The sequence below is a fragment of the Pempheris klunzingeri genome, chromosome 20 (genome assembly GCF_042242105.1).
Source record: "Pempheris klunzingeri isolate RE-2024b chromosome 20, fPemKlu1.hap1, whole genome shotgun sequence".
In the NCBI taxonomy this organism is placed as follows: domain Eukaryota; kingdom Metazoa; phylum Chordata; class Actinopteri; order Acropomatiformes; family Pempheridae; genus Pempheris; species Pempheris klunzingeri.
The window spans coordinates 13,898,804-14,184,156 of record NC_092031.1 but is presented as its reverse complement, the minus strand read 5'-3'; the positions used below and the strand labels follow the sequence as shown (position 1 = coordinate 14,184,156).

The 285,353-nt window shown below is 43.3% G+C and overlaps 15 protein-coding genes across 16 annotated transcripts; 7 read left to right on the top strand and 8 right to left on the bottom strand.

The window, feature by feature from the left end:
* Positions 1 to 9,921: 9,921 nt before the first annotated feature.
* Positions 9,922 to 63,779, bottom strand: bahcc1b (BAH domain and coiled-coil containing 1b). The gene is given in 30 exon segments (XM_070851828.1): positions 9,922 to 11,237; positions 11,778 to 12,014; positions 13,153 to 14,588; positions 15,278 to 15,415; positions 15,504 to 15,620; positions 15,713 to 15,821; positions 15,937 to 16,012; positions 16,495 to 16,612; positions 16,837 to 17,002; positions 18,959 to 19,188; positions 19,614 to 19,757; positions 20,993 to 21,160; positions 21,256 to 21,439; positions 21,584 to 21,662; positions 24,407 to 24,511; positions 24,804 to 24,940; positions 25,881 to 26,047; positions 28,913 to 29,872; positions 30,796 to 31,183; positions 31,662 to 31,855; positions 33,043 to 33,183; positions 33,880 to 34,073; positions 34,616 to 34,727; positions 35,366 to 37,396; positions 37,694 to 37,804; positions 41,801 to 41,959; positions 59,935 to 60,113; positions 60,115 to 60,178; positions 60,181 to 60,266; positions 63,702 to 63,779. Coding segments are annotated over 29 exon segments (8,391 nt in total). The 5' UTR covers positions 60,218 to 60,266; positions 63,702 to 63,779; the 3' UTR covers positions 9,922 to 11,027.
* Positions 63,780 to 97,846: 34,067 nt separating this feature from the next.
* On the top strand, positions 97,847 to 116,245 carry slc38a10 (solute carrier family 38 member 10). Its single transcript, XM_070851421.1, has 18 exons — positions 97,847 to 98,024; positions 98,213 to 98,474; positions 99,977 to 100,094; positions 100,373 to 100,418; positions 100,597 to 100,690; positions 100,931 to 101,074; positions 102,591 to 102,715; positions 107,095 to 107,197; positions 107,567 to 107,749; positions 108,519 to 108,630; positions 109,685 to 109,791; positions 109,889 to 110,042; positions 111,560 to 111,730; positions 111,816 to 112,244; positions 112,345 to 112,431; positions 113,249 to 113,269; positions 113,645 to 113,785; positions 113,891 to 116,245. Exons 2-18 carry the CDS (start codon positions 98,385 to 98,387, stop codon positions 115,171 to 115,173), a joined length of 3,408 nt encoding a protein of 1,135 aa, XP_070707522.1. The 5' UTR covers positions 97,847 to 98,024; positions 98,213 to 98,384; the 3' UTR covers positions 115,174 to 116,245.
* Positions 116,246 to 116,267: 22 nt separating this feature from the next.
* Positions 116,268 to 117,472, bottom strand: ndufaf8 (NADH:ubiquinone oxidoreductase complex assembly factor 8). The gene is made up of 3 exons (XM_070851420.1): positions 117,197 to 117,472; positions 116,671 to 116,781; positions 116,268 to 116,593 (listed from the first exon to the last, which is right to left on the bottom strand). The coding sequence occupies exons 1-3, from the start codon at positions 117,275 to 117,277 to the stop codon at positions 116,573 to 116,575; spliced, it is 213 nt and encodes a 70-aa protein (XP_070707521.1). The 5' UTR covers positions 117,278 to 117,472; the 3' UTR covers positions 116,268 to 116,572.
* A 191-nt stretch (positions 117,473 to 117,663) lies between these two features.
* On the top strand, positions 117,664 to 122,711 carry tepsin (TEPSIN adaptor related protein complex 4 accessory protein). The gene is made up of 13 exons (XM_070851679.1): positions 117,664 to 117,746; positions 118,197 to 118,269; positions 118,709 to 118,800; positions 118,942 to 119,035; positions 119,140 to 119,207; positions 119,291 to 119,372; positions 119,546 to 119,617; positions 119,717 to 119,908; positions 120,077 to 120,263; positions 120,357 to 120,470; positions 120,604 to 120,682; positions 120,778 to 120,912; positions 121,017 to 122,711. The coding sequence occupies exons 1-13, from the start codon at positions 117,708 to 117,710 to the stop codon at positions 121,665 to 121,667; spliced, it is 1,878 nt and encodes a 625-aa protein (XP_070707780.1). The 5' UTR covers positions 117,664 to 117,707; the 3' UTR covers positions 121,668 to 122,711.
* Positions 122,712 to 122,836: 125 nt separating this feature from the next.
* Positions 122,837 to 125,739, bottom strand: LOC139219737 (protein VCF1). The gene is made up of 3 exons (XM_070851680.1): positions 125,004 to 125,739; positions 124,453 to 124,558; positions 122,837 to 124,125 (listed from the first exon to the last, which is right to left on the bottom strand). Exons 1-3 carry the CDS (start codon positions 125,018 to 125,020, stop codon positions 123,868 to 123,870), a joined length of 381 nt encoding a protein of 126 aa, XP_070707781.1. The 5' UTR covers positions 125,021 to 125,739; the 3' UTR covers positions 122,837 to 123,867.
* Positions 125,740 to 125,769: 30 nt separating this feature from the next.
* LOC139219735 (archaemetzincin-2) lies at positions 125,770 to 130,186 on the top strand. 2 transcript variants are annotated; one of them, XR_011585737.1, is made up of 8 exons: positions 125,770 to 125,818; positions 126,345 to 126,633; positions 126,923 to 127,096; positions 127,231 to 127,359; positions 128,896 to 129,059; positions 129,236 to 129,412; positions 129,615 to 129,925; positions 129,993 to 130,103. XR_011585737.1 is itself a non-coding variant. In XM_070851678.1 (7 exons), exons 2-7 carry the CDS (start codon positions 126,345 to 126,347, stop codon positions 129,768 to 129,770), a joined length of 1,089 nt encoding a protein of 362 aa, XP_070707779.1. In that variant the 5' UTR covers positions 125,770 to 125,818; the 3' UTR covers positions 129,771 to 130,186. The 2 variants fall into 2 exon arrangements, 1 of the variants encoding a protein (XP_070707779.1); XM_070851678.1 differs by having other exon boundaries at positions 129,615 to 130,186.
* Positions 130,099 to 136,259, bottom strand: LOC139219732 (monocarboxylate transporter 7-like). Its single transcript, XM_070851674.1, has 6 exons — positions 136,039 to 136,259; positions 134,259 to 134,499; positions 133,994 to 134,137; positions 133,770 to 133,898; positions 132,124 to 133,128; positions 130,099 to 131,454 (listed from the first exon to the last, which is right to left on the bottom strand). The coding sequence occupies exons 2-6, from the start codon at positions 134,494 to 134,496 to the stop codon at positions 131,147 to 131,149; spliced, it is 1,824 nt and encodes a 607-aa protein (XP_070707775.1). The 5' UTR covers positions 134,497 to 134,499; positions 136,039 to 136,259; the 3' UTR covers positions 130,099 to 131,146.
* Positions 135,823 to 144,239, top strand: arsg (arylsulfatase G). The gene is made up of 11 exons (XM_070851676.1): positions 135,823 to 135,911; positions 137,941 to 138,180; positions 138,548 to 138,783; positions 139,862 to 139,976; positions 140,073 to 140,219; positions 141,918 to 142,105; positions 142,201 to 142,281; positions 142,426 to 142,534; positions 142,861 to 142,981; positions 143,083 to 143,173; positions 143,710 to 144,239. Exons 2-11 carry the CDS (start codon positions 137,954 to 137,956, stop codon positions 143,988 to 143,990), a joined length of 1,596 nt encoding a protein of 531 aa, XP_070707777.1. The 5' UTR covers positions 135,823 to 135,911; positions 137,941 to 137,953; the 3' UTR covers positions 143,991 to 144,239.
* Positions 144,240 to 144,471: 232 nt separating this feature from the next.
* On the bottom strand, positions 144,472 to 152,787 carry LOC139219734 (WD repeat domain phosphoinositide-interacting protein 1-like). The gene is made up of 12 exons (XM_070851677.1): positions 152,387 to 152,787; positions 150,796 to 150,878; positions 150,055 to 150,224; positions 149,858 to 149,954; positions 149,209 to 149,306; positions 148,979 to 149,071; positions 148,833 to 148,903; positions 148,254 to 148,361; positions 147,453 to 147,617; positions 147,243 to 147,350; positions 146,514 to 146,650; positions 144,472 to 145,856 (listed from the first exon to the last, which is right to left on the bottom strand). Exons 1-12 carry the CDS (start codon positions 152,464 to 152,466, stop codon positions 145,744 to 145,746), a joined length of 1,323 nt encoding a protein of 440 aa, XP_070707778.1. The 5' UTR covers positions 152,467 to 152,787; the 3' UTR covers positions 144,472 to 145,743.
* Positions 152,788 to 154,247: 1,460 nt separating this feature from the next.
* Positions 154,248 to 162,933, top strand: LOC139219703 (cAMP-dependent protein kinase type I-alpha regulatory subunit). The gene is made up of 11 exons (XM_070851638.1): positions 154,248 to 154,369; positions 155,982 to 156,197; positions 157,397 to 157,567; positions 157,688 to 157,779; positions 157,876 to 157,937; positions 158,039 to 158,085; positions 158,211 to 158,369; positions 158,466 to 158,526; positions 158,753 to 158,874; positions 159,999 to 160,080; positions 160,356 to 162,933. The coding sequence occupies exons 2-11, from the start codon at positions 156,024 to 156,026 to the stop codon at positions 160,526 to 160,528; spliced, it is 1,143 nt and encodes a 380-aa protein (XP_070707739.1). The 5' UTR covers positions 154,248 to 154,369; positions 155,982 to 156,023; the 3' UTR covers positions 160,529 to 162,933.
* A 936-nt stretch (positions 162,934 to 163,869) lies between these two features.
* Positions 163,870 to 174,196, bottom strand: fam20a (FAM20A golgi associated secretory pathway pseudokinase). The gene is made up of 11 exons (XM_070851611.1): positions 173,493 to 174,196; positions 171,544 to 171,737; positions 171,203 to 171,253; positions 169,788 to 169,866; positions 169,445 to 169,537; positions 167,099 to 167,214; positions 166,042 to 166,222; positions 165,309 to 165,418; positions 165,145 to 165,226; positions 165,005 to 165,064; positions 163,870 to 164,925 (listed from the first exon to the last, which is right to left on the bottom strand). Exons 1-11 carry the CDS (start codon positions 173,861 to 173,863, stop codon positions 164,655 to 164,657), a joined length of 1,608 nt encoding a protein of 535 aa, XP_070707712.1. The 5' UTR covers positions 173,864 to 174,196; the 3' UTR covers positions 163,870 to 164,654.
* A 3,016-nt stretch (positions 174,197 to 177,212) lies between these two features.
* Positions 177,213 to 194,542, bottom strand: LOC139220204 (cilia- and flagella-associated protein 337-like). Its single transcript, XM_070852274.1, has 20 exons — positions 194,423 to 194,542; positions 193,362 to 193,408; positions 191,104 to 191,341; positions 190,867 to 191,013; positions 188,807 to 188,929; positions 188,549 to 188,720; positions 188,398 to 188,444; positions 188,158 to 188,295; positions 187,871 to 188,059; positions 186,854 to 187,045; positions 186,214 to 186,687; positions 185,970 to 186,119; positions 184,107 to 184,291; positions 183,363 to 183,502; positions 182,550 to 182,698; positions 182,255 to 182,469; positions 180,235 to 180,371; positions 179,544 to 179,596; positions 179,256 to 179,382; positions 177,213 to 177,433 (listed from the first exon to the last, which is right to left on the bottom strand). Exons 1-19 carry the CDS (start codon positions 194,540 to 194,542, stop codon positions 179,293 to 179,295), a joined length of 3,006 nt encoding a protein of 1,001 aa, XP_070708375.1. The 3' UTR covers positions 177,213 to 177,433; positions 179,256 to 179,292.
* LOC139220336 (myoferlin-like) lies at positions 194,497 to 222,490 on the top strand. The gene is made up of 53 exons (XM_070852415.1): positions 194,497 to 194,628; positions 195,550 to 195,605; positions 195,951 to 196,042; positions 200,526 to 200,634; positions 200,736 to 200,829; positions 200,914 to 201,074; positions 201,467 to 201,595; positions 201,768 to 201,830; positions 201,920 to 201,970; positions 202,076 to 202,106; positions 202,587 to 202,702; positions 202,842 to 202,968; positions 203,145 to 203,248; positions 203,352 to 203,420; positions 203,519 to 203,562; positions 204,091 to 204,173; positions 204,415 to 204,453; positions 204,789 to 204,913; positions 205,046 to 205,159; positions 205,280 to 205,457; positions 205,573 to 205,697; positions 205,853 to 205,962; positions 206,212 to 206,404; positions 206,586 to 206,741; positions 206,877 to 207,008; positions 207,115 to 207,278; positions 213,384 to 213,498; positions 213,784 to 213,886; positions 214,172 to 214,314; positions 214,427 to 214,597; positions 214,884 to 214,977; positions 215,065 to 215,142; positions 215,281 to 215,462; positions 215,661 to 215,819; positions 216,156 to 216,257; positions 216,355 to 216,516; positions 216,754 to 216,919; positions 216,997 to 217,073; positions 218,232 to 218,330; positions 218,479 to 218,607; positions 218,710 to 218,865; positions 218,969 to 219,060; positions 219,142 to 219,312; positions 219,430 to 219,578; positions 219,796 to 219,935; positions 220,025 to 220,113; positions 220,199 to 220,294; positions 220,382 to 220,523; positions 220,623 to 220,722; positions 220,837 to 221,030; positions 221,357 to 221,466; positions 221,604 to 221,751; positions 221,916 to 222,490. Exons 1-53 carry the CDS (start codon positions 194,541 to 194,543, stop codon positions 221,952 to 221,954), a joined length of 6,159 nt encoding a protein of 2,052 aa, XP_070708516.1. The 5' UTR covers positions 194,497 to 194,540; the 3' UTR covers positions 221,955 to 222,490.
* Positions 222,426 to 228,315, bottom strand: LOC139220337 (alanyl-tRNA editing protein Aarsd1-like). Its single transcript, XM_070852416.1, has 17 exons — positions 228,192 to 228,315; positions 227,956 to 228,069; positions 227,718 to 227,784; positions 227,495 to 227,593; positions 227,254 to 227,343; positions 227,031 to 227,093; positions 225,185 to 225,313; positions 224,837 to 224,996; positions 224,654 to 224,711; positions 224,411 to 224,567; positions 224,168 to 224,284; positions 223,868 to 223,998; positions 223,710 to 223,776; positions 223,517 to 223,608; positions 223,307 to 223,361; positions 223,132 to 223,226; positions 222,426 to 223,044 (listed from the first exon to the last, which is right to left on the bottom strand). Exons 1-17 carry the CDS (start codon positions 228,224 to 228,226, stop codon positions 222,906 to 222,908), a joined length of 1,668 nt encoding a protein of 555 aa, XP_070708517.1. The 5' UTR covers positions 228,227 to 228,315; the 3' UTR covers positions 222,426 to 222,905.
* Positions 228,316 to 229,298: 983 nt separating this feature from the next.
* kat7b (K(lysine) acetyltransferase 7b) lies at positions 229,299 to 235,243 on the top strand. The gene is made up of 14 exons (XM_070852358.1): positions 229,299 to 229,465; positions 230,516 to 230,666; positions 230,765 to 231,013; positions 231,177 to 231,259; positions 231,663 to 231,746; positions 231,939 to 232,037; positions 232,190 to 232,300; positions 232,614 to 232,805; positions 233,114 to 233,203; positions 233,364 to 233,504; positions 233,618 to 233,711; positions 233,895 to 234,041; positions 234,159 to 234,265; positions 235,039 to 235,243. Exons 1-14 carry the CDS (start codon positions 229,448 to 229,450, stop codon positions 235,138 to 235,140), a joined length of 1,668 nt encoding a protein of 555 aa, XP_070708459.1. The 5' UTR covers positions 229,299 to 229,447; the 3' UTR covers positions 235,141 to 235,243.
* The last annotated feature ends 50,110 nt before the right edge of the window (positions 235,244 to 285,353 follow it).

Genomic DNA, 285,353 nt, shown 5'->3' with positions numbered 1-285,353 from the left:
CAGGAGTCACGCCATATTAGATGATGACAAAGTGGGAGGCAGCATGTCTGTGGAAAGCAAGAGTGTAGAGATCGGGGTGGTGGTTTGGCTGGAGAACATTTGACTTACATGGAGGAGAATGAAGGGCACTGACCTGCAATTTATGGACAGCTTTTTATGACCTGCAACCGTAATCTTTCCCTAACTTTATCCACGACATTTTATCAAACTACACCATAATGATGATGGTCCACACCTCGTGTGGCCTCGTTTAACCACATACTCTTAATAAATGTAAAAATTGGAAAATACAAAGAACCATTTGTCTCTTCTCTTTCAAAAGACTGCTGGTTGAAGTCATTTGACTACCAGTCAAATGACCTGGCCACATGACATGAGGCCCCAAAATGGCGTCCGGTGGAGGGTTCACACCGTGCTGCCCCACATCGTCTTGTACAACTGTCTATGCCCATGAACTGATTATCACAGAGACTACATCCATTTTTTTTTTTTTACCAAACCCTACCAAAAGGGGACACTGATTGTGGTTGCTGTCCAGGTCGGTGTTGTCGTGGGGGCGGCTCTTCGCCCAGCTAAGCCCCAGCATGCCGAGCGGTGGTGACTCACAGGAAATGAGGGGATCGTCTTCAGCATTAATCACAACCAGAGTGTGACGAGGCCTCTTTTCACAATCTCTGACAGAGCAACCAATCTGTTCACTCTCTTCCTCCTTCCATCCATACCACACTTACTCTGTCATAACGAGGAGCTGCCACTCAAACCGCTTCAAGCTGCACTTATTGCAACACCAGCAAGGTTACAGGACGAGCCAGCTCAACTGGGATTAAAGTCTCAGTTGCATTTGTTGAAACAGAGTTTAGAGCAATGCAGTGGGCAAATCTGGAGGAAAGAGTTTGGGAACAAAGACTGCCTGTGCTGCAACACACTGGATGGGCCAGATGAAATTTAGCTTATGAATTGAAACACATGCATTATGCATAATGAGCAGAGGCCGAAGGCAAAGAGAGACAGAGAGGAGACATCTTGTCATCACTAAAGGAGAGCGATGGAAAGATGGACAAAGGAGATGTCCCAAGGGACTATGCACTCATTCTGCATGGCTGCCTATCCGTCACCATGGAAACTGTGTGTGTATGTGTGTGTGTGCGTGCGCTGGCGACCAACAGTGAGCTGGAGGGTGTGTGCGTGTGTGTTATGAGGAGGGGGAATAATGTGTAGGTGCTACGCGGGAGGCCTCCCACTGTGTTAGCAAGAATACCTTCGAAACTCACTATGATCACATTCCACGTCATATGTGTGTGTGTGTGTGTGTGTGTGTGTGTGTTACAGACGGAGAGAGTCTGCGAACCGAGAGATCTTATCATTTAAAAGCAGGACCCTTGGTTGATGAGTGATCTGCTGGATGGTGTGATTGATGAAGGACGGAGTGATGAACGCTTGATGAGATGAAAGAGTGAAGAGCCATCAGCACGCAAACGCAGACTCACACACATCAACATACACTCACACACACTCACAAATGACTAAGGCCTCTGATGTGGGTGTGTAGGCAATACATTCACACAGACACTTATAGAACCAAAAGACACAGTATGCAAAAACACACTCTAACACACCTCAGCGTAAGATGAAGGGACGATTATAGATGAAAAGTTTTCTTTGAGGCAACAGATACGTGACATGAATAGCACTGAGGAGGCTGTACTAGCATATACATGCTCACAAACACACACTCACACACACAGATAGATAGATAGATAGATAGATAGATAGATAGATAGATAGATAGATAGATAGATAGATAGATAGATAGATAGATAGATAGATAGATTAATTGACTGATTGCTGGTGACAAAGTTAGTAACTTATTGCTTCCTTTAGTTCACGCTTGTAATATATTGTTATTTTTCTGCAACTCCCTCCAGAGTAGAGAGTAATTTGCCTGTGGTCAGGCTCACTCATTAACTCAAAAACAGACATGAAAACAGTCTTTCTCTGTTTCTTTCTCTCTCTCTCTCTCTCTCTCTCTCTCTCTCTCTCTCACACACACACACACACACACACACAGACCCCTGGCACCTGAGGAGAGTGCCCTTGCTGTGGCAGGCTGTGCCAACATGTGGGTGCAGTTACAGTAAAGAAACACTGCCAAGACCACTCTGGGCAAGGCAAACAGCTGCCAGGGGCGCACACACACACATACACACACACACACACACACACACACACACACGATCCCTGATCCTAAACCTGCAGCCTCACCAACACACCTATCTTGCACTTTCATTACCACAAGAACATAGCCACAAACTCTCCCTACAGCTTCCTCACACTCTCACACACACACACACACACACATACACACACACATATGCACACACATATGCACACACATACACACACCACATAATCCATACATAATCCTCCACCTCTTCCTCTGTCTCCCTTTCTCATGCAAACACACACACACACACACACTTTGCTGAGTCAATGCGGATCACAAAAGACCGAAATATAACCAGGATTTCTCTGCCTGTCTTGATTTCTGTTGCGTGATATATAGGAAGCTTAACTGTTCCATTGATTTTGTACTGTACATTCCCGGTGTGTTGGTTCAGCTCTGCTCACTCAGCGTGGTGTCTTAATCTCTCAGGATCGCTGTCAGTTGATGAATCGTCAGTCATACAGACCGAGCAGAGCAGCTTTCAGCTTTAGGGACTATAGGCGGAGAAGTTTAGACAGAAAAAGAAAAGAAGACGTTGTATAAAGGCAGTTGTCTTTGTGGTATATCGCCACTTACTCTCTGTGTTCCTCACATGGTCTTATTTTATCAGTCTGAGCCTTCAAGATGACAAACAGGTCTACAGAGGCTACTTTCAGCACAGAGATGGCGATGTTTAGCCATTATTCTCTAAATTGTTAATTAATTTCCTGCCATTTATTACCATGGTAACTATGTCTTGACATCAGCCCTGCTCGATTGGGACAAGTATTACCTGGGCTCCTCTTGTGATTTGTAATAATTGCAGAGGTTGTCTCTGTTCTTAATTGCTGTGAATCTCTAGTAAGTAAATTTCATTGTAAATTACCATCAATGTTTCACCAGGTCATCAGGTAATATTAGTGGTAATTAGAGTTTTTTTCTTTGAAAAAATTGAGGATTTTTCAACACGTTTTTTCCTTCTTTTTTGAGCTAAAAATTGTGCGGACTGCAGTGGTTAATTGTGATTGAGAGCTTTGATTGAATTTTGGGTGAAAATGCAGGAATCTCATCCAGTTACTCAGCATGGAGAGCCATTTGGAAAGAGGAAGCTTATTGTAAACCGGTAATGTTATGAATGTGCCTGTGCAGGAAACACAGACACAGGGGGTAAACTCCCAGATTCCCCACATGAGGTTTTCAGGTGAATCTAGACCGGTGAGATTGGGGCTACAGTTGTTTTTCAGTTATGCTTGGGAAGAGGAACATATCATAACAGTCAAAAACAAATACATTATGGCTGAATATAAGAAGCTACAGTCAGGAGATGGTTACAATCAAGAGTGGAAACAGGGAAAAGGAAACTCTTAACTGACTGCTATAACCTGCAGGGTGGGGGTGACAGATAGAGACAGCCGAGGGTGTCAGTAGGCCAATGTTCAGCTTGTCTATATGTGCTGCCAAAAAAGGCAAAGATTGAAGAAACGTAAAATACAACTGTCCCTGGAAAATTAATAAAACTAAACCTGCTGCTTTCTTTATTCTTCCACTTCCAGTTAGCTTTGATAAATTGTGAGTTGATAAAATGTGAAAATGATGACACAACCTGAAGACTTGTAACAAGCCTAACACTAACTTCCAAAACATGACATTAGAGCTATTGTGAATATTCATGCAAACATTTAGTTTATGATATTTGGAAAACCCTGTTAAAGGATTCCTTATAAATTAGACCTGCTTTGTGATTTCTGTGTACGTTATATCATCACAGCATTTCAGCTCTGTTCAGAGTGTCTGTGTAGGGAAATATTCGATAATTAAGGACTCAGTGTCACTGTAAAAGCCTGAATAGAAAAGTGAAGTCAAGTCTTTTTCAGCATGTAATTTCCTACTGAAATGTATTCATTGTAACAAACAAATAAAAATGCAATAGTGTCAGCCAGAGTGCTGCATTAAAATACATTAACGCTCGCACAACAAATGGTGGTCAGCTGGAAGTAAACATGCGGGTAGATATGATACGTTAGCAGCAGTGTTACCTCGGCTACCCCCATCAGTCATGTGACACTCGCCTGGCAGGTTGTAGTGGTCTGTCGAGAATCTGTCCCGGTCTACCAGAACCTCTAAACCTCACTTATTAACAAGTTACATGTCGTTTGTTTAATCCATCCAGGAAGTCTCCGCTTCTGGCCAGGAAATAGTCTGGCACATGACCGCCCCAGTAAAACCACAACTTCATGCACACCACATGTTGATTAGTGAGCTTCACAGTTACTGGTAGGCAGATTTTATTACCTTTGGACGGAGCCAGACAAGCTGTTTCCCTCTGCTGGCTCCTAATGCTAAGCTAAGCTAAGGCTCTCCTGACTGTAGCTTAATATTTATGTGAGTGGTATCGATCTTCTCATCTAACCTCTGTAAAAAAGTAAATAGCTTTAAAGCATTAAAGCAGATTTTTTTCATTAGAATACAGAAAAAAATCTTTTAAGAAGTACATGTTTACGTCTATATCTACCCTACATCTGTCTGTGCTTTTGCTGCTATCAAGTGTTACAGTGAGGTTGTGCTGCCGTCTTCATTAAATGTCGAATAAGTTTGAGAAAATCTCATGAAATGTAAGGAAATGCAACGTGACTGTCTGCCCATCAACATCGCGGATGTTGCGTCAATTCATACTTGCTACCCTCAAACCCTGTCGCACTGTTCAGGTTTCACGTTAATTTACTGTAGGCATTAGATCCAGACAGGTGTACAGTTACAGATATTTTGATGACCCCCACAGTGGAGCTGACAACACATCAAGAGGAAAGAACATGCAGGGCTGCTCGAAGTGTGTGTGTGTGTGTGTGGGTGGTTTGCACCAGTTGTTTTATATATATATACTGTACATATCTTTTCTCCTGCTGTCGCTGGGCTAGAGTTGGCAAGCTTGGCAATCAAGTCCCTCACACACACACACACACAGATACACATATAAATTCCACCCTGCATCCAGATCATATCATAAATATCGCACACACATTCCCACACAGCAGCTATCAGGTGTCTGTGGCTGCGGTTGCTGTGTCCACTAAGACTTTACAGGATGTTTGACCTACTCTGACTGTTGGAGCAGACAGCTACGCAGCGGCCAAGACTCCTCTACTATTCCAAATATCAAATACCAGCATCAGCGACAACCCCCCGAGTCATGTACAACCTGTGTGTGTGTGTATGTGTGTGTGTGTGTGTGTGTGTGTCTTGCCTGCATTAAGGAGAGGAAGTCATCATTGTGGTTTTTCTCCACTTTCGTGTTAAAATCTTGTGGATCAGGAGGTTATGGAGGTAGTTTGACCCTAGATGACCCAGAGCCAGCGTACCAGCTAGAAAACATGCAACTCTACTCTTGATCCTGTTCTACTCTTCTTCTTTCTACTCTTTTTGCTCTATTTCCTTTCTTTATAACTTCAGGTAAAGCACAATATGGGTAAATGGAACAGGTTTCCAAATATATTTACGATTTGTATGGAAGTACGAAAGCTTTTATTTTGACATAAATTTAAGTAACATACTCAAACGGGCTAATATTCAATTAAATTTTGTATTTGCAGTTTAGAAAAACTCCCCTTTTCTCTGTGGATTAGGTCATTACATTCATTCATGTGAAATGAATTATTTTGTAACTTCCAAAGGGGGAAAAAAATGTTAAAAAGGAGTTTCCTTTCAAGTAATTATCCACCAAGTATCTATATTCTGATGACTACTCTTTTTCATGTAAATATTTTTATACTATTATATTTGGATACAGCTTGTATAAAACATAGTTACAGTTTCAGTCTCACAGTGTGACTACTGTAGCTTTGATTTACTGACAGTGCCTCAGATTAAATTATATAATTAATGTGTCAATAAACATTTAACCAATATTAAATCCGACACCAATAGTATAAAGTTTTACTCTACAATAGATCAGTGTCCAACTGAAAATATTGCGTTAAATCTTTATATAGTCAGTTATCTGTGGGAAATGTCACCATTTATTCTGTGAAATTGGCCAAAAAGTGAAACAAGTCATAAAATTGGGGGAAATAGAACATGGAGGTTTGTTGGTGTTGTAATGTAGGAGAACATGGACAAGACTTCCACACTGCCAAGAAGCCATGATTTATGTAAGCCTACCATCTGTTGCCACGGAATACGTTGCACAACTACCAGTGAGTCAGCGTGGATATACGGACATCTACAATGTCTCTCTCTCTCTCTCTCTCTCTCTCTCTCTCTCACACACACACACACACACACACACACACACACACACACACACACACACACACACAGATAGAAGATGGATACAGGTGGCGAGCTCACAGAGGCTCAGATGAACGATGGATGAGGTGAGAGAGAAGACCGCTGATCTCCTTACTCCCACTTCGAGTGACCTGAATATACCCTGGTGCACACACACACACACACACACACACACACACACACTAACTATCTACATACACACATGCTGCTTCCCGCCGCAGCTGACAGCCATTCATTCACTTCGGTGTCGGCTCAGGCTATATCTAAATGGAGGGCTTTCTCTGGATTGGAACCCCCCCACCACCACCACCACCACCACCCAAACACACACACACACACACACACACACACGCACACAAACATACAAGCTCTCAGACACACACTTGGGTATACACCCTGTCCTTTTTCAATCCACCAAATTTGACTGTTTCACTGCACACCAGTTCGCACAATTACAAGCACTTAATAACTCACACACACGCACATACACACTGTTGGAGCAGCACACAATGTGCAGCCTCTAGATTCCTCTATACCAGTGACATGCTTCAGATGTGGTGTCTTTGCTTCTGTCCGCCAGCCCCCCCATCCCACAAACTAGGAAAACACAATAAAAAAACTGCCACACCTTGCGCCGACACCTTGACCCTTCACACACACACACACACACACACACACACACACACACACACACAAATCAGCTTGTGGCATGTTTGCTCTTACGACGTGAAAGCCCTCTCTCATTAACCCAGAGGGCACCCCCAGCCTCCCATTGTGCCCCTATCTCCCACAGCATTCTGGGTAGAGTAGTTTAACAATGTCAACCTGATAAGCCCAATGCAAACCTACTGATAAGCAGTCAAAGACTGCACTTAATGTCTGTGTGTTTTGAAGGTGTTGGTTGATTGAGGAGCCAATGAGGAGGACGTAAAAGACCAACAGTGACCAGAAAGAGTGCATGTGTGTGTATGTGGTGTGTGGGTCACACCGGCAGCCATAAGCCTACCGTTTCATATCTTTGTAATAGTGTATTAAACTGCCGAGACAGCTAAAGCGCAGAATACAAAGGAAAGCAAACACACACACTAATACTGCTGGACAAAGGGCCTGAATGTGTGTATGTGTCTGATTTGAAACTATGGCCAAGGACCATTAGGAAAGTTATTCAGAAAAAAGGTGAGTCAACGTTTCCTGTATTGACAAGGAAAGCAGGGAGAGATACGCTGCCAAGAAGAAAAAGGAAAACCAGCCAAGGTGGGGCTGACATTAAAAACACAGCCCAGACTAAGATAAAGTTTACAGCCACATTCAAGACTTCTTCACAGGCCGCCACGAGGCAACCAGACTGTAATTTGAGGTCAAAGGTAAATCCTCCATCCAGACTTCAATGTTGCAATAAGCCGCGTCACAAAGGCTCCGGTTACACTGTGATAAAAAGGTGTGAATATTTCACAGGAAGTCTCAAATAAAATGCAATAAATTTACGCACTTTGTCCCAGAAACTCCACACCCTGCAGGGGATAATCTCAACTGTTCTTCCCAGCTCTCACATTACATTTCACACACAAGAGAGCAGAGAAGCCGTGGAAGTAGCCTACAGGAGTGCATGTGGACTGTGTGGGTTTATATTGGTGAATACAGGGGACGAGCACGCTCTGTCTGATGAGCTGCATTTTTATACACACACACACACACACACGCACGCACGCGCGCACGATGTAAGGATTTGAAATCTTTGCAGGCTGAAAGCTGATACCCTCTCTTTGTTCTCTTAATGGTCCTGTTCCGGTTTTATTATTGTGCATACCTGACCCACCTGTACAGCCAGAGGAGACTTTATCCTGCCCGTCGTCTCTCATGAAACACTGCTAGATACAGTTTCCCTTTCTCTCCCCATTCTTGCCTTTCTCTCGGCTACAGCTACAGTTTCAGATTGCTTCCTCCTCTCGTGTTTTGCTTTTTTTTCCCTCCCCCTTCTCATTATTCCACGCTTTCTTCTGTGGTCTATTTTCCTACAGCAGACAAATGATCGGCATTGATGAACACAAGGCTGTATTCAGAGGACTCACACCCAGCAGGAAAGGGGAAAAAACTATCAAAATGCTGTTTTTGTAAGAATCTTTTTTTTTTAATGAAACACAAAAAGGCAATAAAATTAAGATAAATAATTTTTTTCCTTTTGTACATGAGGAAATATTTATGTCATATTTCCAAAGAATGACTGAAATTACATAATATATTTTAGTAGGCTATCTCAACCATACAAAGCAGGCTCCAGTGGGTCTAAAAAAACACAATGATGTCACTTCTGTCAAAACGTGATGGTTAGAACTGAATCCAGTGTTTCTTACAGAAAATACAGCTTAAAAAAAATCAATTAAAGACCCATAAAAGTAATATTTTAAAATTGAGTTTCACATTAGATTCCTTTTAAAGCTTTTGCTTTGCAGTGTAACAGCAACATTGTTGTTAAAAGTCAGTCGATGTCCTAAAAAAGAAAAAGGCATTCATGTTCTTCCCCCCTGTACATCCTATACACTGACAACAAGGCTTGCATAAACAGTAAGACGATGGTAAACGAGGAAAACAAGCAAACATAAAACACACACAGAGACATTTTTGGCAAAGCAGGAATAAAAGTGACAAGAAGCATAATTTGTGATTTGATCCTTATCTTGTTTTTTTTGTCTCTCAACATTGTCCCATTGATTGGCTCTGATTGTCCTTCACAGTCACGTGATGCCATTCTGGTTGCCATAGAGACCTCAAGTGCATCAGCTGGGCAGTGTGCAGACAATGTTGCTGCAACGTTTCTCAGAGGCTGTCATAGCAACGCTGGATGAACATGAGCAGACAACGAGAGGAAGTCTACTTAAAATACCTCGGTGATTGCAGGGGTCCCGGATTCAGATTTGATTGAATGTTTTTTTGTCTTTTTCATAAAATTGTTTTCTTCTAATGCAGTGAAGCGTAAACTCACAGGTGCTTTGGTATGTTTCTTTTTGATGCCAGATAAATATATACATTTTATATAGGTATACAGGCTAAAATAGATAAAGAAGAACTAGATTCTTTTAGGATCGGAGAACAGCAGAAACTCAGTTTCTTTTCCAGTATTTGTTAAAAAAAAAAAAAAAAAGAAGCTCCCAATAGGAAATGCACATTCTAAACCCAACGCTGTAAAATAAAGAGAAAAAACAAATTTGGACACATGTTTAAAAAGACCCTTTTTCTGATTTCCTTATAAAAACCTTTCTACATATTCACCCATTGCCTAAAGCAGGGCTTATAACCACAAAGTCTTCACATCAGTTGTACAGTTTGACCCCAAATCCAAACCTCCAATCCTGTTCAGTGCATTGAGGGAGAAGGAAACTAACACAACCTCCTCCCCCTGTCAGACCCTCCCAAACCCACCCACACACACCCTAAAAAAATCTAAATAAAATAATCTTCTCTCTGCGAAAGAAAACAACAGAAAACAAGAACAAATATATATGTATACTATTTACAACATGTTATATTATACATAATGCTGTACAAAGCCCACACACATGCCCAAGCACACATACGCACGCACGCCAACATGCACGCACCGCTCAAATAAACAATCCAACTACCTGTACATGTGTCTCTGCACCTGAATACGAGGATACGAGAGAGAGGTATTGATGTGTATGGCTTGACAGGAGAAGAAATCGTTTCATGTTTCTGCACGTTAAGTACTGGACAGATTAATATTCAGAGTGTTAGAGACATACCGACGGTGAGTCACGACGTCATCTTTGCTCGATGAGCACAGGTGTTCACGTGCATGACCACACATACAGTACAAACACACACGCACGCTAAAGCACTATTTACTTAGAGCTCATTAAATGCCGAACAGGGTCGTTGCAGCCACTCTGCAAACACACACACACACACACACGCATTTACGCACAAGTCCGAACTACAGTGTTTTTTGGTCCTGTTGGGGTTCTCCCAATCACGTTGTCCTCATCAAACTACCAGTATAAGACCATTAAAACCCTCCAAACCAGTGTGGTTTACAGTAAGTCTCTCCTTACTGTACAGTCCCTCCTGCTCTCTGAGTCAGTCTTTGTTTCAGAAAGCCAAGTCTGCCACCCTGCATCCATAGCATACCCAAGCTACTGTACTCCAAAGTGCTCATGTCCTTGGTTCCTGTTCTTTTGTTGTAGTAATCTCGTCGCAGTGACAAGATACTCTCTTATTTCAGCCACAGGGAAGGCTGTAGACTCTCACTGCGACGAGCCTCAGTCCACATCTGATAAAGAGGCTAAATCTGCCCTAAGTCAGACTTTTCCCCAGAACACACCAGAATCTTCTAAGTGCCAGTACTGTCGGGCTTTATCCAGTGGGCTAGCTCGTTCTCTTACAAGGGACGGATCAATACGCAGAGTCAAAACTCTTTGTCTTGGTTTCCCCTCTGTCCCCTGCTCTGTTCTGAAGGTCCATCCTGGAAGCAGTCAACTCCAGACTTCAGGTCAATATTTGGATTTCTCTCCTGCTGGTGGTTCTAGGACACAATGGCCATGCCATCCGCGCTGATCAGCTGGCCAGTGGTTGGTTCGTAGGTCCCTGCCAGGTAGAACAGGTCATTTGTCGTGTTGCCAGGCTTACGCTCACGCATCAGGTGGTCGTACTCAGCCTTGCTGACCACCTGGCAGCGATGGGAGATTGTCTGCACGTCGTTCTCATCCTCGTGGCTCGACTGATACAAAGCATTCTAGGAGACGGGAAGATAGATTGGCAAGATCATAAATTTGACTATCAAAATGTTGCATTTACAATTGCTTTCATGAGAAAAATGGTAAGTGGCAACATTGTTATATTTTCTTTGGTAATATCCTTGGTGCTGTTTTCACTCTGCACTTCCCACACACATCTCCTTTGTCATGTCTTTTACTGTGGGTTTTCTCATGATGAAGTTGGAGTTTTTACAAGTGGCTTTTATGTTTGCTCAGCCATGGTGAATGCTGCTGCTCACACTAACTACCAAGCTCATTTTCTGTTTATTCCAAACAAACCACTATTGCTGTGGACAGAAATGCAAAATGCAGAGCTTCCTGCGCAGCAGAGATTTTTTTTCTGGGAAAGACCCACCTTACACTGAGTTTTCAGGACTGCAAATGGTAACTGTTTCATGAACTACATTGGGGTTCAACCATTCAGATCAGATGGAAATAGAGAATAAAAAAGGCAAAATTGTAATATGAAAATGTCACAGACTGTTACTTTGACCATTCGTGTTTGCCCTGGTCTTTACCTTGCCATCGCGGTGTCGCTTCCCCAGGCGAGTCTCCTCCGGGTGGTAGAACCACTTGACCCTGACCACCATGCTGGAGCTCCATGACTCCCAGAGGCTCTCCACTCTGCCCACATAGGGCAACTGGGGCCGGCCAGGTGACAGAAACACAGCACAGTCCCCGACACGCACCGTCTCCTTGCCCCGCACAATGGCCTTGTAGAAAAGCTTGCGGGCTTTACCCTTCAGACCTCTCCTCTGTCGGGGAAAGAGAAAAAAAAAAAAGCACTCTCAGTAAAATTATTCAGCATTGTTGCATTCAGCATTTCACCACCAGCCATTAATGTGATAAAGGTGATATCATTGAAACTCATGTAGAAATTATGTTCACAGTAACTATAACCTGGATAACACACCTATGTTTCTGCCTCGTCTTTTGATTCGTCGGGGCATGTACACACCAAAGGGTCAGCTTCTCTTTAAGCTGCCCGTCGCAGTCGACAGATGCAGTCATGTTTACAAAGCAAACAACATGGCAGAATTGAAGCTGCGAGTGGCAGCGGTTGCCAGACTGTTTTGTTCTGTTATCTCAGAATCGTGACTTAATAATCAGGATAACAAATTCAGAGCTTAGCCACACCAAGTGAGCCTGATAGTGTTACCAATGTGTACAAAGTCTGAGGCAGAATAAGCAATGCCAAAAGAAATCATATTTGATCATTGCATTTACTGTATGTAATCAAGGTATGACACACCAGAAACTGCAACAAAAATCAGTTGTGAATAATAAGTAGGTTAGTGATACCCAAGAACACAATGGAAACTATATAACCAAGATTAAAAAAAAGTGTGATTATGAGAAAACAGTGATTGATTAAGTTGGGATTTTAATGTAATGGAATTTATTTATAAGAAAACATGGCTGGTTAAATTCTGCAGTACCATGGTGAAAAGCAGAGGCTGCAAAACTAGAGATCTTGGAAAAACAACAAACCAAACAAGCTCAGAGATTATTGTGCCTTCAAATAGGGTGGTAAGAGTCCATATGAACGCCCCCCTCTTGTGTGATTTGAAGTGGAAATTTTGTGAAAACTTAAAGTTCACAAGAGGCCATGAAGGTTAATTATTTGGTGGATGATAAGTTAATATATCGTAATTTTAGTCATATTGAATTTTCTTTTATGTCGAGATTGACATTGATATATCGATATTTCCAAAATCCTCATATTTCCTGCATTAATGTTACACTACGTGACCACTGCCTAGCTAAATTGTTAGCCTCTGTGGCTTCTAGATGCTTTTTAGGCTTTTTTTGCTTTTTTTTGAAGGCAACATTGTTCACAAACAGCCACCTCTTCAGCGACATATCAGATACGGCAAAATAAGTCTGTCCTACCTGTGTTGGGTTGCCGGACCATTTCCAGAGCTGCCGTCCAGGAAGGTGGGGGGCCATGTTAGGCAGAGGTTCAGGTGAAGACATCCTCTGCTTCTTAGCTGTCGTCGGGTCTTTGGAGGCAGGTTTCGGCTGCTGGCTCACAGGACTGCTTTGGCTCTGATGGTGGCTGTTAGGAATTCCTTCTTTCCTCTTAGGCTGGGTCTTGGCTGTGCCGCTGTTAGCCACCATACTTCCTTTTGACATGAACTCCTTCCTGTCGTCTGCTCTGTCAGCCCTCGTCTTTGAACCCATGCTGGCTTTGGCCACATAGCCATGAGCTGGGGCTGAGGAAGAGGGAGAGGAGTTGGAGGTGGTAGGGTCAGGGCTCAGGAGGTCGGAGGTCATATTCTGCCTGTGCTTGTGTTTATCCTGCTGGAGCAGTGCGCGGCGCAGCAGCACAGAGGACTCTTCATCAGAGGAGTAGGAAGAATCGTTGTCTGAGGAGCAGAGGGACGAGGAGGAGATGGAACCGGACGAGGAAGACGAGGAGGAGGATGAGGAGAAGCAGGCGGAGAGACGAGAGAGAAAACGACCACCACGGTGAGACGTGACCGTTGCACTTCTTCCACGTGATTCAGCATCTTGACCATCATCTTCATCATCCTCATCCAGCTCAGAGTAAGAGCTGGGGCAGTCACTCGGGTAGTCCAGAGTGTAATCTCCACCCTGGACTCCATGACCTGCTGATAGGAGATCCTTTCTCAGAGGTGGAGCACCCTTTGGAGTAGCCTCAGAACGAGCCCCGGTGCTCTCTCTTTCCCCTCCTCCCTTCTTGCCATCCTTCACCAGCAGGGCAGGGTGGATGTATCGCAGAGGGGCTCCTACTGGGGCAAGGCTCTTGCCTCCTTTTCCTCCACTTCCCCCAAGTCGAAGCAGGGCCTTGCTATTCTTTGTTTTAGGAGAGGTCACCCCCTCGTGGTCAAGCTTTACCAGAAACTGTCTCCTGTCGCGTTCGCTCACTGGCTTCCTGCTTCCAGCCGCCATTGCCATGGTGACAGATGAAGAGGAAGCAGAGGACGAGGAATGCCGTATCCCCATAGGAGCTACCATGGTAACCGGTCGCCCCGCTCCAGAGCATCCACCGCTTCCGAAGGTAGAGTAGCCATTGGCAATGCTGCTGAATGAGTCGCCTTCAAAAGGGGAGCCGAAGATGCCTTTGATAGGCATTGGGGGTGCGTAAGAGTGGGAGGTGGGCCGATGAAAGAATCCCAAGTTTCGCTCTCGTATCCTCCTCTGGGTCTTACGAGACGTCCCATTGAAGAGGAAGAAGTCAACTGGCGGTCTCTTCCTGGGCGCGGACCAGTTCAACAAGGAAGCATTGCCTTTGGTTACAGTGTCTGTTACTGATGTCGGTGTGCTGGTCTTAGGCACTGAATGGATTTTCTTCGGTCTGCCAACTGAAAAGGGAGCAACATAGATAATCACATGAACTGACAGATCTTAAAAGCATACTGAGATTAATTGTGGAGCTCTGGAGAAACTTAATATCTTTATCTCTTTGATCTTCACCTAGCCAGGTAAGTTTCGACATATCCATTACTCAAACTACAGCAAACCTGGTAAACCTGCCTCTCCCTCCAGCTTCATTGTCACCCTGAGTTTGTGATGAGTTACATGTATGTTGCTTAACCACACAAAGCACATTGATGACACTTCAAAAAGTCATGATTGATGCATATATGGAGGATAAATGATTGGCAAACAAGGAATTTTCATTTACTGGTCTTTTGCTTTATACACTTCGATTCAGAGCTCTCTGACTCGGAGGCATCTGATAATTGGTTAACAGTTGGAACTGTAAATGAGGTAAATTGTTTGATTTTAGTATGGCCTTAAGGGTCATGTGTCTGTGTGTGTGAAAATATTAACTAGTTAGACCACTACTTGTCTACATGTCTAACTGTCTTAGACACACACAGTCTTCCTCACCCATCATAAACTAAAGACTGCGATCGTTGATAATAAAATAACCTTTTGAACGGGCAAATCTTCTTAAAACCTTATGTGTTTGTTGCAGTGACTTGACACACAGACAGAGGATGTCTGGTCCTGAACAGACTGCTGCATGTGTTCCCTTCTCCCTTACCTGGTCTTTTCTCTTGGGGCCTCCCTCCTGGCTCCTCATTGGCTGGTTTCTCGGTGGGTGCATCTTTCTTCTCCTGGGTGGAGCTTCGGCGACCGCGGCGACCAGGTGAGACCAAAAGTGCTGGAGATGGTTCCGCACCTGACAGAGAAGAGTCGTTAACTTGTGCTTTCTTTCTTTCTTTCTTTCTCTCTTTCTTTCTTTCTTTCTTTCTTTCTTTCTTACTCACAGTGGATTTGGTATCCTGGGGGCAGAAGTCTGATGCTTGCAAGAGCAATCCTTCCTCTGTCTCCATCATCAAACTCCACCATCACGCTGCCCTCCTTCTCCTCTTCACCCGGACCTCCTAAAGCACAGCACACAGGATGGATGATGTGAATTGCTGGGAATGTACCAGTGTGTGTGTGCAGAGAGAGGCTGTCAGTGTGTCCTGCTCACCTCGATGGACGTATCCAGGGTAAAGACAGCGAGAGCGCTCGCTCCAGTAGGCGCACACTCGTGTCCCTGCAGTCAGGATGGCCTCGTTCTGGGGCCGCACGTCCAATACCTAGGGAAAAAAATCACAAAGTTCTCTGTGTATCATGTGTGGAGTTTCAGTTAAAGCAACTACCCAAAACTGTGAAATGTAACCGATAATCAGGAGCCTTGTGACTGAAACTCACAGCTTCCTGTAGCAGTTGCTCCAGCGAGTAGATCCGGGGGCGATTCCCTCGTTCCCCTTCAATGACTACACTGAATCTAAGAGAAAAAAAAGCAAAGAGAAATGAATTCAAAATGAAATTCCTCAAAAACCAAACTTTCATTTTAAGTTATAATTAAGTTTTTGTTAGGAGTTCTTGGTGTTTTTCTTGGTGTTTTTCACTGGCAGCTGTGTTGGCTACCACTGCTGTGTGTCTTGGCTTTGCAGTCGTCTAGACTTCTTGTTTGTTAGGATTCCCACAGCTGCCAGACATTTAACTAGCACTAAGCTAGTTTTCAACTCTTTTGTAAATCAGACAAGGCTTTTGTTGCAATATGTCTTTTTGGTACTCAAGTTCAGGGTTTCCCCTCGAAAGTTGTTTAGTCGAAGTGGTTATCCGGGTGATTTCATCTTGGGATCAATAGATGACAATGACAGTTGCTATGTGAAATAGTTACTCTGCTATAAAACACTGTGTGAAACCCTGAACGCTGCTACACATTTGTATCTGTGGTGGGAAAACATGGAAGTAAGGCCTTACATGTCTGGCAGGTCCAGAGTTTGGACGCAGGCAGCGTACAGCAGCTCATCTTCCTTGGAGATCAGGATCTTCAGCCCATCCACCAACATCTCTTTACTCAGCACACAGTTTGGCAGGGCTGCGGTGGGAGGGCGTGGTAGAAAGATGGATGGATTGAGAATATAAAGGGTGAGTTATACATAATTTGTGAGTGTGTTGAATAATTGCTATGTAAAGTGAAAAAGAGGGGCAAAAAGGCAGCGATAGAGGTGTGTGTGTGCATGTGTGAAAAGGATCCAACACGCTTTTAAAACCTGCATGTGTGCGTGTCATTATAAATGATGAGTCACTGTTTATGCCTACCAGGTATTCTGCAAGGCATGTTGGGAGGAAGGTGGATCAACATTTTCTCCTTCGCCTCCTCCTCTTCCTCCTCCTCGCCCTCAGAGAAGCTGCTTTCCTCATCCAACCGAAAGCCGTCGTCGGCTGCAAAGCTCTGCAGGAGCCGGCTCACCGCATGGCCCTTGGCCTGGACGGGGAACAGGATGTGACATCAGCTTCAATGTATGCCCAAATTAATAAACAGTAAACAGGATCTGCAGGTGACTGGATCAAGACGTTTCCAGTCTGATGTGACTGATGTGGTGAATCCATTAGTGAAATGTAACTGCAGACACCAACGCCTCTTGTAATATGATACTTCAAATAAGCCTGCAGGATTTGTTTTTCCTTTTGTTGGCACCATTTACTCAAAGGTCAGAGGTCACAGTCAGTAATAACTGCAGCTCTTGAACAGGTACGACTTAAGCGTATTGGCCAAGAACTCTCAGTACGATGGAAGGCTGCTATAATGTCGACGCTTGAGCTCTAATTTACATTCTCACCTTTAGACACACACACAAATACACTAACACACACCAGATACTATCCATCTCCAGACCGGTTTAGGCTCGTCTATCCAAAGATGATTGATGACTGATGATGGAAAGTCAGCTCGCTTAACAGGTTTCTGCTTGTATATAGGCTTTGCAAAGAAAAGACCATAATATTGAATGCATGAGAGACCGTGTGTGTGTGTGTGTGTGTGTGTGTATGTGTTGTGTCTTGGAGTTTTCCACATCAGGAGACCATATATTTTAGTGACAGAAGTTTCGTCACCAGAGGGCATGGGTGATTATTTCTCTTTAGTGCTGGTGGGGTGTGTGTGTGTGTGTGTGTCTGTTCAGACATGCTTGGGTGTGTGTAGGGTTATGGCCAATGATTATCTTTATACTTTTTCTGTTTGGTTTGGAGTTATGCGTTTTTGGACATTCCCTCACAATGACTCAAAGACTAAGGCAACCTCGGGGCACTTCTCATTAAAATGAATGTGGGTGTCTCGCCAAGGGCTGCCCACATGAATACAACGGGCCAGTGGTGTGTTAGCACAGCAGGCAGGCATGCAAACACACACCTATAACAAGAGCAAATGGTATACTTAACAAAGTGACTGATTTACAGTTGATGCTCATCATTTTCCTGTAAGCGACGTCAAAGTTATTGGAAGATAAAGGGTGTGGCTCACTTCACTGAGGAAGGAGGGAACTTGAGGCGAGGGCTACTCCTCCTTGCTTCTGTGTTTCTCAGCCTTTATATGCATTCACCAGAAGGCCAAAAGGATCTTCTCTGAGTCACCCTTCTTCATTTACTCACTTTCCCTGTCAGCCGCTGTCTGAACCAAGCCATGTCCTGACCACTGTTTGGCAAAAACCAGCATGTGCCTTTTGCTCATTAACTCATTTCAAGAGTAATGTAATTACACTCCTTACAGCCCTGTGACAGAGGTAATTTATTGTGACTCTCATTATATAACGTCACCACCACACCTCTAAAATTGGCAATTGCATCTCACCTTTCCCTTCTCAATTCCCTTTCCCATGCAGTTCCGTGTAAATGATCAGAGGAAACAAAATAGCTGCGAAGCACACAGATTCTGCCCCCCCTAAAATGGATGTTAAACTTTAAGAAGGACATTTAGTTTTACAGCTTCTTGCCCTGGATATTAACTCCAAATATTGTCGGGTTTTCAGCTCAAATTGGCAGTTTTAATAACCTAATTAAAACTTAACAACCTGAACATGTGATTTTCTCAGAGCAGTGGAGCAACTGATAAACATGATCAACAGGCATCATGCCCAGGAAGTTGTACAAGAAAGTTCAGGAAGTCTTCAGAAGGGACAGTAACACTGTATTTCATTGCTGTCTAGTTCCTCAGATCATTTCCACAGACGTGCACAGGTGAAGCAGCTGAGGAGGGAAATGCAAGATGCAGATGCCAGTTTTGAGGCTGTAACATAACGGCGGTAGTGCCATAAATCTGCACTGTCAGGGAGTAATTCACTTGGCTGAATAGTTGTCATTTGCAAAAGTAAAATATTGCTATGTCACTGTAAGGTTACAAGTCACCACCCAACACAGGTCTTCACCTAAAACTGTAATGTCTCACCTTTCCCAGAATGCTCTTCCTCGCAAATTCCTTGCTGGCCCTGTTTGCTTCTGTCGGAGCTCCATGGTTCCCGTGGCCGTCCCCAAAGCTGCAGCCCACTGACGGCACACCCCAGCTGGGAATATATACTTTTTTAGTCCCATGGTAGTCTGGACGTCCCCTTTCTGTGTTAGACAGGCTCGGCCTTCTGGGCACTCTCCTCTGATCTGTACTGGACACGCTCCCCGTGGCTGAAGGTGAAGGGACATCATGGAAATTAGAGCTATTTGCAGATAAACTGCAGAAGTGATATTAAATCTTATATGGCAGGGATTTTGTTAAATGTGAGGTAAATAATATAGATTTTTGTCTGTTCCAGGTCTTGGAAGCCACATAACTGTTGTTTGACACAGTTCTCTGGGCATATTGGATTGTTCTAGATTAATGGCATTAAAAAAAAAGACTACCTTTCATTGCTTGGCCTGCTGCTGTTGTTGGTTGAGTGAAACCTAGCACCTTGGTCTTAGCTGAATCACTATTCATTTCCAAGTGTATCCTGTCAGATTTGGAACTATTCTCTAAACCCCAAGCAAATCTTCAAGTCAAAAACCTTCTATGACAGCAGCATATACAAAGACATGTATAAAGATCTGACTGGAAGGCCCTGGTCTCTTACTCTTGGCTTTCTGGTGTGCTTGATGCTTGGAGGACTGCAATGAAAAAGGCACAATCCCGGCAGGGTTTGCAGGAGCGTCTTTAGAGGATGAGCTAATCTTGATGTCACTGACTCCGTCTTCACTGTCGTAGCTGCCGTCCTCCTCTGTGGAATCACAACATCAATATGATCAGTCCGAAAGGCTTCGAGTGAGCTTAATGTAAACACTGTTAGCTAAAGCCAGGGACTCACTTGATAAGATGTATTGACAGCAAGCTTTCAATATTCCTCTAGCATCTACAGTTCAGTTCACAAGCCTGTGGCTAAACTTACATCACCATAATTATAAAAGTTTGATGAGCGAACAGAGAAATGTCGCCATGGATTGACTGATGCATGTTTGATCAAACTTGACTTAATAGCTCCGCAATAATGCGCATCTTGTTCCTTAACTGCAGCGATGGGAAGCAAGCAGTGATGTTGACACACATGCACATATGCATGCATGCACACACACACACACACACTCAAATTGTTATTGGCAGCTGTGTGTCGTTGACTGCGGGGGTCGTGTGGGTGTCAACACATCTCTGACACACTTGTCACTTACATGGTGTTCTCGTCAACACTTTGCCTCAGTCACACACAAACACTGACACACACACACACATTTAGCCACTACTTCTCTGTGCCATCACGGCCACAAGGTCATTCAGATCCTAGCGGTTTCCTGAAGTTTAGTTAGTCTCATATCAGGAGGTCCTGAGAGGCATCTGTTAAAAAGTCAGGAGGGGTGTCATTGTTTCTCCTCAACTGGAGCCTCTGAGGAGGCCATTTTCACAGGGTTGGGGAAGTAAAGAGGAGAGGGGAGGACCTGGGTGTGACATTCTGATCTGTGCCAGAGTGGGCTCACGTTACCGTATGGCGTTGAGGGCAGGGGTGGCTGTGTTGCATGCCTGTGGCAAGTCGTTAACGGTTTTAACGGTTTGACAGACGAGCTGGGAAGTGAAAGGAGGCCCCCTGATGATGGCAGACATCTCACTCTCAGACGCTTCGTGTGCACACACACAAACACGCACACACAGTCGTACTCTCATAGCAAAATCTCACAATGTCTGGTTGATGTTCTCTGAGCCATCAGCCAAATCAGCACTGCCTGACTCAGGTGTAATAGCCTATGAAATCACATAGGGACTTTGTAGTTGCATTGCAAATCTCTTACTGACGATGATTGCTGCCCATTGAAACAATTCTCTCACACAAAAATGGCCAAGTAAAAGTCCATAGAACTGTTTTGGTGGCATTTTATATTTGAATTTTTATGGCCAAGTCGTCACCTGCAGGAACCTGGAGACTACAATCTGAGAAAATCCTTGAATGTGAATCGTAATGTAACTCACCGTGTGCTGAGCTCTCGCTGTCACTCTTGTCCTCCCTAACTTCCTGCTTCTCAAAGGCCCAGCTGTCCTTGTGGTGCGCTCTGTCTGAGGTGACACCCATCTGCACTTTGGGCTTTCGACCCCTCTTCCTCTTTGCAGTCTGACTGGCCGTCCACTTCTGCTGGAGGTCTGATGGATCAACAGCAGTGGAGTAGAGTTTAGTTTTAGGGTGCTGCTTATAGGATGACAAGAGCAAGTATATTTATATATTTATATATACGCACCTTTTCCTCCTTGTCTGCAGTGACTCTTGGAATTGTCCTCACCAGGGGTCTCTCTGCAGTGCAGCATGCCTGCCGACGCTGCACCGTGCTGGGCTGCAGCCTTCTGCTTCAGCTGGGTCACCCGCCTGGCCAACCTGGAGCTCAGGGCGCTGGGCCGACCTCTGTGTTTACAGCGAGCTTTCATCTGTAGACAGGGAGCGGAACTGCTAATTATTGACTAATTTCTATCTGCTAATTGAAATATCCAGGAAAGACAAAAAACCATTAGCAGCAGGAAGTGGTTGTCAGTGTGTGCGGATGAACCATGAGAGACCACAGAGAGACCGACCTGTGCAGCGCTGAGGCTGTTGAAGCCGTGATTGGATATTTTCTTCCTGGCTTTTCCCTCCAACAAATTCAGCCCGGGTCTGGAAAAAATAAAATGCAGCAGAGACACACTTAAATGAGAATTTATCATATATAAAACAGATCACAGAATCAATCTGATCACACGCTTCTTTCCTTTCAAGGATGATTTTCTCTGTACCTCTGCCTCTCTGCTCTCCTCTTTCTAGTTTTACCTCCCTCTCTGCCGGGTTCATTCATTGTCTCACTCTCTTCCCACTCTTCTTCTCTGTCTCGTAACTTTGATGAGGTAAGAGACAGGCTCTGCTGACTGTCTGCACAGTTTGACGGCAAACACAGAAATATTCAGCGGCCGTGCGAATATGAAACTCACCACATGAAACGATAAGAATTATCTGGTGTGAAGGAGAGTGGAGAAGAGAAAGAGAGAGAGACAGAGGGGGGAGGAGAGTAGTTGAGGGGGAAGGGAAAGAGACAGAGGGAGAGATGAAGCAGTCTCAGGGGAGTCTGTCCGTTGACCGGAGCTTCAGGGCTCAATCGATAAACACTAACCTCTATTGAACACTACTCCTCCCTTCCTCTCTCTCTCTCTCTCTCTCTCTCTCTCTCTCTCTCTCTCTCTCTCTCTCTATCTCTCTCTCTCTCACTCTCTCGCTCTCTCTCTCTCGGTCATTCCTTCATTGTATGCATGCTCTCTCACACCACAGGCAGTAAGCACACACACAAACACACACACACTCTGTTAGCAGCTGGTGTCTGAAGCAGGTGAATCCTATATTCCCACAGAGGGAAGGTTTGGCTCTCAGCATCTCTCCTCCCGGGAGAGGAGAGGAGAGGAGAGGAGAGGAGAGGAGAGGAGAGGAGAGGAGAGGGAAAAAAAGAGGGAAAATGAAAAAGGAAAAGATCTATCTGAAAAAATATCCATCCATCCATCCAGTCCTCATCTGTCTGTTGCCTGACTCGTCACCTTTGACCCCTCTGAGATTCTAAGCTTCAAAGTTTATCTCATGTCACGTCCTCATCAACGGTACAGTGAGTGCACATGTACATTCTGACTATATGGCCAAAAAGTATGTATGTGTTCAAATATTTGCATGCTTTTAGTCTGGGCCGTTTTTCATGATTTGGGCTAAGGCCAGTTCAGTTCAGTACCTCATTGCACTTCCAATTTACTCCTGCTTCAATATCACAACGCGCCCGTGCACAAAGCCACATACATGAAGGGATAACTTTTCGAATTTTGTTGTTGAAGAACTTGACTGGTTTACGCAGAACCCTGACCTCATCTCCGTCCAGCACCTTTGGGATGAACTGGAATGCCGACTGTCAGTCAGGCCTCAAGGCGTCAGTATGCTTTAAACGAAGTGCTTTTCGGATCGTTGAACAGCGGCTGAAATCAGCTCCCCCCACACCTTTCAAATGCCGGAATAGTGAGGGCTTCGTCCGACAATTATTCTAACTTTCTGACAATCACTATCTGGCCAGGTGAGCAGAGGTGAGAAAGCAAACAGGGTTTTTCTTTTCATTTTTCACACAACTACTTTTGTTGGTACAACCGAGTGCAACACCATGAATGCGTTCAAAGAGAGACTGTCCGAAAGTCTGCAGTGTTATCCTTATTTGAACAATTCACCTCGCCTTCGAGTGTGGGCTCTAGTTTGTTTCTAGCATATCCAGACCTTCATCGACTAACAGAGGTGGCCAACTCCTCTAACGCTCCAGGTTACTGAGGAGAGCCTGCCCACAAATGCCCTCGATTTGGGAAAGACGTGTTCAACAGTCAAATAAAGATGCTCAGGTGACCACAAGCGTTTGTCCACATAATGTATATGTGTGTATGAGGAGGAATCATCTGTAGAGTTTGGAAACGTTACTATTCCTCTCCTGCTCTCTCGCTCTCTCGCTGTTCCATTTCAACCCTCAACTCTCACGAGAAGATGAAAGCATAAACAAATGATACATCGCTCGTTAATAACAACAGCAATGCTGCTCAGGCACGTAGCAACCATTGCTACTAATTAAACAAGTTCTGTGTGTATGTGTGTGTGTGTGTGAGGGGGGGGGTGCACCATCTTGTATGACTAAAGCCTTTCATTGTCATTTTCATTAGCGCTTTCTAATCATGGTAACCGTGACAAACCTTGAGTTTCTCTAATCATTTTATCAAGGCGAGGGGTGCACATGCTAACAGAGGTGGGGCGGCATGAGAAAACACATTTATCATTATGAGTGTTGAATACAGGCTGTGTGTGAGTGTGTGTGCGTCTCCTGCTAGTGTGTACGCGCAGGAATGTGTGTCGGCATGACAGTGTGCATGTCTAAGGTGTTAAATAATGCGTGGTTGTGTGTTGCAGCGGGTAGGGCTGGTGTTGAGTCGTTTATCACTGTAATAACTGTACATCAGGACTTTGTCCAGTTGTACTAATATATGCTTGAGTTTCATAAGGAATCGGGACATAATCAATGCAGGTGATAAATATGATTAAAAGTGATTAATGATGATTAATGAAGGCCTTATCTCCATTACCTCCTCTCATTTAAAATCACACCCAGCTTACAGCTCCCATCACATAACCTATTGTGTGTGTGTGTGTGTGTGTGTGTGTGCGCGCGTGTGAGCGAGCCGCTCCTTCCGGTGCCCAATCAAGCAAATCATCAGCTATAGAGCATTTGAATCAATTCTGCTGAAGAAGAACTTCTTGAAAATCAACCGTGCCTTTCACTAAAAACACAAACAGAAATCAGGATGAATGAGCTGGGCTTGCCAATCACACTGATTATACTGACGCAGTATCAGAGGACTGACCTGAGTCTTTTGGAGCTCTCTGCAGCAGCTGGGCCGGGGGTGGACTTGCGCTTGCGGGGGCGGCCAGGCCCCCGGCGGGCAGGGCTGCGAGACGTCTCCTCTTTCCTGTGGAGAGGAAGACAGGAAGGAGGAGGAGGAAGGCGAGAGAGAGTGAGAGTGAGAGTGAGAGAGATCAAAGATGCAGTCCAGACAGCGGGAGAAATCAGGAGGAATCTTGTATCGGCTACAGGTCAAACTGCATTAGGTTGGAGCAGGCAGCAAGTCCTGATAAATCAGGAGGATGCAGCATGACAGCAGAATTGTGAATGTTGGAATGTGACTCAATCTAGACAAAAAGTGTGTGTGTGTGTGTGTGTGTGTGTGTGTGTGTGTGTGTGTGTGTGTTGTCTCTGCTCACTGGTGGTCGTGTTTCCTCTGTAGCTTGGCCAGTTCTCTCTGTTTCTCTTTGTAGCGGCGCTGTAGCTCAGCCAGCTGGACACGCATGGCCAGCTCCTCCCCTCCCATCGTCTCCATGGAGCCCTTCACTGGGCACACCTGACACACACACACACACACACACACGCGCACACACACACGTGCACACACACACAAAGCAAAAAGGGGGATTTCAATGCTGAACACAAAGTGAGTTCAACAGTCACTGGATATGTGAAGTAGCCAGCTTGTGTTTGGGCCGCTTGATGATTAGATGAATTTTCCTGTAACTAGACAAGTTTGGTCACTACAGCAGTTTAAGCATGTTGACACTGCAGCCTTTATGCTTAGAGGCAAGGATTTCTGGGAGATCGGCCTGGTGCTGCATGTAAAAATACTTGTGATAACCAGCATTAACAAAAGTAACAAGACTTTGTCTTTTAGTTAATTAAAGGTTATTAGGAATTTAACAGATTGTAGATTCATTTACAATGTATGAATAAAATCTTGAATTTATAGAGCAAAGTAAAATATTGATCCACCTCACAGCAGGTGCTCAGTCTCACATCTCTTGCACTTATTATGGAGTCAGTGAAAATATGTCTTGCTTGTTAAAAAGCACATTTTGTGAGAATATTCACCTTTGAATTTCTGCACAAAACTGCAAGATTCAACCACATGAGAAATACGATTACTTCTCAGTTCATGTTCATTGTATTAGTGCTGATGTAAAAATATTTGTCTGACTCTATTGTTGCTCAGCACAAAGTAGCAAACCCTTCAGTGTTTGTGTGAATTTCTCTGGGTAGAAATGGATGAATCTGATGTTTGTATTTGTATCACTAAGGGTGAGTTGCTTAGAATTTTCCATTTTAAAACCTTTAAAATGTAAAAAAATGACAACCCTCAATGACGGCCTCTTGTTAGGGTTTGAACAGGTTTTTTTAGTACAAAAAAAACAAATGAGGTGTATCCATTGTTCAACTCTCCCTGCATTTTCAGCATGAATGATTTATGTTTGCATGCATAAATACATAATATACATTCAGTGAAGCCTCACCGGCTCATGGCGAGGCGTCCAGCTGCACTTCCTGCGCAGGTTGAGCCTCTTCCTGATTGGACACTGCTGGTCCGCCACCACGTCCACAACCCCTCCCCCCATCTCCAGGGCACGGGCGGCGGCCAGCGTCGCCAGACTGTGGAGGTCAAAGGTCAGCATGTCTTCACCTGCGCGGAGACGGATTGTGTCGGTTCAGATTGGTACATCACATAGCGGCTGACACAGTGTTATAAAACATGTTGTGCGCTGAATGGATTTATTTCTGGAACGGTGAAACCGTGTCTTGAAAAGTGGTGATATTTATGATATTAGCTGTGTAGTTTATTTGATGTATACTGGTGTTCCTGCTTAATCATACACGCAAACGACACACACACACACACACAGGGGGGAGCGTTAGAGAACGATCTCTACATCTGTCACTGTCATTAACTCTGTCATTGTCACAGCAGAAGCAGATGAAACAGAATATTCATGAGACGGTCCGCACACACGCATGTAAACACACACACAAGCCTATGCACATAAAACACACATGCACCTACAGCATTTTTCGCTGAGCTGCGCAGACATGGGTGAACTGCATGAGTGTGTGAGGGAGAACTGGAGGGAAGGAGAACAACAGACAGGAGGGAGGAGGAGGAAGAGGAGGAGTAGGAGTGCAACGCGGTGAGACGAAGGGAGGGAAGGGATGGGGAGTAAAAGGGGAGGAGAAGCAATAAGAGGCAAAGTGTTTATTGAGCTATCTATTTATTCTCCTACATCTCCTCATTATGGACATGGACAGAATCCAATTTCCCCTTCCAGGAGAGGAGAGGCGAGGAAGAGAGGAGAGGAGGAGAGGAGAGGAGAGGAGGAGAGGAGACGAGAGGGTTTACTGGATCACTCACAGTCTGTGCACTGGAGCTGCAAGGCCTATTCACTGACATCTGACATTATTAAAACCTGTGTGTGTGAGTGAGTGGGAGCTGGAGACAGAAATGTGGTAAACAGCAGAAAGAAGAGGGCAGGAAGGATGGAGTTTTCATCTGTGAAGCGTGGTAAAAAAAAAATAAAAAAGAGAGCAAAATGGAAAGAGCAAACGGTAGTGAGGAGGACAGGTAAGTGAGGTAAGAGAGAGGCTGGTGGGGAGCTGAGAGATGCGGCTTTGTCCTGTCCCGGCTCGCAGAGGTCAATGCCATCTCATCTGTCAGACCTCTGAGCCAATGGCACGCTCCGATTACCCTGACAGGATGACATCACCGCTGACATCACCACGCCTAGTTTAGTATCCTGGAGGATGGCCACAATCAATAGATACCTTCCGCCCACAGTATACCAAACACTCACACACACGTATCTCTGCGCAGTAATAACACCATACTGTGTCCCTAAAGGGGGGTGATGGCTGTAATAAGAGGCTGCACGGGGGGATTTCAAGGGGAAAAACAAAAACAGTGGAGGAAAATTAAAAACCATTACAGCTGATATGGGCCTAGTCATCATTAGCGGCCATTAAGGAAGTTTATTGAGCTAGAATTTCAATATAGACGAAATGTGAAGGAATAAAAGAAACTATGACACAAACAGCTCCTCTGTCTATGTGTAAATAGAAGTAATGGTGCTAATTTATACTGGAGGGGAAGGTATCTCTTGATTCCTTAATCTGTAATTGCCATCTCCAGGGAGCGGCTGAGATATCCTTCCGCGTCAAGGAGCGGCATAAATGCATCTGTCTGGGATCGGTTTCATCTCCCAAACACATTCAGGATGACAAAAACGCCATCAGCGGTATTAATAACATTCCATGCAGCGAGGCCGGAGCCGGTTTTAAATAAATGTGTTGCAATTTGGAGAGCGTTTTCCACGCCACGACAGGACTTATTGATTTCACACCTATTACACATGCTAACCACGTGCACGCACATGTAAACAAATGCACACTCACACACTCTGTATCTCGCTCACACACACATGCACAGACAGCTGCGGAGCGACTTATGATTTTTACACTTATTAATTCCGTCAACAAGGCTTGCAGAGGCAGGATTTACACACAAGATTACATTGGTTTAATAAAAAAAAAAAAAAAAAAAGAAAAAGAAAAGAAAAAGAAGAAGCAGGTGAGAGGAAAAAAATAACAAAGAGGGAGGAGGAGAGGCAGGAGGAGGCGCAGGCAGGGAGCAGGCAGCCTGGTGGAGAGACACATAGACTCTGATGGAGGAGAGCAGGGATTCATCTGGGATTACTTAACAGCTTACACACACACACACACACACACACACACACACACACACACACACACACACACACACTGGCCGCTGTGCACGCACACACACACAAACACGGGCAGACATACACACACAGATGCTGGCATAAATAAAAACACTTTCTCTCAGAGGGACGAGAGGAAAATAGGAGCGCTTACAGGAGAAGTGTTTTAAAAGGAAAGGGTCTAATTAGCAAAGCAAGACGCCAGAGCCTGAGGGACTAACTGGGCAGAGTGTGTGTGTGTGTGTGTGTGAGAGAGAGAGAGAGAAAGAGAGAGAGAGAGAGAGAGAGAGAGCTCAGCTTGTTTGTCCATCTCTGTGTCCCCCACAAAGACACACACACAGATCTCTTCCCAGAGGGACAAATATGGTCTATGGACAAGAACAGAGAGTCCAAGCTGAGGAAGGAAGCAGGACGGATAGTAAGAAATTTGTGTGTGCGCATCTATGTGTGTGTGTCAGTTACTAGTCGCCACATCTGGCTTGCACACGTCTTCCAGACCTTTTTTTTGGTTCACTGTAAGTGTGTGTGTTTGGTGTTTAAGTGGGCAAAAAAGAGTAGGGTAACTTTGGTCCTTTTTGCTTTAACAAGACAATGTAAACTGTGTATTAAAGTGTATTAAAAAATGATACACATAGTTATTGGAGGCTTCTCTACATTTTTGGTTTCATTTTATAAACTTTAAGAGGTTTTGAAAGTGGCCAAAGACGCCTGGTTAATACGTGATGTTGGAAAGCGACAGGAGAGGGGAAAAAAAAAACAGTATTTTCAACTGAACTCACCTTCAGTGTCTTTCTCTTTGCTCTCTCTGCTCCTCTGCTGGATCTCCAGCTCGGCAAGTTCTCCTAGTATCTCCATACCGTGGTGGGGTGGAGGGCTTGGGGCCTGGACAGCAGGTGTTGGTGGGTACAAGGCATCTCTGGTGGCGCACAGAGCCGCCGCGATCAGCAGCTCCAGGCTCCACATGTAGGCCCCTTGGAGCTGCGCCGCTGTGCTCGCCGTGGGAGGGAAGGCCGGGTCAGAGGATGGCGAAGGAGCGGGAGAGTTACATATTAGTTCCACTGAGTCCTCGCCTGGAATGATCCCAATCCTCTGCTGCTGCTCCTCCTCCTCCTCATCCTCAACCACCTCTACATTCTCTCCATTGTTGTCCCCATACTCCTCCACCTTCCCCTTCTCCTCCTCTTCAGGCTCTACAGGCACAGAGACAGTACATTCTGTTGGTTCAGGCCCCATTTTCTCTCCCTCATCCTCCTCCATGCCCTCTTTTCCATGTTCCCCATCATCCTCCCGCTCTTTGGATAGTTGGGGCTCCTCCAGGCTGGCCTTCTGGCCCAGGCAACCCAGAGAGAGCTCTACTTTTAGGGCTTTGCCTGTGGCTGTGGCCGTGCAGGCTAGATCTGGTAGCGGAGCTGGGGAAGGGCATGGCGGCAACCCAGAAATCTTGCTCTCCGGCTCAGAGACAGAGCATCCTTTCGCTTCCACCCTCCTTTCTTCCTTCTTTTCTCCTGCAGCTCCACTCTGGGATTCCACAACTTCACAGTCTGTCCCATCCTCTTCTTCTCTCCTCTCCTCCGCTTTGGTGAGAGGCTGGAAGTGGCACGGATGTGGGAGGGACTTGGAGTCAGGCTCCGCCGGTTCCGCCTCCATTGTGGCTTGTTCAGCCAATCGAGCTTCAGGCGGCGAGGGCCCGGCCTTGTAACCCATGGTGATCGGAGGGTAGGTGTAAACAGGGGGCAGGTCTGGAGGAGAGAGCAGAAAAGCAAAGGTTTAATAGGCCTTCTGACATAAAACCATTTTTACAATCTGACAAACGATACATAACATTTATTTACAAGCATCTACAGAAAATACAAAATCTCAAGTGACTTTCAGGCCTTCTGCCTTTTTAATTAATTGCCATTTTGTTTAGACAGACATGTGATTACAGTTGACATAATACACTGACAGCAGGGTGAAGGAAATACAGTGCGCACATGTGTGTATCTGGACAATAGAGTATATTATGTCTAGTGTGTGTCTGCGTGTCTGTGTGTGCGTGTGTGTGTAGGGATGTGAGTGAGTGTATAGATCTATGTGGGATATTGATGACACCCTGCCGCTTTCCTGTGATTGCAGCGCCGGCCCTGTCACCCCTGTGCTCTTATTATTGATGGTATCCCTCCGCCCCCTGACAACACAGCCAGATGAATGCGTATCCTTCCGCCTGTACTTCTCAAGGACCCCAGAAGGATAAGGAGGATCTGTCTGAAGATTTCACTGACCTTCCTCTTGTGACACACATGCTAGCTCAGACACACACGTGCATGCTGGCAGGTCACACATACACACACTGAGTGCCCATATGCTTTCTCTGACCTTAATGGCTGACCTGCCCGCTGTCCCTCTTTAGCTTGCACAGAAAAAATTGCACACATAACACTCAAGGACACATAAGGGATCAGCCATGCTTCAAACAGTTTCTGCCAAATCAAAAGAATACCATGCTTCAAAGACCCGTGCTACATTTCTGCAGTAGCTTTTTTTCTCTCACTCTCTATCTCTTTCTCTATCTCCATGTCTTTGCGTTGTCTTTTATTCTCTGTCCTGTTTTTTATCTATACTTTTGTCACTTTTAAAGTTCTTTAAATTCAGACATTGCAATCATTATCTTCTACACACTCACCTGGCTCTAGGGATTGTGGGTAGTCCTGAGGTGGCTGTCCCTCTCCTCTGTCACTGCCCCTCTCCAGCCCCTTCGAGAGGTGTGAAGGAGCAGGGCTGAGTGCCGGGGAGCGGGGTGCCGCAGCAGCCGGGCTCGGCGCAGGGGTCAGGGGGTTTGGCGGGTGCGGTCGCCTGGACGGGGAGTGGTAGCACGGTGACTGACGGCTGCTGGGACACATCCCCGGGGATGGCGTGGGCGTCTTGGGTGGAGGGGGGGTGTGAGAGAAGGGTTTGGCCACATGAGAGGAGGTGGTGGACGAAGAAGAGGAGAAGGAAGAGGAGGGAGTTCTGGATGCGGAAGATTCGTGTGGAGAGTCCTCGACAGTGATGGCATGCTCCTCGTGTTTTCTCTATGAAAGAGGAAACAGAGAGGAAGAAAATAGTAGCTTATAGACTAAACCTCACAGTTTTGGTAAAAATACACCATATTTCATATAAATCAATACAAATTCAACTTTGTTAAATTGTGCAGATGTGATACTTTACAGTTCCTGATGAAATAAGATAAAATCAATTGAGTAAGGGGTAGTTAAAAATGACACACACACAAATAAGTACTGAAATAAGAATAAAGTCAGTGTCTGCCACACTTTTTGATTGCCAAATGATCTGGCAATGTGAGAGTGCCAATGCACCACACCAACGCCTCTGTATCAAAAAAACCAACCAAAAAAAGAAAGTCACTGGCTCAAACAATCATTGCTGAGTGTGATTTTGCATATGCTTTTCCGGACAAAATAAAGATATCTGTGCCAACAGATGACACGCACACAAAAAAACCCTGCAAGTTCACACACTCTGCAAGTGTGAGTTATATTATAGTTCTACCTGTCCTAAGGAGTGGCGCTGCATGTGCTCCATGGCGCGCTGCTGCTGCTGCTGCTGGTGCTGATGCTGCAGAGCGTACAGGTCTTGTTGCCGCAGGAACGAGGAGCGGGAGTAGACGGGGTGATGCTGCAGGTGAGAAGGAGGGCCTCTGCCTCCGTACACGGGGGGCCACAGACCTGACTGCTCCAGAACATCTAGAGTAGGAAATGGAGAGACAAAGACAGATGGGAAATTAGAGATGTATTTTCTTCTACATGAATTATAGAAAATTGTTTCAAAAAAGAAGAAAGTACGACATTACTATTGAATGAACAAGCTGCAAAAAAGTAATTACAGAAATATTTTCATGGCTGCAGTGTCCAAAAAAAACATCATAAAGAGAAACTGTGTCAATAGACTCTTGAGCTGCCTTTTTGAATATGTGGGATTGCAAAGGAGCTTGGCCACCTTAACTGAAGATGTAACAACTGTGACCTGTATAAGAGCTGTGTTGGCACATTAAACTAATCCTTAATGAATTCTTCACACCCCCCGTTCACCGTCCTTAACTTTTTCTGTTTCTAATGATAGTGCTTCCCTATGTAGTGTAACACACATTTTCTTCAGTGCTCCACCCTAGCCACATATGAATTCAGACACACACATTTGTACACACACACACACACACACACACACACACATCCCTCCTTGGCTGCCTTGTCGCTGGGAACCTTTGTTCTGTGAGATTAGCCTGAGTGGGCTAATGTTTCCCAGGGGAAGGGTTCAGTGGATGCACTTCCCCTCTCTGCAGGAACTCCCACGGAGCGAGGCAAGGGAGGCGGGAGATAATTAAATTTCACAGCCTGTTTGCAAAGCAGCGTTGACACACACACACACACACACACACACACACACACACACACAAAAAGGCACACACACTCTTTTCTCTCTCTAGCAATGACTTCGATGTACAACACAACCTTAACACAGAAATGCCTCATGTTGTTCCAGACATGAACACAACTAACTTTATATGTCCACATACGTACACACCTACACATCAAGTCTAGTTCAAACACCACTGTGCTCCACCACAAAAGAGATGAATGCCAGTTAAAATGGTTTGCATAACGCTGGGCACATGCGGAGGGGGGCAATGGAATAGCTGCTCCCATTAACAAAGCTATAAAACACAGTCCCACTGACAGAGGGACTTAGTTGAGCATTATATTATGATTATCCAATGATACTAAAACTCTGGGAGAGAAATGGCAATGGTTCTTATGGTACAAATGGAGAGAGGGAGGGTGGGAGGAGGCCGTAAGCACGGGCAGGCAGCAATGCATATGGGCTCTGCTAGCTGCGTGTGTGTGCTGTTGCTGTGAAGGGGTGCTTAGCGTACCGAGGTGATGGTGAGGTCCGGGGTCTGTAGGAAGAACCACCAGCGGGGAGTTAGGGTCTTGGGTGAGCGAACCCAACACAGGCTGCAGAGGGCTGGGCAGACCTGGTGGGAAGCCGGGGCTCATTCCCACGTGGCTCAGACCTGGATTAAAGATATACGCATAAAACAGTCAAATGAGAGAAAGATTTCAATATTCAAAAAAGATACTAGTGTGCTCAATGGCTAAATCTTGGGACGCTCTTAACAAACAAATCAATCACAAATGCTCTTCAAACATGAACAAAAAAGCAAACCTCTGGTGCTTGCATTGAGGAGCGAGAGTAATGTGCACTAAAAATGACACTACTGTATCAATGGATTGTTTATAGAACAATTGAAAAACCAACTGGTTTCAACCTTTGCAAATCTTTATCAGGGTTTGAAGCTCGGCTCCAAATGACTCCTGCTGCTCTGTGAAAGAGGTGTGCATGAAGCTTTTCTTCATGTTTGATTTATTTTGCTAGTCTCTGTAGTTCATTGATATGACGCAATTGTCATTCAACCTATAGCCCATCAATAAAAGTTTTGCTAAGGAAAACATTTGCAGGAAATAAATAAAAGACCTCTGTAGTCACCATGTTAACAATGGCACCATGGATGAATAAAAGAAGACCAAAACAATGAATGATCACTATGAATCAATATGAAATCCTAGAAGCTTCCCACATAACACTGACACTGAAACAATGAAAAACTTGTCTTGAAATGGAAAGCATTAAAGGTACAGACCGTGTTCTATGAGTAAAGCAAAACCGTGCTCAATGGTACTGCCACATGTTGCCCCTCCACTTTACTCACTGTATGAATGTCCCATCCAGAGGGAGGGACTTCCTGTCCTTTGCATCCAGTGGTGGTGAGCCGGGTGAGCATGTGCAGCAGGGTCTGCCCCCAACTGACTGGCCCCTCTGGGAACCAAAAGGTGAGAGGTCAGGTCACCGTGGCAACTACTAGTAGGGTGGATCCTCGCGAACTCCACACGATCCTTGTTTTCTCTGTTGTGACGGTAGGAGGGGTGAACTTTGTCATTATCTTGATTATCCCTCTTATTGTCATCATCATCATCACCATCATTATGATCATTATCTTCATCCTTGTCATCTTCATTACCACTACTACCCATTATAATCATCAAGAAAAGGAAATATGATGGCAACAGGAACAGCCATCATCTTGTGCCTGGTCTATGAGTTCTCATTATATGTTTTCTTCCCTTAATATGACTACATAATAAGGGCCTGATACTTCAGAGACATCTGTATTAGTCCCTGTAACATTAATGCACCACATCTCATCTTAGAGAGAAAGGGAGAGGGGGGAGAGAGAGTGAGGGGGTTCAGAAATACCACATCAAAGGGTGAGAAGAGTAAATGGAGTGAGGGGATGAGAGAAAAGAGAAGCAGGGCCTCAGACTGGGAGAGAGAAGCCGAGAGAATAAAAGAAGTGCAGCTTATCAGATGAGAGGAAAAATGAAAAGATGCTACCGTGTGCGCGTGTATGTCTATGAGTGTGTTGGTGTTTGTGAATTTAAGTGTACCTGATTATCATTTCTCTGTCTCTGTCCAGGTGATGAAGGCTCATCTGTTCCTCTGTCATCCTCTTCCTCTCCTCTGCCTCCCGGCCAAGAGGGTACACAGGGCGCGACACCCCTGAATTGTAAATACAACCGAAGGAGCATGCTTACAGCAACTGTCATGCACCAATCAATAAAATCATTAGATAACAATGACTCAAACAGCCGTACACCTGAAAACACAAAGCACTGAGGACATTGTGGTCACATCTTTAAATGTTTTGCTGCTCCTTAAAAGCAAAGACGATCTGCAGACTCAAACATCACATGATGACACATAATGTCATGTGATGTTCATGCATTGCCAGAAATTGTTCATTCTTCCTTCTTGCATACCTACTCAATGCCTCAATATGCCTCATATAGTTCTATGACAACAAGTGATGTTTTACAATCTCTCTGCATCTTTACAATGAATGTCTCCATGTGGTGAGTCTAGGCGGAAGCTGTTTGCAATTATAGTCAGAGGTTGACGTGCTTTAAGCCTCTCTACAAGTTCTCTTCGTCTGGCCAGTTAATCACAGCAATAAGTTCCCAGTAAACATCAAAACGAAAACAGACCAAGAAATTTAAGATACTGTCCAGCACCAATTGCAATTGGTGGCAGTTGGCAGTTCTCAAGTGTTTCACTGTGGGATTTTCCCATAATGCAGTCAAGAGCACAGGAATAGCAATAATTGACTTTGAGCGCAAGGAATATAAATGATGTCTGACCTTTCATGCTGGGCAGCACCCTGCCCTGTCTGCTGTGTCCAGGGGCGTTGTCTGGGGAACGATGGGGGGGCCGGGCTACCGCAACCGCAATGCCCACTGGAGGCTGTCGCACCTCCATCTCACCTGCCTCCCCCGCCTCCTTTCCACCTCTGTCACCCCTCTCTCCCTCGTTAGCGGAGCCTCTGCGAGGAGGGAGCGATTGTTTGGGAGGGTCGTGCAGGGAAGTGTTGCTTTTAGCTCCTCCTCTGTCCCCCTTCTCTGATCTCTCTGCACCCTGCTTGAGGCAGCCCAGACCCCCAAAGGGGCCCCGCTGTGGCAGCAGTAAAGGCTGCTGGGAGCTGTAGTTCATTAGGTTCTTCATGGCACTGTCTTCACCCTCACTGGTGTGTGATGAGGAGCGGGATAGAGGTGGGGGCGGCTGAGAATGGGGCTGGTTGTGGTCACCATTTGGAGCTCTGTTGCTGGGCCCTCTTACTTCACTATTATCAACTGATGCTTGATGTGAGCCTTTTCTCTGGTCTTCTTGGTAGCCCCCTCGTGCCCCCCAGGCAGGTGCAGTTTGACCTCCGTCTCTTCCCCTCTCTTCTGTACTTGCTCCGTGGCTGCTGTGCTGCTGGTGCCGTATCCGTGCAATCTTTTGTCCCTCCCTGTGAGCCGCTGCCCCCGACCCTATCCTCCCATCAGAATGAGGACCTGAGTGGGAACAGTCCCTGAAGGGAGGAGTTCTGGTGTCTGGGCCATTCTTGGATGTGCCCTGTCCAGCACCAGGGTGTGTCGCCTGGGCATCTGGTGGGATTGATGGCCGGTAAACATCCTCAACAACCTCTACATCTCTGAAGGAAGTGTCCAGGCTGCAGGACCGGAGCTCAGACTGAGAGCTCATGTTGGAGCTGGGCTTGTGAAAGTGTTGCGTCTGGTGGCTCCAGTCGGGAGGTTTGTCAGCCTTACCATATCCCAGCTGTTGCTGGTGTGGCTGAGATTTGTCCTTCTTCTGGCAGCTACTAAGTCGGCTGAGGTGATGTGAGGGACTTTCATAAGATCCTTCTCCACTCTTGTCATCTCCCTTTCTCCCACCTCCTCCTGCTCCACGACAGTCAGTGGCTGCCAGGTCTCCCAGTGGACCAACTGAGGGCACATAAGTTGGGCCAGTGACCTTTGCCTCCCTGCCAGACCCTCCAGGGGTGGATGCTGGATCCTTGGAGGGCGTCAGTGTAAGAGGGGCTGGGGGACAGTAAAAGTCAGGATGCGGATGGTGATGTGTATGGTGTAGCCACCCTCCTGCCACTGTGGAGCCCATGTGCAAGGCATGAGGAGGAGGTGGCGGAGGGGGAGGAGGAGGCATGGAGTAGGAGGCCACAGAGTGGGGGGTTGGAGGTGCCAAGATGGCTGTCACTGCAGCTGCACCTCTTCTCATACATTCATTAGAAGACGCTGAGGATTCGCTGATCCTCATCTCCCCATTTACCGGCCCATCCTTGGAGCACCTCCTGCCGCCTCCAGATGGAGGTCTACCAACCCCACCACCACTGCAGCTGCTCAGTGCTCCCCCCTTTCCTCCGGAGCCAGTCTCTGCCACTGAACCACTGGACACTTTACAGGCACTCATATGTTTTGTCTCCTGACTGCCTAAGTCACTGTCTCTGTACTCCTTGAGCCTCTCCTCCTCCCTGCCCTGTGGTGCGAGGTGAGGAAGAAGGGCATGGTGAGGGTGGGGGTAAGCTTGGTGGTGGTGGCTGGATGGAGTGGTGGCAGGGTTCGTCTGATGAGTGTGGAGATGATGAAGCTGGTGTTGTTTGTCTTTGCTCTCCTGGTGCCGCTCCTTGCTACTTGATCGCTCCTTCATTTTTGACGCAGATGAAACCCCTTTGTCGCCCACATCCTTGGTGCTCTTCCCGCCTCCTCCCACATTGTCAGTCTCTCGACTACAAGAGCCAAGTGGGTGGCCTGGGGCAGTCCTGGACAGTGGAGGAAGGCTGTGACTGGTGGAGAGCAGAGGGGGCTGGGGTGGAAGGCCTCTCAGGTAGAAGTGATCTAGGAGGAAAAGGAGAACTTAGAATAGATCGGTAAAGTTGAAGATGTTTAGAAACCCAGGGAGATGTAAATATTAAAACCATTACTTTTCACACAGTTTTATTTAAATTACTAGATTAAAATGTGTTTTTGTGACACATAGAGAAAAAGGAGTGAGAAGTTGCCGACTTGAAAAGCTAGACCCCGAAGTTACCAGCTGTTCTTACTCCTGTGGTGAGTGCTGATTAAGCAGTTTGGGCAAGTATATATAAAACTATTTTTTCTCTGTTAGATTCACACGCACACACCAACACCTACCTTTTTGAGTTTCATAGAAGCGGTGCTGTCCATAGAGACCGTTGCTATGGTGATCCAGGGGACTCATGGGGAGAAAAGGAGAAGCAAGACTTCCTGAATAGCTGGGGTACCCTGTCAGAGGGAGGGAGAGCGAGAAAGAATTGATGTTTCTCCGCAGCGTTGACATTCAGCAGCCCTCTAAACAAACAGTTTATCTCTATAATCTATCATGAAATGGGGCCATTTTGGAAAACACAGAAAAAATATGGCCAGTTAGTGCTACTTTCACCATAAATGCGTTTTTGCACAAACACGCCACATGAGTTGACATTATTTACAGTGGACAAAGTGGTGACAAAAACCACAGCCGACAGCTACTGCCAAGTGTTTGCAGCATTTAACTAGATGGAATTTGCTCTTCTACAAGACACATTTTTCCCAAACCCAAGACAAATAGTATGAAGCATCGCAACCCCCCCCCCACCCCGTGAAAACACACACACACTCTTCCCAGGAGGTCACTGGGAGGTGAATGGTCGTTCCACTCTGTTCCTCATCTTCAAGGACGTTGAACTGCGTTGTAGAATAGAGGAGGTCTTGGTGGTTGTGCTGATGGGGGTGGTTGGGTGAGAGTCTGTGTGTGTGGGGTTGTTGTGGTTGGGGGGGGTTATTGAGGGGGGGGACAGCAAAATCACCACAGGCCCATGCACTTACACAGAAGCTCATACACAAGTACACAAATACACACACAGACACGCACACAGGAGGCATACAACTCCACATTATAGGGCCAAAAGGCTTGTGTGTGTGTGTTTGTGTGTGTGTTCTCCAGCAGCTGGTTTCATGCCCCACAGAGTGTCCTTGCCGGCCCGTTAATTGGCAGCCGTTAAAAGTTTAACGGTGGTGGCCAAAGTAAACAGCACTCCATAAAAACTCATCCTACGCATTCCACAGTCGCACTGCAAAACCACCAACACCCCCTCGCTGCTCCCAGCATGTGTGTGTGGGACTCACTGTGTCTGCGTGTTCATGCTGCAATGTAAATGCATGAGTGTGTACTCTCTACCGTGTGTGTGTGTGTGTGTGTGTGTGTGATTACTTTGACTGGTTAACAACCAGTGAATCTAAATGGCGACAATTAGCCAAAAGGCTCTATCAGCCATCTAAAGCCAATCCCCTGGGTAATGATGAGTGATAAAACTCAGAAGGGAGGGAGGGAAAGAGAGAGAGAGGGGACATGAGAAAGAAGAAGAAGGGAACAAAGACAGCAGAGGGACACGGTGGGAAAAAAGGAGGGGAGGAAGAAAGGAAAGGAGGGAAGGAAGGGATAGAGGAGGTTGGTGACTGAACGAACAATGTAAGGAGAGCAAAAATAAAGGAGACACCAGAAGAACAGGGCTGTCAATATGAAAAGCTCCCAATCTGGTGCTGCTGTGAGGCGTATGGAGAGGGGAGTGTGTGTGTGTTGCAGAGGTTGTGTCTGTTGTTGTGAGTGTGTCGAGGGGGGGGGGGGGGGGGGTTGGAAGATGAAGGAGGAAGTGAAATGGAAGTGGAGAGCTTTGAGATGGATGAGATGAGAGGAAAGAGGAAAGGGAGGTAAGGAGAGGAGCGAGAGCACATGAGAGAGGGGACAAAAAACAAGGACAGGTGTGGAAGAGGGAGAGCGAGTGGGTGAGTGAAAGGATAGGTGTGTGTGAGAGAGAGAGAGAGAGAGAGAGGGACGGACGGAAAGAAGGAGTGAATATGTGCTGCTTTTCAAACAACTGTGCATTTTTTCGTGAATATGTCTCATCTGTGACAATATGTGTGTGTCTGCGTGTGTGTGTGTGTGTGTGTGTGTGAGTGAGTGTGTGTGTCGGCCAGGTTTCTTCTCTCTGTGCTGGCTACGCTCCACTCTCTGGACCGTGGCCAGCTGGCAGACCGCCTACTGGAGCTCCCTGGCTTGAATTCTTAAAAACAATCATTTGTAGTGTGTGTGCGCGTGTTCGTGCGTGTGTGTGTGTGTGTGTTCAGACATCAAAGCCGAGCCACACCGACACAAAATCTGTCTGATAGGCGCACACACACATTCTCCCTCTTGCTCTCTTTTCACCAACACTGCGTTCACATTGAAGTCCTGCCTCCGACTCTTTCTATGAATCTGATTTAAGACAGTCACTCCGGGCGACATTAGTGCTCATTTTCGGGGCTTAACTGTTGCTATTTATCGCTGGATGAGCTGCAAATGAGGCAGTTGTACAAACAAAACTCTTGTATCCTTTCAAGCTTTAAAGCTGCATCAGGAGAGATTCCGATGTAAAAACACAGCTCTTATGAGTTCGTCTTATGGGCTTAAATCACAAATTTGGGCCGCGGTGGAGAAGCGTTCTGTCTCGAGTGAGAGGCAGTTTGTCGACTTATTTGCCCAAATTAAATTCTGGTGTGTACACTTCTTCAGCAACAGGATGTGACAAATTAAAACTTATTGGAGGGAAATAAAAACTGTCTCATAAACTGCTGCTTCCTCCAGAGAAGGTTTGACTCACCATCTTTGGCTTCTCTTGCTCTTCTGGTACAAAGTAATTAAAGGCTGATTACAGCCCAGAACTGTGGCACCAGGGGGAAACGTGCTAAATCTGTGGATTTGCTAGTCTTTGGTCAAATGGTTTTTGGGATCACTCTTGTAAAACTATCTGGAAGAGCCCTTTTTCACAGCCGACATTTTGACATGTCATAGCAGGAAAACACAGTTAACTAATAACATTAATGATGGCTGCACTTAGGTGTCCCCACAAGTCATTCCTGTGAGTCAGTGTCAATAGCAGGATGCTGGAGCTGGCTCACCTGAATGGAATGCACTTGTTATTAATGTTATTGATTACACTTGCACTTTTCCTGCTAAGACATGCCAAAATGCTGTGAAAGCGGCCTGGTGGTCAGAGAACTGGTCAAACAGCTTTACTTTGTGTGATATCAAAGAAAACAAAGCAGGTCTGCACTGGAAGCTGACTGGTTTCATTCCTCACTTTTGAAGACGTCAAACACTTTCCCAAGGCGACTTCACTGGTTGGTATCGTTGACTCACTCACATTTTATGAAAAACTGGTGAAACGTGAAATCCTGATTCTGACCGTTTTCAGTTAGTTGAGAAATACAGCCTGTGGCTGAAGCTGTTTTTCTGTCAAAGTCTTTTTTGGAGGTTATCTCTTTCAACCCATCTTGCTGTCAAAAGAGAAATCCTCTTACACACACACACACATAGACACACACACACACAGAAACTCGTGCACACACATACCTGAAAGGGACAGATAACTAAGCTGAGCTCATTCTTTGACCACAAACGGTTAACAGTCGAAAGAGGACATGATGCATGTGGATGCGCACATTTTTGAGTGCGTGTGTGTGTCTCTGATCAGGAAGGGGGCCGTTGGAGGTCGGTTAGCCCAGAAGGGGCCCTGAGGGTGGGGCTGCGGTCAGAGGGGGAAGGGGTTGTGAAGAGGGAGAGGACGGTGGAAATGGGGGTAAGTTTCAGTGTGTGTGTGTGTGTGTGAGGGGAGGGGGGTGCAGGAGCTCATGAAACTTAAAACTCACCCCTAAAAGAGAGTAGGGGGCTGAGAGATGATTGAGTGAAAGGAGGGGAGTCACAGAGCCCAAACTTGAATTACTGCAGATTTTGATGTTATTTTTTTCTTTTATGTGTGTGTTTGTGTGTTTGTTTGTGTGTTTATAGGTTGAGGCAAGAGGAAGAGGAAGGTTTTGGTTGTGCACCAGTTTTGAAAAAAACATCACGACGCTCGAGCTCTGTACTAAAAAACAGCCACAAACACAAAGCCAAATGCTTGCTGACATACAGAGCCAGAAGACTGTTGCATGTGTTTGTGTGTGTGAGAGTGCATGTATGTGTTTGTGTTCCTATAAGCAGCATCATCTGAGGCATTGCTGCTGCTGCTGCTGCTGCTGCTGTTGCTGCTGCTGCTGCTGCTGCTGTTGCTGCTGCTGCAGCGCGTGTTTGGCCTCAGCTCAGTGTTGGTTAAACCACTTAATGGCTCCATCTCGATCTAATCCCAAACCAAGACCCTGGATTAACCAGAGACCCAAGCACTCTGGGCTGCCTCCTACATGTGTGTTTGTGTGTGTGTGTCTTACCTTCATGTGAATGGGGGAACCAGATAGGGGAAGCCCTCGAATGGGGTCCAGCCCTGTAGGAGGGGGAGGAGGGGGAGGCAGCAGGTCCCGAGGGGTGAGGAGGGTGGGAGGGCGGCGACCCCAGACTGCTGGCCAGGAAGGAACCCATGAAGGAAGCACCTGAGAGACACAGAGGCTGGGGGTTAGAGAGGTGCCTGCTGATAAAATTTGACTGAGGTATAGCAGAAGGGGGGGGAGGCGCTAGGGGGGAAGCTAGGAGGGAGGGTGTCTGCTGAGGAGCCAATGAGCAAGCAACACCATAGACGAAGTTCTGAGGAGCTCTAAAAATTGGCTGTTAAACTAAGAAAGTACTGCACGTGTCACTCGTTGCTTGCAAACATGCCATTCTGATAAATAAAACGTGGCACCGGACAAGATCTTCAAAATATAATACAGAGCAGTGGTGAAACACATCTTTTCATGACATTATGGCAAAAGTCAAAATATTGTTTTAATATCTCTTATATATAATTAAATATAACATTTTCAGAACCAAGAACCCTGCAGGAGTTTGATGCTGGATTTTTCTCCTGTTAGAAGGTAAAAAGTCAAACATGGCAGATCTGGATGGTATTAATATTACTGAGTAGTGCTGTAAAAAATGAGATTTCATGACCTGCCCTAGAGAAATTAATCCCTTCAAGCTACACTCACCCTGCCGCTGGAAGTGTCCCAATTCTGATCATTTTTTCTCCTCTCATGTGACACACATATCTGATTTTTTCTCTTAAAATTATGATCAGGAAAAAGCTTCAGGGAGGTAGTTTTTTTTCTTACTGATGATCTGAATGGGTATGAACTGGGGCCTGATGCACGTGACTGACATGCAACTTCTACAAATAAGGATCCTGTTCAGATTTTTCACACAGAGACTGTTGTCACTGTTTTGACTCAGGTCTTAGGCAACATTGGCATCAACTGATAACCATAAGTTGGACGCCGAAGGCCACGTGGAGGTTATCAAGTGGAAAAGGTGAACCAGACTCAACTTTTGTTGAACAGCAATTTGGAGTCATCTGTTAAGGCGCTGCAGTGGACAGTCTAATACGTTTAAATGCACATTTCTGGTAGATTACTTAGTGAGGTGAATGCCATGTTTTAGTCTTCACCTCAGAGTCAAGACAGATGTAAATCAATCAATCAGTCAGTCAAACAACTTTTAGTTATATAGCAGCAATTTATATCTCAAGGCGCTTTCCATAAAGAGCAGGTCTAGACAAAACTCTTTAATTAAGAGAGAGAGCCAGTGATTCAAGAATTCAAAATCAAGGATTCAAGAATCCCCACATGACCAAGCATCAGGTATTAGGCAACAGTGGCAGGAAAAATGCACAACAATCAAACAGTTCTGTGAATCTATGCATTGGGGGCTCTTGTGGGTGACCTGCGCATCAAGCAAGCTGGTCAGTTCAACTCTGAACAGTAATGACAGCACCAGGCTTACTGTAGACTATGACCAGTGCAAATGGCAAACAGACATAACGAGGAAATTGTTCATTCTCAGCACACGTCTCTTCGCTCATACTTAAATCTGCTCCTGGTAACACCCTGGTAAAGACTTGACCAATCATATTTAGATATGCGGCTTTTAACTAGAAGAAAAAAAACCTGGTTCTACTGTTTAAACAGGACTAAGAGTGAGCGCAGACAGTCAGTCTCACCTCGCTACAGCGTCAGCGAACAGACTAAGTTCAGTTTGGCTCTGTTTGAATGTATCTCCACTTATCAGCATGCTCTCATTTAGTGGAACAACCCGAACAGTTGTAGGGGAAGGAGGAAACAAATCCACAGGGAATCAGGTAATTAGTCACTGGGTGGGGAGAGAGAGAGAGAGAGAGAGAGAGGGAGGGAGAGAGAGAGAGAGAGAGAGAGAGGGAGAGAGGGAGAGAGGGAGAGAGGTGGTGGGTTGGGTCGTTACCCATAAATGCTGCCTCGCATCAGAGACAATTACCACAACCACAACAGTCCGGATTTGAGTCACACTCACACACACATGTACAGTACCCTCACCTCAACCACGACCCGACGCCCTAACAACCACAACCACAAGTGCCTTCAACTGTCTGCCAATATGTCTCTCTCTCTCTCTCACTCACTCACACACACACACACACACACACTAGAAAGAGGGCATGGGGTAAATCAAGAGGGAGATGGAGCAGTGGTGTGTATAGAGACAAATCAGACAGAAGGTGTGTGTGTGTGACTATATATACAACTGGATCTGAAGTATTGAAACACACACACACACACACACACACACACACACACACACACACACACACACACACACACACACACACACAGAGCACCCAGCCAATTCAAAAGAAGAAATCCCTCCATCTTTTGCTGTTGATATTTTCACTCTCTGCAGTCATAATAAATTTGGTTGAAGGAGAAAAAAAGGAGTCGTCCAAAACTTTTCCTTCCAGACATTTATTTTCTCTCTTTCGTTCTCTCCGTCACCCTCTCTCAGACAGGATATTTTCACAGTGGTTTTTTTTCCTCCAAATCCTCTTTTGTACAACGGTAGATCAGTGGCCTTTCAGCCAGTCATAATAAAACACAGCTCATATAAGACTCAGGCTGGTTTCACAAGGCCCCCTGGCAGTGCAGACTCTCACACACACACACACACACACACACACACACATATATATACAGACACGCACGTCAAAATGGAGACTAACACACACACACACACACACACACACACACACACACACACACACACACACACAGAGCTCACTGTACCTCATCTACTACTGCAGACAATAGAAAAGAAAGCCAGTTTTCAGCTGAGCAGCCATGCATTTTTGAAATGACATGAGAGATCTTGAAGGGTCTCCAAGGGTTATAAAAATCCACTTGTATTAAAGAAGACATTCAAAAAAATGAGTTACACTAATTTCAAACAGTAGTGATACTGATTAGCAAATTTAGTGGTGTAAATACTCTGCATTCCTTGTTGACTTTCTCCCCACAGCCGTTCTTTAATCTCTCACCATCCCCCCCATCTTTTTCCATTGACTCATTCCATTCCTTTTTTCCTTCTTTTTTCCCCCATCCTCTCTTTCCTGTCACCTCCCTCCCCTCCCCCCTCTGTCTGTTTTCTGTTGGCGAGTTGGGGAGAAAATCATATTTGCCCGCTCCCTCTGGCCTGCTGATATGGAAAATCATCTCGGAGGCCAGCCCCTAACTTAAACCTTATTTCTGTCCTTGTTTTTTCTTCTCCTCCTCCCCCTTTTTTTTCTCTTCCTGCCCTCTGTTTCCGCCTTTGTTTTATCCTGATCTGCACATTCCCTTTCCATCTGTCACCGCTGCATCCTCTCGCAGTTTCCCTTTGCCCTGAGCAGGAACACCAAACGCTGAATGTAAACACACCAAATTACCCACAGCTGATGAGATATATCAGAGGAAGAGTGAGATAAAAGACAAGCAGAACAAACATTGCACTATCTCTATTCATCGGAGGGTTTGAGTTTCTGATCAACTGCTGATGTCCATCTGTGTCAAAAATTCAACTCTGACCCTATTGACATCATGTGTACCTTATTATTATTGTGTGTGCATACGTTATTTATCGAAAATAGAAGCTGCTGACTGAAAAACAGCTCTATTCAGTCTCCGCAGTGGTAATTAAAGTAGAAAATGTATTCGTATGCCTCCCATTTTTCCCAGTTGGCATCATGACTTGGAAAAGTGTGTCAACATGCAGGCAGCGAATCCTCCAATGTTGACAATCCAAGGTAATAAAAACCCGAATTATGAGTCTCTATTCATACTAATACAGTCAGCTGTACTTACAGTGAGCAAAATCTGCTTTAGTTTATTTATGATTGACTGTAATGTGATTTACTGAGGGGAAAATCCACTCAAAAACACTTAAACACTGTTTTATAAAAAACAAGGACTGGAAATGTGCCTTGCTTTTCCGGGCAGGTTTTGCTGCTTGGCATATTTTTGGTATTCTCATGGATAACAGGGCCAAACATAAATTTTGAGATGTTGTTTTATTTCCAGTGCAGCCACAATGGAGTTTGATTGCAGCAAATCTGGAGATTTAACAGTATAAACGTCAAGATTTGGTGTCAGTGCTTCAAAATTTAACTGCCAGAGCTTCAGAGGCACCATTTTACAGTGATGTTTAACAGTCATGCAGGGAGAAATGTATCTATAAAAGGCAAAAAAAAAAATTATCCACAAAAAGTAACGTTGTAACTGGGGAACCTGTCACATTATTGCTGCTACTGATGGAAATAACGCCTATGATAATGTAAGTAGATATTTCACGATGGAATTTGTATTTGACCTCAATGGATAAAAGTTTCTGAAAAAAAAAAAAGTTGGCTCACATTGTGCAAGAAATGCTGCATTTTATTCTGAGTGCACTCACGCTTTCACACCTTTAAGGCACGCTGTGACAGTTTTAATTAAGGACGGATCAATGAGGTCCGCCCAAAATGCTTGGCAGTCCAAAGAAAGCGTCTATTGATAAAAATTCACCCAAAAATGTCAAGGTTATTTCTCATTTTTGGGAGACAACAGATCTGGTTTTGGATTTATTAAACCAACTGATATATATATATAGCGTATGCAGTATGTTGCACAAAGTAGGAAAAAAAAATCAGTGTGAAAAAAAATAACCCTGCACCCTCTTTTGTGTGTTTGTCTCAGCAGCTGCTCAAGAGTGCTTGATGAAATCTACAGTGAAACAAAACAGCGAGACAACAGATAACAGGCCAGACCGTCCCAAGGTTTCTCACTATTCTGAAAAGAGAAAGGGAGGAGGAGGAGGAAGAGGAACAGGGGGAGGAAGAAACAAACAGAAGAGGGGGGAAAAGGAAGACACAGAAGACGTAAACACAGGTGAAGCAATGGAGTGATATTCTTTGCTGTATAGCTCTCTGAATGGACTGCTGATCAATATATACACACACACACACACACACACACACACACCTGGAAGGATGATGAGTTAAATCGATCTGCATCCGATTGAAGATCAATATCCTCTCGTGTTCCATTGTCACATTTGCCAATTAACAAAAGCCTCTGTCTACACACTGATATACTGAACTCTCTCTCTCACACACACACACACACACACACATTTTCTCTCTTACTGACTCTGCCACTGGTGGTGACTACTGAGAGAGCTTGAGAGCCTGACAGTACAGTCTCAGTGTGTGTGTGTGTGTGTGTGTGTGTGTGTGTGTGTGTGTGTGTGTGTGTGTGTCAGAGGTTCTGACTCTCGTTAGCTTGGCTGTTACGCTTATTGCCGTACACTTGGCAACCTCTCGTCAGTCCGACCCTTTCATAAGCCTCCAACCACCAAGGGCCCTGGCACTGAGCCTTCAATCTGTGTGTGTGTGTGTGTGTGTGTGTGTGTGTGTGTGTCTGAGAGCGTGTGTGTCTGTGTGTGTGCACTCCTGTGTATGTGTGTGTATGTAGGGGCAGGAGTCAAGCCAGACCTTTCTGATCTGTTTTGACATCACGGAATTGCACAAGTGACAGGGCTACTCAAACAAGGCGGTTGTGGAAGGCGCTGAGACACACAGACACACAGACACACATCCACACACACACACACACACACACACACACCCGCACACACACACACAAACAAAGGTCCGTAAAAGCATTATGGCACTGGGGACACAAACACATTCAATGTGTGAGTAAGCGCCCGAGCGGTGCTTACAAAGAAAACGTTCAGGGGAGAAAAGGAGTTCTTTTGCTCGACTAGATCCAGATAGCATTTTCCTTCTGCTCTATCTTATTATTCATCAATTGACTCATTCATGTTAGAGAGAGCAGGGTGTGCAAGCAAAGCATGGCATGTCGCCTGGGATGAGCGGCTGTACTGAATCACATTACGGCGGGAAGAAGAGAGAGGACAGAGAAAGAGAAAGGGAGAGAGAGAGAGAAAGAGTGGAGGGGAAAAATGAGATGAAAGAGCTACAAATGAGAGATTTCCCTGTGAGGCGCATAAATCAGCAGACTATGAACAGCACAGCTCAAAGCCTGACTCCCAGGCTGCGGACCAGAGCTTCACCATCCACACACACACACACACAGACACACACACTTTCTCTCTCTACTACCATCTCTCTGCATGCACGAGACTACTGTAGGTACATCCCAATCTGACTGCACCTACATGTGTGCGTCTACACTATCAAAAGCCAGAAAGGATCCTAAAAGCCACATCATCTGCCAGCTCTAGGACTCTGTGAGAATGACAGGAAATACAAGCGAAGCAGGAGGAATTAAAAGAACAGGGAAGAAAACGTGCAACATTGCACCTTGTGTCAACCCAGCTTGAAAAGCCACAAAAAAAAGAACTCCCTTGTTGTTTTCCATCTGCGAACATGGCCCACAAAACTCACCAGTAAACTGTGAGTGAGAAGGAAAATGTTCCTGCTTTTGACCACAGACAGACTTTTTGGACGCCACACACCCACCCACCCTCGGCAGAAGGAAGGTCCATATATGGTCGGGGAGAGCAGGAACTCACAACATGAGAGATTCTTAGGAAGCAGGAAGGAGGGGGGGGGGGCTGTCAGAGTAAGTTTTTCCATGTTTTACCAAAGAAATGGGGGGAATTTGGGGAACAGGGGGTCATACGAGACTGGTTCTCCTGCCTGGGTCAAAATGACACACACACACGCACACACACACACTAATTAAAAGCATAAGGTTGCTGATATTTCAGGAAAGCCTGCGGTGAGAGCCAATAATGTAATTCCCTCTAACGTGTGTGTGTGTGTGTGTCTGTAGGGATGTGAGTGTGTGTGTTGGCAACCCCCCCCCCCCCATCATCCCTACAGTCGCTTTGCAGTTCTGGTAAACAGTGAGGAAGCCTGTTCTGGGAGTTCTGGTCGTCCTCCAGTCCGACATGCCTGTGCCACGCCCCTGTGGTCCATTCAGTCTGCAGCCACAGCAAACACACACACACACACACACACTCACAGACTATAATGATTTGTAGCTGCATATGCCTGCTGCTGGATGAAATACACCACGGGGTTAAGGCACCAGGAAGAGCACAAAGTGAGTCTAACAGAAAACACGTCACCGTGAGCTGACAGCAAAGTGGAGACAGACATGAAAAGGTACGCGTGTGCTTCTTCATGAATCATATGATCTGCTGAAGTTCAAACACAGCACAAGTTCACCACTTATCAACATTTACTACTTTCTGGTTACATATTACAATCCATGGTACATTAGCACACAATCCCTATTAAACACATGTTCTTTAGTGCTGCATTATGTGACTCTGTTACTAATTAACATGTATTCCTGATTATAATTATGGTTCAAAACCATCACAGTAGACGTTTACAGTATGTGAGGGCTATGTGATGCAATGGTTCAACATTTGGCCCAATTAACGGATGCGAAATAGTATAAGATTGTTTGAGAGGCCCGTTTGCACAATTTAAAACAACATACGAGCTGAAATAACTGTTTCCGTTTTGAATTAAGACACATCCAGTGACTGCAACATCACAAATGTAGAGTGACACTTTTTTATCTGTAATTTAATTTTTCAATAATTAGTGAGCAAGTTCAATAGCATTACTTCACTCTGTATGCAGGCTATAGCAATAACATGTTTGTTGGTTGGTAAATTTAAATTCACCCAAGGATTCTCAAAAGTGGATATGATCAATATTCTATATTAACAATTTAACAATTACATTCCAACTACTTGCACTTTTGCGCTTGCTTAAGCTCCTCTCAGTGTTTTAGCATCTGTTGTAGCCTGCAACTTTACTGTTTGGTTTCAGTCAGGCGTCAGTACAGTTGCTCTAAAAACACACTGTGTATTACATACTCAGCACCACAAAACAGACAAACAGTTAACCGCTAGCTGGTGAATGTAGCGGAGCTTTTAGCAGCTGAATATATTAGATATTCCACTCAGGAACTGGTGGAGACTAAAAACAGAGCTAAAAGACAGTGAAAATTTGACTGATATTTATCAAGGGGACACAAACACAACTCCTAATGAAATTAACGTTGCTCCTTTTAATGTGCTCATAAGCAAAGCTTTGCCAACAAACTCACAAAATCAACTTTTAAAATATGTTTGTACTGCAGAAAAAAAGCAGCCAAAAGATCAGCTATTGTAGGTTTAAATAGGAAAAGCGGTAAGTAAAAGACACCCAAAGCTAACTAGATGCAAAATAAAGATATCGACACATTGTAAAAACGCACAAAGTACTACAGTTGTAAAATATAAAGCTACTTTGATGGTCTGTACTTAATTAATTTAAGTAAAAAGGGTTCGTATTATTTGATTAAGATTTACTTTCAAAAGTCCTATTTATTTGTAAGTTCTGTAGAAGGAAATGTAAGATAAGCTATTCTGATTCTATTCTTTCCACGAGGGTTTGTGATTTTCAGCAGCAGATGCAGCTTCAGCTAACGTTAGCTCAAACTCCAGTGGAAACAAACACACCTACACAGCAGAAGCGAGGCAGCAGGGCGGTTGCAGCGAAGAGGACTACATCCTTCAACCAGCAGACCCAGATTCAGCCTATCCATGTCAGCCACCATCCATCCTGCTGAAGTGTCCTTGAGCAAGACACTGAATCCCTACCAGCTCTGCCACAGCTGTAACTGACCCTGCAGTCTGATCTGCCTGCAGCCAAGAAAAGGTGAATTTCCCTACAGGGATCAAATATCACATTATTATTACAGTATTCTACTTACAAGCCATCTACAGTGCTTCCTTCAATCCCCCACCCGTCAGAGCCACATCCCCGTATCACTGGAGCAGGATGTGTGTGCGTGTTTATGTATAACTGTGTGTGTGTGTGTTCAACCACGCCGCACTGTATCACCCTCCATCATCGTAAGTTGAGGGGTTGTGGTTCCTAGAGAAGCACTTTACTTAAATTAGACCCTCAACGGCTCAACATGCAGGTGTCAGCATGTGTGCATGTGTGTGTGTGTGTGTCTGCATGATTATAGTGTATGTTTGTGTGTGTGTGTGGGCGTCAGGCAGTCAGTGTGTGTGTGTGTGTGTGTGTGTGTGTGTGTGTGAGGGGGAAGAGACAGAACAAGAGAGAAGAGTGGGATCAGCAGACAGCGAACACGAGAGAGAGGCAACAAGGGAGCGGATGAGGAGGAGAGAGGGAAGGAGCGAGCGACGGAGGATGGAAGCCTGTGACGAAGTGAAGGGGGGGGGGGGGGGGTGAGACAGAGCGAGAGAGAGAAAGCAGGTGAGAATAACCTAGTCTGACCTTATTTCATCATGGCTTTTCCATTCTTTATATTCCCTCATTGCTGTCATATTTACACAGGAATAAAAGATTATTGGAGAGATCCACAGAGAGGAAATAAAGAGGGAGGAAAATAAACAAAACAAAGGATTGGCTGATGGAGTGGGGAAATTATTCCATTGTCGATCATTCTGCCAATTATTTTCTCGATTAATCATTTAGTCTGTGAAATGTCAAAATTTTTCAGAGCCATTAAAACGCCTTGCTTTCTCGAACTAACCCCAAGGATCTCACTCACATATTAAGAAAGCAGGAAATCCTCATGCTGGAACTGCTTTAAAAAAATGACTGAAATGATCAATTGATTATATAATTGGTTGCATTTAATTCTCTGTCGTTTTAGCGTTGTGGTTTCAGCTCTACCTCCCATGAAGGGGGGAGAAATAAAGGGCAACAAGCCAGCCACACTGACTAAACGCTAAAAGAAAAGCGCTGACCTATTGGAAAGAAATTAGCCATAAAAGAAAGCCGAGAAAAACCTTACAGTGTGGAACATTGGAACAGGTTGCAGGCAATGAATGTAATTTCCTATCATGATGCATGTTGTGATCAGAAAATATCCATATTGGTATGATGATTATGAGCCATGGCAGCCAAGACAGGACAATCTGTTGAGACAGAGTTTTACTTCCTGAATAAATACACCGCTTATGTTAACTAACATCACACTGACTGTCTGGAAATCCTCTGTCAGAGGAATGAAGGTGAACGTGATCAGCTCTCTTGGCTGCACAATATGTATCTGCACGCCACAGTGTGCATCAGCAGGATGTACTTTTAAATGTATTTGTCTTCTCGTGGTTCTTTATTTATTCATTCTTATGATAATGTTTTGTATTCAGTAATATGTAATTAAGCTGCGGCAGTAACATTAACAACCATGCCACTAAAGCTTATTTGATTCATAAGAAAAAGACAAAGCTGAAACAAATGGAAGGGCCGATAAAACACAGACAAGACCAACACTAAGAGGTTCTGGTGAAGCAAGGCGTACAAACACACACACACACACACACACGCAGCGATAAGTGCACACTCACACACAAAAGACGTCCTCATATTATGCATGCGCACATGCTTCCAAACATTACAAAAACACACATCAAAACGACCGGAAAAGACAGTAGGCGGTTATTAAAGAGACAAAAGAGAAAAATAGAGAGACGGAGAAGAGACACTTTACCAGCAATCAAAGAAGTAGAGGAGGAGAGACAGAGGGAGAAAGAGGGAGAAGTGGAGGTAGAGAGAGACATGCAAAAAGGGAGAGTTTGCTTCTAATCAGCCAGGATACAAAATTTAGACAGGCACACACAGAGGCACAAGTAGTCCCAGTAGGATTAGGACCTCAGCACTGTGCGTGTGTGTGTGTGTTTGTGTGTGAGCACGTCCCACGAGACTGATTAGCCATGAATGACTGATGACGGATCTTTGTTGTTTTTTTTTTTTGTTTTTTTTCCCCCCTCACTCTCTCGTGCTCTCTTTTCCTTGTTTTCTTTCTCACTACTCTCAGCTCGGGCAAGAGCATGCGAGGGGATTTACACACACACACACACACACGCACGCACATCCAAAGCTGCACACAGCTCCATGTATATTCAACGAAGAGTCCTGAATATAGTTAATGCTTTCATGTGTGTCACTGTGTAACGATCCATGCTGTTCCACACAGCTGCCTCTCTCTTTTTCTTACTCTCATCCCCAGTCACACACACACACACACACACACACACACACACACACACACACACACACACACACACACACACACACACACACACACAATCCTATTTCCTATTTAAGAACACATTAGCTGTCTTTCACACCAAATACTCAATCTGTTCAACCTGCACTACAGCAGCAGTGTGAGGGTCTAGGATTCAGGAGGCAGGCCCACCACTCTGCCTTCTTTAACCTCACCTCCAGATGAACCTACAGCCCCCTCCATCCATCTGAGCCCCTGACAGCAAAACAAACTGGACATAGACCCGCCTGAATGAGGGCCATTACAATATGAATGAGCCAAACAGAGCTGAAATGAATCGAATAGAGAACCAAAACACAACAGCCCAGAAAAAAGGGCCCCGGCTGAGTCAAACAAGTCAGCTCGAGTGACGATGAGTCAGGCATAAATGTGACCCTGAGACGGATAAAAGCCGCTCCGTCTCTCAGGTGTCGTTTGCTGCCGCGATAAGGGTTGCTGTGGCTGCACCGACTCGCTTTGAGGTATGCATTTTCAGGGTGGGGGGGTGCAGACCTGTGGATCTGGCGAGACTGTGACATCATGTCTGCCCCCCTCCCCCACCCCAACCCAACCCAACCCCTCGCTAAGTGATGTCACCTCTGTCACGTCGCGTAAACTGGGGATTGCCTTGACCCCTCGGAAGAAGTGGAAAGCCATAAAATAGCAGGGAATTATAGTGTCTGCGCGCACGCACACACACACACACACACACACACACACACGCACACACACACACACACATTTGTGCACCACGTTCTTTTCACATGTCATTTTACTTTTTTAGGCACAGTAGCCACGTATTCATAGAAAACACCTTCTATTGTATTTTACGCACGCAGACGCGCGCACACACACATGCAGCCCCCCCCCTCTCTCTCTCTTCCCGCACAGAGTAAGAAGCTGTTTCAGCCTTGTGTTTTGCGGGCTGTTTAAAATGTCATTTTTCTCTCGTTTCTCTGACTTCAAAGCCGCCTCGCTGAGCTCTCACTCCCTCTTGCCAAATCCTCCAATCGTTTCTGATTTAGTGAGTTGGCCACGGGCCGAGCAGCACCGGGACGGGCCCGTTAACAACCGGCCGAGTGGTGGGGAGAGAGGGGGAGGCAAGAGGAGAGAGGAGGGTATGAGGGGGTGAGAGAAACAAATGAGGCAATGTGGAAAAGGAGAGAGGCAGGCTGAAATTGAGACAGAAATAGGAGGAGTGCTGAGAGACGCTGGTCTGCTAACAACGCGAGGAGTTGGACAGAGATGGGAGCTGGATATATAAGAGGTGGGGGGGGGGGATCGATTCAAGGGAGAGGAGAGTGGGGAGGTACGTGGATGTGAGGAGGAGGAGGAGGAGGAGGAGGAGGAAGAAGAAGAAGGAGGGCTGGAGGACCACTCGAAAAGCCGAGAGGAGCGAACGCAGAGTGGAGGGGAAGTGAAAGAGGAAAGCAGAAGGAGAGGAGGAAGAGGGAGGGCGAGCATGTGGTTAAAGAGGAGCGAGGAAGACGGGTGGAGCCGAGGTCTGGCCAAGTGAGGGACAGAAGAAGAAGAAGAAGAAGAGGAAAAGGAGGAAGAGTAGAGGGGGTGGGGGGGAGAAAAGAGCACATGGACACAGGAAGTCTGGCGCTCTTCATTCACATGCCAAGTCATCAGATGGCGGTGTGTGTTCACACCCCGGAGATGTCGCAACCAAACGCACCCCGCTCCCTTCAAATCACTGCTACCGACAATAAGCAGCTGTTCACATGTTGGATGAGAGTTGGAGATGAGACAAAAGTCTTCTGTCACTGCAGCAAATGCGCTTCGGAACAAATGCACGCTTCGCTCAAAACTCATGAAAAAGAGCTCCAGTTAATGTATCCAATTTTTTTTTTAACCCATCCACTGATGTGACCTTTCAGACGGTCACAGTTACTCCGAGGTCAATTTGATTAGACGCACTGAAACATCCAGGAATATATTTAAATGGTGTGCCATAGTTTGCTTGAAATATCAAAGCATGCACAGGAGTCTAATTTGTAATGGAAATGACTTTAATGACTTTACTTAATGACTTAATGTCTTTAAATGCGTCAACAAATTTCACACAGTCAGACTCATTTAACTGATTTCTTTGGCCTTGCTGCATATTTTAGTTTGAAGTTTAGATAAGTGCAGAACTGATGTTGGGCGTAAAATCAGTTTTCCAATATTTTAGGTTGAAAAGAAAACCGCGTGGAAGACTTTTTAGAAATGAATTTGTACAGAGTGTGTGTGCTTCACAGACATCTGTTGGTAAAAATGAACCCTAATACACATCAAAAACCACCAACAGTTTTGACTGTTATATATAGAGAGATTTTTTTAATATTACAGTTGGGTTATTTGTCCAAATCCAAATATTGGTATTCTGATCCTGTGTTAGAAACAGCAAGCTCAGGTTTAACCTTAAAACCATCAGACATGAGCACATGACATTCAAAACTGCAAAGGATGCACATATTATTAACATCAGTGATATACAAGTTTTTTTTTTTTTAAAAAAGGTACAGTTCCTAACCACACCATATTCTAGTTTGGAGAAATAACCCACTAGTAATATAGAAGAAAATAACCCTTGTTTAGGAGGTAAACTGAGAGCAACATTGACCCAAAACTGAGTCAGTTTGGATTTTTAGTGTATATATATATTGTTTTTCTTGAATTGCATTGATAGCTTACACTCTGCCCCTTCCTTGTTGCAGCCAATCACAGCTCGGCTGCACCAGCTGTCTCCCCCACACAGGGAGTCGTCTTGCACGCTGCACCCAGGATGTGCCCCCTGTACCCTGGGCAGCGCTGGTGATGTGAGATGGAGGGAGAGACTGGGTCTGTCTGAGGCTCATCCACTGCTGACTCATCTCTCTCTCTCTCTCTCTCTCTCTCTCTCACACACACACACAGGCAAGTGTCTCCTCTCTCTCTCTCGCTTTCACTCTCTCGCACTCTTGAGAGGCAGCGGAGGCAGCAGGCTGAGGAGTCGGGGATGGCGGCCAGTGGGTGCCGTCAGGCGGTGGTAATCTGACTGGATTACCAACCAGGTGGAAACATTCAGCCTCTCTACTCCTCCTTCTCCTCCTCCCTCTCTTCCTCTGCTCCATCCATCTATCATTTACACGCTCATATTCGCTTTTCACACAGTTCTTTCTTTTTCTTCCTGTCTTCCTTTCTCATGTATGGCCTTCCTTCATCATTGCCTTTTAATCAGTACCCTACACACACATATGTACTAACTACAAACCTCTGTGTGTCTTATAGTACAAGCATGCGCAGACAAACTTCCAAACTCATGCACACACACACACATTATCTTTTTCTCTCTGCGTCATGCCAGTTGCTTGTGTGTGAAGGTGTGTGCAGGTAGGAGGGTGAAGGGGTGTGTCTCGTCTGTGCTGCCGTGACGATCAAAGCCAAAGCAGAGAAACTTCCAAGACAGGAGAGACATTACTGACAGCATCATAATGAATGGACAGGGTGGCTGCATGCACACACACACACACACAGCTACAAACATTTATAGCAAAGAAACACAGAATTTAGCTGCAGGATGTTGTGCTTCATTAACAACACTGACGTGGAGGAAAGTAGAGGAAATGATGGGGAGAGAGTGGGAAAAAAAAGAGGAAAAAGGTCAGGAGAGTGGGCCAAAGAGGAAAATCTGAGAGAAAAGAAAAAGAGAAGAGGCGGAGAGGTTATCTAGTCTAACCAAAACACCCTGATTATGGTTTATTACTTTTTGAAAGCACAAAACACAAGCCGCTTAAGAGAGAAACCCTTTGAGGACAGTGTGTGTTTGTTTGTGTGTGTGCAGCTGTGCATGTGTGCACGCATGTAACATGAATGTAGGCTCTTTCAGTCTGTATTACTGGGTCACACACACACACACACACACGCACACACTCCCTCACACATACACAGCATGTAAACAAAAACCGTCTGCTGTCTGGGAAGTAACACACCTGTTCAATGACAAGCTCTGCCACGCCCTCCATAATACTGCACACCTGTGCTACTGCAGGCTAAACCTAACCTTAATCACACACACACACACACACACACACACACACACACACACACACACACTTGCACAACTACTGCCCAGGGGCTAACATCACAGCAAAGGGAAGAAAGAGAGGGAGCGAGAGACTGTAATAAAAGCAAAGCAGTGAAACAGGGAGGGGAACGAGAGCAAGACAGAGAGAGACAAAGGCTTTCCCACTGCTCCTATCAGTAATCTAAACGCCTGTGTAATATCATTGTGGGGTTTTATCAAATGGGGGCTGAGTCTTATGGCGTTGGTATGCGGCTGTCATTCCATCACCTTGTCAAGCGCGACCATATTCAAGCAGACACCATGCTGATCTAAATAAGAGGCTTCAGCAAATTGATGGATTGCAGGTTTTCCGGGATGTGAAAAAAACACTGGGAATGAGGAGGTTTTTTTTTTTTACTTTGAATTTCTGTAAGTGATACACCCAGTTTGGTCTTGTAAGAAAGTAAAAAATATGTGTGTATATATATGTGTGAGTCTCTTTCCAAAGATCTGAAACAACCCCCTCCATCATAACCCCCCCGCCCCCCCCTTCCATCCGCCCTGGTATGGCCAACCCCACATCATATCTACCCCCTGTGCCGAGGCCCTGGGCCAGGCATACAGCTTTCTGAATCTCTAAGGGGGGCAAGCACAAAGGTAACCCCCATCCTAACCTCCCTGCAAACACACACACACACTCATACCCCAACCCCCATCCCAAAACAACAATCCTCTATGCCCATCATGTCAGTCAAAACCCCATCAGGGACATGCATGGAGAGTCTGGATATCTGGAATCTCAATACAGTGTCATGCACCTTGAGACCCAGTGAGAGGCCCTCTTGAATATATTTCAATAGCATTATCACCCCGCATTACTACGCTTTTTCCCCCTTTCAACATTACAGAATCATTTTTAAATTGGACCATAATACATGTCATCGAGCAGCAGTATCAGCCAAAGTGGAGGATAATCTTTTTAAATCGTTATGCAAGTCAGACTTGTGTTTGTTAAAGCAAACCTCACCAGCAGTTATAGGTGTAAATGCCAAATGGCCATGTTTTTGGTAAAAAAAAATCATTTAAGTCAAATTTAAAGGAGACGTGCTGCTCAATTGTCTCATGAAATATGTAAAATGTTTTATCAATATAGAATAAATTGTACTGTATGAATTATTGTGTAATATATTTAAATATTGAATAATGTAGAAGTGGAATTATGTAAATTATCTAATGTGTGTCACATGTAATACATACATGTTTTGCAGGATAATACATTTTGTGCACATTACATTTACAATTACACATTTATCAGACATATAGACTATTAAATAAATCATACCTTAGAATATATTTGAAAAATTCCTAAATCATAAAAAAATGCTAAATACAAAATTTGCACTGTTACATAACCTACATGTATTGAAAATTGATTATACAAAATAAAAGCATATATATATATATATTGTACACACACACTACAGTTAAAGGCGAGTACACATTACAGAAAACTACTCATTTGCTTTTACGTTTAGAGTAATTAAGAATATTTTTGAAGGCAAAACAAGCTGATAAAATTATTATAGTTGTTAATCAGGCTTTCTCCATGAGAAGCAGCCAAGCCCAGAGCCAGGACTCCACACACACTAAATGTCAAACTGGTTCATCTCGTGTTTCTGCAAACAGAGCGTCGAGTTTAATGCGTTCGCCGGAAAAATTATGTATTTTGCTCAAAATTTAACGAGTTAAAATTCCGGACTGGACGTCTGCGTCGGTTTGGCTGTTGTGTAAAACTAATGAATATGCAAATAAGTGGAGACAGAGGATCTGTGGATCCTAAACACAACAGACGACATCATTCATAGGCCCGAGTCTCAACGTCTATTTAAAGAAGCCGCTCGCTGCATTTGCAAATGATAATTAATGAGATTTCTCATCGGGCACGTTTACGTTCATCCAGTTAGTCCAACACTGTATGATTTCGAGCAGAGGCTTTCTTTCTTTCTCTCTCTCTCTCTCTCTCTCTCCCTCTCTCTCACCCCCCCCCCCCCCCCCCCCTCCTCTACACACAGACTACACCTTCCCACCCCCACCCGCCCCCCTCCCTATTGAGACAGGATACCAAAGCTACTTGTTAAATCTAATGCATGCACTGTCAACCCATTCGCACCCCGTCACGTCCCCGCTCAATATAGAAACCGGATTTTCTGGTATTACCCGCACCTCTATTAGCCAGAGCTCCCCTCCACCCCCACCACCACTGCGACCCCCAGTTTGTGACCAGTACAAACCAGCATGTGCCCCGAACCCAGCAGCACCAAACCACCAGGCTCCTGGAGCCGCAGCAACAGTGGAAATAAGGGACGCGCTCTGCTAATGGCTTTAATTTATTGTTTAATGGGAAATATAAGCAGTGGAATTACCCAATTCTAATTAATTACTTCAAATGGCAATGATTAGCACTTTACTAATTGACGAAACCATATAAATCTTTGACAAGATTATGCTTCTGGAAACGCCTAATAATCCCTGAGTGATAAAAGGGAATAATCCCAGAATATGTCTAAAATCATGAGAGGTTCTACGTGTACATGAAAACAGGGAGATACATCGTACATTTAAAGTTAATCTAATTTGTCAAAGAAGCCAAGTTTCTTTAAGAGGGAAATTTCCAACCATGATCCACTTTTGCTTTTACACGAGACTGAAACACTAAACTGAGAAATTCTATTTGTTTTCATGTGTGTCACACACACACACACACACACACAGATCAGCTATGTTTCATTAAATCAAGCAACACATAAAAAGGTCTTTAAGATGCATGTGCATTTTTGCTCATTTCTAAATGCCCACAAGGTCTGAAAAAATTTCCCTTCACAGTTAATTCCAGTTCGTCCCAAAGAGCTTCCCAAGTTTGTAATATGGAGAACATATGCTTCACACAAAAGAGAGTAGCTGATTTTTATAAAAACCACACTTGCCTTTCATATGCATAAAAAGAGCTGCGTTCACAACTGACCTGAGTGCGGACCCATGGAGAGGTGGGATGAGTAGTATTTCCCGGGCTGGAAGTGAGCGGGGTGCTGCACGGAGCCGTGGCCGCCTGGCGCCATCCGAGACGCGGCGCTGTGAACCAACGCGCTCCGCTCCGTCAGGAGGTGGTGCGGAGGAGCGAAATCTCGGCTTTCCATCCCGGTGAGAACCGATAAATCCCAAATCCAAAGTAAAATCCGGAGGCACCGAAGGTCTCAGGCACCCAGATGCAAATAATCCCTTTTATGAACTTCGGGCTCGCCTCGCATTGAGCGGAGTTTTGGCTTTGCAGGGTAGAAACTGAGTCCCCGTCATGTCCTACAAAAGAGAGAGCAGGAGACACGTCAAAGCGCTGACAATAATGAGCCAACCAGGGATGTAGAGCTGAAGAAAAGGCTGAACAGAGAGACAGTCGCTGTTCGTGTTTAGACAAACAGCCACTATTTGTAAAAGCAATTCAAAATTCACTATAAAAACGTTTTTAGAAAACTACATTTACATATTATTCTCCTATCTGTTCTCTCCAGGTTTCATTTGACGATGATTTATGCCGGCCCAGGAAGGTGCGTAAAGTCTGTCCCGCAGATAAAAAATGTGGTTAAACTGAGTTTATGTGGATTTATCCTGCTCTACATCGTTGGCCCCAACAGAGGAGTCTTCGCCTCCCCCCTTCCTCCTCCTCCTCCTCCTCATCCTGTGACCAAACACGATGCAAATAACGCACACGGGAGCTTTCTTTATCAGCGAAAAGAATGGAAAGGAAAGGGGGAGATTTGGCTCAGGTACAAACAAGTGGTGCATATACAGTACAAGAGTTCACAGCGGTAAAAAGCCTTTCTCGATGAAGGACGAGTTGTTAAGTCTTTAGACTTAACAAGGACGGGCCATAAACAAGCTGGACCTCGGGGGCTCTTGCACTAAAATATGAAGAAAACCATTTGCACAGCACTTCTGAGCAGGGACGCACAAAAGCGACTAAAATCCCCAACCTTAGCGTCCCCATAGTGCCCCAAACAGCAACAAAACAGGCGTTTCTGTTTTAATTATCGTTGTTTATGTAAATTAAGTTTGATTTCTGCCCTCATTCAGTTGTCATAAAATCTGACCCACTGCGCACACTTTTAACATGTGGTTGTGTCACTTCAGAGGACAGGATATTCTTAATTTCAAATTCAAAAGGGGGCAATGGAACATGGGATTGATATAAAATCCAGTAGCCACACACACACACACATACACACACACATCCCTGCCTTGGATCAATAGTGTTTGATGTACAGCTTTTATAAATTAAAAGTGACTTTACTGATCGTTGCTTTTTTTATGTATTTCCCAAACTTGCTTCACTTTTAATGTTTGCCTTTTTACAGTTAGCACCATTTTAACCACGAGTCTTATTTGTAGTGTTGCTCATTAATGAAAACGGCGATGAAACAGCTATTTCTATCAAGTCCTACCGAGTCAGCAGCAGTGGCCCTCGCCTCCTGGCAATGGCAAACACCATGCACCTCTGCTACATATACAGTATGTGTAGGCTACACTGTAATCACAAACACAAATCAAATCACCTTTATGCTCCAGTGCGGAAGAGCGGGGCAATAAACAGTGAAATAGACTAGGAATCATGGACTTTATATGTATGCCTTATAGCCTGGGTCATTTACTTAAATAGGGCTCCATGTGACGCTCAGAAAAGGAGAGCTGGGTGCCTGCGTTCGCCAAACACACCTCAACAGTCCATCTATTAGGCCTTTCAATGCATGGCACGTCCATCTAGCGCTCTGTAGATGCTGATAGCACCTCCCAGGAATCAACGATAAAGGAACAAAGAAAATATCAAATGCTCTGGTGGACAAGGGGCTTTATGAAGTGCATAAGAATATAGGCTGCCTGAGCTCAGATATTCAAGTCTCCTTTGCGCACACACACACACACACACACAAACTCTCCCTCACACAAGCTGCTCAAGGACTCCAACTTTCAGGAATTGTGTTTAGGGAGAGAAAAAAAAATCTGCAAAGTTCTGCAGCTCTGACAGAGCCTGCAAATGCGTGAGAGTGTGTGCTGTACGTAGAAACACCCCCATTGCATAAAATATCCAATGCATGCAGATATCCAAATGCTTCCCAAAAAGAATATTTGGCTTAAAGTGCAAGCACATTTAAATATTTAAATTTCTCCTTTGTTTGTGAGAACCGCGTTATCATTTTTTGACCACATCTAGTCGACAGCAAAAGGAAAAATGAGGGTAGAAAAGGACAGAACGCAGGCTGCTGCAAGCGCACTGGGAAGGCAAAATGGACTCTCTCCTGTCCCCCAGGCTGTGAGAAACAATGGCCCTTCTCTACGGGACATCAATCATAAACCACTCTCGTCTGACATTTGTCTATACATTTTTAAATTTTCAGGCCGTAAACATACGTCCTTGGTGTTTACATTCCACGTCAACAGAGAGCCACTCAGGCTACATTTAACAACCTGAATCTAAATCCAATGTTATCGCACGCCACGCAAACAAAACGACGTGAACAGATCGCGCGTAACAGTTTGGGGGAAATGATCATTTGGATCTACTGTAGTGTGTGTGTGTGTGTGTGTGTGTGTGTGTATCTACGTGGAAGGGTTCAGACTTCCTTCCACTTCATGCAGACTCCCCGAAACAGCATACACACCTCTCGAAGACGCACACACACACACACACACCTCCCAAACACGCACACACCTCCACCATCGCTGCACTGTAAAGGGTCAAACTATCATGAGACAAATCACCGTCTACAAAAGTAACCAACACTGGTCAAAACAACACTGGGTGAACTTGGCACAAAGGCCAGCAGATCCGCACACAATTGTGGATTTCAGATCCTCCGTGCAGTTTTTCTTTACAACTAAAAATGTGCGTTTTTGCTGTTTGAACAGAAATCTGTTAAATCATAAATGTGTGCTCCTTTGAACAAAAGATAAAAAAGGGCATTCAGCTCATTTTCAGAGGCCAGCTCGTTGCCTTCAACAATTTTGCAATAAAGTAAAGTCACGAAGCATTACCTGGACACTAAATCCGGAAATGCAGAGGCCGGCTAAACAGGAGAGACAAGCCCGGCCGAGCCGAAGACAGCCCGGCGTCTGCACAGCCCTCATACCGAGGGGGGGATGCAGGGAGCACTGCAGTTTGCTATTAACTGCCCTCCCTCTCTCTCCCAACACACACACACACACACACACACACTCACAATAGGAAACTAACAAAGAATAATCCACAATTTATAATCTATAAAACTACAGGCGTGAGGAGGCGCGCTGAAAAGCGAGTGGTTTTGAATAGTGCTCTGAATGAATTGGAAACACACAGAGTAATGTGGCTGTGAGGAGAGGTCAAATCAAAAAGTGACACACATATCGCCCACAGCTCAGCCCTCCACACTGGACAGGAGAGAAAACATCCGAAATAAATCCCTCTAAATGCTGTAAACTCGTGAGATGTGTTGCTTTAATGCCAGTATTATAATTAGTGAATGAGGGATGAGGGATTATTATTCTGTAAGGCAGCAGAGTCACATGAGCTTTACTATTTGCCCCTCTAAAGGTATGACAGCGAATAATAGCGGAATAATTGGAATAATAGAAGAATCTCCATTTAAATAAAATGCTGAATTTAAATCATCCTCTCGTGCATGCAGCGCTTCAACTAAAATCGGCATTCAGTACAAGCGGTAAAGATGATAAAACACGGCTCTAAAATAATTTTCTACTTACTGGTAAGTTATATCCACTGCGTCGCGAGGAGGGTATAATGAAAGAAAAAGTACAAAAATATTCAAAGTGAAAATCCCCGAGTCGCAGAGGTGAAACATGTGGGATTGATTACATCCTATGCTGCTGCAGACTGTGCTGTGCAGTCAGTTGAGGTATGGGAGAGACGCATCGTAGAAGTTCAGGCTTGTAGTGAATCGAGGCTCGTTCATGCAGCCGGAGACTCAGACACGCCGAGAGGAGGAGGAGGAGGAGGAGGAGGAGGAGGATGGAGGGCTGTGTGTGCGCGGGGAGGGGTGAGCGCGCAGGCCTATTGGTTTGAGAACGACAATGTGAAAGCGTGCCCGTGAGGCGCCCCCCCCCCCCCCCCCCCCCTCCCCTCCTCACCCCACCCTACCCCTCTTCTACACCTCACCCTCTCACCCCCACACCCACCCCCTTCGACGGTAAACACACGCTGTTATTGGCTGCCGCTCCCAGCCAATGAGGGAGCCGCCGGAGCCGCGGAGCGAAACGGCGGGCGTTTGATTTGCAGCCCTCGGCGCACTGCGTGCACAAGCAAATGCGAGGAGACAGGCGGCACAGTTCGGTGCTGTTCAGAGTGCAGAGAGGAGAGGAACTGGAGCCGTGCAGCGCTGCCTGCACTTTGTGATCAGTGGTGGAGAGCAAACAGCATCTAGCCTATTCTGTGTGATCCCACTGCAGTTCAGTTCAAATGCTGCATGTGCTCTGAGTGTATCGTTATTTTGCTCTGTGACAGCGATGATGTGATAGTTTTATTGATGCTCCTTTAGGGAAATCCGCTTTTTCTCTCGCCCCGCTGCATGTGTTTTGCTAAATAAATCCTTATTTGCAGAATCTGTGTCTGATTTATTGAACATGTAGGCTCCGTTTGCAGAGCAAAACATTTGGCACACATATGCACAACCGCATTAAGATAAGAGAGGTTTAGGGCCTATAGTAGATAGGCGCAAAGTTAAATGTAGGTTTGATGTAGAAAATGTGTCCACTGGGATGAATCAGCCACTGTTGTGTATCAGCTCACTAAAGATTACTTTATATACATAAAGTAATCTGTCATTTAAAAAAAACATTAGAAAGGGCACTTGAATAGAGGCGGGCTGTTATGGAGAAAGGGTTAATAAAGTTGTTTTATCTTTATGTGCATTTGGGGGGAAGGTTTAGAAGAGTTGCACATAAATTCAACCAACATGGGCTATATTCAGTATTTTCTATTTTATGGCTGTATGCCTGTTTACCTGTCTCCGTCACACACACACACACGCACACACACTCACATACACACTCACATACACGCTCACACACAAGGCAAATTGAATCACTGCGTAATTTGAAAGCATTACTGTCCCCGGGGTTAGCCTTGCGCACGGTTCACTAATTTAGCCAATTAAAAGTGGAAGGATATGGGCTTGTGTGTTTCCATGTCGAAATATATGAGCTGCTATAGGCTAATATTCTAGTCCAGGTTTGTTTATACGTGCAGACAAAGGGTTAAAACTCGGGGCTTGAGCCCTGCGAGGCTCCTGATTGGCTGGCTCGTTGCCAGAGTGCTGTCAATCACCGAGTGTAAACAAGGCTCTGATTGGCTGCTGGCCAGTCCGCACTGGGCTGCCTGAAAAAAGCAATTACTGCCCCTGTGGTTTCAAGGCGGCCCCGCGCTGAACGATGAAAGGAGATAAGGAGGGGCGGTTTCAAGGCGCCCCCCACGGCGAACCCCGTTGGCCCCAGAGCAAAAGGAGAGTCAAGAGTGACTAAATCAAAGGGAATACGGTAAAAGGGGGGAAATTACACGTTGTATTAAATGTAGAGACGAGATTCGCGGAATGGTGCAATAACAACTTAGTGTTTAGAAAATGGAGGAAAGAACAGCAACAAGAACCGGAAAACAGCTATTGCGCTGCTTCGAGGGAGCTCGTTTTTTTTACTAAACACGAAGAGAGAAAAGTTTTTGCCGACGAAGGACACGGTGGGGAAAGAGCCACGGGTCTGTTGAAAAACAAAATTATAAGACTTTCTCTCCTAAATGTTAAAAGAGCAAAAGGTATTTGGGTCGGCGGGTCTCGGCTTTTGTTGAACTGCTGAGCCTAAAATGTTGACGAAAACTTTTTCTTTTATTGCCAGCTGTTCAATAATTAAGCGGACATTTCCGCTTTTTACGCTTCACTCTACGGTAGGTCAGTTATAATAATAGATTAGATTATTAATGGTTTCCTGACATAGCAAGTAACCAATATATTATGTACATTTAAAAATAAAGATTATAAATAGAATATAATAGATTTTTTTATATATATATATGACCTACCATATATAATGGCACAAAGAAGCAAATAAGCAACAATAGAGAAACAATAAACTAACTATCAATATACAATAATATCAATACTTATTGGTTATGCTATAATACCAATAATATATACAATACACACACTAACACACACACACACATATATATATATATATATATATATATATATATATATATATATATATATATATATATATATATATATATATATATATATATATATATGCCCCTTGTCTATTTTCTGGGGAGGGGGTTTATTTGGGAGTCTTTCTTCAAATCAGAAACGCAGCAGCAACAATTAAATCATGTGGCTGCATGAATGTGTCTTTTAGCTGAACTTGTCCAGAGCTGACAACAGTGAACGTGCACCTCATAAAGTACATGAAGACTGTTCCCACTGATGTCTCCTTACATTAAAACAGAGACTCGGTCCCCTGCTCTGGTCCAGCCCCCAACAAAACACGCCGGACAAAGGAGACCAAGCCGGTGTGCAGCCGTTAGATAGCTCATAAAGTGTGTGCCAGGCAGAAAACGAGACTTTCATCTATACGGTGAAATTAATTGAAACATATATAATTCAAATCAAATATCGCCAAAGCGAGCAGATTTATCGCGTCTGTAATTAGATAATCGTTACCCTCTTTTCCCATTTACATAGCAGCCTGCATTCCAAAGCCCTGCGCTCTCCAATGGGCTTCAGCCACCACGTGTCCACACACACACACACACATACACACACGCACACACACGCACACACACAGCTCAACGCGCAGGGGCTCCAGTATACAGAAAGCTCAAACCCAGTAATATTCTACAGACTTTCACAGTCGATATGTTAATGCCAGCAGGGCACCCGTGAGTTATCATTATGCATTAGAGACTAAGATGACAACAAAAAAAAAACCTTTGTGGAGTTGTGAAACTCTAAACTGGTGCTGGACGTCCATCATAATGTGTGTGCTATGAACTTATTTGTGGAGCCTCCATAAGGAAAAACATGTGCATCAATCATTGCAGTAAGTTAGTGCTTCACTTTTGCTGAATCCAGCTGCTTGTTGTTCTGTCAGAAGAGGGCAGAGTATGCGGATACGGCCCGTACAGTAATCTGACTACATACATATTTATTTTGACATGACTTAGTTTCCCTGTTCTGTCCCCCAACAGTGTTGCCCTCAGCACTAATGACAGAGGGACAATAAAGAATCCTGTTCCGCAGCTCACAAAAGGGGTCCGGCACTTAAAACAGAAATCTGCATTTAATTTATTTAGTGACAAGGAAAAGCCTTTTAAAGCTTGATTTTTATTGGTTCTTTTTCACTTAAAAAGGTGGGGGTTGGGTGTGTGTGTGTAGAGAGAGAAAGAGAGAGAGAGAGAGAGAGAGAGAGAGAGAGAGAGAGAGAGAGAGAGAGAGAGAGAGAGAGAGAAAGCATAACACACACACACACACACACACACACACAGCCTCTTCTGGTCCGTGTGCCAGCGCGAGCTACCCTATACTGTGGGGGGGTGGGGGGTGGGGTGCGCGGATAATTAAGGCGGATTGACTGATTGCTCTTGAAACAGACCGGTCCTGCGCGCGGATTGTCCTCGAGCAATGAAGCGTTCCTGACTGACACTTTCCACCTTCCCTTCTTCGCTTCCTTCTTCTTTTTTTTTTTTTTTTACTCCCCCATTTCTTCCCTCACACTAGACCGGTCTGCGAGACTCTTCCTCCCCCGGCGAGGAGCCACACATCTCGGCCGCTTTTCTAGTCGTCCAGCCGAGGGTTTCTCTCAGCTCTGTCTGTGCATGACGTGTGTCACCACTGCACGAATAGAAAATTAATTAAATAATTAAACAAATAAATGAATCACGCAAATATCATTTAGTTCAGGAGGGTTCATCTCAGGTTTTGATGCTTTTGCTTCCACCTGCATGCTTCACAAACCATATTATTGTGCCACCTGAGAAAAGTGTTGCTTCTGTGAACATTAACTCTGCTGCAACTTCACCTCTTGAGGAGTTATGTCTCCGTTTTTTGGTTTTGTTTTTTATTTTTTAAAAAAAGGGTGAATTAGCTATTTTACGCACACCAAAAAGTGCGTAAAGTGCATTTAAAGTGGGTGCTACACCCTCCACTGCATCCAAACATTAATTGAATTCACTTTTGAACGTCTAAATAAGACCACGTGGGGAAAAAAAAAAACATAATTCAGAGTCAACGGGAGGCACGTTGGCGAGGCTGGTTTTAAATGAGGTCCAAATGGAGAGTTGCCTCCACCGGAAGACGCTCCATACAGGGTAACCGTCCTATTCTCTCCAGATAACTCTTAAATGATGCGAATTTCCAAACAGGGCCGCTCACCAGGGAGACAGGCTATCTAAAGGTGCTGCACCCCCATGAGACAATAGAGCCATGGGCCTATTAGGGGCCAAAGCATGCGAAATGTAGCTCTGCCAAGCTTTTGGGCTATGTTATGAAAAACAGGGCTATTCTGTGCGCTCTGTACGATGTGGGTACAACCCCCTTTTCCCCCCTTTATGATGGCCAAACACACAGTAAATATCAACCTCAACAAACAACAATGGCATCCATAACCGCTCAGAAGAAGAAGAGAAAGAAGGAGAAGAAGGAGACATGATGGAGTCAGAAGTTGACTGGACACAAAAAAAAAACAACGTGACCTTTTCCTCTCAGTGTGCGCAGGACAGATGCTGCTCACACTGACAGACAGACAGACCAGGGGAGGAGCTCGGGCCTCGCAACGGGTCATGAAAAGTGAAATTGTTTGCATGGTGCGTAAAATGTTCTGCCTTCGCGATCAAAACCCTTTAAAAGACCTAAATCAGGGGAAGCTGGTAAAGCCTCGAGTCTTCAGACATCTTTAGATCAAGGCGATAGGAGGAGAAGAAGAAGAAGATGATGATGGTGATGATGGTGACGGAGGGAATAGCTCGGCCACCAAATTAGTGTCTGTCACACAGTCATATATCCGCCTGTAAGCGCCACCAGGCCTGTATGGATGAGATGACAGCGCCAGCATCTATTTATAGGCCATCAAAACACGCAGGTGGAGGCTTTAATTATCATTACCATTTGAACATAAACAGCCATATAGCGTGCCGTCCTGCTCGTGTCTGCGCTGCGAGCTTCACGTGTAGTTTATGTTCAGACAGGGGAGGAGGATCTTGTCTTAACAGTCAGAGAAATGTTGATATCATACAGGCACATAATGGGATTAAATACATCGCGTGCCGGACGTGTGACGCACCCGGTGGAGCCTCATTTTGTGTATTTGTCTCCTCTAAAATTTCACTTCCTGCTCTGCCGGAATGTGTATAGTCATACGCATAAACTTCCATGAAAATGAAAGACATCTTTGTTTTTCTTTGTTTTCCTCAGTTGCTCCAAGCACCGAGATCATAAAACATATAGACCGCTGTTCGAAGAGAAAACACTTTAAATGGAAAAAGTCAGAAATTGTTAATGATGGCGTGAAACTGCGCATGTCCAGTCCGAGCTGTGGGGTCAAAAGGTCAGCTGACCTTCTGCAATTCATCACTCAAAATTTCAGGTAATGCAATTGATCCTTTCAACAAGGACAAAGACGTATTTTGCGTCAAAGATCTTTGCCTCACTCATTATTTAGCACATGACGTGCTCTATGATGCACCAGCTTCCTGAGGAGAAAAACAAGGATTTCACAAAACTTTCTAAGAAAAAAAAACATTTTTAATATTTCGTCATCTTGTCCTCCTGTTGTTACTCAACCATGTTGACCATACTCTGACCATGTTGTTGGTAAAAGATTGCGCAAAACACCTAATCAGATCACAAGTCTGCATCTGGATCACATCTCAAAACAAAACACAACAGCAACAATATAATGCTGAGTTTATTGATCACAGGAGCCAGAAACACTTAGGAGCCACAATCGGCAGTATTAGACTGAGTTAAACTTTCAAAATAAAATGTTAAAAAAAGTAACTACAATTATGAACTATAAACCAATCATGTTTCCAGTAACCACCGCATGATCCAGAATAAGACTTATTTCATCACATGTATGGTCTACACACAGTAAAAATATTCTAACACAGCTGCAAATTATACATACAATTATTATATCCAATTATATAGCTAGTATACCATCTGTCCACACTACACCCATGAAATCTACTGTACCTTTTAACCTGATTCTTAAATAAAATAAGATAAAATAAAATAAGCACAAACTCTCAATAAGTGTGTGTTTGAGCGATGGGACTAAGAAGTAAAGCAGGTGTTTAATATAGACCCCCCCCCCCTACACTGGACACTGTAGCATAACATAAATACCAGGACGTTTATTTTCTTTTCTGCAGCGAAAGTGCTAATGTGTACATTCAGATGCAAACATCAGGGACGCTTCTTCTGATGTTTGACTCCAGGAAGTAACCACAGTAATTCATAAATCTGACAAAAATTAAATAAATACATAAATGAAGTTTTTACCTGTTAGTGTTAAAACAAGGGTATTAATAATGTGTCTATAAGGTGGGGGTTTTGTTGAGAAAGAAAAAAAAAAAAAAAGTGGAAAAAAAAAAAACTCCATCAGGATCTAATTGGAGGACTCATCATCTGCGTTACATCTGTTTTTATTGCCACTATTTTATGCCAGAAATGAGAAATGTGACCTGAAAAAAGACGTGTGTCATCTCGCATGGATGGCTACATGGCCAACGGTGCTGCCAAAAGCTCTAGATGTGTGTGTGTGTGTGTGTGTGTGTGTGTGTGTGTGTGTGTGTGTGTGTGTGTGTGTGTGTGTGTGTGTGTGAGGGAGAGAGAGGCAGATCAACAGCAACTCAGTATCCTTATACAGTGTTACCGTGTAACTTAATATAACACAAGCAAGCCTGACAAACTATAACACCCAACTGTGGAGCCGATCAACTAAAGGGAACCACACTTTACATGGTTGAATCACCCTGTCTGTGTCTGTGTCTGTGTCTGTGTGTGTGTGTGTGTGTGTGTGTGTGTGTGTGTCTGTGTTTGTGTTTGTGTTTGTGTGTGTGTGTGCGCGCCAGTATATTGGCACATGCCCCCCCCCCCAGAGGCCCCAACTGATAAACCTTCTTACATTAACTGCGCACTCAATGTCCATGGAGAGATATCGAGATTTTCGATAAAGTCTGAAGCGTAAAATATGGATTACGCAAACTTTTTCGCGTGTTTTAATCGTAAAGAAGAAACAAGACCAGACTGCGCTGTAACCCCCATCTAAACAGGCAAATAAATAAATAAACTGCCAAGTACATTTTCTCTTAAACACACACTGGACCCCGGAGCCACGACTCAAAATACGCCTGACATTTAAAAAAATAAAAAATAAAAAATCTGACAAATCAAAATCAAGCGCAGCGTCAAAACTCCGCGAGATTACGGCGAATGATAATAATTATTATTTTTTTTAAAGTCCTCGCTGACTAAATTACACTCACGTGATAAAACATATATACAAAACACACCTACCTAGAAAACGACCGTCTCCACAGAGCACATCATTGTATTTATGGATAAAAAAAAAAAATTCTTTCTTCCTCCTAAAAACCTCTGGCAACTCAGGGAAAAAAAAAGCCTGCTCTTACAAGCTTCATCCAAAACTACGCGCCTTCAAATATACAGACAGACTTAAATAGCGCTCCGCTTCCTTGCGAGTTCTGCTGAATTTATCCACCGAGGGGTTTTCCCGACTACAAGCTCTGGATCCGGTGGATGCGAGTCTCCGTGAAGCTGTATAATAGCAAATTTATGTCTGGATGACGCGTCCCCTCTCTCCCACAATGGAGCTGCAGCGCTGACATTAAACAGAAAATTGATGGAGAAACTCTCGCTCTGTCCCTCTCTTTCCCATGCACTCTCTCTCTCACTCTCTCTCTCTCTCTCTCTCGTCTTGTCTAGGAGAGCAGAAGGCAGCTTTCTTGCATTTTCAGTTTATTCAGGGGAGGGGGCAGAGGTACATCATCAAGCATGCATGTGAGTTACACACCAGGAGTACACCCACTCCTATCCCCACCAACAAAGATATAACCTACAAGTAGCTTTCACACACCTTTACGCACCAAGACACACACACTCCCTCTCTCTCTCACATACACACACACTTTTTTTCCGACCAGTATTGTTTTATTTGCATATGTGATTGTGCTGAACCCGAATGTGTGCATGTAGGAGGTAGAGGAGGAGGAAAAGAGGCCCATCACTCCTCCACACACAGCTCTCTCATAAAATGAGATTTGACCGAATTGCCAAAGTTTTATCGAAGTGAGCAACGAGGTTTTGGATAATCACTCATCTGTCTGTGTCTATAAGGCAGGCCGGACTCAACCGCTCAGTTTTATTTGTGGAGTAGTTCAAGTCTGGCATGAAAAGGAGCCATCAGCTCTTCTCTGGAAATCCAGTTGATATTTGTTTATAGTGGCGGTTGTTTGCCGAATTACAGCCCTAATTGCCGCCTGGAGGTCACCGTTTACCCACCTTTTTAAAATGCACCGGTAGCTACATCAATGTCTGCTATATATAGCTGCTCTCCTGAGTTTCAGAGGCATTTAGCTCTGAGGATGACTGGCCGGCCGGCCGGCGCAGGCAAACACCGCCGTGCACACACGGCTTCAGTTGTAAGAGCGCTATAAACATTTAGCACAGGCGTTAAAGAGTCCACGGCATTTCTGCGCGTCTCGCCCCGCAGGCTTTGATCAGGTCCAAACGGTCTAGACAAAGTTGTGCGTAAAAGTGAATTTATCTCCCGCTCTCGCTGCACAGGAAGGGAGCTCATCCCGCTTCGTTGAGTCGCTCTGGATTAAAGAGACAAAGAAATGATTGCAATCAATGGTGCAGTAAAAACAGACACAAACACAGTTTCCATTCGGGAGGGCGTTTTACTGAAGATGCGTAAAACAATGAGTCGCAAATTGGAGATGAACGCGGAAGAAGCGGAGAGTCTTTCGAGCTGCGGCTTGGAAATAATTGCAGAAACGCGGCGGTTGTTTGAGTCTTCTTCCCTCCTTCCCAAACGGGACCTCAGCCTCGGCTTTCTCCTCTTCTCCCCCTGCCGCCCCCGCTGGCTGCCCCCGTGGGTCACCGCTTCAGGAGCACCACGTCACCACGTTAACCCCTGCATCGCCGCGCCCGGGACAGAAGCGGGGCCGAGAGCCCTATGGGGGTGTGCAGGGGGAGAGAGGAGGAGGAGGGGGCCCAGATTGGAGTGCGGGGACCTCCAGGCACCCCGAAGGGCGGGTCCAGGAGGTCTTCGGCAAAATGAGGAACAGGTTTCTTTCAATTTATTTCAATTCGGTGGAAATTCACCCTTCTGCAGCCTAATATTAGAATAACTGCTGTAATTAGTCTGCACGGGCTTACTCACTGCTCCTATCTCTCTTCATACATGAGAAACTACAAATTTAAAATGAAAGCTATTTCAAATCTTAATGAAGTCAAACAACATTGTAGAAAAGTTAAACCCACCCAACAAATCTCAATTTTCTCATCTATGCAACATTGTCAGAATATAAAAATAAAAGTATTGCTGCTGTGATTGCTGGTGAATACAGACAAAAAACATCAAAATAATTCAAATGTCCCAATGGCACTATAAGCTCACAACACAAATCTAAGCCTAGAGACATCCGTGGGTATGTTATGTGTTTAGGGGGTCACTGGACTGTGACATCAGACGTTTCCATCAAACAAGAAATATGCTTTACCAGCCCCAACAGGCAAATCCACTTAAACAAACACTCCAAAGTTCAAGTTAAGTAATTCTGTTTTTCCAAAGCATTAACTATAACCTCATCACAGTGTTGAAAAACAGAAACTATCCTCAAGACCAAAAGCAACAATGCCTTCATAAATCCATCCAGTATGGTTTTGGCTTTGCCTTTGAAAGGATTTATGGGAAAGGGAAGTGGGAGGGTCACGGCAGACCACACCCACTCAGGAACCTGACCTTTGTCTCTGTGATTTCCCACTGTTGCATTGTGGGTTTTGCAGTTAGTCTGGACACAATGACAATGATATTTTCATCTTATTGCTCTTATTTTGATTCTGATTTATCACGTTGTGTTCTCTCTTAAATGACCACCTACTTTAATTGAAATTCCAAAACATTTACAGAACTTTTACATGCACGTGTGACACTTCCTGTCTTATTTCTATCACTTAAAAGGACTATTTTACTGAATATGTCCCAACCTGGACAACCAATAGAATCATCACAAGCTCTTTGTCCCATCTTATAAAGCCTTATAATCATAAATTCTCCTGGAAAATATTCAAGAATCTACCCTGTTTCCTTCTTTGCAAACGTGTTGTGTTTCTGTGGTTGGATTATAAATCATTTTTGAGGAATACATAATATGAGAAACATATGTTACTTTAAAATACATTTAAACGGCTCCTTTCTCCTTTGTTTCTCACGGAATGGCTTCGCTAAATTGGAAATGTGTCTGAATTCCTCAGCGAGACCTCATGGAAACTCTGCTGTTTACTTCCTGTCATATTTGTGACGCCCCTGGTAATCGTCTTTCAACCCAAGTTTTGGCTGCACATACAAACCGGCCTTAGACCGAACAGTTTAATAGATGCCATCCATGCACTCACTCATCCATCTACTTCAGCTCCGATGAAGGACAATTCTGTTGCCTTCGAACCATTGCCTGCGGCCTGAAATGCGACCCTTCCCTTCCTCATTAGAATGATCCCAAACAAGGCCAGTCTACAGCTGAACCCCTGGCCAGCCGGGGCTCTCTCCGCTCCACACTCTGCTTGTGTTGGGTAAACACACCTCAATGAGATACTATCAGAGGTGTCAGGTGGTTTTCCCCCTGGATTCCTTCACATAGAGTGGGTTATATACCGTACATAGCACCTGTTGGAACAAAGTTAGGTCTCATGGTGTTAAAAACATCCCTGTTTCGTCAACAGAAGCTGTCCTTTGCTTTGGGAGCATGAACGTCTTTGAATAGTGCCATATTCTAAGTTGTTTATCAAAATGTCACACTGTAGTAAATACATTTACACGGGAAACATTTGTAATATCCATTACAAAACAACAGCAGCTGCAGAAAGGACAATACTTGTCCTTTAGAACATTTGGTGTGTGTGTGTTTCCGACAAGCTTTTAAGCCGATCATAATGTCTTACACATATGGCGGTATTGATAAACGTGGACAAATGTTTGAGATTTCCTCCCTAGATGTGATGCTTCTCATTTGCTGTGGTGTAATACAGTTGCCTCACTCTTAACCCTGTTCGGCTCGCCTGCTGCATGTGTGTGTGTGTGTGGACCTCTGATATTTGAGTGCATGTGTGTGTGACACAGCTGCAGTAGGTTAAGAATCAGATGCTAAACCTGTTTCTGGTTCCAATTTGAGGCCAGCTCCTCTTTGGCAAATGGAAAACACTTCAAGGTGCCACCGGACCTGAAGATGGTGCCGGTTTCTGCAGTTTACATGGTCATGCGAGTTTTGGAGAACGGACGTCGTTTTCCCCCCAGAGGCAAGTGCACTGCACACACACACACACACACACACACACACACACACACACACACTGGCCTGCACAGAAATGCGCACACATCAATGCACTTCTTCAAGTTTATAGAGGCCCAGTGACCCCATAGGTGAGCACAGCTGCATAACTGAGATAGCCACAAAAGGGTGAGCTAAGAGAGCAAAGCATCCTGGGATATGACTTCTTGCCAAAGCACTAAATTCTTTCATCTTTGCTCTCATATTGTAATGCATATCAGTCATAAAAGAGTGTTACATCAGTGGACACACAGTGGTGCCTTTATCTTGAATCTGCCATGTAGGTCTTCGTCTCTCTCTATGAATTATGGCATGTATGCATATTCTATGAAGCAGCATTAAACCACAGTGTACTGAAGTGACAAACAGAGACATCTCTTAAACGTCATGAGAGGCCATTCACCCCTCCATGCCACCGTCCATCCATCCTCTTCTCTCTAAGCTTTTTTTTTTTTTTATTGCAGCTGCTAATGCAGCAGCCAGAGCAGAAACAAAGCTAGCTTTGTGACCCCCCCTCCCGTCCTCGCTGTCTGCTGACGCGTTCGCTTGTTCCCCATGTCACCCCCTAGCCCTTGTTCCCCTTCCAATCTTTCACTAAAAACTTCTTTTCTTCCTTTTATAATTTTTACCCCCCTTCACCCCACATCTGCAGAAGCATCACGCGGCCTGGCATGGCCGGCCCGGAGAGTCATGTGATCCCTGCAGTGGCTGTTGCCTGGGAGAAGAAAAGGGAAGTGTGTGTGTCAGAACCCTCTTTTGGCCCATCTGGGAGGTAAGAGGTCACCTCAACACAGATCCATTAAGATCAAGCCACAAAATGGTCGACTCACTCTTACTCCTTTGCTGTCTTTTTTAATGTTTTTAATGCCATCATTCCTGTCTTCAGTGCTTTTTGGCCTCTGGTCTGACCCAAATGTCTCTCCTTGACAGTGATTTAAGACACAAAGATGTAACTGGTAAATCTAAACATCACCAGAATATCAGGCGCTTCGCCACAACAAGGCCCAGAGCTGGACACTGACTGAGGAATAAGCACCGCATTCTGTCCGTTCCCTCTTTAAAGCGTGAGAAAGAGTGCAAGTGTCATGCCTTGTAAGTGTGAAATTAGCAAAGGATGAAACTGCTGAGCTTTAAGGCACTCAAGACAACACAGGAGGATTTTGTTTCCATCGCTGACATTTTCATGTTGGGGTAGAGGCGAATTAGATAATCAGATCTAAGGATTCGACTGGTTAAAACACCCACAGGAACTTTGAACCAACTTGATTGCTTCCATGGTTATAGTTAAAAAATGCAAATGGACTAATGTTGTAAAAAAAAAATTTTAACCAATAAGAAGCTAATCAACAACAGAGTGTCCACAGCTAACACAGTCCACATTTGACCAATTTTTTTTATAAAAATCAAAATTTGTTTCACAGTTTGTGTGTTTTAATGCAAGTTTTATACAACAGGAGATATTTGTGTGCAGACTGAAACAGGAGGAAACCCTCACACATTGAGCCCACTGTCAGTGCTATTGAGGTCAGCGCAGGTGCAGTGGCTGTAATGCAACCGTAAGCTGATGCTGCTACAGGTGTAGCACCAGGAAGTGTGGGTGCATTGTAGTCCACTGACAAAGCTCCTTCATCGACCGCAGTCATCCTCTCCAACAACAATAGCTCATGTGTGCACCCTCCGTTGATCATGGGACTGAGCGAGCGTGGCGATGCCAGAGGCTGAGGAATGGGTGGAAAATTTGCGAGGATTTACTGAGCTGGCGAAAAGAGGACCGAGTAACATTTGGAAATAGAAAAGGGATAGTTTATGGCTTCATAGTTGGTATAATCATAATTGTCCTGTGTTCTGTTTAATTTTAACCAAATGTGGATCTAAGAAAACCCTGAATGGCTTTGGTTTGGAGCTCATTCATTTACACAAAGCCATTTGCTTGTTTTTGACTATACTAAGGAATAAAAAAGATAAAAAAAAATAATTGACATATGCAATAGAAGTATGTAGAGAGACTTTGCACAATATACTATAGATGTGCACACACACACACACACACACACACACACACACAGCCTCCCCCTGCACAACTGCCATCTCTTCACCACCCCTCTCTCCTCTAATACCCCACGTCTATAAAGACAGATATGTTTATGTGGCACGTTGTGGAGGACTTTACGTGAAGCACATACATTAAAACATCCATCTTACCTGGATGAAAATATTCCACCTCTCCGACCCTCCCCCCTCCCTCTCCGTCTCTTCTCCCTCAGCCGGATATCGTCAGCAACAAGTGGCCTCTTCCCCAGATGAATTTTTACATCCACGGTAATGCAGCCTGCTCCTGACATGTAGCAAATGGTGGGTGGGTGGGGAGGGGTGGGGTGGTGTTTCATTGACTGCGCTCGGGGTGACAGGTATACATGGAGGAAGTGGGTTTATTGTTCAGAAAAAACTATAACAAGTGCATGCACACATGCTTGCACCTAAACACACGACACATCCACTTTGAGGCTTTTCCATCTTGCTTTTCTCTGCCTCCCCCCCTCTCTCCTCTTGATCAACCTGAGTGAGCGGGCTGCTCAAATAAAATTTTAGTGCCGTGGTAATGTTGCGGAGCAGCATGGCGCCACAGCTAATGGGGGATCATATCTACGTCCCGATTCCTGCAACAACCAGCTCCACGTTAAAACCCCAGCGCCTGTCATCATCTTGCGCGCTTGGCACGGGATACACCAGGCCCCAGAAGTTCAAATGTCCTCACATAAAATGAAAATAGAATTACAACAATGTGATATTTCTATGTTATAGAGGTTATAAAAGGAAGGTGGAAAAACAGCCAGCGAGAGTGCTTGGAGGGTTTCTTCCACTGTTGTGGAGGAAAGGTTGGTCACAGTGGTTGTGTGGTTTGTGAAATCCCCTTGCATGGCTTGATTTAATTTAGGAAGCACAGCACCAGGAGGAGAAAATACCAAACTTAAACAAATAAAAACACTTGCTAATTAATGTCCAATTGCTGTATGTTGGATTTTTGTTTTCTGCTGGGTGTCCCTGCTCAGACAAGCAGGGTGTATTATGGTGTAAATGGTCTGCAGACAAACTCAAAGTGTCTAAATGTTTTATCAAACTAGAGGCCTGCAAGTGAAAGTGTGTGTGTGTGTGTACATCATGTGAGCAGAGCATTATTAGGCCTTTCTGGGGAGTTATCCATTAATTCGAGGTTAAAGTCCATTTGCATCTAGACAAAAGGGACATGGGCCATCCATCTCCACGCGGAAGGGAAGGGGGTAACGGAGGGAGGAAAAGGGGGGAGGGGGGACGTGTGTGTGCGTGTGTGTTGTGCACGCTCGTGTGTGCGCATGTGAGGGAGGTGAACCGTCCTTTTGCAGATAAATCTGTTGCCCTCAGGGGTGCGTTTACATAGGTGAGGACTGACTGTTCTCCAAGCCCAGAGTGATTTATCTGAAAATACCACCAGTAACCACACACACACACACCTAAAGCACTGCTCTGAATCAATTCCTTCACATTGATGAAGCAGCCTATTTCACTTCCAGTCTGTGTGTGTGTGTGCGTGTGTGTGCGTGTGTGCAGATAAACTCACAGCTGCACACTTGCACATATGCAAGCAAACACTAATGTACACAAACAGAGGAGTATAACACACACACACACACACACACACACACACACACACAGCTCAACAGATCCATAGCCTACCATATATTTACTAAAAACATAGGACCAAAATCTATATTTGAAAGAGGATAAAAGTTGATTTCGTTTTGCAGAGGATTTTTTTTTTTTTTTTAACCGCAGCTGCAAACTCATCCTGCTTGTAGATCCTCCCTCACACACCCACAGAAAGGATTTCCTAGCAATGATTATAATGCGTGCGCGCGCACACACAAACACACAGATATACGCACACAAGCTCAAAGCGCTGGGGCTCCCTCCAGCTATCAGCGTGGGCTTCCCCCTCCTTCTCCTCCTCCTCCTCCTCCTCCTCCTCCTCCTCTTCTCCCTCGCTGCCGCTCCGCCGTGGAGAGAGAGAGAGAGAGAGAGAGCGAGAGAGAGAGAGAGATCCCCTTTTCTCAGCTCTCCCCTGGAAGCCCCAGCTGCTGGCTAGACTGCGCGGTTACACGGGCTGCCTGCCTGCTTGCGAACCGGAATGGCGGCGTGTGGATGTGGAGACTGTTCGTCCTGCGCTAAAGCGGCCACGGAGCGAAAGACTGTATGGAGACGAAAAGAAGAGGAGGAAGAGTGTGTGTGCGCACGCAGCGGCTCATTTTAACGCGAAAGTCGAGGAAGAAACGGGAAACAGCTCCGTGTTTTCGAAGATGGGGGATGGGGAAGCTTGGAGAGCCACGGAAGCCCCGAGAAGTGCGCTTTTTATTCGGTGCGTAACGACACGGCGCGTCTCTCCGACGGTTGTACCGACGTGTTGGTGGGGGAGGGAGGGAGGGGTGGGGAAGGGAGTCGACGTGTGAGGCTCTACCGGCGAATACCGGGGACGGTTTTATATCCAGATACTACAACCGACACGGGAGGAGAGGCTGCAGCCCCATTGCGCGTAACACGATGCACTTGGCACGCCCCCCACCTGCCCCCCCGCTCCCTCCTTCTCCTCCTCCTCCACATTGACAGGGAGGCGTTTGCTGCAGGGCGCCATTTTCAAAAGCCTTCTTTGCATATGAGATTTATTTTGCTGCAGGAGGGCTGCAGCCGTCCCGCCGTCTCATGTTACACATATCTGCACAGAAAGAAAACGGACCGAAGAGGACGAAAACAGGGAAACTGGACAAAACGTGTCATCTATTCTTTTTTTTAAAGATGTTTTTCAATGCTGTTGTTGTTGCAAAGGTGAGAAATTTTCTAATTAATTTTGTGTTCATTTATCAAGAACAAGTACACGCAGCTGTAGGTCAGTAGGCGATGTTGTTATTGTTTGTTCCACTTATATTTCATTTGAGTTGGCAATAAAAATTGTTTACACTATATACAAAAGCAAAAATCGATTACCGTTAATAATTAGTCTCTAATTACGCAATAAAAAATATACTCATCTTACACATAAAATTAGTTACATTTGCTTAAAAGACAGTAGGTTGCGCGAACTGTAATTAAAATTTCGTTCTAAACATAATTTAATTTAAATATAATATTGCATTAATTTATTTGAAATATTAGAACCTGTCTGGCTGTTTTCAGCTTTATTTAAAATCTGCTTGAAACCGCGGTGATGCATTCAGGGCCTAAAAACCCCAAACCAATAAAACCTAAAAATCGATCATTGGTGGGGTGGGCGAGCCACATTCGCCATGTTGAAATCCTTTGTGTGTGTGTGTGTGTGTGTGTGTGAGAGAGAGAGAGTGTGTGTCCACATATCCCATTACCCTGCTCTTTTTTACCCACATTATGGAATATATGTAATTCAATCAAACGTAGAGACTTTAAATGTATAAATTCTGTCAAATAAACTAAATTATCTAGATTATAGTTCCACTACAGGAAATAAAACAGATTCACTTTTAAGAGCCGTAGTGAATTTAACACCAGTGTGAGAACTTTTTTTTTTTTTTTCCAGGTTTAAACTGATTTCATCCTATTTTTTCACGCTGAAATATTTAGTTTTAGGGAATTCTCCTCTTGTTTCTGGTTGTCTGATTTCATGTTGGATCTTCTTTTAAAGTCGACAGGCTTCAGAAAAGTCTAAAATTACAGGCTTGGCTGCAGGAGCAGGCCTACTTTACATAATTACACACGGTGGACTAGTCTGCTCACTTTGAAGAACACGCTTTTAGTTCTACTAATCATCACAGCATGTACAACAGCAGCTCATTAAAATGCAAACATATTATACTTATTATCTTATTCGCAGTTTTGGGGATTCGGCTTGAACATTTTTGACAAAAGGCAGGTTTTTGTTTTTCTTCTGCCCGTCAGTTTGTTTCGCCGTCTGAGTTTTATTCTATAATCTCTTGTGACTGAAAACAGCAATAAAGACGTGTTTTTGTGTAGGTGTGTTAAAATTCAAAATATAGTGTAACATATGTGTGTGTGTGTGTTGGGCTGCTGGAGTCAGTGAGGAGTTTCCGTGTTGGTGAAGTTAACTCGAAGTGACTGCAGCAGGACGGGCAGCTTTTCTGTGGCAGCACGATGAGGCGATAATAGCAGGAAGAACAGTAAGAGGACGTAGCCTCACAGGCGGAGGAGAAACAGTGTAAAAAACACAGAATATTAACGTGAGGGCAGGTAGAGAAGACTTCATGTGCGTTTGATGCTTAAAGCTGCACTGAAAGAGTTTAACATGTAGCTGCAGCCACACAATGATAATAATGATAATAATTAAAAGGGATATAATTAACATCATTCTTAATGCTTCAAGTATTAAAATAAAAGCACGTGTCCTTTATGCATATGAATTGATAACGTTTTTAAAAAAGTATTAAAATAGAATATAAACTGCTGTAAATCGATCAATTGGAATAATGAAAAAAAATGAAGTAAATGAACTAAATAGATTTAGTTTATAACTGAATAATCCAGAGATACTGGATACTGGAACAAGCAAACAAATACACAAGCAACCAATAAAAATAATAATAAAATAACTATTAAATAAAATAATTAGAATAATTTTTTTAAATTGTTATTTATTCATTTTTTTCAGTGGTGCAGTTTAAATAATTATTGTTTTTTAAACTAAATATAAACAGAACTAATAACCTCAGAATTGAGATTTGACAGCTGTAGGCTCAACAGGCTTTTCTGCTTTTTTTGGTTCATATTATATTTGATATTATTATTATATATATATTGTTCATTTATACATGTTTAAAATAAAATGTTTACATAACTTTTGGACATTTTGGAGTTTATTCTCTCAAAGCCTATCCGTAGTTTTTTTTTCCCCTGGCTGTGTGAGACACACACACACACTCTCTCTCTCTCTCACACACACACACACACACACACACACACACACACACACGTCAGAGACTGGAGTGTTTGCTCGTGCCTTTGTGTCAGAATGATTATTCATTAAATAAATAAAGCGACTGAACTGAAGCAACTTCTGATATTTTCAGTTGTAGCCTATTTGCCTATGAAACGATTCTTGTGCGTGCGTGTGTCCGGTGTGCGCGTGTGATTGTTACAGGTCCACGTGAATTATTTAAAAAATTTGCAAGACAAACAAGCTGTGCACGCGCGCGCTTGCGTGTTCACGTGTGTAATCTATGCAAACCTGAGGAGGAGGCTGCTGCTGATAACTTCTATTGAATATACCCCAAAGTGCGCATAGATTCAATTTCAAAAACGCACCCAGACTTGACTGTCAGCAGAGTAGAAAGGCTTGTGATGGGGGCTCAGCAGCGGGGCATGCTGGGATGTGTCCGTGCTGAGCCGCGTGGCGCTCCGAGGTGATTTTCAGCAGCCAGACGAGGCCACAAACGGCAAATTCAGCCGCCTCAAACTGGGGGTGTCAGAGAGTTGATTTAGCGGCCTGCGCGGCGCTCCTGCAGCACTGATGGGCGTCATGCAGACCATCCATATCTCCATAATTGCATCGCAGACAATTAAGACGCAAATTAACAAAGTGGTGGGCCCATGAAGTGGAATATAACAGAGTGCAGCCCGTGCAATGTGTCCGCGATAATTCACACAGCGATCAGGCACTGCAGGCTGGCAACAACACAAACCCACTTCTGTTTGGAAGAAGCAGACGCGCACGCAGGTAAAACTTTGTTTCTTCGCCTTATTATTTCAGTCAGTTTCGGGCTCTTTCTATATACGGACCTGAAGAAATGACGCAAGTTTGACGCTTTTCTAAAGGCAGAATTAACTTCATGTTTGCTTACATTAGAATGGAGGTTACAGTTGTTTGCCTACTTTCTATTTGCCCATCACTGTCACCGAAAGACGACCAGTAAATGATTTTACAGACAGCATGCAGTCACTTTGCTATTTTGAGAACACAATATGTGAATGTGCAGCCTGTTGTTGCTCTACTTAACATGAAAGATGCCCATTTTCGCTACCAGTTGATTGTTTGGTAAGACAGAGGCGGAGCTGAGAGGAGGAGGGGTGAGCTGGGGTGGGGGGCTGGGGGTGATGGTGGTGGGGGGCCCCCCCTCTCCTCTCTCCTCTCCCCTCCTCACCCCCCCCACCTCCACCTCCTCTCTCAGCCCCCGCTGCACTGGGATGGCCTGAGAGAGAATCCCCCACCCTATAGCGAGAAGGCACCCAGCGACGAAATACAATACAAACTCAATTAAATGCAGTCTCCGCTGCGATTTACCGCAATGAATGATAAATTGGTCGGCGTTCTCACACTGTAGGATCACTGAAATTGCAATAATAGGCAGAATCGTTATGTAAAATATGCATAGGCCCACATTTACCAAATTTAGTCCAGGAGGGGCAACTGTCTGTCCACGCCTTTGTTAGGAAACTCCTGCTCAAATAACCAGGTTTGTCTCTAAAAGCGGGTGTTGAAGGTCAAACTGTTACATGGGCTAAATTGCCACATTGTTACCCGTGAGAGAGGACGGCCGCTGCAAAATAAAAAGGGATCTACGACTTTCGCATATTGCGAGAATGCTGAATAATTTTGTGGCTGTCTAGCGTGAAATTAGTACATGGCAAAAGATGGTTTAGCTGTAAACAGTGTAAACAATAATTACAGAGAGGGGGAGGAGGGAGGGAGGGAGGGGAGGGGGGGAGGGTCTTTACCTGCAGCCAGGGAGGAGAACTAAACCGCACAAACTCAGTTTTAAACATTTTCCTAAACCTGTAAACAGATTCACAACCATTCCAGTGTGTTTGCTCTAAACTGGAGAATAATGTGGTGAGATTTGCAAAGAAGCGTTTAAAAATCAAACCCCCTTTTTACTCACCTTTTTGTCCTGTTCAGATATGATGATCGCATGAGGATGAAGTTAGCTCTAAAGTTAAGGAAAAGAAATAGATTTATAACATTTTCTTTATTGAGTTATATTAGGGTTAATCGTCTTTTACTGCTTTATGACTCCATTTACTTTCATGTTATTTAAGCCTGCTGAGTGTTCATATTTCTTAGCTGAGAGTGAAGCTAAACTAATTTTATAGACATATGTCAAGGACATGAGTGGCTTTTTTTCCTGATTTTGTAGTATAGACCTTTTGTTTTGGTTTTTAAAAACACTAAAATTCACTGTGTAAAAATTCCACCTATTGTAGGTCTGTTTTCAACCCAGTGATCTAAATGTGCACGGCTGGATGTATCAGATTCATACAGAATATAGCATTATTATTATTATTCACACCTCTGTTAAAGTGTTCCACAACATGTTTGTAGTTAAAGAGATATGAGTGAAATGACTACATTCATAAATCTAATACAGTCATTCTGAAAGTTAAATCAATGGATTTCAATTGGTCTTATTCCACTCGCTGTTTAGATCTTCGAATTCAGATTCAAATGTTAGAGCTCATTTATAGAGGAAAGCAATCATTAATTTATCATTTTATGTTAAAAATACAAACAATTCAAGCTTATATGTGACTTGACAGCACTGCTTATAAACTACAATCTACATTCATTTGAAATTATAGATTTTCAAGTTACCTGGTGAGTGTGGAAATACTTTTAGGGTCAAACCACTGAAACTCTTTTTATGACTCCCATTCATAGCAAATATCACAGCCAGTGGTATCACACTGATGCCAGTTATACGGGCTCATAAGGCCCCGGGAAGTGAAGCGAGACGTGAAAACCGTGCTGAGTTTTGAAAATATGAGTTATTCTTGGTTTGTGTTAACAGCATATTTTCTGAAAAGTGATCTTGCAGCTTCGCAGTCTGTCCATTCTTAAAAACTTGTAGATCTTAAACCAGAGGCTGGTGAGGTACCCCTCCCATCAGGCTCTATTCCCTTTGAGGCATTCAACGCATAGTTCAATTCTCTCCTTACTGAGGGCATAAAACAACAAGCCCACTATTCATTTGTGAACGTATCTGCACATTCCTCCCCCCCCCCCCCCCTCTCTGCTCTCTACAATTACCCTGCCATGCTGAAACGCACTAATTTAATAGAACGAAGAAATCGATGCTGTATTATGCTCCTTGGGCTTCTTTTTAATTCTTTTTTTTTTTTTTCTTACTCACACCAGCATGTTGACATGATGGAACCAAACGTGTTGGAACTGGGTGCAGAATATTATCTGTAAAGTGAGGAGTGACGGCGCCCACTCACACTTTGGAATAAGGAGTGTGTAGATCAGCTACAGAGACAATGTCAGTTTGGTTTTGTTATGAAAACGGGCGATGTCTGTAACAGATTCATAAACAAATCAAATACTACAATTTCAAACAGACGCGCCTAATGAACTCGGGAGTCAGCCTGCAGTTGAGGACAGCTAATATTTAGGTTTTGATGGGGACATCTGTACGTATATGCGGCCAGCAGCCGGAGCCGTGTATCATGGAAAAATATTGATTTTTGCTGTGGCTTCAGAGAGACAGACACACACAGTCACTCACTCACTCTTTCTCCCCCCCCCCCACCACACACCTCCTCCCCCCCCTCCCTCTCCTCTTTATTCTATTAATCTCTCGGAGCCGTGTAAGATACTGGAGGGTTAGTGTAACATGGTGCAGCTCTAATATATTCCAGCCCTCACTTTGCCTGTGGCATCCATATGTTTAATTCCACTACAAATGTTTTGACAGCAAATGAAACTCGTTTCTTTCTCCTTTTTTTCCAGCACTGTGGAAAAAAAAAAAAACTGTTCTTTTCTCTTTCTCCTTTAAAAAAAAAAAAAAAAAAACATCTCCCGCTGCATCTAGAGGGCTTTTCCTGAGAGTGTGTGTGTGTGTTTCAAAAAGAAGCACAGTGATGCTTTATTTAATTGGTTGCGGACCACCTGGAGTTTCAACTTTTCCCCTGGCTGATTTCTGAGTCCCTCAGGTCAACTGTACATGTGATGTCTATAGCTGAAGAGGAGACAGATGAAATATGTCATTTGCAATGCTAAACTGATACGATGTCGCATGGATTGTGTTTTAAAAATTCTATGGTGTTTATTTGTGATGCTTACATTTTTGAATAAAGGATTGAAAAGGGAAATCTCTGAATTTTTGGATTTTTTTTTTTGTGGAACACAATCCTTTAGCCTCAACACACACACACACACACACACACACACACCTACTGTGTAGTAAAAAGCAGCTACTCACGCAAAACACACAATAAACACAAGCACATGACCTCCAGGTGTGTGTGTGACAATGACAAGACATCCCACTCTCTATATTGGCCTGAAACACACGCACGCACACACACCAGGATCTCGTGTGTGTACGGAGGGTAAATGTGTCGACCAGTAAAGGAAGGAGGCTTATGAGGTCACTAGAAGAGAGGATAGTGGACTAAAGAGAGTGGGAGAAAGCAAGCGAGGGGGAGTGTGAGTATGTGTGTGTGTGTGTGTGTGTGTGTGTGTGTGAGAAGCAGGCCAAAGTGGCAGGGGGTTTCTAACGTGTGCTTCCGGTGCAGGATAGCCCATTCATCATTCTCACATGGTGGGTTTACTTTGCCAGTGATAGAGAAAGGGGTGAGGAGCAGCACTACAGGGAGAATTAATGTGAGTCAGTGTGTGTGTGTGTGAGTGTGTGTGTTGGAGGAGGGGCACGTCAATTGAGAATGGGGCTGATGGCCAAACCAGATGTGAAGGTGTGTGCCTTTGCCGGTGTGTGTGTGTGTTTGTGTGGCGGGGTGTGTCCCGGGGTCAGATTTACTCCCCTCCTTCCCCCCCATAGATGACATACATGTCATATGCCACCTCTCCCTCTCCCTCCCTCCCTCCCTCATTCTCACCTACATAAAATCAGACGAAATACACACACACAGCTGAGCTTCCGCCTCTCTACATTCCTCTACAGCACGCAAGATCACATGTATGTGCTCAACACACACACATAAAACACAGTGACACACCCACACGTGCGCAGACACACACACACACACACACCACAGCAGAAGACGGAGCTTCATTTTAAGTTAAAGGTGTCTTGTTTGAGATGACATCACACTACAATTGTGTGTGTGTGTGTGTGTGTGTGTGTGGGAGGGGGGTTCAGAGTGAGGTCAGGTGACATAACAGATGATCCTGTCATGGCCTCAAACAACAACAACTGCTGCCATGACAACAACAAAATATGCAACAGTCTGTCTTGAGAAAGAAGAAGAGGAGGAGGAGGTGGAGGTCAAAGGCTGGAGGAGGAGGACGGATGAGGAGTCACATCCTCCGTCAGAGTAAACTTCACCCGGCAGTCCCACCTCCTCTCTTTTGCCTTTTTCGGGAATTTTTATTTGTTAATTCCTGAATCTGCTCAACTGGAACGCCTGGTGCTTCGCCATCTGACCTCTGACCTGCAGGATCAGCTGGTTTTGTGCTGGAGGAGTCTCAAAGGATGAGCCACAGCCTCCCCTACTGGCCACACACCAAACCAGAGCCCGGTGATCCTGGATCATCTGAATCTGATTAACTAAACCAATTAAAGGATCCATAAGATTAAAAGTCAGCAGAGGAGGTGAGATTTGATGGAGAGCGGGTTTCTTTTCTTCATATTCTTTGGAAGGGGAAATGGTGAAGGGTGAGAGAGGGGACACCGAGGCGAGGTCACTGCGGTAACTGGGAATTGGGAACACCTGTGGGATTCTGGGATTCGTCATATCATAGACATGCATGAATAATACACTGATGCAGTGTAAACGTACACGCGGGGTCTCTCTCTTTCTTGTTCCATCTTCATTTTTCCTACACACACACACACACACACACACACGCACTTTCCTCTGACCTTGTTTGGGGTCACACAGAGGGGGACTGAAATGAGTTTCAAATGTTCACATTATTTATTATTGGGTATCATCTCACTGTACAAATCCTTTACAGATGTTGGCCTCTGGTGCACGCCTGGGTGTGTGTGTGTGTGTGTGTGTGTGTTGCTTGTTGTGCAGCATGTGCATGGTTAGGAAATGCTATGCAGTAATTCTTTTAAAAGGAGGTGGGTATGTTAGTGATTGGTGAGGTATGGAGGTCAGTGCACGTTAAGTGATTGCGCGTCTTTGTGTGTGTGTGTGTGTGTGTGTGTGTGTGTGTGTGTGTGTGTGTCAGTAGGGGGTGGCTCTGAGTGACTGGAGAAGAAATGAGGGATGATCTTTATATGGCAGCTTATTTGTTTTTAAATGCAGGAGGCTCAGAGGCCCCTAACTTACGGCATCGAGCGCCGGGCAAGAGGGGCGTCCGTCACTGTGCTGTCGGCAGGCACACAAGCCGCCCCGTCTTGTGATCAGCCCCCTTGTGAGTTTCATTTGAGAGAATGCAGCTTCTCGTTTCACTAAGAGAAAACAAGCATGGTGCAAGAGCAGGATGATCAGTCACACGCCGGCTGTAGTTTTGCAAGTTAAAGAGTCTGATGACAATGTGATCCAGGATTACAAAAGCTGCAAAAGTCTAATATTATGCAGGTAAACACATAAAGAGTCAATAGATTTTTTTCTGGTGTTCTACTTTTTACAGATGTCAGGCAGCTGTGTCGGGATTTTCTCAATATTAAAATACATCTCTTCAAACATCCTGTGAATAAAATTAAGAATTAAGGAGGTAAAAACAGCAATATAACATCTAAAAAGTATTATAGTTTGGATACTGAGCTGATGTGCTTTCTGTTTTTTGGAGAAGCTTTTATTTACTGCAATAGAATCCTACACGTGGCTATTTAATTGACTAATTGTAGTATTTTTAATACATTTGAGATTGATAACCTTTTGTTCACAAAAAAAAAAAGGAATAAATATTTCAGTATTTCTCCACCACAATTTTATTCCAGGTCATGTGGACATTCAAACTATATTCGGGTTTGTTTAGAAAATACAACTAAACAGTACACTAAACCAAAAAAATAAAATATATATGAAAATGAATATTTTTGCAGACTTTCTTTTTGGTGTGTCATCAAATTTTTTTGGACAAGGGGTACAGTTGGTTTGGGGGAAATTGCTCTCAGTTATTTCTAAAACGCAGGCTGCAGCCCTGATAACATCACCAACGTGCAGAGCAGTTTCCAGATACGCTGAAGGATTAAAGGGTTGAGAAAATGTTCTTACTTCTTTGGCCAATAAAACCCATAAAATACTTTGGATTATCTCAAACAGGCATTATCCCAAAAATGAAAACGAGGCTGTTAGTCTTAGTTAATGGCACACATCCAGTTGACATTTTGGACACACATTACATGGTTTTCAAGGAACACAGACACAAAACTAAAATCTGAGTGCTAAATTAACAGTTAAGCTACAAATAGCATTCTTCATGTTGCTGTTATAAGCAGACAGTAATATCAACATTGTGAGTATATTATTGATTTTATTAGAAATAATACCAATTTAAAATAAACAAAAAGGAGGATTTTCTCAAATGTGGTGTGTGAGATTGGTGAAATTCCAAAACCCTTCTTCAAATAACTTTTTGTAGCTTTTAGGATTAGTTTGACTTAAGGAAATAAATGAGCAAGCTCTACATAAACAAATAAGATTTGATAATAAAGGGGGAAAGTAAGATTCACAGAGAGCAGCAGAGAGTCCATGAAGACGGCCTGATTTTCCTGATGAGCTGCAGTTTGTCTGACGTCTGGTAGCAATGAAACTCTCTGTAAAGGTCAGTGGTGAACTCGGAGGAGAGGACTGGTTGGTCACCCGGCTCGCCTCAGGACAGGGGGTCAGCTTCGTCGCAGCCTGGATGGGACTGCTGACCTTTTGGATGTCAGACTAGGGGTCTGTGTGTGTGGATTTAATGTGTATGTGTGTGTGTGTGTGTGTGTGTGTGTGTGTGTGTGTTAGTGTGGCCTGGCCTGGGGGTGGATTGAAGGCAGGTCACATATAAATGTGCCCACATGTTGAGAAGGGGGTACACGTCGCCTCTGCATTGGGATTTTTTGTTTTGTGGGTGGTTTGGAGTTGGATATTAGAAAATAAATAAATAACACACACACACACACACACACACACACACACACACACACACACACAGAGGAGGAGGAGGGGACTTTGGTACTTTGTAAAACACCTCGGGTTTCTGTTTTTGGCCCACACACTAGAGAGTCTTTGGCAGAAGCTAAATGGACGAAAGTAAATAAAAGTGGCCATTATGTGTGGGCTCCAGTAAATAGCTGCTCTCTTGTCTCTCTGTGCTTCAAAAAGAGGGGCGGAAGATGCGATCACGAGGGAAGCCCGTGTCTTTTCTTCTCCAGCCACTACAAGGGGAGGGGGGGGGGTCTGGCTCTCCTCCTCTGCCTCCCCCTTCCTCCTCTTCTTTACCCCCTTTTTTCCCCTCTCTTCTCTCCCCTTTTCAGCTTTCTCTCTCCCTGCTTCCTGTTTCGCTCCCCAGCTCACTCCTGTCATCCCTCTCCTCCTCGGCCTTCGTCCTCTCGCTGTCTCGCTCTGCCCGCCCAGTGTTTCTCAAACATGCAGGAAGGGAGAGATCAATGGTGTCCTCGGAGAGGGAATTACACAGCTGAATTTCGATGAGAACAGAAGAAAGGAAGAGGAAGGGAGAACAAGCAGAGGCGGGGAAGGCATGTGAAAAGGGAGAGAGGGAAGAAGGATAGTATATCCTTCCAGAAAGAGAAAAAAAAAGCAGAAATGGGAGGAATGTGGAAAAGTATGTAGAGGACTGGACGAGTGTGGGTGAGCTTTGCAAGACTTGATGCTAAAATCAGGCCAAAGAATTTAAATTCAAAATCCTTGAAAATTTGTTTCACAAGTGTAGTTTGAAGGGGATGTGTGTGTGTGTGTGTGTGTGTGTTGCTGGACTGAGATAACATCCATAACTGTAAGCATTGGACCATAATTTGTGCTGACAAGTGAATGCTTGAGCCTGTGTCTTATTCATTGGGATTGAAGAGATATTTCCTGTTTATTAGGGGGAATCTGCTGTGTTTGCATCCACACACACACAAACATCAGATTCAAGTCTTAAGAGATGAGAAAATAGCAAAAGACGGCGGGGGAGAGAAACAGCAGCTGGAGTGTGAGATTTATATCATCGTTTTCTGTCCTGGCGTGATGTTCTCAGGTGAGATGTTAACGCGTATTCAAAGTTGTGGGCTTAAGTGTGACCTATGACCTTCAGTTTTCTCCCTTCATCTTTTAGCCTGCACATCCTCAAAGTGTAACAGCACTTCATTTACATTTTAAAATAGGGAAGTCACTTTACCAAAAGAAAAAAAAAAAAAAGCTTATTTTCTCCATTACTTCTAGCAGCGTCTTGTGTATAGATAGTCTGGGTTTAATTTAGGTTTTTAGATTTGTGTGTCTGAGATTTCTGCCCCCATGATGAATTGGAGGTGAATGGGGTTTTTTTTGTGGTACTGACAGCAATGAAAGTACACATTCAAATTTTCAACAGCAACGTTGTAAAGTAAAGTAAAAACGTCCTGGTTAATTTGGTCTTACACTATTCTCCATCAACAGTTTTTATAAGTACCAGTATCCTAAGTAATTGTTTGAATTTTTTGGGGTGTTTGGGTGTAAATACCATTTACATCCATTCTATTGGAACAGTAGCAGAACTCAGACAAAAAAAATTGGAAAAAAAAACCCAACTGGCTAGATACAAATGCAATATGGGCGACCCTTTAAACTCCAAATGTGACCCTTTCATTATCTGCATCAACCCTAATCATATAAAAAGTGCAGAAACAAGCGGCTAAACTTTGAGCAGCCACCATGCTCACCTCCTCTGATCCTGATCCTACAGCGCTCTGCGCCTCCGTGTGGCAAGATTCGCAAAATACTGTGAGAGCATTTTAATTTCGCTCACAAATAAACTTTCTGAAATGACCAACAAAGTTGGACTCAAATGTGGCAAACTGTCCGCCCAGACCTCCAGACTCCTTCACTTTTATATAGAGCTGCTGTCTGTTTCTTGTCATGTCTCTTCTATGCGATCCTTATGTGGTTGGGAAAATCCCTCTCACTTTCTAAGTGCATTTTTTTGAAAAAAAAACCTAACTTTTCACATACATTTAAAAAAAAAATAAAAAAAGCTTTTTAGCCTGGGCAGTCAGGACGAGGCCATTTATGGGTTTTTTTGTGGGCATTCAGGCTGCTGTCTATTCTCTCTGTGTCTTTAATAAATCAACAAAGCAATAAAAAAGCAGGAATAGTCCTAATATTCGTTGGGTAAGGACCTGGCTGTTCATGTGATAAGTGCCACTCCTAAAATCCTAATGATGCTGCTGGCACCAGAGAGCCACATAAAGCAGTGTTTCAAATGAAAGGCCCGTTTTCTGGCCGAGCAGCCGCAGATGGCCAAAGGGAAAGGAGCTGTGGAGGAGCCAGAGGAGAACCTGGGATAACACCATCTTCTCCTGGCTCTGAACCCTGCACAGAACTCCAACGCCGTCAATTACTGGGAGATATACGGGCCGGCCCGTTTCCACCACTTTACTGAGTCCCCTTCAGTTGCAGCCCGCTCTGACTGTAAATTATCGCTCCCCCGTCCAAGGTTTGCAGTAGTTTGGAGTCACCAGTGAGACCCTCCTCTGTTTCGGTCCGAATCTGAAGGAATTCCCTCCCTCTGTGTGCCAAATCCCAAACCATTGCAAACCAGAGCTGTGGAGCATGCAGCTGCACGCCCATGTGGACACGCTCACTCGCAAACATTGATTTAAACACACACAAATGCACACAAATGTTCGTATATGGTATATAAAATCCCCTGGAGCTATAGATCATTGGGAACAGGTAGAGAGTTTAGCACACACACACACACACTCACACACACAGGCTGTAGATCACGGAGGTGGGCAGGGACGTCAGCACTCCCATACACAGTGAGCCTTATTGCAGAGTTTAATAGAGGAAAGCCAGCATGAATCCCCACAGTCATTCTGTTCCAGTCAAACACACCATTCACTACACACTGGTCCTGTTTGTGTGTGTGTGTGTGTGTGTGTGTGTGTGTCTTAATACACACAGTCCCTACATACTGTACATCATGTGCTTCAGTATGCACTGTGCGTGTGGTTAGATGTGTGGGCTATACAGCATGCACGTATGAAAGTGATTGAGTGTGTTCTCATGCAAATGTAACATACTGTGTGTGCCTATGCGCTACATGTGTGCTCATGCACGTGAGTACATTTGTATGTACTGTATGTGTGGCATCTGAAAGAGAGTGTGAGGGCGAGAGAGAGAGAGAGAGAGTGTGAGTGTGTGTGTGTGTGTGCGGTAGGATGGGGGCCATATTGACCCATCAGTGGTGCTCTGTCACCTCTTCTCTTTATGAGTCTGGCCTTTTAAAAACACTCTGGATTTATGGTCAGTTTGGGCGCTCTCTCAGACACGGTGTGTGTGTGTGTGTGTGTGTATGTGTGTGTCAAGAGAAGATTTTTTTCCTAAACGCCGACACTAATGTAGAAAATTAGTCTCGTTTGCTGTCAAAAGAGGAATTAAACACATAAACAGTCAAAGTGATGTGAGGGTTATTACTGCTGCATTATTCCAGCCCTACTGTACAGCATGTTACACACAGTCATGAGATATTTGAAAATCTCATCTACTAAAAAAAAAACAATAAAATAAATATGAATATGCAGCTGATCTTTCAGTCGTGCCAGATAATCGGAAACTGACAGCTCAGTAGTAACAGCAAGTACAGTAACAAAAAAAAAAAAGGAAATAAAATCAAAAATGTACCCATAATGCTTTGGGAGTGTGCATCTGCAAGAATTAATACAGTAAAAGCACTTAAATGTTCTTGTGGTTTCCCAGTCACATGTTTGGTTTTGGGGTATAAACTATCCGAGTTGTGATGTTTACACATGTGGAACCCAACGCCAGGTTATCTGAGTAAGAACAGAATTCTTCCTGCACGTAAACATAGTGATGAATGTCAGTGTTAACACTCACACACACACTCACACACACACTCACACACGTTGCACATGCATGCGTACAGAGCTGAGTGGTGCAGATGGCGACTTTGACATTTCTCCCTCTTTCTCTCTCTGCAATGCTAAAATCGTACGTCATCTTAAAAAACGCTCTCCTTCCAAATTGATTTCACAGTGCAAGAACCCCCCACCCCCCCACCCCGGAGATTAACAAAGTAAATTCCACTTCTTCTCCCCAAAAGAAAACACCCACAGTTTTTTACTTAAACCTCAGATAAGCAGACGCGGAGGATTTTCTTGAGACTACACATCCTTTATCTGCGATTCTAGGTGCTATGTAATTGTGGATGGAGCCTAATGTGTGGTCCATTTGCTTCATTAATGGGGCAGACGCAAGCCGTTCAGCCAAGAAAACGCCTATTGTTCCCTTTGCCATCCCGTTTTTTAATGTGTAGCATTAGTCCAGCAGTTGTTAGTGCTAGGCCGTAGTGCTTTGCTGATGGTCAAATGACAAAGTCTTAATAGAATATAGTGGGCCTGGTAGGACAAAGGTGGGCAATGTTCAGCTGGATGCAGCCAATTTCTGTGTGAGAGGCCTGCCTAAAAACCCTATTCATAGGCCGTCTAATGCTGGTGCGTAATTAAATGTGATTACTGGAGCAGAGGGCTTCTCTCTCCCTCTCTGAGGGCCACACACAGCACTGGAGGCAGCGTGCATGCGCTCATTAAGGAGGCGCTAACAGATGTACACAAGCAACGACCACAGGCATACCTAAAAATCTAAGCCGTATCTCTCTCCCTGACACACACACACATAAACATATGTTAAAAATCATGTATCTCCAAAAACGTCAACTTTTCAGGTGCTAAGAAAAGCGGGATTAGAATTGAAAGGGAGAAAGCCCAAGGGTGGTAGAATTTAACCAAACGAGTATGTAATCCTTCAACTGAAGTTTAAACATGAACTGGAGTTACAAAGTTTTTACCTGACAGTTTGTAGCTTCTGTCCAAAGTCTGTCCAGAATGTGCAAAAACAAACACAAACCAGGTAACATAGCAGCAAATAAAAATCAAGGTAAACTATGACCTCCAGTCAGTGATAATCATAAAACAAACAAGCAGAAATATAAACAAAAATCAATTATGGTTTCCATCCACACACACACACACACACACACACACACCTTGTCTGGCCGGCTCTCCGGTCCAGTTTCCTGCGCAGACACAGTCCCCTGGTGCTCATGGGAAATAGTGAGCATGCCAGACCCCACAAAGGCGTCCTTTCAGCCGCCCGCATGCTTGACCTGTGCAGGGTCAGCGTTCTGCTTTGTGCCCCGTGACCCCAGAGTGACCCGGGGTCACGGTGAGGGCCGGAGGTCATATCCAGATGCCTGCATCTAATTTCGCCCCAACTGGGTTATCCGACCAAATCTGCCCTAAAATTTGCCCCCCCCACCCCCACCCCAAAACCCACTACTACCTCCACACATGACTGAGTCCCATAGAAATACACAGGTACTCTGCAGTCTAATTGGACTACTGTGGAGTAGTGCTCACTCTCAAGCGCACGCACGCGCGCACACACACACACACACACACCCCTGTAACTGCACTAATACCCCATCCCATGGCCTTTGGTCTATCTTGAGGGATTAGGTGCAGAAAGACACACATACAAGCACAAATACATCCCCACACACACACACTTACGAGCGCAGCAGGCCTGGCCGAGGGTCTACCTTGAGGGATTAGGTGCAGAGAGACAGGACCCTCCAGCCAATCAACCGGTCTGTCACATTGATTTTGAGGGGTCACTGGTGCACAATGGCCAGGGTTTTCCTGTCTTAACCTCTCTGATCACACACATATGCACACACACACTCATACACAGGCACACATAATGACAATAAACTTTATATCATTTACATAAAATGCAGAGCTAAAAAGGTGCTTTGTGGGAGGGTAAAATGCAAGAACAGTAAACAATGAACGCTAAAAAACAAAAAAAACAAGACTAAATAAGAGTGTAAAAAAGAAACACCACAAATGTTTAAGATTAAAATGATCCCATAGTAAAGTGGACAAAAGTGTGATTTCAGAGATTGTTAATGATCTTCAGAAAGGACTTTCCACAGGATCTTGCCACAAAAGGCGCGCGCACACACACACACACACACACACACAGAATTTCAATATTCCTCCCATCCACCCCTCAAAGCTTCATCACATCCCTGCCTCTGAAAATCCTCCGTCCCCGGGGGGAAAGCACACCCAGCTGGGGGGAAAGCTCCCAGGTCACCCCACCCTTCCAGCCCCTTGCTCCTTCCTGGTCAAACAACACAATAGCCATCTATCAGAGAGGGCACCGGGCAGGCGCTTTGACTGACGGAAATAAACCCGGCTACTGCCAGCAACGTTTCAGGTGCTCGGGCTGACCATTTTCTCTGACGTCATCCACCATTGGCCTGTTCTGTTTTGGTCTTTTTTTTGTTCCCCCTCACACCTTTAGCCCTTACATCCCTCTGTTGCCTGTTTCCCTTTCCTGAGGGGAATCTCTGAGGAATCTGGAAAAACAGGATTCAAGCATGTCTGCTGGTATTGTTATGATTACAGAGCTTGTCAGTGGCGGAAGTACTAGTTTGGTCCTTTTGTTTGGTGCAAGTAGGAACTGAATAATGTAACAATACTCAATTACAAGTAAAAAAAAAAAAAAAAAAAAGTGCAGAAGTATTATTGTAAAAATGTGCTGAAAATATTAAAAAGAAATTTCTTAGAGGTTATGGGATGATTATTAAATGCTACTTACGGTATGTATTTTGTAGAACATTTGAGCAGTGACATCTAAAAGAAACCACCTAAAAGTTTGAGGGGAAGTTTGGTGAAAGTGACAACAACTCACAGACTTCTGAAATGTGACCCAGAGTAGACACTGTTTTCAGTAAGAGGTAAAAAGTCAAAATCCACTGGTTTAAACTTAATTCATTGAACTTTAAAAGCTCACCATATGTTTATCTTACTCTGAAAAGCACTTGTAGCTATAGCTGTTAAATAAATGTAGCAGAGTAAAGAATTGCAATGTAGTGAAGCAGAGGTTGGATTCAAGAAATACTGAAGTAAAGTACAACAACGCGAAGTTTCTAAGAAATGTTTACACCATGAAAAAACACTGGGAGACCGTAAAGTAACGTTATTTCCAGTGGCACCACATGCACGTCTGTGATGTGGCCACTGGGGGGCGTCCGAGTCTCTGAGGAGTGATGAAGCCAGCGGGCCGTGTTGTCTTCTCTTACCTCCTCGACTGAAGTCCACACTTCCTGGATACGCGTTCAGAAAAAAAAACAGCCAGCTCTGTCATTATCATCTTTATGTCCAGCTTCCGTAAACCTGTAGCTTCTCCACACAAACACACACGAAGCCGCAAAGTTTCAGCGATAAATGGCCGTTTAATGCCACGAATCTACCGATGATAACGTAAACAGGACAGCGAGGCGGTGGGCGCGGAAGTCACTCTCAAAGGTGAGTTAATGAAACTATTAAGGGCTACGTTAGCTTGCTAGCTAAAAGCTGTAATCTTCACAAAGTCATTTTAATGTATTTTATATGTACGTTAGGGTTTGGTTTGTGGGGATTTTACAAAACGATTAAAGGTTCAAGTGTGTTAAATGTCAAACTCGGATGTGTGTGTTTGTGTGTTTTTTTCCCAGAGCGCCACGTCACTGATCGGCGGAGGAGTCAGAAAAACACACCCGGATTTCAGCCCCGATTTCCCGCTTTCGCCCAGACAGCAGCCCGCGGTTCAGCCTCCAGCGAGAGGCTGCGTCCGTGTTGTTTAACGTTTTCTTACCGAGGGGCGATCCGGGCAGCAGGCGCTTCAAAATGACGGCGTCCAACTGGGGTCTCATCATGAACGTGGTGAACAGCATCGTCGGGGTCAGCGTGCTCACCATGCCCTTCTGCTTCAAACAGGTGGGTCACCTGCGGTCGTGCAGGTGCTGCAGCAAGATCCTTCCCGGAAACACGAGCTTTTATTTTGATTCCGTGCGGCGGTGGAAAAAAAGTAAAGGTGGCGGTAAAAGTCCTGCTTTAAATTTTAATTTTTTTTTTACCACAACAGAAGAATTATCAGCAAAAAGTACTCATACGAAACTTGTTATCATGCAGAACTGCAGAACTGCCCATGTCAGTGTTATATAATGCTACCATAAAGACATTTGTCAAGGCTTAGCTGCATTATATACTGGTGGGTAGTTATCTTTGATAATGATAATAGAATAGTAAGATGGAAATACTCAAGTAAATAATAGGGACCATATAGCTAAATAGAGGAAATGTACATAGTAGTAGTAGTGTCACACATGAAGAACAAATTAACATGCTTTAGTTGGACGTAGTTATTTCAAATAACATTGAATTTTACAGACAGGCGTATCAATAGTCAGACCTCAGTGACAGAAAAAGGCAATGGGAAATATTTTTAAAACACTTATAACACAGTATAACACAACATAATTCGACAGCATCACAAACTAGAACCTCCCTAAAGTTACCATGAAGTTGTTGAATCAACATCTTTCATTAAAAACGGATCATTGCAACCTTCAGCTTGATGGTGAGACAGTGTGCTACATTCTGGTGTGTTCAGTTCAGTGTGAAGGGAAATTTGCTTAATGAGTGACTGTGTGTGTTTATAACCTGGCAACTTCCTCATAAGATCAATGGACGTTTGGTTGAACAGAAACAGCATCTCCACCTGTTGTGATACAGCATAAAGAGTCTCTTAGCTCTCCTCATTGAATACTTTGAACACACTGTCGTGCCCTTTACTGTAGGGCAAGGCGATGCCCTCCAACCTCCCTGTGGAAAATAGAAATAAGGAGGAGTTCCTAAAGTATCATTGTCATCACAGTATGAGCTCAGGAAATTATCTCTTGTCAAGCATTTCGGCTCACTTCCTGCCTCACTGCCTCTGCGTTTGCGTCTCAGATTGCATCACTTGTGACTGGTCTATGGCCATGTGGCTCTGTTGGTGTTTTATCACGCGTTTATCACAGCCATTTGTTCCGTTTTCTGCCATAGATTTAACTGATTTGTAAAAGTCTTCCGGGTGGATTGAACATGTGCCAATATATTTTATGTGCTGGGTATCCTGAAGCCATCCATTCTTTTGTTACATCATGAAGTGTGTGCATAATCTTTCGGAGACTTTTCCTCTCCATAGACCGTTATGTTTTGAGCCTACTTAAGATAAAACTGGCAAATTTGTTCCCTACTTGAACTGGTATTGTAATTCAAGGGCTAAATGTAGTCAAGCTAGTGTGGTAGGCATCAAGACTTATTCAAGGCCACTTGTATAATTTAAGGACATTGTTTTGCATTTATATTTCATTAAAATGACCAGATTTTAGTCCAGCTCCGTGGATGCAGGTACACCTGTTGTGTGTTTTAAGTGTTCCTCTGTCCTCTTACAGTGTGGGATTGTGTTGGGAACTCTGCTGTTGTTCTTCTGTTCGTGGATGACCCACAAGTCATGCATGTTCCTGGTCCACACAGCGAGCAACACAAAAAGAAGGACCTACGCTGGATTGGGTGAGTTCAAATAGTGATGAGTGACATTTTTCTGTAAGCTGCTGTTAAACTGTTGCTTAAACCACATCACTATTTACAGTGACGATAAACAAGAATCTAGCAGATTTTAAGTTTAAGCTACTGTACTGTAGCACACAGTATAACCAGTGCGTTGGGAATGCTAGATAAGCTTACATATGGTGGTTTGATCAGAGGTGTTAGTAAAACAGAAATCTGTTGGTTGCCATCTGTTGGTCCACATGTTGTTCACACTGATGTAATTTTTTGTTTCTCTGCAGCCTTCCACGCTTACGGGAAACCTGGAAAAACACTTGTGGAAACGAGGCAAGTCTTATTAATAATTAACTGCTGTATGTGAAGTGTACATTATATTTGATTCTCGACAAATAATTTTCATAGATGTAAAAAAAAATAAAATAAAATATATGAATATTATATCAACTGTCCCCTCTCTCTCTCTCTCTCTCTCTCTCTCTCTCTCTCTCTCTCACTCCACCTGCAGTATGATCGGTTTGATGTTGGGGACCTGTATTGCCTTCTACGTCGTGATAGCTGATCTGGGATCAAATTTCTTTGCTCAGCTGTTAGGTTTACAGGTCTGACATCACTACTTGCTATATTTATCTCTCAGATAATTTCTGAACACTACAATGATCAAATCATACCTTTTCTTGCCACTGCTCTCTTCTGCATTCCCATTTACTCTTAAGCAACCGAAACAGTGAATAGTTGTGATAAATGTTGTAATGGAAACATTGACCAATAAGTAAAACCAAGTCTCTAAGTAAATACTCCAGAAATAATGTGGTATCATCCTGTCACGCTGTCCTCTGAAGGTGACCTTCAGCTTTCGCGTGCTGCTGCTGTTCGCCGTGTCACTCTTCATCGTCCTCCCTCTGAGTCTGCAGAGGAACATGATGTCCTCCATCCAGTCTTTCTCCGCCATGGCCCTCATGTTCTACACCTTCTTCATGTTTACGGTGAGCCAGCGGACACACGCACACACAGCTAAATGCACACCTCAACAGACTTTTGTGGAAACGCATTTTTGCTTTGTTTTTAAAGCTTGGCAATCAAGTTGCGCGATGTTGAGCTGCCCTTGAAAAAGATGAAATGCTTTTGTTAAGTTAGCTGTACAGTTTTAGACCTCAACAGGTCACATGAAGTGCAGTGATAGTCTAAGTATCAGTTAGATCATATATAACTGGCTACATAGTTCACCGTGCTTCCTCTCTGTTTTAACTTGATTTTCAGAAAACTGTTTGGATAAATGTTATTTTGATGTATTCTGTGATAATTCCTCCTTATTTTCTCCATCGTACGGAACTATGTCCTTCCTTACCAGCAAAATATTGTCTTGCTCCTCCTTTTTAAAGACCACATTCACAGTGAATCACATCAGGCAGAAAACAATTGCTGCCCTGCTCTGTAGAGGCTCAAGCAAAGGCTTCCCTTGGGAAAAAGAGGCACCTCTTGGAAATGGCCACTAGAGACATTTTAAGCCTTTTAAGTGCAAAGTAAATGGAGGTCAGGTATGGAGCTCTACTAAATCACAAGCCATTGCAACTTTAGGGAATTATCTATGTTTACTCATCTGTTGTCAGATTTATATATTTCAGACCTCTTCCAGACTTGCATTTGGCATTTTACCTGTATTTTTTTTAACTTGATTTTCTTGTAGGAGAGACGCTTTTACTCTCTCATCCAAAATCTGCATAATATTCCCCGCAACACGACTATGGCAACTGGTTGCTGTTTAATTTCTGAGATTAATACCAACCTTCGGGTATTTGAAACGTGAGACTTAACTCAGATTTTTTTATTCATGTGCTGTAGCCCTTTCTCAACCCTTTGATGATGTTGGCGTTGCATCTTTCTTTGAAACATTTGAGTCATGCTGCACTTCTGGCTACTTTCCAACCACTAATGTTCAAGCAGGGGACTTTCTAACATAAAACCGTTATTACTCGTTCACAGCATTTTTTTCCTTCTTTCTGATTTGAAAGATACATTTTCTTTCCACTGTGCATCTTAGGGCCTCGCTGACTGTCCGACAGTCGTTTTCTGCCTCATGTGATTCAGCTCATTTACTCTTTAAATGCACACACAGAGTTTGTGTGTGCTTCTGTTTTTACTGACCTGTAGTGCTGCTTCCACAATCTTCTCACTGCTGTTTACAGTCTCTCTGTGTGCGATGTGACTTAGAGTTCCATAGCATGGCGATAACCCGGAGGTATGGTGTATGTCTGGCTTCAGATCCAGGCCTGGCCCAGTCCAGACCCCTAACCCTCTAACAGTGACGTATCTCCTTCCCTCCCTCCTTTCATCCTACCCTTCGTTTCCCCCCTCTGTTCGTTTCTGCTTATTGTACCACTTTACTTCTCTCTCTTCCTCTTTTTCCCTCGTGCCCCCCCTGCTCTCCCTCACTCTCCTCCTTGTGCACCCTCTGTTTGCTCCCCTCTGTCCCACTGCTGTTTCCCGCTGCTGGTGCTGTAGATAGTGTTGTCGTCTCTGCGCTACGGCATAATCTCGGGCTCCTGGGTGGAGCGGGTTCACCTGTGGCGCTTCAAGGGCGTCATTCAGTGCCTGCCCATTATCGCCACAACCTTCTGCTGTCACCCGTAAGTAAACCACGGAAACCACCCCCGAAATAACACCACCGTAAGGGCAGTGGGGGGGGTGGAGAGTGAAGGAAGCCCGATGTTTCCCCTGCAACTTTACGCTCCTTAACCCCTCCCTCCCCATCCCATTTACCCAAATCTTCCGCCCACGCCTATCAATCATCCCCATTTTTCACCTTTTTAATTCGGGTTTGGTCTGAGCCATTTGAGCTCTGTGAGTGTGTCTGTGTGTGTGTGCTTGGTGGCAGTAGTAATAAGGCAGAGAAGTGCAACATACTGAAGCGAAAGTTTAATCTTTTCTGCCCTTACCACCCCACACCCAGGGTGAGCACCCTCGGTCTGGGTGTGGGCGGATGGAGGGTTTTGGAGTATTCTGTTGGTCCTTTGGGACTTGATCAGGTAATTAAAGGAGCAAGACATAAGAAACACATGCTGATCGAAAACCTGTGAGGTAAATTGTCTATTTTTTAGCAAATTTATGATTTCACTTTTATTCATTTCGTGTCACCTTCATTACCGTTTTTTTTTTTAAAGCTTTGACAGGTTTTTTGTTCAGTATGGGGTTTCTTGTCATGTCTCTTTCTTTCTTCCCTTCTCTTCATTTTCTCTGGTTTTCTCTCCTCATTCATTACTTATATTATCAGTCTGTGAGCCGTCAGCATGGGTGCAGCCTCCCCCTCCCCCCGCGTCCCCTTCCTCGTGCTCTTCCCTCACTTGTCTTCATCTGGTTCGGGCCGTAACCCCTCCCCCCCTCCTTCCCCCTCAGATGGTGCTGTCCTCGTTCAAACACGGGCTGCTCAGCGGCTGGTGGCTAGGGCAGGTCAATGTGGTGCGCTGGGAGGGTGTGTTTCGCTGTCTCCCCATCTGTGGGATGGCCTTCGCCTGTCAGTCGTAAGTACTCCTCCCGCCCCCACAGGACTATGCAACAAAAATAATGTCAAACAAGACTGAGAGAGTGAGACTCAGAGGAAAATCTGACAGTAGTCCTAAAATCATGCGGTGGGTAGATGCTCAAACGGCGGGTCTTTCCACTGTCTGACTCCTGCAGCAGCACAGCGAATTAGATCTTTCATTAATGCATGTAGAAACTGAGCAAACGTTAAAATTAGTGCATGTATACTTGCAATCTTTCCTTAACACCACAGTGGAGGGTTTGGAGCGAGCACAATGACACATAAATCTGTGGTGGAGGTGAGGTGCTGGTTTAGGGATTTCTAGTCACAAAGGGAGGCTGCTTATTTTGCTTCTTACAGTCAGCTCATCTGTTTCTGCTCTACCGTTTGGTCTGCCCTCTCTGGAATTAACCCGTGATGTAAACTGCTTGTTGTTCACACTGCTGCTTTTGTTTTTTCCTGATGTGACAAGAATGAAACTCAATTCAGCCGTCGAACATTTGGTGAAAGCGGCGCCACTCAGTCGTCGAGTGACTTTTAAATGTAAATGTAAAAAAGAACTAGCTGCAAGTCAAAATTTCCCGAATGCATTACATTTAGACGAGCACTTAAGTGTTAGCGAAAAAAAATGGGAGAATGAAAACTTTTTGGTGAACTTTCTGTCCAATTAGATTTGTGATCTCAATTTTTACATTTTCAAAAGATACATGGATGCGAACCTCGTTAGTGCAAATACTCTACATACATTGAGATCTTTTTTTTGCCAAGTAGTAAGAGGATTTTCACACCAGTCTTGGCAATCCATTAACGTTCCCCACATTGACTGCAGAGATCACACTGCTACATGTCACTTCTCACAGCTCTCACTGTATTCATCCACTTCTCCATTTTCATCCATCTGCATGCTCTGTCACTGCCTCTTTTGTTCTGTCCTCTACGCTTTAGTGCTTGCACTGGGTTTGCAGTGAGTTGAGTGGGTGAAGGGTAACGTGTGAAGGTCTAGTGGGATCTGAGTATACGAAGCCTCATCTTTGATTTGAAGGTAGCGCTGGGGAGGGATGCAGGGGCTGTAATGGTGAGGTCATTAGGAGCCAGATGTTTGGGTGGTGGTACTATACGGGTTTGTTTGTGTGAGAGAGAGTGAGGTAAGTGGCAGGAGTGGGTGACTGTAGCCTTGAGACCGAAACGAGACTTTAATTAATGTAATCGCACAAAGCCAACATAACATTACTGTATGGCCGTGGCGTTCATTAGCAAGTGAGGTGTGCGCATGTTAGAAGACGAAGAAAGCGCGCGCTTGTGTGTGTTTATGTATGTGTGTTTTGTGCGTCAGTTCCCACAAGCAGTGCTGAGTGATATTTGGCAGGGTGATTTCTTGGCCTGTGGTCAGGCCGAGCGAGGCGAGCGCTCCGTTAGGCGGCAGGCAGCTTAAGCCAAACCACTAATCAACACATTGGACCGCCGCCATCTTACAGACACACACTGATGTATTCACAGGCTGATTAAACAGCTCTCAGCACATTGGATTTTTATTACGTTCATGAAATGTGTTTACTTTCAGTTAAAACATTACTTAACATCACCATTATGACGGGATGGGAGCTGGCCCTGTTGTTATTTGGCTGCACTTTTTGAATAGCGAGGAGCAGTTAGCTCATAATAGAGGGACATAAGACAAACACGTGCAGCGAAAATGTCCCTCTGTGATGCTACTGTCAGCAGGCTTTCAACTCCAAGTTAATGATATTATCTACAGCCCTCCCAACACGCATACACACTTCCCCACATTTGCGTTGAGGACCTTCTCCGTCATATTTCCTCCATTTAAGGGCAGCGTTAAAGCAAAAACACATTAGCCTCTGATTCTGGACTATTGAGTGACCATTAGATGCCTTAGCTCCCCACTTACAATATGTCGTTTTATTTAACCTTGGCTATGAGATTTACTGGTTTGCGGATTAAACAAGCGTCAAGGAATAGCACCGCGGGACAGCGCTTGCTCATAAAACCAGAGTGTGTGAAAGAGAGACAGGCAAAGAGAGAACGAGAGGCAGAGAAAGTTATGGTTTTTCTTGCTCCCTCTCTCATTTCTTCTCTCTGTTGCTTCCTTTCACATATATATATGAAGCAGAGAGACAAAGAGAGGAGGCGAAGCACAAAGAGTCTGCCAGGAAAGTTTACAATGCTCTAAAACCTGCCAGGCACTCGCTGTTATATATAAAGCCTGTAAATTCACTGGTTAATGTGCAGATGGCCCCCTCCCTTCCCACGCCGCCACACTCTCTGATAGCACAGAACAGAAAATGATAGAGAGAGATACCTGGGTTTACAGACGGACGGACGGACGGACAAGCCAGCCTTGACTACTGTCACCCATTCTGTGTCACGCACATACACGCACACACTCATATATAGACAAACACTTCCTATACACTTCACCCCCACTGCCAAGACAGTATTTAAAAAATGATTGGACACATTGTTGTATATAATATTATATTATTTTACTGATATTGTTCAAAATCCCACTGAAAAATGCTTCCGTGCTGAAAAATGTATTGCATTCATGTGCATGTCAGATGTACTCATAGACACACAACTTGTATGTAGATGTCCAGACTTAGAAGTGTCTAAATATCTGGGTGTATGAGTTTGGGGGCCCATTTTTTTCAGGTAATTGTCAACTGATAAATCACAGGACAAATTCATCACTCGATGATTACATTTAAGAAATGCTAATTATTCACACTAAATAGATATATATATATAAATAAAAGAATTTAAGTACATCTTTCTCAGCTGTTGCAGAGAATTTGTTATTGGTCGAGGCAGGCTGCTTTGTTTCTTATCACCTGTAGATCGATGCCATCTTACACTCCAGCAGGAGGTTTAAGCCATTGTGGCATTTTAGTATCTCAAAGCAAAGTAATTTAGCAAGCTGCGCCTCATATTTTGATTTGCTTGTTTGACTTCTGAAGAGATTCATTTAGAGCAAGTTTTTCAGAAGATGGTGGTGAACTACATTCATTATCAAACAATGGAAACAATCTGAAAATTTCCATCAGCTAAACAGTAAATCTGCCTTCAATGCAAATCTAAATTTGATGTGTTACTGGTGATTGTCTTACGTTATTTAAACTTTAATGACAAAATGATAATCACTTGTCTGACTTGAATGCTGACAAGGGCATGTGGAGAGAGACGTATAGTTTTACTACTGTGTGGCACAAATGGGCCCCTACACGGCTGCACATTAAAGAACTCTACAGAGCAGTGTCCAGCACAACATTTGAAGTCAGTAGATATATAGACTGTCTGTCATATGTTGCGTGTTGTCAGCTGTTTGAGCTGAGTGCCATGTCCCATAGCAAAAGTTGTGTATCTGTTTGTAGTCCAGACAGCACATGAATGCACAACAGTTCCCATGTGGTCTTGTGTCATGCAGCATGCGGAGTGTGTTGTTGTTGGGCTACTTGTCTCTCACAGGCAGGTGCTGCCAACCTACGACAGCCTGGACGAGCCGTCTGTCAAACGCATGAGCACCATCTTCACCTCGGCCCTCAACGTGGTTACCATCTTCTACATCACTGTGAGTGGAAACACACCACCACCACCACCCAGACACTATCACTGCTGGCACATGGAAACCGGGTCATTTTGTGATATCACAGGGTACCTACTTGTCCCGATCTCTTCCAAACAAATCAGTGCCTAAAAAATATTTGAATGATGCCCTTTCTTGTGAGAAATCAGATCAAATCCTTTATGTTTTTATCACTGGTAAATCTGGTCTCTGTTAAACTCTTTTAAACTCTAAACACACACTTCCTTTTAGAAAGAAATAAGGCATAAAAAGAATCTGTAAGGAAACAGTCAACAACTTAACCCTCATCCTTAAAAAACGTATTCTACTCCATAATGACTCTTTTTGCCTCCCCTCCACCTCTCCCTGAACCAGGTGGGGTTCTTTGGCTACGTCAGTTTCACGGAGAACATCGCAGGCAACGTGCTGATGAACTTCCCGTCCAACCTGGTGACAGAGATGATCCGCGTGGGCTTCATGATGTCTGTGGCCGTCGGATTCCCCATGATGATCCTGCCCTGCCGCCAGGCCATCAACACCATGCTTTTTGAGCAGCAGGTGAGTTAAAATGCTGTTGATAAAATTGCTGTATGGGGCTTGCGAAATGTTTGAAGGCTGGGATACAAGTTCAAAACCTGCTTGTGCCTGATGCATGAAAAACATGTGTAACAACAGCCCCCTTGTAGCACACAGTCCTGCATATTTCTTGTTCCTTTCAAATAATTGAATTTAAATGTAACATACAGTACTACTGGCAGCCTTATTATTGTGGAAGCAGTACTCCCATCCTCTCTGTAATGCAGTTTGACAGTAATAAAAGCAGAAACATGTTGCTCCACGTAAACAAACCCCCCTGGAAACACTTTTTGTGGAACTCAGCTGTGACGTCAATTGAATTTTTATCATATCCAGACATTGCAGTGCCCATAAACACATCTGACTTGTAAAAATCCTCTGACACGCACCGTTTGTTTCATAGTTTAGAAAGACCTGTGGCATGTACAGTATTTAAAGTTTTTCAGAGAATATTCTATCATTTTCTGAAGTTTCAAACTGCACCTTTCGTAACCTTTTATCAGCTTTTCCAGGGAAAGAGGAAGTCCTGCTTGTGTTTTTGGTGAAAATCAGACCAGTCGTACAGGCTGTTGGCAGTATGATGACGGTGATCAGTGTGGTCACAACAAAGTAGCGAAAACACTAAGTAGTACAAGCTACCCAAGACACTCAAACCTAATGGAAAATCCAGTCATTTGATTTGAGATTGTTTTTGTTTATTTATTTAGTCTGGTCATCTATCCCCGTCTTACTCTTTGTTTCCTCCTTACAGCAGAAGGATGGGACGTTTGCTGCCGGGGGATACATGCCTCCTCTTCGCTTCAAAATGATCACTCTCTGCATTGTGTTTGGCACCATGCTGGGAGGCATTCTCATCCCCAATGGTACATCCCATGTGTGTGTGTGTGAACAATCAGGCTTAGATTGAATGGACTGAAATTGAAATTGTATGTGTGTGCGTATGTGTACAGCTCACTGACTGGAGGTCATTAAGGTGCATGTGTCCCTTTATGTGGGCGTAGTAGCTGGGGAGCTTTACGACGTGTGTGAATGTGACTTTACGAGTCAGTGACTGTCACACTCTAACACAGTCCTTAAATCAGGGCCCTAACTTTTATCTCTTTTTAGACGGGCAGACGGGAAGATAGGGCTATTATTCTCTCCAACTCTCACTCTCACAATCACACACACACACACTCACACACACACACATTCATGTACGCACCAATATTGGCTCTCTATCAGGTTCTTAGAGTCTCTCCGTCCCACTCACAAACGGCTCCAAAATGGTAGAGATGTAAAGGTTAGCATGAGTTTATGTTTTATTCATCCTTTTATATGGTGGCTGTTTGTTAAACTTTTGATTGGCTGGACACACACACACAAAGACACACACAGCGGGTTTGGCTGGCTCTTTGTGTATCTAATCAGACTAATAGACTGAGGAGAAGGGAGGTAAGGACCCTGGGGAGAATGGACACTAAATCTGAGGGAGACAATATGGTGTCCGTCCTCTGGATGAACGATGGGTTTCCAGGCCCGACGCCCAGCCGGCCCGGTCCACAGAGACAGGGGTGGGGCCAGGGTTTGCTGCTGCCAGAAACAGGCTGCCATGGGTGGGCGCCTGGAGCTGGACGGGTGCCGGTTATGAATGGCAGAGGCAGGTATGAGTGGAGGTGGTGATAAAGCAGAATAACTTTAAGGTATTTTAACAGAATAGATGTGGAACAATGCGCTCAGCGGAGCACAAACCCCCTTAACTCCGGCTGTGTTGGTGCCATGGTTTGCCCAGTGAGCTCTACAGCAGTGGTTCCCAACCATTTCACCCGTTTATCCATTCATTTTTTAATCATTATTTCAACAGTTCATTACTACCCTCTAATATGCCCTGAATCACAAGATAACCCCTGTGTTTTTCTTCCCCTTTTCTCTCTTAAGTGGAAACCATTCTGGGTCTGACTGGAGCCACCATGGGCAGCCTCATCTGCTTCATTTGCCCTGCTCTCATCTACAGAAAGATCCAGAAGAATGGCATCATCTCTCAGGTTACATAGAATAAGCCTGCTCCTAAACATCTGCTCAGTGAGAACAATTCTCTGTTTCTGACCTGTTGTGCTCTTCCTCTCTTTCTCTGTCCCATAGCTGGTGCTTTGGGTGGGTCTGGGCATCCTGCTGATCAGCACCTTTACCACCCTCTCAATTTCAGCCAGGAGCCCGGGCACCAGGGTTCAAGCCCCTCCCCCTCCAGCACCTGACAAGAACAACCTGGTGCTACCGGACCTCTCTGAACTGCACGGTAAAGATCATGACATGCACCAACAGCAGGCAATCACTTATCTACTTGATGGAATGTAGATTAAAGTGGTTTACTAATGAGCCATGGAAACATTTACCTCAACGGACCGGAGCCAGGGTTGTCTGCAGTGTCTGAGAGTGGACAGCACTGCTGCATGTAATTATTTCATGCACGAGAGACATTTCATTTTTATTTCTTGTGTTATTTTCAAAGTCGTGGATGGCAGTGCCCTAAAACAGCAACGTAAAGAGAATCCGAGGAAAGTAGCAAAGGCCAGTGAGATTAAAAGAAAAGCACAAAGCCGCAGCAGAAAAAGGTTTCTTTTATCTGCGTGAGAAGAAAAGATGGAGACAGAGTGACTGATAGACAGACAGACAGGGTGAGGAGATAACCTCTTGATAATATCTGAGAGCAGCGCCGGGTGCTTGACATTGATGGAGCGCGAGTGATGCCCTTCAAACTCGAGTAATTTCTCTCCAACCCTCTACCTCTGTTCATTTCTCCTGCCATCCCTCCCCCCCCCCAAAAAATACATTTGTCTACACCCACGTCTCCCCCCATATCTCCTGTGGCAGCTATAAAATGCCTGCAAGCTGTAGCTGTGTAAAAGGGAAGGGTGCGATGTGCGTTCGGGGAGGGCAGAGACGGAGAAACCCTTCGATTTAATGTTCTCAGTTTTAGAGTGAAACAAGAGGGGCTTCTAGTTTCACTTCCTCTCTTTGCCACGTGGTTCTTTAATAGCATGGTTTCCTCACCTATTCACCAGTAAAGCTTTTCTCCATCTTTGTGTTTACGCATTTCTTTTAGTTTGAACTCTCCTCATATTGTCGCTCCAGGTGAAACCCCCCGTGGTTCGACCTCCATACATGTTTCCTGTGTGTCACTTTCAATTTGAATTCATCTCCCTCTCTCTTCTTGTCTCTCTCCTGCTCATCTGTTCAGTGGCACCAGTTGTGCCCGTTTTTACATTGTCAGTATTTGCTGCCACCTAGTGGATCGACTCATTAGAAATGGTCAGCTCCAAATCAATTACAGCTGAGTGAACCATTGCGCACAGCTGATGGGAGATATGTGGAGGTGTTCATTTATTTTAATGGCAGCAGTTAATGTCTGCTATAAACACAACTGTACAAGAAAATAAAGAGTACACGTCAGGGCTGGTGTTAAATAGTAATGCACTAGAATACAATCGTTTTACCTTTCTTGGACAAGAAAAAATAATGGAATAAATGAGGTGTCAAATTTATGGTTTCTTAATTTAGTCGCAGTAATATGCCCCATATTTTTCAGAGTGACTGTGCACACTGTCTGTGTGAGAAATTGCAGCAAGAGCAAATAAAAAGCCCACCAGCAGCAGTACTAAACAAGAGTAAAAAATAGCCAAGCATGAAAACTTTATTTTTATGGTTGTATGAATCTATTGCTAAAGGGCTTATTTACTCAGCCATTAACTGTGCCTTAACAGGGAGCACAAAGGTCTCTGATGTAATGCATTGTGTTGTGTGTGTCGCATATAGACAATCCTCCAAACAAGAAGCCAGTGGAGATAGAAAAACCTAAGCTTCCAGCTGTGGAGGTGGTACAACCCGTAGAGAGGGACCAGGCTGAGCCCCCCCAGATTAAAGGACCAGTGGAGCTACCTGAGAGGAAGAAGGAGGAAGAGGTGCAGTTGGACCGCCCTGATGCCGGTAAGGAAACTCAACCAGGACTCAAATCTTAAGTCGCACTTAAATGAACAGTGTCGAATTGGTGATGTTTTGTCTTTTTACTCAGGTGTCGCGGTGCCCGAGGGGGAGGCCCATCGCCATGAACCACCCATCCCTCATGATAAGGTCATGGTAGATACAAGAAAGAACAACGCAGAGCTGGAGGAGGACAAGAAACAACCTGTACCTCCTCCTGCAGGAGGAGGAGCGGAAGAACACAAACAACAAGACGAGCAAGGTATAGGGCACGTTGTGGAGGTCCAGGACAAAAAGGAGGACAAGGTTGAGGGGAAACCAGAGGCTGTTGTGAGGAAAGAGGATGTGGATTTGGGGGGAGGCGAAGTCCTGTCCAATGAGGTGCTGGAGAAGCCGATGGCAGAAGCAGGCAAAAAGCAGGACGTCCCCCCGCTAAAGAAAGGCGAGAGGCTTGATCCTGTTGCAGGAAATGCAGCTGTGGTTGATAATGTGGTCAAGGCTCCTGATGCTGCAGGGAGACGTGAGTATATGTCGCTGTTCGTGTATAACTGTAGTTTAAGACAGTTGGGTGGAAAATGCAACAGTGCAACAGTAACCTGGTGATACTGGTAATCTTTCAGCTCCGGCTCCTGAAGGAGATCATCGTCCTGCTGGAGACGACGTTCCAGCTGTAGACAGCAAAGATACAGCAGACGAGAAGTTGGAAGGTACGTGGAGTGAAAAACTTCCAGGGTTATAGACACGAGTTAACAGTCTCTGGATATTTACTTGGCAGCACTTTAAAACAAGCTGCATATTTTTGTTTAGCCAACTTAGAGTTGATACACATTTTGTACCAAACTGTCGACAATCATACAGCAAAAATTTCATGTAGGAGAGGGATGCCTGCTTTTCCACTGACACGAGCCTACATTGACCAGAATGCAATGCACCTTTGACCCAGCATATAACTTTTTTCCTGGTTAGCCCCAAGTGTGTGTGTGTGTGTGTGTGGGGGGGGGCAGCTTCAATTGCATTTTCCAGCTTTGTGTACACTGTAGTGAAGGCCCTACAGGAGTACCTAAAAGGTATTTTTGAAAATGTAGGCAATAAAATACAAGAGACTGAGGCAGGTTGCTAAAAAGGGGTATAAAGAATACAAGTGTAACACTTAGTGGAAATGATTAATGAAGGTGGGTTTTTACTCTAATTGGCTATAATGTAACAAAGTTGCAGTGGTCTGCTGCACGCTGTTTATGCCCCTCTTTTCCCCATCTCAGTTTACTGGTTTTATCGTACGTAATCTAACCTCTGTGGTCTGCTCTTGCTTATTGTGCCTTATTTTTTTGACGGTACAAGTGGTGTAAAGCACAGCAGCCATATTCAGATCCATTTCTTTCTCCTACTTCTTGACCTGGCTTGATACACTATGCAGTCATTTTTTGGCTTTTGTTGACCTTCTTGTTCTGTTTACCCTTGCCCTCTCTCTCCTTCTCCATCTTTACCCTTTTTTTTCTCTCTTTCTCTGCCGGACTCCTATCACAGTGATTAAAAAGCTGGTTGCAGGTATGAATTCCCTCTTGCCTCCTCTCTTTATCTCGGTCTGCCGCTCTGTCATTCACACAGTCGGCCATTTATCCAAATTAACGGATATTTACATGTGCACAGAGTGCATTAATTTATGTTTTATCATATAACTGAATAATGTGCCAGTGTAGAATCCACCCACTCACCTTGCCCCCTAACATAGTTTGTGTGTCTCCAGCTGCCCGTTCCAGTTTATGTTTAAGGCTAAAGTGTCAGCCTTAGTGAAATATTGTCTATTTCCCCTCCCTCTCACCTAGAGACTGGCCCTACATCAGCCTAACTAAGCTTCTCAACTAATGCGCTGCTGTCAGAGAACGTTATGACTTATTTTAATTCAACGTTTCTGTCATGTAGAGGGCCAGCTCGACCACGCCGTGCTACTGCAGGTGATCAAACAGCAGCAAGAGCAACAGAAGAGACTTCTTGACCAGCAGGAGAAACTACTGGCTGTCATAGAAGAACAACACAAGGAAATCCACCAAAAACAACCTGCTGGTGCGTATGCACATAATGTTTTGCAGATGTGATGTTTGGCAAAGAGCACAGATATCATAGGTGGTGCTGTTCAGTTTAAGAACTAAATGTATTTATAACTTAAAGGGGCCGCTGAAGGGGACGCAGAGAAAGGCATCCAGGAGCACGTAGAGGTGATGGAAGGTGGAGCAGCAAAGCCCAAAGAGTCTGGCCTCGCCTCAGACATGAAGCAGCCAGAGGTGGTTGCTGGAGCTCCACAGGGTGGAGTGGCAGAGCCTCACGCTATCGCCCAGAATCAGGCTCAGGCCGGGGAAAAGGCCGCAGAGAACGGGGCTCCTAAAATAGCTGTTCAAGCAGCCTACAAGGAGGATGAGCCCAATGCACCAGGAGGAGAAGCCCATAAGCAGAGTGAGCTGGGCGCGAGGGGAGTGCCACTGGGAAAGAAAAGACCTGATGACCGTCAGCCTGCACCTGAAAACAATCAGGTAGCTCAACTCAAAGGTGAAGAAAGAAACCTGGATAAGGAAAAAGAGAAAATTGAAAATCTCAAAAAAGAACTCATAGAGAAAGAGGTCCAGGCAAGACTGGAAAAAGAACAGCTCGAGAGGGAGATAAAGGAAAAGATGGCCAGAGAACAGGAGTTAGAAAAGGAAAGAGAGAGGATAGAGAAAGAAGTGCAGGCAAGATTGGAAAAAGAACATCTTGAAAGAGAGAGAAAAGAAAAGCTGGCCAAAGAGCAGGAGTTGGAGAAAGAGAGAATAGAGAAAGAAGTGCAAGCAAGGGTGGAAAAAGAGCGACTGGAAAGGGAGAGAAGAGAGAAGCTGGCCCAGGAGCTGGAGAAAGAGAGAGTGGTAAAAGAGAAACTCGCACTGGAGAAAGCTGCAGAAGAGAGGCTTCAGCAGGAGATCCAGAAAGCAGACAATGAAATACTTGAGAAAGCGAAGAAAGAGAAGAAGGCGGAGGAGGCTCGGGAGCGGCTGGCCCAGCTGGAGCGAGACGGAGAAGCCAGAAACGCTGGAAAAGCTGCACAGGGGGGTCAGAGTGAAGATGGTGAAGCTTTGAAGAAAGGAGGACGAGACCTCAAAGAGAAAGTTGCTGCTCAGGCGGACCCCAGAGAAGATGTGGAAGATGGGGCCGTCAAAGCCAAGGCTCACCCCCAGGGCTCCCACGAGAAGGCCAGGGACCAGGGAGAGATGGATCTAAGGCGGAGGCGCCGGGCAGTGGGAGCCAGAGAGGCTGGAGGGCCCCCAGAGGAGGCTGGGGCACCCAGGGGGGTGCCGGGGCTGGAGCCCCTGCTGGAACTGGGGGGCTCAGACCTGCACGCGGCCCTGGAGGAGCAGCTGCTGGCCGGGGCAATGGTGCACTCACGGCAGATTAAACAGGTCTCAGAGGATGAGGGGGCGAAATAACACACATCAGACTCACACAGATTGGACAGCAAGTTCAGCACATAAGGTGCACCTGCAGCAAACCTCGATTACTGTGGACCACATCGTTGCCTTACGTTCTTTCTTGCCTTTAAAATGTTATGGACTAAGAGGAACATTTTCTTTTCCTTGATACTGTGCACTCTGGATATAACCCAAAGTCTATATTAAAAAGCAAAGTGTATGTAAATATTAACTTATTTTTGACTTTAGAGGAAGATTTTCGAAGAGGTTGCTGTTGAAGTGTATATAAATCTATGCAAATACCATTCTATGGAGTGTTACGACAGGGTGAATATATATATATATACATATTTGTATTTGAGTCACCTTAGCTCCTTTCATTCAGCAGCTTTGAGGAGTCTTCCTCTCTGTCAGATCTGTGTTTGTGCTTTATTGTCTCCTGTGCTGATTTTTTCTTTAAGTTCTGGTCGGTTTGTTTGTGTTCATCTGTTACTTTGAGATGTAAATATTGTAAATTTGTTGTGTGATCAATGTTTAAGTACCACATACTGGATGTAACATGGGTTCAGGCACCCTGGTAAGTGTTGTTTTCACTATACTTTCAAATAGAAGTGACTGAATCCAGCCTCATGCTGCAGCTACCAGGTATATAGTGTAGCCTTACTGTTTGATAATCTGGACAATAGAGCAGCTTGATCCAAATCATTTGGATCCATCACCCCAGTCACTAATCATTCCATCTTCAGTATCTCTTCCTCGTTGATTTATTAGTGCCTTTCAAGCCATTTGCTGCAGTAGTGATATTTGATCAAGATAAAATGTGGCAGTTTCTCATTTTGTGGTCTATTTCCTTCCACTGGATCTTTTACTGTAAATGTTACAGTAATTGAGAAAATAAGATTTGTACAATGTGTTGAGGAAATTCAAAGGAAATGTGGACTATATTTGTAGTGTTTCTTAGTAATCCAACTTTTCCTCTATCAGTTGGCACTTCTACACATGCTGGACCTTTGCTTTGTACAAGAGGCTTTTTTATGACTATTTTTCTATGTGCTTTGTATTTCTGTACATTTGACTGATAAGAATAAATAAAAACATCTGTATTACATCAGTGGCTGTTGGTCTGTGTCTAGACAATACAGACACGATATCAACAATGATTTATTCACCTCTGTATATTACAGAATTGTATCAGTCTTTCATATTAAAGAATGTGGGAGACTTTCTCATGTGCAACAACATGCAGTCTCCATTTCAACAACGCCATACATTCATTTACTGTGCCACGGTACTGCTGAGATAAAACAATAAGCTCCCAGCATCACAAGTCTATAAACATTTGGACCTCCGTGTCTTCTCCCAGAACACCGAACGGGTGAGGTTGATCCGCTCTAACAAAGGACAGGACAGTTTCCATTCATTTGGCTTTTCTCTTCGCCTGTAATAAAGAAATGAAGAAATTATGAGCGATGACCATCCATCACCACTACATTAAGATTACTGACTGTCACTTACTGCACTTATAAAGCAGGTCTTCAGGGCTTCAAACTCCTTGGCGCACAAGTCCTTCCTCAGCTCCTGTCTGCCTGTTGTGGTGCCTGCTACACACTTCCCATATGCTGCAGCCTGAATCACACACAGGCTGCCATTAAACAAAGGAACACAAAGTAGGCTACCATTCAAATTAAGCTGTTACACATTTTCACATATAAAATGAAGATTTTTTTTTTTTCTATTTTCTATTGTAGGCACTCTTAGGTTTGTTTTTGTTGCACACCAACCCAGTTTCTTTGCATAATGTGCGTAGTATTCTTCATTGTTGCTGTACTCTACCACTATATCTTATATTACACATATTATCTTCTCTCTAAATGATTGTTTTCGTGCTATTCATAGAATATCTGTTGGTGTACCGTAGAGAGGTAACTGCATTTCACTGTGCAGTCCTGTATTGAGTCAGGACAGTAAAGCCTAGCCTTTCCACCCAGAGCTAAACCCTCGCTAAGGTCTCGTTTGTCAGTGCCTACATTACATTACATACCTCTGCTGTGCACTGTGCGAAAAGTTCAGGGAAAAGTCTCATTCTGTCTCGACTGCGGCTCCAGACATTTGACCCAGACATGGCTGCTGTTCAGGCGCAAACAGGGAACCTTTGGGTTTTTAAGTCAACTGACGAGCACGATAGAGACGAACCGATAACTCAGAAATGTATCAAACGTACCAGCAAACTTAAAAAGCATTTAAATGAGAAAAACACATCAACCGGCTGACGGAGAGTCTTTGCATCCCATGGAGAGCGCCATGTTGTTGACCCTGTCATCAAGGAAACGGCCAGCAGAATATTCGATATTGTGATTCGTTAATTTCCCTGTCAATCAAAGTGTCAGCGCTCTCTTTCTTGGCGTTGATTCGCTGGTTTTCGACCGAGAACGCCAATAGACTTTAGGTTTGCTGTTTGCTGTTCCATGATTGGCTAGCTGTCACCTTGAGCCCCGCCCCTCCCCGTACCATTCGGTGGAAGATGAGTAACCAGCAGCAAGGATTGCAAAATCATGGCAACATTTATGGAACGATTAGCTTTCCTTCAGAAAGTAAGTCCTGTTTACTTACAGAAATTACTTGTGGCGAAAAGCCTGAACAGCTGAACGGAGCATGGCGAATATGACGCACGTTAACGTGGCAGTTTAAATCTGTTAAGTTGTGCCACCACTAGCTTGCTAATAGCCTGCTAGCTAATAGCATGAAGAATTTTGGTAATTGACTTTAAGTCATTTTTCAGTCGTGCCAACAGCTTGTTTGGTTGAAGTTTACAGGTAGCAGACTTGCGTCAGACAGGCACAACACTTATATAAACAGCCTGCTGTGCAAAACTAACGCTCATAACCAGACCCCGGTGTTAATGCCAAGTTTGTGTCCATGTCATATCTGTCCTCGTTAGTCAGTGGGCTGTGGGCTGTTGTCAAGAAACACAACACTGTCAGCTTTGAGCTTGTTATTTAGGATCACACTGTTTAAACCATTACCTTTTCCACCAACTAAAGGTCCCGACTCTGATGAAGGCTACAACAGATGATGAAAACCCCTGTCCCGGCTACCTTTTCCAAGAGATTGGAAGTATCCTTTGGCTCACATGATAAGTGTAAATAATTTGATTTCACGTTAGCTGACAGCTGCTGAATGGTTCAACATGTCATCTGTAATCTACACTTTTTAAGTTTATTATCATATTAAGAGAGAATGTAAGGGTGTTACTGTGAACATTATTGGATCAAAGGGTCCATTAATCCATTAGTCATCAATACACCACATAGCAAAGCTCAGTCACACATCTCCTTTTGTACACACCCTTTTGTAAATGATTAAATGTAAATCTCAAATGGATAACAGAAGTCATATAGATATAGATATATATTTATATGTAAGAACCCAAGAAAGTATATCTCACAGTTTTTTGTCTTCTGATGTGCTAACAAATCAATACTCACATTGCCCAGATGAGACACACTGAGTCTGTTACATCATTATAATATCCTTAACCATCATCACACTGTAGAAATCTCCCATGAGTCTTCAGGTTGTGGTCAGTGTTTGTTGGAGTACCTTCTGGAGAGGCTGCAGGTAGAGTCTTGTCACGTCAAGCTCAAGGTGAGAGCAGAATTACTGTTCAATTTTCTGTCTGTAATATGAAACAATGACATGGAGCGGTGTAGTGCAGCCCTGTTTACGACTTTCCTCCCTTTCCTGATTGACTTACTCAAGGTTCTGCTCATGCTTCTGGTGTTTCAGGTGCTGAAGATCTTTGTCCATCTTTGCGGTCATGGCTCAAACCATTTCCTCACAGAACTCAGAAGGAACTCCACCTTCATCCAGCAAGCGTCAGGTTAGTCACTGGCCACTTTTTAAAATCTCCGTTTAACTCTCATCACTCAGTGGCCGCTCCTTCGCCTGAGTAATTACTCTCTCTTTGATGTTTTTCTCATAAAGTTTATAGTGGTCCTCCTGATCCTATTCATGGCACCGCATTGTACCAGAAAGTGAGAAATACAGCTCAGGTGAGACACAGGTTGTATTATATCTTCATGTCAGTCCGTAAAAAGTACCAAACACGATCAATTCTTACTTTTTCTACTTGCAGGAAGTGGCCAGGTTGCTTTTCACAGATGCTTTTCCTGCAAAAAGTGGCATCTCACCGCTCAGTCTAGCTCCCCCAACAATGGGTGAGTAATCACAAACACTTGATTTAAGAATAACAAATAAACACTGTCAGAACCCATTCCTGCTGTGTCTGTAAGGAGCCTGAATGACCATTTTAATCCATTACATCAGGTTCTTCATATATTCTGAACTGAAAGCACTGAATACAATAGGTCTGCTTTGTCTTTCTGTCCAGGTATGGGCTCAGGAACTTCCCACAGGTCGGGAATGCAGGGCTTTGGATACAGTCCGGGCAAGCAGGCGACAGGTGAGTCACACACCACTACACACACACACACACACACAAACACAAATCCAATCAAGCTTATCTTTTGTGTACATTTCTGTCTGTGCCTCTGCTCCACAGCAGGCAGCGACTCACTACTGGATAAGATCCAGAAAGCTGCAGAGGTGGTGGCCAGTGCTGTCCTTCCCCCCACTGAGCACCAGGGCATCCGTCTCCATGACAACCATTACCGGCCCGTAGTTGCGCCGTCTGCACCTATAGAGGTGGCCGTGCCTGCGTGTGCCTATAACCTGTCTGCTCGCAGACCAAAAGGTGAGACATTGTTGTGGTGAGGAAATGCAGGCATTGGTTTCTAAGTAGAAGGCCTGAAAGTCAAACACATCTGCACATGCAGTGTATGAGTCATTGATCAGCTGTCTATGTATCAGTGATATAAATGTTCATTTTGACACCTGGAACCACCACGTGTGTTCACCACAGCAGTGACCCAGCGGTGCCCAGGCCAGGTAGGAGGGGGCTGGGAAGAGACGGACAGCGGCAACAGCTCCTCTCACAACTCTTCTCAGGATATCGCAGCTAACAGCAGGGCCTCCGTGGGCAGCAAGTCGGCTGGTACCGGGAGCCAGTCGGGGGCCAGCAGAGAGAGCAGTGGGGACCTGTCGGAACGGTGAGCGGCAGTGCTAGCATAAGATAAAGCCCACTAATTCTCACTTTCTCCACATCGTTGTCATTTCTGTCTCATACACTGTGTCGTCTGCAGGGTGGAAGCTTTGCAGTTGGGGGACTGTGGCCAGGAGATGGCTCTAATCAACAGACTGACTGAAGGATCCAGAGTTTTCCTGTCCAGAGAGGAGAGTCAGCACTTCATCAAAGAGTCAGTGCATCTAAAATCAGACTGAGAGACAGCCGTTCGCTCTGATCCTCTTTTATGGACTAAATTATTTGTCTATTTCTTTTAAATCTTTTGGACTAGTGTGGCCTGATTTCTGTCTTCTTTTATCTGCCAGATGCTCCATTCTCAACTGTGAGGTCGTACTGGAGTTGCTCTCAAGCAAGCTTCAAGAATCCTCCCACACTGTTAAAATGGTAATGATGGTTCGCATTCACTGATGATCCAGGTTTCCTTCATGATTTTGTGCAGCCCTAATATGCATATCTTTTGTTTTCCTGCAATCGTGCAGAGGGCACTGTGTGCTGTCTCATGCCTCATGACCTCTGACCTCCTCTCTCTGGAACAAATGTTTGGTGTTACACAACGAAGGCTCCGGCAGCTGAGTGAGGGCGCTCCAGGACCTGTGGCCAACAAAGCCTCCAAGGTAAGAGAGTCATAAAGAGAAAGCTACACATGGTGAACGCTGATAGGACGGAACTAGATAATGCGCTAAAAGAGGGTTTTTTTGTTTTTATCTCCTCTCACCAGATCCTGAGACAGTTTGAGGCTCTAATGGGTGGACCCAGACAGGATATGATGAACAGCAGCCATCAGGCAACCAATCAGCTTCCAACATCTCCTCACTCAGACCCCTTACTACTATCCCACTCTGCTGACAACACCAATCTCAATTCCCAGCCTGACATCTTACCCACAGGTGTCACCCAATCACCAAATCACCCATCCTCCCCTTCTAGTCTGGCCGTGGCCCAGAGAGACTCCTCGGGGGAGCTGATGGGCAACGAGGATGAGGGGAAACTTTCTCACATTCAGCAAGAGTTAGTGCAAAACCAGGTAGAGCCAGTCAGGACTGCTGAGGTTGAATTGATTGCTGAAGAATCAGAGCCAACCACAGACAGGAGCTCTTCCCCTCCAGCTGAGCCGCAGAGCGAGCAGCCCTGTCTAAGCAGGCTGTCCCTCTTCAGCGGAATGGAGCTGGTGATGAAGGGGAGGCCCCTGTATAAAAGAGAAACGTCCCAGGCAGAGACGGACATGATGGACGACAGCTTGAGGGAGAACCTAACTGTGCATAACAGCCTCAGCACCAGTAAAACCAGTGACTACGCTCCCGCAGTTTGCAATTCAGTCACACCTGATAGCAGGCAGCCGGCGTCAGCCTTCGCATTTCTCAACTTTTGACCAACGTTTTTCAGCTGGAGCTGTCACACTCAAACCAATGATGTCATCATGTATATCCTCTCAGAAGTCTATTTAATTTTATAAACCAAGATCAGATCTGTAAGGTTAAAACTAAATGTAAACAGAAGATTCACATTATGTTTGGGTTTTCTGTTCTTACCTGTATGGTGCCTCCTCAGAAGTTGCATTTAATGAGCAGATTGTGTCAAGCAACAGATATCAAGGCCAGGCTGTGTATCTGTAGTCCTTTTAGAGCACAGATGAGTGCAAACCACAGTTGGTTCAAGAAACCCCTCGGCTGTCATAAGTGAGGACTGGTTTGTGAGCTCTGTCGCTGTTTGGTGGCTGAGGTCTAATGTCTGAAAAGTATTTCCTAAGAATGGTTGTGTTGATTTACAGGTTGTTATTATTGGCAGTTGCTTTATCTCAGGATTCCTTTTAGCTAACTGAAACAAATCTTAAGCCTCTGCAGCACGTCCTAAACCTCCGAGGGACAATCCCTCAATTTGTAATTTGCACTAAAATAGCTTTTTCTTATGGACTCTAAACCTATAAATGAGAGTTGTCTTCCATATTTTTTGGTACTAAGCTATTATGTCAGTGTAAATGTTATCCGAGTGTTAGTTTACAAATAATTTATTATGTCTGCCCTGTATTGACTAAAGCATACCTGTGAGAGTGGTTGTAGAGTGCATGTCTATGATTAAGAACTGTTTGGAGAATTAATGGTGGAATTAATTATTGAGATATTCTGTGTGCATATATGTGTGGAATTATGTGTGTCCCGCATTCAGTATGATACTAAATATCTGCAGTTTCATAAACGGTTGCTCATCATCCCATAAAAAGCAGATTACCTTCACCATGTCCATACACCATTGTTATTTCAGCTGCATACTGTAGTGTTGTGGACTGGTATGTGGCACAAACTACATGCCCAGATGGTCATCCAACCTATCGATGCGTACAATGAACACTACTGATGCATTTTGTTTCAGTGAACACAAGCTATGCTGTAGCACACGCTGAACAACAATAAAACATGCTGTATTTTTGTTACAGCTCTGTTACACTAGCTGGGTATGCAATATAATATTGTATTTAACAGAATCAGTGACATGTCAGAGACATCACTTTCAGCAACGCTTTATTTCAATGTCAAATGATTTGGAAAATTACATAACGTATGAATCACTTGCACATCTCTCATTTTATTTGCAACACAGTGTGCTGGTCATATTAACCCATACATAAACAAGTATGGCTGACTGTCTTACAACACACACATACACATGATGTGTAAATGTTACAGAAGTAAACAAATGGTTACAAACTGACTTGGAGAGCTTCTTGTCAAAGCTGTTTTTTACCGAGTATGACACAGTCCGAGCCGCAGCCTCCAGCGTCTGCTCTCACAGCTCTATAATTAGCCAGGGTCTAATCTGAGGTTGGATTTTGGTGGTGACGCTCATGAGGCATCTCTTTTCCATTACCTTGAATCCCCTGGCCGGCGACACCAAAACATTATAGATTCATTTAGATATTGAATGTAATGCAAATACACTATGATTTAACTTTATCACTTTGGTTAGAGAAAACAAATAAGGTCTAAAATGTTACTCTACTGGGCTGTTTTATTGATGCTCCTTGGAAGTGAATCCATCGGCCTTCATGAACTTCCTTTGTGAATGGGATCCCAACAGCTCCCACTTCACAGATACAAACATGCGACTGACTTTCCCTCGTCAAAAGTAAACAGAATGAGGAGTTATTGAGTAAAGTGCTTAGCTTTATTTAGTTTTGCAAGCACTTTGGATCATCACACTTTTCTTGTGATTAGCACCAATGAAAATGTCCACGCATCAACGCACGCATGTAAAGAGAATGATACCTCTTTATAAAGTGCACAGGTTGCGTGCACACACATACACAACCACACACACATACACATCAATACTGCACAGAAAACCACAGTGGCTGGGCCATGGAAAGGCGGATGTGCTTATGGTCTTGACAAATGGTACATGGTGAGGTGGGGATGAGCCTTGGTGCCCAAAATCTGTAAACCTCCCCACACATCATCCCCTTCCCCCTGACCCAAGTGTGTCGCTTGAGGCTTTCAAGGAGGAGCCATCGTGCCAGTAGTGTGGGCACTGATGGGCGAGGGACAAAAGGTCAGGAGAGGGGTCAGAGGTCACGGTCATGTCGAGCCTGGACGCCCTCTGGTCTGCAGACTACTGAAGTGCGCCTCCCTCAGGACTCTGTTGATGTAGTCATAGGACACACTGCTGCCGTCGCCATGGACACCGTTATGCAGGGAGCTAGCAGAGTCTTCAGGCTTTGGGCTGAGGGAGGACTGGGTGATGCAGTTGTTCTGGCTGTGTATGCATGGCCTGGTGGTGACCACTATTGCTCTGTCTGGACTATTGATCCCATTACTGCTGTCGCTGCTGGAAGACTGCAAATACAGAACCGAGACGGGCTCTGAAGTGTAGCTTCATGGATGGATGCACAAGTTTTAAATAAAACATTCTGAGCCTTCTCTGACAGTGGCGCACTGCATATGAAAGACAGATTCACATGTATTTGTATGCACGATGCCAGGTTTCTTGTTCTATCCATTACGGTCAGTGGACTTTACATCATCATCAATACAGTATGTAATAAGTGACCTTAACAGAAAGATTCGTCCTCTGCCTTTGATCACAAACACAAATGGAAATCTGGCTAAACCTATGTCTGTGTGATGGTCTAAAGATCAATGTAAAGATCAAGTCAGTCTCACCTCCGAGTCCAAATCGGACACAAGCAGGCTGGAACCCCCTCCTGACCTCTTGGCCTGAGGACTCAGCTGTTGGTCCTCCTCGCTGTCACAGCTACGATGTCGTTTCCTGTACAAATCAGATATGGAAGGAACTGAGAGTCTTGTGTTGAGTCAACATGAAAGCGGAAAAGATAGTGTGACTGCAACGATGCAGGCAGGGGGGAGAGAGAGAGATTGGTAGAAAGGCAGAGTATCAGAAAGAGAGAACATGAAGAGGAACCAAAAATAGCAACTCACACTGGCAGTTATATGATCGGACATGTGGCACTCCCATTATATGAGAACACACTCATTAACATACCTTCACTGGGGTCTATACAGAGATCAAGCATACAGTGTGGATATTGAATTGCACATTACTTTGACAGACTGAACAGACTTCGATATTGTCTTGGTTCACAATTGTTATAATATGTGACTTACAATGAGGAGATACAATCATTGAATGTAACAGTGTGTAATGATGGGGCTGTATAAATGACCAAGCTTGTAAAAATGGTTATTCCAGTTACCTGCTGTCAGTCAGCATTTCTGCAGTCTTGACGGTTTCTTTTGGCAAAGAGAGAGGGTGACACTCCTTGTGAACTGGATTGGGGTGCCTTATTTTTAAAGCTATGGCTATGCTACAGCTCCACGACCATTTTGAAGGAATTCAGCATGGCAAGCTCCCTCTCGTCTAGGCAGAAAGTCTACCAGCAGAAAAAAAGTCTACCAGCAGAAAGCAACCTCCAGAGGGCTAAAACATAAGTCGTCGTAGGAGAGCAAAAACCTCAGCTGTTAGTCCAGACCTGTCACTGCTCCAAGTCCAGTCCGCCCTGCCTGCCTTTGCCTCGGCGGTGATACAAACTGCTGCTGGGCGTCTGAGAGCTAACCAGCTAACCACTAGGTATTCTCGTTTACGTATTGAAATCTCGAGGAACTCCGGGCATGACAGCAAAGGGAGCGAGCTAGCCTGCTAGCTGCTACCTACTTGTCAAGCTAACTACTTTAGCTAACTACTGCTGCACTATGCTAACTGAAAGTTCTTCCGCTGTCGTATTCAGTCCACTTTCCGTTAGCTGTGGTTAACTGCCTGTACCTCTCAGCAGTCCGACGCGGGACACTAAACGAGTGGAGCTAAAAGTACATTAGGTTTTAAGGTTGTCCAAAGTAGGATGACCAACAGCCCAGAGTCGTTAGGTGTGCCATAGTAGCGGGCTCGTCTTCTTCGTTGGTCGTCAAATGTCGAAGCCCTGCCCCTCTGTTTACCTGACGTCACAAGATGAAGTCCAGAGCGGAAACGACTTCCGGTGTCAACATAATGGTGAACTAGTTCTCTACAGGGAGGGTTTTTATCCAGTTTTTGAACTTCTTTTGGTTGACTTTTGACAGTGTCAGGCTTTGGCAAGTGTTGCAAGATGTTGTGTGCTAACTAGAGTTAAGAAATTTCACAAGTATTTCGTCATACAGCTCGAGGCTACATGTGAAATAGATCTACAGTGTCTGTCTCGGTAGGTTTTTTTTTGCAATTTATATCTACTTACACACTCTCTTTGCACATGTATGGTCCACTGAAGATGTAAATATTTGTTTACTGTGTGTCTGATACAATGTCTGCTGTTTTTCATACCCTTATTCTGCTTCAGGCTATTACAAGTCCAGTCATGTGTACAAAGGTACAAAGGTACATATGACTGGCTTTAGATATAACTCAGACACATTTAGTCTTTAAGATCAAATAGTTTTCATCACAGCTCTTGGTCATCCATAAGTAGTCATGGTGGGTTGTGGACTTAAGTTGTAGCAAGCAACAGAGCCTATTACAGAGATGTAATAGCAAAGCCATGTTGCAATGCTGTATATTTTTCCCACAGATGAAGGTGATCCAGCACCCTGTGGAGACGCTGAAAACAGCTTTGGTCTCTAATCGGAAGGACTTGGCTCGGCTTTACAGCGAGTACACAAAAGAGGAGAGGCATCTTCTGGAGGATGGATTCCACCCAGGGCAGCCGGGGTCACTTTTCCAACTCATCACAGTGCACTCCGACTCAGACTGGATCTCCGCTCACCCCGAGGAGCCTCAAGACTTTGAGAGTTTCTACAGAGACCCTTACCGCAAGAGCCCCAGTGCAAGCCACAGTACTATTTATGTTCAAACCATAGGTGGGTATGTTTGTGTCTAGTGTGGCTAGAGCTTCTGTATTCCTCAGTCCTTGTGATGAGTGTGGGTGTATTTGTGAAAATGTTCTCACAGCATTATCCCTGATAAAATTTAGTTTTTTTTAAAGAAAAAGGACACATACTCATGTGCATATCAGCTTTTTCTCATTGCCAGTCGAATAACACATAACCCGTTAATACTACAATAAACATCATGTCACTGAATGACCAAAACATTATAAGTCAGAAGTTACATAGTTGGCTGGCTGTAATTCTACACTGTTTCTTGTAGGTTCCTTTGGGGAGGCGGGACCCCAGACATACCAGTATGTGGAGTGGCTCAGAGATTACTGCCAGGCCTTCTTCTATGGGCTTTCTGTCAAGTTGTTGCCGCCGGTTACTGTGGCTGAAACTGGATGTTCTTTCAGGGTTAACAGTGACTCGCACAACCTTCAAATCCTCACTGGTAAGTTAGGGAGTCCATATCTAAGATTAGCATTCATTGGACCATATCTATTGTTGGGGGGTGGGGTGCTCCAACTGGACTGTGCATGATATTGTGACATTATATTGTTATCATTGTTCCCTTGTGAAATTTAGGTGACCTGCTACGATTCCTGTCCAATAGGAAACCAAAAGATGCTTTTTGCATTGTTGGAATCACAATGATTGACCTCTACCCTAAAGACTCCTGGAACTTTGTCTTCGGACAGGCTTCTCTCAGTATGGGTGAGATTTTACCACAAAGTTATAACTAAGGAAATATAACTCTCTCTGTGATTAATACGGAAAGATACTATCACATTTAACGATGATAATAATAATACTGTCTCAATATACTGTAAATCTGCTGTCAAAATATGTCCAGGACAAGCCCAGTATCACATAAAAGAGAATCAGTGAGGATTGCTTTATTCATGATCAGCAGTATTGTCTGATGTAAGGTGGTTGAGCTGCCATTAGGTGGTGCTACAGTGACTGACATACAAGCCAGGAGAGAGTTTGTTACAGTCTATGGTTACTTACAATCACGAGAAAAAAATACTACATATTGCAATAGGACACCTAATGCAACATGTAGTTCTTTAAAAAAAAAAAAAAAATATGGACACATCAATATTTGATAGGTAAAGGTGATGAAACCGAACGAAAAACAATGAAAATGTAAATTTGTGATCGTCTATTGAATAAAAAATGAAGAGACACCCTACGCCCCAATAGCTAGTATTGCCACTGTGGCTGAAATACTGACTGGATGTTTTCCCACTTCTTCATGCAGAATTCTTTCTGCTGAGTGATATTTGAAGGGTTTCTCACATGCACAGCCCGTTTCAAATCAGGCTTTCAAATCAGGCAAATCAGGTTTCAAACCCACAGCAGCACAATAAGATTAAGGTCTGGACTTTGACCTTGCCATTCCAGATCTTTTTTTCAAGCCATTCCTTGGTGGACTTACTGGAATATTTTTAGTCATCGTCATATTAGATCGCCAACAGCTGCCTTAGTTTCAGTTTTCACATTTTCCTCAAACACCCTCTTATACAATAAAGAACTGACGGTGAGTTGATCAGACTCTGCTACAGCAAAGCAGCCCCAAACCCATGACAATACCACCTCTGATAATCATCACAGTTAGTATTGTCTTAATACTAATCTTGTGCTTGTGTCTTTGGTTTTGCACCAAACATGCCTTCTGTTACTGTGCCCAAATAATGACATTTTGGTTTCATCTGCCCAAAGCTCATGGTTGCAGAGGTCCTGGTCTTTCTTTGGGCGTTCTTTGGCAAACTTTAGTCTTGTCCTGATTGTTTTTTTGAGAAAGAAAATCAAACTTGTGCTGTTTCTTCCTGATGCATGGGCTTTCACATCAACTGTGGCAGGGGCCACCTGGAGGTTCTGTGATGACATTTTAGGACTGTTGGAGACTTCTTTGAGCATCCTGTGGTCTGCTAATGGGCTGAACTTGCTAAAACGGCCTGATCCAGCCATGTTGGCAGTTGTTTTGAATTTTCTCCACTTCTTCTTAAATCCCCTCTGTCTGAAGGCCTCAGAGAACTCTTTTGATCTCGCCATGGTGATACTGGTCAAATCAAACTAAATGTCAGAGGTTTAAATGACACAAGCTCCTCCAAAATCCTTTCTTCCTTTTTTTTGTTAAACTACCTCCATCTCTTTATGAGGTTAAACTGACTATCAAATGTATTTTTAGATTAGTTGTAAAGACCGGTTTTCATCCTCACTGTTGTCTCTAAACTGCGCTTACAGGAATGGGTGTTTTCAGCTTTGCCAGATATGATGACAACTTCTACAGCAGAAGTTATGCTGGAACGCTGAAGAAAAGGCTTCAGCTAAAGCAGGGCGACTACTCTGTGTTCAGCGGATATTACACTCCCCCCATCAACAGCACTCTGCTGCTCCGATCCTGCAAGGTTTCTAACAAACAAGCTCCTCCAGTCACTCATTTTTGGTTCGATGAACCTTGGAGTGGTCTTGCCAATAATCCTCCATCCCTTTACTGTTATCAATACTGCTGATAACACACTCAATACTGCTGGTTCTTTTTTGTAATCAGAAAAGCCTGATGTTAAATATCTTGTCTTTCCAGACAATGACCCATGAGATTGGCCATATGTTTGGAATAAAGCATTGCCAGTGGTTGAACTGTGTCATGCAGGGCTCCAACCACCTGGAGGAGTCCGATCATAGGCCCCTGGATTTCTGTCCCATCTGCCTTCGCAAGCTACAGGTCGCAGTCGGCTTCAAAATAGCTGAAAGATACAAGGTAAGAAAACATTTTTATTAGGAAAGTTTATTGTGATGATAATCCCAAATTCATCATTTGCATTTTGAAGTCTTTTTGCAGGAGATACTATCTTACAGCACAGCTCTGCACACACACACACACACACACACACTCCCCTGTTCACAATTGTATTTTGTGTTTCTGTATTTTCCTTAACTGAATGTTTATCTGTGTTCACCAGGCCTTACTGCGCTGGATGGAGGATCAGGGTCAAACATCCAGACCAGAGGAGGCCTCACCCTGTCAGTCTGTGCTCCAGTTCTCCAAACCCATTGAAGCCTTTCACACATCCAGACTGTGGCTCCGCAGGTGCGTTGACATACTGGAAAAAAGGTGAACTATAGTATTTGCTCCTTCAATCTGCAGGAGTTCGGGATTTCTGCTGCTGTTATAAAATGCCCAATTCCTGAATAACCCCGGAGCCTTATAATTAGTATAATTGATTGGTAATAGCTACCTATAATGATATATCTGGGAGACTGTTGAGTATTTGTTGAGTTATACTGACTTAAAAAAGTGAGATTTGGGCATCTGTTTCTAGGCAAAATGATACAATGAGCTCAGTTTAATGTTTTTCTTATCTAAATTAAAGCTGCAATATGTATATAAAATATTCTTTATTGTAAACAGGGACGATATTCTATTAAAAAAAACATTACAACCAATTGAGAGGTTCAAATCACACTGTTGCTTTATTGTGATTGAATATATTTTCATTACAAAAATAGTCTGGCATCCCATATCACATAACAGTGCACTGTCAGCTTGGTGACAGTTTGATTAAAAATAACCATTTTAAATATCCTGAGCTGTTTGTAGTTTCTATAACGTCTGTTACAGAGTCTGTGCAATTTATTGTTCTTGCAGCTACATTTGCGTGACCTTTCTTGGTTATTATCACCAGCAGGTAATTAGTTAAGCAGGTATAAGGATATAAGGAATATCTCACACTGAGGCACCTCCATTAACCCTGTATCACTCATGGTCCTAAAGGAGCACGTCCATCATTTCCGGCCGTATCTTTCACCACTGTCCTTTAAAGTAAAACTATGTCTAAAGCGTATTCATTTAAAGCCAATTTCATTGTATTCTGTTTAACTTTTAAAATACTGAATCTAGAAAAACACTGTTTTGGTAAATTAGGCGAGTAAGGCACAATTGCTAGGATATCGTATTTGGTACTTTTAAGGGTACCGATCAAATTATGTCGGTCTGCAGCTTAATCAGGTCCAATGCAGTCAAGGCGACGGCGAGCCGAAACCAGTCACAAGCATGGTTACACTTTTAAAAACTTGACGGAAATGTCGCTCGCTGCAGGAAGGGGTTTTATTTTGTGTAGTGTTTAAATAAATGCTGTTGGAATGGAGAAGTTTGGACTCATTTTTGCAACTGAAATAACATTTTTGTTATTACAGAGAGCGCAACGAAAGTACAGCAAAAAGTTACAGTTGGGTACTGGTACCGAACTCAAGGTACTGGTACCAGTATCGGATCAAATGTGAACGGTGCGCAACCCTAATTGCTGCGTACGTATTTGGATCTAAAAGTTCTCAAGATTGCTGTCAGAGCCCAGATCTAGAACAGCAGGTCGTAAACATGTAATATTGGTCTTTGTCTTTCATTGTATTCAAGTTACTCCACTTGCTAGCAGCAATCCATAGATAGCCTTTCACCCTCATATGGCTTTTATTACCCTTATCTACAGTTATCAACTCAAGCAAAACTTATAACCTCCTGGACATCACTTGCTGCTCCCGCCTGGTCGCGGGTGAAGTTGACATCTACTCCAGCGCCGTTCTGAGGACTGTCAGTTCTTTTGTCCAGTTTATGCGCCGCACTCTGTTCCTCGGAGTCCCCTTTCCTTTTATGTACATCTTCAGGGCGTTTTGAGTTCCTCCTCTTACAGAGTAATCCTCTCTTCGCTGGTTTTACCAAACCCAGGAACAGGGCACTGATTGCCATGCCGACAGCACAGGAGAGGAAGGCTGATCCGTAGTTCCCAGTCATATCCACCAGCTTACCTGTGGTTAGAGGGGGATGGAAAGGAAGCATTAAAGGGCTCTCAGCTTGGGCTGAAGACTACATTTAACAAAAAATGTATGTTAACTGCATTATAAACTGAACGTGTGACGTTTACAGAACTTTTACTAAAACGGGTCTAATGAAAAGAGGCTTGCATTATGGGAAATGAAGGATCCAGTGTTTTTGGAGCTTGACCCATAATAAGGACTTAAAAAGAGGACATCTAATAGGATATCTAATATATTAGGCAACAGCTGCACCAATTTTGACCATTTTATTTCATGCAAGTCGCTAACCTAAAACTAAACTACTAAAAAGGTGAAGTAGCCCTTTAAAGCAGACAACAGCTATTACATTAGAACGCCTTATAAAAGAAGATAAATCACTGATCACGATTTCAGTGAGAGAAGCTTTTCTAGATCTATTCTATATAGTTTATATCGAGGAATAATATTTAAAAACATATATCATCTACATTACATAGATCAGACTGCTGTATATCCAAACTAGACCTTTTATTTCCTGTTACTGCCCCTTTCAGCTTTGATTTTTCATGTATGTATGTTTTAGCTGCAGTTAATATAGTCAATTAACAATTACATGTAAAACATGGTCTAAAACCTTAGCCAGTATTCACAGTGCACTTCACACCACAAGATAACTCTTACCTCCAAGCGGGGGTCCAGCCAGCCCAGCAAAGCTCTGTATGAACACATAGACCCCAGCAGCTGAAGACATCTTCTCTATGCCCACCACATCATCCTCAGCCAGCATGGGGATGTGGGTGCAAGCAAGGGTTCCCATGAAGAAGCCATACAAAGCACAGCACACAGCCAAGCCATAGAACTCCGTAACCAAAGTAAATCCCACCAGGTCCGCAGCCATTGTAAGGACACATGCCAGAAGCACAAGCAGCTTCTTCCTCATGAACTGCTTCCGTGTTAGGATCCACCCAATGGAAAATCGGCCCAAGATTTCAGCCACAGCCATGGTGGAGAGCATGTAGGCGGCATGGTCCCGCTCCACACCCCGTGCCACGCTCAGCTCAATGATGTAGAGTTGAGGGGCGAAGAAGCCGAGCGTGGCGAAGAGTCCAAACAGAGAATAGAGGATGAAGCTGCACTCTCTGAGGATGGAGAAATCTAGGAGTTTTGAATTCTTTGCTGAAAGCTTTTCATCACCCGAGTTCTTTTCCTCGTGTTTCATCACATGTTTCTCTGCACCTTTGTTCTGTTTCCCGTCTGTTTCAGACTCTCTAATTTCTTCAGTACTGTTTTCCACAGATGTCTGTTCAGTCTCTAACCTTGCCTCTTTGTGCAGTAACGTCTTCTCCTCCGGGCTGCTGCTGTCTATGTCTAGAGACTGGACACCAGAGTCTCCAGTGCTCACAGAGCCTCTAGTTAGCTCATTGTCCAGACTGTTCAAGGTATTTTGTGCATTTGAGGTATAATTTGTTATAGAGTCCTCTGGTTCTGTGCCCTCTACATTCTCTTCTATACTGAGGGCTTGCAGCTCCATTGGGGGCGACCTGTCAGTCTCTGTCTCATGGGTCACTCTGGGTTTGATAATGATTGGCCGAAGCAGAGCACCACAGATGATGATGACGCTTTGCAAAGCTCCGATCACTGCCATGGTATGTCGCCAGCCAATATGGTCCCTCAAAGCAGAAAAGGCTGAGGGGAAAGATGAGGTATTTAGTGAGTGACCTTCAATAAAACTGCATATATGGTATTAAGTGTGTGGTGTTCTGGGCCTGATTTTGGGCTTGACCTTAGCTTAAATTATTTCCTAGAACAGCTGGGCACTGTAGAGAAAGATTACACAAACAGGAAAGTAAAGCATATAGTGTATTGTATGTGTAGTGGGAACTATTTTCAGCCGCGCTCTAGTGAATATTTAAGGCAACGGGATGGTGTATGTGGGATCAAACTAAACCCAAGTGTCCATATTCATGTTAAGGAAAAACTGTGTTTTTGGACAGCTCCACTGGCAATAGAAACTGGGATCAGTTTGTCGTAGGATTTAGCCTTCTCTTGGTAATTGTTGGCAATCATAAACGTATAGAATATTACCTGACTCATCCTTTAAGATAGTCTGTGATTCTTTCAATTAAAATATTTCTTGGCACAATTAATTTAGACATCTTTCTCAGAGTTTTCCTGTCATTTAATAATAAGTTAAATAAGTAAAGCTGCCTGTTAGAGAAGCAAACTCTATAACAAATAAAGCATTCATCACATGGCTTTCCTAAACCGGATACAAACGCTTGCCTCAAATGTGCGCATAAATCCTTGGTGCAGGCTACTGCACTCACCTGGTGCCAGGGCGAACATGGACAGGGACTCTCCAGTGGAAGCCAAAGCTGTGACCAGAGACCGTCGATGGGTAAAATACTGGGAAAGGATTGTCACAGTGGGCAGGAACGTCAGACAGTAGCCCAGACCTACACAGTGGAAAACATACAAGTTTTCAAACTCCAACTCAGCATGACAGCTGCTAAAAAGGGGGCCGCAAAGGAAGAAGAAAGCAATTCAATACCTGCAACTAATCCATAGGTGATGTACATTTGATTGATGGAGCTGGTGAAGCTGGTGGCAATGGTCCCCAAGGAAATGAGGAATCCTCCAACCATAACAACCACTTGGAAGCCAAAGCGGTTAGTCATCACAGAGGAGAGAGGACCTGTGGACCCACGGAGAACAAACTGTTCTTTAGTGTAGATTGTGCTACCGTGATTCGCACAACTTCATTGTCATTTCAATCTATAGTCTGTACTTTGCTTAACCGTATCAGCTTTACACACCATTGAAGGTCATGACAAACACGCAGATGGAAACGATCCAGGAGACCCGACTGTTGGTCTCTCCAAACTCCTTCATTAGGACCTGGAGGAAGATGCCGAAGCTCTTGATGGTGCCATAGGTGAAAACCTCCACAAAGAAGAAGGCCACAGCCACTACCCATCCCCAGCCTCCGTTAGGGGCTTCTGGGTAAAAATTGGGCCCCAAGAAACGTATTCCCTTGACTCCACACAGTGCCATGCTCTGTGAGGAGAAATGGCAATTTAATGAGTGCCGCACATGCGGTAATACATCCGTTGCACTGTATACTTCTTTCTTTAGCAGCTTGCCTTGTAAATAGAGTGGTTCTGTGCATCCTTACCAGGCTACTGTTTAATCTACAAACATTGTCAGTGCTGTAACCAAAGGGCAGGAGGAAAAGCAGCAACAGTAGCTGAAGCTCAGCCCCTCTCTTCACAAAGCTGGGACGAATCTGCTATTAAGCACATTGGAGGCCATTAGGTGAAATCAGATGTTTCTCACATTTAGTGCATAAGCAGCAAATAGCTTTAGGAAAAAGAGCCTTTGGTCCTCTGGGTAAACTGAACAGTAGGAAGGAATACAATGAAACATATGTGGAAAAAATGTTACACAATTTATAAACATTATAATTTCTGTTTTGCTTTAAAGTCAATTTTTAGTAAGCAGGGCAACACAAGCTGTCTATCCTTAATCCAGGAGGTGTGTCATCATGCACACCTTCAGCATATTAACACATGCACAAAGACATTAAGACATGAAATACCTGACGTCTGTGCATAACTCATTAAACTACAGCAAACAAAATAAATCTACGGTTTAAACATCAGCAGTACAAGAACTAAGACTGGATTAGCCTAGAAAACCATCAAGCACACTAATTCAGGAGGTAGGGTAAGGGTAAAGGGTAAAGGGTACACCTAGGAGCTGGGAAGCCGAAAGTGCTGGAAAAAGTTAGTTAGTGGCCCTTGGATTAAGATTACTACACAAAACTACTATTTCCAAGACCAAGGATGAGTCTAAACACGAAAGCTTAAATATACACAGTTGACAAAGCTCTGAGTTAGTGGGTCATCTGACTTTCTCAAGTTTCTGGAGTACAATCAAATCCAACTGGTCAACCCAGAGAAACAGTGGTCAGAGGCTGAAACTAAACGGGGGACATTTAGACAGTGTGTGGTTTAAGATCTGGATAATTACAGCTACTACTTTAGATTTACTTTAAAGTGCTTTTTCGTGAAGTCTTTTGTTGCTTTTTCTTTGTCTACTTTTTATATATAAAGAAGTCCCGTGGCAGGAAAATCTGGGTTTGTTTCACGTGCCTGTTGGCTGCCTGGATACGGGAATACACCTTGTTTTTTAATTACTATTAAATGACTAAATAACAGAAACAAAGCCCGTTTGGTTTGATTGTGTCACTTTAACCCGTTAAACAAACACATTTTTACCAAACAGATTTTAGAGGGTATCTTTCTGATTTATAATTCAGAGGGATGGAGGGGTGAGGAGGGGGGTCAGCACTGAATGGTCGGAGCTTTATGGTTGGCCCTCGTGCGGCTGACGCAATGCCCTCAGTCCGGCAGCGGCTCGCGCGGACGGAAGGAAACGTGACTTAAATAACGATAAACACACACTTTGTAAGTATTCGTGCGTCCCCCGTCTGAGCTTCGCAGTTAATTCACGACGTGCTCGACACGCGTGCGGCGACCGACGCTAACGTGCTCGCGCTGAAAAGAGTTGAAAACGTAAAGCCCTCCGCCTCACCTGCGAGTCGCTGCTCTCACGCGGAAATGCTCCTTCCCCTCGCGCTCGTCTCGCGCGCTTCGTCCAAAGAAAGACCGAATTTTACGTAAATATATCCTCACGTGCGGATGCCCACAAACACGGACACGTGGAGAGACACACACACTTCAGGACAACCATGCTGTCTCACACACTTACACACACACACACTCACTAGCGCAACCCGAGCAGGCACGAGGGAGGACGAGGAGGGTTAAAGGAATCTGGTTACAGCCAGTTCTGCCCCACAGCCCTCTGCAGCCGAGGGGTGAGGGGTCCTGGCTGCTGCTGGTCAGGTACTTCAGGTACTTTTACTCGAGCAGTGTGAGGACAAATTTGAGGTGTTTGTACTTTGACAGCTTTAATTACTTTTTTTTTAATGTAAAACATTTCATGGTTCCAACATCACAGAAGTGAGGATCTGCTTTATTGATGTATTTATTTTGAGGTTTGTGCCATTGGTTGGACAAAACAAACATTGTGAAGGAGCCACTTTGGACTGTGGGTGATTGTAACCATTTCGGATTTTTACAAATCAAATAATCAATTGATTTATGGACAATATAATCAACAGATAAATCCATATGGAAATAATCATGGCCCATACAAAATAGTTGAGCTAAATACACCAGTAAAGTCCTGCTTTCACATTAATGCATGAGTAGTAATAATCTAATGATATAATATATAAAAGTAACAGTCACAGTCACAGGGGACAGTTTTCTGCATTGTTAACTTTTATTAATTTCCTTACTATACTTTTATTTAGATAACATTTCTAATGCAGGACTTTTGCTTGTAACAGACTGTTTTTACAGTGTGGTATTAGTACTTTTACAGTAGTAAAGGGTCTGAATATTTTTTCCACTGTTGGTTGTGCCTTCAAGCTATAATATGTGGTGAAAACCTGAAGTCAAATTACATAATTAAATCATTTTGTAAACATTTCAAAAAAACATGCTTTGCCTTACCCTTTTTGAGTGATCCCAAACGGGTACTTCTCATCAGCCACTGTTTACAGTAACCTCACAGCTGTCACCTCCTCCTCCTCTAAACACTCTGATTGTTCCTGTAAAATACAGACTTTTTTTTTCTGTAGACACTGATTTTGTTTCATCGTCAACCATAAATGTTCAAATTATTTCAATGTTTGGACTTGGTGGAGTTTGAACTCTACATAGGCTATAGTTACTGCATAAAGGTCTGTGCTGTTATATCGTGGAGTAATATTTGGACACAACTGGCGTTGATGTACAGGTTTAACTTGATATACTGTTGTGGTAAAGAAGAAACACATTTGGTGCATGCAAACAGCATTGGACCAATCAAGAGCCATCCCCACAGACGCCTGCCCACCTCTGACTTTATCACTGTCACTATGTTTACATTCCCTCAAGAAACCAGGTTAGTGGGAGAAAATGGGTTAAGACAGGAAAAAACCTTGTGTTTCTGTGAATCCCTGATTACAGGCACCAGGTTTTTTGAAATGATGGCACTACAGAAACGTTTAAACAAGTGTTGCGGTTGTGTGGCCAGTTAGATTCCAATAAGATGTTTATATATATCTTTCCTATTATTAGAACTCACTGTCATATCTACATTTATCATGAAACTTTGGATATGTTTTTCATCAGCTATGACATGAAGCTCAGCTTCAAGCTAATAACTTCAGATTTAGACTCCCGAAGTACAAATACTGCGGGAATAACATTTTCTGTCTTCTTCTAAGGGAGGGGTGGTACATTAGTATATGTCTTGATGTGCTCAAAAAACAAAATGTTAATAAATAGATTTTTATTGTATACAACACAATAATCATGTAAGCAGTGTGTTTCAATCATATGCTGCCCTTGCTTTAAATGAAACCTCTGTAACCCTTTGCAGATTTTGACCCAAAATGGCAGATGGTTTGACCCCGTTCCTTCTGTTTGGGATGCTGATGTGTGGTCTGCTGCTCCATACGGTGTCCAAACATGAAGCCAGTGTTGACGAGCCCAGTAAGAAGCCCAATTTCATCATCATACTGGCAGACGATATAGGTTGGGGTGACCTGGATTTTAACCAGTCTGGAGAGAAGGGAAACAACACACCTCACCTCAACCTGATATCTGAGCAAGGACTAAGGTAGAGAATATATTCTGATCAGGTATGTAGATCAGATCAGGTGTACAGCTTTAGGTTCTTGGAAATCGTGATCTGGTTAAGAAGGCTCATACTGTTAATTAGCTTCTTTGATATCATCTTTGATCTTCTATCTTCTTTGATATCATAGGCTACAGGGCCTGTACTTGAAGAAAGCATGAAGGTAATGAAAGGTGATTATGTTTGGACAGATGTTAATGTTTCATTGTATTTCAGTGTGTCACATAGTGGCACAGGAAAGGTTATCCACTGTATGGTCGCCTGAGTATTAATGACAGGATAGTTTCACATCCAACTGTCAACAAGGTAAAGCGTCATTTCTCCTTAAAAATATTTTTACTTTTTCCAGGTTCACAGACTTCCATTCTCCTGCCTCAACCTGTTCCCCATCCCGCGCCGCCATCCTGACAGGTCGCTATGGCCTGAGGAACGGGGTGACACATAACTTTGCTGTGTGCTCTGTGGCCGGCCTGCCTCTGTCTGAAGTCACCTTTCCCCAGCTACTACGGAAGGCGGGATATTACACCGCCATGATCGGGAAGTGGCATCTAGGCCACAATGGACCTTACAGTCCAACTAACAGAGGTAAGTGGGAGCTTGGCATTCAGAGAAGAGTACGGAGACGCAAATAAAGTCACTTGCCAGCAAACATTATGAAAATACAAAATTATTGGAACATGCCACGTAAAAACAATGAGACACACACTGTTCTATTGCACTGTGCTGTATCTTTCCACTTCAGTGTTGTGGTGTCAGTCAGTTTTTCTAGACCATTCCAGCCACATCGAGTGTGTGAGCGAATCTGCAGGGATCAGACTACACAGTACACAACCCCCCCACAGCTGTGTCTTGTGAGACGGCAGACTTGTCCCTGACTTTTCGCCTACAGCTGACTCAACACGCACGCCTTACTACCACTGACCCCCCTTCACTCATTCATATCTGGCCCCTCCACCTCACCTTAAACACCCTCGGCCTGTGAATCACATTATATCTGTAAGCTTGTGCATGTGATCTACACTAAAGGAACTTAAGGAACTGAAAGCCACATCGACTGACTAAGCTTTCCTCTGATATGCTGTACTTAACTTTGTGTTCAGACAGTTTCTGGTTCCTTTACAGTGACGGGATGTACAGAGGAAAAACCACTTGCATACCAAACACAGGGAGGGAAGTTTGATTGTTACAGTCTGTCTCTGCATCCTCCCTCTCCAGCCGCATTTCCTTTCCCCATGCCATTTTCCATCATTTCCCATCGCATCACCCGGCTGTCCCACCCATCTACACACCTGTTCCTACTTCCTTCATCTGCTCTGCATTTGTTTACAGCAAAATTTTTACTTGTTACTTAATATTTACTTCCACTTACTAATAGACGTACCTTTAAATTAAGATTAGTTTGTCTAACTGCTGTTGCCAAAGTCAAGAAAGAGCTCTCATTCTCAATTTCTTACTGATGTTGATAAAACATTGTTGCATTAAAGATGTTATGGTTAAGACATATTTTTTTGTGGTAACAATGTGTGTTTGTATATGAGTGTATTAGTTTATGTCACTGTCCAAACATAATGTGGCTTTGTCTGCTGGGCAGATGTTCTAATGGTAACACCAAGTCATTGCAGTTGTATTTATAAATATTTATAGCTTATTGTCTCTTGGGCAGGTTTTGACTACTACTTAGGTATCCCTTACAGTAATGACATGGGCTGCACTGACGTACCTGGATATAATTTGCCACAGTGCCCTCCCTGTGACTCACCTGGACCTCAAGTGATCAGGTGTAGATCCCTGCTCCTACTTTAGCAAATATGACACTCTCAGGTCATCACATACTGTTTATCATGTCATTATGCTCTATTGTTTTAATGTTTTAGATTGAAGAGGAGTGAACATAGAGGCTGTTACTCCAAAGTGGGCCTTCCTCTGATTGAAAACAGCACTATCGTGGAGCAGCCGCTCGACCTGTGGACATTAACAGAACAATACAGATCCGCTTCAACCAGGATTATACGCAATGCAAGGTAAAATGTAGCTGCAAACATACAAGGCAGAAGGTTAATTTATCTGTCATTCTTCAACACAGGTTTGCACAGAGAAATTAAAGTTGTTGTCCCATTCTGTTACACGAGAAAAACTATTGTTTTAGGTGTGGAGGTTTAGTGCGGAGGAGGAGTTAAAGAGTCATTCAGCATGAGGAAAGAAGCCTGCAGACTTGAAAACTATAACATGATCACATAACTTCTAATTTACAGAATCATAATGCCTGCATACATTTGGATGTAATGATGTTGTAAATCACATTGTGGCACTGATTCAGTTTCTGAACATGATGTTAAAAAACGGTGGGAACTAAAAACCTGAATATCACTGTCTGAGTTGTATCAGATGCTCACAGGTTAATGCAGTGCAAATTAAACTGAACAAACAGGTCCTTTAGGGCATTTTCACAACTTTTACTGAGCATAATTATGCAACCTGTGAGTCAGAGCAAAGCAGCTTCTGATTCCACAGTCAGCTTCACTATCGTGTGTGTTGTTGACCAGCTCAGCAGCCAGTGAAACCTAGTCTGTGAAGTGTGTCTCTCTCTACAGACATGTTTGTGTATGAGGGTGACACTTGAGAACTCAAATGCGATGTGGTCCAGAAGAGTCAGCTGAGAAAGTGAAACGTGTTTGTCAAGTGGGGCAACAAGACACTCACCCAAACATGGGGGTGGTAAAATTCTTAAAATGTTCACTCCTAGCGTTGCCTCCCATGTCAGCGACTTTATTTTGGAGGCTATGATATGCGTGTAAATATCACGGCCTGTGCTCCCAATGCTCATGGTTCATACTCCATTATCTTTTATACCACAGCAGTAAACACAGTCAGGTCTGTCTCTCAGCTGATGTCCTCTTGGCTTGTGGTCCATTTGGGGGAACATGAGGAGGGAACCCACAGTGTAATGTTATGGCTCTTTTTTTATGTGATTTGGGAAGACAGTGGAGTCTATTTGTTAATACCAAATAGAAATCACAATGCCAGCTTGATCTAGTAAAGCATGGAACTCTGGGTCAGCTTATCTGGATCCTATTTTCCTGACAAAAACTGGATAACCTGCCAATACAGTATAATGTAATAAAACACAATGGCCTTCATGAAGTCTTGTCTGCTATATTTTGTGATGTTTAACTAGTTTGGAACATTTTAACAACTTGCCAAAACTAAATACATCAGTCAGATACAAGCATGCATATTCACTGTAACTACAGTACACTATATATATTCCAAACAGAAGAGTTGAGAATGCTGGTAGTACAGTACAGACACTCTGTGTGTGTGTGTGTGTGTGTGTGTGTGTGTGTGTGTGTGTGTGTGTGTGTGTGTGTGTGTGTGTGTGTGTGTGTGTGTGTGTGTGTGTGTGTGTGAGAGAGTGTTGTAACAACAGGAGAAGGGCGATAACCCTGCTGTTTGCAGCTGTCTGCGAAAAGCAGGCCTGCATGCAATAGTACAGGGTCACGTGAACCAGTGCAGCGGTTGTCAGTCATGTGGTGACAAGACCCAACACAGTATGCATGCTTTCATTCAATGGACTTATTTAGAGTGACTAAAGAGTTCCATAAGTGTTCCACATATTTCATTTGAAAATAAATCAGCTTGGGAACAAATATTGATTCAAAGAAGCTTTTGTTAATATAAGTTGCCGTGACATGATGTCGCCTTATTAATTGTCTTTGCAGGGAGCGAGGACAGCCTTATCTGCTCTACGTAGCGTTGGCTCACATGCACGTTCCACTGGTCCCTCCGGGTCGCCCAGATGACGGCGAGGTTTATGCTGCCAGCCTGCGAGAGATGGACGGCCTGGTGGGGGCGGTAAAGAGTGCTTCTGATGACGCAGACAGAGACAACACTCTCATCTGGTTCACTGGTTAGTCAGCTGGATCCACACTACCAGAGTAAATGTTATTCTAAACAAGCCTTAATCACAGTCCTACTGTGTGTGTGCGTGTGTTTTGTGTTTAGGTGACAATGGCCCTTGGGAACAGAAGTGTCAGTATGCAGGGAGTGGAGGGCCTTTCATGGGAAAGTGGCAGACCAACAGAGGTATAACAATGTTCTCAGAGTTTCTTCCATGTGAGCTTTTTGAGGGCACTGATGTGTTCAATGACATGGTGATAGCTGGAGCTACTGTACATTTATTACTATGAATCCTCATATTGCTGCAGTCATCTTTTGCCTGTCTGTTAGGTGGAGGATCGGCCAAACAGACCACTTGGGAGGGAGGTCACAGAGTGCCAACAGTGGCTTATTGGCCTGGGAGGATTCCTGCAAACACCACCATCTCCACCCTGCTCAGGTACTCCCATTTTACCCATACACACAGACTCAAATACTTTAGTAAATCTTATGTGTACTTTACAGTATACACACCTATGTGTATATAAAAGCTCAGTGTTAAGATGTGATAGATTCCACCCTGTTTACTCGGCACGCAGATACAGACTGCACATTTGGCTTTAACTGCTGGGTGGACTGCTGAAATTTGGCACATACATTCATCCTACATCATACATTCATACATGCTCCTCTCAGGATAAACAATAGAAATACAGTACCAAGACCAAAGTAAAATTATATGCATTATGGAAAACAGTCCTCTCTTCTCTGTCTGTCATCTTGCAGTGGTATGGACATCTTCCCAACCCTTCTGTCCTTGGCCGGGGTAACTCCCCCCTCGGACAGACGTTATGATGGCATTGACGCCACAAATGTCCTCCTGCATGGTGATCAGACTGGTCATGAGGTACTAACTAGTTTTTGTTGTTAATGTTACGATGGTTTACATAAATACATTTCCCTGTAGCGTGGGTTGTGCTTTAGGGTTTCTTTTCCTCTTTCTTTTAGTTTCTCTTCCACCCTAACAGTGGTGCCGCAGGGAAGTTCGGTGACCTGCAGACAGTTCGAACGGGGAAACACAAAGCCTTCTACCTCACAGGTATGGTTCAAATACAAGTCATATGTGTCCACGGTGACACTCAATGAAAGTCAGACATATTACAGATGTGATGTTATGACTAATTAAAACAGCAAAACAACAATCCATACTTCTCTAATATTGATGACGTATTTATCAACATATGCTTTGCCTGCCATCATGGTGGATTATATGTACAGCATCATGTCAACATGGCTCCTGTATACTAGCCTGTAGGTTTGTCTGTGCAGACAATATTAAGCATATTAAGTAACTTTCTTAATCAAAGGGCTACACGTCAGCAGCTTCAGTCTAATTGTGAAGCATGACATGCAGAGGTTAAATATCCAAGTATTTAACTTAAGTTTTGTCAAGGTACTAAAACTCAGTAGAGTTTTAGGATATTAGCTCTGTCATATGTACATATGTACATATGTACTGTAATATTACATGTAAAATTGTTGTTTTTAATTTTGTCAAGAAAAATAAAGTTTAACCATTTGTGGGCAGCGAGCAAAATGTGAAAAACAGCTGATATCAAATACAAATATGCTCAGGTGCAGCTGAGGCGTGTGGTGGTGCAACAGGAAGGCAGCAGCTCCATGACCCTCCGCTGATATTTGATCTGGAGCGTGACGAGGCTGAGGAAACACCCCTGGAGGTCGAGACACCTGAATACCAGGCGGTAGCGGAGAGGATCGCCCGCAGGAGAGAGGAGTTATTATGGGACATTGCCACAGACAAATCTGTGTCCACAGCAGACTACAGCACAGACAAATCAGCAGCACCCTGCTGTGACCCTAGACAGGCTGTTTGTCGCTGCCACACGCTGGGCTGAGGGTGGGAAACCTCACACACACACACACACACACACACACACACACACACACACACACACACACACAAAAGGCTGAAAGAGAAGCACACAGATGCAAGCAAACAGATGTGGGGACAAATATCTCCTTTGATGCGCTCAGCTGTTTGTTTGCAGAATGTGTTGTTTGGGAGGTTCAACGTCCAGATGCAGCAGGAGATGTGCAAACAAGCAGAGAGGGCGAAGAGGTGCAGGCAGCCGAACTTTGGCCAGCGGAAGGTACTGTGAGGTCAATAATGTGGGAAAAATAAGTAATATCAGACAGTAAAAACATCCTACAAGTTATCAATTTGTTGCACTTTAATTCAAAATATGAAAGTCATGTTTTTTGTTGTAGAATTGAAGTTTCAGGGAACAAACCTCTAAAATGTCTGAAAATTATCTTTGATATTTGAGGTGATTTAATACAGGATTAAAAAACTAAATCAAAACAACACTGCAGATGTTGAATCACTTCTCAGCTTTAATGAGTCTCTGGTGTAAATGTCCAGTATTGAACAGCTCAATGCAGCATAAGGGTGTCCTAACAGCGCCACCTTTTGGCAAATCAAATGGTATTACCATGTTACTTATTACAACAGTACTATATATAAATGTTATATATACATTATACACACAGTAAAAATCCTTAATATATATTTACGCATGGCATGTCTATGCGTCGATGTGTAATACTTAAAACATTTTGCAAAAGAATATTTAATACATTAAAGTAAAAATGACTATGACTCACATGTTAACATACTGTATTCAGCATCATGTAGTAAATAAAGGTCTTCAGAATATCACTGAAATTCAAGGACTTCGTCATGTCCAACTCGCCATCACGTGGTTCACATTTAGCCATTGACTGCTCCTCCCACAGAGCCGACCCATCCAGATGTATAACCAAGTTGCATTTGTGACCCGGCAGGTTTTTAAGTCTCATCTATCGCTACCATAATCAGTATGACGGCTGCATCTGCAAGTCATACAATGCTTACTGCATGCATCACCAGTAAAATTGTGTATCACACTTACAACGTCTGAACTACTGCTCGTCTCTCTTGAGGTGTGACACGTTTAATGCCCGTGGATAGGCTCCCAATTTCTTGACGCCTGACTGATGATAGACTTCCAGACATGTAAAGATATGTTAAGATTTTGACAAATGTTTTCACGTTGTTGTCCAATTGCACTTGGCATGTTTCAGGTAACTTCTTAGCATCTCTGTTAAAAGCATTTTTGTGAATCGAGCACCTGGGTACTCTACAGCAGCTGCAGGCCAGACCGGCCTGTCGTCTCCTCTCCTACCTTGGTATTCAGTCACCGTTGTCAGGGTTTCTTACTGTGCTCAGTCATTATTTCTGTTAGTTATGGTGTAATATGGGAGTTAACAGTGGACTCTTAGAAAGTCTTAGGAAGGAAATAGTATTGTGAATGTTTTTAATGATGAGTGGACCTTCCACTCTTTTTTTTTTTTTTTTTTTTTTTAAACTGTTTTCATGTTTTTTTTTCCTTACAAAAAGTGAGAGGGACATGGAATACAGAAACACTGGGAAGTAACATTCTGGCAAGATTTGACCCAACGCCAGCAGGGGCGCATGTGGGAGGGTGGGGGGTGCCACAATGTTTCAACACAGGAGTATTTTTGTCCACCTTCCCTGCTTAGTTCCCTCTGATTGTTATGCAGGGATCGGGTGTTTCATGGACACGGGACAGGGTTTGGTCAGTTACTCTAGTTGCCGACTGGAGGGAACTCATTCTCATCATCCAGACAGACGGGGCCCTCTGCAAACTCGTGCTCCGGGATGACCTCGCCCTTCTGGGCTCCGCCATCCTCAGAGTAACCTGGGAACAGAAAGGAGGAGGAAAAGAAGGTTTCACTGCTGATAGCAAACCTTGTCTGCATTTACATACGCTTTGGAAAGGATGTGCTAATTTGTACTGCAGTTTGAGCTCAGAAGTTAGCTCAGGTTGGGCTATGAAAGCTGACTTCATAGGTGCTTTGGGTACTTCAAAGTTTACACGAGCTGATAATCAACATAGTGTTTTTGTTACTGCTAAAATTAAGACATTTTAAAGCATTGCCCTTAACTTCCAACCCTTAGACAATTAAATATCCCAGTACCATTTGTACAAGGAGGTGTCCTTCACACTACTGTAACATATTCTAAAATTGTATTAGTGGCTTTAATTTGTTTAAATAAACAAAGGTTAATTACTTTTACTTCCAGACAAATTATATTGTAAAACATGCTTTACCAAAGTACATTTTTCCTGCATTGATGCTTCTTTACATCAAGTATTTGTAATATTATTTGCATATGAAATGTTTGAATTTTAAGCAAAGGAGCTTCATGCTTAAGAATTGTGTAACAACACTGGACGCCATAGTTAAAAAGTATGTAGCCTGCAGTGAAATTTGAGCAGCAACTGCTAAGTATCCAGTTAAAAAAAGCCAGGGTTCAATCTTTGAAAACTTTTCATCAGTTTATGATACAGTACCCATGAGAGCGGTGGAGGAGGGAGGGGTTGAAGGGAGAGCCACAGTGGCAGCGTATGATTGGCTGGCTGGTTGGGGAGACACATCCTCTGTTTTCTCCTCATTCTCTTCCACCTGCTCCTCGCTGGAGTCAAACAGCCTGCAACAACCAGGCAGACAAAGACTTAACAACATCCTAACAGCCAACTCAATGTGATAATTAAGCATGAACCAATATTATACTGTAAACTCCTGTGACAAAATGGATTACCACTCAGCACAGAGTCCAATCCTCACTAATTAAGACAAATTTGACTTATTTGTTAAAATTTGATCCTTAGTGTCAATAAATATGTGATTATAAGTATTATAGATTATGCTAAATTAACAAATTAAGTGTAGACAAAGACTTCAGGTTAACGACAATCTTACTTGCTTTTAGTACTTTCAGTATTTTAATTGTCATGTTAAAAAAGCTCTGGGAATTGAAATCCAGCAGTTCACGTACATTTAATTTGTATTTGTTACAGTTTGCAGTTCACTGATTTTGTTGTAGTGCCAATATAACTTTCAAATCCCCAAGTTTGTTCAAATCAAACAAATTCACTATACCTTTTAATTCAGGGCATGCTTATTATACACAGACATATATGCATCATGCCGTCCATTATTGTGTAACAAGTGTGTAACAAAAAGCAATTTCCCCCTGGGGATTATTAAAGGAATTCTGATTCTGATTAATACACACATACCTGTGTTTTTGGACCAGGACGCACTCGCCTCCATCCTGCGGATCCACATTGTAAATGTAGAGATACCCGTCTGAGGACGCCACCAGCAGGCGAGGGAGCTTTTGGATCCTGACACACAAAACACACACAAGATGTGAGTGAACCATGAACACACCTCTTAAAAACACCCCTCTCTCTCTCTCTCTCTCGCTCTCTCTCAGTCTGCCTTACGTAGCCAGGGCACAGATGTTCCTCAGGCCGAACATGTTGAGTCGCACTGTGGCGAAAGCTCTGTCCTGATGCATCATGTCGGACACCTGCGCGGGCAAGTAGGTGCTGGCTGCTGTGAACATTTTGCCCACATATGCTGACCATGTGGGGGACTCCTCCTCTTGACTGGTAGGAAACAAGATGGGTCATTTTTTTTTTTTTTAACAATGATTTGTTACTGTTAATGTTAATAAATCATTACTGGAGACATTCAGATTTTTTCAGTAAGTTGAATTTTACATCATAAGCCACTTTAATTTCATAGGAACACTATGAGGTTGCTTTATATCATAAATACAGCAAAGGATGCTGGTTTTTCTGTGTGAACAGTACTGCATTCCATAGGGAAATATGTGTAATACAGAGAAATCATCTCTTGTTGTAAGCATTTTGGACAAAAGCATCTGCCAAATGAATGTAATGTACTGTTAATCCTCAAAAGGAAAACATTTTACCAGAGATAGAAAAAAAAACTCTCATGACAGAGAGTAACAGTTTATTTTGATCTGGATGAAAGTGTCAAGGTGCACACACTACCACGATTTACTGTTATTATACAATTAACAACGTGTTTCTAAGGTGGTAAGTCACTGAATTCAAATCACTGACTTAATTCATCATGTAGAAACTGTGTGTGTGTGTGTGTGTGTGTGTGTGTGTGTGTGTGTGTGTGTGTGTGTGTGTGTGTGTGTGTGTGTGTGTGTGTGTGTGTGTGTGTGTGTGTGTGTGTGTGTGTGTGTGTGTGTGTGTGTGTGTGTTTACCTGGGGCTGTGCTGCTCCAGTTTAAAGATATGGACAGTCTCAGTGTTGCTGGAGGCACACAGGAACTGAGCATCCGCACTGAAGGACAATGAACTGATGCTGACATATCTGATGGAAAACAGGTAGAATGGGACAAAACCAAAAATATAAGCGTGTCTGACACAATAGATATTTTTGAAATGTTTAACCCAAATATAGTGTTTTATCCATGTCTTTAGGTTAAACCTGAGCCCACTGTGAGCGCTAAAACATTGTATGTGAAACCAGCCTCTCCAGTGAGTCTAATGTTTCCACTATTCAGCCACTCACCCTGTTGTCTTAATTACTGACACTCTGTCCTTGACACGGTGCATCTACAACCAGCTATCGTTGGCCACTGAGCAGCAGGAGTAAAATGTCTTATTCACCTAAACACTAACTGCTGTGTAATAGGATCACTTGAACTGGCAGCCTTCCTGCCACAAACCCTTTGTTTAGTCTCTGGCATAGAACCACCACAAATCATCTTGTCCACTGTCTGTCCACAGTTTGCTCGTTAATACTCCTCTGATTGAACTACATGAAAACATGAGGGCTAACCTCTTCATCCCTCTGCGGAATTCAAACAGTCTCTGTCCTTCGGGAACGCTGAAGACTCTGATAACGGTGCCCTGTGGAGGAGAGATTGGTCAGTCGGAGGCTGGTGGATCATGAAGCAGAAGGAGAAAAGGGAATCGGGTCCTCACCTTCTCCGAAGCGCTGGCCAGTTTGCTGCCAGAGGCGTTGAAGGTGATGGCTGCCAGGGGACTGTCATGGGCTTGGATCAGCGTCAGAGTGCTCTAAAAGGGCAAACAAGTGCTTTCTAATTACATCAGCACCAACACTGGGCTGCGTGTCCCTGTGGAGTTTTCAGGAGACATGACAACAGATGCAAATTTTTCCTTTGTTGCTATTTTAGAGCTGAATACAGCCTCACCAGGTTGTTGGCATCGTAGACTGTGATCTCTCCAATGGTGGCGCTGCCAGGGTAGGCCAGGTAGGAGTTACTGTGGTTGACAGAGAGAGCGCAAAGACCTACAAGTACAGGAGATCATTTAGGGCATTCTCCTGTCTTTTTTTCTTCCACACAACTATTGGACCAATCTTGAGCTACATTATTATCATCTGTCTGGGACTATTTTCTTGCTGGACCAATGAAAACTCCAGAAAACTCCACTTTTTCCTCAATTCCATACAAATGGTGGTTATACTGCTACGGCCTGTCTTGGTCTGGTATGACCAGTGGCTTCTGGTGCCTAATGTTAGCAAACTTTAGATAGATGTTATGATATGGTTGTTATTAGGACTGTCAATATCATTATTATTATCTTTATTATTAATATTGTCATAATATAGTATATTATTATTACTATACCAGTAGTTATGGTTGATGGTATAATTGTACTTGTTTGTATCTTGCACACATTTATCCATTCCATATTATACTATTCTACCATACTGCAATACATCGCATTTGCACTATTCTCATACCTGCTGCTACTTATACATGACGTCAGTGGGAATCAATACACACACTGTTTATATGCGCTTTATTAACAGATGTCTGTGTAAGAGCCTGAGTGTACCTGAGGGGTTGGTGGGTGTGTTCAGCAGGGTCTTGAGTAGTTTCATGTCTTTGATATTGTGGATGTAGATTGACTCCTCCAGGCACACGACCAGCCGCTGTTGTGACAGTGGCAAACAAGACAAAACACATATATACATATGATAGCACAAACCAGGAGCGACAACGGGCGTGGGAGGATCTACTTCCTGTTCTTACCTGTCTGTTGAGCCTGACGGAGAGGATGTTGTTGGAGTAGCTGTAGTTACAAATCTCTGTACCTTTCTTGAAGTGGTAGACGTTCATTCGCCGCGGCATGGACAGACTGACCACCACCACCAGACTGCTGGAGAACAGGCGCTCCACTATATAAACATCTGTGCACTCCACTGGGAAAGACAAGAGAAACACCTTGCATGATTTTATTTAGAAAAGCAGTGGAAGCTTGGAAGTGGAAATGTGTACAGTATATACATAAAGGCAAACACAGCATCTTCCTCTGTTGTCAGTTCCTGTACAGTTTCTTGCACTGGACATTAAAATGACAATAAGTTTACTGTCATCAGAGAAACTGTCAGTCCACAGACAAAGAGAACATTACTGACATTAAACTTCCTCAAACTGACTCTTAACTTTCTCTTTCGTTGTTGCTACTGAGGAATAGAGTGTTCCCGTGTTTACCCTCGCATGCAGCAGAGCAAACATGTTGCTGTCCTCCTGAGCTGATAAATAAGGTGAACCTGACCACAACTCGAAGAGCACAGTGTAGACCTCTGTCACTCTTCACTCCTTATGTGACCTTAGGGAGGGATACGGGTGTGTCTCACTGTACTTACTGTAAGTATGACTTTACAAATTAACCCAAAAACATGCCTAATTTTAGATGTGGCTGTGCAGTCAGGGTAGCTGTCATTTGACATTATATACTTCCTGCAGAGTAAAGTACAGTGTCCCTCGTACCTCCCTCATGGATGCAGTCCAGTTTGTCCACAGCAGTGACTGAGAAGAGACGGTAGCCAGTCTTGGTGCCCACTGACAGGGACCTACAATAAGAGCACAAACACAGACCATCTTACAGCCACATTCACCTGGTGGTTTTTGATTTTTAAAGATTTTTTTTGGCATTTTCTGCTTCATGAATAGGACAGAGATATGTGAGTGGCTGAGGTAAGAGAGAGTGGATGACTTGCAGCAAAGGGCACAAGCCTGATTCAAACCTGGACCATTGCAATAAGAACTCAGCCTTTATGTTAAAAGCTCTACGAGGTGAGTTACCAGGGTGCTCCCACATCCATTATTGTTAAGGTTAAAAATACTGTACTGACACTGTGATTCCAGTTTCCAATTACAGTGGTTTCAGAATGATCCTGAAACTGTTCCACGTGACATCTGGTGTGTTGTTTTTCCTGTATTCACACACGCACATACAATTATAACATAGTTTCCACATTTTGATACACATGAAGTCTATTATTGTAGTAAAATAATCGCAGAAAACTCGTTTTTATTGGTCATTTATTACTATAACATATTAGTGAATGATTGAGTTAGAATAGCTCACAATTGAAAAGAATTGGAATATTCATGCAAGCACACATGTACAATAGCTGGTGTAGTACCGCACAAAACAAGTAATGTTTATGGCTCTATGACTGTTTCCATCATGGAAATAGTACGAGATCACTTTGACTATCATATACTCGTATGAGCAGCCATGAGCCATGCTGTAGTAGTGGCACTAAGAAGTCAGATCCAGTCTTTACCTCATCTGCGGAGGCCTGACATGACTCTGTCAGCCCGTCTTATCTTGTTTAGACAACGCAGCTTCCATTAAAATCTGTTAAAGAATCTGGCCTTATCTTATCATGGCTGAGGTTGAAAAGCAGATGATAACAAAGAGATAGGAAGGCCCGGATGACTGGTTGGACATCTGGTTAGTTCTACAATCAGAGCCACAGGAGATGTTTAAGCAAGGCGACACACCTGTAATTTAAGAAGTCAGCGAGTTCTGCTGGATTTTGACTGTTAAAATGTACCCTGTAATAACCCCCTACAGCACAGGGGTGAGCACTTTCTATTACTACAATCTCAGAAAATGCCACATTTGCTTTTACTGTTAAATGCTAGTTGTTAACATGTAGTATTGTGTTAGTTTGTGTCATGAATCAAAGTGGTGGTAAGAAGGAAACATACATTAGACACTACAGAATAGGCCAATTTTCAATAAAATGTATTAAGCAGTGTGTTATTGCACAACAGCCATACGTTTGGTTACTAACTGTCCAGTTTAATGTGCAACAGGCGCTGAAGATTAACACAGTGGCCTACTTCACTTTCAGCTGGTGGAGACTAATCTGGAAGTTTTAATGAGGCACACAGAAGCTTGTAGTTTCATTTTGGACGCTCACACACAACTGCCTGACAGTTGGCATTATTACTTGGTGACAGAATGTACACCAGAGTATGTAAATGCGACTGAAAACAATTATGCAACAGTCAGGTGAATCATGGAGATTGAGTTCAAGCTGGGCCCTGCCCGCAGGTCGCTTACGTGGTGTCCTGGTTAAACGAGGCGCAGATGAAGCCTCGGGGCGCCACGGGGCCGTCCGGCGCGTCCTGGGACTCCATCATCCGCTAGATTCCCTCTGCTCTCGCTGGCCGAGGTCGGAGGCCTCGGGGTCGGGTCGATCCCCGCCGGAACCCGCTTCCCCTCCTCTGCTCCCCGACTCCAAGCGCCACGCTCACACTCTTCAGGGAGAGGAATGTCCGGGCAGGCTGGCTTTGATGGCACACATCACACACCGGGGGAACCAACTATCCCAAATCTGAACGGGACAAAAGATAAACACCTCCTTAATGAGACGTTTCACTTTGATCGGTCGTCTCTGTCCTTATTATGTTATTAACTTCCAATATTCACACAGCAAAACAAAAACAGCTGATGGGTGGATGCGTCACTCTGAGGCGCGTCACGATTGGCTGGCGGCAACATATCAAACCCTCCACTCCGGCGTTTCTATTGGTCGAACCGTATAAAGCCTTGGATTCATTTGACGTCACAGCTGTCAATCAAATCAGAGCCGCCCATTTAGGGGAGAAAACGATTGATTGGCCAATTATACTTTCAGTCTTGTCACGAGGAATTGTTTTGGTGATTTCATTGGATAAAAGGAGTATCAAGGTTTTTCTCTGACCGTCAGTGCAGCGACACAGTAACCAGCCTGGGTCCAAGTAATAAACAAAGCTGTTCTGATACTTGTTTGATTGTTTTATATTTATTTTATGTAAATGTATTATTATTATTGTTATTATTATTATACTCTTTACATTATCAAACTCAAATGCTGAATTAAATTTAGATTTTTTCACTTAGAATTTTGAATATGTATTAGACTGCAAATAAATAGATAAATAAATAAATATATAACTAAATAAATAGGCTTAATCTATTATTGTCTATCTTTTAGTTGTGTTATCCCTGGTGGGAAATTCTGTGAAGCACCTGTACGTATTGTCATTTTATGTGTTATGTTATACCACGTTTCATAAAGATGTGTTATACGTGTTACTCCTCGTCATTTATTTGCAAATAAAAGCTTTGTAACTTGTAATTTTGCAGAGGCAGACTTTACATACAAACATATAAACAGCTTATCAAATGCGTTGCTTTATTATAGATTAATTTGCCCAATCGAATGGAAATCAAGTAAATTAGCTGCATTTTGACCATCTACAACATTAAAATATTGCTCATACACTAATATATCATTAATAATATTGCATAAAGTAATCTAACTCTCACGGGAGCACATTTCTACCTAATAAGTATAGTTTGATAGCTTAAATACATTTTGCTGATTGCACGTTTGCACTTTTATGTGAGCAACATTTTGATTGCAGGACAAGCAAAGGAGCTGAACACATATACAATTTACATTTTTGCACTTTATATTCATTATATTGTGTTCAGTGTAACATATAGTGTTTAAATATGCTGCTGCCTGCAGACAAAAGCTCTGCACTGTTTCTTAATGCTCCCATGATAATTTATTTATCTGGGGAGCCCACTTTTGACTTTTCTGTTCCCTCCAAGATATCTGTCCCTAACGTCGCCTAAAATACTCTCACGTTGGGAAACCAAAGTGCATGTGTACTGCAGTGAACCAGAGGGTTTTTTACCACGGGCATACTGGATTTCACGCGTCTCTACAACGCAGAGAGGTTCCTGTTAACAGGCAAAATTTTTATCAGATATCAATCGATTTTTTTTTTTCATTTCTAAACTATTTCCTTGACGTCATGGTTTCCGTGCGGTCTCCTTTAAGGTTGCCAGGGGTTACGAGCTCACATGTCAGAACGAGGAGAATTGACGTCAGTGACGGCTGTTGATTGGTCCTCAGCCGTATCCGGTGGGGCAGCGGTCCAGGGCTCGGAAAAAAATCGAAGCGAGGAGGATCTGGTAACGGTACGCGTTGAGAAATATCACCCATCCCGAGTCGCTATCGAAGGACTCGGCAGGAATTTACACTTTCTTGTGAGTATTTGTGTTTTCTCAGTTCTCGGATCATATGACCTCTGGATAGGTGAAAATTGTTTCCTCCGTCTCTCGTTTGTTTATGATAGAACTCAAGATGGCGTCGTCGGAGGAGAGCTTTGCCTTTGCGCGGAGCTAGCCAGCTAGGCATCAAAGTAGACACACTCTAACGCAACGTAGACCAAAGATAGTCGAGCGAAAGTATAAAACATTTATTATTTGTTTGTTTTCGGTGTTTACGGGTTATTATAACTTGGGCTAGGAAGTATTTCAGCGTTAGTGTGCTTGCTGCAAGTTAGTTGGCTGCAGCCGTCAGCCTCCTCCTGAAGCCTTCCTGACCTAGACGGTGTTACTGACAGGGCATTTGCTTCACATTGTCTTCAAAGGCGGTAACATTTAGTGACTTTGTAGACAATTATATATTATTATTATCATCTATCCTCCAGTATACTCCGTTGCTACTTGCTCAGCAAGGTCATTTGTGCATCGCAGTGTTATCTCTAATTTAATGACATCCCGCTGTTGAGGTGGTGCTGCAGCCCAGACACTGAATTAGAGAATCAACACGTTAATTGTTTACTCTCACTACTTCAAGTATACCAGACTAATTAAGAATTACTGGAATTACAGGCAGAAGACTCCTGTTCTTGGGTCTGGTCTGTAGTTCTTAATTTATACCTCCTGGTCCGTAAACGGTATCACTTATCACTTAGTTATTCCTGTGATAGGTTTAGCTTAAAGCAGACCTGCCAAGTTTCCACCATGGGTGTAGTTAGTTGCATAAAGGCTGTGCCAGCCTCATCTTTGATAACATGGCTAGTAATCTCCTCTGGGCCTTGTCAGATTAGAAATTATACGAATCCTATTATAGTGATGTACATGCAATGATACACTTGCAAGGGCAGGGTGGATCGGTCTGTTTGTTCCACGGGACTCGTTCTCTCATTTCCTTATCTATGATGCACATGTTGGTTGCAGCAGGGCTTTAGAGGCCTTCCTGTTTAAGACAACACAGCTAGATCAAGCTCAGAGCTATCTGAAGAAGCTTATATCACAGAGGCTGATCACATGTTCTGGGATCTGTCAGGCTATTTTGCTCAGCAGCGGTATTATGACCTGAAATGTTGAAACCCCAAGCAAGTGCACTCGCTTTCATGGTTTGTTCTGATTCACAGTGGATTGATTCACTGGCCTTCATTTCACCAAGCATCTAAAATTAGGCACTGTGTATGATACTGATAGAGGGCTTCATTCCTGCTGGTGAAAAACTTCAATTGTTTTGAAAAAACAAACCCAGGACAGACTGTGTGCCTGTCCTAGTTTGTTTTTTGTGGTCAGATATGTGTGATCACATCATATGAGCAGTTTTCTCTCCTGACACTTAGAAGCTCTCAGGCTCCACAGTGCCAAAACAACACCCCACCTCTCAGTCCCTTCTCACTCTGGCTCTATTTTTCTCACATTCTCACGTTTTCTGTCTGTCCATTTCTCATCACAAATGGCAGACACCCCTGCTCTGTGTCGCTCTCCGATCATCCAGTCAATCCATGCTGTACAGTGATGATCTGAAATCTTTCTCCTTTTTATCCCTGTTATTGCCCACCCTCTCCAGTACAAAGGTCAGAGGTTACTGAGCAGGGTTGCGGTTGTCGTCATGGCATCTGGAAGTACGAGCAGCGAGGAGGAGCGGAGCCTTAGGGAATGTGAGCAGTATGTGCAGAAACACAACATTCAACAGCTGCTGAAGGACTGCATTGTCCAGCTGTGCACCTCCAGGCCAGACAGGCCCATGGCCTTCCTCAGGGAATACTTCGAGAGGCTGGAGAAGGTTTGTGCATGTGTGTGTGCGTGCGTGCGTGTACTTTCTGACAGAAAGCACATCATCATACAGTGAAAGCTAAGCATTATATACTCTACTATTACCTTAGGCAGTTACCGTCTCATAAGCCAGCCAATATTTGCCATCATAAACTGTATTTATTTACACTTGGTCAGACAATATTGCCTTTTCTTCCTCAGAGTACATCTATAACATTAGTGATGTCATAGATTAATTAATTTAATGCCTGAGGCTCTTTGTATTTATATGATTATCAATATGCTATCAATATGTTTGCTGGTCATGTTTTGGATCGAATTTTCAAACTTTTATTTTTTCATCATTGTGTCTGAGAAAATCAGTTAGGCTAAGAAACATGTAGCAAAAGCTTAAAATAGTTTGCAGCATTAAAATCAAGTTAATTAGTGTTTTGACTAATAATCACTTAAGTGCTGACCCCACTCAAATGACAGCTGTCGTGTGTCTGAACATTGGTGTGCATAACATTTTTATTATTTTTTCCCTTTCAGTTGTTTCTGTGTTTTGTTTTGCTTGCTCTGTGCACAGTGAACAAAACACCATATACTGGATGTTTGTGTACAGTATACACATTCTTTGGACAGGATTTTGGACTTTCCAAGTGTATATGTACACTGGATCAGGCTACAGGAAGCCATGTTTAAAGCTGGATGCTACATTTACGATAAATATTAGTAAAAAAACAGGCAAAATTAGTAATGCTTGATTCAAAGATTCATTAAATTGAAATGAAAACACACAACTGTACATATAATAACTGAAATTCCACATTTTACCACTGTTATGAATCATTTCATCAATATTTTTTGGGAAACCTTTATAATTCAAGGAAGTATTTATTTTACAATTCTTTCAAGTGTCATTTATAATTATCACCCTCTTATTTATCAGATTTGTTCTTGATATTCACCTGACAGTTGTTTAGGAGCTATACCAACACATAGAACTGAGGCACTTGGCTGGAAATAGTTTTCACGTACATATTTGCATGTTTTATTTTATTGTATTTTATGTTTTATACATTTCTGAATATGTAGTGATGTCTGTTGTTGCACTTTATTGTACAAAAAGTGCTTATTAAACAGTCCTTGATTTAACTTGGTTGAGCCGCTCTAAATCTCGTCGGCTGACGGTTGGCTGACTCCATCCCTTCCCTCCGTCTCCTCCAGGAGGAGGCCAAGCAGATTCAGAACCAGCAGAAGGCCAGCAGTTCCCGTTCAGACTCACGTGATGAGGAGGTGTCTCCACCCATGAACCCTGTAGTAAAGGGTCGCCGGCGGAGAGGAGCTTTCAGCGCAGAGGTCTACACAGAGGAGGATGCAGCCTCATACGTCAGAAAGGTAGAAACGCACAAGTAGCTGTCAAGTCTACGAGAGTGTTCAACACTTCCGTCCACATCAAAAATCTGATACTGTCAGTGCTTTTGGTTGTAAATCTTAATGCATGATGTGTTTTCTAAGGTCATTCCAAAAGACTACAAGACGATGGCAGCCTTGGCCAAAGCTATTGAAAAGAACGTGCTCTTCTCACACCTCGATGACAATGAGAGGAGGTAACTGCCTTTAAACAGTGTTTGGTTTTTGGGGTTTTTTTTGATACCTGTGTAACTGTGTTCAGCTGTTGAACTCACAAATCTGTTCCTTTGCAGTGACATATTTGATGCAATGTTTCCAGTCACCTACATTGCTGGAGAAACAGTTATTCTGCAGGGTAAGATGACATCTTGTTTTTCACAGTTTAGTCGAACAAACATTCATCCAGATCATGATACGTATCTGCGTGGTGTTAACCGTATTGTTGTGCGTACCCAGGTGACGAAGGTGACAATTTCTATGTTATCGACCAAGGGGAGATGGACGTGAGTATCCAGTCCCTGTCGCGGATTTCTAGAAAGCGACTTTAAAACTACTAATTTACATTATTCCTTTAAACAGAAAACATTTGTAATTTAACACCTCAGTTTCCACCCCAATAACCTGACAGGTGTATGTGAACAATGAATGGGTGACCAGCATTGGGGAAGGAGGCAGCTTCGGAGAGCTGGCCCTGATATACGGCACCCCGAGGGCGGCCACAGTTAGAGCCAAGACCAATGTCAAGCTGTGGGGCATCGACAGAGACAGCTACAGGAGAATACTTATGGTGAGGACACGTATTATGTATGTATGTATATGTATATATTTAATGTCTGCGTGTGACATCTCACTGACTGACTAACACAAATATTTTGCTCTTTAGGGAAGCACTTTGAGAAAGAGGAAGATGTACGAGGAATTCCTCAGGAAAGTGTCCATTTTAGGTGGGTTCATGTTTTTTATTTTTTGTCCTCATCCCAAAACTTAAAAATTTTAATCTCAGCACCAAAGACAAGCACATCACTTGTCTTTGGTGCTGAGATTAAAATAACCTGAAAGAGTATATAAAAATATCCCACCTATAAACAAACCCAACAACAGGTTGAAACTTGAAAATAAGACTTTTTTTCCCCTCAGCTGAATCTTTTCTTCTGTGTTCTCGCCCCTCAGAGTCTCTTGACAAATGGGAGCGTCTGACGGTGGCCGATGCCCTGGAGCCCGTCCAGTTTGAGGATGGACAGAAGATTGTTGTGCAGGGAGAGCCTGGGGATGAGTTCTTCATCATCTTAGAGGTACACACATACACACACACACACACACACACACACACTCTCACATGCCTTCAGACACTCCCATTTTTCACAGGAAACGCTGAAATGTCATAAGTTTCAGTTTTGTCACGCTGTCGGCTTGTTCATGTGCCTCGGCCATGCTGGTTGTGTTATGTAATCAGTTCAGGAGCTGTTGGATCCACTTGTGACTTAATGCTGTTTCATATTGTCAGCAGTTGGACTCCAGGGGATGTTTTTAACTGTTAGAACCAAATTGTTATACACACACATACACACACATACGCCCTCTGGTGATGATGTGGAAATATTGCTTCAACCTAATCATGCATTTGATCTAGAGCTGAAACGATTAGTCGATCGACAAAACTGTTTTGATAATTGAAATAGTAAAATACAACAATACGACAAACGGTTCAAGCCTCTGAATATCTTTGGGTTTGAGGTTGTCAATGATGCAAAATGATTCAAAGACTCTAGGAACATGTGACTGGCATTTAAAACCAACTTTTTTGGGTATTTTATAGGCAAAATAATCGATTAATCAAGAAAATGACTGTCAGAGAAGGCGCCTTGGTAGCCGAGTGGTTACAGTGCATGCAACACTGCCTCTGCCTTCACTCTCTATCCAATAAAGGCAAAAACTGCCAAAAAATAACTCGTAGAGTAATCAATCATGAAAATAAGCATTAGTATCAGCCCTAACTTGATCTAAGTGTTAAAAATTCCTAAGATACAAAAGTAAGCCTACACACATAAGAACAGTTCACTAAATGAGTTCTATTTACTTTTACTGGCTTGAAACTCTATTAAATTCAGTGTGTTCGTTTGTTTAATTGATTGAAATGTTGTCTTAATATGCCATTTAAATGTGATGACTCAAGGGCGCCTAAAATGAATTGGGAACACTGTCACAAAGGTGAAAAACACTTGCTAAAGTAATGTGTAAGTAACACATGACGGTTTCACGAACGAATGCAGGATGTGTCATTCAGCTCCTCACAAAAATGCACATGCAGATGATAGATTTTCTTCTGAGACAAGCGCTCATGTGGCTGAAACCTAGATATGAGCAAGATGAAGCTGCTCGGCGCAAACTGATCTGTGTGTGTGTGTGTGTGTTTCAGGGTTCTGCAGCAGTGTTGCAGCGTCGCTCAGAGAATGAGGAGTTTGTGGAAGTGGGGAGGTTAGGACCATCTGACTACTTTGGTAAGAACTCAGCAGTCTTTTATTTCATTAAACTGATATTAGTTTGTGGTTCTATTGAAAGTTTCAAAAAGAAAAAAATGCACCAGTGGCATGAATATTTTTTATTGATTTTTATACATCGAATACGCTTCTTAAGGCAACTTTTAAATGAAGTTTACTTATCGTAAATTTAGAATATCTCTGAATATGCTTTTCATGCATTTGGTGTTTATTGAAGGATTTTGAGATTTTAAACGGCGTGCATACGTGTCTGTCTGTGTGTGTGTGTTCTCCAGGTGAGATCGCTCTGCTGATGAACCGTCCCCGCGCCGCCACCGTGGTCGCCCGCGGCCCCCTGAAGTGCGTCAAGCTGGACCGGCCTCGCTTCGAGCGCGTCCTGGGTCCCTGTTCAGACATTCTCAAACGTAACATCCAACAGTACAACAGCTTTGTCTCGCTGTCTGTCTGAAGGGGCGTCTCTCTCCACCCTCCCCCTCCCCCTCTCCCTCTCCCTCCACCCTTCCCCTCTCCTCCTCCTTTTAGACCCAGGGTCCACCAATGCAATTTGCTTTTTGTCACTTTCTTCTTCTTTCTGTTCGCTTTTACCCCCCCTCCCCCCCGTTTTGTTTTACACAGGGAGATAATTTTGTTGTTACCACCCGTCACGCAGAGGTGACTTTCAGCCATTCACCAGCGCTTGTACCAGCTGCTGTACGCTACCTTGTAGGCACAGTTACATCACACGTTACCTATGTTATATACGCATTTGCTGGTTACGCTTTCTTTTTAGACTTAAACACAAAGCAGGATCGCTAGGAGATCTGAAAGAGGGTTTCAGACTGATGAGACAGGACAATCAACCTTCACATGGCGCTTTTGGTGAACTTGTTACAGATTTATGTTGTAGATCGAAGTGAAGAGAGGACTCCTTCCCAGTTTAAGAGTTTCCTTTTTGACATCAGTTAGCCTGATTAGCTATACGGAGTAGAGCAGAACCTGGAAACCGTAGAAGACAAGAAGAGTACGATTGCATCAAATTTTGTCCGACATTTTTAGGTTTAAGCCATACGATGGCTGTGCTCCATTTGTTGTTTTTGGTTACCTTCAGATTGAGACGATGACGCGTCTTTGTTTTGCTTAGTTTGCGAGAGCTTGTACAACTTAAGGTTTTTATTTTATTGTGCAGCTACCAGGCTAGTGCCAAATGTTGATTCTTGTTACAACGCAAAGATGCATAGCCGTGGAAATGCAGTGCGAGTTCTGATCCCCGAACTATCTGGAGCTCCAAACAGGAAGTAGTTATTACCCTTATTGTCCTCTTAACCGGTAGAACGACCATCCAAGAACTGCCTTGACTACTCTGAGGAAAAAAAAAAAAAGTAAGGAAAAAAAACAAGAGTATTAAGTGTATTTCAGTATTCAATTTTTTTAGTATATACCAAATAACTTGGTCACTCTTCTGCTATGGTTTGTAATCAAAATGTTATCATAGTATAGTTAAAATGATCATAGTTATATTATTATCATTGACTAAATGATAAACTTATGGTTTGATGGTGATCTTAAAAAAAAAAAGCGTTTTACTGTCTTTTGTAAACACTTATTTTTCCATAAATTCTATTTTAGGTGTCCAGTGCCACAAAGTAAATAAATGCTTCTTCTTGTCAACTGACAAAACAGTATGTAATTGTATTGTGTAAAACGTCATGGGTTAAAACTTTTTAACATAGATCAAAGGGGTAATCACAGGTTCATTGAAGTGAGGTCTTGAAACGGAACGGATTTCAGGACATCCGAAGTATTTATGTATCGAAGCATCACAGGTGAGCTGAGAGGCAGAGTGAGCAGATAATTTATTTAAAACTAGTGTCATTGCTTATCGCCTATTGAAAAGGTGGCCGTCTTTTCATCGGAGTAGCTTGTGATCTGTTCTCTATGCTTACTTGGTACGATGTTTTTAGGCAGTTGATCCGGTATGAATGGAAGCGTGTATTTTAAAAAAAGCGTGCCCTGCAGCTGCGTGCAGAAGCAGGAACTTCAAATATGTCAAATATTTGGGTTTGTTACTCCCCAGCTTAACTGCTTCATGACTATTTAGATGGCATAAAATGTTAAGTCAGTTTTTTTTCTTGTTTTTTTTTTTTTTTTTTTTTTTTCTTAAGATCTTTGATCAAATCACACAATGTTGACGTTTGGATTATAGGCTTAATTCTTCATTCCTGGCTCACTGTCTGTTTCCAGTCATGTGTCTGTTTTGTCTCATTCAAAGCACTTGTATGCGCTTAGAATCGAGATGTATGTATGTACGTCCAAAAAGATTTGATTTGGGTGCCGATTGCAGGGTAGTCAGGTTAGTGAGAGGAGTCTGTGAGAATAGACACGAGTGTACTTTTCTTCACTGTTACATTGATCATCTTTATCTGTTCCCCTCCCCCCAACCCCGAGTATCTGACCTTGTGGATCTGGTTACATGTGGGTTTGTGTCCATCGACAACACATCCGGTTTATCCTCATCCGCAGGAAACGACTCCGTTAGGGGTGAGAGGGTTTGACTCACCTTTGTCGAAATATTGTTTTCATGTAAATAGCAGCATCATTGGTTTTAGTCCAAAATGTTTTTAACCACACTGCAATCGTCCCGGTTTGCCTTAGCTTACCTAACCTGGGCTTACAGTAGTCGTCAGTCACTCCTGCTAGCCCGACCTTCAGTGAGTTTGTTAGGCCTGCAGCGCAGACAGCTGCAGGCGACCAGAGGACCATTCTTTTTCTATTCTACCCTGTATTCAGTTTGACCTCCTGTATGTGCAAAGATGTTTATCCTTTTGGTATAGATTGTTCCAGATGGCAGTTTAAGCAATAAAAAAGTAAAAATAATTCAGCTTTGTCTCAGGGTTCATTCACTTTTTTTCTTTTTTCTTGAAGTTTAAATGATGTTGAATGTATTTTGAACGAAATGTCACTATAATTGGCTGCAGAGGTTGTCACGTGACTATGAAAACAGCTGTAACATGGCATCTGTCCACCAGGGGGAGACATGTCGCTGCTCTAAGTGCAGAAAACCCTAACTATGATTGGTATTCATTCCTCCACCAAAACACACTTAACTTATATATATATTGCATTATGTTTTAACCCAAACCCACATTGTGAATTTCTGCATTTTCTCTGTCCCCTTGTGTGAACTCTCGTTATTTTCAGACATGTTTTGTCAGGTTAATAGTACAATATATCACCCAGTTTTTCCTTCAAGAGGATTTTATGACTTCAGACAACTTAGGTCATTTTTCCATGCAGTGATATTCTCAAATAATGAGCAAAAGTTTTCAACTTAATTATTAACAACTGCACTTGGCTCTTTAAAGCAAGCTTTAAAATTGTTGCTATTAGTTATTTGGAGCTGGAAAGGTTGATTCTGTTCCTACACTTCCTTATCTGTCATTCTTCATTTTTCGACACATGTAGTAAATGTTTATTCCTGTTGCTGGGTGTTAATGAAGATATACAGTTTTAAGGCCGTGCTATGGAGTTATGAAGGTGCATATTTTATGATCTTTTTCACCCATCGGCCTCCCTGCCTCCTTCGTCAAGCTTGTTTCTGACTTTATTTGGCAGGATCCGCCGAATCTAAGATCTCCTATAAATAGCTGTGGTTATTCGTCAGACTTTACATCACACAGAAACCTGGAACGATAAGAACAAAGAAAATAATGAAGGCCAAAGCTCAGACGTGTTCAGAGGTTTATAGTTTGGGGTAGTTCAGAATTATTACAGTGGTATGATATAAGAGCGCTTTAGTTGCTCTCAGTCAGTTATTTCTCTGCCTCAGCCTGTTTTAGTTGACTGTGACGTCGTAAAGCTGTTTAAACACCCTGATGAGACAGAAGGATTACAAGTCTGGAAAACGGGGTGGAGTGAACTAAATGGCTCTTTAATAGGTGGCACTTTTCTCACACACACACACACACACTTGCACCTCTGTAACTCATAGGTGATAACAAAACTTGCACTGTCCCACCACAAAATAACTTTATTTCATAATTATAACATCACATGGACACACAAATCTTTTAATTCCTATTCACCAGCATTAATCCAGTGCATCGTGGCTCTCTCACATGAATATTAACTATGACATGTATCCTCGTGTATCAGTGAATTCTCCTGTATTCCCTGATATCGTTGCTGCTTTGTCTTTACTCTCCCAGTTCATTTTTCATGCCAGACTCTTCTTTAATGGTTCCTTAAATGAAATGCATCAATCCCAAACCACCCTGATGGTGTAGGTGCACATGAAAAGTGAGATCCCTGTCATAAAATGCACCCTTGGGGGAATTTATGACCACGAGAGAAACAAAAGGAAATAAGGTAGGGCTCCCTCTGCGAGGGGAATTTGAGGCCTGCGGTGATTCACGTTCTGGACCGCCACAAAGAGATTCCTTCCTTCCCTGACAAGCCCCTCTTGAAGATTTCCCAGCGTCTTCCATATATGGTTTGTTCCTTAAATCGAAACCATCTGAACCTTGTTTGCTCACAAGGTGTCTGCGCTTCATTATGAAGTCTTTTACGAGGAGGAGAGACGACCCTTTCATCCTCCATTACCTGACCTTTGTCACCTCTGTGGCCGTCAGAGGCCTCGTTGACGATCTGACAAAGTCTTGAGTGATCACATCGTCTTCGCCCAGCCGCCGCACGCAGCGCTGGACCACTCTGAGGACCTTCTGTAGCCTGCGGTCCAGCGCTAGGAGGTGGGGCTCCGTCAGGATCGGATATAAAGGGTCTCCCACCAGGGACTCCCTCATCACATCGCTGAGCCTGAACTCGGATCGGGCGAGGAGCTGGAGCCGCAACAGTGTGGAGCGTTTTATCCTGAGGAGAGAAGAAATAGTCTCAGCTGTCTCCCAAAGGGGCTCTTTGAAAAATGACATTAGATCTCCATCACACTTACATGCAGCACTGAGACAGTGGAGTCAGGATGGACATCTCATCTTGAGAGTGCTTCCCAAACCTGAGCACAAGACGTGATAGGGGAATGAAGCCACAATAGATTTCACAATAATTTAATAGTCTATGATGTTTTTGTCTCACCCTCTGGCGTTGTCCAAGTGAAGTAGAAATCCTTCATCCCCAAATTTGGTAAAAATCTCATAGTGGTGCCTGTCCATGTTGCCTGTTACACATTACAGGAGAATAAAGAGAGTAAAAGCTCCAGTACTTATGTGAACTGTAGTTGATGCAGAGGCATAACATACCTGTGAGGAAGTCGAAGATGGACATGTCTATGATGTTGAGGAGCCTGTTGCCTGAGTTGTAGGGATACAGCTGCTTTATGTTGTCACAGAAGAAGGGATTCACCTCCCATCTTAGAAAAAAAAAGACACACAGACATAAATAATCCTTCAAAAGTTCTGATCTGAGAACAGTTTCCTGACCTCTCTGCTATTTGTTAAAGGGTTTATATAATTGTAGCGTCATGTTGGTTTTGATTTTGAGACATTATTGTAATTATGCTATCTAACATCTGTCATCTGTCGGCCTCTATACGGCATTTTATGTTGCTGATGTGGAACCCGCTCAGCATATTTAGGGCACAGAACAGGAAGTCTGGTGCACATTGGCTTCATAGGTTACAAAAATAGTGTATGATGTAGCAAAGGGGGGAAAAAAGTACTTAAAAGCCTCCTCTTTTATCCTTAATTGGAAAAGTCTTTGACCAAAGACACAAACATCCAATTAGAATCAGCATCTACAAGATTTATGGGAAATGTGGCCTTTTATTTTATTTTGAAAACACCAGAATTTACAATCTGTCCGGAGGCCGCTGAGTGTGTCAACCGCATTGGGATTGTAGCCAGTAAAAGCTGTGACGTAAGAAGTAGGTCCTGTCACTTTTATAACACCAGCATCTTCCCACGCAAGACAACCATTTATGAAAAATGAAATGAAATGTTTCTCCTCTTGAGTGTACAAAGATGGAGGTCTTACTCCTCCCGTCCAGTGAAGGTGTAGGAGCGTATCCAGGGGTTGGGGATGGAGATGCGGGGAGCGATGCTGAGGCCGGGCAGGTAGGCAGACAGAGAGCCCTCCAGCAGGTCGGGGCTGCCGCACACCGCGTACTCCGTCTTACACACATACAGGCACTTGGCAAAGAAACATGTGTTGTTTGCTGTTGGGGGGGGGCAGAACAAAATGGTGGAATGCAAAATGAGTTTCCTGCTCGCATACAATTACATGCTTTTTGATCAGCTCTGCCTCTCCCTCCAAACTGTGTGCTGTGTCACCACCAAGAAAAACATCAAACCAGAACCAGAATAACTCACAGACGGGCTTAGGTTTATTCTGAAATGTCCTGTTTGCAAAGAGATAGGAACATACTGCAGATTTAAGTATTACTGGCCATGTAAATTTGCTATGATGAAGATGTAGGTCACCTTGTTGCTGAATACGGTCTTAAAGGATAACTCTGGTATTTTTAAACCTGGGGCCTATTTTTATTTAAACGAAACGACTTACGTTATTGTTTTGTCAAAGGACTTTGGCGGCTTTGAACTGAGCGATATACCGACTGTTTCTGGTTACAAAGAAAGGATCTTACAGGTCTATGTCCGAAGGGATCCTCTCTATAATGGTGTCAGACACTTCTAACAACAACCTGAGCCTGTCAGTGGTAAAAACATTATTAGCCACCGTAGCCTGTTTGTGGCTGCCAGCTGAGGTGATGTACTGGATGAATTCCAAACCTTGTTGTACCCTCCGGTCATTTTTAAACCAAAATGTGTAAAAATAGAGCCCCTTTAATGCTTGCTCTTATGCACCCTTGTCAGGAAAAAGCATACATTTAGAATTGTTTAGCATAAAAATGGAAAAGAGGGAAAAACATTAAATCAACATTTATTCGCTTTCTTGCTGAGAGTTGAATGAGAAGATCAATATCTGTGAGAGCCGTATCAATCTTCTCATCTCACTCAAAAAATAAAAAATTATTGTGTATTTCCCAAAAATGTCAAACTATTCCTTTAAAAGAGGCCTGCTGGTTCTTTACCTGGTGAGGTGAAGAAGACGGCTCGTAGGTCTTCGTTGCGGGTGACTTGGAGGACTTCCCCTGTGATGTTCACCAGCCTGCCAGCCACCGGCGGGACCCTCCTGAAGTCCAGGATCCTAACAGACAAGTTGATGAGAACACCTGTATAGCTATAAAAGTCATCTCGGTTTCTTGTGTAAGAAAAGGTTTTCAGTTGTAACATTAATTCATTGTAAATGTAATGTGAACCCTCTGAAGATGGTGGTGTCCTTATCTCTGTCTCCTAACCTTATTTCACAGGAGCCCACGATTAAGTTTTGCTGATTCTTGCCGGCTGTGTTCTCGTACACTATCAAGGGCTTATACCTCCCCCGGGGTCATGTTTCAGTCACGTCTCACAAACAGTAATCAAACAACAATCAGTGTGTGTGAGGATGAATGGCTGTTTCTCAAATTGTGGGCATTCCCTAACTGCTGATTGCAAGAGATGATAAGGGCTCCTGGCAGCTAGACAGACACAACAGATAGAGACAGCTTCAACACACCGCCATGAATTAAAAATAGCAGAGAGCAGAGAAATTAGCTTTCTGTCATGATTCTGTTGGGTGACCGAAATGTACGTCTTAAAGGCTGATAGATATTTGAAATACGAGCAGATACAGAGCACAACAACAACAACAACTGTGTGGAATTGTAGTGATTGAGCTGTTGACGTGGCGCTCCTGTTGTTTTGTGTGGTAAAACGATGATTTATTATAGTGTGCGGCTTCTAAATGATACTGTCTAGCTCACATGACTGCTTCTTAGTGAATCACCTCACCTCAGCTAATTTGCAGTTACACAAGGGTGTGTGTGTGTGTGTGTGTGTGGTTATTGTGTACTGATCAGCTAGTGTGGAAATCCAGTGCTGGGCAAACATGTTGCAATCTTTGTGTGGGCTGGTGGTTTATGGTCTATTTGTTAACACCATATGGTCTCAAGTCATATCTATTTGTTGGACACGATGTAGGTTGTTTTTTTTTTTTTTCAAACGATTTAATTTTGTTTCTGATTATCAGTTTTTGGTAATTTCACAGATTTTTTTTTTTTAACATATACATTTCAACAAGACCAAGAGAGGCCAGCCATACTAAAGGCACTTAGAGGCTGCATTAAGGCACAGCAGTGCTTGAGCTAAACACTAGTGTCAGCACGCTAACGTGCTGATGCAAAGCAGGTATAATGTTTACTGTGTTCACCATCTTAGTTCAGCGTGTTAGCAGGGTGGGATCAGATTACTGTTGTCAGTTACAGAACGCAAATTACATGGCACTTTTTGTGATAAGTGCATCCATTGGATTGCAAAAAATATGTTATCTAATATCTTATAATGAAACTTTTGGATTCTTTCAAAATGAAATGTTACACTTTGTACTAAAAAAACTGAATGCAGCGTTCCAAAAACATTCTCTTTTCTCTTTAAACATCCCAAAACAATTTCAAAGCAAATAAAATGTGTTTCGCATATTCAGCATTTACAGGTGGTCAAATGACCCTTAGAGAAACAGTACTGCCAAGTGTGCTGTCTGTTTTCTGACATGTGAAATGCTTCGGTGTTTGTTTCTGTTGCTGCCGTTTGTCTGTTGTCTAAGAAACCCGTCCTTCAGATGTGCTTTTCAAGAGTTAATAGCATTAAAATTGCCATATTTTAAAGACATGATCAACAAATGTAATCAAGTTATCCTGGACAATGCCACTATAATCTAATCTGGGCTGATTGTAGTTAGTTGTTTTTTGTAGTCTGATTATGTAACACCAAACTGCAAATGAGTTTACTAAGAGCTAACATTTTGTATTAGCACTAAACATAAAGTACAGCTGATGATGGGAATATCATTAGTTTTGAAGGTGTTTGGCCACTGGACAAAATAACATTTTGATGGCACTAGAAGAACAGTTCATCCTGTGGAGACCATGAATGTCTGTATAAAATTTCATGGCAATCCCTCCGATAGATGTTGAGATATTTCAGTCTGTGCCGAAGTGGTGGACCGACAGACTGTCACTAACTGTATGACATGTTCCAATTTACAGCACCGTAAACCATTACTAACCTGTTTTACTTGCTTTTTTAGTTTTACATTTGCGCCACGGACTGTGGCTTCAAAATAAAGGGCCCAAAGAAAAACATTTGTAGCACTTAAGAATGTACCAGAACCATAACTGGAAGCAATAAAATGACAGATGTGCAGCAAAAACTAAAATTACCCTTGTGCACTACTGCCGCTTTAATTCACTGAGAGATCATTAAAATACACAGAGATGGTAGTAAAACAGGAAAAACAATGAAGTCATAAAGAGCATCATGAGAGAGGGGGAGGGCTGCACCTGTCCAGGTGAAAAGCGGCGATCTCTGCATTGTGTCTCTGGAAATCAACAAAGTAGAAGACGTCCTCAGGAGTCTCCTCGTCCCTCTGCTGCCTGACACACACACACACACACACACACACACACACACACACACAAAGCTGAACGCTGTGATCAAACTGTCAGTTACAATAGTCTGTTGTATATATTTTTAACAGATGCTAGACGGCATAAATTAACACTGGACATCATGTATGATACCTAATGTAACGTTTCATGTTGCTCAAAGTGCTCTGTACCCATTGGGGGCCGACATAAAATCCATCCATTTGATATAGACATCAAATGTGGATTCAGTCCTCACCTCATTGGTTTGAACATGGCTTTAGCAAAATTTTGCATCTTCAGAGCCAGTTTCAGGTGATGTCCACTGGGCTTCACAACTAGAGCGGAGAGGCCGAAAGAGAAAGAAACATTAGGTGGTCAGTGATGTAACCACACATTTCCTGTACATTATGTAGAAACTGAGTCCCTCGTTACACTGTGGCATATTTTGGGGGTTTGACTGTTAGAGATGAACACTGAGCATCAGGTAACTAAGTCAGTATGTAGCTTTTAGCTTTGTATCCCAGAGGCTGGTTTAAACCGGAATATTTTCAAGATCTGCCAGTTCCCTGTGATAAAGTAATTGGGGGTTGGTCACACAGCCTGCGCTCTGCTCTTCCCTTCCTCTCTCTGGCTGTATATTATGTCACAGCAGTAGGCCAGACTAACCACACACGCTTCCCCCTGCTGAGCTCTGTGAAACCCCAGGATATTAATAGTTAACAATCACATAAAGGTTTACAATCACTACTTTTTTTTCTGAAATTGAAGGAAAAGAGGACCAAACAGCCATCGTGGCCAATTAACTTTGTCATTCTTTGGTTACTGGAATAACGAGAAAGTCTTTCGAGTTTAAATTTAAACTGGCGGGACAGATTGTTTTGTTGCATTTCTTGGCAGTGAATGATGTTTGCGTGGTCAGCCACTTCACGGTGCTGGTGAGGCACAGGCAGGACAACTTGTGTGAGGAAGCAATAAAATACAAAATAGAAAGCCGTTCTTTTGATAAGCAAAAGTGTAAGTCTAAAAATACTGAAAAAATTGAGCTCTTTTTGCCAAATTTGCTTTAAAGTTCATATTTCTACATAAAAATGTGAACCATAGCCTTTTGTTTCCGTTATATGGAACCCTTATATTTCGACTCAGCCAACAGCTAGATGCATCACTGCTCCATCCTTATCTGCTTCTATTTGCCACAATAACATCTATTAAAAGTAACCCTGTTAGTAACTTTTTCAATTATCCACCAATACATTTGCAGCCTTGGCTTGCTTGCTGCTCGGAGGTACAGTGGGAGATGAGAGCGGAGGTGGTGGCTGGTGTGTAGGTTGAAGCCTGGAAATGCTGGCTTCCCTCAGAGCACGCAGACATCAAACATTTAATTAAGAGCTCTGCCTTTGAACGCGAACAAACGCCTGTTTTTCTGCCCCAGAGCAAGTGTCTCATACAGGCCGACAAATCTGAATTTTGGTGCCATCTGACAACAAAATCCTCCCTATCACAGAGGCAGCAGTGTGTTTGTCTCTGACGGTGCCGCCATGCATGTCAGGAAAGAAAAGAATAAAAACAGAGAGAGAAACAAAGGGGAGATCAAGCAATCATGCGTCTACATGCTGTACACAATATAAAGAGCTACAGAACATGAGATGACACACGTGCAGGCACTGACTATACCTTGGGTACAATCACACGCTCCCTTTAGGGCCTTCTCATCTTGAGTGTAATCTGTAAGAGGTAAAAGTTTGTCAGCCCATGATTTAACACACATCGATCAAATCAAAGGTGGCGGTAAAGAGGTAACAGTTAAACATGTAGAGGAATATATGATGTTTATAGGAAATGTGATCTTAATTTTGACTTAAGAAGCAGCCGTACAAATAGTGACCACATGCAGCAAAGAGGCTGCCCTCTGGGTGGCTGCCATTTAGCTTTACTCCAAATTACATCAAGCGATTACAGTTAACTTTGCATACAATACAAATGTTTTTAATCCCATCTGTTCACCCAGCCGTCACCTGTGCTGACTACCGCCATGCTCTGCATGTCCTTGAGGAGTTGTGGGACAGCAGGGTCATCGCGGGAATACAGGGCATAGCGGCTTATTCCCAGGTGGAACTTCATCCAGCTGGCGTCGGGGTCAAAGGTCACTTCGTGCTCAGTCACAGAGATGTTGGACACAGCCGCTGCCTCACTGTAGAGCTTCATGTGTCTGAGGAGTGAGAGGCCGTACGGTTAACTGTAGGAAACCGATGCCTGTGGTATTTACAATAATGGGATATGCAAAGTTCTCTCATATATTTTCTTGCTGTAGAGAGGTTGTGAGTGTCAGTGTTACATAAACAACAATGACTGAAAGAGACCGCTGTGCTCTTGCTACACCTTCATTGCCAAGTTTAAAAAAAAAAAAAAACTGCTTAAGAAGCACAGACAGGCAGGTAAATCACTTTTGTATATTTTGCGGTATTTCATTTTGGATAGACCATAGCTCTGGAGCAGTATCTGGAGCCAGAAATCTGGGGCAGAGTGCATTCAACAGGTTTTTCTTCAGAGCAGGTCTTACGAGATGTGACGAACTGCATGGGGATACAAGCATTTATTGAATTCATTGCACACACACTCTGCTTTATAACTTGTTTTATTTGCCCATTTCCCGCGCCAGCCCAGTTTTTACTCCACATATAGGATTTCATTATTTATCTTAAGGGCCCTTGGTTGTTTTTAAAAGCATTTGTAACAAAGTACTGAATTTCCACAGCCTCCTCTCCTCTCTGCTACACCTAAAGCCCGAGCCAGAATAATCTGAGACCAAAACAAATAAGCCTGCGGTGAGAGGGGCACCACAACGCCAGAGCTGACCGCAACCAAGTGGGAAGGTCATCTCCCAACCCAAACAAACTCCATCACAGGCTGGATACAGTTCTGAGATGACACAACTATAAATATGAGTTTGTTCATAGGTCATCCTGCCGAGCCATCAGTCAACCTGCGAGCTGAGGAGGCAGGTCAGGATGATCAGGACAACACAAGTAAAGACCACAGGCCACAGAGAGTCACAGGAAGTGAGAAAGTGGAGGAAGTAGAGAATATTTCAGTGGGAATTTCTTACCGCACACAGACACACAAACACACAAACACACAACACAGGTTGACCAGGAAATTATCCTGAAACCTATTTCCTTGTTCAGCATGCCAATAAAACCGATTCTATCTGTTCATCTGATCAGCCCCTGTCACACAGCTCTCCTGCGTGTGTTTGTTGCAGTGTTGGGATGCTGTTGCAAGATTTTGCAAGTTGCCTTTGGGCCATCCATTGTTTTGTGCACATTTAAAAAGCAGCAGAGAGGAGATCCACTGCTCATATTTCTTCTAATTTTCCACCTTAAAAGCCCAAAGTCTGTATCTCTCAGAGGGAGCATGCTGTGCCGGGACAGACAGACAGACAGCGTCACGAGCCAAGACAGCCACGGCTCCCACAGATTAAGATGGGCTTTAGCGGCTTTAAATCCTTGTTTACCTTAAGGAGAGTGTTCCAGACGTGAGCACTCAGAATGACATGTTTGCGAGGGTTTTCAGCCACCAGCCCACTTGACATTCGACTTATATGACGCACAGAATTGTCAACACATCCTGTCGTCTGTCTGTGGGTGTACGTCTGTTATCACGAACAAATGCGCACAAGCATGCATGTTTCTGTGTATGGATGTGTGTTTGTGTGTGTGTCTGTGCTGGGTTTGGCCGTGATGTCAGTGACCCTGCCCCTTGACCACAGTCAAGCCTCAACACGTGCTTCCACAGTGAGATCTTTCAGCCAAAGTGAACTTCTTTCACAAGAAAGTTGAGTAACATGAGCAAAAGTCATACTTAGTTGCCTGCCAGCTATTGCAAAATCAACCACAATAGGTGCAAAATAAGCAATGACTAAATGTGATCTCTAAAATCTGGAAAAATTTCACCAAAAACTGACCTTTCCCAGCGTGACACCTTCCTCCTGTAGTACTCCATCAGCTGGTCCGCCTGTAGCAGCCTCTCCTCCGGCCTCAGCTCCAAAGTCTGGATGTTGTACAGAGGGTGAGCGAACAGCTTTCTCAGCTTTGAGCCCCTATCAGTGGGTGCAGCTGTGGCACCATCCAAGAGTGGCAGAGAAGTCCAGTTGGAGAGCTGGGGGGTGGCGAGACCCCCATGCCTGGGAAGGCTGAGGTTGGTGGGACCACATGAGCAGAAGTGTCCCGATCCTTGCCCCACTCTCCGCAGCTTTGGGAGGAGGATGAAGTAGAGGTCAGCAGAGAAGATGGCTGTGAGGGTCGCGGCTAAGAAGAGACGGTCTCTCCTCATCATTGACACAGGGGGAGGAAAACGTAGAGAGAAAGCTGGAGGAGGTCCTGACTATGTGCTGCTCCGGAGAGTGTGAGGCATCACTTGTCGGCTGCCTCCAGTCTCTCACACTGTCAGCCAGACAGAGGCGAGAGGTAAGCAGTCAGAGGTTGGTCCAAGTCTCTCTCTCTCTCTCTCTCTGTCTCTCTCTCTCTTCCCTATCTTTGAGTTTCAGTCTGTTTCCTCCCAGCCTCACTTTCTCTTCTCCTCCTCCTCCTCCTTCCTTGGCAGCAGCTGAAGAAAGAGCCGAGCTGAAAGCGAGCATGTGTTTGCAACAGTCGCTGACAATTTGGCTGCTTCCAGGGACCTGCTGCTCTGAGGACGAGAGAGCGAGAGTGTGTGTGTGTGTGTGTGAGAGGGAGAGAGCGGGAGAGAGAGAGAGAGAGAGAGTAGAGAGGGAGTGCGTGCATGCGTCTGTGTGTACAAGGTGGGTGTGTGTGAGCAGGTACGTACACAAAGATCAAATGACAGGTTAGTAGATGGAGAGCACAATAAAGCTACAGAAAGCACACACACACTCGGAGGGTTGGAGCAGAAGGAAGGAGATTGGCAGGGAAGACTGTGTGCGAGTGTTTGTGTAAGAGTGTGTTAAGTCTGTGTGAGCGTGTGACTTGCCATGATATCCCTTTTTTTTCAAAGACAGTGTGGAGACAAGACTGCTCTGTCATCTTCAGGTCTCCTCCTCGTAAAGTCAAGTCCACTTTCACTCCTCCATCTCATCAAATCATCTCTCCTCCAACCATCTCATGCTTCATGACATCCCCCTTTTTAAACTTTCATCCACTTTACCCCTCTCTCATCTCTCCTCCCTCTCCCTTTCTCCTCTCTCTCTCTCTCTTTTTTTTTTTGCCACAGACCTCCAGTCTGTTTCGCTCTGGGCTAAAATTCCCAGCTGCGCTCCCCTTCCTGCTGCAGTTCCCACACATGAATTCCTCACTTTCTCCCTGTCACGCTGATCTACAGAGGGAGAGACAGACGTGAGTTAAGAAAAGCCACGGCTGGAAAAAAAAAGTTCTTGCACAACTTCAAATGAGGAAACACGCAGAGAAAAATAACACCTCCCCTCATTCATAGGCCACCTTTTCTTTATTCTCCCCCTCTCTGATTCCTGTGAAAACATACAGTGTATGAATTACGATCGCTGCTCGTTGCCTGTTTCGGCTCTAAAAGCCCTAAGCAGCTTTAAACTGAAGCAATGAAGATCTCACAGGGCATTTCCCAGCCTGCATCTGCGCTGTTGTTACTGTGGTATTTTCGAACATCTGTCGTCTGCTTGGGTGTGTGTGTGTATGTGTATGTGTATGTGTGTGTGTGTGTGTGTGTGTTTTGGACGGTTGTGTATGTGTGTGGAAGTCTGGCAAAATTACGCACCAATGTCTGGGGGAGTTGTTCTGCTGGGTGTTTTACTCTCTCTGAAGAGAAAATAGGCTGAGAGAAGTCTTTTTTTGATGTTAGAAATTAGTAATCTGCCATTTAGCCAGATTGTAGAAGACACACACACACACACACACACACACACACACACACACACACACACACACACACAGGCTAAGTGAGTGACTGCCTCCTATAAGGTTTTTTTTAAGACTAAAACTAAAAAGGGACGCTTTTGTTGTTCTTTTGACCCAAATGCATGATGTAAAAAATATCTGCTTTTAGACAAGCAGAAGCACATTTTTCACAACTGAATGAGTTTTCCATTTTAAAATTCTAGCGGTTGTACATTGTCACTTAAAACTTTTCCTCAAATGGATATTTAAGGCAAAATAAAATCCCACAACTAAAGGTCACAGTGGACCCTAATAGACAACAAACTGAGAAACATATCAACATCAGCTGTTGTTTAGTTTTTAATTCAGCCGCACAGCAAAAAGGTAAAGATGATGCACTTTTAGCTGAAAATGTAATTACTCATAATATTGGTGCTCATCAGTAGACAAAAGATACTTCTGACAGCACAACACATTCTGCAATAATGCTGCGTGGCCTTCCAGATGCCTGAGAGGGTAAAAGTGCAGTCTGGATGACTTGTCCTGTTTGTCCCAGCTGTGTCTGTTTGTATCCATCCCTGAGACACAAACTCGAGAATGGGCTCCGCTCTCGCTTCCTCCCCCGCTAAAACATCCAGACCGGCGCTTAAAATAACCTGGTTTTTAAGGATGAGCGGGCATGCACATGCAAAGGAGTTGCAGAATCAAATACAGGAAGAAAAGCAAATATAGGGCATTGAGTCTTACGTCACCAATTTGTGCAATTGAGTGCAATGAGCATAGGGTTGGCTGTTTTTGAGGTAATTAGGTTAGATGGCTCAGATGCCTGTCTGGCTACAAGTCTGTATGAATGACTCAGGTCTCAAATACCAAGAAATTTAAAGTTTCACATTGCTGATGAAAGAACTCCAACAATCAGGATAATGTGAAGGTTCTGTTTCACAAATACAAGGGAAAAATGAGGAGCTAAAAATGATTCTGAAGCAGGAGTTAACTATTTTGGGAAATACCCTTAGCTTGGCATAAAGAAATGGAAACATGGAGAAACAGCTAATTTGGCTCTGTCTGCAGGTAAAAAAAATGTGCCTACCGGCAACTCTGGTGTCTTTGCTGTTTGGACAGCAACCTCAAAGTGATGACAAGACTCTGGGAAGTCACTGCATTTGCCAATAAATACTTAAGTCAATAAAAACTTAAATTTGTCTCTGTTTGCATTATTTATTTATTTTTTTTTTTAAACAAGATATATGTTCATTAATGAGCTTTACAGGATCATTTTGTCAGCTCTGGATAGAGCCTGGCTAGCTGTTTCTCCTGTATCCAATTTTTCCGGTAAGCTAAGAAGACTCCAGGATGTGACTGTGTCCAGCCAAGAAATAGCACAGAGCACAATACCCCCATGTTTCACTGCAATGCTGCATTTTTACCTTTTAGTTTTCGTAAGGATTAAACAAACATGATATGATGTGATATAGGTAGATTTTTACCTTTGGCTAGAGCCAGATGAACTGTTTCCCCCTGGGTCTTTATGCTAAGCTAAGCTAACTGACTCGTGACTATGTCTCATATTTTCTGCACCAACATGAGAGTGATATCAATCTTTTCATCTTACCCGAAGTGTCAAAACTATTTCTTTAATGAAGAAATGAGTAGGGGGTGGAGAAAATTTCATTTCATTTTAATAAAGATAGGAAACAATAATAGGAAAAAGGTGAAAAACAGTACAGGCAGCACAGAGAAGACACTTTGACCAAAGTAATTCCAAAAATGAGCCAACAGTGTATTTCACAGGCTTTTTAAAGGAGATATATTTCCCACACAGCATTCAAATGATAGTTAAACAGACATATTCATTTTACAGTTTCAAGATGACTTCTTTAAATAAGTGGAAGGCATAAAAACAACACCCATGTCTGCATCTTTGTTTATATCTGACTGGACAGGTATGAAGCTAACTTTTCCTTCCTGATGAGCCTTTTGCTGTCAGTTGAACTCTGATACCGCACCCAAGGGATTGTGGGTAAACCCTCAGAGGAGGCATCTCCTGGAAAAGCAATATGAGTATAAAAGAGAGGAAAATGAAGAGCAGATTTTTCAGCTTCAGGTTCAGAAAACATTTTTCATAAATATGGAGCAGAGTTTACAGAGCAGCAGCATCAAGGCATTTCTGACTTTCTTCCTTAAACAAACATCTGAAACAGTGAGATGAATCAATGGGAGTCCTCTCCACTTCCTTTCTGACCTTTCAGCGGTCAGTCCACAAGAATTGGCAGCTACAGGAAAAGCCTCCTCCATATCTAGGCCACAAATGCACCATGTGGCAGCACGACGGAAAATACAAAGGGATGAAGTCACAGTTGGGAGAAAGAGATGGGGACGAAGAAGATGAAGACAAGGGAAAGATCTAGAGCAGTTAAGACAAAACGAGAGAAGGAAGAAGTGGGGAAGACATGCATGCAAACACTGGAATGTAACAAATCAGGGTTTTCCCATCAGATGTATCTAAAATAGAATAGCAGAATTCCTCTCTTCCTTCTTTTATCCCTCTTTCATTATCCCTCCCCATCAATCATGTTTTCTTGGACAGCTTCAGCGCTACAGCCGCAGGGGCAAAAGGAAGTGGAACTGTGCCCTCGCATTCCTCCAGAATTGATCGAGCCTTTTATAGTCACATGTGCTGACCAGTGCTTTTATGCTGGCCACTACTGGGTGCCCACAAACCTGGACTACCACCGACGGTGACAAACACTCCCTTTATAGAGTGTTTACGTAATACGGTGAAAATAAATTTGTTCCGTTCAGTTCGGCAAAGTGACTCGCAAATGTCCAATATCTACAGAATACAAAGCCAACAGCCACCTTAAGCTACTGGCCATACCAGAGCAAGTCAGACTGTAGCAGCAAATCCTGAATGAAGTGACTTTTGTAAGTAGAGAAAGCATGAGCCACTTCCTCTTTCAGAAGTTACGTACTGTTGCTTTAATTTGCAACATGCTTCATGCTGCCACAAAATAGGCAAGCTATTTGTCACAGGGTCTGTATTAAGATTTAATTTTGCTTTCTTTGTGTACAACAGATAAAATGTGAGTTACATGAGAAGATCGCTACAACTCTCACGTCTGTTTTGAAGCTACATGTATTGTATAGCAAAAGCATAAAGACTGGAAATTGCTTTTTGCCAAGTCACCGCATCTTCCCAATAAATACTGTTGTCAGGCAACCTGTTTTTCGTATGGGTTAAATAATTAAGATAAAGTGTGTTCATTTTTGAGATGTAGAGTTGCTAGTGGGCAGATTTTGTTAGCTTAGGTCATAGACAGGTTAGTTATTTTCCTGCTGTTTCCCGCCTTTGTGCAAAGCTAAGCTAATTGGCTGCTGGCTGTTGCTTCATATTTAGCATACGAACATAGGAGTGGTAGCGATCTTCTCATCTAACTGTTGGCAAAGAAGCAAATGTGTTTGTCACATCAAGTTTGTCAAGTTTAATTAATGTGTTTTTTCTGTTACTTCCTGTTTTATTGTGCCATTCAACTTTTCCCTCTTGTTTCAATTCCTTTGACTTCCTGCCCTTCCGCTCCTGTGATTATCTGCCCCACCCTGATTGTTTCCACCTGTGCTCCCTTCCCTGGGGTGTATATTGTCTGCACTGTCCCCTGTCCTGTGCCAGATCATCTTGCACCCACTGTTTTGTTTTGCTTTTTAACACCAGTCCAGTCAAATAAAAGAGTGATTAGATATAGATATAGATAGATGATTATTTGTTATTGCAGTCACTGGGCACCAAAAGAACAGAAAGACCAGGTAGTCATCAAACCCGCAGGAGGAGGAGAGAAGGATGAGGATGCAGTAATCAGCATGAAATTCACCTGCAGGACCAGAGTCTGCTTGGGAGAAAACAGCCAATCAGCAGTAATTGCTGTGGCGGATGTCATCAACCAGACATCTCCTCTCGTGACACAAAGCGACCGCCTGGCAAAGGTCCTCACACAGATACTGACAGAAACAGATGCACAAATGATGGTTGGATGGATGTGTGTGTATGGAGGGAAGGAAAAAAGACAAATGAGTGACAACTCTGTGTGTGTGTGTGTGTGTGTGGTTTAACCATCCACCGTTTACACTCATCAGCTGCTGATTGTGTGTTTGGAGGTTACCATGGACTGCTGACGTTGCTCGTGGTCATTTTCTGATGGGCTGGTGGATGAAGCTAAAGTAGATGACAGGAGACAGCCTTAGTTAGTGTGTGTGTATGTGTGTGTGCACACAACTGTGTCTGCCTGGGTGTGGTTACACAGAGAGCACAGCTAATCGCTTATTTTGGCAAGTTCTGAGAAACGGGCAGACAGTGAAGGGAAAGTGTTGGAGATGTCTTGCAGACACACACACAAACCTTGAGCATTTGTGCACATTTTAAGTTTTTTTTTTTTTGTTTTTTTTTTAATCTGGCTTGCATCTCTGGAGCAGAACATTGCCCAAATGTTCCTGAGCTGAGCTCCAGACTTCAGGGGAGGAGAATGTGAAGAATGCTCTGACTCTTCTCTTCATAATGTGGTGAAATTGGACATGATTTAATCAGAGTATCAGGTTTAATTAGCTTGGAAGGCCACTCTGACCTGCACGTTTAACCTCGTTTCATAGCACACACACTCATGCACTTGTGTAGAAGGATTATGACAAAAGTGGTAATTGGTGGAAGGGACATTCCCAGTGCACAGCCAAATGTGACTGGAGATGGTCTGGGTCAGGGAGAGGCCGTGTGTGTGTGCGTGCGTGTGTGTGTGCGCGCGTGTGTGTGTGTGCGTGTGCAGCACCAACTCAGAACACCTGTTTGTGCTGAATGGTTACCTGCGCAACAGATTTGCTCCTGTGAAGTTTGACCCCCGTTGGTGGGGTCAGGTACTTGACTTTTGACCTTGCTGAGCCCCATTTTGTCAGTTTCAGTCGTCTCTTCCGTGTCCTCTGTCAGTTTCTTTCGTGTCTTCCTATGGACGTCAAAACCAAAAGATATTGCTCTTTGCTGAAGGGAATTCACTTGTGCAAACACATTGGTATTTACTTAAGATCAGACAGGTTTCCCAATGTTGTTCATGTCACTGAACCAGGCAGGACTTAGATCTGTGATCTCTGTTGGATGATATTTTGTCGCAGAGTCAGATATCTGTGAGTTGTTGTTAGATTTGATTTAAACCAGAGCTGTAGCTGCTCTCGATCTCTGTGGTGCCGTTGGCCTGCACTTTAGTACTCTGTGTGCTCCTTCTGTGTGTGTGGACTGTGTTATTGCGTAAATCAAAACTGACAGATTATAATTTCAACATATGCAAGATCTCAACTGTTCATGAGTGTACAAGCTGGTTAGAGCCCACAGAGCAATTTTACACTGATTAGCCGTTTCAGGCATTCGTAGCACAATGAGACTAAAAAGAATGTTTGTTGAAGACAACATCTTGTGCAGTTATTTACATGTGGAATTATATGATGAGAGTTTGAGATGTTTGCATTTGCTTATGCATTCTTAAAACGTGACTATTCAGTATTTACTGTTTAATAAAAGAGAAATGGGCAATGCATGGCCAAAGTGAGCATCTACCGCCATGCTAGCTGCTAGCTCTCTTGACATTAATACTAACAACACGCTAACAATGCTAACATGCTGATGTTCAAGTAGGCATAATGTTTACTGTGTTCACAGTCTTAGTTTAGCTTCTCATGATCGACAAAGTGAAATTTTAGGGAGTTAAGGGATCAACAAAGCTATTGCAATAAATTCTGAGATGGGCATGAATATCTGCACCAAATTCCATGGGTCTCCATCCAATAGTAGTAGTATTTCATTCTGGACCAAAGTGAGCATGGCCGATGGGCAAGGCTAAGAAAATCTAAATGACGATCAACACTTGTGTGAAAGCTACAGCAGAGACATTAAAATGTTAAGTTGTTGGGTGTTTGACCAATCAGAGGCCACAGAGGCAGTGACAGGCAGAGAGTGGAGTTGATGAAGTTGCAAACAATATCATGACTTTTAAACTACTAACTTTTTAATCTCTCACTCTCCTACCTTAAACACACTCGCATGCACTACATCACCAAAATCAGCAGTTTAAATTTCAATACAATCCTCCGTGCTGTAAAACTACACAATGATTTTGCTCCTCAGCGAACTTCACATATGCAGACGTGTATCTCTCTTTCACTACACTTCATCCTCCTGAATTAGGAGTGCTCTCTCTTTTATGGTCCATGTTACCCAACATGTGACAGAGTTGCAGTGAAGGGCTGTGGCCGGAGTTTATGACCTTTTAACAAATCTGAGGTTTCTATTAAAGACTCAAACGTCTGTGGAAACAAGGAGGGAAGTTTCTTTTGGAGGAAGCACTCAGCCATGACGTATTTCTCTACAGAACATTCTTTATATTAGATTCAGGGCTCACTGTCGACTTCATCACTTGTTTGGACATGTCGTATGTCCTCAACTGTGTGTCGGCAGAAATTAATGATATATTTCCCAAAAGGCTGCCATATTTACACACGTCATCCTCAAAATTTGGACTGCATAGTCCAATATGCTTCGCGGTTAACATGTGTGCAGTCATTTTTAGCAGCTCTGACCTCCAATGCACCAGTCATGGAAGAGCTAGCACACCACTGAGCGACACTGAGGCGATCTGTTGACCCGTAGTGGGTTTACCAACAAATGTTTGTTCAGATTTTTGCATTTTTTGTTTCCCTACTAAAGTGACTTAGTTTCATATATTTAATCATTTAAATTAGTTTCTAAGCTCCCTCTATGACTGCCTTTTATGATTCCCATTACTTGAAATGTACTATTGTGATGTAAGTGTAACAGAGACGAGCTCAGGAACCTCACCCCTGGCAAGTAACTGGATCAGCGATATTCCACATCACTTCCTGCCCGAAAGAACCCACATGAGCTCCGTCCTTCGTCCACAGTCCAGCCGAGCCATCAAGTGAGGCGGTGAGGACGAACAATCTGTCAGCCACCTCGAGTACCTCCACGCACACTACCGCTCTCCTGTGAGCCTTCCAACGCTGCAGCAGAGGAGGCTGCTCACAAACTGGCTGCTAGAAAGAGAATTCCTCAGGCATGTACTGCACACACTTTATTTATTCACACGTACAAAGACATACACACACCTTCTCACCTCGTGTTGCACATCCAGTGCATAGTGACAGATGTCCCAGATCTGAAGGCAGCCTGTTGTGTCTCCAGAGACCAGGATGGTGTTTTTAGGCTGATCTGAGCTCAGGCTCAGCACACGCTCACCTGGCTGCTCTGGAGCATAGAAGTGACCTGGATCAAGGAGGCAAAAGACTGAGTTATACTCTTGAAGTTTTCCAAACATAAATAAACCAAGTAAAATGTGATGGATTTTGTCTGGTAGGTTTGGGTTGCTGAAGGTCGTCACTCCAAGTTGTCTGCAAGCAAATCTATTTATAATCCGGTTTTGTGCCAATTTCAAGAGTACTGCCTTAAATGACAAATGTACATCTGAGACGAATTGCTACCCTTTAAAGCTTTCTGTTATGTCATGCATCGCCCTGTTATGTCACACTCTGGAATTCCTCTCTGCTAGAAAAATGCATAGAGACATACACAGACCTATAAACACGCACAAATAAGACACTGACTCGCTCACACACCCATGCACGCTCATGCGGCGGCCACAGTGCATGGATCCCACACCACTAAACACAGATGGGACCTGGAAAGAGACATAGTTGTGGGCTGCCAGGAATGGTACAGGCGGGAGGCCAAGTCAACAGTTCAGCCTAACTGTCGCAGGCTGTTTGTAAATCCATCTTAAGGGTGGATCATTAGAACTGACGGCAGCTTGTCAACTGCTTGTGCAATTTAGTGCTTCCATCTCCCTCATACTGTGAGAGACCTTTTTTAAATTCACGTCTTCTTATTGTTGCATGCAGGTCACCTGAATGGTACTCTCTGTCCCACTCACTGTAAGTGTGTGTCTCTCCGGTGATGATCCAAAAGCGGAGACAACCAGCTTGTGATGACACCAGGACACCGCTGTTTCTCAACTTTCTGTTACCAGCGCGGTGCTGCAGGAACAAGAGGCTGTCCACCGGGGGCACCACTCTAGATGTACACAAGAAGAAGAAATAAAAATACATTTTTTTAAAACATTAAAATTAATTAAGTAGCCACAATTTTATTATGTTCTATTGTACGTATTATTGTATTGTATATGAAGTCACAAACCAAGAGGATTGGGAATGACTGGTTTAATCTTTAACAATGTGTTGTATTTCATAAGCTGCAAAAGGTACAACCTTTTCCATTGAAAGTTTCCACAAAATGTAAATTTGGTAAGTACAAATACCTGAACATGTACAGTACTTGTGGAAATGTAATCAATTACTTTTCACCACTGCCTGGACTCCTGCATCTTTGCTTTTCTTTTTTTTTTTTTTTTTTACATCAAGGACCCCAATGTGATTAAGTCTTTGACTTTATTGAGTTATCTTTGACATTTTTGTAGTGTGTTTGGCGCTTTAACCAGAGAACCATTTATAACCTATATACAATTGAACACACAAAAAATGAACAAACATGAACATGAAACATGATAGTGATCTATCAATATCAGTTCTGATTATGACTATTAGTAATGATGATCAGTCTTTGTCATATTCAAAATTAGTTGGTACTGGGACGGTATGCTAAACGTGTGTATCCTCACCCTCTCTGTGACGGTGTCTGCAGGTGAAGCGCTGGTCCTTGAGTCTTCAGCCTCCAGATAATGACCTCTCCATCATGGCTCGCTGTGGCAACGACCCCCAGAGCAGAGCACTGACACACTGTCAGGATGTCTGATTTGTGGACTCCTCTGGACTTCCATGACATGTCTGCTTTTACGTACAAATCCTGTTTGTCCGGTGTATAGAAAGATGTAAATATTAGACAACATTAAAGTTTTTAATCGTGGTATTGATTATAAAAATTATGTAAAAAAAAAACATTTGTACACAGTATTCAGATTCAAAATCACACATATTTAACAGTTTTGTGCACAGACTAGACCAGGTTTTTTAGGAAACACATCAGCACGTTGTCTTCGGGCTCCACTTTGTGCAGACCTTGTTGGTTGAAACTGTGAAACTCTTCGCACGCCACTTCCCACTGTGTGACAGTTTACAAATGCTCTGAAATCACATGTAATTGTTTGTGTTGCCTTGTGGAAACTGGCTGTATTTCCTTCTCTGGTTTAGTGATTTTGTTTACACCTCTGGGCTACAATGTGGTTGTCAGCTCTTTAAAATGGCCCTGGATGCTCAGCATAGAGGACTTCAGAGCAATACTGGTGCAGATGTCTCACGTGGCACAGACATCTTTGATCTCACCAGGTGCGTGTCTAAATGTGATTTACGTCATTGGCTAATATCGTTTACTCCTAAAAAGCCCTCACATTTTTTTTTTTTTCTTTAAAATGTTTTCTCAGAAGCCTGGCTCTGCTGACACAGGGGGCTCTACAAGGAGAAATATTCTGAGTGGGGAAAAACTGGACTGAGAATTTGCTGCAGAAGCAGGAACACTGAATGTTACTACTGTTTCCTTCGAGGGACGAATCTAACCACAGAGCAGATGGTACTGAAAGGTTGAGAGGTAAAATATAAGAATTGGAGGTGTCAAAATTTGCACGTCTGCAGACTTTTGTCTCACAGTGGTGATTATACTGGCACTGGCAATGCTTTATGTCTTTTTCTTTATTATTATTTTTTATTATTCTTTATTTCCTGAGACCTGAGTGTCAGCATGTATAATGTATGTATGGGTGGATGTGAATCTTTTTTATGCTCAGAAAAATTCTAGTTCTTTTTTTTATTAGTAATAAAAATATAGCATATCACAGATTAACTATATATTTATTGGATTCAATCAGATACATTTTGTTCTACTTTTGCAGGAAATATTTTCTGAGGCTAATAGTCTTCTCAAGCTCAAACTGTCGTCAGCATTCGTAAGAAAAACACAGCGTCTTAAGTCTGTACCAGATTAGTCACTATGGTGACAGCTGTTTGTGTGGGATTCATCGCCAAGCATTCAGCATCTGGGGAAGAACTTGTGGACGAGCAAAAGTGCGGAGGCTAAGACTGCTTGATGTTTATGTCTTGATATATTTAAGCTTTTTGGTCATTAGTGAATGTGTTGCACTTCGCAGAATCACCTGTCAATGAAAAGCTTTTACAATGTATTTGATGCTGTGATTTTGTGTGTTTCAGTAGATCTTGTATGTAAAGTACCCTGTGGAAGTGTTTACCACTCCTAGTCATGTGCCAAAAGGGCACTGAAGAATATATTATATAAACAATGCAAATGTAAATTTTTTTTAAATGGGCCATAGAATGTTTTCAAAAGAAGGAAAAGCAGTTAACACTTCATTATGTGTAAAGGACGGAAAGCGTTATGTATTGTGAAATAGTGAATGTACACATACTTTTGTTTAGGTCAGCGAGGGCAGTGAGACACGGCCTCTCGGCCTGGTGTTAAGTTGCTCTGCATTGAGCTGCTGTAGATTATCAATTTCAAGCACCTTTAATTTTACCTTGGCAGCTGCAATGTTGTACTGAACGATCCTCTGACTCCATCCCACAGCCAGCAGCTGGTTGTCATGGAGACAGGTCAACCTGGTGACATCAGAGTTGGTCACAGGCTCCAGCTTGTGCAAGTTGAGGCCATTTAGGAGGTTCCACACCTGCACAGGGAAACGTCAGGAGGAGGGCGCTCTCATTAACAAACGTAACTAACAATCATGCTTGTGCTTTTTGTACAAACTGATATTGTGAGACCTTAATAGTTCCATTGCGAGCCCCAGTGATCAGTCTTCTGCAGGAAGAGTCTAGTGTCATGCAGGTAAGTTCATCTTCTCCGTGAGCATTTAAGATGTGAAGCTGCCTCCTCCCCGTCTCTACGTCCCACAGAGACAGAGAGGAGTCGGCGTGTCCAGTCGCCACCTGCCTCAGAGTGGAGTTGTACAGAGCACAGGAGACGGCAGGACCACTTTGAGCTTTTGGTCCACGTTCCCATCCCTCATCCGTCAACCACCAGCCCCCTCCTCTTCTCGTTTGGGCCAGACTGAGCAGTGCCAGGTAATCTTTGCATCCCACCACTAAATGAGACTGTGTCTGCTCAGGAAGAGGAGGGCTCAGCAACAGGAAGGGGAAGTTGCCGTGTTCGGGGATCCGACCTGGCTGCTGACAGGGGAACTGTAGGCAGACGGTTTTCAGGCAGTGATGGCTGGAAATGTCCCAAACCCTCAGCTCCTGACAAACGCATCAACAACAGTTAATCAACTAGAATATGAATAAACTCTGTTGTGATTTATAATGTCTCACATAGAATCCCACAAAATGATTTGATATGATAAACAATAAATATACTTAGACCCATCGTCAGGCCAGTTCTCTATTCTGATCTTTAAAGCCTCACAGCATCTCTGGAGTAGCTGAAAATCTGCTCAACAGGTTGGTAGATTGCGACATCCAACACAGTGGTGCGGTGACCCCGGAGTGTGGCTACAGGGCGCGTGGTCACATATCGAGTCCACAGTCGGACTGCTCGGTCACAACCTCCTGTGACCATCAGCTGCAGAGACGCATTGTAGTCAAAGCATTTGGCTCCCTGAAATGAGGCAAAAAGACCAAGATGGTGAACAGAATATGTTGCTTTATGTGGACAGGAATGTACCTGAACTGGTTTTTGATGGCTCTGTGCTTCTAATAATGCAAATCAAGTTAGCTGGTGTCCTTTGTTTGCACTGGGGAGTTAGTGAGGGTTGCTTCCGTGTTAAAATGTCCAGACAGTTAATTGTAGTATAAAATTAGTGGTCTCCCTCAAAAAAAGCCATTGTGAATAACAGGAAGCATCACCACCCAGTTTAATAATGTTTTGTGAGACAGTATTACTTTTCTCCACAGCCTCTACACGCTGAGCAGGAATTAAAGTAACTTCACTCACATCTCATATTTGTTTTTCTAGATAGAACCGGCTCAGGGTAATTCACTGGATGAGTTATGGAAGATAACATTTGTTACGCAAGGACATTTGTTTTTCTACAACTGCACATTTTAATGGAGTGAAAGTTGATTTTAAAATCGACCCAGTCAGGTCAGTGTCACCCAGACCGGAGTACTATGACCAGCACATGTTCATGACCTCCAAAAGTGGATCAACAAAAATCATTACTCTCCCTTTTTGCTCTTTTACATTTTATTTTCTCATGTTACAGTTTATAGGAGGAGTAATGTCTAGAAATATACTTCTACTGCAAAAAAAAAAACATTTACTCATGAGCACTAACCACAGTAACAGGCAGAGTTGTCATTGTGAGTCAATCATTATACAAGTCTAACCCAAAGAATAAGGTATGAAGCCCAGTTATATTCATTAATGGGAATAGATTGCACATAATAACCTACTATTCAAGATCAGTGTGAAATTAGTTACCTGCTTAAATTTCCATATATATGGCTCCTGCTTCAGTGTCACATTCATAAAGACGACAGAGGTGGTGTCACTTTCCGATGATGTCATGATGACATTGGTACTGGGCTCAAACATCACTCTGTTGATTGGTTCCTGGTGGATGTTGGGGATGTAACGGTAGGAGACCATGTTGCTGTGTTCACCAAGTTCCTATTGTCACAGCGGATAACAATAAATGCTTCTGTATGGTTTGTAAAATGAAGATGTAACATGTACCTCAGTATTTAAAAGGACAAGGCCGAGCTTACCGGGAAAAAGATCCTCTGTGGGCCGTTCTCTCTCTTGTATGGATTCTTGAAAAGACCTTTAGACGGGTTCAGGAACCTCATGAGGTGAACTCCTCCTTTTTCATCCCCCAGTAGCAGCAGAGAGGGTTGCTCTGGACACTTTGAGGGAAAACCACATTGATTAAAGCAATGAATTTATTGCTCTCAGCGTGAATTTATCCAAGTGAAAAGAACATCTTCATCGAGAAATAGTCGTCCTACCTGACCATCATGCCAGTAACAAAGAGCAGTTGGGACACTGCGAAACCCTTGGAGTAATGATGAGACAAACATGAAAATTTAGATTTTTGTACAGATTTTTTTTTTGTGACCATCTTAGTACAATTCAATACATGTCAGCAATCAAGTATACCAAACAGGTGGAATTCCTCAAATACACTGGCCGTGGAGACGTTGACAAAGTGCAAGTCCCTGCAGTCGGTTGCTATGGCAACCATGTGGACGTTGCCCATGTAGACAGCATCAGTGGTCCAGCCTCTGAATCTCCTCGTGTTGGCCACTTCCTCCGTTGCGTCTCCAGAAAGCTGGATTATAGAGGATTAAATAGAAAAAAGTGTGAGTGTGTTGTACCTCCGTGTGGATGTAAGAGTAGTACCATGATGTCACTCACCCCTAGACTTTTGAGGACGTGTAGGCTGCTGCTCCAGACAGTGATCTGACCCCCTTTATTGACACTAACATAGCGGAGTGGAGGAGGATGGGAAACTGCAACCACACGCACCGTTGGCTCCCGCTGCAGATGGATGAGTGGAAGAATATATCATATAAAATTGGTGGGATAAAAGTGTTGCTTCTAGAAAAAAGAATGTGCAGAGGGAGAGGATAGAAAAGAAAACTGACACCAGGCAGACAAAATAATTGACCAAGTGCAGTTGGTAAACTTGTAACCCCACAGAGATGATGCAGGCAACTTTTGAAGCAAAAAGTATTAAAATGCCTCAGCCTTCATTAGAGCATTAGCACTTTTATTCAGTATTATTTGTAAAAACTACTGAACTTGTGTTATAAGTGTTATATATCAACAACAGGCTATTCTTTTGTCAAAGCACATGTGAAGACCTTGATTGACTATGTTGAACCATGAAGGTAAAAGACATGCAGACACCAATCCGCCTTACAAAAGTGCAGCCACCTTCCATTGAATATTCACATAAGTGTTAAAGGATATATTCAGTATATAGTCTACAAGTCATATATCTGACCAGGGGGACAATCCATAGACAAAACTGTTCTCATTTCTGTCAACTAAGCAGCAGAAAAACTTTTTAACAAGCTGACAGAAACACAACTCGCTAACATGTTAGCCATGATGACAAAAAAGCTTTGTTTTGCTCTCTGCCACCTTCTGAGGAAATATCTGGCTGATGTCTGGACTGTTAGCATGTAAGCAAAGCTTTTTACTGAAAACCTCTGTGTGGGAGATGGACTGACCCATATACTGTTACTGCAGGAAACCTGAGGGCCTTAAAATAAAAAATAAAAACACAAATAAATAAATTTAAATTTACAAAAGCTAAAAGATCCTAGAAAGCTCTGTAGAGCTGCAGTAACAGTAGTCACAGTGGGAGACCCTTTTCACCTTAAGTAAAAGCTGGGTATTAAAGTCAGTGGGGTTGGTTGGGGTTAGCCAAAGTGGGTGAGCACTTGGGTCTTCTCACCACTTGTCCCTGGACATGTCTGTTTTCCCTATATGTGTGTTTTGCTTTAATTAACCAGGCTACAGTTTACATCGAGTGCAGGAAGAATTTAAGTAAAACACATTCAGTCATTTAGTTCAGTTATCCTTTATTAATTTGCAGGTTTAAATATGGTTCAATTGTTCATTCCTTTGTTTATACTTACCTTTTGTTTGTTCTGGCTCACCATGTGGGAGGAGTGTTTGAGAGGAGGCCGGCCCCGCACTTCCCCAATTTATGGTTTTGGTGATTTCAGCATTGCATCATTGGAGGTTTTTTTTTTGTTTCCGTTTTGTACAAATTTTTGTTATTCAAATGCATAAATTGTTGTTTTTTCGCTTGTTTAGATTGTGGGGAAATAGATAAAGGTCTAGAGGTTTGTAGTGTGTGCAGTGAATTTTTTATTTGCAGATTAGTTGCAATTCACAGTACAGACTGTCCCCATGATGCCAAATGGTTGAGCTGAAGTGAGCAAAGTGGGGAATTGGATGCACTATATAAGCAGTGGGTACTTGGATGCCAGGGGGACTGGATTGACTGGATTGAGTTGTGAGGCCTGTGCTGCCTCAGTATAGTTTTTCTTTTGAGTAGCTACACTTTAAGTTGGAAATTGTTTTAGTAAATAATTTTGTATTTTGTAATTTAAATGATCTTCTTGGAGCACTGTAAAATAAAAGCACCTCTTTTTGCACTCAAGAAGTCTGCTGAGTCTGCCTGCCTACCACCTTCCTTGACCTGTTTGGCTGGACTGCTTTACACAAAGGTTTGGTGTGTTAGGGTTTTATAAAAAAATAAGAATGACTTGTTTTATTACATTTATTTGTTAGGGACCAAGTAGAAAAAAAATCTCCACAAAGTGGGTATGCTGAACTATGGTGGGATCTATACCTGACGCCCCTCTAAGGCCTTTTTGTGTAATTATGAAAGCATTGTAGTCCTACAAAGATGCATCATTCCTCCTTATTTGACCTTATTTGGACCGGAGGATTTCTACCTTGTTGTGGGAGCAGTGTCTGATCTGCGGCTGGGAGTCCAGGAGAGCTGCTCTGGGGATGGAGGCGCGCTCTCTCTCAGTGTACTCCAACAGCAGGTAGGAGCACAGCTGCTGCCACGTCACCTGCCCGCTACAGCTGATGTCTACCTGGATATGAAACAGTTAAAAGACTCACAGTGGCCCTACGTGCTCCTCTTATGAGTATCTTCACAAAGACGTCTCCTTATTTCTCCATACCTCACTGAAGAATCTCTTCACCCATGTGTCTTCAACATCTGGACCAATCACAGACCTTAGAATCTCCCGGAACTCTTCCAACGTCACTCCTCGCTCTTCATTTCCTCCTCTGCTCCTTCCTTTCGGCCTGTTTTCGTGTATCTGTGCTCCAGCTTTTGGACAGTTGAATGAATTTCTCAGGAGTTGAAGGTGCTCGGGGCTCAGTTTCTCCGCCGGACTGACTCCGCAGGCTGGATCACTGCACAGTGAACAACACAGCAGTAGAGATTTAAAGGAAAATGTTCATCTGTGCAAAAAACTGGACAGTTAAAATGTTAAACGTTTCACATGCAGGACATAAGCATTACAGAATGAGAGAAGACACTCAGAGGCAGCTGAAGGCAAAGATCGATCAGGGACAATCTGGCATCTTAACGTCACTTCTTTTAGTTGTTCTTTTAGTTGTTGTTAGTGAGTTTTGGGAGTTTATTTATTCCATGTAATCACTGACATCTGGTCAGTCACTGACTCTATGCAGAATGAACGCAGCGCTCCCAAGTGGCAGCGTGGGTACGACACACTGCTGATCCAAAAAACAGTTTAAAATCACATAATGGAGCCTCACATGATGCATGTTCATCTGATCCATACATAAAAGAATATACGTAAATTGAATGGCGGGTCTTAACGTGTGTATTTGGTGAGTGATGCAAGCGGGGGATAACTTTTGGGAATGTGTTGAAAAGATCAAAGTGTTTCAGGCCCCCAGCTGCTCCTGTGTGGCCCCTGTTGCTCGGGGAGACTACGAGCTGGAACAATAAGTCACACGTTGCAGCATTGTGAGCTCTTTTCCACGTCCATGGGGACATGCATGAGTGGTCCTTTAGATCATGCGCATTTCTCACAATCAGCTAAAGGAACCGTAAAATAATTAAGCAATAAAAGTGCATTTGTATGCCGAGACTGAGGCCGTAAGAAGCTGTTGTGTCTGAAGGAGTTGGTGAAGTTTGACAGGAGGATATTTGAGGTGATGAAATGTAAAATCTTGAACTTCATTCCTTGTGCATGAATTTGTTGAATTATGGAATCTACTATCAAATATAAATTGAAAATAGAGACAGCACTTATGATGATGATATTAATGAGGTACAGCTGACATATCGCATGCAAAATTGACAAACAGGGTTTTGTAAGTTGTAACAGGTCAGACACAGTCGACAATGATCAGATCAGATACACAAGAATAAGAAAACTCACCAAAACCTGCTGTGAGGCACTTCTGTCTCATAAAGCAGCCATGGATTTTTGTTGTTTCTTATGGTATCCATGCTGACAACCTGAGCCTCACTTTTACTCCTCCATCTTTTTCTGTTGTTATTTTCAAAATCCAGATTTAATCCAGGTTGGTCAGTGATTCGAGTTCCTTAGATCCATATCCTTGTGGCAGACAAAGATGTAACAACTACTCAAAAGTGTTAAAGCCAATCTGAGATCCTCACCGTGCTCTGAGTCTAAACATGCAGGTCCTTTGTTTCTATCCCTTCCTCTGTCTCTTCAGGCAAACCTGATTGGCTCAAACAAAGCTTCTTGACTCCGGACAGGGCAGGAATGTTCAGGTCCACGGATCAATGAGCCATCTGTCACAAGTGTTTGACCACTGCGACAAGAGGAACGTCAACACATCACTGGTGAGCAGACCACGGAGAGATGAGTTTCCAAATTAACTGCAAGTCTGCTGGGGGCAACAGAGCCTGAAACCCCACAGACAAGCCCTCAGCGGATTAATCATTCACAGAGGCAAGGTTAGCCAGGACCCAGGAGAGTTAAGATTGGTCATCTTTGCACCAGAATAGTTCAGCTGTTGAACATAATGAGGGCTATGCAGATATCTTTGATATTACATTCTTAAATTAGTTCATGTCCAGTGCAAATGTATTCTGATGTAAAAAGAGCTATGATACTTTGTCCGGCATAGTTTGTCATGTTGTTACAGCCTCGCAGACTTCTATAAATGATGCAGTTTAATTATTGCCAAGCAACCTGCAGCACTTTTGCCTACCAGCTCAATGAGCGTGAGCCATCCAGAGTGGCCTCTCACTATGTTTAATGAAGGTAAGTCCCAGTGGAGTCTGGTCTGCTGGGCAATGCCTTGCACCTGGTCTAATATTAGACCAATACACACCACTAGCCCATAACACCTGTGCAATGACATATTAACATTTCTGCTGCAAAATGGTCTGCCTGCTGGTGCCAAAAATACTGCAAGACTTTTGCTCTACCGCTCATGTTCTTCGTTTCCTGGCTGAAGGAGAAGAAGAGCTGCTGGCTGGAGGATCACCAACAGTGGTGAAAGAGGTACTCAGATCCTTTACTTAAGTAAAAGCAGCAGTACCACACTGTGGAATGCATTCAAAATTTTACTTGAATAACAGTACAAAATTGGCACCAAAATATACTTAAAAGCACCAAAAGTAAAAGCACTCATAATGAAGAATTGAACGTTTTAAAATTATATATATTAAATTGTTGGATTATAATTATCGATGCATTATTGTGTACATCACTGTTGAGGCTGGTAAAGGTGGAGCTCATGTTATTTCACTCATGTACTGCTGGGCAGCTCGTGAATTTACATGCTGGGATTAATAAAGTCTGATCTTATCTTAATAATAATACATCAGAATATATTCATTGATTATTGTTTGAAGTATAAAGTTATCAAATGAATATAGTGATATATAAGTACAGTATTTGACATTGTGGTGGAGTAAAAGGTACAAAGTCACAGAAAATGTATATATTCAAGTAAAGTACAAGTACTTTGTTACTTTCCATCATATCTCATATTCCAGGACACATCACACACAGTGTATCAGACCTTTTCAGACCTTATCTGTTTTTATTTTTGGGTGAAATGTACATGTTATTGCTCGGTGCAGCCACTAAGTGGCGCCACAGCACAAGATTTGGACCAGTGCTCAAACATACCCGAAGGCTACTTAATTGTTTTAGAGCAATTAAAATAGAGCTGACTACAATAATCGTTCAGGCTGCTCCGACATATTTATTCATTTTAAGGAAGAATTACGGCCGCTCTGCACACAGAGATCTGATTTTAAGGCTGCTTCATGGAGCCGCTATAAATAGATAACACTGTATAGTATGAATTCATTTTGCATTTCTCCAATGATCTCTTGTGTCCTGTCTGTAGCCTACTGTACTGTATACTCTGAGGAATCTCTCCACTCAGCTGCACTCACACGATGGCAGCAGCAGCCCACAGGGATCCACTCACAGTAATGATCACACACCGGGCCCGCCCTCGTTCCCCTGGACATACCCAGCACTTCCTCCGCCCTGCCTGCCCTGCCTGCCTCACTGATGGGGCAGAGAGGATGCCGAAGCACGACCGTCCCGTGTAGACTTTTATTCCTAAACTTCGCTGTCTGTCTGTGGCCATGTTGCGGGTTGTAGTGGAATCGGCTAAAGGCCTGCCTAAAAAGAAAGTTGGAACTCCTGATCCAATTGTATCTGTGCTTTTCAGAGGTGAGTCTTATTTTGAAAGTCTAACTGTGTCTAGTCCACTTGCAGCCTGATATTTGCTCTTTAAAACAGATGGAAAGTGTCTTTAGGATTAAAGTTTACAGTCACTCAGTTAATTAGACTTATCTACAATCACGTCACTCTATGGACTTCATAGTGTTGCTGTATATTTATATGGTAATCAATAGAATAAATAAACTATACACTAATGCTCCTCTTTAGTTTTTTTTTGTAGCCTAATAGTGCATTTAGAGTTTAAAAAGCTTAGTTTAAGTATCAGTGCTCCCCCTTTAAATGCAGTGAGTTGAAAATAATAGCATAATTTGTTTAGCACCATCACAGACTTTCCCAACAAGTCACAGCATTCCCCGGATGCAGAGACAGCTGGGTAGGGACCGTGCCAGGACCTGTAGGATGCAGTGTGTGTGTGCATGAGCTCAAAAGAAGGCTGCAATGAAAAGAATTGAAATGAAAAAACAAGTTTTGAATTGTAGGGAAATCAGCCTTCAGATGCTGAATTAAAAGGACTTCAGGCCCAGGCTAGTATTTCCTCCTGAAGAGGAAATGATCCTGGCAATCAGCTCTGTTGCTCTCAGCTGTTTTCTTTGTACTTGTCTCGTCATCATCAGCCACAGGTGTGGCAGCTTCTCTCCTTTTTCCTTCTTCCCTTTAAAACCAGAAACTGCAGCTCAATGATCCCAACACCTCTCTTGCCATAAAGCATGCAGAACTCTGCCGGATACGATAAAAACTCTTAATTCACTTCATCTGCTTTGTCAGCAAAACAAGTGGCTGAAATAATTTTAGGTTTGCTCTTGGGTTTTATGTTTATGTGTCCTAATCTTAGAAATCATGTAAACTGCCATAGTGTTTTCATTGTAAAGAATAAAAATAAATATTCACAAAAAATAACTTTAATTTCAGATGAGAAGAAGAAAACAAAATCGATTGACAGTGAGTTGAACCCTGTCTGGAATGAGGTAAATCTCCTTTACACACTACTTCTCCTCTCACTTCTACATTGATTTTTAACCAAAGACAGTTTAGATCAGCTGTTAAAGAAAACAGGAATGATTGATTCATTCCAAGATGTCCCCACTCTAACTGCAGCACTAGACATCACATGGTGAATATATACTGGATATGCTGTGACAATCATATGACTCGCAGTGTGCATTGATCGTATTGACCATGTTGGCAGGTCATGTCACAGAGGTAGATGAGTCCAGGAGTTTTGGTGTTTGAGAGATGTTGTTTCTTTAGGACATAACAGCAGCTGAAGCACCATATCTGATGGACTGTGTGTCCCTCGTGTTGTCTTCCAGGTGCTTGAGTTTGATCTGAAGGGCACCGGACTGGACTCGAGATCCTGCATAGACGTGGTTGTGAAAGACTATGAAACTATTGGGAAAGATAAGTAAGTGCAATACAGCGCACACCCCCCCCCCCGAGAATGAGCTGCCTGTTAGCTTTGGCTTTCTACTTTGTGCAACAGAGGGAAGGCTCTGGTGAAAGAGAAGCTGTGAGCCTCACCTTAGTGAATCCCAGTCCAAACGTCTTCATGTCTCAGCAGAGACTTTTCCAGGAAATAATTCTGTTATGTCAGTCTGCAGGTTAACCAACAGTAGCTCAGGCGTGTGTGTGTGTCTTTGTCTTTTCCAGTTGTGTGGATGTCAAGTTTTTCAGATACATTACCTGAGCATTACATTAAGCAAGCTTTTGATACCAAAGATCACCCCCTGCTGATTAGAATGCATATTACTATCAACTCTGACAAAGTAATATACAAGGAAAGTAAGTTAGATATTTTCATAGTAACTCAGTGTTTGAGTTATGTAGCTGGCTGCCGCTACCCCCTCACACCCTACTTGCCATGCTGAGACTTGCTGACCTGTGTGGGATGACTGGTCCTGATTGGGCAACAATAGATGGATGAATCACTGTTTGTCTTCTCTCCCTGGGATTTCTGAGGCAGTCTGTCACAGAGGACAGGGGGAAAATCTTAAAGGAAAATACTCCATGTGACAGTTACTTGCCAAACTACACTGTGTTGTTGTAATTGCAGCACATGCAGTATGTATGAACTACTAAACTACCGTGTGAGTGCTGGTGCTGTAATGCAAAATGTCTCCCAAAGTTGCTCCGAAATCGCTCAAGGCTGCTACTTTCAAATAAACCCAGAATCCCATATGGGACCGATCTAGACCAACCACAAAGAATGTTTCCTCGACATCACTAATTATTATGATCAAAGTCTTGTCTATGATAAGAAAACAAAGCACATGAAAGTGTATCTGTTTATAATTTATGTCAAAAAGACTTCATGGTATATTTTGTTCCTGTTCATGTGCTTTCCCTTGTAAAAGTTCCCTCAGCACACGGGACAGTCATTACTGAGGGAGGAGCTTTTCAAATGTGCATTTCCAGCACATGAGTCCATGTTAAATTGAGTAAAGTTTTCCACTGGGCTGGCCCGTCTGACACACTCCCCAAAGATCTACTCAGTGGGAGCAGAAAAAGACTTTTCTCTCAAATAGTTTTCCAGCTGCTGTTTATGGGTAATCCCTGTCGTCGTGGCAACAGAAGAGGGGAGAGGGGGGCAGTAATCTGTGTCTCTAACTAATTAGATTTTAGAAGGAATCAGAAGATTATAAGACAAAGTCTCTCTGTGTAAATAGCAGCACAGTGTTGATCATGATGTCCAGTATTTCCTTATGGCTGTTGATGTGGAAATGCACATGACTGAGGTTTTATTTTTGATTATCTGTTTAAAGTATGTTAAACAGGTTTAAAAGAAGATGGTCCCAAATCTACATCCATGCTTGCAGCTCTGCAAGGATGTCCTTCAGCACACTGTAGTGCTTTGAGCTAAATACTAACATCAGCATACCAACATGCTAGCAATGACAATGCAGACATGCTGAGGTTTTGCAGCTAATGTTACTGTGTTAACATGCTAACGTGTTAATTAGCAAGTGCAGATGAAGTTAATGGAAATGGACAGTTTTACTGGAATTTAGTGATAAACCAAAGTATTGGACAGTTGAAATGATGATGAACAGTAATAGGATCCACCAAAGTACTATTACAATTCATCCGCTACTGGTTGTGCCCAAGGAATAAAAAGGATCATCAGAGTTATTTAGGCTGTGGATCATGAATACCTGTATGAAATCTCACAGCAATCCATCCAGCAGTTGTGTGAGATATTTCAGGCTGGACCAAAGTGGTGGACCGATCGACAGACTGGCATTGTTCCTCCTAAAGCTAGGCTAAAAATTAATATAGTTAAAATGATCTAGATAGGCAGTTTTATCAAAACTACTTCACGGTTAAAAGTTATCTGTCATTTCCTGCTTTGCATGCTACCCATACAGAGCATATCCTTATCCCAGTGTCGCATTAAAATTCATTAAGTAGACGACTACACCGTACAGTTCTACAACAGGGCTGCAGACTGTTGGAGGGAATTGTATGGTCAGTATTTTGACAACATTTACATGACTGAATGAATTAAATGGGTAAAGAGAGGTTTCACATCAGAACCCCAGTATTATTGAATTTCCTCTCTTATAAAATGCCAGCCATCAGTGGCTTTGTTCAAATATTCCACCAACTTTCACCGAGCTTGTTTGTGAAATATATGTCGGCCTCAACAGAGCACTGAAAACTCTGTTGATATGAAGCAACAGCAACAATCAGGGAACTGTGATCGCTTATTTTCACACCCTGGTCACAGATCTGAGATGAGCTGCATCATCACACACACCCATCCTAACAGATCCGTGATAGGAAATAAATTAGGACGCACTCTAACCTGCTTGTGTTGAAAGTCAGTCCTTCCCATTCACGGATGGCTGAACTATCATCATACTGGGAGGTGTACAAAAGCCAGAAATAAAAGGCTATAAAAGGCTTTAAGATCCTGACAAAGGGGGGAAAAACTACATCCACATCCAATAATAACTCCATACACATAGTTTCACCCAGTGCTTGCTTGGATGTGGGGACTTTTTCAGCTCTGGTGGGATGCTCCTCTGTGACTCACCCTGTTTTGGTCATGTCACCATGTGTTTACATGGGAAACAATGAATAAAAAGTCCTTAACATATACAGTACTGGGCTGTAACAATTGTCCCATAACTCTTAGAGCATGTTCAGGCGAGTGCCACTGCCAGTCAGGGTTCGCTAGCGTGCCGTATGACGGTACGACATGTTTGAATGCTCTTATCAGAGTGCGGTCGAGCTGAAAACAGAGGAGTTGTATTTAACCACCTGACCAACCTTTTCAGTAGTTTGGAGCCAGAAGCAGTTGGCACAGCTGTACTAGTAAGAACTCTTTGATTAAGACCAAATCCCATTAACATTATTACTGAGAGGCCATTGGACAGCTGCACATGAGCATTGTTGGTCACCCAGCCAGATTTGAGGCTACATACAAAGATTATGGAGTCACTGACTCCTTGGAGAATCCTCATGTCAGCCTCCCCCCTGATGTAGAGCACCGAGTGCTGCCAAAACAATAACTCTCCATCCTCTCTCCTCCCAACAAAACCCTGTCCAGCCATTTGTGTTGTGAGCCTAAGTGTTGGTAACCCGATATGAAGAAATCCTGTCCGAGTAATTGTTATTATGTTTTAGTATTTTGAATTATTTATTTGCTGTTTTTCCCTACTTGGAGTGCAGCACAATGGCCAGATGCTTTGCTGATCAATACTAACACAAGTTCATGCAAATCTTATTATATAATGCTAATGCTTCGGTGTATGCTTAAAGTATTTGTCCAGGAAGTTTTTGATCAATAAAATCATATGTTTTTAAAGAAATGTTTCCCTGAAAGAAGTCAAGTTTAAATCATGAAGCGTGAAGTCAGTTTCTCACAGAAATTTTGTTTCTTTGCAATTCTCTTTGTCTCATGACATTTTCCATCCAGGCCAAGCAAAGGTTGTTACCAAAGGGGGGAAATATACAATGTAGAATATTTGGGTTTATTAGAAAGTTGTAAGTTCTGGCCAGTGTGGATGTGTCTGAGTCATTTTAATCCATGGAGAGTAACTGAGTATCTGTCTTGTGAAAATTCCTCCTGTCAGGAGCGCTGCCAAAATCAGAATGAGTCCACCCAAAGAATGATACAGTTTTCATGATATGCGTGCATGTTACTTTGGACACAATACAGAGAAGATTATTTTATCCAGCTAAACATACAGTTTGTCAGATAAAACGTGTAAAAATAAAGCAAAAGAGTAATAAACACATTGGTTTATCTATGATTTGATTAAAAAAAATTATATTTCATCATCCCCACAAAATGAACATTATTAGATACTCATTTCTGCTTTATCATATAAATGTTAATGCTTACTTCATTTGTCTTGAAATGTTGTAATTGCCATCCCACAAGGACGATGTTTGACTGCTATAGTCAGTGTATGATACAGACAGTAGGGATGTTTTTGTTATCTGGAAGTTCCTGTGATTGTCAGCCAGATCTGTAGAGACGCCACCTTATGAATAGTTCATTTCAGTTCTTTTCACAGATGATCTAAACACGGTGGCTGGTAGCATCTGCGGGATGTTGACTGTGTGCAGGCGCACGGGGTGCGTTTGTTTGTCAGAGCAGGCAGGGTTTGTTAGCTCTGGGTGGTGACCTTGTATATGCCCCTTTTGTGAGTGTGACTTCACTGAGCACACATACAGCATTTTATTTCTGTGTGGTCTGTAAGCTGATTACTGATATGCTGGCTGGCTAAAACAGCAGCCAGAATTTTGCCCTAATAAATATGGAAATCAGTGCAGAACATTCCACCATACAAATTCTCCACAGTCGCATGTTTCTCAGGTATAAAATGATAGTATTAATAGTGATTTCTGTATTCAATGTTTCGCTGCTGTGTTTTCAGATTCCTTGGATCAGCCAAAATCTCTTTGAGAGACCTTGCCTCAGGTCAAATGAGATCACTGCCATCCAAAAATGTTCCTTTGGTCAGTGAAAGTGGACAGAACATTGGAGTAAGTTTCTTTCTTTTATGAAGTTGAAAAATATAAGCAACAGGAAGACCACCTTCCTTTTAAAGAAGTAAATGAAATGATAGACCCGCCACTCATTTCAGGCTACAATCGACCTTGTGATTGGTTATGATCCTCCAGCCAATGCTGCACCAAACCCCAATGACCCTCAAGCAGGAGATGCCACAGTGGATGCTGGTATGTTTGTGTAATCCTTAATGGTGCAGTGAAGGATGGTTAGAGGGATGTGATCTCTGCTCATCTTGTTTTTGTGATCATTAGGTGGTGGTGGTGGTGGTGAGGAGGGTGAGACTCTACTGGATGGGGGCCAAAGTGGCTCTCCAGGGGTCCCCTCGTCCCCTGGTCAGTCTGTTAACCTCCGCCGGCGGACGGCCAGGGCACAGAATCGCCACCGACTGGTCAATAAACCTCAGGACTTCCAGGTTAGTTTAATAAAGACCAAACATGACCAATAACTAATTTTAATATGGAGCTCCATACACATATGTTGTGAATTATTCTGTTGGCACATATTTTGGTTTTGTGGAAAGATTATTCAATTCTGGTGGTAAAACCAAGCACTCTGTCTTGCTTTTAGCCCATCCATTTTAGTGTTTATGGGAATGGCAGCTGTCTGTACTGTACTTAATTGCGTGTAACTGAATAACCTTGCAGTGGATGCCTGTGATTGAGTACATGATCATAAGCAAGCATGATTTGCATTCCTTTCATTATAAAATAACTATATACTGCAGGTCAGAATCAGATGCTCTCATACTGTCATGAATTATCTACATTCATCCACACTGATACTGTGATACTGTGTGTCTGTCAGATTCGTGTCCGGATCATTGAGGCCCGTCAGTTGTCTGGCAACAACATCAAACCGGTGGTGAAGGTTAATGTTTGTGAACAGACCCACAGGACGAGGATCAAGAGGGGAAACAACCCCTTCTTTGACGAGGTACTCGCAACTCTTACACAGTAGAGTAGCAACAGATGATACAGATGTGAGATGGGATAAAAAGATTTGTTCCTTTTGATTCACAGAGGATAAAGATTAACTTTCTCACACTAAATTTGGCAAGGTTTAGGGCTAAAGCATCTAAAACTACATTTTTTTTGTACTTTTGCAGATGTTCTTCTACAATGTCCACATGCTACCATCAGATCTGTTTGAAAAGCAACTCAGCTTCCGGGTCAGTGCCCACATGTCATTTTAGGGGTCATATTCTCAGTCAGTATGTATCAATATATAAACTGTGGATTGTTGCACTCCTCTCTGCAGGTGTATAATTCCTATTCACTGAGAGCTGACAGTCTCATGGGAGAATTCAAGGTGCCTGGTCTCATTTCACATAATTGGTACTATATTAAAAAAAAAAAAGTGTGGTTCATGCTTTAATATGAGTCTGGCTGATCTGCTTTTTGTTTTCTCACACAGCTGGACGTTGGTTATGTTTATGATGAACCAGGTAAGCTTGTCACAAACCACAAATTTGTGTGTCATTTACATTTGCTCAAGGATGCTGTTGTTTGTCAGAATCTGATGTTTTTTTACATGTTTCCTTTTTCATTCATTGGTGTCTATAATCATTTCTTTGTATTAACAGGTCATATGACTACTTGCATCTGAATGATGTAACTCATAGTGTTTTGCAGGCAGCATAAAACTCATTGTCTTATTATTGCAAGGTTAAGTAAAATTAGACAAAAATCCTTCTTTTGGATGTCCACGATATAAACAAATAAATAGCTCAGCCAGAGAATTAAGAACTTATTCTCCTTCCACCAAACTTAATTTATTTTTCAGTTAAAATTTAGTTTTGATTTTACTTTAGGACAATGAAAGCTGCGGCTGTCATTTGCCCGATCATTGTGCCTGATGGTGCTGTCTGTGTGAATGAGCTCTGTGTGAATGAGCTCTGTGTATTTATGTGTGTGTCCTATTGCAGCCCACTGTGTCATGAGGAAGTGGCTCCTGTTGAATGACCCAGATGACTCCAGCTCCGGGGCTAAAGGCTACCTCAAAGTCACCCTCTTCGTAGTGGGGACTGGAGATGAGCCTCCGGTATGAACGACAGACTACAGCTCTCAGATGACTTTCACTGGCGCTGGTTGCCTCCTTTGTTCTTATGCAAATCTGGCGCCTTTGCTCCTCACGCTGACTCATGAAGTCTCTTCTGTTCATCATGTCCCACACGCTGTAGGTGGAGAAGAGGGAATCGAATGACGACCAGGATGATATAGAGAGTAATCTGCTGCTGCCAGCAGGTGTGACTCTGCGATGGGCCACCCTGTCTCTGAAGGTGTTTAGAGCTGAGGACGTCCCCCAGAGTAAGATGAGCTGTAGTCATTATATTGGTTCACGCACAAAAAAACAAGTTGAAATCATATATAGTAATTATTTCTGATTTTATGGCTGCTGAAACTGATAAAACCAAAAATAGCAAGTTGCCATACTGTTCAATAGATTATGATTAATGAATTCTTCCAATGTTTTCTCATTTCAGTGGACGATGCATTCGTCCAGACTATGAAAGAAATTTTCGGAGGAGATGAAAACAAGAAGAACCTGGTGGATCCCTTCTTAGAGGCTCGCTTCGCTGGCAAAAAGGTTCCTGGTCATTTCTCTCATTTAGCGGTGGTGTTAAATGTAAGGATATAACATTGTTGTGTAACAGAATAAATGCTGATGTGTGTGTTTCTTGTCTCTCCAGCTGTGTACTCAGATCATTGAGAAGAATGCAAACCCAGAGTGGAACCAAGTTCTGAACCTCCAAGTAAAGGTGAGAGGTCCTAAGGATGAAAAGCTTTATTGTGACCTAAGGTAAAAAAAAGGAACAGACATTTATCAGTCCTCTCTCCTCTCTCTTTCTTTATGTAGTTCCCCTCTATGTGCGAACGTGTCAAACTGACCGTCTTTGACTGGTAAGTCCAAGAAAGATCTGAAGAATGAATGCACAAGAGGTAGTAGCTGACATTTTGTGTTCAGAGGAGGCAGTGTTGTTTAGTCTACAGTTATTTGGAGTTGAGAAGGTGTGCCACAATGGTCTAGTGAGGTGAGTGTGTGTGTGTGTTTCCTTGCTTGATCACCAACCAAATGAAAATAATGTAGCAGCCTATGACTCAGGCTATGCAGGACCCTCCCTTTCCCCTCGGTAACATGCTCTGGGATCCTGTTGGCACCGTCTCACAGCCAATTTTCATTATGGTGTGCTTCTGAGGGAACGGCCAGTTCCGATAACTCAGGTTCAGGAAGGCTGAAAGGAAATAAGTGCAAGAGGAAAGGTTAGAAAAACTGCGTGTGCCTGCAGAAGGTGTTGAAAACAAACTCGGCCACTCACTTCTTTCATAGAGGCAATGCAAAACAGTACTTCTACATTGTGAAATTTGCATAATATTTAAGTTAATCACATAAGTGTGAGTATAAAATTGTGTGTGTGTGTGTGATTGCAGGGATCGTGTGACAGGAAATGATGCTATTGGCACCACATACCTGAACCTGGCCAAGATAGCCTCATCTGGTGGAGAGATAGAAGGTATGAGATTTTTCCAAAAAAACATTATGAAAACATAAAATGTTGGCAGGAAATAAAGTCCCTAATGAATCTGGAAATGCCCAGTACAAACGTTCATAGGAAGATATAAGATATTTATTGTTTTATAATGTTGTTGTGTGAAAAAGATGCATTTTCCAGTTGAAAACTATTATTATTCTGATGTGCCTGTTTGTAGTAATGTCTAAATGGTACTTGAATTTTCCTTTTTCTCCTGGAATAGAGGAATATGCGCCAAATGCGGACATACCGTCATATGAAGGTTCATCTGTGCTCTTTTTTTGCCCTGTGTTGCATGTGATGTAACGCGTTAAGCATGTTTTGCATGCTAATTTGCTCAGTTTGTTTCTGTGTGCTCACATCGCTAATACAGTTGTGCTGTGCTTTTGTTTTGACCTTAGTGTTAGGGTTTAAATGTTTAACCATTTTGTTGTTGTACTGCCTGCCACCTGCTTACCCAGCATTCACCGTTTCCACCTTAATGTGTCCATCACCACCGCATCAAATACCGCAACACTGAAAGCTAACATTAAAGCTTTGCTTAACATAAATGAGTGTAATCTTAAAGAGGTTAAGTCTGTTTCCATTTCTCCACAGCCAACACAGGGGAGTCTGAGGTGGGTTTCCTGCCTGTCTTTGGGCCCTGCTATGTTAACCTGTATGGCAGCCCCAGGGAGTTCACGGGCCTGCCAGACCCCTATGAGGATCTCAATTATGGCAAGGTAGTGTTAAAGACATGGATTTTTCAGAATCTTATCAGTTACATATAATTTTAATATATGTCTTCTTTTCTAGCCATGTCTTACTTCCCCTTTATTGGTTTTCCAACATTTATCAACGCGTTATGTTTGCAGGGAGAGGGAGTGGCGTACAGGGGCAGGATCCTGGTCGAGCTGACCACTAAGCTGAAGGGAAAAGCTGACAAAGCAGTAGACAGTATCCACAGCGATGACATCCTGGTGGTGCAGGTATTGAGCGTATTGATACGTGTGGTTCGGTGTATATGTGGGGTAACACCAAGTTTTAGTTGGTTAAAATACTTCCTCCCTCTCTGCCCTTTCCCTCCTCTGTCGTCTTCCCTACATCAGAAGTACCAGAGGAGGAGGAAGTACTGCCTGTGTGCAGTCTTCCACAGCTGCTCCATGCTGCAGGAACCGGGAGAGCCGATCCAGTTTGAGGTCAGCATCGGCAACTATGGCAACAAGTTGGACACCACCTGCAAACCACTGGCCTCCACCACCCAGTATAGCTGTGCCGTATTTGATGGTGAGAGAGGAAGCTAGTCTATGATCTGTTCACGCACTGTAGACACAACTAAACATTAATTTAAAACTGCTTTCTTGACAAGAGGATTGTTAATCGGTGTGTCATTTTTTTTTAGGTAACCACTACTATTACCTGCCCTGGGCAGACACTAAGCCAGTGGTTGTGGTTACCTCATTCTGGGAGGACATCAGCCACCGCCTGGACTCTGTCAACATCATCCTCTACATTAACCAGCACCTGGTAATACTGCATTATCCTCTGTAATCCTCAAAAACTTAAATTGAATTTTATGATTTATTGCCTGTACATCTACAGCCATTAAAACAGACAGTATTGTACTGTTATGTGTGTGTACTTGTGCTAGTGTAATCCTCACCCTTATTTTGTTGTTGCAGCAATCCAATCTGGAGGCATTTAAAACCGCCATCTCGGCTAAAGCTCCTGACAGTGAGCTTGTAGAGGTGTGGCTGAAGTTGCTCAATCAACTGATTGAAGACATAGAAAGGTAAATACAGAGTATGGTGTTGTGTTAAAATACAGTAAAATCATTTCAATTGTCTGTGAATCTTTTTATTGGATTAAAAAGTTAAATGAACCCAAAAGGGAAGGCAAATGTATTTGGTTTAACCAAAAAAGCAAATGAAACAGGAAGAGTCATAAGAAATAAGCCCAGAAGGCTTTCCTATAATAGTTTACAGGGTAATTATGCATTACGCATAAACTCAGTTTGAGCATCGTGTTCACTCTCCTCCAGCTTCCCAGCGCCTGAGCTGGAGGGCCGCTCCAATCTGACATCTCTGGACATCCAAATCAAAAAGCTGCGAGACAGCGGTTTGAACAGCATCAAGGAAGGAGCCAGACGCATGAGAGAGGAGGCCAGAGAGATCCGTGACACTCTGCCTGACCTAGAGTCCTGGGCAGACAAGCTTAAAGTGATGGCTGAGGAGGTACGTACACAGCAAGCATTCGCGCATTTGAAATTACACTTTGGCCAAAGGGAACCAAAAGTATATCATCATTAACCCAGGTAAAAAAGTTGCTTTGATTTGGTACCGTAATGCATCATATTGTTTTTGTCTATCCATAATTCTGCATTTGTTCACGTGTTTTTCTTGTCACTGTGTGTAGCCGCAGAACAGCATGCCTGATGTGATCATCTGGATGTTACGGGGCGAGAAGAGGGTGGCCTACAGTCGCATCCCTGCTCACCAAATCCTCTTCTCCACATACAGTGAGCAGGCCTGTGGTCAACACTGCGGCAAAATGCAGACTGTGTTTTTAAAGGTACACATCTGGCATCTGAACAGTGCTAAGTGTCTTTCTGCAAGACTAGAAAGTACTATGTTAAAATTAATTCTCCAAAATCATAATGCTCATGTGATTTTTTTTCTTTTTTTTTCTTTTTCCCGTCCCCCTCAGTACCCAATGGACAAGGACCAGGGCCTGAAGGTGCCGGTCCAGATTAGAGTCAACATGTGGCTGGGTCTGTCTGCATATGAGAAGAAGTTCAACTCCTACTCTGAAGGAACTTTCAGTGTGTTCGCTGAGCTGGTACATCACTCCAAAATATAATATTATTATTATTTTTTGAGGATTACTCAGAGCCAGCAGTCAAGTCAAAACCTAACACTAAACATGTCCTCCTTTTGCGCTACAGTACGAGAACCAGGCCAAGGTGTTTGGGAAGTGGGGGACCACAGGATTGGTGGGACGCCACAAGCACTCAGACGTAACGGGCAAACTGAAGTTGAAACAAGAGTACTTCATGCCCCCAAGAGGATGGGAATGGGAAAGAGACTGGTTCATTGACCCAGAGAAAGCGTGAGTATAATTTGAGATGATCACATGGTATTTTTCCTCTACTAAAATGAACCTAAAATCTATTGTCCAAGAGGAAGGCACTGTGAATTATTTTAGGACTGAGGCTAGTTATTTATGAGAAAGTTTGTTAAATAAATGGAAGTTGCACTGCTCATTATGTGGGTTTACTCTGTGTTTTCCCCATGGAATGTACACACATTCTCTGGACTCTTAAGTAGAGGAAATGGGCCATGTCTGCTCTCCGTTTGCATTCCTCTCGTTCCAGCGGCCTTGATTTAGTGACAAAGTACCAGACTGTGCCAGTGAGCTGGAAGTTTGGAACATTTACCTTTTTAAACTATTTCCAAATGTACATACACAAACATGTCTGCTCTGTACAGACAGGTGATGAAATAAAGGGAAAGGCTGAATAAAGTGGAGTGATGGGTGACAAATTAGAGGGAAATCCAACATAGAGGACTTAATACAATATATGCAAAGTAAAATTTCCTATGTGGAGTCATAAGAGGAAAACAGACTTAATTTGAATTAAAGCTGCAAGCAGCGTTGGAGGGCCCTCGCACCTCCGTACACGTCGTGGCGTGCGGCGGCTCCGTCCTGTTGCTGGACTCTGACCCTTCCACGCGATAAAACAGGGATTTTACTGAACAGAACATCAGTGCTTCTCTTCTACAGCTGACTCAATCAGTGAGTTTGTTTATGTCATTGTGTTACTTCGATGCTTTTAATGGTTAGTTTGGATCCAAAGAAATATTTATATAGCACACAACAACACAAACATACTAACCGAATGAGGCAGCAGCAGAGCAGCAGCTTCCTGTGTTCTGTGTGGTAAAATCCCTGTTTTTGTGAATGTAGTCTGGTGTGTGTGCAGAGAGCGATATAACGTCTGTTTGTGGTTAAACCAAAAGGATCTTCCAGGTCTCTCTCTGTAGGGATCCTTTCCATGATGCTGTCACACACTTAGAATAACACTCTGAGCCTGTCAGTGGATCAAACAAGCACTTTTAGTGGACCTACTGTGATCAGGTGCAGTTGGCAGTCGACTGAGGCAAACTGGACCAATTGAGCAACTGAGCTGCAGTGAAACGAGGAAAGCTTCAGTGTGACTGCAGGATTAGTTGGTTCTGTCATGAGGAAACCAGCTGGAGGTTCCTGCAGGGAGACTCTGACCCATGTGACGACGTGACACCTCATCGCTTCACACCGTCGCATACTAAGAGCAGAAGATGGGCCGCATGTGTCGTATATCCAGATCACACACCTGAACACAACACAAGCTGATTTGTAACGCTGCAGTAGGAAATATTACATTATAATTCTGGTTGAAATAACCCATTTTGTCACTACAATATTTATTTGAAGGTTTCCTTTAAAAACAAATGTCTGAGTGCTGTTCCCTTTGTGTTTAGATTTTTTTTTGGCCTGTAAATGCACCAGTGATAATATCTAATTATATGAAAACACACTTTGTCCGTGACTACTCAATTTAAAAGAAGAGCTGGAGCTGGAGCTGGAGGCAGGACGTGGTTAGCCTAGCTTAGCATAAAGACTGGAAGCAGGGGGAAACAGCCAGCCTGGATCTGTCCAGAGTTCAAAAACACACCTGTGAACACCTCTAAAACTCATAGACGAAAACACGTTGTGTCTGGGTTGAGTGTGAACACAAACAGAAATGTAAAAATAACACAGTGGTTTCAGGGTGAGTTACGTGCGACCTCTTCGGTGACTTGGGCCTCCTCCTTTGGGGCGACCTCCTTGTTGACTTGGGTCACCTCCAGTGGGGCGACCTCTTCGGTGACTTGGGCCTCCTCCTTTGGGGCGACCTCTTCGGTGACTTGGGCCTCCTCCTTTGGGGCGACCTCTTCGGTGACTTGGGTCTCCTCCAGTGGGGTGACCTCTTCGGTGACTTGGGCCTCCTCCAGTGGGGCGACCTCCTCGGTGACTTGGGCCTCCTCCTTTGGGGCGACCTCTTCGGTGACTTGGGCCTCCTCCTTTGGGGCGACCTCTTCGGTGACTTGGGTCTCCTCCAGTGGGACCACCTCTTTGATGACTTGGGCCTCCTCAAGTGGAGCGACCTCTTCAGTGACTTGGGCCTCCTCCAGTGGGGCGACCTCCTTGGTAACTTGGGCCTCCTTCTTTGGAGCGACCTCTTCAGTGACTTGGGCCTCCTCCAGTGGAGCGACCTGGGACTCCTCCAGAAGGGCAACCTCCTCTGCGACAGAAGTGTTCTGTGGTGCATGGAGGTCAGTTGTGATCAAGTTGTTTACCTTTGAAATGGGGGTTTTTCCAATCTGCTCACACACCTGGAGCATCATTGGGTTTTTGTAGGTATCAACTTGTTTCTGCAGTTCATGCGTCTTTAGTTTGAAGACCAACAGAGAGTCTCTTTCGCCTTTCAGCCTTTCTTCCAGGCTCAGGACTTTGGTGACTCTCTCATTAAACTCAAGCCTGAGTTCCTCCAGTTCTTTTTTCAGGAGGTCAGCTCTCTGCCTTTCAGCTTGGACTTGATCTGTGAGATCTTTGATCAGGTCGTCTTTGTTGTTGTTCGACCCGTCCAGGGGCTCGGCTGCGAGGGCTGTGGAGGAGAGACTCTTGATTTCCTGTTTGAGCCTCACCACCTCCTTGTCTAGATCGAACCTCAAGCTCTGCTGCTGCTTCAGTTTCCACTCTGCTTCTTCACGCATGTACTTCTCATTGTAAGAAGTTTACTGCTCCCTACGTCTCAAACCTCTTTCATAGTGAAGGTCGGTTAGGGCTTTCTGTAGACGCTGGTGCAGAGGTGGATTCCTCCCCCAGTAGTATGGAGATGACTGGCCACCCTGGTGGTTCTGAGATGACTGGCCACCCTGGTGGTTTTGAGATGACTGGCCACCCTGGTGGTTTTGAGATGACTGGCCACCCTGGTGGTTTTGAGATGACTGGCCACCCTGGTGGTTTTGAGGTTGCTGGCCACCCTTGTGGCTTTGAGGTGGCTGGCCACCCTTGTGGCTTTGAGGTGGCTGGCCACCCTTGTGGCTTTGAGATGACTGGCCACCCTGGTGGTTTTGAGATGACCGGGAATCCCAGTAGTATTGAGATGACTGGCCACCCCGGTGGTTTCGAGATGACTGGGAATCCCAGTAGTACTGAGATGACTGGCCACCCCGGTGGTTTTGAGGTCGGCCGCCACCCCGGTGGTTTTGAGGTGGCTGGCCATCCCCGTTGATTTGAGGTTGCTGGCCATCCCCGTTGTTTTGAGGTGGCTGCTCCCTCTGGGTGTTTTCATGAGGCTCTCTTGCATCCATCGGAGCAGGAGAGACCTCATTGGATTCCCAATCCATATTTTCGACAGCGCTGCTGCCATCAACAGGTAGTGTAGCTAGTAACTCCTGTTTTTCGTCCTCCAACTCCATGATCTCTCCCCAGGTGAGACCCGCAGGCAGCATTGCCTCGACTGGACTGCTGTTGGCTTTCATTGATCTTCTTAATGGAACCGATCGCAGTTGTAACGGGTTTTCAATGGTTGTTGAAGTGTTCTTCGAACGGTGGTGTGTCTCGGATGTGTTCTGAACGTGTATCTCTCTCTGTCTATCTCTCTCTGTCTATCTCTCTCTGTCTATCTCCCTCGGCTCAGTTTGGGGTCCGTCTCTATTTATATCGTCTCAACATTCTGGAAGCCTCTGAGGTCATCAGTGACACCCTCAGCCAACATTCTGGTTACTTACAAACTTGTTTTTGTTTGAAAAATAGTTTTTCCAGTATTGTTCATCACATAGAAATATCTCAAGACAAGATATCTCAAGATATCTTGTGTATATGTCAATGGTTGCAGGAGTCCTTTAGGAGTTTCTGAGAGCTCTGCTATGACTTTTCATATCTGAAACTTTAAAAATGTCCGATTTATTTATTTCCTCATAGAAATGAATCTGAAAAATTTTCAACATTCCCATTTCTTCACCCGACTTCTAGCCCTCACAGCTCCTTCATGCTTTTAGCTAGAAACTCCATTGAAGCTTTAAAACATTCATCATCTCTCCCTCTTTCAGCACATACCTCTACCTCCTTTGTGCCATTCACCACTTCATCACAGTCGTCTTTTAAAACATTTTTAAACTTTTTCTCATTTTACATGAGTGTGTATGTGGCCGCGCTAGAGTGGGTGACGTCATCGCTAGAGTGTGGAGGAGCGGAAAAATCACATGAAACTTTTGTCTTTAACTCACTGGTTTGGCCGAACCGTTTCACCCACAATCACAGTTTATCACTCAAAATGTAGCTTAAGTCTTTGGACACGCAGTCATGTGACTCACAACACACAGAAACGCACGCAGCACGTCCCACGTCCCACGAGCCTCGGAGTGACGGGATCACCGACCGAACGCCTCATTGACTGCCATGTTAAAATGACAGAGGAGGGAGAGAGAAACACTTCTCTTGTGCTCATTTCACCAGGTCGAGACCTCAGATTACATCTACGTGTTCAGGAGACTCCGTCCTGTGCCGGACTCTGACCCTTCCATGCGGCTCAAAATGTTCATGTATGTTGGACAGCGCGTGAAGGTGTTACACGTCACTTCCTGTTCCCATGTGGCGCCAGAGAACAGCCACTAATCACGTCCCATATTCCAGTATATGAAGTGTTGACTACACTGTGAAAATGTTGTGCAAATCAAATGATCATTGCCATAGATGTGTTACTTCCTGTTGCCACCAGGTGGCACAATGACTGTGGTCACTAATTGGCATCTAGATGTCTTCAGGTTGGGACTCTTATTAAGCGTGACAAGTTTGAAAGAGATTGGATAATGTACGCTGAAGTTATAGCAGAGCTGGACAGTCATCAAACGGTATAAATTTGGTGAAGATAGGACCTTGTACAGTGGAGTTACAGCACTTTTAATGCTCATGGCAAAGGAAAATGTATTATCGAAATCGCCTGGTCGTCACGGCAACAGCTTTTGATGGAGACTCACAGTGTTCGCTCCAGACCAACATCAACATCTTGAGGCTTCCCTGACCAAATTTGAAGTGGATCTGATCAACTGGCTGGTCTTGAGCCATCATAATGTAAAACATAGCATTTCCTGTCACCACCAGGTGGCGCTGTGACTGTGAATGAATATTGACATGTAGACGTCTTCAGGGCGGGACTCTCATCAGACACGTCAAGTTTGGTGCTGATTGGATCATGTACAGTCAAGTTATTAACAACTTCCTGTTTCATGGCGAGTCATGGTGAGACACTGAATTTTGACAGCTCGCCACGCCCAAACCGTTAAAGATTCTGTAGAGACTTTTCAATAACTTTTCATCATTGATGCCTTCTCTACCAGCTGACCAAGTTTGAAGTCGATCGCTGGAACCCCCTCGGACTAGTTCGTTCATTTACGTCCCCTGTAAATCGCCAAAAATGCGTGAAAAATCCAATATGGCCGACTTCCTGTTGGGTTTAGATCATTGCTCCAAGAGACTTTTTGTGTTCGCCTTGAAGAGATATATGAACCCTCCGAATGTTGTACATGTACATAAAACGCAGTTCCGGGGCTGAGTTTAGGTGGCGCTACAGAGCCATTTTGTCACACCCATTTGCGAAACCTATGAAATACGTAATTTTTCACCACGACTGAATTTTCTGCAAACTTTCATGACTTTTCGTGCATGTTTAGGCCCCCAAAAATGCAATTCATTTGCCTAAAAAAGAAGAAGAATTCCTTGCATTTCAACTATGTTTTCGGCCCCCTGGTCTCCTGGTTTTTTTCATTTCACGTATTTTTTCGAGGCCTACCTGCTCGAGGCCTATGAGGTCCGTACACCTCTTGGTTCTTGGGTACTGGCTCGTTTCCTCCCTTGCACATTTTTCCCCCCACACAGTTTCAATAGGGTCCTCGCACCGCTTGGTGCTCGGGCCCTAATAAAATAAAAGCCTCCACTGAGTTGTGGCCAACAGTTACTCCCAACATCTATCACGCTACACTAGTGCCATTTTACAAAAGTTGCGGCATGCATAAATGTACCAGGAGATACCACTGCAGGGTGCCAAACTCCAGCTTAAAGTAGCCTTTGTAAAATGTGCTGTCACATTTCACACAGATATGATGTATGTATTGTGACTTTGTGCTGCAGTTTGTTAACAGAGGCAGACGCAGGACACACTGAATTCATGGACGAGGTGTTCCAAAACGAGACTCGCTTCCCTGGGGGAGAGTGGAAGGCTGCCTCCGAGCCCTACACGGATGTGGTGAGAACAGCACACTGACATGCAAATAATGTACAAGATGGCTTTAAATATCACACAAAGAATGAATGAATGCCACCCAGACCTCACTCCTTCTTGACTTTGGTGGGAACTGCTCTGGATTATCATTTCCACTCAGGGTTCCCGCAGATGCCTAATGATGGAAGAGCAATCTCCAACTTATTTTAATATGATATATAATATACGGGTAAACACGTGACAATGACATGAAAAACAACAAATTAAAAACTGAACCTGTGCAGCTAACTGAGGTTTTGTGTTGCACAGAATGGAGAGAAGAGCCGTAACCCCGAAGAGTTTGATTGTCCTCCAGGCTGGATGTGGGAGGACAAGTGGACCGTGGATGACAACAGAGCTGTGGATGATCAAGGTGCGGACATTTATCCCGAATCTAGAGAGAGTGGTGTTTTCCCAAGCTGTTTGTAGGCATAATTATTCAAAAAGGGAGCACAGGACCAAAATTACTGAACTGTGTTGGATGTGTCTTTTCTACAGCTCTTGATTTATTTTTCCAAGGCTCATACTCACTCTTTCCTAGGTCATAACAACAACAATAATGACAATAAATTAAACTCACATGGTAAAATTTAAAACATATGCTCTTGTATCCAACCAAGAATGAAACACATGAAAATTGTTTGTGTGCACTCCACAGGTTGGGAGTATGGAGTCACCATTCCCCCAAATGACAAGCCTCTGTCCTGGGTCCCTGCGGAGAAGGTGTACCATGTCCACCGCAGGAGAAGGCTGGTTCGACCTCGAAAGAGAGCTCCACTCCCTGCTGGAGCAGCTGTGGAGGTCAGCATAGCACAAAAGGACAGCAGGAAGCTGATTTCCAGGCATCTCTGGATACTAGTTATAGTTTTGCTACACGAGTGATTGTATGACTCTGGTTTTCATGTATTCACAGAGGCGAGACCAAGGTGACCCCGAGGGCTGGGAATTCTCTTCTCTGATTGGCTGGAAGTTCCACAGGAAGGAGCGTTCATCAGATACGTTTCGGCGGCGGCGCTGGAGGCGAAAGATGGCACCAGAGGACCGGCTTGGAGCATCCGCCATCTTCCAGCTGGAGGGGGCGTTGGTGAGCACAGACAGGACAATAACTGTTTTGTTTTCATTTTAACCATTTGTTTGGTTCTTTTTTTTTTGGCTTAAATAGACTGCGACATGAAAGTATCCGTCCAAATGTAAGTAGGAGAGGAAGGGCTGACATGAAAGGATGAACCGGATCTGAGCTCACTGAGTCACGAAATATTTTCAAATATTTACTCATGTATTAAACACATCTACAGTGCCATGGTGTGTTTTTATTTGGCTGTGACGCATGGACAGGTAAAAGCTGAGATGTCCGATGGTTTACTCTGCAGGGTGTTGACACTGAGGAGAAAGAGAGAGGCTCCAAGGCCGATGCCACCAAGCTGTTTGGTGCCAACACACCCACTGTGTCCTGTACTTTTGACAGTGAGTGACACACACTAATGATCACACACATACATACAAACAAATATAAATACATGCCTCTGAATTATGTTATTCTTTTCTCCACAGGGTCACATACTTACCATCTCCGTGTCTACGTCTATCAGGCACGGAACTTGGCATCAATGGACAAAGACAGTTTCTCTGGTAAGATTCCACTTGGTGGGCAAAAAAAAAGATCAAATGATTAGTTTCTAATATCAATATTATGATTGCCAGTGTAACACTTGTCGTAACTGATGAATGTGAAAACATAACCATTAAACCATTTCCTGTCCTTCGCAGATCCATATGCACACATCTCCTTCCTGCATGTCAGTAAGACAACAGAGAAGCTGCGGGCAACACTGAACCCGACTTGGGACCAAACTCTGATTTTCAATGATGTGGAGATTCATGGAGATCCCCAGAGCATTGCTCACCGCCCCCCGGATGTTGTACTGGAGTTCTATGACAATGACCAAGTGGTAGGATATAATGAAGACCTGCTTAATGCATCAAACGGAGTTATTGCAGATAATTGCTAAAGGGACACAAATATATGTATAAAGTTGGCACAAAAACTAAAATTATTCGAGTGACAATGTCACACTGATGGTCTCATCAAATGAGAACTTCATCTAATGGCGTAAAAATATAACTGTAGCATGTTATCTTTTGCCAAGGGTAAAGATGAGCTCCTGGGCCGCAGTGTTTGCACACCAATGGTGAAGTTGAGTCCAGACATGGATAAGAAACCCAAACTGCTGTGGCACCCCATCTTCCAGAAAGGACACAAGGCGGGGGAGGCACTGGTGGCTGCTGAACTCATCCTTAAAGACAAGGTTTGGATAATGGGCTACTTTACTGTGATGAACGATGCTCTCTAGACCTGTAGTTTGACTTCATAAAATAATGTATTACCTACTGTAACCTCCATCATCGGCAGACTGACATAATAAATGGTTCACTTAAATAATGTTTAATTATTCTTTTTAATTTGTTTGTAATAGCATTTAATGTCTACTAATATATTTCATGATCCCCTCATGTCATATTGACGTTACCTAGATGGTGACTTTTATTTGAAGGGTTGGGAGGTGAAACTCCAGTATGATTAAGTTACTGGTAAAGACCTTAAGGTGGGCATAATGCGTATTCTCCCATCTCTGTCTTTGTAGTCGGGTGAGTCGGATCTTCCCCTCGTTCCCCCAAAGAGAGCAGAGAACCTCTACATGGTTCCTCAGGGCATCCGGCCTGTGGTGCAGCTCACTGCTGTGGAGGTAACACACAGCCTTAGACACTCAACCCCACCAACCGATATTGTACATGTCTCTAAATCCTCCTGTGTGTGTGTCTTTTGTTTGTGTGTGTGTTCAGATTCTAGCATGGGGCCTGAGGAACATGAAGTCGTACCAGCTGGCCTCAGTGTCGTCACCCAGTCTGGTGGTGGAGTGTGGAGGGCAGAGGATCGAGTCAGCTGTCATCAAGAACATGAAAAGGAGCCCGAACTTCCCCAGCTCCGTCCTCTTCATCAAAGTGGTAATGGCAGGGTTGTAGAAGCAAGGGGCCGTGTGTGGAACTAAGGCAAACAAGGGGAAACAATGGAGAAAAAAGTCTTCAGAAGTTTAAAGCTATTGAACAGGGAAATATTAGCCAAAATCAAAAGACGTGTTATGAAAAACAAGCACCAACTAGTTAGAACACTTCATTAAAAGTCTTTCAGCTTTTACACAGTACTACTTTTTTTATGCCATGTTCTCCACACTCTCCATCCAGCTCCTCCCAAAGGACGAGATGTACGCACCTCCTATCGTGCTGAAGGTCATCGACCACCGTCCATTTGGCAGGAAGCCCGTGGTGGGCCAGTGCACCATCACCAGTCTGGAGGAGTTCAGATGTGACCCGTATGTCATCACTGCAGAGGGAGCCATGTCCTCCAAAAGTAATGATACATATGAATATTATAGTCACTTAGAGACAAAAGGCCTTGTTCTCATGCTGTCCTCACACTGTTTACAGTGGCTCTGATGATGGCCTCTCCCTCCAAACATGTCTCTATTACCATGGACGAGGGAAGACCACTGCTAGAAGCTCAGGTAAGCTCCACCTCCGTACCACAAAATAACTTATTCCTATATGTTGCTCTTTACTGTTTATTCTAAATATAAATTGCCTTTTGTCACTAAGAAGTGCAGAATTTGACTTGAGTCAAATTTGACAAACTTTATTGCTCTGGCTTACAGTTCATGTACAGCATGTCAGCTGCTGTCAACAAAATGGCTTCCCCTACCTCTCATTTTGTATGTATGATTACTTATTATAGCTTGATCATTTACAAGGCTGGGCACCAATGACACTGGAAGGCTGAGATCACTTAATCTATGCTGCTACAGCAAGCTTGACAAAGGACTCCTAATGATGTCACAATGCCATTAATCTACATGGGAAGTGTCACAATTTAATTGGCACTAACGTAATGAGCACATTTTGATCTTTTTTCACAGCAGGGGTGTAACATGTAAGCAGGCCCTGGAGGAAATCATGCCCCCAGCAATCTAACTCACATGGAAGCGGATTTAGCTATTGAAGCATCACTGACATGATGTTACTGGAATTGCATTTTTGAATATTCCACTTAAATCGAAAGTTGGAGATTTTGGAAAATGTGCTTTAGTTTCCTGCCAAGAGTTAGAAAAGATTGACTGTTTTGGTCAGGAACTCCAGTCTTGACAAGTGTGTCTGTTGTGGGATATAGGAGAGTTCTTATTCTCTTGATTTGCTATTACCGAAGTGAAAACATTACACTAAACCACCAGTGCCATGGAGCAAATGAAAGTACAGGTGGTGTTAGTGGGCCCCCTAGAGGTCCAGGGCCTTAATGCAGTTACACATCCTGCTCCACCCTGTGCTACGCCCTTGTTTTCAGATTGGCTGGACATTGTAAATATTGCAACAAGGGCCTCCTTTATCACCTTTGCTTCGTCATCATTCACCATCATTTCACTTTCTTGTCAATATTTGCAGCTTATTGTGTATATATTGTGTGTGTGTGTTTGTGTGTTTGCATTTAAGTTTCTGCTGTATGTGTATGTACTTGTGACTTTTCTGTTTTGTGTCACACCGCATCTCCTTTCTCCAAAGCGTGCAGAGAAGGTGAGAGTAAACGAGAATATGAGTTGAGATGTCAGATTTTTATACCAAATGCAGAGAACCATATACATATGAAGATTACAGTTGTTCGATTCCCTCTTTAGGAAAAGGAGACAGTCGATTGGTGGAGCAAATTCTACGCTTCAGTTGGAGACCAGGAGAAATGCGGCCCATACCTCAAAAAAGGATATGACACCCTCAAAGTGAGTCAGCTTTATTTCCTCCCTAACGGCACACTTTACAGCGTCAATTCACTGTTGTTGTATGTCACATCTGTGTAGATAATGATCACCACTCTTGTGTACAGAAGCTTCTCTCCTAGATGGATTGAATGGGACTTTGTGTTCTCAGGTGTATGACTGCGAACTAGAGGATGTCCCAGAATTCAAAGGGTTGACCGATTTCTGCAACACCTTCAAACTGCTGCGAGGCAAGAATGAAAATGGGGACAATGACCCCACTGTGGTTGGAGAGTTAAAGGTAGTTTGGCTCCATTCAGAGCACATAAACACTTGTTTACTAATTTGTGTTGACTAATTTACTACCAGAGGGACTACAGACTGTGTGTTCTTGTACCCTCAGGGTTCATTCAAGGTGTACCCTCTGCCAGACGACCCAGGCGTTTCTCCCCCTCCCCGTCAGTTCAGAGAGCTGCCAGATAGTGGACCTCAGAAGTGTCTGGTCAGGGTTTATGTGGTCCGGGCCATAGACCTGCAACCCAAAGACAATAATGGCCAAGTGAGAATGAATCTGTATCAGCAGCAATAAAAGCAACAGATTTCGATAAAACACGGTCCAGTCTGCACCTTCTGCTTGAACTTGTTTTCTCTCTCGTGCTCAGTGTGATCCATACATAAGGATATCCCTGGGAAAGAATACAATTGACGACAGAGACCATTACATACCCAACACCACCAGCCCCATGTTCGGAAGGTAAGTGACACCAATGGATGAATCTGAGCAATATGAGAATATGATAGAGGCCATATAAAACACTCCCCTCATTTCGTTTAGGATGTTTGAGATGACGTGTTTCCTGCCCCAGGACAAGGACCTGAAAATCTCCGTCTATGACTATGATCTCCTGAGCCGTGACGAGAAGGTCGGCGAGACAGTGATCGACCTGGAGAACCGCTTCCTGTCCCGATACAACTCCTACTGTGGCCTGCCACAGACCTACTGCATGTAGGGAAATCTGTGGGGTGGGGGGTGCATTTAAATGCAATAAAAGTAATAGATATTCATTTAAAAAAATATGCAGACATGACTAATCTCTCCGATCTATGTCTCTTGCCATCTCAGTTCTGGTATCAACCAGTGGCGGGACCAGCTGAAGCCGTCTCAGATTCTGGAGCACCTGGCTCGTCTAAAGGGCCTGTCCAAGCCCAGGACTGAAGACAACGGCACCTCACTCACCTTCAATGGCAAAGAATACACGCTGGCTGAGTTCGGTAATGTCAATGATTTAAAATGTAATGGTGATGAAATGCTAACATAGTGGTTCATGATAGGTAGGAGGTACAATGTGGTGTTTATTGGTAACTAATCACACAAACTGTTGGTGTTCAAAACACCCTTTTGCACTTTTTTTTAATGTAATAATAGAATTAATTTATTGACTGAACCTTTTTCACACATCTAATTTGACTGGTTTGCTTTCACATCAAGAGAACAACAAAGAAATACATCAGCACTTGGGTCCGGCCCGAGAACGGCTCTGTCTTCACGTGCTCAGAAAACAGGGACTTGTCCCTGAACATGTGGAGACCAGGACCCTTTACAGCACCTTCCAGCCTAATCTCTCTCAGGTCCGGTGTCACAGCTCACACACGCTGCATCCGTCTATGTCCACATTCACACCGACATTTTGTAAAACCTATATATTGTACTCATTTAGGGAAGTCTTCAGATGTGGGTGGATGTTTTCCCCAAAACCATTGGCCTCCCTGGACCTCCCTTTGAAATCACACCACGCAAGCCTAAGAAGTAAGTGGTGTGCAAGCGCCAGTAATTCATCACTGCTCACAATCAGATGCCACTGAGTTAACAGTCCTTGTGCTCAAATGTTCAGGTATTTCCTACGTGCTGTCATCTGGAACACCACAGATGTGACTTTAGATGAGACCAGCATCACGGGGGAGCACATGAGTGACATCTATGTCAAAGGGTATGGATGATATGTCAGTTAGTAGGCCACTGTAGGACCTGTTGGGAGTGGACAATGAATGCTCACACATGTAGCTCCCTTTGCCAGATGGATGCCAGGCATGGAGGATGACAAGCAGAAGACCGACGTTCACTACAGGTCCCTGGACGGAGACGGCAACTTCAACTGGAGGTTCGTCTTTGAGTTTGAATACCTGCCAGCTGAACAACTCTGCCTCGTGTCCAAGAAGGTGAGGTTTGTCTGGACTACAGACCTGTTGGCTTAAAACGAGATTTAAAAAAAGGCTCTGGTTGTAGAAGCAGCTGAAGAAATGTTCTTTTTTCAACAGGAGCGCTTCTGGAGTCTTGACAAGACAGAATTCAGGATTCCCCCTAAGCTGATTGTTCAGATATGGGATAACGATAAATTCTCATTGGACGATTACCTTGGTAAGACGTTTAACTTAAAGTCAAAGCAAGAAAACTTCCTTCAAGTGTTTTATTTTCTCTGTCACCACCATTACAAAATTATGACCACTGCAGTGTAAATCTCTGTGATCTCAGGCACGCTGGAGCTGGATTTGCGCAATATGGTTGCTGCTGCGAAGACTCCAGAGAAGTGCTCTCTGACGATGATGGATAATCTGGAACTGGGAGCTCCACACAAGACGGAGAATGCCAAGTCTCTGTTTGCTCAGCAGTCTGTCAGAGGCTGGTGGCCCTGTTCCATTGAACAGGATGGAAAGAAGGTCCTGGGTGTAAGTATGAAAAAATGGCTGCATGTTTTGAAGTGTCTTTTTCAAATGTGTATTATACAGCAAGTGAACTAACAATGGAGTTGGATGGGAAGAAAATTGACCTCCAGTTCCAGCTCTTAGTAGACGTCAAGGACAATGTTGAGTTAAAAGTGACAGAACAAAGGCAGTACTTTCTTGCCAGATTTGTGCTGGTAGGTCGGATAGGTTTCCACATTTACACTCGTTTCACTTAAAATGAGAGAAAAATTTATTTGAAAATCTTCAGAAGATCTCAGCGTTATTGTGTTGTATCTTTCTCAGTATGTTTGCTCGTCTTGTGTTTCCAGGGCAAAGTGGAGATGACCCTGGAGATTGTGAGTGAAACAGACGCAGACGAGAGACCAGCAGGAAAAGGTAGAGACGATCCCAACATGAACCCAAAACTGGACCCTCCCAAGTAAGTCGAATGACTGAAACTTATTCCAAAAACTCATCCCATCCATTTTTCTTAACTACCAGTTAGAATGAAGAAAAGTGTATTTTTGCAGGGAACATAAATTAATACATTCTCCCTTTTTAATCATCAACCATCAGACGCCCAGAAACGTCCTTCTTTTGGTTCACCAACCCATGTAAGACCATGAAGTTCATCGTGTGGAGAAGGTTCAGATGCCTCTTCATCGGACTAATCATCCTCTTCATAGTGCTTCTCTTCCTCGCCATCCTGCTGTACTCTTTACCGGTAAGGACAGTCAAGAATGTCATATATTCTGAAGTCATTTGCTCCAGTTTAACCTTAAGTGCATGCTCACTTATTTACTCTTATGGAGCAGGTGATTTAAAATTGTGAGGCTGTATGTTTTGCACTTCGTCCACACTTTGATTGTTCTCCTTTGCTTTTTCCAGAACTACATCTCAATGAAGATAGTGAAACCAACACTGTAACTCCACAATGGAGGAGTAACAGAGGAACTGTGTATGAAAATCCAAAGTGTCCACATGATCACACTAAGTGGGCAAAACTACAGCCAAACCATCTCAATATCTTTTTCTACTGCCTATAGTATTTTATAAAGGTCTTACTAAATGGGGAAGGGGTGCTTGCACATTTGCACTATTTCATAATATTTTACCATGAACACTTTTTCTACACCTCTAAATGTGACACATTTGAGAGCAGTAAGTTGGTGATTTGTTACTGTACCACTGCTTTTATCATACAGTGATGAGAAAACACCCTCCTGTACATTTAATGCAATCCAATACAACACTCGATTGCAATTAACACTTAGAATTTGTTGGTGATTCAGCTCTTTTTCAGGCTGTTTTTAGTGGTCAGGTTGTGTTGGATTGCACAGTACTGTAAGGTGTTTCTAATATTCTGGTGATTCACAACATTAAATGATTACAAGTTACGCCAAGGCAGGATTTATTACAGGACTGTTGTATGTGATTGCATTACAGTGCACTGGGGTTTCTATTTTCACTCGAAGTAATACTGCTAAAAACTTAAAAGATTTCAGTTAACATCAGTCATGTGTCTTGTCTTTTGTACATTACATTTCACATATGTTTTAAATTAAATATATAAAAGCATTATTGAACAGGTGTTGTCATTTTATCAGTATGGAAAAATGTTAATAAAAGTTTAATGCGTCTAAAATGTCAGTGTATAGCAGAGCAGAGAGTGATTTTCATCATTAAGAATTATATAACTGTCAGACTGAGGTGCCCTTGAATTAGTGTGTGTTGAACAAAAGTCCCAATTGGACGTTTAGTACAAATGTTTAGTACAAATTATGAATAGATAAGACAGTCAGGTAAACTATAATTATTGGCTTGTAAGTGTATAGTTTCCCATCATATACAAAATAATTCTGCATTGAATCGTTGGCTTTATTCTTCCTCTTTGGTGTGCTGTTCCCAGTGCTGCTGCAGCAAAGCCTCCACCTCCCCTCTCCGTGCTAGACTGTTGGCTTTGCCTTGGAAGCGTCCATTTTTTCCTGCCCCCTTCCCTTGGAGAATCTCCAGCACTCTGGAGAGCACAGAGAATCATACAGTACCAGCCCACATTAACGTTTTCAAAGTGGAGGCTAAATAAATATGTTGGGGTGTCTCTTACCGCGGTCCCATCTCAGCCACAGGTCCACTGGGTCCAGCCAAGACAAACAAACCAGCTCCCTTCTCCTCTCCAACAGTCAAGAAAACTAAAGTTTCCTAAGAGCAGACAAGACGAGGCTTAACAAAAATATTTAACTGCTCATACCAAGAACCAAGCAGTTAGGTTAGAATCTTACCTGTGTGTTTATTTCATTGGCAATGATATTCATGAACTCATTGTCACCCTCCTTTCTACAGAAAGAGAAAAAGACTTTCTGAAACACTCATGTTGATTCATGTACTTAAAACATGACCAAATCTTCCTATTGATGTCTGGGTCGTTGCTGTGGATTTTAGAAAATGTTTAACATCATCATGAACAAGCCATTCAACTTCAGGAGCCTTACTTGTGCAAGCTGAAGAAGTTGCCTCTCTGGGGATCGTTCTTAAAGTTCTGAGCGATGAGTACAGCCATGTCTCGCAGCAGGCTCAGGTTAGTCTGCCCACAACATGTTCATTACCGTTAGTGAGCCCATCTGCCATGTGTTACATTGCAGCAAACATATGTATGTGATGTGGTGCTTCTCTTCAGTTTCTTACTTTCTGTAGCAGTTTAACAGACTTCTGCACCTTGTCAACTGCCTCAACATGCTCATCTGGTCCAGTTCTGTTGAACAACGACAAGGATTTTTTCGCTTAAAACTTTGAACGGGTTTAACTCACACTGGTAATGTTTTAATAATTCAGACTGAACCTACTTCAGGAGGGACACAAGTGATCGCTCTGTGCTGTAGCTTTTCTCAGCGTACTTCAAAACCCTGTTTCCCGCCAGGAAGATCAGGTTGGTTTTGTTTTTCTTCCCTTTCTCAGTTCCTAGAAGCTTTATTACCTAAAATTCAGATACATAAAAACAAACACATACTTTAATAGAATCACTAAGGGTACATCTAATGTTACAAATATGACATATGAATGTGTGTAAAGCAACATGTACACTTTTACAGCTTCAGAAGTTGCATCTAAGTGCTTGTATGTCTGCATGTGTGTGTGAAGTCAACCTGTAAATGACTGAGGTTGGACACGTGGGTTCCACAGCACATGTTGACATCGATGCCTTCGATATCAATGATCCGAACGGGCCCTGCGTGGTCCTCTGGCAGTCCTCGACTCCTCACCTGGTTGACAAGCACAACTCGCACATATGAAGTCAAGTTGTAAGCTGACTTTGACTTTTGAGTCAATGATCACACAGTAAGCGGACTGTATTTTAGCACCAGTGAATACAATGTCAGTGTTCGCACCTGTTCCACAGCAGGATCATCTATAGAGAGAAGCTGAACGGTGACAGGGACATGGGCTCTAATCTTTTCATTTACGGCGTCCTCCAGGACCTGGAGCTGGGCAGGCTTCACAGAGGGAGTGTCCAGTTCAATGGTGCTTCTCTGACGGCCCAGCTCCCTGAAAGAAAAGAAAACAGAAGAAGAGGGGTAAACCCACAAGTATTTACGGTTACAAGAAAGGGAATCTGTGCAGTGGTGGTGTACCAGGAAGTGGTCTTGTATCCAAATAATGTGTCTGCCAAGGCTGTGATCAAATGTTGACCTATGAGGAAAAAAACGATCATAGTTTAAAACAAATGTGTAATAACAATATAATTACATTATATTATAGTAATGCATAGGTCAGACTGGTAAATGAAATACTCCTAACTAAACGGTGTTACTCACCTGAGTGTTGCTGCATGTGGTCAAACCTCCTCTCCCAGTCCACCTTCACTTGCACCTCATGACCCTCCTCCAGAGGTGAGCCCACAAAGTGTATGGCCTCAGGCCCCTGCCTCGTCACCCTCAAAACCTGGACATCTCCAATCAGCCCATGGTCATCAGGCTGCAGGAGGATAAACACAAAACATGGGATTATGGGAGTAATAAAATATAGTATGGCTTTGGATTACTGAGCATTTATGCAACTGATCGGATACATTCAATCCTCATATGAGCAACATGGTCATGTATGTACATATCTGCAGTGGTGATCACTGTCTTGAGGAGCACGAATGTGAAAAATCAGCTTACTTGACCGCCACCCTCAGGAAACAAGATGGTGTCCTGAAGCTTAATGTTGAAGCCTTTCAAAGTTTCTTTCTTTCCATTGACTTCTTGTTTGAGCTCAGCCGGGCAGCAGGAAACCACAGAGGTAACAAACTAAAGAGGAAACCCATGAAATGAAAACGTTACATGAAAGTTAAAATAAAGGGACGCCTAAAAGTGCGTGCGTGTATTTTAACCACAACATACAACATACATACAGTAAAAATAATTATTTCTACAGCAGTAATGAAATAAAAAAATGCTACATTTAAAGTTAATAGTGGGCCCGCAAGTTACAGTGCGTAACTAGCTAGCAGTTAGCAACCATGCTAATCACTTCTGCAGGGAATGAATGTTGCATCTGAGTCATGTCCTATTAAACTGTTCAGCACATAAAACAGTTGTGTGAAACAGTTTCATACCTCTTTCATGTAACAGTCTCGTTGACACTGAAAAGCCATGCTGGAGTCTTTTTGAGGAAAAACTTACAGAACACGAGTTAATGTAAGTGAAACTGAATGAACTGCAGCTGTCAGCTGTACGGCTAGCAGCAGGGTCCAAACTTCATCGCACCGACTTTGGGATTCGTTTCCATTACCATGACCTAGCTGTTAAAGCTTGATAGAAATCACGCAAACGCTTTAAAAAAAAATAAGATGTCAGGGATAGATACATTTCTTTCACTTTTACCGAAAATGTGATTTTGTTTTGTAGGGCAAAACAGAACAAATAGACTTGATCATAGGGAAACTGTATGTTGTATTAAACATGATGAAATACATCCACCATAAAAGTACAAGTATAAAACGTGCTAGAACATGGTATATACGCTCACATAAAATATTATGACAGTGTTTATACGGGCAAGGCAAGGCAAGGCAAGTTTATTTGTATAGCACATTTCCGCAACAAGGCAACTCAAAGTGCTTTACATATTAGCAAAACGAGAACATAACACACAGCCTTCACCAGCCAAAACAAGTGGTGGAAAAACTCATTACACATCACCACCTTTTTATAGGAGACTCATCACCTGCTCACATTTCTAACATTTTGATGAAAAATAAATCCCAATTAAAAACAAAACATAAAAACATGTTGGTTATGTTAACATGTACAGATTTTTATTCACAGTAACCTACTTATTGCGCATTGCATGTTTCTTGAGTATTTGCACCACTGTACCAAAAATAAAGAGAGTTGATAAATCTGGCATCCTTATTGCTGCATTACTGCCATATTCTGGAGTTACTGATACAAACAGCCATGTTTGCCATGTGATGCTCACCCCCATAATCCATTATGAACCCTTTTAATTACTAGTAAAAGCTTATCAACATAAAAAAAAAAAACCCCATAGCACCATAACATAATGAGAGTCAAACTGTGGCTGATAAAACGAATTTTATTTTATTAAAATTGACAATAATATGTCAGCATACAGTGGACAAGAATATGATAATAAATAATAGAAGAAAATATCACTCATGTAAAAACATTATTTTGGACAATAAGACATGAAATCATCTGCGCACATTACAAGCTTCAGCAAACATAACGTTGTTTTCAGTGTCTGCAGCGCAGACACAGTGGCCTCCGACACAGGAGAGAGGATCTTCAGTCAGACTGTAGCGGGGAAGAAAGTGGTCTGTGTCAGCATTTAAATAGTCAATAAGATGGTGAGGTTTTCATTTTTCAGTTTATAGAGTAATATGTCACAGCATGCTAATATTATCAGAAGACTGTCCTGTAGGTAATAATCAGTTCTTATTAACAAGGTAGAGCAAGGAAGAAAGAAAATAATCAATCTCACATTTTAAAGGTAACTTACATCACTCAGATCGCCCATATCTGGTACTGCTCCTTTTTCACTGCAAGCCATTTCTCTGATCATCTGAAAAAGCAAGGTGAAAGTGCTTACATGCACTCACTCACACACACACCTGAATCCAAACCATCAGAGAAATACCGTGACTATTTCAAAGTACATGCAACATTTCCTGAGCTCTTGCACACAATCAGAATTTTGCTGATCCTCCGTTACAGGTACTCACATCCACATATCTGTCGTACTCCTCCTTTCCCTCGTCTTCTTCATGCTCCCAGTCCCTCCAGTTATCAAAGTCGACAGCAATCCAGCTGGGCTGCAAAAAGAAGGAGAAACAACACTATTCAAATTTTCATTTACCAAAGTAAAGTTGAAAGGGGATGCACCAACACCTTGCTTCACATGATATCTATTGATTTCTATTGATCTGTAGAATCCATTTAGATCTCCGCCCTGTGCAGACTCACCTTAGCTTCATCCTTCTGGAGACGAGGCCATGCATAATCAGGCTTCACCTTCCTTAGCAAGATATTGATGGTGCGGTCATAGACTCGTTCTCTGGAGTCCTTTTAAATCGTTGAAAGGATAAAAACATACGTGTATTTAATATCACACTGACTGTACATTTGATCACACGGCATGTAAAATTAATTCCACTGGTCTCATCTTGCCTACAAAGTGGATGCTTACATTGATTTGAATTTTGTCGAAGAAGTACAGCTCATTGTAGAAAACATCACCTGTGTCGTTTTTGCAGCTGTTGTGAAGAGAACAATTTAGTAAAAAATCAACACAATTTGCAGGCGAGGACTACCTACTTTATCATTTCACTTGCTGAAACAAAGGTATGCTAGACAAGACAGAGATAGAGGGCAATAAAAAAATTCCACTAACAGGGAAACAAAATGCTGCTTATGTTGAAACTCACCATAAAATCATTTTGTCTGACTGGATGTCAACCTGGACAGCTTTAGGTTTCTGAACCCTGAAGTTAATGGTGACATATTTCTTTCTGTCAAACCACACCGCATGTGCTGGCTGGCTGTTAAGACACAGAGAAGCAATCATGAATCATATATATGATAATTTGTATTAGTTTTTCTTGTCTACTGTGAAAACTCTTCATAAGGGATTAGTAAAACAGCACACGTGTTGCTCTCTTACCTCTCCTCCGGTCTGACAATTTTGGGCTTGTTCATTGTAATTTGTAAGCAAAACCAAAACAGAAGCTACTTTTTTTACTCCTTTGACCACCAGAGAGTAAAAAGCATGTGGCGTGTTTGTTCGGGTTGTGTGCTCTAATGCAGTGACCAGGCCCTGCAAGCTAAATATAGAGCAGTTGGTATCAGCTGCTGGGAGACTTGCCTGCCACAGCCCTTTATAGTCAGTGGAACTCTCCAGAAAACAGATGCATTTTCTGGGTGCTCGAGTACTTCAGCCACCCCCACTGGGTGCTGAAAAGATGAATATGGGGGCAGGGAAACAGAAAAAAGAGAAGTGCATGGCAAAAAATGGGACAACTAGAAACAGCATCTGGAGTCATTAAGTCATGATTTAAATTCTTTTCAGACAATCTGTGTTGTTCTTTTTAGATTTTTCTGTATTAGAGTACATCAAGTGGTGAGAGGGCTAATTTATGAGGCTGAACTACATTCTAGATATTTAAGGGAACTTGCGGAACAGTTAAACTTTAGTGGACATAGGCTATTTGCCTTTTATAAATGTAAAATTGTCAGTTATTAAGGGTGTAAGGATTTCTTGACACCTCACAGTTAAGGCTGACTTCAAAGAGAGTAGTTTGGCAAATACAATAAGTACAAGTACAATAAATACATCCTAACTCCACAAACTAGCTTTTACCAGAGCTTTCAACCATATGTCACAATCATTTGCAGTGAGTAAAATCTTGCATCAAACTTCATCTGCTGAGGAAGACCAGCAGGTTGAAAGCTGCAGAGAAAGATAGTATTGGATCTTGATAATTTTTTGTCAGATTTAGTGTTTATTGTTTACTATAATGCTAGTATTGCTTTTAAATCACATTCTTTTTTATTGTATTAACCAGAAAGAAAGATGCAACTTCAATATAGTTAATATAATATAGCTAGCACAGATTACTAGAGGTCTGGTTAATTCCAGTAAACTACCATGAGTATAAAGTGGTCCATGAGGGCCGCAGAGAGTCGCCCCCTGCTGGTCTGGAGGATCACGTGCCGTAGATTTCTCACCGGAAATGCAATTCTCTCCTCTGTCTGTGCGAGGAATGTGGCGCGAGAGGCCCAGGCGTCGCTGTGTACATATAAACTTCTGCCGGAAAAAAAATCAATAAATAGTTCTCGTTCGTATTTTTATCTAAAGTTTGGGGGATTTTTTGTATTTGTGACGACAAGCCCGCAGGAAGCACCGGTCGTGCAGGAGAAATGCCTCGTAGACGGCAGGTAAGAGCAATTATAGGTCGCACCAGGAGGGTAACGTTAGCTAACTTAGCACCGCTGTGTTCCACTCTACGGATGGGGAGAATGTTCCACCATATTCCATTCAATAATCCGACGATTTAACATGCCCAACAAGGCATTAGTTTTGCATACGTTCAGTTCACCAAGCAACATTTAACTACCGCCATTTCATTGATTTTTCACCTGTAATAGTTGCCATATTTTGCTTTTGTCAACATTTCCCGTTAACGTTAAAGTAAAGTTAACTGAGCCTTAGTGGGCGGTAACGAGCAGCTAAACCAAATCTAAACCTTAACCTTGGATATTATTGAAATTAAACGTAGCTTTGTGGGTCATATGTATGCCGAATTTACCTTTAGAAAACAATAAGTGGTATTGCGTCAATAATATGTAAATAGGGACGGGTGTGAACGCTTTCCAATTAGCAGTACGGCTTAAAATGCGAGATTTGTTAATGCAGTTTGGTGCCACAGTCTATTAGCCGTATGAGAAGACGGGATCAGCTTAGCTAACGTGACATGCTAACAATAATAATAGGTTGCTGAGGTGCTAACCAGGCTAGCTACCTTGTCGTGTAGCCGCTACTGTGTATAGCAGCTGTAACATTATTTGATTAGTTGCTCTTTGAAAAGTGCTGAACGCTAACCGTGGTAAAGTATAACAGCTAGCGCTAGCGGCAGGCGTTGCTGACAACAGTTAAACCGACTACAAACCAAGCTAACAGCGAGCTGCCAGCTGTCTCTGGCCTCTCTCACAAAGCATGATTACAGACTTGGATGGAGAAAAACAGTCAATCCTGTAACGTTAGACTGCTCCTATTACACAATCGTGTCCTGATTTTGGGAAATGGTTATATGAATCCAAAATCAACACTTGCAGACAAGCTATTCTAATTGATTGTGCAGTGTAACAGACCCCTATTGTTGTCATGTCTAATTTACATCCCTGACACTCGTCATGACACCACAGCTTCTAGATTTTTGTACCATGACTTTTGTAGGATGCCTCTCATTTATTTTTTCTCCTTGACAGAGACATATGGCCGGTAGTGGTTCAGATGGAACTGAAGACTCGGACTCCTCTGCTGAGAGAGAACAGACCAATAGTTCAGAAAGTGATGGGAACATGCCGAAGAGACAGCGCCTCACCAGAGCCTCTACTCGCCTTAGCCAAAGCTCTCAGGGTTGGCCAACATATCTTGTTAATGCAATTTAAAGCTTTTGCAGTTTTCTCCATCTCTGCTGTTTAATCAGCCTGCTTGTTTGACTCCTGTTGCTTTAGATACCCCAGACTTGAAGCGAGCTGCGGACCATGATGAGTCTCCACCATTGACGCCCACTGGAAATGCCCCCTCCTCTGAATCTGAGCTGGATATCTCCAGCCCCAATGCATCCCACGATGAGAGCCAGGCCAAAGATCAAGCTAACAGAGACTCGGATAAGGACCTCTCGCATCGACCCAAGCGCCGCCGCTGTCACGAGACCTACAACTTCAACATGAAATGCCCTACGCCAGGATGCAATTCACTCGGTAAAACCTCTCCCCTTTTGAAAATTGGATACCTAGATTTAATGAAGGGTGTCCCTGTTTATTTATTTCATCCTACTCAGTTTGATTTGTGTTCAGTGACATCCTGTATTTTAATAATGCCATTGTATTGGAATAAATGTCATGCTTTTCACTATTTTCCCAGGTCACCTCACTGGAAAACATGAACGTCATTTTGCTGTATCAGGTTGCCCTCTTTACCACAATCTTTCTGCTGATGAATGCAAGGTGAGTTTCTTAAAAAAAACCGTCATTAGCTACAATAATGATAAACAACTCTGTTTATCTCATTGTCTTGATGTTATACGAAAATGTTCGTTATACTTTTCATAGCTTTATTGTGCTTGGCCTCTTATCACACCTGTCCTCCTTCATCTTCCATGGTTTCTCCCCACATGATGCAATCCTTCTAATATTTATGATGTTTGTACATATATTTAACATTTTTCATTTTGGGGTCTAGATTGAGTTTCATCAGTCAGTTTGATTAATGGGTATCTAATATCTACCAGACACAACCTTGTAGAACTGTGTCTACTGTGACATCTTCAGATCAGGGTTAGGGTTAGGAGACCCAGATTGGGAGCAGTAAGCGGTTCTCATATAATCCTTTCACTGCTCTTCATTTTAGGTGAAAGCCATTAGTCGCGAGAAACAAGAGGAGGAGGTGAAGGGGCAGGACGAAAGCAACTCGCGCCATGCAACTCGTCACCAGGTACTCTTCTTTTTGTTGTTGTATTGATTGGCATTAAATTAATTTGGTTTACTTTCTAACGGGAAGCATATGGATGTTATGTAAGACTGCTCTGTTTAATGTGCTGACTATACATCACATTACAACTATGGTTTTTATTGATTAGGTCAGATGTTGCCATGGAAATGAATGCATTTCTATCTCGGTTTTCAGACACCGACATCGAAACAGAGCAGATACAAAGAGCAGGTGGCTGATATGAGGAAGGGGCGAAACTCTGGCCTACAGAAGGAGCAGAAAGAAAAGCACATGGTAGGTCACTGGCGCTCTAGCATGCAGTTATTCACTTGCTTCTATGCACTCCGCCTATCACTACTACAACTGGCACTCCAACTGGTACATTTGTATACTGGATTATACTGTATGTCATCTTATCTGTGCTGTTCTTTCTGTGTGGTCCACAGGAGCATCGGCAGACACACGGCAACACCAGGGAGCCTCTGCTGGAGAACATCACCAGTGAATATGACCTGGAGCTCTTTAGAAAAGCTCAGGCCCGTGCATCTGAAGATCTGGTAATGGGTTGTTTCATATCTCCATCGGTGTCACTCCTGCATTAACATTTTATATACCAAAATAATTAGTTATAAATACCAGTTAATGTAGAAACTGAACTAAAGTAGAAGTAAGACTGAGGCAAGAAATTGCGCTGCTTCTCTGTGAAGTCTTAGCTTCTTTGGTGTTCGATCCTGCTGTGCATTTTCCTATTTCCACATTCATGTACTTGCTTATCTGAATAGCCAATTGTGACCCAGTTAGCAGTCATCACACAGCTTGGTGGTAAGACCAACAGTCACACTGTACTCCTTCCTGCCTCCCCTCCTGCAGGAGAAGCTGCGTATCCAGGGTCAGATCACTGAGGGCAGTAACATGATCAAGACCATCCTGTTTGGCCGCTACGAGCTCGACACCTGGTACCACTCACCCTACCCCGAGGAGTATGCGCGTCTGGGTCGCCTCTACGTCTGCGAATTCTGCCTCAAGTACATGAAGAGCCAGACCATTCTCAGGCGACACATGGTGAGAGTCAGAGACTGAAATCTGTCTGTATCTGATCAACCGACTGATAGCTCATAGTAATTAAAGATAAAAACAGAGATATATAAAGATTGTAAAATGTTGTAATTGCACATATAGATCCGGTCCTGCATAATATATCAAAATGTCAAAACTATATCAAAACTACAATGAATCATTTCTAAAGTATTTTGGCATAATATTATGCCTATTACTGCCACGTTAAGGCCTCCAAATGATTGTATTAAACATATGCGGCATACTCACAGTTCTTTGGAAGTAACACTGATGTGTGTTATGTGTATTTTCAGGCCAAGTGTGTGTGGAAGCATCCTCCAGGAGACGAGGTGTACAGAAAAGGAGCTATATCTGTGTTTGAAGTTGATGGCAAAAAGAATAAGGTAGGGAGGTGTTATTTCTTTACTCCCTCTGGTTTTGTCGATATTGGTTACATATATGTCTATAAAGCAAGCATCACAGACAGTGACCTCTTACTTTTAAGGCAATCGGATAAGCATCTATAAATGAACTGTAGCTAATCAAGTGCATTTCTGTCCTCAGATCTACTGCCAGAACCTGTGTTTACTCGCTAAGCTCTTCTTGGACCACAAAACACTGTACTACGACGTGGAGCCTTTTCTCTTCTACGTCATGACTGAGGCTGATAACACCGGCTGCCATTTAGTGGGATACTTTTCTAAGGTATACGGAAAAACAAGTTTACATTTATTGATTTGAACGTTATATATTGTACAAATTATTATAATTCTGTATACTGAAGCAACTGGAATGTCTTTCTTTTTTATTACTTGAAGGAGAAGAATTCCTTTCTCAACTACAATGTGTCGTGTATCCTGACAATGCCTCAGTACATGAGGCAGGGCTTTGGCAAGATGCTCATTGACTTCAGTACGTATAATGTTCACTGATTTTTCTCTCATTTTGTCAATTGTTTACTAAACCAAAATGTTTGAAATGAGTGACTGCCCAAGCAGAATACTAAATGAGTTATTTCCATGTTCTCTTTTCCATGATTTTGAATTTATAGAGACTTGTTTTTTAATTGCTCTGGGTCTTCTTTGGTTTGTTTAGGCTACCTACTGTCCAAAGTGGAGGAGAAGGTGGGCTCCCCGGAGAGGCCTCTGTCTGACCTGGGCCTCATCAGTTACCGTAGTTACTGGAAGGAAGTGTTACTCAGATACATGTACAATTTCCAAGGCAAGGAGATCTCCATCAAAGGTGGGTGTGAACACAGAGTTGTGGGTTGGAAAGGTTTATTAACACACGAAAAGATTGTCTTGAACAAAGTACCCACATGCATATACGAAACATTAAAATGATTTTCTTCATGCACAGAGATCAGTCAGGAAACGGCCGTCAATCCGGTGGACATTGTGAGCACCTTGCAGTCTCTTCAGATGCTGAAGTATTGGAAGGGAAAGCACTTGGTGTTGAAGCGACAGGTAAGATGCTGGATCAAGTTCATCATCTCTAAACAATCTTATTCTAAAATGTTCATATTAAGAGCTCATGTTGCAGGAATATGTGAAGAAATATGACCTTAAAGGATAACTCCGCTTTTTTTAATCACCTCAGCTGGCAGCCACGAATGTGCTACAATGGCTGTAATGTAGTCTTTTGTAGCAAACTCGCCTGCCTGTGTTTGTTCTTTGCCACTGACAGGCTCAAATTTGTTATTTGAAGTATCTGACAACATTGCAGAAAGCACCCCTGTAGAGATCTGTAAGATCCTCTCTGTTTAACCAGAAACAGACGTTATATTGCTAGGCTCAAACCAACCAGACTCAATAGACAAAAATTTCACCTCACAGAACACAAGAGTTGCAAGTTTTGGTGCTAACCTAACACGTTAGTTTTGATCCGAATGGACTCTTAAATACACCAAAGTCACATAGTAACGGAAACAAACTGATCAAGGCAGCGGTGGAGCAGCAACTCCTGTGTTCTGCAAAGTAAAATGACGAATATAACGGCTCTTTCTGGTTTAACAGAGAGGATCTTACAGGCTCTACTGGAACGATTCCAGGGCAGGTTTAAAGAAACCGGAGTTATCCTTCCAAAATTTAAGATAATGCTGTTGTAACTTTTACATAATTGTTTTCACATACCCAGTCCTAATGCATTTTTCCTGTTAAAAATGACAGAAATGGTGTGTGACTTCGATTTAATCAGTCTTTGACAGCCCAGTTTTGTCTTTTTTCCCCTCACCCCCCAGGACCTGATCGATGAGTGGAGAGCGAAGGAGATCAAGCGAGGCAACAGCAACAAAACCATCGACCCGAGCTCACTAAAATGGACCCCTCCCAAAGGGACATAAGCACTAAGATCCTCAGGCTACTGAATGAACTCACCTCCAGCCTCACCAGCCACAAGTAGCCTAGACCTATGAACTGTCAATAAAGACCAGTGTTCTTTCTTTCTTTAATGGTTTTACCCTGCTTATTTGTGTCACAGAACTTTTTTACTTTTATATTTTACTTTCATTTATATTTGAAACGCCATACGTTCCAAGTGCGATGATTCTTGACTTAAACATTGTCAAACAATTAACAGTAGAGAATCTGTTTGTCCTATTTGTTTTAAAACTGCGTACATCTACTAAGCTTTGAATGTCAAATGATTAATGGTCCAGTGTGGTGGATAACATGAATGTTTTGCTTTGCTCATGCAAAAGAAAAAAAAATACATACCTACATTTAGCAGCATTTCCAGGCTGTTATTTTAATTTAATTGAAGAAATGTGCGTTTTGAAGACGGTAGCTGTTTTTGTTTGGGATTAATACAATAGTTGTTGGCATGAATTGAAACAGTAAGCAGAGTGTATTTTGAGGAGTGTGATGTATGGTAACGTCTTTGGTTGGTGTAAAATTGTATAGATCATAATAATGTGTACTTTTTTTTTTAGCTCCATCAATACAGGATTTGGACCCATTCCTCTGATGAACCTGCCAAATAATGGAGTGATAAATTCAGATATTTTTAATTAGCTGAGAATAGAAAAACATGACGACAATACCACTGTAAGAATGCACATAGAAATAAAACAACCTCAGGTTTTTATACTGATACAATCATACCTTGCTTGTGTGGTTTCTCTGAGACATCGATCGCAGTGGTTGTCGCAGATGGAATTATTCTGGTGAAAGATTCTGTAACGAGCAGAAAAACATTTTAATGGGCCTGTCTTTGCTCTGTACTTTTAATCATAGCTGTTACATGTGTATTAGCAATTGGATATTTTTTAATATCAATAAAGCTGCCTTGATATTTTAAAGTGAGTTTGATTTCTGTTCCTCGGGTCTTGTGCTTACCACCACTGGAAATGCTTCTTCCCATCAGCCCCACAAACATCTCTCCTTTATTTCCTATACATGTGAGAAAGAGCAGTAGTTTCATGGTTATAATGGATATAATGTAACCATAATGCTGCCATAAAATAAACAGTTTTCAAATAAATGACATTTGCATATTAGGGAAAATTGCTAGTTTTATAGGCGGCATTACTTCATAGTAAAAACAAAGCAACATCATGCTACTTACGTCTATTTACTTGAAAAGGTTTCTTTATACCTGTGTGGGGAAAAAGGAACTTTTAAAGTCACCACCAGCTCATCTCTACCACAAACAGCTTCTGTACACTGAGCCCTAGAAAACAATATTTAAACACTGAGAAACACAAAAAGAATTGATGCATGCTATTTTTTTTTTTCAGCAGGCGATGGTTCACCTGAGCGCTTGCCCATGAGTCCATAGAAGCGAAGGGCTTTAGATCTTTTCATGAGCCCGACCATCGGGAGCGTCAGACCTGCCTCCACTGCCTCATCCTGACAGAAGAATCCAAAACACGACTGATTTCATATTAAGGTAAAAGCAAGAAAATTAGCAATTAAATGCACTGTTTTGGTTTATAAATATTCTCTGCATTGCCATCATATCACAGTGTTTATTTAATCTATTATCACTGAAGCAGAACATTTAGAACATTTAGAACGATCAAAAATTAAAAAAGTCACATTTGCCCATATTGTATTGTGTTAAATCACTGAGGCTCACCTGCCACTCCTTAGACAACCCTCCCTCCTCTTCCACAGCAGAAGACAGCGCCTGATACATTTGCACCAAGGCACAAAAAGTCACAACAAAAAGCTGGATCTTCCACTTATCCATGTCTTGATCACAGGGAAATGATTTGCTTCTGTATCTCTTCGATCAAAGTAGTACTTTTTAGATGAAAAAGCAAAAAATAAATACTGAAAATGACATGGGGCAGATGTGATTCGGCGTTATTCTGTCTGCCCCAACTGTCTCCAGGGTACATTTATACCTCTGTGCCCCGTGCTGCAAGACCCCTCCCTCCAAACATGGTCACGCACTTGCCTCCACTGGATTTAAAATTGCAGTGGATTTTATATATTTACAATACGAGATCTCTTTACAGGTATTAAGCATTTTACAGCCTTTACACTTTAAATATCTGATGAATCAAAGACTACGCTGTTCCTTAAAGATTTACAAGCACTGGTCAATTCTGAGAAAAACCCATAAGTTCAATAATATTGAAACTTAAATATTTACATTTCACATGGTCACCTTTCATCTCCGTTTTTATTAGACATCTGGAATTGCCACTAAAATTATTCTGCTGCTCACTTGTGACCATGTGATGTGCACATGCTTCTTTGATATCACCGTCGAAGGGGGTAGGACATGCAGGCGCGTCGGGTCTTTGAGTGATGCTTTGCAAATATACCAGTGTGCTTTGAAGGCCGTGCTTCATATTGGTCTGCCAGTTGACTTAGTGAAGTACTGAGGTCGTACCTGAGGTCGAATGAGCAGGAATAGATGTGTGGGCTAGAGGGTTGTCAGGAATCAGGCAGATGATAAACAACAGACAGCTGAGATTTCAATTGTAAGGATATATGTGTGACATGTGTTGCAGATCCTAATCTGAAATATACTGAAATGATTTAAAATGTCCAACATTTATAACTTTTTTATTGCACAATATATCAGGCAGATCATTTTGTTTTTCCATCTCCTGAGATAATTACACTGTTATTAAACCTTTTCATGATCTTTACTTACTTAGCCATTTAAATGCTCTGTTTTCATGAAAGCTGAGCTCTTTTTCCAACACTCCGGCTATAGAAATTTCTGGAGAGGCAATTACTTGACAATCTGTGTTCTGTGAGGACACCCACTCGAAACAAAGCTGACACACACATCAAATGCTTTGATCCGGCACAGGTGCTTCTAAAAGCAAGAAAAGCCCGGGACAATTAGGCCTGAAAGGCAATTACACGTGAACAGCCCTCGTGTGCACGTACGTCTAACCCACAGCTAACGTGGAGTGCTGAATCAAAAGGAATCAGAGGCACAACATTTGCATATAAAATGTTTCAGTCACAAAGAGCTGCAGTAATGACAGGACGCTGCATTTCCATGTGACGCAGGGGAGCGGCTGGGCCACGTTATTTCAGGATTTGCGCTGCTCACTGCTGGTGATGCACAGTGGTTGAGTCAGGTGTTCAGTCTGATGATCACCTCTGATCCTTTTCACCTTCAAATATGTGATTCATCATTTCAAATGATGCTTAAGAAGTTTAACGATGGGGTCACTGTGTCCTCTTCAGAAAGAATAATCACTTTTAATGAATCCTTGAAGCATAGGTGAAGAGATCAACTGTCTCCACATATATTAGTATTATTATTATTATTCCTGGTTTTAATTGAGGCTTCAGGAGGTTTTGAAATCTGATTTTTAATTTAGCCACTAGATCAGCTCGGCCTCTGCTGCTCGGAGTTTTAGAAAAAAATGTGTCTGTTGTGAGTCTCCTAACATCATGTCTTAAAAAGTGTAATTATAAATAGCCGGAGTAGCCCTTTAAAGCAGCTTTTAAATTATACATTCAGTATTCCCAAGGGAATCCCTTTTGTCTGCTTCATCTATCACTGGCGTTTAAACATCTTTCATAGATTTACAGACTGTTAACTGCTGTATTACACTGATCATCGTCAGGCAGCGAAATGGTACATGACAGATACAGGCTACAGTATCTGTGCATCATTTCTTTGTGGTCTGAAGTAATAAAAACCATCATCTCCTCTGTTCATGCGAGAATAACTGCTTTCATATGGTGTGAAGTAAATGCCAACGTATTATCACTTTACTCGTCTCACTGCTTTTCCCACCACAACTGTGACATTAATTAGTCTCAGAACTGAATCATTTCATTTGATTCCTGGCCGTGGAAAAGCCACTGGTACGTAGAGGTAAATGACTCAGGGTGGCGCTACTTGACAAAGCCATTGGAGGACTCCTCATTGTTAGAGCTGAGGACCATAATCTCCTGTTGACAGATACTGTGTTATCAGATGAGTGGAGCCCCACAGATGCTCCGCTGTGCTGAGTTCAGACTGGAGGCCTGATATCATCACCTCTCAGCCCCGACTGTGAGGCCTGCTATCTCCACACAATCTGGATCCATCTTAACGCTGACAAATGAGTCCATTCATGGCACTAAGTGGGCTTTATGGAGCTGGTCAGTCAGTTAAAGAAAGGAGACAAAGGGTGCTGTAACTAGCAAACTGTAATATAAGTGTTTAACCTAAAGATCTTTTAACGTCTTTTAAAACTAATTTGTGTCAGTTAGTTTTAATTTAATTTTAGAAATGACGTCTATTTCTTCTCCCTCATTAAAAAAAAAAAAACAGAACACAAAACACTGCATAGTGAGGGTCAAACAATCAACAAAAAGTGGAGGGGGGCTCTGGATATGATATGAAATTTAAATACAAAGTTTCCTTGCTGCCTTGGTTTTGCAAGAAGACTAACACAGTAACAAGGAGTTTTGTTTTAATTCAACATTAATGGAAATGTACTCAAACTTTAAATGACCTCTGTCCTCTGTTAAAGCATTCCTGAATCACATCTCACCTGTGCGTTTATCTATTTTTACCCTTTAAGGATTTTTGTATGAGTTTCTTCTGTCTGGTGTACTTTGTTAAACGTTTCTGACAGAACACATTTCACCCAGGAGGTGGCAGTGTTGCCTAAAAGATAAAACCAAAGCACCAAAACCTGCAGTGCTGCTGCCTCAAGGCCAAACTGTTGCCTCCACCTCAGTTGGTGATATTTTAAGAACACTTTTAAGTCCTCATGATGAATTTATGATTTGTTAGCTTGTTTTGTCTGTATGCTTGGCTTGCATGTCCAAAAATGAAAGAATGCGCTTCTTCGGTCAGATGAAATGTGACACATTTTATGACCGGGCTTTGATTTTTTTATTGTGCATTTGTGTTCTGTTTGAAAGTTTTAGAATTGAAACATTCAAGTGTCAGCGCACAATATTTTTCACCACCACAAAGAAATCTCCTGTTGCACACAGTGAACGGATGATGTTCTCACTGAATTCAATAATTAAAAGATGAAAACCATGTTGCTGCCAAATGCTAGTGGTGCATAAATCAACAAAAACTTGGGACTTTGTGTAATAACATCTGCTCAGACCACAATATAGATTATCATAAAAACACTTTTCAACACTTTCAGTTTAGGAAGAAAGTAGCAGATGATGCTGCTCTGCCGACTATTTGAAATCCAGAGCCCAATTTCACTACAGACTAAGACATGAAATGAAGTTCAAGTCGAGTAAAAATGATAAATGTACATTTCCTAATGAGACATAATCAAACTGCCTCAACAGATCACTATTTGTTCATATCATCTTCAGTGAGGTGTCACAAATCACTTTCACATTAAAGTATCACACACCACAATAGATCTGACATTCTATAACCTATTGACTCCATTCATATAATGGTAGGCCGTGCAGCCTAGTATACATGTAACTATAAATTATCCTTGGAGTTTTCACTGTTGCAGTTATCCTGAGTGCCTCCGAACTCTCTTGTTCCCTGAGTTGTTTTTCGCGTTTGATGCCCTGCGGCACTTTAGTGTGGTTTCTCCAGAGAAGCGTACATTTGGCTTTTCAAGGCTTCCTGAGAATGAAATACCGCCGTCTGCCTTTGCATGCTCAGCCTGGGGGCTTCAGGCTGGTGCTGTGGTGATTCTGCCCTTATGTGTCCAACAGTGTGAGACAGGCTGGGGTCATGGGATTGGCTGCACCAGTCATGAACCAAAAGTTTGTGCGTTGGAATATCACCACCAAGCGCCAGAGCGATGCCACATCGACTTCAGCGTGAACACACTGTAAAGAGCAGATGTCATCACTGTTAGATAATAAAGGCACTCCCCCACCTGCGCTCTCAGACATTGGCAGGTTGTGTGGATGTCTTATCACAGCGGTCACGCTTGTTTGGAGGTGATGTCAGGTGGCGGAGGCTCACTGGAGCTTGCTCAAACACAAAGAGCAGCAGACAGGCTTGCCTTGAGAGATCTGTGTTAAAAGCAGCTGATTCTTTGAAGTTACTAAAAATCCCTGTGAGGTGTTTGTGTTTCATTGTTACCTCATGACTGTGAGGTGGTGTTGAGTGAAATATCATCATTGAAACTGTGTTGTGAACTTTTACTGCTTGGTATTTGCATGTTGGTAGCATCACAAAGTTACTTAATTGGTAATGATACTTGCATGTAGCTATGATAATTCTGCCACTATTGGGTGGTTATGTAATTACGTGCGGTATTCTCAACCTCACAAGGAACATACTTCAAAGTGTTGCATTAGCTGACCTTCATATATTCACATATTCAGTCATGTGAAACATTAACCTTTCAAATTAATTTACCTGTTCTGTTCTCTACCTTGTTCTAGAAGTGACTCAACATCCTTTACCTTAAAAGACTAGTTTGACACTAGGAGCAATATGCTTATTTGCTCTCTGGTGGAGAGTTAAATAGAGCCAGGCTAACTGTTTCTGCCTGTCTGAGTTGTTGTACTAGGCTAAGTTAGCCGCCTGCAGGATGTGGCTTCATATTTAGCATATAGACATGAATGGTATCAATCTTCTCGTTTAAATCTTGGCAACAAAGGAAACAAAGTATTTCCCCATATCATCAGTATGGGTAATCAATATGTTGGATCCCTCTGTGCCACTATGATTGTTTGTTGGCCTCATTGCAGTGCTCATGTGTTGGTTCTTAGGTCGGAACCCACAGGCCCCCAGAGGCCCACAATTGGCCCCCTTGGTGATGTTCCTGTTTGCTGGGCTCTTGTGGCTTCCTCGACACTCTCAGCCTATGGCGAGGCCTCGTTCGGTCAGATGTGCTTACTTTGTCGAGGAGCCAATCACCAATTCATTCCCAAAGCCTCAGAGGTTCAAAAGCCAAGTGCATAATTGCTCCTTAAATCAATCTGCAAATTTTGTGGTATCCGTGCTGCAAACATTTGGCCTGGAATCATTTATTCACGAGTAACGGCTGTCCATGGTATGTATTTAGAGTCACACAAAATACTACAGTGTCCTGGAGAAAATTACATTTAAATCAAAGAAGATATGTTCAATTATGGGGCTGTGGTTTACATACACTTTACATTAAGCTTAGTACGATTCATCCCATTTGCTCAACCTTTATGGGTATCACTGTGTTTTTGTGGTTCTGATGGTGGGACAGGCCACACAGCTAGAGCTGTGTCCCAGCACTCTTTGAGAAATTTTCCCTCAATCCCTCTTTATAAAGTGCAGTCAGCTGCTGCTGTGTGCGAGACAGAGAGACATAAGAGGCAGACAGTGCGGTTGCAGCAGTGTCACTTTAAAAAATAGACAAGACTCATCTCCACCTTAATAACAGCTCCTCTCCATACACACACACACACTTTGATGCCAAGGGCTTTACGAGCCCTGTTTAATGCACACCGTCCAGCTTGTTGCTTCTCTCTGCGTCTCTCTTTTCAGTTTTCTGTCTCTATCTCCTTCTCCCTCCTTCCCTCCCTCCTTCTGTCTTTTTCTCTCTGTCTCTCCCCTCCTCCTCCTCCTCCTCCTCCTCCTCCTCCATCTCCTCCTCCTCCTCTCCCTGCTGTATTTGCAGGCAGCTTTAGTGCCAGACACCCTGAGGCAGCGGTAGCGCCAGCGAGTCTTCCCACCTCTGTTTTTGTGGTGGGAGATGACATGTCGAAGCTTTGAAGGGCAGGGGAAGGGAGGGAGAGGGGGAGGGAACGGGAAGGGAGGGAGGGAGCACATCACTCGGCGTGGAGGAAAAGCAAGGGACCCAGAGAGAATGTCATGTGGCCTGCAGTCCGCCCAGATATTCTCTTTCCCTCTTTCTTTCTCGGGCTGTCTATGTGGGCAGGCAGGAATGGCGACAGGAAGCAACCCCTCCTCCCCTTCTCCTCCTCATCCTCTCCTACCCTCCTTCAGCTCTTCACTCACTCAGTCACTCACTCTTCATGCCTCCCCCGCTTCACCACCCCCTTTTCCTCTTCCCCATCCCACCTTCCACCCCTCCACTCATGCTTCTTCTCTCCCCTCTCTGGGCCCAGTTTCTGTTGTGTGAATTTCCCGAACAGCAGCCCCCCCCCTCCTTCTCTCCGCTTGTCTGCCTCCCTCACCCACAGGCGTGCCCGTGCATCATAACTCACTTGGTATTGAAGTGTACTGAGGTGTGTTGAGGTGTGTTGAGGTGTAAACTGTGAGTGAGTAGCAGACAAAACATGTTTGATTTCAGATCCTCAGGCATAATTCATCCTCTCACCTGAGAAAGGAAAGCAGCTGTACTTTTCCAAAAATGTAGGTTCGTATACTTGTAGTTCCTACATTTTCCATACAATATGCAGCCCATGCCTTTCAAATGACTAGTAAATGTCTCGTACAAACACTCAACAAAGAACTAGAAATAGACATACAGCCTGATATCTGCAAATGTGGGCTGGTTTTTTAGGTATTCAACTGTTTATATTTCCGCTGGAGCAATGCTGGGTTTGTGTACTAATTTGTGTATCAGAGCAGTGGGATTAGCACTGAGGCAGACAGGATGGGGCCACACAGAAATGATCAAACATCCTCTCAGATATGCTCTGTTGAACGTATGGGGTATAGTCTTGGCTTTGTTTGGCACACAGAGAAAACACTCATGGTGATTTCTCACAGTCAAGCAAATAAAATGATGAAAGGAAAATTGAAGCCTTCGCTGGGGTATCAAAAAAGTTTCCACTGACTTTGATATGGGCCTCTGATGGTACTTCAACCATACCTGCTTGTTCTCATGTGGCTGCCTTCTCACCTGAGCGCTTTGAAAGCAATCACACACAGGTTACACACTGTAAAACAGAGACGGGGACTTTTTAGGTGGGTATTTTTCAAAGGAGGTGGTTATTTTAACAGAAGATACTACATTATATATCACTTTTTATGTTATGTTCCGCACCGAAGTAGTTAGTAGTCTTATTCTTCTTCTTTCTGATCAACAAAGCCAGCACAGGATCAGTTGAAGGCAAATAGCCTGAAGATAAAAACAAAAGAGTAAGTTGCCTTTTCTGGCTCAGCTGAGATCACTGGAAGTCGTGTCTACTGCGTGTGTGTTTGTGTCACTGTATGACATACTATTTGTGCCTGCATGTGTTTGCACGGACTGTATCTCTGCAGGCCAGTTTGATATTTCAAGTCATTACCAGCGTCAGAAAGGGAAGAGATTAGAGGGTACAGCAGCAATAACACACACTATTAGCAAGACAAGGTGTTATTATGCCTCTGGTGTCAGGTGAGATGTCAGAGCAACTAGTCCATGTCATACTTACAATTGCTGGATCAGCAGGCTTACACAGTAACAGGTGAGTAATACAAACACATTAACAAAGACAACTATATAAATCTGTTCCAGAATGGAAAGTCATGTGATTCTTTGCTTTGTTTTTTTGATAATCCAAGACTTCACTGGACAAGTTCTTTTGTTATTTTGTAATTTGATACGACATGGCATTTTCAAACATCTGGTTATGTAACTTGTCATCACATGGCAATATGTAATTCTGCTATTGTTTGGAGAGAGTCACAAACTACTCTTACAGTGCAGTTTTTTCTTTCACTTTCAGATTTGAAATTTTCTCTGAGAACTCTTCCCTTTACAGTAAGTGTGTTAAAGGCATTAAGAAAATGCTCACCGCCGCAAATGTGAATGAGCACATAAATTTCGCCTGCCTCTTTTTTCCCTCCGTCTTTCTTGTTGCGTCTAAATTTTCCATGGCTGGCCTCCCTACTGCTGAGAGTGCTGTTCCTCGAAGCCGCAGTGTATTTTGAAGCAAGGTCGGGAGAGAGCCAGAGGCTCCAAAATCAGGCACAAGACTCCCAGTGTTCCACTGTTCAGCTTGCTCTTGGCACCGGCTCCTGACCAGAGAGGTCTAGCTAGCCACAACCACTGTGTGTGTGTGTGTGTGTGTGTGTGTGTGTGTGTGTGTATGTGTGTGTGTGTGTGTTTGTGTGTGAACATATATAGACCTCCCCCCCTTCTCAACTTCTAAGCCTATATAGGAATAGTTTTGCTTGACTCATTTATGGGCTCTCCCACATAGAGACAGATCCTAGGTGTGAGTCAGAGAGGCTCAAGCACAGTTTGCTTTGGAAGAGTTTTCAGTTTTTGTTATAACCCCCAGTCCTTACCCCTCTCATATACACACAGTCTCCCCAATAATAAAGGATACATGAAACTGAAGCGCAGGAGGGCCCAGATGTACAGGAGTTTGACAAATCTGAACACACAAGCAATTCAGGGGAGCTCCTCTAAATTGGTTCCATACCTTGGCTGACAGTGGTGAGGTCATCCCCCATAGAAAAAGACTCTAAGCTGGTGATTCTGACAATTCTCAAATTTCATACTTTCCCTGCTGCAGTCATTATAGAACATCATACAAGACAGCAGGTCTTTACTGGAGGATAGTTTGTCCTCAGCCATAACCTGTTCTGAAAGACAGACCTACAGCATTTTGTCTCAAAAAAGTTAAAAAGCCGGGGGAAAGGGTTGGACCACACATCAAAACCTCACACTCGATTAACACATATGGATCTGACATTAATCCTGAAGGTTCCTTTAAGTATGTCAATGGAAAGCCATCCATCTGTCTTCGTCCTCAGACAGAATATCCACCCGGGGTCTGGAAGTCTAGGACGCAACACGCAAAACCACAGCGAATATAAATAAATGGCTGCATTTCTCTCCCTGCTTTTGTCTGGTCAGGACACTCCGTGGAGAGCCTGCCAAGTTGAGCATCTACATTTGGGTTTGGCTGTTCCCCTCTCCCGACAGCTCAGCCTGGGCCAAACCACAGGAAAAGGAAGCGAAAGGTCCTCTCTGAAGGACTTATAAAATATTGTCCTGGGTAAAAATGGCCGACGTGAATGGCAACATTCAGTCTCTCCACTACAAACAAAAGGCCTTTGACGGGGGTTGTCGCTGTTGTTTTTGCTACCTTCGCTGCCCAAACCCTTTTGTTTTACTGTTTCTCACAGTTCATTTGAGTTTCGGGTAAGTGCTTTGTGTTTTCTGGCAGACGCACTGTGCATGATATGGTGTAATAACCTCGGAGAACGGCACTTTAACTGTTTATTGGCACTGCAGAGGCATAGTTATGGCTTCAGATTACCTGGAAACACCATCTAATACAAATGTTGTCAGTGTTTTCACTTCTTATAGAGCATATTTCTAAAATTCTGCACATTCAGATCAGGTTTATGTCTTGGAAATGTACATGATAAACTGCTGTCTGTTAATTTGTTTGTATAATTTCGCCAACCAAAGACTCTAGTTACCTACTATTTTAACCACCATGGTTTAATTTGATATTCCACAGACAAATGTCATGTGGGATTGGAAATTCCCTGGTTCAAATCCACAAAGCAGCTCTAAAAATCTTGGGAAGAAGAGATACATTTACTGCTCCTGATGTGCCTTCGAGCAACACATTCAAACCCCTACTTCCTCCAGTGGAGCTGCTCAGTTACTATAAGTCTACTTAGTATGTGGTTTTCCTGAGCGTTGCTGGAAAACATTTATGTTCAGCAGAGATTTTAGTGGATGATGAAAACACAGGGCTGAATGTCTGCCTTCAAAAAGTAGGATATTTTATTTTGAAAACAAAGTCTTTAAAGTGTTAGATTGACATTCTAGGAAATACACTTATTTGCTTTCTTCTTGACAGTTCGATGAGAAACTCGATACCTCTCTTCATGACTGTGCGCTAAATATGAAGCTACAGCCAGCAGCTGGCTAGCTTAGCATAAAGACTAAAATCAACAAAAAACTTTGTTTCGTTTTTAATGATCAGTTATTCAAGCCCTGAAATCAGTTTCACAACTGTAAATGGCTGGGTTAAGTTGTGTACATTGGTCACAGTTTAACCAGTCTACAGTATACCTGCAGTGTAAATGCCTAGCCGTGAAATTGAACTGATATGTGGTGGTGGTGGTGGTAAGGACCTCTTCCATTTCAATGTTTTTCCATCCCTCAACTGTGGAGTTTTATCCCACCAGCAAACACACAAACTTGCATATAAAATAGTAACCAATGTCACAAATACTTAAAGTCAAACAGTAAAGCAAACTAGTCGCCTCCTACACACACAGATACAAACCAAACACTCATACACGCACCACACACATCCTCCCATCCTCCCACCCGTCTGTCTCCTTGACAGTGTCTGTGTCAGAGTACAGTTACACAGTTTGTTTGCATGGATGTGTGTAGTGTGAGCTACATTCATTTCCTAGGGGTGCATGTCAATGCACATGCACATACCTACACACTCACATGTATGTATGTAGACACAGAGGTTCATGAATGCATGTCTAAATGCACTGTCGCATGCGGTGTATGCACGCATGAGGTGTGCCAATGTGATGTGTGTGGAGGGCCATCTGGTCACCCCTGCCATGCCGTGGTCCCTGTGAAGTGCTGTCAGCGTGGCCGTTGTGGTCTCCCGTGGCGACTGAAGGCTTGCTGCACAGCACTTCCAGCCCAGGCAACCGACCTCAGAAAAGGAAATTTGGGTCGCTCAAATGGAGGGGTTGCTCCCGAGCTATTTACAGAGCCCTCTACCGGTCCAGCGCCACCCACGATATTCCATATGAGAACCAGTGTGTGTGTGGTGCTTGTGGTGTGGTGTGTGTGAGTGTTGGGGGTTGAGGGTGGGGGGTGGTGGGGTAAGTTTGTGTGTGCGTGTGTGTGTGTGTGTGTGAATGCAAGTGCTTTCATGGGGAAATGTAGGCTTTATGTTCATGTCTGCAGGCTATACATGTTTACTTAATACTTTATCAAAATCCATTATATCCATTATAACCTGCAACATGAATAGCAACAAAGATAATACACCTTTACATGCACTGACTCACTTGTCAAATGCCATAGATAAAACACTTCTCATTCATACACTGCTGCACGATAACACATATTCCATGAATTGCAAATCATAAATTAATGTCAGATTTATGGATACTGGATCTATAAAGTGCAATCTGGAGCCAAGATTGAGACGATCCTTTTCTAACCTTGCCTGTATAAACATCTGGGCCGTCATGGTTGCTGATCATGGAAATACGATGAGGATATGGAGAAGAGCGGAGCCTCAGATTAATGAGAAACCTGCCTGTAGGAAACTTTGGTTCATGTGAGATCATGGGCATTTCTCCTTTGATGCCCATCAATTGGGTTTAGTGGTTTTCTGGTTGTCCTGTAGACGTGGGCAATAATGCTGAAACAGGACTGTGGATCTATTCGACAAGACGCCAAAGATCTGTTGTATATTCACAGTATTATAGTGATAAACCACATCACACCTACTGAATACAAACATGACTCTATGCATTGAGAATTGGGAAAATCAGTTGACCAGATGAACATGTTTCCAGTCGTATCACAAGCTGTGGTGGGGTGCGTTTCATGTACAGGAGCTCAAATGAGTACCTCGCCTACGTGCTCTTGATGTATCTCAGAGAGGTAAGCAAGTAAACAATCTCTTAAACGCCTACAGGCTGAGGACGGTCCACCGCCACCCAAGGGGAGACCTCCAGCACTTCTCAAAGTCTCCCTATGTTGTGAATATTAGGTTAAGGTTATTTTAGGCCGACCTGCTCCAGAAGCAAATTACAGTGCAAGAAAGGGGGTGAAAAACCAAGTGGGCTGTCCACCATGTAATTTTCCTGTTTCTCTTTCAAAGGATGAGGTATTCCTCGAGGAAGCCCTGTTAAATTTACAAGCCATGACCCCACATCAGCGGTAAGGAGGCTCCTCTGACAGGGAAGAAGAGACATGGAAGGAGCTTTAAAACTTTATGTCTGGCACTTGATGAAGCCTTGTCACTGCTTTTCAAAATCCAGTTTGTTTGTTAGGTTTAGATCAGGTAATCAGAAGTTGTTTGAGTTTGGCTTGCCATTCAAAAGAACGCAATCAATCATGCACCTTGGGCACTTCTTTCACGGTTTTGTGCTAACGCTCATGGATACCAACCTTGGCTGGCATAAAATCACTGAACAAGACCCTCTGGCGGATCTAAAGAAACCTCACCCTGAATAAAGGTCTTTCCTGCCTGAACAAGAGAGCAGCCTTTAGAAGAATGAAGATGATCACTGCTTACTCCTTAAGTGTTCCTCCAGACGTCTCAACCATAATTATGCCAGTCTGGGAGAACTGCAGGCACCCTGGCATTACTTCTAATGCACACTAAGTTACACACTTACCTCTTCTTTATCAAAAGGTACTATGCTCTTGTTCTCAAGTTCGTAACTTGAAAACCATTTGGCTGTTCGACTTTGATCCGTGCCAAGAGTGCCTTACTGGCTATGATTATGAGTTCGACATCTCATGCTAAATTGCAAACAGGGAATTCATGGGCCTTGGAAGCAAATGACAGCGAGTGCTGACACATAATGCTGTTAATAAGCATATATACATCATCGATACCTCCTCCTTTTGGGTCTTCCAGAGCATCCTCATCTACAAGCTGCAGTGCTGGGCTGTATATTCTTCCTCTGAGTTTCCATGGGGCCCCTGCAGTAGTGTGGGGAGGGGGAGGGGATGTGAGCTGCAGTGCGGCTTGCTGGTTAATTATGGGTCGCGAGCTGCAGCTCGGCTGGCCTGGGCGGGTGTTGGAGCCAGTGGGTCTGGCACAGGGAGGTCTGGCCACAGACCCCGGCGGTGACGGCATGAAGTCTGGGACGAGTCAGAACACCAGCCCGGGGTTTGGAGCATTCCTCGCATTCCCTCCTCCCATGGCTGCCTGCCCGCATGTGTATGTGTGGATGTGTATGAGACAGAGAGCGAGAGAAGGAAATGTGTGAAGGATGCAAAGTGTGTGCATGGTCATACGGACATGTGTGCATGTTTTACAACCTGGCTGTATGGATTGTGCGTCCGAGCTCCAAAACAAGCATCAATACGGGGCACATCCCAACAGGAGGCATCATGATATCTGAGCTGAGAACAGGAAGGACAGCTAGGTCCTTGAAGAAATTGCTGTCACTGGAAAGACAGATTTTTTGGCACACATATGAGAAACTTTGGAAAGATTCAAGAGACATCCACAACAGGTCTAATATCTTGTAGACTTGTGTAAAGCAGAGCAGCTCAGTCTCATATGGCTTCCCAGTTGAGGAACACCTCTGGCCTGAAGGCAGAAGCCATAAAGTAGAGTAAAACATGTGATTTCCTACCATTATACGGTGTAATAAAATAAGAAACTGACTTTTTAGGGGCAAGAATAATTTTCTGAAATTTAACTTTCTTAACCTAACCTAACGTAACTTAACTTTACTTACATCAGAGCAGCACCTTCATAAAGTTTCATATAGTTTAATGTTTTTCTCCTTTCTCCTTAATATAACGTGACAGACCGGCAGCAGGACAAGACATGCTGCAAAAAATCATCTATGCAAGAGTTAGCATGGGACTTGATCCAGTCTCTTTGAGCCTTTTACACTTAACATACATTTATATTTTTTTTAACAATCCTTTGGAACAATATTTGCTCTTAAATTCATTACCCTCCTATTTGTAACCTGGCTGCTTTATATTGGGACACCAAACAATAATTGTTATTCTGTCTCTGATCTGCAACATTTAATTTTATGGTTTGATGGTTTAATTAAAGGCTTTCCTCAAAAGACTTGTGAAAACTGGAACCACTCATAGGGAAAATAGGAAAATCCTTGACAAAAGTAGAATTAATTTACTTTACTTAATCATTTTGAAAACTTTTTTTCTCCTTATATGTTGAATTGTATGCCTACGTGTAGACAAATGTCACATTTCTGTGTGTTCAGCTGGCGTGTTGTGCATTAATGAACATACTTTTATTAACTGCCAATGTATTTGTCCCTATTTTCCTTATAATTACCACATAAACATTAAATAGTTCTTTCCAGAAAACTTCTCAGAAGTATTGTATGTGAATGAATAAAGTGTTACCCAAATTCTCTGTATGTGAACAGCAGTATTTGTGCTTTACAGCCATAAACATGACGGACTGAGAATGTAACCAGAGAGATCAATAAGGTTGTAACCAATGTGGGTGAATGACCCACTTCTTTGCGGTCCATATGACAAAACAAGTGTTACTAGTCTGGGTTCCAATTATTGAGATGAGGTCTTACATCATTCTGGGAAGTTAAGTTATGAGGTTTAGTCTTGGTCAGAGGCAGGTGACTACAGCAGTTTTAAAGCATTTTTGTGTGTGCTTGGAGCAGACGAGACCTGCCATAGACACAGACAGGTGAGTGGGCCGCAGAGACAAGGAAGTCTCTGCACACTGAAAACATAGATCAAAGCAGGCTGCGTGTCAACAGGCTGCTCTGTGTACATAGCTCATTCTTTACATTAAGCCAGTTTTAACCCAGCCACGTCAGCTCACCTGTGTGTTGTAATAAAGGTGCCATGTCAAACACGTGACAACGTTAGTGTCAACATACTGACACGAAGTAACCTTTCTCGTTCAGCTGTGGAAGTTTCACAATTTTACAACAGAGGGCAGCTGTCTTATTTTTAGCTCTCTTGATGTTTAGCTATGCTTTAAAAAAAAAAGACAACAAGCAAGGAACCTCCTCAAATTCGTCTTCATGTATCATACTCAAATCTATGCAGCTTGACTCAAAGGTAAAGAGTTAGTTTGCTCAAAAATAGCTCCAAAGTGGGGGAGAGGGCCACCAAAAAAGCCCTTTTTCTTTCTCCCCACACAGCCTTTATTTTGACAAGGCTGGGAGAATAGGGTATTTATATATGGGGCTGTGTGCTGTGGTTTCTCCACAATTACAGAGTGGCAGTGCTTAGACTGGGAGGCGTGCTGGAGATTTATGGAGGGGGACATGAGGGGACCAGCCCTCCTGTGCCTCTTACAATCTGACGTATAGACTCGAATACCACACATTCATAGAGAAACATGACTTATACCTGAATACAGTCAAGCACATAAGACTTGCAGACAAACAAACAAGCTGCACAGTCATCAGATCACCTGCTGGAAAAACGTTAATGTGAAAATGTATTTTATGAATTTCAAAGTATGAACAGAATTTTTCCAGGCTGAGCCAAACCTCGGTAGCCCCAGACCTTTACATTGCAATGAGGCTCAGTTTCAGTGTTTAGAAGGTGGTCAGTAATGTTTTGAGTGGTTCTAGCGTGGGCTGGATCCTCTCTTTGTAGATCTACTGTATTATGGTTGCGATATAAACAAGGATTTTCTACCAAACGTCTTGCACAACCGCTGCAAGCCACGTAGAGGAGAACAGTGGGAGTTTGTGTTTGTTTCGTGGATGCTGTGTTGAATCTGGCATCGCCCTCTGCAGGGGTGAGCAGAAGGGGGAAGCGGGGGTTTGCGGTTCTGCCGGGGAGCCTGGAAGTCAGTCAGGGCGGTGGCTGAACCACCTTCCCTCCACAAGCCGACATCCACCCCACTCCCCAAACACACACACACACACACGTACATGTGAACGCACATTATCACAGCAGCACATATAAGGACATACAAGTACATTTGCACACAAACTCACAGGCTTCATCTCCTCTTTCTTTTCACTCAGGCTCCTCAGCACAGTGGATTGAAGGCGATGGCGTGCCAGGCAGGCAACAGGAAATACAAGACGGCCTTGTTTTCAGGGAGGTCACGTGATGCAGCAGCTACACACACACACACACCAGAAAGACTGGAGCCACAAGAGAGTAGAATTAATTAAACACCTCTTTAACAGTCTGCAGCAAACCAAATAGGTAGTTCTTTTGATGAGGGTATAGACAGTTATTTTCATTTTTTGTCCTCACCACTGAACTTCATATTGCTTCAAACTTGCTCATGCCTGTCTATATGTCAAGCCTGGCTTTGAAATGTAATACATCTCCAGGGCTGTGAGCGTTCCCAACAACAGGCAGTGAGCTTGTTGTGTCTCTGTGCTAGAATGACAGATGCCTGTAAATGGAAAACAAACAAGCAGAGCTGGTGCTGGTGATAGATGTACCTACAGTATTCTCTGTACTGACATACATTCTGTAGTCTGGTCACTTTACGTGAAAGCTTTAGGCTATGTGGTGATAGCAGTTACATCCTGTTTTTTTTTTATTAATGACGACTTCATCATCTGAATCTCCTTGTTCTTGTTTCCAGGCTCGTTCTAGTCTCTTCCTACGCCTGGATTTAGTCACCATGGCGGCAAAACAAATACTTGCATCAAATGTAGCATTTCAGTCACAAAACCTGCATTTTCTACCCACATTAAAGGATATCATGGTCTCTGAGCGGAGACAACAGAGTATTAAGGTGTGTAGAGTGCATTGTGGGTTTGTTTGCATTAGTGGTTGGTAGTCTTAGGGTGTATTGTCATGTACACAGTGTGGTTTCAAGCATAACTGAGAATAAATGGGAGAATATTGTGATGTCACAGGTAGGGTGAAATGTTAAGATGCCACTGGCGGAGCTGATGAATGACTTACTGTAATATGAGCTGACTGTAACCATACCCACGCGTCTGGCTAAATGTTTTCAGGGAAATATGATTTTTAGATCAGTTTTTTGCCTTCATGAGAATGTAACTTTGTTTGAGTGTCATTGTCCAGCCAACCACGATAATGGATTATTCAAACTACAATACAGATGAACATTAGTTATATCATTTCTACTTGAATTTTTAATATAACATTCTTCCATCTAACCACATTACAACTATATAAAAGCTAAAAGTACTGCATTCAAAATTGCAACCTGCGCTGGACTGTATTGTACTTCTTAGTCTCACCGCTAGGTGGAGTAACTGTCTTGAATGAGGCAGCTTCTCTATAAAATAAGTAATAGAAGAAGAAAAGTGCTACAGGTGACCCAAAATGGCGGAATTAATTAAACGTAAGAGAGCAAGTGAGTGTAGAAAGTTTCAGACGCGGTGTGCGATGAGAGCACAGCTAATAACTAATGACAATCACTTTTGTATTACGGAGGAGCTGCTTGATGTTAGCAGTCTAAAGAGCACCATGATGGGTGAGGACGTTTTTGATGCTGTGACAGATGCAGTTGGCATGATGGGACTTAAATGGGACGAGCTGTGTGGAGGTACTACGGATGGAGCTCCAGCTGGGACAGGGGAGCGCAAAGGACTGGCCTCTATGGTGTCTGCCGAGGGGCAAGAAAGTGGAGGTAAGGCTGTTGATTGACCACCAGGGCTCTAGCACAGACTATTTCAAGCTTCCCTCTCTGATGCTGATGCTAATGCTGATGCTGGGGGGGGGGCTGCTCTACCATCCTCATGTGTGCTGGCTAAATCGTGGCGCTTTTTATTCCCTGAGATCAGAAATCGACCAGTTTTGAAGAGAGAAGGACCTCTTCATGAGCTCAGTGACCCTCTTTGGTTGGCATTTTTAGTGGATCTCACTGATCATCTTAAGACACTGAACAAGAGCCTACAAGGCAAAGACCAGCTTGTACCACAACTAATAAATGAAAGCCCACTAATGGAAAGGCTGTTTTTTTCCTTGAATCATATTCAGTTATCAAGCAGAATTTACCTACATTTGATTGATTCATCTCTAGTGGATTAAAGTTAGCAATATAGCTCATTTCTAGTGAGTGGCCCAGCCCTTTATAAGTCTTTGTCTGTATGTGGCCCTCAGTGAAAAAAGTTTGGACACCCCTGCTGTAGAGGATCTAAGTATAGGTCATTGTTGTGGGTGGATTAATCCATAGCAATGCATCATTTTGATAAGGTAGTCATATGATTTGCATGTCAAATCAAAATCTGCAAAGTAACTAGTATCGTACTCTAAAATACAGTGGAGTAGAAGCATAGAAAGTATATTAAAATGGAAATATGTAATAAATGTACAGATACCTCAAAATTGTACTTGAGTACAGCACTTGAGTCTTATCAACTTTTCACTAAAATTTTGTAGAAATGTTTCACAGCTCATATCAGTATCTTCCTCAGCAGCTACTGTGGTTCCACATGTTATCTTCCCCATAGGTTTGTCACCGGACACGTATTTATGGTATTTTTATTTTCTCTGGTTCTTCCTCATCTCTCGGCACTCAGTGGCAGATCAAATAGAAGCTGCTCCTGTCACCTGTCAGAGGAATGTGCCAGCACTCTCATCCATCAGCAGCTCGACTAGAACAGGCATAACTGTGGCTCTCTGTTGGCCCCAAAGAGCCCCCAAGGCAGTAGCACCTTACCTGGTGAATCGGCTAGGAAGTGTGTGTGCATGTGCGTGTGTTCGGTGTGCGAGTACAGATCAACACGCAGGTTTGCACTCACGCATGTTTACGAGGCACCGACGCAGCCAGTGGTTCATCACGTGACCCAACATGTCCTGCCCTGCTCAGCGGCCTATGTGATGTCTGCGGTTTAGACAGGGCGTTCCAGCGTGTTCACCACCAACCTGGGAGAAAGAGGGGGATTTGGCATGTGTCAACAGGCATACCTGTAACCTGGGAGATGTGCCCTGCAGGCACCTAGTGATTTTCTCATGATTGTGATGGCCAGACACAGACGACAGGGCTTGCAAAAGTAGACTCCTCAGCAGGACTGAGGTGGCTTAGCATGGCGTCAGACACACACACCACTACATTCCATTGGGATGCTCTTCATGCAAAGGGAGGGGTGTTACACTTAGTGTGTGCGTGTGTGCACATGTGCTTGTATGCCTGTTTGTATGAGTGTATCACAATTACTGTTTGTGTTTGTGGCCACTGAGGGCCAGTGTCATAGTAGTGTTCAGGGAACAGAACGCAGGTCCAACCCTGAGAACCTGAGGAACCTGAGTAGACGTTAGGGGACTAATATAGTCTGAGGGGCTTAGGCCTGGCCCGACACAAACACTTACCTACTGTGTCTGCTGTCTCCGTCACTGTGTACTGGAAAACAAGAGCTTTGGTGGAGACACTGGATCCGAGGGGTACCCCTGGGCTGCTAACCAGGCCCGAGCCTTTTGTTACATATCTCATGTTTGTTTTCAGTTTTGGTCATGTTGAAACGACACTGTATCACTCACAATATTCCTCTTGTATTTTTTCTCTCCCATGTCATCTTCCAGTGTTTTCTCTGAAGTGGTTCCCAACCCTGAGCAGCAACAAGGTGGCCTTAAATGTGAGGTAAAGGTGTGCGAAGGGGATTAATCTTTTTCTGTCAGCTTGGAGACACAAGAAGGGCCTCATGATAAAAGACAAGCCTCGCGTGTGAGAATGCAGGGGGTCTGTAAGTGGCGGATGGCATTGCATGACAAACAAAAGCAAATGATTGCCAGCAGCTGTCATGAGGAAGAAGATGAAACGCTTACTCAAGACATATGAAGAGAGTAACTCCTAATGTTGCATTTCTAGTGCCGCCACACCTAAAGACTCTGCTTTCTGTTTGATCTCCGTTGTCACTGTTGCCTTTGTGATCTACAGTGACAACAGAGAGGTGCAAACACTTTTTCTTTGTAGATCACAGGGTGTCTGTTCATGTGAATACATGTGCACATATTTGTGTGTGTAGGTATACGTGCTTAATGTACATGGGGGCTATGTGTGTGTTATATCCGGTCATTTAGCATATGGTAACAGCCTCACTTATTCACACGCCTATTTGCCTCTTGATAGCAGTCATTATGCTGTAATTGACCCACTTTCTCTTGTGATTAATTTACATTAGTGCTTGCATATTAGCGGAGGTAAAAGCCTAACTGAGGCAAGCTGATATGATAATTAAGATAAGCTGGTGTAGACCCTGAGGTGAGTCTTCTTGGTCGAGTTGTGTAATAGTAATAGCAGGGTTCCTCCACGACTAGGGATAGTGAAGCAGGGGAATCTCTAATTGCCCCAATTATCAAGGGAAACCTGCATTCCAGCAGGTGATAGAGTGAGCATGGATCTGCTGAGTGTTATGACTATTAGCTGCTTATTAGATTACGACACTAGAAATAACTGGAGCTCAATTTCAACCCGTTCTTTGTATGAGTAAAAAGAGAGTGACGTGATATTATCATGCATTTATTGTAAAGGAAAGGTTGGCAAGTTTATTTTTTTTAGAGAGGATAGGTTACAACCTTGGACAAACAAGGATTCGGTTGATGGACACTTATTGAGTGTCCAATAGTGTGACATTGTTTTAGGCGTGGTAATTTTTTTGTTCTTCCTTCAGCAACAGCATTGTTGCCACTGACAGAGATGGGTGGCACGCTGGATCAAGACCAACACATTGGTACAGTGTAATCAAATAGATCAACCCAAGTTATTAAATTCACAGAGTGCTCAAGGCAAGGTGCCAATTAGAGTTTTTTTCTTTGTTGTACTGCCAGATTTTGCAGTACAGTTGCAGTGCCAGTTTTAGGTGCAAAGCAATCAAATATGTGATTTGTGATGTGATCATAGAGAATGCATTATTATTCTTGTAGATTTTTTTTCTCTTGCATACACATGTACACAAACACGCACTCATTGCGTACACCTCCAAGGCCAAGAGATGCCGGAGCGCGGGATGTGTCAAGGCTAATGTCATGACAAAGCCTTGGCTGGTTCGTGTCAAGAGGTTTGGATTAGTCACACTCTGAGGTGTACCGTGTGCATTATTTATCAACAGGCTCCCCTGTCACTTCCAGCCCCCCAACACCCCTGCTGTCCCTGCCAGCTAGGATTTATACCTCTGGTGTGGCTGGTAGGAGAAAGACACACGCATTAATTAAGGAAATGGAGACAAAGTGTCTATTTAATATTGCTGCGCTGCTCCATAGTAAATGAGTAATATATGAAGCTACAGCTGATCGTCAGTCAGTCAGACAGAGTTGGAGTGTATGTAAAACCTGATATTAGTCACTGTCACTGTGACAGAGCAGTGACAGGCATTAGTGGAGGCAGTGGGGAGACACGCTCTCTTGTTTTCAAGAAGGTACAAAGTAGTGTTAGGCCAGAGGTCTTAGAGGAACTAATGGGCAGAGGTGAAGGAGTTCCAGAGTTGTCCTGAATTATTGAATATGATCAGGTTTCCCATGCTCTTATATACATACAAATGCTTGGGCACATAGGAGCGGGTCCCTGGTTCCTCTTGCACAGTGGAAAGAAAACCAACACCCGTAATCCCTACAAGGTGTAGAAGAACGGAGGATCAGACTCCTGAGACTTGAGCATGTTTTGGGATGTGTGTTCCCACACGTGCAAAGACATGTGTGTATGTGAGCCAGTCATTCAATAGAGTGGTTATCACATAAAGATCAATAAGAAAATAATGTATAAATTATGTATCCTGTATATCCATTAAGTGTTTGTTATTGAAATGCACTAAAATAGAAGTGATAGTATTAATAATAAACTAGTACAAAGATAGCAAAGTTAGATGTTTACATCAAACCATATTTCACTTGCAGCTTTAAGCTCTTTTTGTTGGTAATGCATAACGAATGTGATTTTCTTTTTCCATCTGAAGAGGCTCAGTGTACAACAATATTAGGTTTGGGAAAAGTCTGCTGACCCTTGTTAGCATTGCCACTATTGAGCACATATGGAGTAACATTCATTCATTTTGGGTCACGTTTCTGGTTATTTGACAAGTCCAATATGAACCTTTTATCTTTAGTCCTTTTTAGCTCCGTATTGTAGAAGCTAAATGCTAAATGCTTGTCTGTTTGCAGTTTGGTGGGAGTGTATAGTGTATTTTTGTGCTGATAACAGGCTGCTGTGGCGAAGTAGTTATACAAGCGAGCAAATGCATGCACGACATTAATCAATGCTTATGCAATATATATAATATACTGTCAAGAGCTTTATTTGAAAATAAAGAAATCATACACCTGTGTGGGAATGTTCCTGTATGTTTGTGCATGTTCATACAAATGTATGATTTTGACACGTGACCTTCAGACCCCACTCTCTGCTAGAGGGGGAAAAGCAACAGATTTACTGCCGTCCACTTTGAATTATTCAACCACCTTCACCTACAGTATCTCTGATCTCCATGAGGTGTGATGGGCCCCCTCAGCTCCTGTTTCCTCCTCATCACTAATTACATCTACATTTTGACAGGCCGGCCCGTCTTCTCAGGAGAGCCACTAATGAAGTGCTATCTATTAGGATAATTGCAGATGAACTAAAGGACTTTGTTAATGCCGAGCAAATGACCCTAACCTAGTTTACTTGTCTGTCAGAAGGTGAGGGAAGATTAAGACTTTGTGACTTTTTGTGGAAAGTTTGTATTTGCATCGGAGAAATAAACAATGTTGTAATAGCACTGGGCACAGCTGACATAGCTACTGGAAATACTCAAAAGCAGCTCACTGCTGTGATCTGCTTTGGTTATTTAATGCAGTGTGTGTGTGTGTGAGCATGCTGCATAGTTCACAGGAGAACCACTAATGAAGTGCTGTCTATTAGGATAATAGCAGAAGGGGATGAATCAAAGGACTGCGTAAACAGAAACACTTTGTTAATGCAAAGTGGTGGAGGAGGATTACCATTGACACCATTGTTATTATCTTGGTATCTGGAGTAACACCTTAAGGTGCTGAACACTGAAAGTTACCTTTCATCAAGGCTATTGTGATTTAATGATTGACTATACTGAAGGAGCCGCAGTTGATTGCATAATCATCTCTAAAGTTTGACATACATTGACTGGAATACTTTTCTTGACACTCTGAAGACACGTCAGACCATTCTCTGATGCCTGGGCCTGTGATAGTCTACTTTGTTACAGATCACAGTTGGCACAGAGACACAGCCCTCGGTCTGTATTTTGCAATGAATTTAAAAGCTGTGCAGGGAGAGGAGACAGCTCTACCTCCACCACCTAGCTTGCTTTTGACATTTATGATGAATGAAAAAAAGAACATCCTGACGACCAGGGAGGAAAAAGAGCAACTTCAATGGAGAGAGCACACTCTGACCCATAAATCACATTTTCAGACATCCAGAGGTGTTTTCTGACTCTGTCAACCACTTGTCTTTGTTAGCTCATGGTGTAAGGATGGAGGGGGGGGGGGGGGGGGGGGGGGTCGGAGCATACTCCCTCAAGGGTGCAATGGAAAATCCCATCCCATCCTGTTCTATGTATTTCCCTGGCAGTGAGGTCATGTTGTCTACCCAACCGCAGGCCTGAAGCCTGAATTTCACTGGGTGAGATCACTGGGTGGCAGTGTTGAGCCAGAAAGGTGGAGGAAGGAAGAGCTGAGGGGAGGACTGAAAGCTGGCTTTATGCACATAGCAGTGCAGTGTGTCCACTACAGACTCGCATGAAAATATGAACAAAACAACCAATAGGCAGGATATCAAAGCAAAGCTATATGTGTGTTTAATGCAGATTTCTGTTGCTCTGTTTCCTGAAATCTGTCAGTATCAGGTGTAAAGGAAGTCAGTATACGCAGCGCCCCACACACCCCATCTTTTTCTAACTGAGTGAGCCCATTGTTCCCTCTGGGCCCTGATAGTGACTGAGGGCACTGTGCGTTGCAGCAGAGTCTGAGGGACTTACCTGTCACCAGCTATAGCCTGAAGGACAAGCCCCCATCTCTACTTTGTTATAGCAGTGACAGGGGGACAAGGGGATACTTCCAAAGGAACCTTGTTTCAGTGATCAGATAATGATGAAGTGACCTGGTCCGGATTCACGAGTGTCGATGGCAGCTGTCAGCGCTGTTTTGATGGGTGGCTGTCCTTCAAAAATGCCAATGAATTGATTAATGTTGGAAATCAGAGACATAGCAAACCCTTTATGTATGGTGTGTCCATTCTGTGTTTGCATGATTTTAGGAAGTGTTCCATTAACAACGAATAGTCCATGAATTGCGAAACTGACAGTGTGAATGTGCAGTGCATTGTTTTTCAAAATGCTCAAAAACTATATTCCATTTGTCCACGTCTTCATCTATCTTCATCTGACCCTTTGCACACTTTCTGTGAACCTCTCTGTCTCGGCCATTCAGGAGTGGAGACATGCCCAGCTCTTCTTAATGGCCCTTTGTTCAACCTGCAGGCTTACAGGTCAGGGGTCAACTGCACCTGAGGCCGATTCCCACAAACAAAAGCTCTGTGTTTACTGGCACCAGGCCACTACTTCCCTGTCTCTCACCGGGGGGAACACACAAAAACACATAAGACTACATGATGGAGTGGCTACAGAAAGATAATATAAAAATACTGGTTATTTTAGCTGTTTCTGTATCTATACACCTATTTGTTTGTTTACAGCATGACTTAAACAACATAATTCGTTCATGTCTTTAATAAGTATGAAAATACTGATAATAAATAATGATTGTAGTTCAGTTCTCTTTATATTCTGATATTAAAAACATGAATGAAAATTTAGTTTAAGGAATGAAGTACATGCAAAAACTGGAGCTCAAGATGTTTCCATACTAAAAAACTACAGCCTGAGCTTAGAGGAAATTTGTTATTATTTTGGATGAAAATACATTTTTAATCTGATATATAAAAAAATAAGTGGACTCTGTGGGCACAACTAGGGTGGCATGTTGCAGTAAAGAAAGTGAAGCCTTGTCCAAAACCTCACCATAACCTCAACCACCCAAACCAATCCAAAGTTAATCTAACCTCAACTCCAGAGATCTAAATGTGAACTGAAGAGGTGGGGTGGCACTTTCAAAACTCTTTTGAAAAATAAAAATGCGTCTTAAGATCACTACAATTGCCAAGGGAGCACAAACACATCTGTAAAGTGATCCAAAACAATCTCATTAACATCTGTGACTGTTAAAACAAGGGGCAAATACAGGTTGAGTATCAATACTTCACACGGCTTCCAACACAAACATCAAGTAATGCTTCCTGACCCCGAGCGTGGAAATCACCCAGGAAGCAAAGCCTCAACAATTCCTTCTACTTCCTGCATCAGAGACCGCCATTCCGGCTCCTCTGGCACCGAGTCAAGGACAGCAGATGGGAACCTTTAAGCTGCCACACATCCGCCCACGGACAGGAGCATAAGGGGGCTGCACTGACCAGATTGAACCCTGAGATAGAATAAAAGAAACAGTTGGGTGCTGCGTGGGGCCTGGGTGGTGGTGGATGAGCTGAGGGTGTGGGGGAAGGGGTCGTTGGTAGAGGGGGGGGTCTTACCTGTCAGGACATGAGTACAGCAGGTGAACCCCCCCGTCCCAAAGGCCCTGCTCTCATTTGCTTGCACTTGCATGCACACACACACACACACACACACACACACACAACACACACAAATACACATGCACACACACGGGCCAGCCCCCTCCACCTGTCACACTGTCACTTGGACTGAGAACCAGCAGGGTGCCTCCCTTTATCCGTCCCACCCAGTTTCACCCCCTCCATCTCTGTTACACCCCCTATTTCCAGTTGTCACCTGTTTTTAAAGCTGTTGCCACTTTTCATTACTATACACACCAGTTGATAGAAATCTTAATTTTCTATACTGTAGTAGTTGAAATAAAGATCAGGAAGACCATGAAATTATTTGCATTTGTTGTACAAAAGTAGTGTCATTTCAGACTACTCCATACAAATTACATTCTGCCTTCGCAGCAACAACAACACTGGTTTCTTTGGGGCAAAAAGAAGAACTGCGTAGTTGGCGTGACCAGAAACATCTGCCACTTTTCAACAGAGAAATAAAAGTAACACAAACAACATTAACAAAAAATCAAAAAGAAAGGCACCACAGCTCTGCTCATACTCTTTAATTAAAAAGTGCTCTCTGGGGAGCTGCAGCAGAGAAATATTACAACTGCTTAGCACCAAAGATGGGACTAAAATGTGGCAGTAATTAATTATTACAGACTTCTTACCATAATACTCAGCACACAGGCTTGTGTACGTCTGACAACATATGATCACAACAAAGCTCTGTACACAGGGGGCATTGTCTGCAGGGGATGGCAGTCGGCTGGTCGGTTTGCGTGTGAGCTGACAAACTTGTATTGTACAGGATTATAATTGAGCCAGGGATGGGTTTTTTTTCAGATCCTGGGTTTTGATCCAAAATTCAGAACGGATACCTGCTTTATATTAATTCCATTGTGATTATCATTATCACCGCTATCAAGTCTGTGGCTTTTAACTATAATCACAGCACATATACAGTATTAGAAAGTCAGGCTGGTTTAAATTTCCCACCCAGCTTTGTTAAATTCAAGGAAATTGAAGAGGCGACTCCCTCCCTTCCGATACCAAGAAGTCATCATGCTACCTTCCAGTCACACTTAACCCCCAGCTGCTTCACTGGAGCTGCTCTGCAACCAGCAGCTGATGACTGTGGTTATACAGGGCAGCCTATAGGTGTGAATTTGTGTAACCGTGTCAGTGAGCAGCAGCAAGGAAAGGGCAAGCTCGGTTAAGTTTCACAAAATAAATACTGGGTAAAATAATAAATAATGTTTTGGTAGAGAGATGACAGGCGGTGAGTCACCCTGCACAGCACGGTCTGACTCACCTCAACTGAGCCAAGTGGCAGACGGCTGCTGAAACCTGTTGAGATGAGTAGAAAGACAGAGTCTGTTAGCTGCACGCAAAGTCCTCACTGTAACATTAACTTACAAATACAGTTTGCACATTTATTTGTTCCATAAATCTAGGAAAGATACTGTCTTTACACTTATTTGGCATGGTAGCTCACAAGCTTCGTGGCAACTATGGCATTCATGCATGCTAACATTATGATAATGTCTGTGCGTACTGTGCAGCTACCTGAGGGGCTTGCTGTTTTACATGGCCTTTTAAAAGTTTCTGTGGGATTAAAAGAGGCTAGATGCACACAACACACTGCTATTTCCCTTAGGCAAGAGAGGAACCTTTCCACTCTCTGCTCACACTCCACACTAGTCACGCAAGCCCCGTCAGAGATAGGTGCATACACAAGCACTCACCCAGTCACAGGAAAACACACAGACGAAAGCTTCACACTAAAACAAAATGAGTCAGAGGAGCTACTTGGGGCGTTATTTCACATGTTGTGTAAGGCTGTGTTTGTTATTTATGTAGTTGTTCTCAACTCTGAAGGAATTCTTGGACTGCTTCTCTTATTTTTTGTATTTACAAGTGTCTCTTTAGTTTTAAGGTCAGAGAACCAATAAAAATGTTGTGCCATTAAAAGGGAAGTTTGTATTTGCATTAACAGTGTTGAATTGTCACTTTGGTCAGTTGACACGGCTACTGGGAACACACAAACACAAAATAACTGCAAAGTAACAATGGCCCTTCGCTGCTGATTCTGCTTTTGATATTTAATAGAGTGTGTGTGAGCATGCTGCATAGTTTTAGTAAGTGTGTGAGAGACAGAGAGCGCGAGAGAGGAGGGCCTATTCAACAAGGATGCATGCTTCAGAAAAGGCTGCAGGGCATCACTGAATGACTGATAGGAGAGACCTTTAAAACAAAGACACACACACACACACACACACACACACACACACAGACCCTACTCACACCCACATGCATCCACACAACTCTTCACACACAAAATCCAAAACGAATCCAAGGAAAATCTCTACAAAGCTGTTCCCGCCTGTCTGCACATCATGTGATGACACTTTTTTACAAAGCAGTTCATGACACACACAATCTACTGTAGCAACTATAATTCAAGACGATCACACAGGGACAAAAGCTTTCGTGCTTTGTCTTTCATCGATGCATCCACCCACTGGCACACAGTGACTAACTGCTTTTCAACCTGTCATGGACTTGTGAGTGTGTGTGTGTGTGTGTGTGTGTGTAGCATGCATGTGTTCTCTGCATGCACAGGGCTGACCAGACACAGAGCAGGGGTTTGCGTGGAGGTCAGGCACTGTCTTATTTAAGTCCGAATGTCCTTGGCTGCAGATCTTAATTTCAGTTGCCAGGTGTGGGGTTTAGACCCCTGAATTCCTGAGCTGTATAAATGCTCTCAGATGCTTGGGGGATACAATGTAGAGGGGTTCGGTGTGTTGCATGGGGTCTTGCACCCAGGGTGGTGTGCAACTGTGAGAGAGCAACACAGACAGAAAGAGACAGAGAGACAGAAAGCAAAACCCAGACAGCCAGTCTGTACGTGAGAGAACTTCTGAGTGTCTCCTCATGTAATCGGTGGCATTGAGGGTTGGAGACTTTTGTAACTCTGGCAGGGATTTTGAATTATAATGGCCACAAACTGTCACCGCCACTCAAACCACATGGTGTGGTAGATGCACATTAGGGCCTCATAAGTCTTGAGCATGGCAGCTTTACTGTAACTCTCTGTACTTGCTGTTCCTGGAAATCCCACACAATGTGTCCAATTCTATTCCATGTCAAAAACACAATTAGGAAGTTCTGAATGTTAATGTATTTGTTACAGTGGTCAGATCATTCATTGCATGATAATTCAGAAGCACCAGGGAGAGAGTGATTTCACCCTTTAGTCCTCCTCTTTTCCTATGTTTGGAAAATCCAAAATGGCTGCCCCTCCTCTTCCTCTCCCAGTGTCACTGGCACTGGAAACGCAGAGCTGCTCCGTTCATATACAGTGTGCAGGAAGTGATTAACAGTAAAAGATCAAAGGAGGTGGACAGGATAAACATTCTTCCCCGGGATCCTACTCCTCCGGGGTATACAGCACCACTTCCTCTTTTTACAGACTGACTGCTGCCTCAACCGCCACAGCACAGCGCACACATTGTCCCCACATGAGGCACTGACCCACAATTCAGACTCTGTATGTGTGTGTGTGACAGACTCAGAGAGATATAGAGATAGAGAAGGAGACAGGGGCAGGGGTGGTGTTTATGTGTTGTGGGGGTGTGTGTATGACTCTTGATAGCTGAGGCAGCGGCCAAGCTGCATTTAGAGTTTGAACATTATGCTGTTCAGACACGCTGACCAGTTGAGAGGCTCAGCTTATGCTAATTTTCCAAATGATGCTCTCACTGGTGCACAGCTGTTGAACTAAAGGACTGCCATTGGGAGTTGATTATGTGACCCGACCAGCTGCAGGTGTACCAGAGGAGAGCAAAGACAGGAAGAGAAGGAAACGCTCTCTGATGTCAGCAGCAGTGCATATGCAATGCAAATTTGAACCAAAGCTGTTACTATGCAGAGCATTTCTGCCACGTGTGTGGGTTGAGGAAGGACCAGAGGGGATGAAGTATGTGTATGTTTATGTCTTTGCCATAAAAAAGAAAGACATCATCCCCACAAAATATCAGACAACTCAAACTCAAACTCAAAATTTACATTTCATCTTTTGTGCAACCTAACAGTGACCTTCAACTTGAATACCTGCATGAATCATCCTATTTTTAACCTATATTAAAACGTCTTCAGCACCTTGGGTGCTGTCACTGAGTGTCAGACGTTGCACTATGCACACAACATAATATGACAGCTAATCTTATGAATACAGTTTTGGCCTTTTGATGTTAAATCTCTGTTTACATCAATCTCAAGGCATTCCTTGTTGGATCTGGGGTCATCTTTGTCCCTCCCTCCCCAACCTGAGGTGAAACATAACCTCCTTTTGGGCTCAATGGATGGCAGATCACAGACCCTCGAGATCTAAAAGAGACAATTATCCTCAATTGAAGGCTGACAGGAAGAACAAACGCTTCATAAGTGGTGCAGGGGTCTTTCTTCTGGGGGTGGGGGATTAATCCACAGACAGGGAATGACCAGGTCACTCCATGGCCAGGTGAAGGACCCCACAACCCGCTCTCAGAACAGAAGGAGGATGGCTGAATGATCATAGGTCTGTGCATGTATATGTGGAAAATCATCAAGACATACCATTACATGAGGTCCGGCTTGCTCCACAATGTGGCCCAGAACCAGAGAGTAAAAATACAGGGCTTGACCTTGTTGGTGCTTTGAAGCTCTCGTCTCAGGGACAATGTCTTTGTGTTGGGTTCGATGATGGCTCCAGCAGCCTTTGCTGTGGTGCGCACTGAGCGCCGAGTCCAAAAGTGGGTTTAAAAATAGCTAGGCCTCTGGATGTGTGGCTTACTCTTGCTGTTTCTCTTGGCAGATTGAGGTCAGAACATATTGCCCATAATCCGCTTCATATGCAAAGCTACATAATATGATTCCTTGTCTTTACAGCTTGCCAGTTATTCGCATAGTCAATCAAATCTGAGAACACGTTGATGATGGAGTGATATTGACAAAAGGAAATAAATTGTTACACTGCTGTTTTTTGTGTGCTGCGCCTGATGTAACAAACAAGACATTTTCCTCCACATCTCTGCCAGAGCTTAGCCTTTCATTCACATATTGGTTACAAATGAGGCTCATTTGGAATGATAACCAGAGAAATGCACATATGGCTTCTAGTGAAAGACCCACATTTGGCCTCTCTGCCTGCCATTAAAAAACATTTAATCTGATAGAATCATTTGTCTTTGTGTCTGAGCCCAGGCAAGTCCAAGGGCAGCTTCCAGCGTCTAATTGGTCGAGAGGATCATTGACATCACAGGAGGTGAGAGGTCAATCTGGGACAACCTTGCAGGTTCTTTGGTGCCAAGTTCTGTTTGAGAGTTGCCAGGTGTGAAAAGCTTTTGTTGTTGTTCTTGGGTTGATGTGAACATCTGTGCAGGACTACTAGCCAGTGCAGAGAAACAGAACAGATTCATGAAGCTGGGGACTTTGAATTCCTCTCAAACACGCGGTAATTTAGAGAAAACACACTAGGGGGGAAATGTTTCCAAGAGCTATGTGCATCAAGGATTTTGAAGCAGGCTAACATTTCAAACACGATACAATCTTCCTACATGGAAAACAACTAAAATGTTTAAAAACTTTTAACTTTAGAGGCAATTTGATAAGACGTGAGCATGAAGTCTGATTAGTTGCCTCAAGTGATGTCACTTGAGTCAGCAATGATTTGAAATTTAAAACTAATAAAAATATGTTAGTGTGAAGTCAAAAAGAGGTGGAAACACCTGTTGTTGCACTCAGGTGAAACAGGAAGTCACTGCAGCATCAGAAACTGTCACATAGCTTCCAAAAATTTAAATAATTAAAAAAAAAATTATAAATTAACCTTAACTGTCAGTGTTTTGTAAGTTAAGGTATGACTTGGGTTTATCAATATATATGGAGACATACAGTATGTGTTTTTGATAGTAGTAATTATGCAGTTTAGAATGAGTAGAAAATATAAGATTATGTCAATCTAAAAGACGTGTGCTGATGTGTCAATCCATTATTTTTCAATCTTGAGTCAAGTTCAAGTTCGCATGTTAGCAAAGTAGCATTAAACGTGTTGGCTGGTTCATTTAGCTACGAAGCAGTTAAATCTGGCAGCTATTGGGTGTAAATATTCTGTAAAATCTAATCTCTGTTTCTCAATTCAACTATTTAGTGTGATGCAGCCTGTTTTAATTTAATGATGCATTAATCTCCACTTTGTAAACACTTGCATTTTAACAGTTTAGACCGATGAACAGCTGGTGCAACTGTTGCATCTTGGGTCCAAAACACTGCAAGCATTTAGACTCCTCTTATGATATAAATAGACAGTATTTACTCACACATCTAGTTTGCCCCACAATGGCCTACCTCTGCGCCTGACCCCTAACATAAACACAACATGGCTCCTTTCCCCAGTGGCCCAGAGGGGTGCAGGTGGTCCACATGGACCCCTCTATATGGGATCTGACCTGGGTTCAAAGGTTAGACCCCTCAAATGATGACCTTCCTTGCCGCCCATAATTGCCCTGTTTATTTTTAGTCCATGCTGGGCCGTGTTGAGCTATTAAAAGAAACATGAACATGAGGCCGTCTGCTAATTACTGTTGGGCCAGCAGACCCTCACTTTCCCTGATTGCTACCATATGCTAACCCACTCAGAGAGGAGAATCTCATCTGTCACCTTCACTGTCTCTCAGTAGATTCGCTGTTTATGTAGCACTGCAGGATGGCACTCCATAAGAGTGTGTTAACAGAAGCTTCTGCTGTTGTAGCTTAAAAGTGCAAAAGCTGAATCTGGTGGAAAATGTTGGGAAAAAAACAGCAAGGTTTAATATAGGCGTGAAAGCTGCTATCTGCAAAATGGTTTTTGTGTGAAATGTAAGTGAGTCCAGAGCTATGATTTCTATCAGCTTATGCAATGTATTACACTGTCGTGAAATTTCCCAAAGTCACAGCGGAGATGCTCACAAAAAGTCTGCCATTTCACAGGATACGCAAGAAGACAACTGATGAAGCAGCCATTCCTGGCAAGAATCAGTGAATTTGGTTCGAGCATTTAAGGAAACAGTAAGTAATTGGGCCGAATTAGACCTATTTGTGGTCAGAGGGAGGTTGAAATAAAGCAGCAGAGGCGGCCATCTTGCTGAAGTTGTGAAGTTTACAAAGGTTTGATTGCAGTAGGAAGCTGGTTGTGTGGATTAGCAGATGGGCCTGGACGAAGAGCATATACGCTTCTGTTTAGTCTTAGAGACTGTTTAGACAGTGCAGACATTTGATATGACGATTAGAGATCTGTTAGTGAGTTTGTCCCGAACGGAAAAAAAAAAGATCTTATTTTACATCTGAATAGGAATACTGGGATTATTAATATTTGTTTCAATCAAAATTTAAATCAATTTGAGTTCTAACCACTAATTTGCATTACTTTGAACACGGTAGAGATGCTGGATGTTCACTTGGCATGAGAGACAACACTTTGTAATTTCACCAGTGTTGATATTGGTCCTCTAACTGAATAGAAATCCTGCTCTTCAACAAACCAGCTCTTTCATTTCAACATTTTCTGATTTGTAGCCACTTGTTCCTTGTTGCTCTCTTGTCCCTCAGTGCCAGCCAGCTTATGTTGTTGGTAACACGTGTGTCAGCACTGAAAAGCAGAGCTGTCATGAAGGTGTCTGGATAATGTCAGACAGCACAGGCCCACCCGCCTTGCTCTGCCCTGATGGATTGGGTTTCCGCCGCACCTAGATGCACACAAACCTGCAACTTCCTGCAGAAATGAATCATTGAATGGGGCGAAAATAGATATTCACAGGAGAGCAATGCATTATACTACTTAGACCTGTTAGGTAGCTATGATGTGATGTTATGCTTCCTGAGCAAATAAATAACTTTGGAAACGTCAAAGTGAAGCCAAAGACTGACCTGTTCATGGTCAATATCCAACAAAACGGTGTAACGTAACTTGGATCTGGCAGCTTTAAGAAACATTGATTATGACTGGCAATTCATTTGCAAGATGAGACTTATACAGTGGTGATGCTAATTTGTTTGGTCAGTAAATATAGTACAATCATTTGTTGTTTAACACATGATTGAATTTTCAATTGAATTTTCTCAAAAATTGTTGAACCTGATATTGATCTGTTTTGTTGGTCCTGAAATCTAAATTATTGGCTGCAGTGTAGTAGCTCATAGGATGCTAGTACTTATAAACACTGTTATTACTGCATTAATGTAACATTGACTTTTTCTCCTAGACAGTGAATAGGAGACAGCAAAATCATATGTTAGCTGTGACAATTATTATTATTTACCTAAACAATAATTTTCCCCATTCACACCAGCTTATACAGGCCAAAATAACACTTGAAACTCAGTTTACCCAATAAAAAATGATAACACAATTGCTAAATGACATTGGATCCAACTCAGCTACTAAAATGATTAAAAACTTGTGTAACATGCCACAAAGGTACATTACAAGGTACAGATTAGATAAAACTGCTTCTATGTTTCCCTTACATTAACATATCTTTCCTTTTTTATACCTGCGCATGTAAATATTTTTTGTAGGGTGTGTGGTTTGTGTTTGCATCACTGACTTGAGAAAAGTCTATATGTAACCAATTGGATGTAATAGGGCATGAGGAGAATGAAATAGAAAAAAATAAAGAGCAAAGATTTGATAACCTGGAGACTCAGGATCATGTTGTGGCAACATCTGGGAACATTTGTGGATAATGGCTGCTAACCCGGGTTATCAGGGCTGCTCATATGTGGAATACTCTTTTATCTTAGTGTTGGAATCTCAAACTTTCTGCTTTGTGAAAGCCTTAATTGTGGAAAACTTAAAGTTTTTGCTTTTTGGTTTGGTCTGCTGAGGCAACACCCAGCTGTTGCATCTGCTGCAGCTGAGCTGTTGGTGTCTGGAGTGCGTCAGGAGCTTTTCTCGCCACTATTGCTGTTGTTTGTCTTTTCCACCCTGTGTAACATGGTGTGACTTTATATGGTTGAGGTAATCCTTAAATGTGCCGTGCAGATGTACAGTAGAGTTCATTGCACCATTTTTTCTTTGGATTTTTTTTTTTTTTTTGGCAGTTTTGCTTTTATTAGACAGTGACAGTGGAGGAAGACAGGAAATGGGGGAGAGAGAGGGGCAAATGACATACAACAAAGGTCACTGGCTGGAACCGAACCAGCAACAGTTGGACCGTACAGCCACTGTAACGGCTTGGCGCTCCATTACAGCACATTTTTTGCAGTTTGCGTTAAGATATTCAGTTTTGGCATGCGTCACTCTTCTGGGTATGAATTTAATTTTAACAATATGTTGAGGGTTTATTTGATTCTAGACATGCAGTAAAGAGGCTTTTTGCAATTTACCATCACAAGGAACAAACGTCTTGGCAAAAGCATTTCACACCATGTTATGCACTAATGGACATAATAGCATAAAAGTGCACATCTATATGTTATTTTTGTGTGTGCTAATTTTCATATGCAACATGCAGACCCAAGAGGCTGTGGTTATGCTGTCATGCTCCCTGTGTCACCAGTGGGGGCCATGTGATGTTAGCAGTTGCTGGGCCACTGTTTCCACCCAGACAGCTGTTGTAGAGCAGCAGGCCACATGATGGGCACCTCAGCATGATGAACACACCTGATGGCGCTCCCTGTGGCTCTGTTCTCTCGGGAGCCTTACAGACGGCTGGAACGTCGCTTTTGGGCAACGCTCCAACAACAACACGGAAGTCAACGGAAACCAAGTTGGAAAGCAAAGCTCATAAAATCACCAATCGCTCTTTTATGTTTGCTGCCACTGAGGAGAAGCTCCTTTAATGAGGCTGCGCTCAGTTTTTCATAATGGACGGCTCAGTAATAGAAAACTGCTGTGGTGCAGTTGCGTTGGTTTCGCATTTTTGAATAATAGCCAAACCAGTGAAGCATTAAACCCAACAAGGTTATTGCAATACGCATGAAATTCAAGACTTGAGTGTTCCAAAACCAGTATCTGGTTCCTCTCCAAAAAACTGGAATCTTGTCCAACTGGGATCAACAGCTAGCTTCATGGGACACACCCAGTTCCTCTAGCACCTCCTAATCTTCCTGAGAAACCAAGATGGGACACTTGGGTGAAAAGGTCACTGTCCCCCAGCATTCCTGGCTTGGCAGGGGGGCAAGGGTTGGGCTGAAATGGAGGGGTAGGGTGAGGTAAGCAGCAGGTAAGCATTGTATGTCCAGGGGAGGTACCTTAGTCGGGCTTGGTCCTTGAGCTTTTGTTGATGTTTTTGTTGTCATTGTTGGCCAGACTTAATACAGCATTCCTCCTGGCTCTGCAGTGAGTGTGTACTGGAGAAAGGTAGCGGTAAGGGGGGAAAGACGACAAAACAGATGGGTTTTTAAATCTTATGGGAAACAATAGAGGGTAACCTCCCTGAGCCATTTTGGGCTCTCTTGGCCTTCAGGGCCTTGAGCAGAAAACTGCATGACAATGACAGTAAATGGGCAGAGAAAACGTGAGCAACCTGACAAAAGTCACCTGAGGAAAGATTTACTATATACAGTATTTACCTCTGAAATCAACTGTAGATTGGTTTGAAAGCAAAATATGAGATTCCAGGTAAATTAGTTCGCTGTGACTTTGATATTTTATATGACAGACACTTCAGTGCCACACAGTTCAATTCTTTTGTCTAACTGAACAGTACACATACTTCAAATTGTTTATCTGTTCATCTTAAAGGCTTGGTCTGTCAAAATCCTTTGAAATCCTTCATTCAAATAACCTTCATCAAAACAAAAATTCATTAGTTTGCCTGAAGTAACTTAGCCAGAGTTAATGGGGTCAACCTCTGGTCAACTGAAGCTCCTTGTCTCTCTATTTTTCAGCCCTTGACGAATCCTCCCAAGGCAGGTTTTCTCAGACAGCTTTCCCATCGTTACAGGCCTGCCTCAGTCCTCCTAGGCTGCTTTTAAAACAGATTACAGGTAAATGGGTTGTTTTACCCTGAAGCTTTCTGTCACTGAAATATGGATGTGTTTGAAGTGTCGGTCTCTACACAGCCAACGAAGAGGTTGCATGTTTGGGTATGAGCAGGATCAGTCATTCTGCTGGCGTTATCACTACCAGTCCGTCGTGTCAGCCTTAAGCTCGGCTAAATTCCTCAGCCCAAGATTGCTATCCTCAGGTCATCGCTTGCTTCTCTCACTGCCTTTTTAAAAATACTCTCTGTGCAGTGTGGCCACAAACAATTGTGCTAACGGTGGATCTGGTTTTTATGTGGCTATTGTTATCTATGACTTTTGCTTTAGCTGTTTTTTTGGTGGTCTATATATGCAGATTTTAAGAAGTAGTTATGTCTGTTATCTGAAGGTCCACATTGAAAAAGTAGGCTTTCCTTTATGCCTCGTTCAAACAGGAGAAATGCCAAAGCTGCATCCATCAGATAACCGTTTTAGTTTTTTAGGGTCACGCACATACAAGGAACGTTTTGCTCTGAGAATTTCTACGTAGTTGTGAGGCAGAGATTTTTCAGGGCCGGCCCAGGGGAGCAGATTATGACTAATGAGGTCCAAGTTAACGTGACCAGGGGAGGCAGCTGGCAAGAAAACAGGCCCCAGTTTTAAGCTTTTATCATGAGATCTCTCTGTGGGCCAGACTGAGGGACAAACCCACAGGAAGTACATCACTGCCGACGCCGGTCACGTCCGCCACAATTTAGCTACAGTGACTTATAAGGAAATCTTGGAGTAGAAGAGGTATTTGGGTTAAAACTGATCTTATTTAAAAAGATATTTTTGGTACTTCAGAATCATTTTATTGTGCTTGTGTGTACACTGTAAATTAATGTTGTTTATTTATTTCTATTCATATGAGGTGATACATGTGATTATGGCAGATGGCAGCGTGGTTTCATTTACCCCAACTGATTAGGTAACATACGTTATATGCAGAGCACCTGTTCCCCGGTCCCATGTGTCCTTCAGTTTTGTTTTTGTGCTCTTGTTTTTACAAGACTGTACATTATTCACAAGGGAGGATTAATATATGATGATTCTTCATTTGCAAAAACATATTCAGTGTTACATCACTGAATGATTGATGCCAAAAATTGAGGTTTGAATCAAAAACCCTGCATGTATTTCTTTGTGATGTATAGAGAAGCTGACTGTTGTTATACTTTTTCCAGTTCTGGTCCCATGTGAGGAGTTTTGTTTTCCCCTCCTGCTGCTTTATTGAACCCCCTGTTGTCATGGCTGACAAACAGAAATAAGTAATCAGTAATTGTTTTGTGTTTCTGGGGCCCTAGAATCAATTATTATGCCTCCCAAGCAATAATTTCTTTGGTTGATTTAAACACAAGATCCCCCTAGGCAAGTCATCAGGGCTAATTGAGACCTGGGGAGCTCCACTGCAGGAGGATGTTGGTTTATAAATGCGTTGTGGTGCAGCACGGTCCCTGTTGAATGCTTTATCAATGAAGATAATATTAACTTAGGCATCACTTAGGCTGCGATTGTGCAGGACACTAATAGTTGTCACCTAAAGTTGTTAGTGCAACATCTGTACGGTACATTTGTGATTAATGCAAAAGTCCTAACTAAAGAAGATTTACCTGGTTCCCTCTCTGTGGCACAGGGCAGTCATTCGCAGTGCCAAGGTGAGAGCAGCAGGTGTGGGAATAATCTGGGACCCACCCAGTTCAGCGGGGCCCCTATTCACACTGCGCCTAAGCTGCCATTCATTGTGCCCTGGTGGCTGAAGAGGAGCAGAGGAACAGGACAATTATGACATTATGGCTGGGTGGCTGAGCAGCAGTCCCAGCTGGTGAGAAACAGAAGGAAGGAATGGGCAACCAGAGAGCGACAGTTCCCGCAGGAAAGCAATCCAGCACATGGAGAGACTGTGTTCTGTCTTCATCGAGCGAGTCGATTCGGGGGTGTGACGATTTGATCCACCAGTGATCAGATTTGATTCCAGCTCTCTCAATATTTTTTATATAATAGAATCTGACATTCTGCTCTTGATTTGATTGAGATTAATTTATTTTTTCAGAACATTCAGGTTCATTAATGTAAGTAGGAGAGATGAATATCAGGAACATTGTGAATACATAACATTAGTCTTACCTTAGGAAATTACCATTGTAGGTTATTTCCAGCTCACTGACTCTGTGATCTGATAACAATATTCTGCTCTCATGGTGACTGACATTTTCTCCGTGACATACATTTTTGCTGGAATTTATCAATCGGCTGATAGATTTGACTTCTGTTAGCTGATAGAAACAAGTGAGCAATGAGACAAATCAATGGATTCATGGATGGATCAGCCTACCAGGCTGCGGGCCGAGCCTATGCTTCTACTCAGATATAAACACCACAATGTGACTTTGATGGGTTTCTGTTTTAATTAATCCCAACTTTTCATACAGACGTCTAATGTTAACAACAACCAGAATTAGGATGGCGCCTGGGTACCTTTGAATTGTTATTTAGTTTAAGATTTATGGTATACCATACTGTAAAATGTTTTTTTTCTTAATTGATATGACATCTGCTCCTCCACCATATCAGCGGCATTCCTGTTTAGTTCCACCCCATCCAGGTGTTTCTGTCTCTCGCGTCATTGCCTCATCCTCTAAACCTGACCACTCTGACATCAAAGCAGAGGTGTGTTGTTCCCTCTCCACGCTGAGGAGGATGTCATGGGAGAATGACCCTGAGAGAGGCCGGTCCAGCCCCAGGACGATGTGGAGCCACCTGAGAGGAGCGGTCAGTGCATTCCTGCGTGTCTCTGCACTGCGAGGGCTTCAACAAAAAGCCATCACATGTCTGAGAGAGAACTTGAGTCATGTCTGGGGTCCAGACTGTGCCTGGGTGGGTCACACTGGGGTGAGCAGATTGCAGCATGTCATGACACCAAAATGCTCACTAAATATGATGCTACCATTCAGAAACTTTTGGTGAGAACACGGCAAACCAGTGGAGACTCCAGGATGTTTTGGGTCCCAACCAAGAAATATCTGTAAAACTGATTTGTCATTTTTACACTTTTGGTTCTATTACAGAATAAACAATTAGTGAGCTTTAGAGGTGCTGGTATCAACAACATTGGTTGATATTTTTTATGATTACTACATTTAACCTGTATTTTTGAATTTGCCCATTCCCTCGGGATGAGTAAAGTACTATCTTATCTTGTCTTATCTCATCTTAAACTGCTATAAAGTCTCATGTTGCTGCTTCCAGAAACATCACCACATCACTTCCTGTGGGTTTTATCAGGCAGGCCCAATGGTTGAATGAAAATTAATATGAATTTACTTATATAATGCCAACTAATATTAGCCAAATTTACTCTTTTAGGGTCAGTGTGTCTGCCCTCTGCTCTGTCCAGTTGCATACCTGAACTGACGCTCTAAGTAATAAAGTAGGACCTCCTTTGATCTGATGTCCCACCCAGAGGCTTCTCACTCCGAGCAGACAATACTCCAATTCATTACTGGACCTGCCTCTTCAAAGCCCAGCCACTCTGCGCCGGGAAACTCTAAACTTAGGCCCCAGACAAGCTCCTTTAAACACCCACTCACCCCCTGGGCACTGAGGTGTTGGCTGGATGAGTCCATATAAGTCACGGTAGCCTGCACATATCCCCTCCCTATAGCCCCGCAGCACCACACCTATGCCCCTCAGGTGACAGGTGGATTATTGCGCATTGGTATTTCTGCATTCTCCTGCCCAGTTAGAAGCACGCCCACTGAGCGTGGGAAAACGCCACTTAAGATCTGCAGAGATGTTACATAAATTTCTATCAGATTGTTACTGTCAGTTGATGTTTGCATTGCTGTAGGACGTCCCAGTTTGAGTCAAGGTCACATTATGACAGAGATGTGAACTTTTTTTTGAGATAAACTGAAAATCAAAGTAAATTCACAGCATCCCTTGTCGTCTTCAAAACATCACTTTTCACTGGGATGTGCTTGTTGTTGTTGTTGCAGTGTAATCCCTTGTTATGACCTCAAATGGGCTGAATGACTGGTTGGCCACTCAGGAGACCATTGAGCCACTTGAACAAAGCAGAAGTAGTTTGACTTGTTTAGGAAACGCGATCTGTTATAAGTGTTGTTTAAGTGTGTTTGTTGCTGATCCGTAACAAAATTAATTGCCCATGATTTTTGTTTTGCTTGGACTATTTTTTATAGAGATGCACAATGTTATTCATGTGAAGCCCTTTGAGACTTTAAGGCCTTTGCAAATAAACATGGCTTGGCTTCACTTCACATGTTTTCATTTCTTAAGCATTTTAGTTGTATTCAAAATGCAGGGGAAGTTTAACCTTAAGTACTACACATCATTACTGAAGTCACCGTATAAACAGTGATATGCTCTTACATAACTTGATATGCTGAGGAGCTGTTCGCCCCTTGGGTGGTAAGGAGCTGAAAGTGTCAGAAAAACCTGCACATCTCAACATCTCATTTTTCTTCCCCCCTCTCTCTCTGTCTCTTTCTCTCTAACCCTGTTTACCCACCACTTGCCAAGTCTGATGTCAGCCTGGCGCACACAGGGTCCCTAAGCGAGTGTACAGTTTCTGTTTTGACACCCGTTCCTAATTACACATGTAAATGATTGATCACCTGGACTTGGCAGAGGCAGCAGAGATGGAAGTCCTTGTTACGTGATGGTGCTGCGATTATGTCCAAGTTCAGGACAGTTTCTGCTGCCGGGAACAGTGGAAACAGATACCTGCAGTGGCCTTAGAGCTGGAAGATTAAGTTCTGAGCTCCTGCCATTTGGACCAAAGACTTTCCCTATTAGTGGTTCTCGAGGAGCAAGTCGCACAGGTGTGGCTAGATATCCATGGCTCTTTGTTTGGTCTAATCCCACACAACTTAAACCAAGGCTCACTGCCCGCACTTTTAAGCTGACTCTGTGACACCTGAGGGGCCTGGCCACTGAAAGCAGAACTCTGGTACTTTTGTGAAATGTGATTTGGCTAATTGATTTTGGAGTGGCCAGTGTAGAGTGCCTGGGGAGGAAACGCACAGGGATGGACTGTGATGGAAGCCGAGCACAGCAATACAGACCGTGGAATGAACCTGCGGCGACTGAGTTCTCGCCTTTCAGGTACAAAATATTGCTGAATACAAAATATAGACATCTTAGCTCAAATCATTAGGAAAATAAACAGAGACCTGAAGCCAGAAACCGTGTAATGCTTTTACAGATGGGGTGAGAACCTCTGTTTCACTGTTCTGCCCGGCAACAGCTGTTGGTTCATCTGTGCTTTGACTCAGGTATGGAGCCAATCTGAGGGCCAGGAGGGTTTTAACCCCAATCTTCTCTTCTCTCGTCTCACAGCCTGGCACACATGGGCTGTGCAGCTGCACTTCCCATTGATCTACTGGGCTGCCTGGATGGCTGGCTGGAGGGAGATAGATTGGAGGGGAAATGGCTTAATTGTCCTCACTCTCACTGCTGGAATGCAAATAGCCCTCTACTGCTGGCCTCCTCTGTGAGGAGGTGCCCCACGTTGAGAAACCAAGGTCCCATTTATTGTGGTGAAGAGTGAAAAAAATATATGCATGAAATAAAACACATGGAATCACCTCAACACTGTTTCCTCTCCTTTTACCTGTCTTCATATCGGACGGGTCATTTTCCATTTCTTTGAATTTTATTTCACCTGTTTGTCCAATACAGAAAAATGGCAGCCTCGCTGAGCACCTACACCATTCATCAGCCACAGGTCAAACAGATAGACAGGGGAAGGGTCATGACTCATGTAGAAAAGGCGGGAGATGAAAGAGTTAAATGCTGAGGCGTATGTATCCTGTCTGACTTTGATCTCTGCCTCAGGTAGCTCTTTCATAGCCATCAATCTTGGCCAGGAGCTGATGGGAGGCTGCTCCCTCTGAGAGCGGGCTTGCTCAGACTGAGATCCCCGCCCTGACAGCGCGCGGGCATGGCGTGCAAGACATCTACACAAAGCTGCGAGTCTACAATAAATCCTCAAAGGTGCTAAAGGAGATTTTAATTTTCCACTTAGACTGATGTCATTCTTGCATAATAAATTCTGTTTCATTGTTTTTTAATCATCACAAGAAACCGCTGATGCAGGGCAAGAATGCAGGCAGGGAGGCAGAGAGGGCATGTGTTGTTGAGGTTCAAAGATGATATGAGCAAGTCTCTCTGGCTTTGATGTTTCTTGGCAGGCTTCAGACAGCAACTGACAATCTGATGATCTGGGAGCACAGGCCCTTTTAAATCCCCGGCCCATCCTGGCCCCAGTTGTCTAGCCCTCCAGTGACAAACGCTTTAATATGACAAGGTTAAACACCTGAAGCACTGCAGCAAAATGGTCCCGATGCAACTGGGGTCAGAGGAGAAAACTTTATACGCTGGGCGGCTTAGTGGTTTACTATGTCGTTCACTTATTCATGCTTGTCTTAGACAACAAGTCTCCTCTTTGTTCTTAATTTACTCTCGAGGAAAAAAAAAAAAGTTTTAAAAGTTGTTGTTAATTAAAACAATACTTGAAGCTGCTAAAATCATTTTTTTACACTATCAATGTATCACATGAAATGTATCCCTTGTGGTGAAAAACCTACAGTTAAACCTACAGATTCTGGTTAATACTGTTATCATTCTGTGTGTTTTTATTGTTTTATTTGGTAATAGACATATACTAAATAGTTCCACAGCATCTGTCTGTTCGCCATTCTAAATTAATGTGCAACACATCAACATCATCCCACACAACATTTGCTATTCAACTCACTACTTCAGTCTGCAACAGATAGTAGCGTTACGCAAGACAATTCAATTCTTGATGAAAATTTTAGATTTACTTACTGATTTGAGGACAGTGACGTGGCTGATTAGCTAGCTACTTTTATAATCAAACATGCTGTCAGTTATTTATTGTGCCGTAACCGTATATAGTGTTATTGGCTTTGAATTTTGCTAGCGTGCTATTAGCTTTCTGGCCCACAGCTGAGCCAAAGGCTTCGACAAGCCTGGAAATGCCTCCCATTGCCAAGTTGTATCGAGGGTTCATCCTATTTACTGGAGTAGTGAACAATGATCCCTTTGCAGAACTTTATGTGATGGTAAAGTTGGAGCATGGCAACTGAGTTATGACTTTATATAAAACTTTATATTGTGATTGCAAAAGGCATGGAAAATTTAATTAATGGTCTTCATATTTTTTTTTTTTTGGCAAGTGACCAAGTGACCATGCTATAAGCGGCATAATGCCCTTCAAGGTGTCCATAATCAGGAATAAATGGACTAGCAACCAGTTCTTGGCCTCCCCATTGTCAGTTAATTACTGCAGATGATATAAAAAAAACCCTAAATGATGCAAACATGCAGACATATCTTAATATCAGTTTGGCAGGTTTTTCTCTGAGAGACGCTGTCATTTGATAGGCAGCGTCGTACAGGCTGGGTGCTGCAGGGCCATTGTGTCCTATTGTAGGTCACAATGGAACTTAACACTTGACAGAGCCGGGGCTTGTTGTCAGAAGCTGAACTTGATCCCGTCAAGTTGTTCCCATTGAAGAGCCATAAAGAAAGGGCTTTGACCTCACGGCTGTGCAAACTCTATATCAGGCCAAATATTAATTCTCTATTCATGCATAATAGTAGAGTTACTGGTGTCTGTAGTTCACTGAAAACCTGTTTTGACACACAGCTCACATGTTTCTTTTCTACAATTCTCATAAGACCCCATTATGATGTCAGATAAGAGGATATGATGGTGGAAGATTGTGCACAAACTGTCACTTAACCTGGCAACCCTGCCCAGATGACCCATCCTGCTGTCCAGACAGATGTCTCATCCTCCAGGGCTTGTCATCCCCATCACCTCTGGCATGTCAAACTGACGCTTGCCTCGCACAGTGTCGCCCTGCAGACCACAAAGGGGGGTTCATGTTACCCAGAGGGGCAGGTAACTTCAGATGGATAATCCTTGGACCTGGTAAACCGGTCTTTAACAGGACCTACTGTCTAAACCTGGCAACCCTGAGCCGTGTGTCATTGTGTGTTGATTGGGTGTGCATGTGAGTGTCCCCTGGGCAAATCATTGTCCGGTATGTTCAGTATTTCTACCTCCGTCTGTCATCTCATCTGCTCTGAAACGACAGGAACAACACCAAATTACCAAAGTTCTTCGCTTCTTAAATTATTTTCTTGTCTAAACATCTGCAGCTTGTTAATCCTGTGGGCCTTTTTACTGACTTTATGGGCATTGTGAATCTTTTTTATTGTTTCTAGAGGAGATTCATGGCCTGAACACACTGTCTATGCAGTCTTCATACTTTATTTTCTTCCAAATTTCCTCAGTAGATGTCCTTTGAAATCCTGCAGGAATGTAACATCAGATGCCTCCTCAGATGTCTCCTCAGATGTCTCCTCAGATGCTTGTAAACAGACAGTTAACAAACCCAACAGCCCGGGCAGCTCATGATTCCTCTCCCCCAGCTGTTTTGACCTCAGCTGAACTCATGTGTCATCTCAGCCACCAGGCCTGGTAGGATTCCCACGCAGACACAACTGTCTCTCTGCCACCCTCTTGTCGCCCCACTGATCCATGCCAGCTTCCAGCTTTTGTTTTTCTACCCGCCTCCCCTGGCACTGGGGGCAAGATTTACAGTGGAAAAGTATAGTATATTTTCCCCCCATGTTGAGCTGGTGAGTCTGGAATGTGTGTTTGGGCAAGATTTTGCGAGGAGTGTGAAAAAACAACAGAGCTGTAAACACCAAGGGTAGACCCAGACTGGCTTCTTTGTTCCAGATGTGGAGCAGGCACACACTATTAGTGCAGCTCCAGGCAAGCACCGGGCTGCAACCCAACACACTGCCACTACTGTCCCACTGCCTATCCGTCAGCTGGGCTCTCAGTGCATCTGTGCAGTGAGGTTACTGACTGATTCTGCAGTATCTGAGTCAGAGTAAACTTTATGAATGTAAGTGTGTGTGTGTGTGTGTGTGTGTGTGTGTGTGTGTGTGTGTGTGTGTGTGTGTGTGTGTGTGTGTGTGTGTGTGTGTGTGTGTGTGTGTGTGCAAGCGCCCACATTCAGGAATTGATACCAAATGCGCATTTGAGCCGCAAACAGACGACTGAGGAAGGTAAGAAAAAAATCGACAATGTATAATTTAGACATATGACCGCTTCTCTACAAATGAAGCCATTCAAATCAGATGCCCAGATGTGACACCGGGCTCAGGTTGCAGCAGACTGGTTCATACGCGTATTACGGTTAAAGGATTCCAGACGGGTTTATTCCCCGAGTTGCCGAGGCCTCTATATTCAACCAATCAATTAAAAGTTTAAGTCTAACAGTCAGCGGCAGTGGGCGATGCTGCTGTCATCCGCTGTCTGGCAACAATTATGCCAATGATGAATTCAAAGCTCGAGCCAAAAGACCAGACACGGTCCGACATTTCCCACGCAACAGTATTCACTTTGAGTCACTTCAGCTCTACGAGGCAATTGTTAGTGTATTTTCTCTGACTTGATTGACTTGTTTATCTATTAATAGACAAATACCTGATTCATTAGGTCGATTTTGTTTTGCCTTTAAACTACAATCTGACGCTTAGTTCTAATTTGCCAATAAAAAAAAAACGCGCAGTGTAGATTTTCCAAAACAGTGAAGGTAAGTGTTGAAGATGAATTTATCTTTTTTCTTTTACCATCAAATTTATCATTACAAATAGAATTAATGAATTATTTGATATTTGAAGATTTTTAAAGTAGGCCCAGAGTATAATTTTTTTTTTTCTGCTTGACATTTTCTTTATTTGGAGACAAATTCAGATTATTTTTTCACAATTTGAATTAATCATTTATTTGTTTATCATATTGACCCTCCTTTTAGCTCCAGCACCGGAAATTAATAATGGACACACATTTGTTTTATAAATAAAACTGTATTTTATTTCAATATTGGCCATATTAGGAATTCTGATTCTGATTCTAATATTAAAGGTTCACAAAAAATAAATTTTTATTTATTATCATTTCTAAGATAAATATAGCTCTAGAAAAGTAATTTAAATGAATTAAAACAATTCAAGCTAACTGCAAACATGAAAGTTTGAAATTTACAGATAAAAGTGGAAAATGTTTACAGTCCATACCTCAAATACATTAATATCAATAAGAAGAAAATAAGTAAAGGTTGACACACTTTGGAAATTAGGAATTCATAATTCATTTTAGATCTCACTTGAAATTAGGATTAAAGTTTTCACCACAAATCAATCAAAAGTATGATAACATGATACCTTAAAGCTGTCAATCCACAGCAATAACATGCAATCATTGTTAACTGTTAATTTAAACAAGAAATCCATTAACACAGCAATCAATCAACCAGTCAATACTGTTTATGAGAGAGGCCTACTTCATACAGTAGAGGCAGAATAGAGATTCATATTTTACATTAATTACCCAAAGTAAATTACATAACAAGGATAATGCAATAAACATTTTTTTTTTACATCAGCTAAGCCAGTTTGTAAATATTTGACCTGTTTGTGCCAAGAGCTCCACACATGAGCGATGTTGATCCTGTAACAGCGGTGAACTCTCTGGGCCCTCGGAGGCTGCCAGCACAGGCACAACGCACTCATATCAGCAGCAACGTGGCTGCACTTGAGGAATGAGACGTTGGCCGTGCAGATACTAGTGATCCTGTGTGATGGCGCCTGGAGGAGAGATTAGGCCGTTCATCCTCTGCACTGCTCCGGCTCCTCCTCTGCTCCCTTCTCTTTCCTGAGGCAGAAAACAGTCACAGAAAAACTTAAATCCTATTGTTTGCATTGGCTTTGTTCATGCAAAAGCCTTGAAAAGCAAGTCGTCTTGTACAGTTGTAATGACAGACTCCTGCTCAAAGTGAAGGAAATACAAACGCTTGACTGCAGAATGAGATGTTTTTTTAATATAAAAGCATCGAAGGGAAGCAGTGGGTTTAGTATGGGCTTAATATTCATACCTAAAAGCATAAAAACATACATAAAAAGTCAGCAATCATCAGTGGAACTGTGATGAATATGTCTGCTTTTCATCTGGTTAGAAATGAGCAGAAGTGGCTGATTTTTTTAATGTGTTTCTCAAAGTTTCTCACGGCTTGTCCACACTTTGATTCTGTGGTGCATTTCTGTTGAGATAATTGTGTCAAACCACACCTCGGCTTCGGACCCATCACAGTGCTGCTGAAATGGGACATGTGGGTCTGTGTGTGCGCCTATTACGTGGTGAGCTGAGCCTGTGATAATAAATCCTGGCATCCTGTCAGGGTCGTGGACTGTCAGTCTGAGTCCACAGGCCTCAGCTCGGGCCCCGGCAACAGAGGGATACTTGTAGAACATGATGTGCCAGTGGGGAAGATCACAGCCGCTGCCGTTGCCTGAGAATGTGCTCTTGGTTTGTACACAAAGAATGCTGTCACTCTGCATCAGAGCTGTGTGATGGACAAACTTGACTGGTGTGTGCATGCGAGAGCACACTGAGAACACACACCTATTTCAGACACACCTCTGCACACGTGTGCCTATGTGCACCGTGCAGCCGAGAAGACGCCAGTGAGTCTGGGCTGCGCTCAGGAGTGTGACTGTTTTCACCATCATCCCCTTGCGTGTATTAAGACAGCCACAGCGAGGACTCATCCCTGCCCTATGACTGCAGGGCTCGCCTTTGTTCTTCGCCCGTAATGCAGACATAATTACAAGCCTTAAAGAGCGTCCTCACCTCGCTTTCTCTCTCCTCTCATGTGCCTCTCGTGTCCACACCTTAAGTTTGCATGATTTCAACGCATAATTCACATCCAGGACCTAATCCTCTTCATTCAGCTGCTGAAGTGCCTCACAAGAGGGCTGCACAGAAATACCCACAGGCCTCTGTGGCCTCGGAGCCTTGCATCTTGCATTCGTCTTCATTTTGCCTCCCTGACACCATTCGCTTGTCACTTGCTGTGAACTATAGAGCCACAGCAGTTGTTTT

Excerpts from the sequence above, each read along its gene's own strand:
- LOC139220337 (XM_070852416.1), bottom strand. The coding sequence starts at position 228,226 with ATGAACAAGCCCAAAATTGTCAGACCGGAGGAGAG. Across the intron at positions 223,227-223,306 it reads CCAATGAAATAAACACACAG|GAAACTTTAGTTTTCTTGAC; the intron begins GTAAGATTCTAA and ends GTCTGCTCTTAG. Across the intron at positions 223,045-223,131 it reads GTGGCTGAGATGGGACCGCG|AGTGCTGGAGATTCTCCAAG; the intron begins GTAAGAGACACC and ends TGTGCTCTCCAG.
- slc38a10 (XM_070851421.1), top strand. The coding sequence starts at position 98,385 with ATGACGGCGTCCAACTGGGGTCTCATCATGAACGTGGTGAACAGCATC. Across the intron at positions 100,691-100,930 it reads CTCAGCTGTTAGGTTTACAG|GTGACCTTCAGCTTTCGCGT; the intron begins GTCTGACATCAC and ends TGTCCTCTGAAG. Across the intron at positions 113,270-113,644 it reads GATTAAAAAGCTGGTTGCAG|AGGGCCAGCTCGACCACGCC; the intron begins GTATGAATTCCC and ends TCTGTCATGTAG.
- LOC139219732 (XM_070851674.1), bottom strand. The coding sequence starts at position 134,496 with ATGGCACTGTGTGGAGTCAAGGGAATACGTTTCTTGGGGCCCAATTTT. Across the intron at positions 134,138-134,258 it reads GTTTGTCATGACCTTCAATG|GTCCTCTCTCCTCTGTGATG; the intron begins GTGTGTAAAGCT and ends GTGGGTCCACAG. Across the intron at positions 131,455-132,123 it reads GGCTGGACCCCCGCTTGGAG|GTAAGCTGGTGGATATGACT; the intron begins GTAAGAGTTATC and ends CTCTAACCACAG.
- LOC139220336 (XM_070852415.1), top strand. The coding sequence starts at position 194,541 with ATGTTGCGGGTTGTAGTGGAATCGGCTAAAGGCCTGCCTAAAAAGAAA. Across the intron at positions 201,596-201,767 it reads ACAACCCCTTCTTTGACGAG|ATGTTCTTCTACAATGTCCA; the intron begins GTACTCGCAACT and ends GTACTTTTGCAG. Across the intron at positions 220,723-220,836 it reads CTCATTGGACGATTACCTTG|GCACGCTGGAGCTGGATTTG; the intron begins GTAAGACGTTTA and ends CTGTGATCTCAG.
- fam20a (XM_070851611.1), bottom strand. The coding sequence starts at position 173,863 with ATGATGAGGAGAGACCGTCTCTTCTTAGCCGCGACCCTCACAGCCATC. Across the intron at positions 169,538-169,787 it reads GCCATGTTCAAACCAATGAG|GCAGCAGAGGGACGAGGAGA; the intron begins GTGAGGACTGAA and ends TGTGTGTGTCAG. Across the intron at positions 165,419-166,041 it reads ACCTTCACTGGACGGGAGGA|ATGGGAGGTGAATCCCTTCT; the intron begins GTAAGACCTCCA and ends TTTTTTTCTAAG.
- LOC139219734 (XM_070851677.1), bottom strand. The coding sequence starts at position 152,466 with ATGATGGAGTCCCAGGACGCGCCGGACGGCCCCGTGGCGCCCCGAGGC. Across the intron at positions 149,307-149,857 it reads CACACCCACCAACCCCTCAG|GTCTTTGCGCTCTCTCTGTC; the intron begins GTACACTCAGGC and ends CTGTACTTGTAG. Across the intron at positions 148,362-148,832 it reads TTCCGCAGAGGGATGAAGAG|ATATGTCAGCATCAGTTCAT; the intron begins GTTAGCCCTCAT and ends GTTTTCCATCAG.
- LOC139219703 (XM_070851638.1), top strand. The coding sequence starts at position 156,024 with ATGGCATCTGGAAGTACGAGCAGCGAGGAGGAGCGGAGCCTTAGGGAA. Across the intron at positions 156,198-157,396 it reads ACTTCGAGAGGCTGGAGAAG|GAGGAGGCCAAGCAGATTCA; the intron begins GTTTGTGCATGT and ends CGTCTCCTCCAG. Across the intron at positions 157,568-157,687 it reads CAGCCTCATACGTCAGAAAG|GTCATTCCAAAAGACTACAA; the intron begins GTAGAAACGCAC and ends GTGTTTTCTAAG.
- LOC139219735 (XM_070851678.1), top strand. The coding sequence starts at position 126,345 with ATGAAGGTGATCCAGCACCCTGTGGAGACGCTGAAAACAGCTTTGGTC. Across the intron at positions 126,634-126,922 it reads TATTTATGTTCAAACCATAG|GTTCCTTTGGGGAGGCGGGA; the intron begins GTGGGTATGTTT and ends TGTTTCTTGTAG. Across the intron at positions 129,413-129,614 it reads AAATAGCTGAAAGATACAAG|GCCTTACTGCGCTGGATGGA; the intron begins GTAAGAAAACAT and ends TGTGTTCACCAG.
- LOC139220204 (XM_070852274.1), bottom strand. The coding sequence starts at position 194,542 with ATGGCCACAGACAGACAGCGAAGTTTAGGAATAAAAGTCTACACGGGA. Across the intron at positions 191,342-193,361 it reads GGAAACGAAGAACATGAGCG|TGATCCAGCCTGCGGAGTCA; the intron begins GTAGAGCAAAAG and ends TTCACTGTGCAG. Across the intron at positions 180,372-182,254 it reads GATCCAGTTACTTGCCAGGG|GAAGACACGAAAGAAACTGA; the intron begins GTGAGGTTCCTG and ends TGACGTCCATAG.
- ndufaf8 (XM_070851420.1), bottom strand. The coding sequence starts at position 117,277 with ATGTCTGGGTCAAATGTCTGGAGCCGCAGTCGAGACAGAATGAGACTT. Across the intron at positions 116,782-117,196 it reads TCGCACAGTGCACAGCAGAG|GCTGCAGCATATGGGAAGTG; the intron begins GTATGTAATGTA and ends TGTGTGATTCAG. Across the intron at positions 116,594-116,670 it reads AGACCTGCTTTATAAGTGCA|GCGAAGAGAAAAGCCAAATG; the intron begins GTAAGTGACAGT and ends TCTTTATTACAG.
- kat7b (XM_070852358.1), top strand. Across the intron at positions 232,301-232,613 it reads CCCGTGCATCTGAAGATCTG|GAGAAGCTGCGTATCCAGGG; the intron begins GTAATGGGTTGT and ends CCCCTCCTGCAG. Across the intron at positions 233,712-233,894 it reads CAAGATGCTCATTGACTTCA|GCTACCTACTGTCCAAAGTG; the intron begins GTACGTATAATG and ends TGGTTTGTTTAG.
- tepsin (XM_070851679.1), top strand. The coding sequence starts at position 117,708 with ATGGCAACATTTATGGAACGATTAGCTTTCCTTCAGAAA. Across the intron at positions 118,270-118,708 it reads CCTTTTCCAAGAGATTGGAA|AAATCTCCCATGAGTCTTCA; the intron begins GTATCCTTTGGC and ends ATCACACTGTAG. Across the intron at positions 119,909-120,076 it reads GTCTGCTCGCAGACCAAAAG|CAGTGACCCAGCGGTGCCCA; the intron begins GTGAGACATTGT and ends TGTTCACCACAG.
- arsg (XM_070851676.1), top strand. The coding sequence starts at position 137,954 with ATGGCAGATGGTTTGACCCCGTTCCTTCTGTTTGGGATGCTGATGTGT. Across the intron at positions 138,181-138,547 it reads ATATCTGAGCAAGGACTAAG|GTTCACAGACTTCCATTCTC; the intron begins GTAGAGAATATA and ends TACTTTTTCCAG. Across the intron at positions 142,535-142,860 it reads ACCATCTCCACCCTGCTCAG|TGGTATGGACATCTTCCCAA; the intron begins GTACTCCCATTT and ends GTCATCTTGCAG.
- LOC139219737 (XM_070851680.1), bottom strand. Across the intron at positions 124,126-124,452 it reads TGTCCGATTTGGACTCGGAG|TCTTCCAGCAGCGACAGCAG; the intron begins GTGAGACTGACT and ends CTGTATTTGCAG.